We start from the raw sequence: 288,358 nt of genomic DNA, 5'->3' as shown, positions 1-288,358 counted from the left end.
TTGCCATCCTGGTATCACTACTCTCATTATTGGTCCTGAAGCATTCACCTGTCCTGAATTCCTTGTGTTGGAAGCTCTTAGCTGTACTCATGTAAATCCTCTGGACTAGCCAGATTTATAAGGTAGAATTGGGAAGCATTAAAGAATTAAAGGAAAGTTGTATGCAAGGGGATGTCCAATTGTCTACAGATTGGCTTTGAGTCTCCACTCTGTGCTCCCCCTCATTCACATTGGTATGAGTTTTTGTTCTGGGCCTTTGATCCTACTGATACCTCGTGATCACACAGGCTGGTGTGCTCCTTCCATGTGAGCTTTGTTTCATCTCAGCTAGATGGCAACTTGTTTATCTTCAAGCCTTAAAGACCCCAGATGCTATATCTTTTGATAGCTGGGCAACATCAATTTTCTTCACATTTGCTTATGCACCCATTTTGTCTTCAGTGATGGTGTTGGGAAGGTGAGCATCACAGAATGCCAAGTTATTAGAGCAAAGTGTTCTTGCATAGAAGGAATACTTGAGTAGAGGCCCAATGTCCTTCTGCTACCTTAATAGTTAATATATAAATATATGTACTTAGATCTATTTCCCTATCATTATATATAAATTAATTTACATATGTGTGTGCCTGTATTTAAATCTCTATAAATGTCCTTTGCCTCCTAGTTCTTTCCTCTAATCAAGTCTGGCCTTCATTATTTGCCCTTGGCTACCTTTCCCTTGATCAAACACCACCAAGCATACTATGCCCTCCTCACCATCAATTTTCGATCACTTGTTATTTCTCCCTCATACCTTCACATTATGGAAGGATAAACAAAACAGAAATGGGTTCTGAGTTTCTACCTTTTTCAGGATTGCATCCCAGAATGCTCACACGTGACCGGGTTGCGATGAGCAACCACACAGAACTGACAAAGCAGCCCCTGTGGAGGCAGAAGCTCTAAGTAGTTTTAAAAAAAGAAGTGGTAAACCTCTCAGAAAAAGAAAGAAGGAAATTCACCCAAGGCTTAAATGCAAATCAGTTGAGTACAAATAGTAGGGGGGGAAATCCTCAAAAATCCCTGACATAGCTTAGACGAGGGGAGAAAGTAAAAAGAAAATTTCTGGGTAACTCAGAGTTCCATAGTAACTGCTTATCAAAAGTCTCAAAATTCCATTTTAGAAACTTTTGGTTGTTGATAAGTTGCTCTAACTACACCACTGTCATGATTTTCGATTTTGAGATGTCTCAAAACCATGTGGGAAAGACTTTAAAGATAAACTAACAAGCAAACAAACAAACAAAACACACAGTTGTACCAGATCGGCCCTCCGAGAGTCTGACTCAATTGGTGTGGTTCCAACAGTCATATTTTAAAGAGTACTCCTGGTGAATTTGATGTGTAGCCAAGGTGAACATTTACCAAGTATTTACTAAATTACTTTTGTTGTCTCTGTACAACGTTTTACGTGTGTGTAAAATATATTGCTAAAGGTCATAGACTTATGTGTGTTCCCCCGGTTGCAATAATAGAATGGAGATGGTGCATCCGAGTCTCTCTGAGTGAGAATTGGCTCAGCAATAGTGGATTTGGGGGCACTGGAGTGTATGGAGGTGACGAAGGTGACATGGATGATATAAAGGTGAATAAACAATTGGTGCCTTGAAGGAGCTCCTAACCTAGAGCGCAAAATGAAATTGAAAGGCCCTTTGAGAAAATCCACTTGGGCGCTACCTGTTAACATTTCTGGTGTCTTGCATTTACCCAACCTGTTGAATCCGAATTCCTTGTGGTAGACTCTTGAACAAGTACATCACCCAGCTTCCCTCTTGAACATGTGTGCATGCGAGTTTAAGAACCTCTGCCTAGTGCTGCATGCTTACTCCTCACATCTTTCTTTCCTAAAGCAAATGGAGTAGCCCAGACGGCAGTCCCCTGATTAACAATGCCACTCACCTGCCCCAGTAACTCATTGTGCAGCACAGTGCCTGGGAGGAACAAGAGAAAAGCAGCTTTGCTCCACCCACCCACCCCCTTCAGCCTTTCCAGCAACAGCAATTCTCTCTTTGGTTATAAAAATAGCACAATTTTCTCTCTATTCAGTTAAAGATGGATATTCTTGGTTATATAGAATTGATTTTGTATACCCTTGTCCCTTTTGTAATATTTCAAATAATTATTATAATGTGTGATATTTTCTCCCTAGGTCTTATATAAAAGAAGTTCATGCAAAATGTGGTTATTAGTTGTCATTTGCCCCTTTTCTGTTTTAACCTTTGGAATACTTCTGTACACTGTCTATTCAGCTCCCTCTGCTGTGGAGCATATCACATGACAAAATATAGCGTTTCCTCTGACCAGCATTTCTCAAGATGAAGGGAGATGAGACTGAGAAAGGAAAGGGAAGCATCTTAGCATCTGAACAGATCAGTCAGGTCACTCAAGTCAGGATGAGCAGGAAATCAAAAGCCTGTGTTCACGCATTTCTTTCCCAGGAAGAACGTGAAATTTATGTACCATCGCAAATTACACAAATAGCTGCGTTATCTCTGTGAATCTTAAGAAATCATCCATGCAGTTAAAGAAAGAGAAAAAGAAAAGTGTTAAACGTGATTAAGGATATGAAAAAAGGGGAGTGCAATTGAGCATAGTATACGAGGGGGTACATACAAAAGAAACCCAGAATTTTTTCAAAGCTAGGTATTTAATTTTTTTTCTTACAAAACAACCTAATCACCTTCAAAGTACTCTCCATTACACGTAATGCATTTGTCAAATCTGCAAATCTATTCTTGGAAACATTTTTCAAACCATCCATTTGGATGGCTGACAGCACCTCCCTTGTTTTTTCCCCTCACCTCCTCTATGTCATCAAAACACTGTCCTTTCATGGCCCTCATCATTTAAGGAAACAAAAGGAAGTCACAGGAAGTGAGGTCATGTGAGTGAGGAGCCTGGGGCAAGAGAGTGATGCTGTTTTTGGCCCCAAACTGGCAGTGAGATGGCTGTGAGCAGTTGCATTGTTGTGGTGGCAGAATCATTCCCCAACTGCCACAATTTTTTGTCACACAGTGTTACACAATCTTTTCAGAACCTCTAATAGAAAGCTTGATTAACAGTCTGACCTAGTAGAACAAACTCCAAATGCACTATCCACTTTACATCGAAAAAACCGAATAAGCATCGGATTTTTGGGTACCCCTTTGTGTTATATCTTATTTTTAATGATAATGACTTTTCACTAACTAGATCAAAATCTACTAGTAATTATGAAATTCAAATTTATCTTAATTTGTACAGAGCACAGTCTATGTGTTACAATGTGTGCTTTGTTCTTTCTAGGCTTTGGCCTTTTACTTGTAATTACTGGGATTTTATTCCACGTGTGTCTTTTTCTGACAGCCATGTTGCCTTAGTTCAGTAAATGTTATCAAGCATTCTGTCACTGTTCCTACTGCATCAACCTTAATTAGCTTTTGATTACTGTTAATTTCACAGCATTTCCCCTTTAATAAGTTGCATCAAAATGCTTTCATTTCTATTACAGCAATTCTAATTAGTTTTCAAGCCCTGGTTCTGTTTTCTCATTTTGGGGGAAAAAAACACAAGACTGACAACATTCACTTTCTTTGTTACTTTGAGATACACATGACTTACAATTTGATGTTCACCAGAAGCCCTCACCTAAGACAGGCACTACTAAATAGTGTTGATATATAGACTTTTTATTTGCATTAGCAATGTTTCCATGTAGTTACATACTTATAGTTGGTTATGACTATTTTTAAAAGTGCATTATAACCTGATTTTCCAAATTTTGAAAGGAAAATGCATTATTTTAAACAATCATAATTCTAATTTGTTCATCAATTTCTTTAAAGAAACTAGCTATAATTTATTTATTCTTGTACCTATGTGATGCGAATTTCTTTTCAGAAAAAAAAATTCTGTATTTTATTGTGGCTGAAGTTGTTGCTTATAATATTCCATAGGGTACAATGCTATAGAGATTTATTTTTTAATAATGCATTAAGTGCCATTTTTCAAAACAGACTATTTATTACTGTAATCATATATATAGCATAATTATTTATAAGTATATTACCTGTAACACTTACTCTTTGGTATTTATATGACTAAAACTATAAACTTGGAAATGTATAGGCATCTGAAGCTTTTAAGTAAAAACAGTATACTTACTCTTTACCACCAACAAAAACAGAAGAAGCAAAAATAAGAATAATTTTCCAAATAAGGGCATCACACTCAACTGCCAGCAAACCAATTCCATTGCGCCAGGCAGACTGAACCTGTGTGTTTCTGAGGCCATAATTCTTCTCGAGCCCTGACAGCAGACGTACTCTGGTGGTACTGTTGGGTAGGTTTTGGACTTCTAACCTGAAGATCGGCAGGTTGAAACTACTAGATGCTCCACAGGACAAAGATGAATCTTCCTACTCCTGAGAAGAGTGACGATCTCAGAAACTCATAGAAACTCAGGAAACCACCAGTCGCTATGAGCTGGAATAAGCCCCATGTCAGTGAATCACACAGTGTCTATTATTTTTGTATATCATTTTTAACTACTAAGGATCATAAACTGGGTGGTAAATACTACATAATAGGTGTTGTTCAGTGGAAGAAAATAAATGTAAAATTAGAAAATTATTAAATCCAGTAGCATATAGCACTTAATGCTATGAACTTCTTCAGAGAAATACAATCCAGGGTAGGTATTAGTATAGATTTCTCGAATATCTAAGTGGAGTTTCCTATGGCTGGTTTAAAAAGTGTACCTGAGAGGAAAAGGGCACTCGTGTCACAGAAGAGAGGGATAAACAAGTGACCGCAATATCAGCACCTTGTGATTTCAGTGTGTCTTCATCAGAAATCATGACCTTGGCATTGCAGGTTATGCCTGGATCTGTGAGCCAGAAATAGTGGCACAAACACATCAGCTAGGTGACTGGAGAAAGATGAGCCAGCTTCCCCCTCTAATATGATTTACAGTTCCATAAACACTATGAGGCAATTCTAATCTCTCCTACAACATTAATATTAGTTGAATCAACCGGGTAGCAGTGAGTTTGGTTTGGAAGTTCATTTCCAGCTTTCTTCTGTCAGTTTGCTGGACTGTGGTCACTGGAAACCTTGCCACCCATATTCCGAATGCCAGCAGGAACACCCACGATGGACAGGATTCAGGGAAGCTTCTAGACTCAGACATATCAGTAGTCCAAGAATCTGGATTAATGAATAAGAATGCAACATCAGCATTAGAGGAAGACTCATTAACAGCCAGCAACATGCAGTTGACAACATCTTGCTTGCTAACAGTGAGGAAAACTCAGCATTTACTCTAGAAGATCAAAGTTTACAGATTTCAGTATGAATCACACCTCAACACAAGAAATCCAATATCCTCACAACTAGACAAATAAACAAAGAGAAGAATGAATTTGTCAAGGATTTTATTTATTTTTTGTCCACAATCAACACCCAAGGATGCAATGATGAAGAAATCGATTGAGATGCATTGGACAGATCTGCTGCAAAATATCTATTTTAAGTATTAAAAAGCAAGGATGTCAGCTTGAGGATGAAGGTCCTTTAGCCCTATCTCCACAGAGGACTGATACTGCATGTTGCTTTTAATAGCCTCGTATGTATTGAAACCTAGAGAGCAAATGAACGCCGGTGTTGGTGAAGAGTATCACTACATCATGGATACTTTTTTAACTATCAGCCGGTCATTGGTGACCCATCGTGGCCCAATACAACAGGGTAGAGTAGATCCTGTGGCTTTCTGAGCCTGACGCTTTATGAGTTACAATCTTTTCCCCTCTGAGTGGCCCGGTGATTTCAAACTGCTGGCCTGGAAGTTAGCAGTCCACCCTATATGTCCTACACCAAATAAATCCATTTGGGCAGGAGTGACAGTTTACTAGTCCTTAGAAATGAGGATGGGGAGATGTCATCTTCCACAGACTGACCCTGCCATCGGAAGGGAAGAGTCGCCAAGGAAGACATCATGCTTGGTAAAGCGAAGGTCCATGAAAAGGAAGCTCCCCAGTGAGATGGGTCGACACAATGGCTAACAGTAGCTCGAGCAGAACACCAACTGTGAGGACACTACAGGGCGGAGCAGTGATTCGCTCTGCTGCACAGAATGTCAGAATTTCCACTGACCTGAAGACGCCACCAGCAACAAGATTCCATGTAGGCCGATCAAGCTATTGCTGTTCCCTTTATTCTCATATCTTATTGCTAAATCCTCGTTCAAGCTTGGTTTCACTACTCATATTACAGGAAACGTCTTACGTTTAAAAGTCGCCCATGTGTCTCTAGGTAGTCCGAACAAAAATTCTTAAACTCAAATCTATCAGTACACTATTTTCACATATGAGTCTTAATTGTATCCAGTTCATCCATATTTGTGGTGGTTTGGGGACTAAGATTTGAAGTGTACATCTAATATCTCTAGCACCTCACATAATCAAAGATCAGAATATTTATAGGATTAGCAGATTTAATTCATAACTATACAGCAATACAGAGAGTATATAGCAAAAGAAATATATGCATATACTAGTTTCCTTGGTTTACATTTAGGCAGTAGTCATAAAATAGTTTTCTTTCATAGATTCTAAAGTGACTCAGATGCCTTTATTTTCTCAAGAAGTTTATATGTATATATATCAGTTATATGTATGTGTATATATATAACTGTTAGAAAATTTTCAAGGCATGTGGTTTATGAAATCAGTTTCTGTTTGTAACTAATTTTAATGTATGTTTATTTTCTGTAATAAACCACTCTATCATGCACACATACTGATTTGTTATTCCTTTTACATGGCATTTAAAAATGAAATTGCTTTAATATATATATTTTCCAATCCTGCAGCTGCTACAGAGGTTAAAAAAGCCTACCAAGAAAATATTCATGATGAACCATCATGATTAGTACAACTGTGTATTGCTCCAGAGCAAAACAAATTAGCACTAGAAGGAAAATCTGTTCTGGGAAGTCCCACACTGCTAGTGTAATGACCTATCTGCACAAGAGGATTGAGCAGAATAGATCCGATGCGACTTCCCAAATGGCCATGGCTGGCAGCCTCTGGAGAGGAGTTACAATGGCTGAGATGATAGAAAAAAATAAAATGTTCTGTTTGGATGTGAGCTATATTTGCCTGCTCTCCTCAATCCTCTTTCACGAAAGGTTGCTTCTTCAGAGCAGGAGGACACCTGCTGTTATGTTATTTATTTTTGTCAAAGATGATTAGCAAAAGCTAGACTTTGATCAGTGTGATCTATCTTATTGAGTCAAATAATTCCTGTTCATCGCAAATACAGATCTAAATTCCTTTCCGAAAGCTCTCATATATCATAGGCATGATCCTGTCTTCTTGGCAAGAGAAGAAAGCAGAGATGCAGTGTCTCTCCACCCCTTTCCTACAGAGCCAGCAGAGGAAGGGAGAATGAAGCAAGGTGTCACATATTCTTTAAATCAACCTCTCCTGTGATTATTGAACCCAGCCATGTGCCTGACTTTTGGTCATGATGATTTTACTCTATCAAATTCTCCCAGGAGGGGGCTATGACTTACATATGTTGGTTATTTATTAAATAGTATTTACATCAATTATTTGAATACACATTGTAAAAAATAAAATTAGGACTGATTGGTATACTATTCATTAATACGCATTTATGTAGATAATATATATTTTAACTAATAAAAAGATACCCTTTTGAGCAATCACTTATAGGACAACCAGTGGCAGGTGCTTTTTGTGAGGGCAGCATATGCATAGTTGTAGGCACTAATATCTATGTGCATATAGAATGGCAATGGGAAAAAAAGCACCATACAGTTAGTATGATGAGATGGAATCTTTACAGGACTTCCATTAAATAATTCTATCTATATTGTTATCATTCAAAATAAAATTTGACACAATTTTTTGAAGGGATGTGATGAGATTATGTATCAAACTATGGTGACAATTTAGTGGCATCCAGAACTCAAAAGTTGTCCTTGAGTACTTTGGTACATGATGAGGAAATGGTATAAAATTCAGTCTGGAAACAGATGGAATAATAACCAGGTTGTTTTAAATTATATTTAGATGGCATTTATATAATTGATAGATAATATATTTTATTTACAAAATTTATTTTCCCCTTGAGATTTCATGTGAATATAAATGAAAATGGTACTTAATATTTGCCTCTTACTCTCAAACTGAAAAAGCAAGTATTTATTTCTTGGTCTCTGTCTAATTTTTTTAATGTAGATTCAAAATACCCATGACTTTCAAGTATTTTGTGACTCAAAGTGAACCTAGAGGATAGAGTAGAACTGTCCTTAGAATTTGCTTCCATAGGGTAAATCTTTCTCTCCATAGAGTTATCTTCCATAGGATAAACCTTTCTCTCCCTAGAGTTTACTTCCATGGGGTAAAACTTCCTCTCCATAGAGTTTATTTATTTCTATAGGGTAAACTTTCTTTCCATGCAATTTACTTCTATGGGGAAAACTTTCTTTCCGTAGAGTTCACTTCCATAGGGCGAACCTTTCTCTGGCCAAGGGAATGGTGCTTTGACATGGTGGTTAGCAGTATACTGCTTAACCTGATAGGCCACCAAGATTTTTTTTCTGTTTTGTTTGATCATTTAATTAGGGGCTCATACAACTCTTATCACAATCCATACATACATCAATTGTGTAAAGCACATTTGTACATTCATTGCTCTCATCCTTCTTAAACATTTGCTCTCCATTTAAGCCCCTGGAATCAGCTCCTCATTTTCTCCCCTCCCTCCCCGCTCCCCATTCCCTCATGAACCCTTGATAATTTATAAATTATTATTTTGTCATACCTTCCCTGTTCGAAATCTCCCTTCACCCACTTTCCTGTTTTCCATTCCCCAGGGAGGAGGTCACATGTAGATCCTTGTAATCAGGTCCCTCTTTCTAACCCATACTCCCTCTACGTTCCCAGTATCACTACTTACACCACTGGTCCTAAAGGGATCATCCACCCTGGATTCCCTGTGTTTCCAGTTCCTATCTGTCTAGTGTACATCCTCTTGTCTAGCCCGACTTGCAAGGTAGAATTGGGATCATGATAGTGGGGGAGAAGGGGAAAGCATTTAGGAACTAGAGGAAAGTTGTATTTTTCATCATTGCTACATCACACACTGTCTGGCCCGTCACCTCCCTAAGACCCCTCTGCAAGGGGATCTCCAGTGGCCTACAAATAGCCTTTGGGTCTCTACTCTGCACTCCTCCCCTCATTCACTATGGTAAGATTTTTTGTTCTGATGATGCCTGATACCTGATCCCTTTGACACCTCGTGATCACACAGGCTGGTGTACTTGTACCATGTGGGCTTTGTTGCTTCTGAGCTAGATGGCTGCTTGTTTCCCTTCAAGCCTTTAATACCCCAGACACTATATCTTTTGATAGCCGGGCACCATCAGCTTTCTTTGCCACATTTGCTTATGCACCCATTTGTCTTCAGTGATCGTATCATGGAGGTGAGCAAATAATGATATGATTTTTTGTTCTTTGATGCTGATCCCTTTGGCACCTCATGATCACACAGGCTGGTGTGCTTCTTCCATGTGGGCTTTGTTGCTTCTGAGCTAGATGGCCACTTGTTTGCCTTCAAGCCGTTAAGACCCCAGACACTATATCTTTTGATAGCCGGGCACCATCAGCTTTCTCCACCACATTTGCTTATTCACCCCCTTTGCCTTCAGTGGTTGTGTTGTGAAGGTGAGCATCATAGAATGCCAATTTAATAGAAGAAAGTATTCTTGCATTGAGGGAGTAATTGAGTGGAGCCCCAATGTCCTTCTGCTACCTTAATACTAAACCTAGAGCTATATGCATATAGATCTTTTTCCCATCCTCATATACAAATATATTTGCATATATACAACACTTGCTTTCTGATTTTTTGAATTGGGTTATCTTTGAGGCTATCTTGACCTCTATAAATGCCCTTTGCCTCTCAGCTCTTTCCTTTATTTCCCTTGACTTTCCTCCTGTCCCACTATCATGCTCAGTCCCCACCAGGGTTTCAGCAATTCTTCTTTGCTACATTACCCTTGATCATGCATGCCCTACCAGGCCTCCCACACACTCCTCACCACCAATTTGGATCACTTATTGTTCCCTTGTCCCTGAGTTTGTTAACACCACTTCCTTTCCAACCACCTCCCCTTCTTCCATGCCCCCCACCCCCCGGAACTGCCAGTCCCATTGTTTTCTCCTCCAGATTGTTCATCCAGCCTATTTTATTTAGACAGACCTGCAGAGATAATAACATGCACAAAAACAAGACAGAGCAAAACCAAGCAACAATATATAACAAAACAACAACATATCAATGACAAAAAACCAAAGCACAAAAAGAAAGAAAAGCGTGTAGTTAGTTCAAGGATCATTTGTTGGCCTTTAGGAGTGTTTTCCAGTCCAGTCTGTTGGGTACGACGCCCTGGTCCAAAGTCCATCTTCAGCATTCCCTGGGGACCTTGCCGCACCATTCCCTTGCTCTTCCACTGCACTCCCCCAGTGCTTTCCCTTGGTGTGGCAGGATCAGGTCGGGCACAATTCCCACACTGTCTCTGGTACTCTCCCTGCAGGGCCATGGGTCAGTAAGGGGCGTCATGTCTCATAATGGGGCTGACCATGTGGTCCTCTCAGTGGAATGGCTCTGCTCTAATTGGGGTCATTATCCTCAAAGCCTGGTGGGCCTGGGTGTGCTCCACTCTCTCTTCCTCTCCCTTCATCTGCTCCCATGTGTCCAGTCAGATATGTCCCTCTCCCGAAGCTTCAGATTCAATACCGTCTTTTGAAATAAATTCTTCTGTGGGGAGGGGCAGGGGTCCATTTAGTAGTTGCGATTGGGGCTGGCCCCCAGACTCTGCACTGGTTCCCTACTCCATGCTGCCATGAATATCAGATCTTGGAGCACTGGGTTGAAGTCCTGGTTGAAATCTGGTCCCCCTTTCCCTGTGGATAAATAAACAATATCCTCCCCTTGGGTGGGTTAGTGCCCTGTCCCCTGCTACCCATTTCTTTTTAAAATATTTATTTATTTATTTCCTTTCCCCACCTCCTTTTTAGTTGTCTACCATGTGTATCCCTGTATTTGATCTGGTCCCCCCTATATTACCAGGTCCTCACTGCAAGAATATTTGTATACAGTAGCTTTTTCCCTATGCCCCTTTTGCATTTTTTTTTACGCTAAACTCCGCGGACTCATATTTTACTTGTCCTTTTGTGCTTGACTTTCATCACTTAGCATGATTTCCTCCAGTTCTTCACATGCAGCGATGTGCTTTATACATTCATCACTGCTTTGTAGTGATGCGTAGTACTCCATTGTATGTATACACCACAGTTTTTTAATCCAATCATCAGTTGATGGAAATTTGAGTTGTTTCCAACTCCTTGCATTTGTGAACTGTGCCACAATGAATATTGGAGCACTGATGTCTGGCCCTGGTTTGTTTCTTACCTCTTCTGGTTAGATGCCCAATAGAGGGATTGCTGGATTGTATGGTAACCCAATTTCCATCTGTTTTAGATATTGCCAGATCGATCTCCATAGTGGTCATACATACTTAAAGGTCCACCAGGAGTGGATGAGAGTTTCTGTCTCCCTACAGCCCCTTCAACACTTGCTTTCTGATTTTTTGAATTGGGCTATCTTTGAGGGTGTTAGGTGGTACCTCATTGTTGTTTTAATTTGCATTTCTCTTATGGCTAAAGATCAGGAACATTTTCTCATATGTTTTTTGGCCATTCAGATTTCTGCCCCAGTGAAACATCTGTTCAGGTCCTTTGCCCACCTCTCAAGTGGGTAGTTAGTTCTTTTATTTTTGGAAGCTAGTCGAGTATTGTAGATTTTAGTAATAAGGCCTTTGAGTGATGGATGTTTCATTGCTAAAGATGTTTTCCCAGTCCATGAACTCTCTCATTACTCTCTTGGTGAATCCTTTTGATGTACACATGTCCTTTATCTTCATTATATCCCATTTGTCAATTTGTGCCTCATCTGTCCTTCCCTATTTCTGATAGCCCATGTATTCCCTGTGCCAAAGTTTTCAAATTGGTCCCAATTTGTTCATTTATTGCCCTAAGAGTTTGGGGTTTAACTTCAAGGTCTGTGCTCCACCTTGAGTTCATCCTTATGCATGGAGTAAGATAAATGTCTTGCTTCATTTTTCTGCAGGTAAATATCAATTTTTTTCAAGCACCACTTGTTAAAGAGGGCATCTGTTTCCCATTTGATATTTTGGGGGCTCTTATCAAAGATCAGTTGTCTGTATGCTAATGATTTTATTTCTGGGTTTTCAGTTCTTTTCCATTGGCCTGAGTATCTGTCATTGTACCAATACCATGCAGATTTGACAACTATGGCTGTATAGTATGTGTTAAAGTCAGGTAAACAAGCCCTCCCACGGTGTCCTTCTTCTTGAGGAGTTCTCTGCTAATTCTGGGCTTCTTCCCTTCTCCATATAAAGTTGGTAACCAATTTTTCCATTTCTTTGAAGAAAGATGAGGGTAATTGTATTTGGATTGCACTAAGCTTATATAGTGCCTTTGGCAGAACTGACATCTTGACTATATTGAGTCTTCCAATGCACGAGCATGGGATATCCTTCCATTTGTTGAGGTTGCTCTTGGTTTCTTGTAATAGTGTTCTGTAGTTTTCTCTGTATAGATCCTTTGTTCTCTTTGTCAGGTATATCCCTAGATATTTAAATTTGTGTTTGGCTATTGTAAAGGGTACCAACTTTTTGATTTCCTCTTCTGTGGTCTTATATGATGTGTATAATAGTCCGATGGACTTCTGTTTGTTGATCTTGTATCCTGTCACTCTGCCAAACTCCCAATTGCTTCCAGTACTCCCCTTGTGTAGCTTTTGGGATTTTCCACATATAAAATCATATCATCTGCAAATAACAATAGTTTCACCTCCTTCTTCCTAGACAAATACTTTTGATGTCTTTTCTTTTCCTTATGCTGTTAGCTAAAACCTGCAGTACGATGTTAAATAAATAACCGTGGGGGCAGGGGCAGCCTTGTGTGGTCCCTTTTTCAGTGGGATTGTGTTAGTCTTTTCTCCATTGACTACCACATTGGGTGTTGGTTTTTCATATATGGCTTGTATTATCTTGAGGAATTTTCCTTCCATTCCTATTTTCTCAAGTTTCTTAAACAGGAATTGGTGTGGGGTGTTTTCAAATGCTTTTTCTACATCTATCGATATTATCATGTGGTTCTTATAATTTTTCATGTCAATGTGGCAGATGATACTAAGGGTCTTTCATATGTTGAACCACTCCTGCATCCCTCATATGAATCCCACTTAGTCATAGTGAATTATATGTTTTATTTACTTTTGTATTCTATTGGCCAGAATTTTGTTAAGGATTTTGCATCACTGTTCATTAGGGATATTAGTCTGTAGTTCTCTATACTTGTGGGATCCTTTCCTAATTTTGGTATCAGTTATACTAGCTTCATAGAAAGAGTTGAGGAGTTTGCCATTTTTATATATGTTCTGGAAGAGTTTGTGTAGGATTGGTGTTAGTTCTTTCCTAAATGCTTGGTAGAATTCTCCAGTGAAGCCATCTGGTCCAGGGGATTTTTTTTATTATTAATACCTTAATAACCCTATCTATTTCTTATATTGTTATGGATCTGTTGATATTCTTGATGTCCTTTGGGGATAGTCTAAGAGGGATTGTTTTTCCAATAATTTGTCCATGTCTTCCAAGTTGTTGAATTCACTGGAGTACAATCCTTCATAGTACTGTGTAATAATCCTTTTGATTTCATTAGGGTCTGTTGTAATGTGCCCTCTTACATTGCTCATTCTTCCTATTGAAATTTCCCCCCTCGTTTCTTTGGTTCGATTTACCAGTGGTCTGCTGATTCTGTTTATCTTTTCAAAAAATGAACTTTTTGCAGCATGATTTTTTCATAGTTTTCTTATTTCCCTCTCCTGAATCTCAGCCCTCATTTTTATTATTTCTTCTCTTTTGCTATTAGTGGGATTGTCCTGCTGACTCTGCTCTAGTTGTTTTAAATTTTGTGCCAACATATCAATCATGAGGCTTTCTTCCATTTTCAGGTGTGCATGTATTGCTATGAAACTTCCTCTGATAACTGCCTTTGCTGTGTCCCATAAGTTTTGGTACATTGGGTTCTCATTCTCGTTGGTTTCCAGAAATTTCCTAATTTCATCTCCGATCTGTGTCAGTATGCACTCCTTTTGCAAAAGAGTGTTTAACATCCTCAAATTGTTTGCTCTTGTTTTCTTCATCTTCCTTTTGTTGATATCCAGCCTTATGGCACTGTGGTCAGAGAGTTCTGTATGATATCAATGTGCTTAAATGTATGTAGATTCACCTTATGCCCCAGCATGTGGTCTATCTTTGAATATGTACCATATGGGCTTGAGAAGAATGTGAATTTGTTTGTATTTGGATGAAAAGCTCTATAAATATCTATCAGGTCAAATTGTTTAATTGTAATGTTTAGATCTCTAGCCTCCTTGTTGATTTTCTTACCCCGTGGTCTATCTTTTTCAGAGAGTGGTGTGTTGAAATCCCCACTATAATTGTTGAGGCTGTGATTTCTTTTTTAATCTTTTGGAGTGTTTGGTTGACATATTCAGCGGGTCTCTCATTTGTGGAATATATGCTTACAATGCTTTGTGGTTCTTTGTCTACCATTCCCTTGAGCATTATATAGTGTTCCTCCTTATCTCTTTTTATGGTTTGCACTTTGAAATCGATTTTATCCAAGATTAGGATTGCAACCCTGCTGTTTTTGAATTGTTGTTTGCTTGGTATGACTTTCTTCAGCCTTTGATTCTCAGCGTATTTTTTTTTCTGTAGCCTTTAGATGTGTCTCCTGTAAGCCGCAGATTGATGGGTTGTGTTTTCTAAGCCAGTCTACTAGTCTCAATCTTTTAATGCCTGAGTTCAGGTCATTGATATTCAGGGTTATTATCCCCATCTCCAGATTCTGTGATGTCATCTTATACCTTTTGTATTGGGTGTTTTCCTACTTCCCTTTCTCATTAGCCAGTTTTGCATGTGTGTGTGTATCATTCTTGAGTTCTTTCCATCCTTAAGCCAATGCTATCTTGGTGTCTGTTTTCTCTTTGTTGCCCTCTGGATGAGGTTGTTCTATGTGGCGGTCTGTTATTTACACTTGGTGATAGTTGTTTTTCTGCCCATATTATGTCGGCAAGGATATTTTGTAGGTCTGGGTTTCTTCTAATGTATTCTTTGAGTTTTTCCTTGTCTGGGAAGATGCTTACTTCTCCATATATCTTGATCAATAATTTGACTGGGTAGAGTATTCTTGGGTTTGTGTTGTTTTCCTTCAGTTTTTGGAAAATGTTACTCCAGTCTCTCCTTTTCTTCATAGTGTCTGCTGATAGATCTGAGCATATTCTTAATTGGGAACCTTTATATGTCATTGCTTGTTTTTCCCTAGCTGCTTTAATGATTTTCTCCTTTTCCTCAAAGTTGGATAATTTAACTATTATATGTCTTGGTGACTTCTTCTTGGGATTCAGTCTAGTATTCTTCACAAATGCTATAATTCAAGTTAGAAGTACTGAAGGCAAGACTTCGTCTTATAAACTTTGGACATGTTGTCAGGAGACATAGTCCCTGGAGAAGGACATCATGTTTGGTACAGTAAAGGGCCAGTGAAAAAGGGGAAGACCCTCAAGGAGACTGAATGGCCCCATGTCCACAACAATGGGCTCAAGCACAGGGACCGTTGTGATGATGGTGCCATCCTGGGAAGTGCTTCTTCTGTTGTGCATAAGGTCGCTATGGGTCGGATGCTACTCAATGGCATCTAACAACATGACATTTGATTAGTTGACTGTTGCTTTGCTCAGCTCTGGTTGCAGATGCAAACAAAATGAAATATTTGACAACTTCAAACTTCTCTCCATCTATCATGACATTACCTATTCATCTAGTTGTGAAGAGTTTTGTTTTCTTTACATTTAGGTTGCAATATGTATCAAAGGCAGGAATCCTTGATATTCATCAGCAAGTTTTTCAAGTTCTCCTCACTTATACCAAGTAAGATGGAGCCATCTACATATTGTGTGTTGTTAATAAGCCTTCCTCCAGTCCTGATCCCATGTTCTTCTTTATATAATCCACTTTCTCAGATAAATGGAGTAACGATGGTGCAATGACACAACAAAAATACATTGTGTTATAATCTCCTGATTTTAAACCATGCAGTATGACCTAGTTGTGCTCAAATGACTGCCTCTTGATCCATGTACAGGTTCCATACAAATACAATGAAGTGTTCTCTCTCTTAATTGCATGCCCCAAATATGTGGAATGAAGTCTTACCTTCCTTGCTGCTAAGGAATGTTTGGGCTCTACTTTTTCATGGCGCATTTTTTTTTTTAAATTCAGTAGTCCTTGGTGCTTTCAGTATTCTTCCCCATCATCACCATTAAGAGGCAGCCATTCTTCTGAGGTCTTTGTTAGGATGATCCCATTTTCATGTGCGTATGGAGCAATTAAAATACTGTGGATTTGGCCACTTCACCCTTCTGTGCTGCTTGTGACATCTTTGCTCTTTGAAAACTTTGAAATATATTAAAAAAAAAGTGCATTTGTTGCTCTAGTTTTAAGGAGCTTTATCTGAATATCCATGATAAAAATATTCTAAAATGAACCAATCTGAAAGGAATCACTATTGGTGGTCCTGGTTAGGATAGGAGAAAATGTAAAGTAAAACTCAAAATCATAAAAAAGATCAGATTTACTGACAATGGAGTCAGTGGCCTCGAAACCCCATTCAAGGCTTGAAATAAACCCTATAGCCAAATAATCAAGTTTCACCAAATAATAGATTGATAAGATGAACAATGCCACTTGAGAAATACAGACTCATTGTCATCATCTAGCATGTGCGCACCAAAGGGCAGCATTCCCAGGACTAAAGCTCAGAGGCAGGAGGAGGGATAACTAGAGCAGTAATGACAGAGTGGTATACACCTGGGAAGAGTTCTGTAAAATAAGTTCATAAGGTGTAGACTGTATATTTATAATATTCTAAGTCTTTTGGGAAGTCTTCAACTGCACAATGGAGACTTTATTATTGAATCATGACAAAAAACCTGGGACACATAATTGTTTATAATATAAAGTGTCTCCTGTCACGTGTATTTTAATTTGTTTCAGACTTCCTTTCCAGTGCTTATTATTAACAATAGAAATGTCAAGTTCTTAGAAGACATTTGGAGATTTATCAAACATGGATTGGTCATAAATGTCTATCATGTCATTAGCATTTAAAAAAGCAGAATTCAACAAAAGTTGAAAATAATTTTGATAAACATATTTTTAAATGTATAGTATTACTGTAGAGAAAGTATAATATTCTTTTATTTATTTTTTTTTATATAGCACAACTGCATATATTTCCATACACTAGCAGGAGAAGCTTACCTTTCAGGAAGACAAATGTGTTAGTCTGGGTACTTTAGAGAATAAAATCCACAGAAACTCATGTATAAGAGAGAGTTTTATATAAGGTTAAGTGCACACCAAGAAAACATCCCAACTCACAAGTCCAACATTAACCCAAATGTCTGACAACAATCCATGAAGTCCTACTCCATCTCACAAAACACACACAGTGATTCCGACTGCAGGGGGAAAGGCTAATCAGTGAACAAATGTGTAAGCATCTCAGCACTGGCAGGGGTCTCTACATGGCTGCTCCAGCACCCAGGGCTGCATAGGGATAGGTCCATGCTGCTACTCCTTGGGGTTGTCTTTCAGGAAGTGAGCCTTGCCAGCTGAAGCAGGGCTAAGGCAGCTGCATCCTGGTCCAACCATCAGAAAGCAAGAGACCAGAGAACTTGAAAGGTGAGGGTCACTGAGTCAGTTATCCCTTTCGCCCTTCAATTAACCCTGAAGGTATTTATCGGCCAGGTTGGCACAATAAGCTAACTACCTCAATCCACCCTTTGCCAACTTGGCATGTGTACATAATTCTTTAGCCTCACAATTGCAATTAAATAACACCTACACCTTAATCCTATGAATACACCCCCCCACCTATGAAAGTTTCTAAGCCAACCACTTCATGCCGTTATCACCCCATTTTGGAGTATCCAATTTCTATACTGCCCACTTACAACAACCCCAGTGCTCTGAAGAGACAATCATGTTTTTCAATATGAAGAATCTTCATTCTAATTGGAACCTTGTGAAGTCTGCATCCATAAGCAAAGTCAAACCAGGACAGGCCATCCATACAGTAAGCAACAATATGCATCAGTTCCCAGGCTCAAAAATCTCCATCTGGTCAACTCAATGTGGGCCTCAGCATCTACAGGGTGACCATTGGTCACCTTGCTTTTAGACCATGGGCTTTCACCAATGTTCAACAAGCCTAACCCCCTCGTGCCAGGTCATGAACCTTAGACCAGTCAACCCTCAAGTCCACAGGTGTCAGTGGCCAAACTCAAGCCATCTTTTTATTGCTGCATTTCTCCCACTTCTGCTCAACAAGTAGATCCAGGTACTCACCTAGCAAGCATTTCAGCCTGTTTACAGGCTCCCTTTAACATTCAGTCCTAAAGAGGAGTTTTTCTTCATGGTTCCAGATTTTTTCCAGCTTCTGACAAAGACTATGGGTTCCCGCGGACTCCAAAGCACTGGGAGGGTCATATCTTTTCAAAGCTTCTTTGCAGGCCTGTCCTAAACTCATCTAAAAATCAAATTTTAATGGCTGAAAGCAAGTGGGCTATAAACTATCTATATTCATACTTCCAATACTTTCTCCAGAAAACACCCTAGTAAAGTATGGCTTTATCTGATTTCTGGCTAGACAAAGAAGAAAACTACGATGAGGGAGAGGTCAAACAGACATCTACTCTCCTTCTTATGCTTTGTTTCTCCAGTAAGTTACTCACAAGATACCATAATTCTCAACAAGAGGGAGACGTTGGACAGGGCAAGATTTGACAAAATAATAATTTGTAAATTATCAAGGGTCATGAGACAGAGAGGACTGTGGAGGGAGGGAAAAAATGAGGAGCTGATGCCAGGGGCTTGGGTGGAGAGTGGATATTTTGAGAATGATGAGGGCAATGAATGTACAAATGTGCTTTACACAATTGATATATGTATAGATTGTGATAAGAGTTGTATGAGCCCCTAACAAAAGAATTAAGAATTTTTTAAATAAAAAAAGAGTTAGCCCTGACACAGTTGTGTTACCTAAATTTGAGCCAATTTTTGCTTCTATAATGAGAAATGCCAGTTCATTGAATATATTCAGAATCTCAGGGTATCAGTAGGACTATGTGTTTACCTGAAACTGGATTATTTCAATGATAATATTTGCATGTGCTTCGCCATTTCAATGATATGATACCATTACTTTGGCATTTATATATTTTCTAGTGGCTAATGAACTTGTTTTCAATCTATTAGTTGAAGGTTTTTTTTAACCCTAAGGTAGTCCTCTTAACTACAAGTCAACTTTCATGTATTGTAAAAATGTATCTTGAAATTCAAAATACTCCACCTCCTCAAAAGAAAGAAAGAAGGAATTTTTTTGAATACTTCCAGATTCAGAATTTGCTCATATTTCACACTAATTGATAGTGTGCAGGATGTCCAGGTGAAAATAAAGCTGGTTAGAACACACCTTTGTGCTATTTCTCTGTATTTTGAATGCGAGTCATCATGAATCAGCCACCCAAGTTCAGGTGTTTGTTTGCTTCCTTAATTTACAAAAGAGTATAAGATTTTTTCTGTTTGCTTATTGTTTGTGGAACCTTTCTGGACATGAGTTTAATAGACAAGCTCTGGAATAAAATGTACCCAAATACAGTAAATCTACACTAGAGAGAACACATTGAATGCATGAGTTTAGGACTCTCAGACACTTGGCTTTCAGATACTGTTTGTTGCACACAGAGGACCACAAAGAAGATTGAACAGACAGATATTTCAGTCTGATACATGCTAATATACACCACGGTTAACTCATGGTATTTTAATTCACGATACTGTGAAGAACCGTTATGGAGCCCTGATAGTGTAGGTGTTGTACATTGGGCTTTGATCCGCATGTTCAGCAGTTCAAAATCACCACCAGCATCCTGGGAGCATGACTGGGCTTTCTACTCCCAGACAGTTATAGTCTCAGAACCCCACAGGGAGTTGCTATGAGTCAGCATTGACTCGATGGCAGTGAGGGTTATCAAGAACTGCTTTGATGGCCGGTCCATGAAGAGGAGTAGAGATGTTGTGTATACTAATGCACCTTCATTCAATGCTTCACAAATGCTTGGCCCAAATAGAAAGTGCCATTATATGGCAAACTGAAACTATAGAGCTGAGTGTTCTCTTGGTTTGCAGGAGACTGGACGGGGTTAGTATTGCTGCTCCTGTTAGTCACAATCAAATAACATATGGCATTAGAGAAATTGAGACAGAGAAGAGCCAAGGCTGAATTTCTCGATATCCAGATTCTGGATTACTAAACTGACCCTGGCAGAAATTGTCCCTCGACAGTTATGTTAACCCTTACCACACCCCACATCTTATTCATGCAAAAGCTTGAAATATTCCAAACTTTTACTTCTCTGTAACTCGTGGTGCAGCTCATTCCATTATTTGTCAGCCCTCAATTGTGAGTTAACCCCAAGAGCTTGTGCAGTTTGCCTGCCCATGATGGGCGATAAAGAACAGAGAACATGTAGCGAGAAGCCTTGAACAAGAAGATCCTGCTGCACAGCACTGCAGGTGCTGTGTCTCACCATTGCCCATTGCCATGTGTCTTCTTACACAGGTCAGCTCATGGGATTGCCATATGTCTTAAACAGGTCAGCTCAAGGGGTTCGCTGCCTCCTTTTGCTGATAACCACTAGGCTCCTTTCAGCCCAAACGTCTGCGTTCCTTTTTCTAAGAGACATGGTTACCTCAGCTCCCTCCACGTCTCCCTCCCCATCCCCGCTGCAGGGCACTTTCTGCCTTAAGAAACCTCCTTGCTTGCATGATCAATTTGACTCCCTGCATGGAAAATAACCTTCAAGTGGTGAGAGAAGCCCAGCGATAACACCCTGACACACTCTCGGACAATGTGTTTAGGCACCGGCACTTCTCGGTCATCCAGTGCGCTGACCCAATTTTATTGGTCAGAGAATATCCTGCTGCGTGCTGCACATGCTGGGATCTGTTGTTTCTAGCCCTTATTTCAATTTGCATAAAGTTCTTAGTTATTGCATCTCCATATACTGAAAATTCGTTTTAAATAAGCATTTTATCTTGGTTTTCTAATATGATCTGGAAAAGGTGAAAGGCTGACTGTATAACTTTGGTGATGCCTGGTTTTTGGAGTGTGATCCCGTTGTTTGCCTTGCCTGAGGGAGCGCCTCCATTCATCAGTTCTTCTCTGGAGCTGAGCTTCCGAGCACACTGCAGAAAATAGGACTCTGAGAAATCTCTTGTGGGTAGAAGAAAGAGTTCTTATTTCTACTGTGATAAAGTCTCTCTCTCTCTCTCTCTCTGTCTCTCTATCTCTTTATTATTATTTTTGCACAAAAACTTAGACATAATGGCACTTCCAAATGACCCTCAAACTCCTTTCTACTTATAATCATTTAAGTCACTTTGTGCCCAATATTTTATAGGATATTCTAAAACATGTTGATTGTATCTGCTTAAAGCAATATGTGGTTTGGATTATTTTCTGCAAGAAAATTCGTAATTGAATGAGCTGTCTGTTTCCTGGTTAATTTTAGATTGGGGAGGACAGTTGTGACATTTTGCAATTGTTTCTCATGATTAACGAAATAGGCGTAGGAAGGTGAAGATTCTTCCCAGCTGTGGCTTCTCTGCTGGCGTGATCTTTCTTAAATTGCTCACAGTTGTTCTACTATTTGTCTTTTCGTGTAAAATCATTTTACAAACAAGGGTGAAAGTTCAGCCACTTACTCTGCTTCCAGGTCCGTGAAATAACCCACGTCTTCCTTTAGGACGCTGTACTAAATCTTGTATCCCTTTGTAAAACACACGGTAAACACAGCTATTTCTCCATACTATCAGTTTACAAGTTTTATTATTTATCATATTTTAATCAAAATATTAGGGGCTCATACAACTATTATCACAATCCATACATACATCAATTGCGTAAAGTACATTCATTGAATTCATCATTCACAAAACATTGCTCTCCACTTAAGCCCTGGCATCATCGCCTCCTTTTCTCCCCTCCCTACCCACTACCCCCCTCCTTCATGAACCCTTGAAAATTTATAAATTATTATTTTGTCATATCTTTCACTGTCTGATGTCTTCCTTCATCCACTTTTCTGTTTTCTGTCCCCCAGGGAGGAGGTTATATGTAGATCCTTGTGATCAGTTCCCCCTTTCCAGCCCACCTTCCCTCCAGTCTCCCAGTATTACCACTCACACCCCTGGTCCTGAACTGATCATCCATCCTGGATTCCCTGTATTTCCAGTTCCTGTCTGTAACAGTGTACATCCTCTGGTCTAGCCAGATTTGTAAAGTAGAATTGGGATCATGATAACGGGGTTTGGGGAGGGGGAGGGAGCATTTAGGAACTAGAGGAGAGTTGTATGTTTCATTGTTGCTACATTGCACCCTGACTGGCTCATCTCCTCCCCACAATCCTTCCGTAAGGGGATGTCAAATTGCCTACAGATGGGTTGTGGGTCTCCACTCTGCACTCTCCCTCATTCACAATGACATGATTTTTTTGTTCTGATGATGCCTGATACCTGATCCCTTTGACACCTCATGATTGCACAGGCTGGTGTGCTTTTCCATGTGGGCTTTGTTGCTGCTGAGCTAGATGACCACTTGTTTGCCTTCAAGCCTTTAAGACCCAAGATGCTATATTTTTTGATAGCCAGGCACTATCAACTTTCTTCACCACATTTACTTTTTCACCCGCTTTGTCTTCAGCGATTGTGTCAGTAAGGTGGGTATCATAGAATGCCAGTTTAATAGAACAAAGTATTTTTGCATTAGGGAGTACTTAATTTGAGGCCAATGTCAATTGGCTACCTTAGTACCAAACCTATAAATATTTGCGGATCGATCTATTTCCCCATCCTCATATATATATTTACATATGTAGATGCTATTTATCATATTTTTAAATGTCACAGTTGCCAGTGTTTAATATAAATTTCCTAAAATCAGTATCCAAACCAATTCATAGCCTAGAAAATATAAATTTTAAATCTGATATCACAATTTAGGCATGTATTGGCAGTACACACACACACACACACACACACACCAAGATATTCAGATTTGGAAAAAAGTAATATTAAAATTAACTCTGTATTAAGCTTTAGAGGACTTAAACTAACCACCTAGTTTGCATATCTATGTTTACCTAAGATGGTATCAAATTAGTATGAGTTATTTTAATCTGAACTGTTTAGCCTGTTTTAGAAATAAAAATAGAATTTAAACAATGAACCAGATTCAGAGATTTTAAATTATTTATAACAACTCACTGTCATTGAGTCACTTTTGACGGCCAGCAACTCTATTTATTTATGTAGTAGTGACTAGGACATTTCTGTATTTCTTACCCACAGAAGCACTCCATAGGGGCTCCAGGACTCGACATCTTCACGGCCATTAAGCCAGTTCTGACTCCTAGCAGCCCTATATAAAAGGGTAAACCTGCCCCTGTGAGTTCAGAGACTCTCATTCTTTACAGAAGCAGAAAACCGTATCATCCTCACAGGGAGCCTACTGATGGTTCCACCTGCTGGCGCTGAGGGTGAAGCCCGGCACTAACCATTGTGCAACCAGGCCTGCTCCTTAAATGTCTTTTTCTTTTTTCTGTGGAGCAATTGGTTGGATCAAACGGCCAACTTTTTGATGAGTAGCTGAACACTTTAACCGCAGCAACACAAGGGCTTCTGACAGGTAGCCACAACCTTTTTTTTTTTTCATTTCCAAATTCATTCTACTACTTCAGATTATTGCTAATTTTATCTCTAAACTGGTATATATGTGCTTTAGGCTAAATCCTTTATGTCTTTATCAGTATTTGGTTAATCTTCCCAACACATTTCCCCCCAAATCACTTTAATCCCTTTTCTGAAATCCCCAAACTTTCCTGATTGACGATATATTTGCTAAATGCGTCGTCCCGCTATTACATGTTCTTGTTGGAATGATTCCTGATCTACTGCCCCTGGTTTCTAACATAGGAATCTATGCTGCATGAGGGTTGAATGCCCTACAAATACCTCAGCTGGTTGTAATTGTTTTTACCACCCACTACTTGAGCAACTTTTTTCTGGTACCATTCTTTTGTACTGTTCAAAGACAATGGCTTCCTTCTCAAGGTCATGACTATTATGAAAAACATGGCCTTATGATTTCTGAGTTGTTATATGAATTAAATTTAAACAGGTCACCGTAACATATAATATCTAGATTAATCTTATATTTATTATAGCCATATCTTATTTCAAACATTGATTTATGCTTGTCTGTTGAAAATATAAAGAACATTTATTGAATATTGTTACAGCATCCGATTCAGCATTCAGGACTAAATAAGGAGGGATAGGCAAACCAGTTGTGCTCCATCCTCTCTTGGGGCTAATAGTCCCGTGGCAGAGGCAAACAATACTCACCTGAAATACAAGTGGATTCCCATTGCAGATTGTGGCAATTGCTGTTTTAAAAAGAAGGGAACTAGTACTAAAAATATAGTCACAGGAAAAAAAATGATTAAAGGGGATTTCAATACGGACAAGGCTCTTAAGGAAGACAGTTAACTGAGACCAGAATCATAAGTCATATAAAAACTTGGAGTTGAGTGGTGCCATCCAGTATAATGAGAAGAACTGTAAAGAAGATCAAACTTAGTGTGGTAGATATATTTATTGGTGAAACACAAAGAGTGGAATCACGTATTTCTATTTCAAGCAATTTAGATGGATTAAAAAACCTCACACTGCCATTCAGTAGCTGCCACTCATAGGGACCCTGCAGGACAGGGCAGAACTGCTCCTGGGGGTTTCTGAGCCAGTCACTCTACAGGAGCAGAAAGCTCTGTCCTCCTGTGGAGGGCTGGGGGTTTCAAACCTCTGGCAATTAGGACCATCGGGGCTCCTCACTTAGGGGGAAGGGCATGCTACTTTTTGTGATGAAGAAGAAAGTGTGTGTGTGTGTGTGTGTGTGTGTGTGTGTGTGTGTAATGTGTTCAAATGCAGACAGAGGAATTTAATAGCTTCATGTAGGCACCTGAGTCTGGGGTTCTGAAGCTTATCTGCATTACTGCAATGGTTTAAAAAAAACTGGCCTTTTTCTACAGGGATGATCCTTTTGATCTCTTATAAGTTAGATTTCCATTGTATCTGTCCAGAAGGCACCAAGTGCTTAGGGCTTTAAGTTGTTTATTTTACACCATTTACGTGTTGGTCAAAACCATACTAAGTTGTTCTTTCTTTTCAATAAGATACTGTGCCTCTGGCAGCTCTCAGTGACTAATAGGGACTCAATAAATGCTGGGTAGCATGCATGCAAGAATGAATAGATAGATGGATTGGCGACTTGAACAAGACATGTATATTTGTCTTTTCTCTCTCCACAAGACTGATAGCTGGTTTTAGACACAGATCTTATCTTAATCTTCTTTCAGATCCCTTACAAAGTAGCACTCTAATGAGCATTAGGTAAATACTCATTGATTCATGTATATTAAAGTGAGATACACTGGTTCAGTTGAACAATTCCAAAATCTATATAAAAACCATCTGGCTTTCTTTAATTATTTTATCTTTATATATATAATATTGACAAAGCAAAGTGCATCAATATACAGGGGTAGAGAAAAAGATACAGAAGACCAAGACTGAATAAAGAAATAAATATAGAAATTTACAAAGTTAGAGCATAAGGAAAAAAGGCGTAGATATTTGTCATAACGTTTGTAATTAAAATTACATCTTGTGACATTTTAGTTCAGCTGGAATAATCTAATTACCATTATATTTTGTACATAATTCACCACAACTCAGCATTTTGCATTATACTTTCCTCCCTTCACAGATCTTGGCCCTACTAGAAAGCTCTCTTCTTGTAGTCTCAGTATCTAATCCAGCACCTGGCACACAAAAATCAAGATTTTCCTTTTTTTTTTCTCTACTAAATGAATTTATGCACATATACTTCTTTTAATTATTATTTTTCAACCTAAAATTTAGCAAAATTTCTAAGCATAGGTAAAACCATTTTGAAAAACCCAGGTGGAGCAGTGATTTTAATTTAAAACAATCTTCTAAAAAAAAGTATTCTGTCTTTGCCAGCATTGTCATTAGAACATTAGCAGTAATTAAAGCCATAAGTGGAAGTTCTAGATGAGCGGGCAGCTGAAAAGGAGCAATTAAGTATAATAGGCAGGAAGGAATTTACATTTTCTACAAAATCAATTGTATAGACATTTAAAAAGAGGCTTTGGAGGCCAAAGGGGGAGGGGACAATTAGAAATAGGAAAAAGACTGAAAATGGATAGAACATTTATGTGTCTTTTAATTCTTTCCATTTATTTCATTTATTTTTAATCTCAAAATGTAAAATGGAAAACAATTAAGAAATATTATACCACAGCTTTACTATTATGAAATTATAAAACATAAGCTAGATAATTCCATTACCCTTGTGGTTTATGAAATTACTAGAATGGTTTGATTAAAATGGTCTTGACATGCATGACTACTTTCTTTTTACGCCACTGGTAAATAGGTAATACTCCCATACAGAGTGAAAGATAGACAAAGCAAAACAGAGTGAATTGAAGAAATATGAAATACCCAAGTATGAAGAAAAATGAAATATCCAACTATGAAGTATAATTTTAAAATACTAGTTATGCTATATAATTATTAAAGAAAGTTAATGAGAAAAAACACTAATTTTACCACTTGGATCTCTTTAAAACAAAAAAAATGAAAGGGTAATGTAATAGATTAACAATACTGATAATCCAAATAATATAGTGCTTAAATTCTAGATTTAGAAAACAACAGAATAGACTTTTCTGAGTTATTGCCCACAATTGTCTTTGTCCATGAGCAAATTCTTTTTTTATACTTAGCGGGTGTTTAATTGCATAATATGTAAAATATATTGTCCTTTGTAACCTGGCAATGAATTTGATAAGCCACATTAATAAGTCAATGCCAGTCAAAGACCCAACCGTCTATTGAGAAATATAGATGTGTACACAGTCAATTGACTGTGAAACTCTTGCAGGTTTGAGTGTATGTGTATTGTTTGCTGGATGCAGCATTTCCTATGTGGATGGAGCATTTAGCAACCCTATGCGATGGCCCAGAATATACTACTGGATGCATAAATTTGTAGAATTTACTGACTATTTCACAATAAGAGGAAGAAGTTTACATGCCGAATCCTAGAGAAACTTTTCATTTGCTTCAATCACTAATAGGACATTGACCTCGTGTGGACAGATCAGTCATGGCCAGCAAAGTAGAATGTTAAGAAATCAAATATTTTAAAAGGTTTTGGCTCAAAACACTGGAGTAGGAGACTCAGAAGAGGTGTAGTGAGTCCTTGGAGGAGCTTGATGCAGGACATTGCAATCAACACAAATGCAAATTGTCATGGGTGGCCCCCTCTTTGAGTAGGGCATCATTGCTTCAAATTATATTTGTCAAGAGATTGTTTGATAGGTATCATCTACTCTATCCTTTTTATCGAAGGGGAGAATTAAATTTCAAGCAGCCTGCCGATCCATCATTTGTCCTGTTCAGAGACTCAGTGATGTGGTTACACGTTGGGCAGCTATCCGCACAGCAAGCAGTTCCAAACCACCAGAAGTTCAGGGAGGAAGACTGTGTTTCTACACCCGTGAACCATTAGTCTCAGAAATCCACAGCGGTCATTTTGGTTCAGCATTGACTGCTTGGAAGTGAGTGTAATTTGGTGATTATTCAGGTTCAGCATCATTTTACAAATTTAGCTTCATTTTTGTTTTGCTTTGTTGGCCCTGGTTGAACCAGGTACAATTGGTTTGGAGTCCTGACTATAAATCACATAACCCCATACTGTCACCAGAATGTCTGTCAACTCTTCTCCCTCCATCTTCCCCATCATCCTCTGCAGTGACCAGAGCCACAGAAGTTTGTCCAATAACTTGCCTTCAACTCAGGTCACCTGGTTCCTCTACAAACAACTGTCTGTAATAGTCAAAGCTCACTTCTCTGAAAACACTGGGAAATCGCCAACCTTCCCAGGTTTATCCCTCCATTACATTCCTCCCCCTCACAGGGTTTTCAAGCTATATACACCTATTGCCCTTCAGAGGGGTATGCCAAATAAAATATAATCATATCACTATATGCTGGCAATGTTGCTCTTCCTGTCTTAATTTTTGATTCTTACTGATTTCCAAAGGCCTCCGTCTATATCAATGATATGTGACATAGATTTCCACCATCCCTTTCTGACAGACTGACATATTTATGAACGGAAAAATTGACAAAATATTTTATTTCAGTAAAGACTTAAAAAGATTTTTTGAGTTTGTCACTTTCTTATTATTAAGCAATCTTAATCTTAGGCCATCATACGCTACTTGCAGGTTGATGGGGATACAGGACAATAAAACACATTGCATTAGTTCAAACGTCCTGTAGTTTTCTACCCTTACTTTCTGATTCCTGAAATTTAAACACATATTAATTTTATTAATTGACTGTTGTGACATCTTAGACCATGACATTTTTGAAAGAAGCCTTGTTAACCCAGTGGTTTAGCATACAACCACTAACTAAAAGATTCAAGTTTGGGATCTCCTAGTCACTCAGAGGGACAAAGATGTGACCATTGGTTTGCAAGAAGCCTACAGCTTTAGAAATTCTATATGGCAGGTCTATGTCTTCTAAGGTCAATATGGGTCAGAACTTACTTCAAGGCAATTTAAAAATTAAAAAAATTAAAAGGTGTCTGTGACAGAGTTCTTTGGAAGTAAGATTTGAGAAGATGGTATCAGTTAAGCTAATAGGTAATCATTCTGAAGAAAGCAGGGTCCTAAGTTAATCTAACTGGTGCATTAATGAACGGGTAGAGATGGGGGACCCAGAGAAGTGACTGCTGTGTAACTACAGATTTATGCTACAGCTGAAAGCCAAGGAACAGGTGGGGCTACCAGACCTTGGACAGAGGGCTTTTTCCTTAAAGCCTTCAGAACTTAGCTCTGAATTTAGGTTAGTGGTCTCTAGAACTGTCAGAAAAGTGTGTAGGGATGGAAATTCCCTTCTCTTTGCTGAAGTCCTGTTGTTGTTTGCAGGACAACAGGAGCCTGGGCGGTATGTAGGTTAGGCGATGTGCTGCTCACCACATGGTCTTCATTATAAATACACCCGCTGCTCCTAGGAAGAACGATGAGAGAGTCTGTCTTTAAAGATTTGCTGTCTTACAAACTGTAGACCCTATGAATATGGGGTCATGGTGAGTCAGAATTGGCTCCAGAGTAGTGGTAAGGTCCTGTTTCCTATTGTTTTTACTTGTCATTAAGTTAAGTCTGACTCATAGTAACGCCATAGGTTTCAGAGCGAAACTGTACCATACGCTAGAACATCAGTGACATTGATTGGCAGGCCCTTGCTTGCACTCCATGGAGCCACGGAGGGAACATGAATCACCAGAATTTAGGTTTCCAGCCGAGTGCAAGCCGCTTGTGCCACCTAGGGACCTCATGGCTCCATTTAGAAAAACATTATAATATATTTGGATAATATAGCTTCCTCTTATTAAATTAACCTCTTATTCACTCCTTTCAGAAACCCATTTCTTTAAGAAATTTGTTAATTGATTTTACTTATCAATATTCACTTGTCAAGCAACATATTGTACAGTTCTTATAAAGTAGAACACATTTATTTAAGCACTCTTCACTTTTTGTAAAAGGCTTATTGAATTTTGGCCAATTCTTTCAGGTCTAAACTTACTATAAGCATTATCTACTTAAACTTTCTCTACCATAATAGATTGTCTCAAACTACATAGTGCCTGTTGTTTATTCTGCAAAATCATTCGTCAATATTTTCTTTTCTTTTGCGTGATCTGTCCCATTAAAAGTAATCACAAAAAATAGCCAGAGGTCACAGGAACTTACTTACACATTATGCCTGATAATGGATAATGGATTGGTGTGGAAATGGCAAGACGAACAACTTGGGATATTGAAATCAAACTTTTATATTATTTACACATTTTAAAAGCTCAATTCAATTAATTAAGTATGTGTTCATCTGGGTACATTAGAGAGTTTTATATAAAGGTTAAGTGCACATCAAGAAAATATCCCAACCCAGTGCTGCCCAAGCCCACAAGTCCAACATTATCCCATATGTCCATCACCAATCCACAAAATCCTCCTCCATTTCACAAAACACACACAATGACACTGACTGCAGGAGGAAAGCCGAATCAGTGAATGTGTTAGCATCTCAGCACTGGTGGGGTCTCCACATGGCTGCTCCAGCAACCAGGGCTACATCGGGGTAGGTCCATGTGACTTCTCCTGAGGGATGTCTTCAGGAGGTGAGCCTTGCCAGCTGAAGCTGGGAACTGGCTAAGGTAGCTGCACCCTGGATCCGACCATAACAAAGCAAGATACCAAAGAACTAGAAAGGCAAGGGTCAAGAGCCATTTATCTCTCCTCCTTTTAATTAGCTCCACATGTGTTTATCATCCAGGTTGGCACAATAAACCTTAACTATCTCACTGTAGAACAAAAAAGATGAATATTTGTGTTAGTTTTTATGAGATAATAACAATGCATATTTAGGATCATGGTAAAGTAAATGCTAGGGAACAAAGTATAAATTATCCTCCACAGGTTTGTCATTTGGTGTCAGGGATAAAGTAAAGAAACATCCTAGAATAAATCACCTAAAAAAATAAACAAACAAAGAAAACAACTCAGGGCCATCAAGTTGATTTCACAACACCCCAGTAGGAGAGCTGTTCCCATGGGTTTCTGAGGCTAAATCGTTATGGGAGTAGAAACTTCATCTTTCTTCTGAGGAACAGCTGGTTGTCTAGAACTGCTGACCCTGTGGTTAAAAGTGCAACTCATAACCCACTTGACCCCCATGGACATTTTTTGAAGGGTGTTAGGGGTGAAGTCAAAGAAAGAGTGAAATAAATAAAGCCATGGACCAGATGCCAGGCTAGCCACACTCTGGTGGCAATACTGGGGAACCTAGGAGTAAGCACTGACGTTTTGAGGAAGTCGTGTAGCACATGGCTGAGTGCTGACTAGACACACTTTTCTAACCTGTAGGTGCAATTGTGCAGATGTGCCTGATCACTTGAAAGGGGAAAAAAAAATCAAACATGTTAGGAAGATGGCATCTAGAGTCCAGCCTTTAACCACACACTACATGCTCAAGAGGATCCTGACACTTCAGAAAGAGTCTCGGCAACATTATTGTCTTTATTAAGATAGTTGCATTTTATTTTAATATGATTTTTTTACCTCTATCAGCAGTGTGGATCTCAGCTAAATTCTGCAGAAAAAAAATCACTTTTGGGGGGATCCAGTTGCAATGTTAGCTAAATGAACACATGCATACAATCCAGGTGTAGTTCCCTTAGCTCAGGTGTTAAAAAGAATGAAAGAACTTATTTATTGATCCTAACATTAATTTTTGATCCTAACATTAATTTTTGATCCTAAAATTAATTTTTGATCCTAACATTAATTTTTGATCCTAACAATTTAGTTACTTTGTGTTAGCAGTGAAGGAATATCTGATAATTCACTGAAGTAAAATAAAGGGACTTGATTATGAAATTGTAGTTTTACCTCACATAATATTTCTGCCTTCAATTACTGGGAGAGGGAAGTGATCTAGTATCCTTTCTTAATTGTTCTCATAAGTTGTGGTAGTGTATGTTTAAATGCTAATGAGTAGAAATGCTGTCTCACAATATTGCATTCGGTAAAATACAGTAAAAGATAGGTTGTTGATTGACCCCCAAGGAATTATAACTTTTGTTTCTTTGTGTATATTAAGTTTTTAGCACAATTTTCTTGTTATAAAAAAGGCATCTGAGCTTCCATTTTCTTTCAGACACAGGATTTCAGTGCTTATATTAAGAAAAGTTGATGGCTTTCTACACTAAACTAGCATTATAGAATTACTTTTCCATAATATATAAGGACTTTTTGTTAGAACTCACAGTGTGAGAAAAAATGAAACTGCATTCAACTCACATATTTCATTCACATATTTTCCTTGTACACTGCCCCGAGGAAGCCCAGCTGGCTGAAATGTTGGCAAGTTTCTGCACCTGCAATGATAATAAACTCCTCTGTTATTACCTACAATATGTGAGGAGAATACAGATTCACTTTACTCCCTGCTATATGCACTGATGAATCAACCGTTTTTATGGTATTTTTTATAGAACTGGCAAATACATCTTGCTAAACTTCACTCTGTGTCTACCATTAGACATAAAATCCCAAAGGCATTAAATGACATTCATGCTGACAAATTAATGATGTGCTAAAGGCTGGTGTGAAGTGGTTAATTAATTACTATTATACAAGGCTAAAGTTAAAAGAATTGCTACAAAATAATATAAACCTTTATTAAGCAAATATAGCAAAATGTGAAGTCATTGTTTCTTGGTCTACCCTCTCTGTAGTATTATACACTTCTGAACACGGTGTTTTAATCTCTAACCTTTCTTGGTAAAGTCTGCATCCTTCAGTGTATACCACATCAAAATGGAAGTTTTCCATGGCAGTTACATACTCTCCTATCAACTTGAGTGAAGGGGTGGAGTCTAGCCTGTCAGTCAGGTCATAGTCTATATTGTCTCTGTATGGGCATGGCCTTCTCCTAAGGATACTGGGAACTCCTGTCTTCCTGGAGCCGGTACACACACTCTCTCTGCTTTGTGTTCCTGTTGACAAACCACATTAAACTATGCTGATGGAGCCAGAGTCCTAGAGCAGGAGAAGTCTTGTGGCTCACACCAGCACTCAGATGCTTCCATTGCCACTGGATCCATAAGACTTCCCACCCACTGGTTTGTGATTTTCCTGCATCCAGTATCACTGAATGTGTTGCATGAGTCTGAAGAGGAATTTATAGACTAGTATTGGACAAATGGGATAATATGGGTCTTTTAGACTGGAACTGGAATGGGCTGGGATATTTTCTCAATATACAATTTGCTCTTTTATATACCGCTCTTTCTTATACACATAGGAGTGTCTATGAATTTGTTTCTCTAGTCAAGCAGACTAACACATTAGGGTATGCATAAAGGACCCAAATAATGTCCTTGTAAATGTTCTCTCAGCTTTGGAAATAGAAAGAAGTCTGAAGGACAAGACCCGGCTTGTAGAGTGGAAGTGTTTCCGTTTCTGTACAAAATGTTTATAGAAGGTGAGGTGTTCCCATGAGGGAAAACAAATTCCTTGTCAGAAATGTTTGGCTTTTTTCCCCCACCAATATAGTTTTCTCTGTTAACAAACTTCTTCATAAGGCATCCTTTATGTTCTTGGAGAAAATATATAACCCTCTGGAATCATCGAAAACAGTTGTTATATCTCTCTGCCTTGAATAAAACTGTGCTAGCAGATCTCCTGGGGAGCCAGTGTTGTTATGACAGACTTTTTTCTTTGAAAGCACCCATTGAGTCTATTCCAACTCAGAGTGACCCTGGAAGACCAAGAAAAACTGGCCCTGTGGGTTTCTGAGTTTGTAACTTTACAGCAGCAGAGTCTCATCCAATCAGAAGACTAAAGCAAGTGTATTACTGAGAGAACATAACTGCAGACATCCACTAATTGCAAAGACATGTTCTGACATGTTTTGTTTGTAATCAAACCATGTAGATATGAACCGGAACCCTAATAAGAATATATTTTACTTACATGTTATATATGCTTCTACAGATAAGAAATTAAATAACATTTGTTCTTTCCTAAATTAGCAAAACAATGGATGTTTCTGACACACCAAAGGAATGAATCCAATTCACTGTTAGCTATTATTTACCTGTTGTCATTAAGCAGGAAGGATTAATTTAAAGGACTTGGACTGATTTTCCCATTGTGTGTTACACTAGAATATACAAATGGAACATACTCATTGAGTTACATGACGCATAAAAGATGAAGACGCATCACTCACCATCGCTCACTTAGACCAAACCGCTGTTGACAGTTTAGTTTCATATTTCATTCGACACGAGAATATAATTTGGATCATAAAAAAGTTATGATCTGTTTCATCAAGGAGCATGAGTATTTTTTCCTGTTATTCAACATTTCCTCCTCTACCCCTATTCCTTTTACCTTGTGGACTCCTGATCTTACTCCCTACTTTAACGCTTGCTTAAGTGTGTTCTTTGCCTGACATACTTGGATGGAGAAGTTGTCCAAAGGAAATGTTTTCACATTTTTTCATCTTACACGATCTCAATTTTTTGTCTGTGCAGTACTAACATCAGTTTTTATGTTATTCTTGTTCGTTCAATTACAAACGATGTAATGGGTTCTTAGCTGGATTTGTTTTAAGCCTAAACTTATATAGAAAATTCTATTATATTTATTCCTTGCACTTAAGAATATGATCATTCATTCATGTATTGATTTTGAAAAATAAGTGTCTTTACTTTTTCTTATCATCTACTTTACCAAGCATTATGTCCTTTTTTCGGGACTTGCCTCTCCTGATAACATGTCCAAAATACATGAGATCGAGAGGAGAGTAGTGTGTGCTGAGGTCCTAGAAGTAATGTTAAGAAAAAACAAAAGTATAGAGCTTCAGGAGTAGGTTTATTTGCTTATTTATTTAAAATTCAGAAAGAGAAGGGAAAGGAAGTCTTACAATGGGGAAGAGAGTTTTTTAGTGTGTGTGTTTTTAACTCTACTCTCCACCCAGCTATCAGAACAACCTGTAAATGTAATCCCAGGCTAAACTCTGGTTAAAACTCTTCCAATGATTTCCTGTAATATTTCAGATAGTAGTAAATGTTTCTGTATGTGATGTCCATAAGGTTCTACTGCTATGACCCATACCTTTCTCTCGTGTTTTATCCACAATTCTATTTCCTATGAACCTTCATTCACCATCTTACTCACTCTGCTTCCTTGTCAAGGGCTCTCTTCCCTCTCACCCTTCTTTGTCTCAAGATCCACTCCAGCTAGCTTCACTTCCAATGCAATGGCACCCATTCCCAGTGCCCCCTCAATGTATTACCAACTTTTAACCCTCTCCTACTCTCTGGAACCATCACACACACACCCCACTTTTTAACCCCAATATCATTCATGTTTCAGTGAATCCCTTCTTGTAGCATGCACCAGGATCATCATCTCTCTTCATCCCGGCTTCAAAAGTCAGTTTCTCTAAGCATCAGACTCTCTTTTGTTTTCTTCACATTGCTCTTTATCATCTTGCCTGATGTTTATTTTTTATTTCTATTTTTAATAATGATTTTATTGGGAGCTCTTACAGATATAACATTCCAAACTTCAATCGCATCAAGCAATATTATATAATTGCTACCACAATCACTTTTAAAACATTTTCTTTGTTCTTGAATGCCTTGATATCAGCTCCCCTATCCCCTCCATCTTCACCCTACCCCCCAGGAACACTTATTTTATTTTTTCCTATAAAAGTCCACCCATCCCCCATATCTTACACAATCCAATATATCTATTCACATACAATTGGTTGTTCAATCCCATCAAGTGGGGTTATGCAGTCATTGATGCTATCAGGTCCCTGTTCCTTGCCCCCCATCCTACCCCCTCTTACGATACCCTCAGGGAACCATTGCTCTTGCTACTGTTTCTGAAGGGTTATCTATCTTGGTTTTCATCTATGAACAATCTTAAATATACAAATGAACATGCAAGTCTAGCATGGGCAGTCTTAAACATACAAATATGCAAATCTAGCATGATTAGTGATGGAAATCAATTAAAACCATAATAGTAAGGCGAAGAAATATTAAAGAACTAGAGAACAGTTATGTGGTACATCCATGCTATACCACACCCTGGATTTATCATCTTGTCCGTGCGGCCCTTCTGAGAAGGACTGTCCAGTTATCTAGAGGTGGGTTTGGGGTCTCCACTACATCCATGCCCCTTCACATTGATTTGTTTGCTTGCTTTTGAACTTCTGATACCTCTTTCCATCGACACCTCATGATCATACAGGCTTATGTGCTTCTTCCATATGGGCCTTGTTGCTGCCCTGCTAGAAGGCCGCTTGTTTAACGCTAAGCCTTTAAGGTCCCAGATGATATATGTTTAGTAGCCAGGCACCATCAACTTTCTTCACCACATTTGCTTATGTACCCATTCTGTCTTCAGCAGTCTTGTCAGGAAAGTATCATACAATGATACATTATTAAAACAAATGTTTTTTTTGTGCTGAGGTAAGATTTAAATTGAGACCCATCTGCTTCCTTGTTGCATTTGTGTGTGTGTGTATACATATATATAAACAAGTACACATATATTTACATATATATACACGCACATGTTTTCTTTCCTCTTTTTCTTTTTACCCTCCTGCCCCACTATCAGGTTTATCCACTGATTACTTCTCAGTAATTCCTCTCAGATACCACTCCATTGATCAAACACGACCATAAAAGCTACACCCTCCTTTCCATCAATTTTAGAACACTTATTTCCCTGTAGCCATCATTGTTGACTCCACACTCACCTCCTCCAATAACCTCCAGCAACCGTCAGAGCTGTCACCATCTCCGTAAGATTGCCTATCCAACCTGTTTTGTATAGATAAACACACACACACAAACAAGCAAGCAAATACAGAGCGTCAAAGATGAACCAGGATCCTGACACAGAGCGGGTGAATATCCCTCTTTTAAACACAGAGAAGGACATGTTATAAATCATCAGTTCAGTCTCCCCTTCTTCCAGAGCTGCATACATGGGGTCCCGCCGGCTGCTATTCCTGCAGTCAGGGATGGGCTAGTGTCTCTCGCTCCCCGTCCACATTCCCACCCCCCCAGTTCAGATAGGGCGCCAGACACTGCCCACGGAGCCAGAAGTGTACAATAGGGATTCCTCAGGGATTACTTGGCTTCACTCCAACACTGGTCTGTTGTGCTCCCCTTTTTGTTTCCCACCATGTGGGCAGGTCTGAGCAGGTTCTCCCCCAGAGCTATACCTTCTGGGTTACCCTCTGTAGCACTGTCATCCAGGGAGAGGACATCAAGTGAGGTCTGGAGCTGAGGCCGGCCCTGCACTCATTTCTGGGAACAGGCTGTTCCAAGTTGGAGCATTGTCCTGGAGGATTGGCCCCTGGAATGAAGTGTGCCCTGCTCTCCCTTTCCTGTAAACATCTAAACCGGATCCTCCCTTTGGGCTGCTTAATGGCCTAGTCATGTCTCCGTCTGGAAGAGAAGCTTCTTATGCTATAGAGTTTGTTCTGTTTATCTCGGTAGTGCCATAATCTAGAAGAGAACTTCTTAGCTAAAGAACGTTGTGCTGATTGGGTGAATGAATGTGTTGCATGAAAGAATGATTCTTCTTCATCAGTAAAGGTACAAAGCTTGCGAATGACACATGGGCTTCGTCTGGTCTCAGAGACTCAAGAATTTGGGGTTTCTGTTATTGTTGTTTTCATTTTATGACCCTTGATAGAGTTACTGACTCTTCACCTCATTCATTGTTAGGAAAAAATGCAACCCACTGTGTTCACTACTAGGTTTAATAACAAACTACCAATAAAAACTTCATGTATTAAAAAATTCATTAACTTTATTTTTATTTTAAGTTTTATAGAAGTCCACTGGAGAATGTAAGCACAATAATGACACGACCTGACTGTGACTGGGACCTAGACTAGACTATAGTGGCTGAACACAAAGTTTAGTGAGGTCTATATGTTTGTTTTCTGTAGCTGACCTAACAACATATCACAGAATGTGTGGATTAAGGAATATAAATTTATGATCTCAACATTTTCAAAATGAGTGTCTGAATTTAGAGTGTCAATATAGCCTTACTCCTTTCCATGATCAGGAAACATTCTTTAGAATTCTTTACTGTTGGGCGTATCATTACAGAGCATCTCCCGCTGCCCTTCCTGGTCACAGATCTGTTCTCCTCCTTAACAACAGCAAGAAGAATTTACTGAGCTTAATTAACATACTGTACAATTCAATAGTTCATGCATATCAGGAAGGACTGTGCACTCATCGCCATAATCAACTTTGGAACACTTTCTTCCTTCTTGTACCCAATAATATTGACTCCCTGTGTCCCCATCCTCCCCTTCCATGCCCCTCAGCAATCATCGATCCAGCTACTGACTTTGTTAATCCACTCACCTTGGTTTCCGTAGGCAGATAAACATGCAAAACAAGTGCAAACCACAAAAAAAGACCCAGCAACAATGACCGCAATCTAAGTGAAATCAGAGAATATTAAAAATCTAGAACAAATTCACATTTGACCCAGAGGTAGAATAAATTGCGAGGTGTTACATTCTAGATAAATCCATGTTTCAATGTTCTTTCTCTGACATTAGGGCAAATCCCCTGCATCGGAGATTCACCAGGGCTCCACATTCAGACCTTGCTCATGAATTTTGGGTTAGCTTTGGCATCCATCTCTTTCAGCAAATGGCGTGTTTAGAATTAGGGCGAGGGTATATAATTCCCTACTCTGGACTTGCGTCTTATTATTTATAATCCTTGGGTCACACAGGTTGATATGCTTATTCCCTTTGAACTTAGTTGATTACTCGCTTAGCTAGCGGCTAGTTCAGATATGCTCGTAAGACCCCAGACATTACGCATGATAGCCAGGTCCCATCTGATTTCTTCACAACACTTTGCACTGGCATCCACGTCTCCTTACGAAGGCAAAAGCAGGCAGGACCACGTCATTAGAACTAATTTTACTTATACTAGAGTTACTCTGAAGTGAGAGCTCAAAATCCATTCATATAACTCTGGCTGACTCTTAGAAACATCATTGTCATTTCGTTGTAGTACACCACAATCACACCCCTAGGGCTTAAGGCAAGTCTTTTGATGATAACATTGTATCTGTCAAAGGTAAATCATGGTTGAGGAAAATATTTTATACAGGATTTCTTATCAGACAGACTTGAATTCATACATTGTTAAAGTATGTATCTTCAAAACATGAGTGACTGGACACTAGTTACACATGTCATGAGGGTTAGACATCTGTCAATACTTTCAATAACAGTCCTGTATGAGGGCAGGACCATGTCTCATAGAACACACGTCACACAAGGCAACGAGAGCCTAGAGACAGCAAACATAGGTTGTCCCCAGGTCACCATTCATTTGCCATCCTCAGAGCAATAGAGCTAAACCCACCCAAAGTCCAATCAGCACTCATTCCTTAACTTAGGATAGTGATTGTCTGCTTATTCTCCCAGTTGGGAATGAACAAAAACTATCCTCAAAGTATTCATTGTTTGTCAGGGCTGCTTTTACCTTGGTCAAAGAAGCCAATTCTCATAATCTTGCATATTTATGGTAAAATTTTTCTTTAGCTAATGACATTCTTTGCTTCAATTAGTTTCTTTTTTACCATTTACCGTGTTGATCGCATCTTCTCACAATTCGAATATATCTCATTCACTTATAATCACATCTTCATCTAATTTTGAGTGTTTAAAAAGAAAATGCAATGTATGATTTCTTAATGAAACCAGTACATAGAAAATTCTTACTATAAAATTCTAACAGATTTGTCATCCTTTACTTTGCATACTTTGATGCTGATAGAAAGTTAGAGAATGTTTCCAAACCTTGAAATGTCTTTTGCACAAATTGTGACCTTTATTTATTATCTGCTTTTCTTATAGCTTTCAGTTCAAATAGTTAGATGATTTATACTCTAGCCCAATTCTTTTTTCCTCCAAGCATATGGTACTCAAAGGAAAAAAGAAAAATTAGGTAAAAAACAAACAAACAAACCTAAACAGACATTGCAACTGGCCCTCTAAACAAAGCATTGCTCAGTGAACCAGAGAGAAGACAAGGAACAAAGTGAAAAGTGGTAGTAACTAATGTTGTAGGCTTGCCCAGCTCCAGTCTGAAATTGGATCCTGTGGGGGAAAAGGGATTCCAATCTTTACAGACAAAGAGAGGGCCAGGAATCCAACATCCCTGAAGAGATATCCCGCAGAGGTAATCTAATTCTTTGAAGGAAGCCAGAAATAAATATCCACTAACATCTCAGCTGTAGCATCTAACAGTTTATAGGTCTAGTAGGTGCAGATGCAGACATTACTTTAGAATAAAGATCTAATCAAGTTATCTCTCTAACCAGACCACCCTGGTCTTGAACTTCCAAGATCAGAAGAGGCCTTGACTGATGACCTAGGGCTTCTCAAGGTAAAGAATGAACCCAAGACATGGTGCTATGGGAGAGGCATAAGAAAAAGGAGGAAGTAAAGGGAAACTAAAACAGAAATTCTCCACTTCTAATGAATATTCAAATGAACATTCGTGAAAATAATGCTAAATATCAATAGGGCAGAAGAAAAAAATGAAGATCATTTCAAAAGAGTTTGGGATAACCAGTCAGTTACAACATGTCAGGAAATGGGATCCTCTATGTGAACACTTGCCTTCATGTTTTGGAAAAGCCATTCGAGAGCTCTTACCCCTAAACCCTTTTAAAGGACCTTCTAACAAGTCTTTTTTTTAAAACGTTTTATTAGGGGCTCATACAACTCTTATCACAATCCATGCATACACACACATACACATCAATTGTGTAAAGCACATTTGTACATTCATTGCCCTCATCATTTTCAAAGCATTTGCTCTCCACTTAAGCCCTTTGCATCAAGTCCACTTTTTCCCCTCCCTCCCTACTCCCCTCTCACTCATGAGCCCTTGATAATTTATAAATTATTATTTTGTCATATCTTGCCCTGTCCAACGTCTCCCTTCACCCGCTTTTCTGTTGTCCATCCCCCAGGGAGGAGGTCACATGCAAATTCTTGTAGTTGGTTCCCTCTTTCCAATCCACTCTCCCTCCACCCTCCCAGTATCGCCCCTCACACCCCTGGTCCTGAAGGGGTTATCCACCCTGGATTCCCTGTGCCTCCAGCAGTTTCTTACTATTGTCCAGATTAATTGACATCCCCTGGGTCAACTGCAAACCTTTTGACTTTTCTTATCTGGCTCTGGACCTCAGTTTGAATTTTGATTGGCATGCATCCTACTGATTGGTCAATAAACTTTGAAAATTAAGTGACAGACTATAAACCATGGCAATATAGTATCTGTAATATGCAAGGCAAATTAAGTATCTTTTTCTCCCTACGGAGGGGAATTGGTCAATTCATGGCCTTACTGAGCAGAGGAGCCTTGACATTGATGTCGCATTTGTAGATAGAAGCAGCCAGACCTACAGAGGTTTTATGAGAGACTAAGAAGCTGAAAGACAGAAAAAGAGAGAAGAAACACAGAGGAAGGGAGAGAGGAGGTACGAAAACATTTAATGTAGTCACAACTTGGTAACAGACTGTCACAGTGAACACCGTGAGACCTCATTAAGGGGCAGGGGCAGAGCCCATGGTGGATGCATGCAGGTGCACAAACTGTCCCAGGGACAGGCAGTAGGGGCAAGAGGACCTATCCTTCAGAGGCTGACAGGGAGCCCAAACAGGTCAAGAAACCTTAAAGTGCATGTCATGCCCTAAAGAGGACATTTTGCTTACATGCTTTCTGAACCTGAGTTCTGGTCGATCCATCCTGATTTTGAGTTGCACCCTGTTCCCTCATAAGCCAATGGATTATTAGTGTGTGAGGCATGACAGTGAAATTGCTAAACTGTCCAAGGAGGGGAGAATGTTTAGTGGAGCAAAAGGGGTCATTGTCAAAGATGATGTGGTACCATAGCTCAGACTGTGGGGAGCTGAGCTATATTTGATTCCATTCCAGGAATAGCTTTATGCTGATTCTTATATTTGAAGTTATTTGTGCAAGTTAGGACGCTATGTCAATATTAAAAGAAGTCATTGCAAATATTTTTAGAAAGTACAATCAATGAGCTTAAAAATTGTGATTAGGAGAGTGATAGCAAATTTTGAGAAATTTAGCAGCAAATACTTCACAGAGGTGGATATATGAAAACATGAGAGTAGATAAAATATCAGATATTAAATTGAGAGCCTCCCAAGAATATCTAATGGGATATTTTAAAGAACTAAATACTGGGGGAATATTATTTTAACAGATAAGTGCTGAAACCTTATCAAAACTGAAACTTTATTTGAGAAAGAAAAAATTAGGTTAATCTCTCAGAAAAATAAATGCAAAGAATACATTTTAAAATTATCAAACTAAATCTAGTAGTATATAAAAATTATGATTGATCTGAATGCATTACAGTAATGCAATGTTGTTTTGATTTCAGTGAATTTTGCCTTGCAACAGAAAAAAAGCGGAGAAACTCCTAACTATCCCAAAAGATGCCTAAAATAGTTTTAAGGGTTTATAGAATTCATGATCAAACATGTAAAATGAGTACCAGATAATATTAATTTTCATGCTGATGATCATTCAGATCATGTTAAATTTGTTGACGTCCTACCTCCTTTCCTGAGACACTCTGTTTAGTATGCTTTCCCCTTCTGTCAATACCTGTAACCCCTTCCACCTTATGCCACAAACTCTTTCATCTACAGCCACTGTCTGCGGGTCTCCTTTAGTCCAACCAGGGTTTTCAGTCCACTAAATCCCCTATACTGTCCCTCCATTATGTGCATGTCCTCACTACCATTCTTATTCAGATTAAACATCATAATCAGTCCTTCAAATTCTTAACCCATATATTCAACTTGACATTTCTCCTTAAATATCTAGTAAACATGCTCCAAGTTAGCATATCTAAAGCTAAATTTTTCATGACATGCTCTTGCACAAAAGAATCTCCTCAGCCTTCTACCTATCTGGTAATAGCATCTTCAATCATCTATTACTTTGTCAAGAACCCTTTGCAGTTGCTATTAGGCCCAGGTATCAAATCTGTCAGCAAATTCTGACAGTTTTATATTAAATATGTGTCCAAAATTTTATTACCTATTACTATATTTACTGGCTCCACAAAACCACATATATTGTACAGATAGCTTTCCTGAATCACCAGCAGAACCTTTCAGCATGTCTGTCTGGGTCCACACTTATTCCTACAGCCCATTCTTAACCCTGCAGCTTGGTGCGCCACCATGTGCCATTCCTGTGTTCAGGATTATTTCGGGGTTCCTACTTTACATAGAGGACAAATAGAGTTCTTTATAGTCATGTGCTTATGATAGGATTTGTACCTGGGAGTTTTACAGACGGGCACATCCAGATTAAAGCAATCGTGAGAACAGGGGTCCAGAAAGAAATTGTTTTGTAAGCTTATTAATGACTACACTCAGTTGAAAAATGAAAACTAAGTTTGGAAGAGTAGGTGTCAGAATATATACATGCAATAGAGAAACCTGTGCATTTCAAATACAAATTTCTTCTCTGTGCTTACCCAGATTACCCCCAGGTCCGTCCTCTGATCATAAACCTTTTTTTGCCTGTCTCAACAAACCCATGGCCTAGCCACATATTTAGAGTTTCCAAAATGATTTTCTGGACTCATTAGACCCGTATTTAATTATTCTCTTTCCCAAACTCTGATTTATGTATTTTACACCACATTATCATTCACTTGTTTTCATGTGGCTTTGTAATTATCACCTACATATTTTATATCTGTACGTTTAATCTCCTCCAAATAAATTACAAGCTCTTAGAAATCAGTGCAGGCACTTAGCACTGCTTTAGAACTTCCTCTATACATATTCAGTGGTTCGAATGAATATTTTAGTTAATAATTTATGTATTTGAAGGAAATATATATTAGTGAAAAATCTACAGGCTTGTGATCTTCATTTGTTCTTTCTTTGGTTGTCTCTAATTCTCTATTTCCACTGAGATTTTTCTACTCTCTGCCTAAACACGTCAATACAAACATTTAAAATATTTCCATATATATGTATACGTATTCATAATATGCATAAGCATATATACACATACTTAAATACATATATAACCTAATCTCATACAAGAAATTTTTAAGAGAAGGTATGCATAAATATTTATATAAACTATGAATTCTCTTGTTTAAATTTTAAGTAAATGTATTGTCTTTGAAAGCAAGAGAAGGCATTTCTAAAACCATCAATGCAATACCTTTATATGTCTAAAAGGTAACGCATGTATTCTAAGGCCGTGCCGATGTCCCTGTGCTGTCAATCACTGTCCTTCTTTTATTAGTCTTGGATAGAAGATAAACAACAAGACTGACAGTTGCGTGTCCTTTGCCCTTTGGTGTCTTCACCCCAGACAAGAGGTTCTTGTGTCATCACGCAAATCCGTCACATTTGGTGGAGTCCCTCATTTGTCTTAACCCTCATGTTCCTCGTATTCCTTCTAAACGAATACACAGCCATTGGCGTATTAAACATTAGTTTGTAAGGAAAGTATTTCCCCATAATATGATGTTCTCTAGAGCAGAGGAGAGATCCGCCTTCTCGTGACACCTTGCTACCAAAGGCTCTACCTGAAGTGGAACTGTCTCAGAGCCATGGGCCAAAGCTTCCCGAATACAGAAGCGTTTGTTCTAAAGAAATGCATTCTTAAACATTTTTTAAATAGTAAGTGTCTTTGTTTCTTAATGAGACTGAAACAGAAATACTTTGAATAGCTGGTTTGAAAGGACATTTATTTTCTCACAGTTTAGGAAGCTAGAGGGCTAAAGGCAAGGCCATGGCTCTAGGGGACGGCTTTCTGTCTACTCTCTCAGAGAAGATCTGTACATAGCACCTCGCTTCCCTCTCATTGATGCATCTTTGTTCTTTTGATATCTCATCATTGAGTAAGTGTAGGATACCCTACACTCACTTGGTATTAGTAAAATCACTATTCCTAAATGGGATTATATGTATGGATAGGGCAACAAGCGGTCTCAGACTCATAGCAAGGCTTGGTAAAGCTTTATATAAATTTTGGCTGAAAGCAGAGAAACCAGAAGATGTTTACCCTTGTTTCATTATGGGCACACACAGCTTTATCGATCTCCCTCAGAGAGGCTGGGCGTACTTGAACCCATAACCTTGTGGTTAGCGGTTCAATGATTACCTGACAGTGATCCCAAAAGCTTTGGGGTAACACAATTCAACCCATAACAGTAGGCCTCACAGATAATGTAGATTTATTGTTCAAACAAATTTGTGTAGTGTGTAAGCCAAATAAAGTGAAGTTAACATATTTAAGTTTTATGTTTATTGCTAAAGAGCAGACTTAGTTTAACTTATACTTTTTTGGAATTAAAAAAAATCATTTTATTGGGGCTCATACAACTCTTTTTTTTTTCACCCTCCCCCACGCCCCTCCCCACCCCAGTCGCTCATACAACTCTTATCACAATCCAGACATACATCAATTGTGCAAAGCACACTTATACATTCATTGCCCTCATCATTCTCAAAATTCACCTTCCACTTGGGTTCTTGGAATCAGTTCATCTTCCTTTTTCCCTCCCCCTCCCTCCCCACTCCCCCCTCACTCATGAACCCTTAAAATTTAAAAATTATTATTTTATCTTATCTTACACTGCCCGGAGTCTTCCTTCACCCACCTTCCTGTTGCCCATCCCCCAGAGAAGAGGTTATATATAGATCCCCGAGATAGGTTCCCCCTTTCCACCCCCATTCCCTCCTGGTATCGCCATTCTCACCATTGGTCCTGAGGGGTTCATCTTTCCTAGATTCCCCGTGTTTCTAGATCCCATCTGTACCACTGTACATCCTCTGGTCTAACCAGGTTTGCATGGTAGAATTGGGATCATGATAGATAGAGGGGAGGAAGCATTTAAGAACTAGAGGAAGGTTGTGAGTTTCATTATTGCTACACTGAAACCTGAGTGACTCATCTCCTCCCCACTACCCCTCTTCAAGGGATGTCCAGTTGTCTACAGACAGGCATTGGGTCCCCATCATGCGCTCCCTCATTCATGATGATATGATTTCCCCCCACCTTTGGTGCTGGTCCCCTTGGCCCTTCATGATCACACATGTTGCTGTGCTACTTCCATGTGGGCTTTGTTGCTTCTGGGCTAGATGGCCGCTTGTTTACTTTCAAGCCTTCAAGTCTCCAGACACTATATCTTTTTCATAGCAGGCCACCATCACCCTTCTTCACCACACTGACTTATGCACACATTCGTCTTCAGCGTTTATGTGGGGAAGGTGATCACACAATGATGGTTTTAGTTCTTTGGTGTCTGCTACCTGATCCCTTCAACACCTCGTGTTCACTTAGGCTTGTGTGCTTCTTCTCTGTGGGCTTTGTTGCTTCGGAGATAGATGGCCACTTGTTTGTCTTTAAGCCTTTAACCCCAGATGCTATATCTTTTGATAGCTGGGCTCCATCAGCTTTATTCACCACGTTTGCTTATGCACATGTCTGTCTTCAGAAATCATGTCAGGAAGGTGGGTATCATGAGATGACCGTTTAGCTGAGCAAGGTGCTCTTGTATTGAGGGAATGCCCAATATGAAGAGTGAAGAGGCCCAATATCCACCTGCTACCCTACTACTAAACCTATAAATATATGCACATAGTTCTAGTTCCCCCATAATCATAAATACATTTACATATGTACGTGTCTGTGTTGAGGCTTATGTGTATGCCCTTTGCCTCCTACTCCTTTCCTCTATTTCCTTATGCTTTCCTCCTGTCCCCTGTGCAGCCTTCATTCTCGTTTCAGTAATTCCTCTCAGTTATCTTGCCCTTGGTCACTCCCTACCATAAGTTTAACTTCTTAATAGGTAGAAAATGTTCAATAAAATAACACTTCAATAAATTACTAACATATTAACTCATAACCCTTATATGTTAATAATATTCTTTAGTATATATGATTTAATTATATGTAATTGTATATCATTTTATTCTGTATTATATTGAACTTTTAATAAAACATTTTAATCATAGATATCATGTATCCTAGGTATGGGGACTAGAAAAGTTTAAAGAAGTAGGAGAAGTGGGGAATTATCTAAAATTCCTATAGTCAAATATTATATATTTTCTAATTTTAATATTAATCCCTTGTTGAACACTTACTGTAACATCATTTGCTTTTTAATCACAGTTACACCATTTTCTTTCTTTTTTAATGAAGGTTCAAGTATTCTTTTTTAAAATAAATTGTTTTATTAGGGGCTCATACAACTCTTATCACAACCCATCCATCCATCCATTGTGTCAAGCACATTTGTACATTCATTGCTCTCATCAGTCTCAAAACATTTGCTTTCCACTTAAGCCCCTGGCATCAGCTCCTCATTTCCCACCTCCCTCCCTGCTTTCCCCCTCCCTCAGGAGCCCTTGATAATTTATGTTATTATTTTGTCATATCTTGCACTGCCCGACGTCTCCTTTAACCCACTTTTATGTTTTCCATCCCCTAGGGAGGAGGTTTTATCAGTTCCACTTTCCAACTTACCCTCCCTCTACCCTTCCAGTATCGCCACTGGCACCACTGGTCCTGAAAGGATCATCCGCCCTGGATTCCCTGTGTTTCCAGTTCCTATCTGTACCAGTGAACATTCTCTAGTCTAGCCAGATTTGTTAGGTGGAATTGGCTCATAGTGGCTAGGGAGGAAGCATTTAAGAACTAGAGGAAAGTTGTTATGTTTCATGGTTGCTACACTGTACCCTGACTGGCACATCTCCTCTCAGAGACCCTTCTGTAAGGGGATGTCCAGTGCCCTAAAAATGGGTTTTGGATCTCCACTCTGCACTCCCCCTCATTCACAATGCTGTGAATTTTTGTTCTGATGATACCTGATACTTGATCCCTTCAACACCTCGTGATCGCACAAGCTGGTGTGCTTCTTCCATGTGGGCTTTGTTGCTTCTGAGCTGGATGGCTGCTTGTTTACCTTCAAGCCTTTAAGACCCCAGGTGCTATATCTTTTGATAGCCGGGCACCATCAGCTATCTTCACCACATTTGCTTATGCACCCATTATGTCTTCAGTGATTGTGTTGGGAAGGAGAACATCATGAAATGCCTGTTTAATAGCACAAAGTATTCTTGCTTTGAGGGAGTACTTGAGTAGAGCCCCAATGTCCATCTGCTAACTTAATACATGTATGCGCATAGATCTATTTCCACATCCTCATATATAAATATATTTGCATATATACATATCTTTAGTTAGACCTCTATAAATTCCCTTTTCCTTCTAGCTCTTTCTTCTATTTCCCTTGACTCTTCTTTTGTCCCACTATTATGCTCATTCTTTGTTTGGGTTTCAGTAATTCCTCTTGGTTACATTACCATTGGTCACACCCTACCAGGCCTCCTACACCCTCTTCACCAATAATTTGGATCACTTGTTGTTCATCTGTCCCTGGGTTTGTTAACACCACTACCTTTCCCCCCAATTCCTCCTCTCCCATGTCATTTTCTATATTAGACATGTTCACAATTATAATAATCAAGTTTCCTAATATTCAAGAAATGCTAACCAGATTCAGAAGAGGTTGTGGAATACAGATTGTCATTGCTGGTGCCAGGTGGATCTGTTAGGGTTCTGGACTGGGTTACCTGGGAAAGAATTCACACTGCAGAGCACTTTGTAATCCAAGTGAGTTTTCAAAAATGGAAGGAAAATTTCAGGTTTTACAGTGACAACGTGGTACACACTATTTGTGGAGTGTGCCAATCCTCGCAAGAGCACGACGAACCATGTGGAAATGAACCCCCACACTGGCAGAACTGGGGAATCCCCAGGGAACAAGGGGCCAAGAGGGAGGATGGGGGCACGCAAGTTTGTGCCCACTTCTGCATACTAGAGACCCTCCTTACGGCCTGCCTCAGAGCCAGAGCAGGGAAGAGAGAGAGAGATATTCCAGCATCTGGGATATTTCACACCTCTGGAAGGGGAGGACGTCGTGGTTGAAAGTGGTGGCTGATCCGTGGAGGCTAGGTTTTAGGCTTTACCTGTGCTAGGGGTCTTAGTCTATGCATGCTCAATCTGAGTCTTCCCATGGGTGTCTCATTAGTGCCAAATATCTTTCCAACCCCTGTATTTGGCCCTGCTAGGAGATTTCTGATAGTGCAGGCATTTAGCGAGACAACCACACTGTGTCCTTAAATCTAGCTACTTTTTGACTGAAAGCAGAAAATACCAGAAAGATGTTTACCTGTACCGTTAACTATGAAAATACATTCAACTGTGAGGATCATAGAAATTATGAATAACATTTGAAAAATTAAATTCAAGAACATTTACTTGTATTCATGGAAAAAAGTGGACCTAGCCCAAGAGACAGTCATTTGAACAGAACAAAGGGAAACTGCATCTTTACCATCAGAGGAGTCAGGGCTATATCATTGCACCATGCATATTAAATTTATAAGCTGGAAAATTTTCCAAAGCATAATGAAGAAGACCCTGGCATCAGGCCTGGAGAAAGACTCATTAAAGACCAGCAACATGCAGATTACACAACTTTGCTTGTTGATAGAGAAGAGGACTTGAAGCCCTTAGTGATATGTATCATTCCTTAACATAAAACAAAAATCCACATAACTATATCCATAAGCAACAGCATCATATCTGAAAATAAGATGGAAATTTTCAAAACTTTCCTTAAAATTCACCCACCATCAGTACCCAGGGAGATCAATTGACACATTGCAGTGGACGGAATGCTGCAAAGTTTCTTTCAAGTGTTAGAAAGCTTAGAGGTCATTTTTAAGATTAAGGTGCACCTGACCCAATCCATGGTATTTACAATCACGTCATTGCTTATCAAGATATGACAAAATAATAATTTATAAATTATCAAGGGCTCATGAGGGAGGGGAAACAAAGAGGACCTGATGCAAAGGGCTTAAGTGGAGAGCAAATGCTTTGAAAATGATGTGGGCAAAGAATGTACAGATGTGCTTTATACATTTGATGTATGTATATGTATGGATTGTGGTAAGAATTGTATAAGCTCCTAATAAAATGTTAAGAAAAAGAAAACTGGAAAGTAAATATGGAATAATAATAATGATCAGGGCCTTTAAGTTATGGTTCTGGTGAAGAATATTGAACATACAATAGACGTCCGGAAGAACAAACACAACTGTCTTAGAAGAAGTACAGCCAAAATGTTCCTTAGAGCAAGACATCACCCTACATACTGTGGGTAAGTCTTCAAGAGAGACGAGTACTTGTAGAAGAGCATCATGTTCCACAGATAAAGGATCAACAGAAAATGAGCAGTGCCTTCCACGAGAGAGATTTACACAATGTCTGCAAAAATGGTTTCAGGACCATAACAACTGTGAGAATGGCAGCGGGCCTGGCAAGGTTTGGTTCTGCTGTGCAGAGGCTTTCTCAGTGCCGGAATGATTTAAAGCCTCCTCACATAACAGCAAGAAAACTTTCTGGGGACTAGTGAGAAGTGAATTATGGTTGCTTCAAAAAGGCACCTTAATTCTCTGTTTCTGTTCTTTGCCTGATGAATTTTCTTCTAGTTAGTAAATATGAATTTGGTATGTGGAAAAAAGTCACTTAGATGACTTGTCACTAAGAAAATAATTTATAAACATCAACTGCTGTCATTATCATTGTTGTCATCTCGGAAGTAGTAATTGTGTGATTTCAAATTGTTAGCTGTGTTGACTGTGTTCTGGTAACACTCAGTGGATGGCAAAATAAATCTAGATTCCTTTTCTACTGAGCCCATGTTTACCTCCTTATCTACCTTTTAGCAAACACCTTGTTTGTTTTCACTAATTTGATCTGAAGGCTAGTTTGGGGCACCTTAATGATATCCTGGAAAGTATTTCTACGATGGGGTTGTTCTAAGTGTACTGTGGCATGGACAAAGAAATTACAGTCTGGTTGCGGATTATTTCTAAAACATTTATTTTTCTTATTCTCTCCTGTATTGGACAGCTGCTTTCAGCCCTCTCTCCTTTCATTTCGTTCTCATTATCTCAGTGAAAGCTATCTAAGAGAGAGCTAGGATCTTTTCCTCAGTGTAGCCTGGTTGTTGGGCTGCTTTCGTATCCAAGGCCAAGTCAAGCTCAAAGCCCCGAAGTCCCGATCTCAGTGCGTCCTCTGAAAGCCGCGGAGTCAGCAAGCCCAGTAGCGTTTGAAGCAGTCACTATCACTCTATGGACTTCCCTCTTGAGAATGAGCCATAGTAGTGTAGGTTCAGTCCCTTCTCGCTGGGTTTCAGAAGCCACCTCCACAGTATATTTCATTTCAACCTCGCTACAAAGGAGATATCCAAGGTTACTGCTGAACCATTACATGTAATGCAATAAAATAGAATGTGCTCTTTTATTGTACATTTCACATGATGTGTCTAATTTAAGGTATTTTTCCCCTCATCTTTTCTGTAAATTTTGGAGTATTACTTATGTGAATTACTGAAAGAGTCCCTACCTATACTCCACCCTAAAAGCCTTTTTACCAAATTATGTTTTATCAGCCACTCCGCACGTATCCTGATCTTCCCAGGTTCAATCAATTTAGTTGTATGTAGGATTTTTGTCCTGCTACATCTTACATTGTTCCCATCATTCATATGGATGCTGCAGAATAATTCTTTTATGCAACATAAATAATTGCAAACATATACAAACACATATGTGCTTCAAAACAGTTCATGGAGAAATTCCATCCTCTTTTCATTCCATTTTTCCATGAACTGTTGGAACCACCTTGTATAGGAGGTATACAAGTTAAACTGATGCTGTGGAGTGCTCTTCACTTCTTGTGTGCATGGATACTACATTTGGCTTGGTGACATCTGGTTCTTTGATGAGAGCCAACAAGCCACCATATTGCCTGGTGATCCAAGGAGTCATCAGAGCCTGCTGTCTAACTGGACAATCTCGGATTTATTCACCTCTGCCTTGCTCCATGGACTGGAAAGCCTGTCTGCTGCCATGCCTCACAGTTTCGAGGTCTCTAGTCAGTACTGTGGCTGCCCCTGGTCTTGCTGTGACACGTCTTGTGCTGCCTCTGCCACTTCAGGAGGAGTGTTGGATGAAGGCAGGGGTGAGGAATGCATTTCATTGAAGGCTCTTCTCTGATGGGCTGAGAATCTTCTCTGTTTTTGATTCAGAGGTGAGTCTCTTATACACAGGGGAATGGCAACTATCACCGACCAATCCCATCTCTTAGTGCTTACCACCCCAGTCCTGGTTCCAAATGTGTTAAGCTGTGTTCTCTAGCAATGCAAAACTAATGACCTATAGAAAGGTATCTCAGTACAGTGACCCACAGAGTTGGAGAACTGGGTAAATTCTATCCTGGAGGCTTTCCCTGACTCAAGTCACTGCAGGGCTGAGGAAGCAAAAAGCAGGAAGCTAAAGCAGAAAGCATGACACCAAACAAAGAAGCAGGAAGATGAAACAGGTGACAAGCAGTAATATCGTGGCTGCTAAGGTGACGAGCTGGATGAAGTCAGCAGGGACGATGGCATGATCTCATGGCACCCAGGGTCAGCAGGCAACTTGGGGGATCATTGGCTCACAGCTCATGAACTTGAGGTTGGAGAATAGGACATGGGCACACCCGTCAGGAACTCCCATCAGGGCTGTGAGAGGAGTAAAAAGTTGAACTTCACTCAAACCTTCCTACAACTGTTTGGCTGCTCACAGCATATCCCTTCATGCAGTTGATGAAATTATGTTAGGCCGTATCCTTGGGGAAGCTTCCATTGTGAAACCACTGAGAATCAAGGCCCACCCAAATTGACACAAAACCTATCACCATATGAAACACAAAAGAAACAGTTTCAGATTTCTAAAATTTTGTACTTTCTTTACATTACATCCAAACACACATACACACTAAACAAACCTGCTGCCATCAAGTGGATTCAGCTCCTCTCAATTCCATGTGTTATAGTGAGTTGTTCTTGGCTGTCATCGTGGATATGATCACTAGGATTTTTGTCCATGGTGTCATGGAGTGGACGGGAACAACAGACCCTGAGTCAGTATTTGAGTGCAAATCATTCCTGTCTCCCAAGAACTTGAAGTTGCGGCAACATGTTGATATGCATTGCCTATTCTTTTTCCCAACACATCCATATTTTCAAAATGTACAGGCTAAACTGTGTATTAGCAATAATCATAGTTAAGCATACCTCACTGAAAGCTAGCTATGGATTGCTTTAGATGAAATCTGTACTTCAATATTCTGTATGTTTATAAATCTTTATTATAATATTTTAATGGCTGTGTGTGAATTCTAAAAATATAAAAATGAGCAAAATTATGATATGGATATATATTATATTCCAAGATTTTAAAAGTTTATGTACAATAAAATAATGTTTATTTCATTTCATAAATTAAGTTCTGTCCAAACTGAAGAAAATATGGTAGATTTTTTCATCCAGATTCCAGGCTATATGAGATGTAATTTGGGGATATATAAATAAGCACAAGAAAAGACGGAATTTATTTTCTCTGCCTGTGTCAGAAATACTAACTTTTGAAGGCTTTCAAAGAATATGGGACCCTGAAAAGTTACAAGATTACAAATACCAAGAACTGGTTTCTCTATATAATGGAGGCCGATATTTTTTCATTCTCAACATACTTTTGTGTAGGCATTTCCATAATAGCATGACACATAATCTTCTTGTCTCTTTGATACAAATGATCTGTGAGAGTTACAACATATAGCTATTGATGGTGGGTTTTGTGGTTAAATGTAAATGAATCTCATATGTCTATGAAGGGACCAATATATTGTAGGATGTTGGAAGGAATAAGAGCTTATAAAAACTGTTTAGTGCAGATATCAAGTCATTTTCCTTTTCTATGAAACCAGGCAAATAGTGAGCTCTATCAAATTGCGAACTGTATCAAATGTTGAAGTATATTTTCTCAAGGAAAATAAGAAAGAATGTGACAAACACCTAGGGAAATACTGTGTTGTGAGAAGCAAACAAAACACAAGCTTTTGTGGGAGATGAATTGGACTCTTGGAAATATAATTTTATAGTCAAGTGCTTTTGATGATCATCTATTGACAATCTTTCTTTATACAACTCCAAATATTAGACATGGTGTTGTTATTAGGTGCTATTGAGTTAATTCTGATGCATAACAACCCTGTGCACAGCAGACTGAAGCACTGCCCTGGACCAGTCCACAATGGTAGCTATGTTTGATACAGCCACTGTGTCAATCCATCCCACTGAGAGTCTCCTCTTCCCTGTCCAAATACACAAAATGATATCTCACCATTCTCACTTCTTCAGGCCCTTCTGGCTATACTACCTGCAAGGAGATCTGTTTGTTCGGATCACAGTCCCCAATACATGTGGTAGTCTTCATCAACACTATAATTAAAGACACTGATTTTTCTTTGGTCTTATTACTCATGGTTCAGTTTTCTCGTGGTCATTGGGTGATGGAAAATACCAGGTCTTAGTCCTAAAAGTGACACATTTGCCCTTGAACGCACTAAAGTCCTTTGCCACAGATCTGCCGATTCCACACCTCACTTCATTTATTAGACTGCTGATCCCCTGGGTGTTGCTTGTGATCCAAGTGAAAGGAGATCCAGAACTGACCGACAAGGCAAAGGGAGCAGAATGTGTGCATCAAATAACAGGCTTTTGGGGGGACGCAACCCACACAGTTTTCAGACTACAGGGAGAGCAAAGAAGCAGAATAAGGTGGGCCTGGGTGAACGAATAGCTGAAGGTGAGAGTAAGGGAGTCCGGTAAAGAGAGCAAGAGAGCAGGGGCAGGGGCAGGGGCAAGTACAATCAGAGAGCAAGGGCAACCGCGCTGATGTACCCTCGGGGGCGTGGTTCTTAATAGATTTGTGAAAGCACCGTGCATCCTCTTGATCGTGAAGTTTTAATGAGGCGGGGTGACCTCAGCTGACATGCACAGGAGGTTCCTTGGTGCACGCAGGCAGGTGTGGAGGTGAGGAGAATCACTGGAAGGAGAAACCCAACATTGTTAGGTGCCATTTTAAGTTCAGCCAGACACATCAATAACGATAGGAATCTTTCATCTAGTTATGATTGTGCTGCTTACTGGTCAAAATGTGAGAACTTTAGCTACTTTAGGTTGAAAGAATCAAATAAGACATACAGAAGGCTAAAGCTTTTAACCTCCATCAGAAACAGCTTCAAGCCATCTACGCTTAGTAAGCGAGCTAGATTGTGTCTCCGTGTTAAGGAGTCTTCCTCCAGTCTTGATGCCACGTTATTCTGCATGTAATCCAGGGTCTCATATCCTTCGTTCAGAATGCAGATTGGTGAATTATAGTAAAGAGATCCCACCCTAATGCACACTTCGACTTACTTAAAATATTTCCGTACCCTCTTATTCTGTGGAAAGGAGTCCCTCTTGGACTGTGTACAGGTTTCTGAATGAGAACAATTAATTTTATGAAATTTCCATTCTTCAGAATATTATTCAGAAGTTGTTATGATCCGCCCAGTCAAATGTCTTTGCATAGTCAAAGAAATGCAGGCACGCATCCTCCAGGTATTCCTTGTTTCAGCCAAGACCCAGCTGACTTAAAATAATGTTTCTCTCCTTCCAAATCCTTATGCTGCATCCTCTTCTGAACCCAGTTGAAAATTCGGTCAGCTCCTTGTCCTTGTGCTGCTGCGATTGTTTTTCAGTTACTCTCTCCCACATACTTGGGTGTGACACTAGGTATATTGTTCAATAATTTCTGCATTCTGCCTACCTTTCTGTGGAGTAAGCATAAATATGCATCGTTTCCAGCCAGTTAGTCAGTTAGCCGTCTTGTCTATTTCTTGGCATAGATGCAGGAGTGCGCCCAGGACTGCATCCAACGCGAGGCGCTCATCTTTCGGCAGCACATTCCAGTGTTCACTGCTGTTCATTCCGTTTCAATGGCTGGTGCTTCTTTTTCTCTTCCGATTCCTACTAGGTCAGGATCCCTGATGGCACAGTGTTACGCACCAAGCGGAAGGCCAAAACGGCCAGCCACTGGGAGGGAGGAAAAGGAAGCTCTCAACTCCTGTCTCGGAAATCTCCAGGGGCAGTTCTACCTTGTCCAATAGGGTCGCCATGGGTCAGTATTGACTGGATTGGAGTGAATTTGGTTTGGGTTTTCATATGTCTCCATCTGGAAGCTCTTCTGAAACCCGTCCATCACACTTGATGGTGTTAGAAATTGCATGTATAAAGCTTCCACTATCGTAGCCTTCAATCACTTACTACCATGGACAAGACTCCCACCCATAGCATCCCATAGCAACCTGATAGGGCAGGACAGATCTGCTTCTGAGACTGTAACTCTTCCCAGCAGTAGAAAAGCTCATCTTTCTCCCACGGAGTGACTGGTGGTTTTGAACTGCTACCTTGCCCACAATGCCACTAGACTCCTGATATTAGACATAGAAAATGTGCAACATCTAGTAAGTGAAATTGTGTGATGGTCATGTTAAAAGAAATTTTTAGTAAATTCTGGGTTTAATCACTACAGTGTAAAGAGATTGCACATAAGTGGTAAATGATCATATTTTATGTTTATGTATTACTTAACTCTCAAGTTTTACAGAAAAATTAAAGACAAAAATATTGAGTTGGGTTTTCCACTTTATTTATGGGATAAGTTTATACAGGGTACAATTTGTTTTTTATTTTTGTTTTTTAATAATACTATCTTTGTGGAAATAGATCATTTCCTTTAAATGCAGAGTATATAGATTTATAGTTAAATGTTCTAGCATTTTAGGGCTGCTTTCATAAGCTAAACCCTTATATTCATATGTCAATACACAAAGAGCATATTTTTCCTTGTCTAAGAATTCTGGAGAAAGGTACAGTACTAATAGGAATATAATGCCTCTCACTTTTATCTAGGCAAGCTGAATACTGGAAAAAGGAAATCATCTGATGTAAAAAGACTATATATAATTTTATACATAGAGACTCTTTGTACATATATAAATAAATATAATCTTTTATACATAAATACCATCTTTTATACATAAATATCATCTTTTATACATATGTATATACAAAATGCTCACTTCTTCATCACCTTGTGTTGCTACCTTTAAATACTTGCTTTAAGTTCTTTTGATAATAATATTGCAGCCTTGGGGAAGAAGAAGCAATTTTGAATGTATGCATACTAATTTTATGAATATGAAAATGTGAAACCCACTTGACTACCTAAGAACTTCCTGTTGAACCATTAGTTTGTAAGAGACATTATTTTTAGTATTAAATTCAGTCAAATTAGTGCTATATATTGAGCACAAATCCATATCAGATGATTTTAAAATACTGATGAATATGTCCATTAACCAAATTAAGACACAGCTCCTATTTGAGGTTATCCAAAAATTCATCAGTAAGATGTTTTAATAGTTGAAAACACCCAATATATGTGAAATATAATATACTTTTGGGTTAGTGGTTCTGGAATGAAAGTCATAAATTACTGCATGTTTCTTCTTCGTGAATATGCCAATTTTATACAGGGAAGTCATTAGAAGTGACTTCAAAATTCCTTTAGGGTATAGTCTCCTGCCATATTAGAAAGACTTCCTGACAGGGTAACACACTATCATTACTTGAGCAACATGTGTGCTAAGGTCTCACAGCCATATGCACATAATAAGCCAAATACATATCCCCCCCACAACTTGGTCAGGGTTGCATTGAATCAAGGTGTTAACATGATCCATGTTAGGACTTCAAGCACAGCCCTTCTGCATTGGAAATTCAGAATCTAGAGTTCATTTGGTTCATTTAGCTTCCAAAACTTCTAAACCAAAGGGTTCAGACTTTTATCTGCACACATCCTCCTGCCACCGGCTGTTATACTTACCCAAGTATACACATTGTGTGTGTGTGTGTGTGTGCTAGGCATGCTACATGCATTCATCGCTCTGTCCCTGAAGAAATAACAGAGAATTCCGAGGCTCTGCAGTCCAGCAGAGAAACGTGGCCTTTCAGCTGGCTCACACTTGAGGTCTCAAGCCTCAGCTCGGAAGGTCAGGGGTCTGGAAGTCCCCTTACCATAGTGACATCCATTTCAGAAGCAACAGAAGGTGTAACTGAGCTGTTCCTTATGTTTGCGCCTTAACCCGGCTGGCCAGGAAGAGTCTCAGCTCGGGTTGGAAAAAAAAATCAGACAAATCAAGCACACAGACAACACTGAAACAGAAGGTAGTGAGAGTCTGTGTTTTGCTGCCGGTGTATCTGTGAAGGGAGGAACGGAAAACAGAAATGGGGGAAAAGAAACCACTCCTGATCCCTGAGGAGAAGAGGTGGGGCTGCAGTGCTGACTTCCCAGGGAGTTTATCTTTGGCCTGTTCCTGGAAGTTCAGCTTTCTCCCAGCCTCAGTTAACAGACAGGCATGGCCTCCAGAATGAAGGGGACTTTTCTGAACACAGGAAGGCAAAAGTTTAAGTTCAGAATAGGAAGGCTTCTGTTGGACATTGAATAAGGATGATTGGCGAAGAATCCATGCATTTGGATTATGGTGTAGGAGAAAAATATTAACAGTTCCATCAACTGCCAAAAGAACACACAAATCTGTGTTGGAAGGCAAACAACCAGAATGCTCCTTAGTGGCCAGGATGAAGAAACTTAGTTTATGTATGTTGGACACAAGGTTAGGGGAGACCAGTCCCTGGAAAAGGACATCATGCTTGATAAGTACAGGGCCATGGAAAAGAGGAAGGCCCTCAACAAGATGTGAGGACGCACTGACTGCAGCAACGACGGACTGAGACCCATGAACGGTTGCGAGGATGGCACACGTTGCTTTTGCTTTCTCCGTGGAACCGAATGACAGCAACAACAATCCATATCAACTCAGTGGGCACAGTCCCTCTGCGGTGGCTGCTGGAGGGTTCCACAAGGGGCCAACCCAAGGCAATTCTGAAGATCGCGCTAAACCGATATTCCAATTAAACACACACAAAAAATCACAGAGCAGCCCATTTCTAGCTTCTACTATTCAATGAGTCTTATTAATATGATTCCCTAGTGACATGCCAGTCACTGTTACCTCTACTATCAATGCTCTCTTTTTCAGGGAAGAAATTCATATATATATATGAATTTACATATATATAATGATTTACATGTGCAGAGCTATCTTTTTCTTTCTCCAAATGTGCTATACAGATTGTTAGAGAGATAAAATTAGCATATACTGCTAATATATGTGAATGTATGAGTGTGTGCATATGTAAGTATGTGTTTACTGACAGTATTTCTATTTCCCAACAGTTTTCTTAGTTGAAATTATCACATGGAGATGTTACATTTAAGCAGACTCCATTAATATATAAACAATTATAACATTCTCTTTTCATAATTAAGGCAGAATCATAGGAGCTTATTTTATTTTAAAAGATTCATAGAATTTCACTTCAAATTGATAACAAAATGTTGCATGTACTAATTGAAAGCATATATAATAGATATTGATGATGTGTTTCTATAAATAATGTATATATTGACATTTTATGTAAGATATCCTGAACAATAATTTTTTTATTTTTAAAAAGCATAATTTGACTTAGAAGATAACAAACACCATGCACTTCCCTTTTACTAAAACCAAGAAGAGTTGTAGCACTTAGCTACAAACCAAAGGATCAATCTTTGAAACCCACCTGTCACAATGTAGGAGAAAAGGCCATGGGAATTGCCCCAGGAAAGGGAAGAAGCTAAGAAACTATGGTGCAGCTTCCTCGGCCCTATGGAGTCATTACCCTGGCAGAGTTCACACACGGGTACAGGCACAACATAAGGCTAGAGTGATATTTCTATAGATATTTATTTTGTGTAGGATTTAAGTCAGTGTTCATGACAGCATGCTAAATCAAGCAGTAACAACAATGTTTGTACCTTAGCGGTAATATGTAAGGGAGGTCGGGTGGTATAGTAGTTTCTCGTTGTGCTGCTAGTCTCAAGGTCAGCAGTTTGAAACTCCCAGTGGCTTTATGAGTGGAAGACGGCTTCCTGTTAACATAAAGAATTACAAAGCAAGAGGAGCTGATACCAAGGGCTCAAATAGAAATTTAATGCTTAGAAAATAATGATGGCAACATGTACAAATATGCATGATACAATTGATGTATGGGTTGTTGAGTTGTAAACCCCCCAATTCAATGATCTTTTAATTTTAAAAAAATTGGTTTTGGATTATAAAAAAAATGTTACAAAGAAGTTTTTCCCTCTCCTGTGGAAATTCTAGGGCAGTGAGTTTGGTTTATTTTGTGTTTTGGTATGAGTAATTCATAAATAGACTTAAATCACTAAAATGACTATTTTAGAGAAATTATGTTTGCTCTCCTCTGTGTCATGATCTTCCTGTGTAAGCCTCCGATCCTTCCACTCTTGGCCTCCATTGCTTTAGGCCAGTGGTTCTCACCCTTCCTAATGCCACGACCCTTTAATATAGTTCCTCCTGTTGTGGTGACCCCAACCATAAATTTATTTTCATTGCTACTTCATAAGTGTAATTTTGCTACTGTTAGGAATCATACTGTAAATATCTGCTATGCGGGATGTATTTTCATTGTTTAAAATTTAACATAGTTAAACATAATTAAAGCATTAATCACAAAACAATATGTAATTATATATTGTGAAATATTTATGTGTTTTCCAGTGATCTTATATGACCCCTGTGAAAGGGTCATTCAACCCCCAAAGGGGTCATGACCCACAGGTTGAGAACCACTGTTTTAGGCAGAGATCTCACACATGATCTGCTGATGGCTCCTCTTCTTCATTATTTCCCAGATTGTCTCCATTTCTGTTTCTGAGGTACCTGTCTTGTACTCTCTGCCATCAAGTTAATGCCATCTCGTTGTGGCCCAGTAAGACAGGGTAGAATTGTCCCTGTGAGTTTCTGCAACTGTAACAACTCTTCCTGGGAGTAGAAAACTCTCTCTCCCTCACATCAGCTGATAGATTTGAACTGCTCAACTTGCAGTTAGGAGCCCAACATGTTGACTATAATTGATTTTCCCCTCTAGTAGTTTTCAGATGCCCTATTTGCATAGTACCCCCCCCCCCAGTCACATGCTACCATGTGCCTGTCAGTTTGTTGTACTGAGGTGACTCATGTGTTGTCATTTCTCTAGAAGCTAAGCCATTGGTATCTCCGATGCCAGCAGGGTCACCCAGAGTGAACAGGTTTCAGCGGAGCTTCCAGACTAAGCGCAGACAACCAATGGAATGGCCGTCTCCTTCAGAGGAAGAAGTCACTGAAATCTTTAAGCAGAGGTTCCAAACATTGCCAGGTCCTGGAGACCCAATGAGTGGAAGAGAACATTGTCAGAGGACTGGCCCCTGGGGTCTGAGGGGCCTCGAAATGTGACTGAGTAGAAGCTGGTTTTTGGAGTGCAGTCAATGTGACCAGCTAAGGCCTACGGAAATGAAGCTTTCAGAATCTTCATTTGCTGATGGGGCACCACTGAATGTAAAGAGAAACAGCTGCAAATATCTGCTAATAATTGGCATTTGGAATGTGCAAAGTATAAAGCTAGGAAAATTGGAAGTCCTCAAAAATAAAATGGAACGCATCAAGATTGATACCCTAGGCATTAGGGAGGTGAAATGGACTGGAATTGGTCATTTTGGATCAGAAAATTATATGATTTATTATCCTGAGACGAACACAATCATTCATAGTCAAAAAGGACACTGCAGAGTTAGTCTTAAAGTACAATGTTGTCTATCATAAGATTATATATACCCACCTTCAAGGAAATCCAATCAATACAACTATCATTCAAATTTATACACTCCACCAAAGCTAGTGATGAAGAAATTGAATGTCTATCAATGTCTTCTGTCAGAAAATGATCAAATGTGCATCCAAGATACATTGATAATTATTAATAATTGAAATGTAAAAGTTAGAAATGCAGAGGAAGAAAGAACAGTTGGAAACATGAATTGGTGATAGAAACAGCACAAGGGAACAATGTTTAAAATCTGGAAAAGTGTGCAAGGACTTGTGTCCTCTCCCCATACTTATCCAATCAGTATGCTGAGCAAAGCATCAGAGTAGCTGGCTTATATGCAGAAGAATGTGGCATCAAGATTGGAGAAAGGCTTACTAACAACCTGCAATACACAGATGACACAGCCTTGCTTACTGAAAGTGAGGAGGACTTGAAACACTTGCTGGTGAAGATCAAGGATTGCAGCCTTCAGTGTGGATTGCAACGCAATGTACATAAGGCCAAAATGCTCACAACTGGACACATTGTGAACATCATGATAAATGAAGAAAGGATTGAAGCTGTTAAGGATTTTGTCTTGCATTGATCCCCTGTTTATGGATGCAACAAGCAAAACGTCAAAGGCCGCATTGCATTGGGTAAATCTGCTGCACATGATCCTTTTAGAGACTTGCAAAGCGAGAATGTTATTTTGAGGACTAAGATGTACATGACCCAAGCCATCGTGTTTTACATTGCCCCATATGCATGGCACAGTTGGGGATGGAAGAGACTGAAGAAGAACCGCTGCATTGGAAGCGTAGTGCTGGAGAAGAATATGGGAAGTACCACGGACTGTTCAAAGCACAGACTCACCTGCTTTGGAAGAACTATAAGGCAGAGTGCTCCTTAGAGGCAAGGAGGGTAAGATGTTTTCCTACATATGCTGGTAGTTTCACAATTTTGTGTCAACTTGGAGTGTAGTGGTGAAGTCTAGCCTGTCAATCATGTCTCACTTGATAGCGCCTCTTGTGGGAGTGGCAATCTCGTAAGGAGGATCCAGGGAACTTGTTTTTCTTTGCCTCCACCTTCAGACTGACGAGCCACACTGAGACCTGCATCAGCCCGGAGAAGCTCCCACCTCAATTTGATCCAGAAAACTTTGAACCCGCTGGCCTGTGATCTTCCTGCACTTTGTGCCATTAATTGTGGCTTCGTAAGTCTGGAAGAGGCGATTATAGACTGGTATCCGACTTACGGACTAGTATTGGACTTAATGATTTGATTTGGATTGGGCTGGGATGTTTTCTTGATAACTAATTCCTCTTTGACATGAAGCTCCTTCTGACATGTATATGAGTGTCTCTGAATTTGTTTCTCTAGTCAACCCATCCTCACACACATATTTTGGACATGTTGTCTGAAGAGACCAATCCCTGGAGAAGGACATCGCGGTTGATAAAATGGAGCAGCAAAAAGGAGGAAGAACCTCAAGGAGATGTATTGATATCTTGGCTGCAACAGTGGGCTCAGGCTTAAGAACAATTGTAAGGATGGTTCCAGACAGTGTGCTCTGTCATTCTGTTGTGCACTGGCTCACCATGGGTTGGAACTGACTCGATGCCATCCAACAAGAACGTCAACATCTTTGCTGTTGGTTGGTACTATCAAGTCTGTTATGACCCATAGGGACCTTATGCACAACAGAATGAAACCCTGCACAGTCCTGTGTCACCCTATGTTCCTATGTCTGAGACATGGAAAGAGTTGCATTAAGCAATTGCACTTTACAAATCATTAGTGACCTTGAGCAGAGCTTCACTAACAAGATTAAGAAATGTCCTGCACTTTGAGTCCCTAAAATGCAGCCCTAAATTCAGAAGAAAATTTATATTGTAAAATCAATAGGTGTCATTAGATGGTTAGCTAGCGTTACCGCAATATAAAGTGTATTTGTTTTTCACTTTGCAGAGTTCTTTTTGACGTAGGACATTGCTAAAGTAGGATTAAAATAAGCTCCCTTCTAGTGTTTAGTGAAACTGTAAATGTATGATATCTAAATCCACATATTTAGTATATTTACAGTCATAAGTCCTAATAAAGTATAATATGAAAACACAATTCTTTAAAAAATTGACTTAAATAATTACAATTATGATAAAAAGTAGAAAAATATTTTAAAATACTCTAGAAAGAAAAAGAGTACTTTTGTTAGATTTGTACAATGATTTTTTAAAAATCTTTGTAATGGGTAAATATGAAAAAAAAAAATTTAACAATTTGGAATAAAAACCTCAAAGGAAGCACACTCTGGACATTTATCATATGCAGGAGTTTCATTAGAACATAGAAGTTTCAAATATCTGTCATGTTGAAATAGGTCATTTTTCTTGAGTTTATTTTTCTTATTCACCTTGCTCTAAGAAATGACACACAATTTTATCTAATATTTTATTTCTAGTTTTGTATTATAATTCACACATTTATCCAGTGGAGAAAATGGTAATTGTTTGCAGAATATGAGTTTATGCTAGTTTATTTGAAATAGAAGGGTCAATAGGGGTCTTTCTGCTAGAAAAGTATAGGTTAAAAAGATAAATGCTACATATGAACGTATAAGTCTGGGAGTAGGTAATGTTCACTGTTAATCTTTAATTGGCTCATCCAGTGACCTTTGAATTTCATTGTGTACTCCTGAGCAGGAGGATGGTTGTGAATATAGTTGAATATGGATATCATTGAAGAGATTCTTAATTTTCCTTCATCTGCTGTTCCCACTTGTTTACTTAATCTCATCAATATTTTAATAGACCGATTTAAGAGACACCTATCTATAAAACTGTCTGACAGAGTAATCTTTTGGGAAAGAATATAATTACTTCATGTGGGTTTTAAGACTAAATTTTTACCAAAACAAACAGGTTTCTCCCATTGCCATATGGGATTATAGCAATAGGCCTGGGCCTTGGCATTTACAGCATACATTTTGGGGGACACAAATTAAATCCATTACAGATGGGGCATTAATGAGGTGATATTGGAATTCACCCAAAGGATAGGTAAGATCTGAGACATGTAAACACTGAAGGACACGATGCTTGGTAAATTTAAAACAACACCAAAATGCAGATAGAATCTTATCTAACAAAATAAATAACCAGTGGTATAGGTATGATACCCCATAAGTCTTTGTGCCAGGAGCATCAGCACCATTCACTAACTGCAGGTTCAGAAGAAAAAGAGGTTTCTTGAACAATGACAAGAGCAGGGAGTCCAACAGCCTGTCTTGATGGAGCTTTTTGAAATGAGAATACACAGAGACGTTTTACTTTGGAATTCACATCCTGAAGGAGTCACCTTTGGGTATTTAACATTAATTCAAGTTTCAGGGTAATCCGTGTGTAATTCTTGGCTATTAGCCTGCAGAAAGACCAGACTTGACTGACTAACCAGATAGGAGGAATTGACTTTTTGGCTAATAACAAAATGGTGAGTCAAATAAAGGCTTTTGTGATATGAAAGCAATCTTCTGTGATATCCCAATGATTCTCAGAATTATCTGGCCTTCCAAATAGATATCCACATCCAACATATTTGCCCTGAGCAATTCCAAAAGTCATAAGAATTCTAAAGAGACTGTGGATTGGAGAATACAGGGAAAACATGGCATAAATTAGACTAAATACAATATAATAAACCAAACCAAGCTCATTGCTATTGAGTCTATTCTGACGCATCTATAGGGCAGATTAGAACTGAGAGTTTGATAGTTTCAAACTGCTGACTGTAATCTGTGTAATTTATGACACCCCCAGGGTTCTTTTTACAGTATGTTACATTATGGGAATGTTACCTAAATGGTCTCATTTCATAGTTTTAGGGATTATACAGAGTAAAATGTTCCAGGGTATTCCATTAAGATGAATCATTAACAGGTAATATTACACAAGGTGGACAAGCTTTACCTAAGACAAGATGATTAGAAAAGTCTACAATATGCATCTTGAATTATATTCATGTCCCACACATGCAAATGAGTTTTTCTACAGTGGTTCATTAGTTTGAGAAATGTTGTTGTTGTTGTTAGGTGCCACCCAAGTGGTAGTGACAGACACAATGTACAATAGACTAGAAAATGCCCAGTCATGAGTTACCATCACAATTACTAATAATATCTGAGCCCAGTGTTTCAGCCATTGTGTCAGTTGATCTTATTGATGTTCTTCCATTTTTTATCGACGCTCGGATCAACAAAACATGATTTCCTTCTTCCAGCACCCGTCTCGCCGGAGTGGAGAGTGGATAGTACATAGGGGGAAGTCTCAACCGAGGTGCAGTTCTGGAACATTCTGAATGGACTTATTCAAACAGAGATATATTTGTTTTTCCTGAAGGCCATGGTAATTTAAGCACATAAATTCTTCTCCACACTTCCGATTTATGTTCTTTGGCTAGCCAGAGGTCAGATAAAGGCATATTGTACATTTGGTTGTTTATTCAAAAGAATATTCCGCCTTTAAAATTTGATCTTTAGGTGGGTTTAGGCCACACCTGCAAAGAAAGCTTTGAAAATATATGCCCCACCCAGTGCTTTGGAGTACTCAGGAATCACTAGTCTTTGTCAGAAGCAGGAAAAAATCTGAAACCATAAAGAAAACTCCTCTCTAGGACTGAATGTTAAAGGGAGTCTGTGGACAGGCTGAGATGCTTGTTAGGTGAGCACCTGGATTCACTTGTTGAGCGGAAGTGGGAGAAATGCAGCAATAAAGAGACAGGTTGAGTTTGGACACTGACACCTGTGGACTTGGTTTACAGGAAAAAGAGGACAAGATGAGAGCGGGTTGACTGGTCTAAAGTTCATGACCTAGCATGAGAGGGTTAGGCTTGTTGAGTATTTATGAGAGCCCATGGTCTAAAGGCAAGGTGACCAATGGGCACCCTGGAGAAGCTGAGTGAGGCAGCCCACATTGAGTTTACCAGAACCAGACCAAGTGGAGATTTTTGAGCCTGTGAACTGGTGTATATTGTTGGTGACTTTATGGATAGCCTGTCCTGATTTGACTTTGCTTATGGATGTGAACTTCACAAGGTTCCAACTGAAATGAAGATTCTTCATGCCAAAAAAAAATATGATTGTCTCCTCAGAGCACTGGGTTGATGTAAGTGGGCAGTATACAAATTGGATACCCAAATTTGGGGGATAAAGGCATGAAGTGGCTGGCTTACAAATTTCCATAGGTGGGGGAATATATTCATAGGATTATAAGATTAAGGTGTAGGTATTACTTAACTGAAATTGTTAGGTTAAAGAATTATTTACAGGTGCCAAGTTGGCAAGAGTTGGATTGAGATAGTTAAGGTTTATTGTGCCAACCTGGACGATAAACACATGTAGGGTTAATTGAAGGGCAGAGAGATAAATGGCTCCGTAAGCCTAGCCTTTCTAGTTCTCGGATCTCTTGCTTTCTGATGGTTGGACAAAGGTGCAGTTGCCTTGGCCAGTTACCTGCTTCAGCTGGTAAGGCTTACTTCCTGTGAGACATACCCGAGGAAAAACTGCATGGACCTAACCTGATGCAGCCTTGGGTGCTGGAGCAGCCATGGGGAGACCCCTGCCAGCACTGAGATACTTACACATCCACCGACTTGGCTTTCCACCTGCAGTCAGCATCATTGCATCTGCTTTGTGAGATGGAGGAGGACTTTGTGGATTGGTGTTGGACATATGGGTTAATGTTGGACTTCTGGGCTTGGGGAGCACTGGGTTGGGATGTTTTATTAATGTGCATTTACCCTTTATATAAAAAACTCTCCTATATATATGAGTTTCTGTGGATCTGTTTCCCGAGTCTACCCAGACGGACACACCACCTTGGTCCTCATAGTAACATACTTGCATTTTAGGAATTTCAAGAGGTCTTTGCAACCAATCTTCGCCATGTGGCATTTTATTTCTGTACTCTTGGTTTCATAGATCAACCTCAAAGGAAATCCTTGACAATTTCATAAAATTGGAACATTTTACATATTGTAAAATTTTCTATTCTAATATTTCTCTCTTTTTTCCAAACCATTTTATTAGGAGCTAATGCTGACATCATATGACTGCATAGTTCAATCATATCAAGCAATCTCATACAATCACTACCACAATACATTTCAAAACATTTCTTCCTTCTTGAACTACCTGGTATCTGCTCCTCCATGCCCTCCAACCTCCCCTGCTATTCGCGCCAGGAACCCTTATTGTAGTTACTGTCTCTGTAGTTTCACCTATGCTGGGGTTCATATACTGAAAAACACATAAAAGGGAGTCAAGAAGACTACCAACAATGACAAAATAGAGACAAACCCCAATATGAAAAAAGCAAATATTAAAAACAAGATCACTCACAGAATGTTTTATATTTCATATTTAAAATTTTTCACTATGAGGATGATCTTAATGATTATATATTTGAGAGAACATACATTTGAGGAAAAAACACCTAGTTTTGAAATCCTGCCACGAAAAACACTTCCCTCAAATAGTGATGCAGTTTCCAGTTCTATTGCTTGGATTTTGCTCACATTTCTATTCTAAAATTCCATTTACCATGGTTTCAGTAAAAAAATCCAGCCAGGCTGAAACTTCATATACCAAATATCAGCTCTGGAGCAATGGCTGGTTTTACCAATTTTACAGAAGATTGATTTAGATCGTTTCATGTTGTATGACAGTAAAAAACAAAACAGAAAAATATTCTGTGTGTATTAACTCCTTTGTTTCTTGCAAAGCATAGTACTGTTATAAATAATCCTACTTTTAATATATTCAATAAACTTTAAATGTTGCATGCCAAAAGATCAAACACTTCTATAATAAAAATAGCATTGCTATATCCCCTTCTTATCTCCTCTACAACCACAAGAGAAATAATTTGACATTATAGATTGCAATGTGTTATTTATAAGGTATTAATTATGAAATCTCAATATGTTAAATATTGAACCTGTGACTTGTTTTAGGCATTACTATCATCTATTCTACTTATTTTCCTTTCTTATTTATCATGGCACATATATAATCAGCAGAAAAATCATTCGGCAACAACAAATCAAAGCAGACCTCAATCTATATTCAATTCATTGTCCTAAGTCTGCCACTAGGGACTAGTTCAGCTGAAAGAATAGGAACAGGCAAAAGACATCAGTTAAAATAGGTAGTGATCAGTTCAAAAGAAATTAGTAGTGTTAAAAAAAAAAGAAATTGGTAGTGTCAAAAGCAGAGTAAACAGCTGAAGTCTAGGGGGACATGTTCAGAAAACAGGTCTCTTTGGAAAAGTTAGGAAACAAAGGTGGTTTATGACAATCTATGAAAACAAAGTAAATCACGAAAAGGGGGGGCGTCTATGATTAGGCCATAGGCATCAAAATAAAACTAGACATTGCATTGAGGACGTTTTGTTTGTTTTGTTTAAATAAATCATTTTATTCTGGTCCCTTATAGCTCTCATATCCATCCATACATCAATTGTATCAAGCATACTTCTACATATGTTTCCATCATTTTCATAACATTTTCTTTCTAATTGAGCCCTTACTATACGCTCCTCTTTTTATTCTTTAATCATTTTATTGGGGCTTCATACAATTCTTATCACAATCCATACATACATCAATTGTATAAATCACATTTGTACATTTGTTGCCCTCATCATTCTCAAAACATTGGCTCTCTTTTTAAGCTCCTCGCATCAGCTCCTCATTTTCCCCCTCCCTCCCCACTCCCCATTCCTTCATGAACCCTTGATAATTTATAAATTATTATTTTGTCATATCTTGGCCTGTCCGGCGTCTCCCTTCACCCACTTTCCTATTATCCATCCCCTAGGGAGGAGGTTATATGTAGATCCCTGTAATTGGTTTCCCCTTTCCAACCCACATTCCCTCCACTCTCCAGGTATGACCACTCTCACCACTGGTCCTGAAGGGATCATCCGTCCTGGATTCCCTATGTTTCCAGTTCCTATCTGTACCAGTGTATATCCTCTGGTCTAGCCATATTTGTAAAGTAGAATTGTGATCATGATAATGGGGGAGGAAGAAGCATTTAGGAACTGAAAGAAAGTTGTATGTTTCATCGTTGCTATAATGCACCCTGGCTGGCTTGTCTCCTCCCCAACCCTTCCATAGGGGATGTCCAATTGCCTACAGATGGGCTTTGGGCGAGGGCACTCCGCACTCCCCCTCATTCACAATGATATTTTGTTCTTTGATGCCTGATACTTGATCCCTTCGACACCTCGTGATCACACAGGCTGGTGTGCTTCCTCCATGTAGGCTTTGTTGCTTCTGAACTAGATGGCCACTTGTTTGCCTTCAAGCCTTTAAGACCCCAGGCACTATATATTTTGATAGCCAGGCACCATCAGCTTTCTTCACTACAATTGCTTGCACATCCATTTGTCTTCAGTGATCTTATCAGTTAGGTGAACACACAATAATATATATATATATTTTTGTTCTTTGATGCCTGATAAGTGATCCCTTTGGCACCTCATGATCACACAGGCTGGTGTGCTTCATCCATGTGTGCTTTGTTGTTTTTGAGCTACATAGCCACTTGTTTACCTTCAAGCCTTTAAGACCCCAGATACTATGTCTTTTGATAGCCAGGCTCCATCAGCTTTCTTCACCACATTTGCTTATGCACACGTTTGTCTTTAGTGATCATATTGGGGAGGTGAGCACACAATGATGTGATTTTTTTTGTTCTTTGATGCCTGATAACTGATTCCTGCATTGAAGACTTTTATGATAATAATTTTTGTGTAGGCATTATCTAGGTCCCCATGGAAGAAGCACACCAGCCTGTGTGATCCAGAGATTGTAAAAAATTAAATCCAAATGCAATAGAGGAAATATTAGAGCTTAAGTAGTGCACACTTGATTTGAAGAAGGCTATGGGCAATAGTGGAAACCTAAACTCTAGTTGCAAGGCCCACGTATAGATTAAAGCTTTCAGTAAATCCCACTGACCATAGTCTAAGGGTGTGAATAGCCTAGTTATCAGAAATAGAACACTGTGGCAAAGATAGCTATGGAAGACATAGTTAGGTTAAAATGTAATATCTTGATTTCCCTTTTCCCCAAGTTAAAAGTTGTATCAGTTAAAAAAAAAGTGAAGCATTAATGCATTAAGTCTCTGGTGAGTGCCCCCTGACCACAGACCAGGGACCTGAATATCCTTGCTATCATTCAGAGTGTATTAGTGTATTATGGCGGATGTAGTTAGGTTTAAATTTACCCACCTTAACATTTACATTACCTTTTGACTCATTTTATAGTTGTTCTAGTTTTCAGTATTTTCTTTTTTTTTTAAGTTGAGGTTTTTCCCTATTTTGTTTTGTTATTTCTTTTTGTTTGCTTGTATTGGTATGTCTTTCTGTATATGAAATCCAGGATTGGAAAATCTATAGAGACAGTAAATGGATTAAGGGCTTTTGGGGGGTGTGGGTTTGGGAGGAAATTGGGAGCTAATAATAAGGAGTTTAAGAAAGAAGAAAATATTCTAAACTTGATTGTGGTAATGATTGTAAACCTTTTCTTGATGTAATTGAACTATTTAATTGGATATTTGGATTAATAAGACTGTTTAAAGGTGGAGAGGGAGTTTCTTACACACATTTCTCCCTTAGGTAGAACTTGGTTTTAAATACAGGCACACCTAGGAACTGAATGGAGCACCAGGGTGGAAGAGACGTAAATATGGTAACTGAAGGTTAATAGGCCCAAGGTCCTGTAAATGCATAACATCAATGATACACTGGGACCTTCCTGACTGGAGGCCAGTTGCATTTGTAAAACTTTATTCTATCAAATATCATTTTCCCTAAAGTCTATAGGCATATGTTGGTATGCTTATGGACCATTAATTATTATCTGAATATTGAGAATGTATGTACCCAAGATGCCATTTTGAATGATTTCTCTTGTCCTTATCTACATTTGTGCCTTTGTTTCCATTTTGGCGCCTAGCAGCCCCTCCATGTACCTTGTTCCATGGAAACATTGGAAACACAAGGACATATTCAGTGGGACATGAACTCATAATCTCTCCTAACCAATTACAAACGTACCTGAAGAATCTGAGGCTCACAAAGTGTAACGTTTATAAAACAAAAACAGCACAAATATTCACATATTGCCAGCAGGTCATTTAATGAATAAATCTAGATAAATGGCAGTAGTACTCTTGTTATGAAATTGATGTTGATTAAACCTAATTAATATGCAACTTATTAAATATGCAGATCGCTACTGTTAAAAATTGACATAAAATGTAACTCAACTTATCACAGTAATTTTTAGCCTGCATGAATCCCAAACACGTATTTGTATGATTGATGAACCATTTAGAGCCAATGGTATATTGGGAAAATAATTTTCTCCAGAGTTAAGTACTGTTTAATAGATTGCTACTGATTGGCTGATACTTCCCATGCTTCTTATTTGCAGCTCAGATTAAATCGCTCGGAGTTTTGAAGCATTCATCACCTCAGCAGTGAGTGGTAGGCACCAATTGGCTGATGAGGCATGACTTCAGAGTGGCCAACTTAACCCAGTGACTCATTTTTATTTTCGGAGATGTGTGAGCAGTTTGCTTTAATTCGTTTATTATACATGCTCATTCCCTTTAGTTCAAATTTTGGTTACAAAGTATTTAAGAAAATATGTGATTTATCATTTATTTGTTTCTAATTGAAGTCATGGCACCCATTTTGTGTTCTTAAAGACATGTTTTTCGATTTAAAGATCACATTCATTCTCAGCTGACAATAGTGTTCTCTTCATTTCGTTCCACTGTAGGTTTCTAGTAATGGAGTTCTGATTAGCTGTCAATTACATGTTTATTTGCAAACTCTGGGGTAAAATGACAAGATCTTTAAAGGTCACTTACTCAGTTTCAAATCATGTGCTAATGAAGGATCATTTCATTAGAAACGTGCGTGGCCTGATATTCCCCTGATGTTTCATGTGCCACGGTGTTTAAAGTGGACACCGCCCCTCCCCATCCTTTTCTTTTCTTCTTGGCTACTCCGCATGGAGACCCTGTGGAGAGAGAGATGGAAGGGGACTTCCTAGTCAATTCTTTTCACTCTGTGCTTTCCATATAGAATTGGTCTGCGGTTTCCATTCAGTAGTCATTCACCGAGTACCCACTGTGCAGGCAGCAGTGAGGCAGGGTGCTGAAAGGAGCACTCTGCGTCGCAACCCCTCTGAGTTACAAAATACTCTCCCTTTGCACGATTCCATGTTTTATTTTATTCTTTTAGACTCCAACTGTTTTGAACTGAACTGCAGGTGGCACAGTAAGTATTTTCACCCTGGAAAAGATTAACATTGTAGATTTAGGATTTACTTAAAATATGCAGCACATGGAAGAAGCACACCAGCCTGTGTGATCACGAGGTGCCAAAGGGATCAGGGAGAAGGCATCATCATAAAAAAAAATCTTACCATAGTGAATGAAGGGGGAAGTGAAGAGTGGAGACCCAAAGCCCATTTGTCGGCCACTGGAGATCCCCTCACAGAGGGGTCTAGGGGAGGAGATGAGTCAGTCAGGGTGCGATGTAGCACTGTGAAGAACACAGCTTTCCCCCAGATCCTGGATGCTTCCTCCCCCTCAACTACCATGATCCGAATTTTACCTTGCAAGTCTGGATAGAGCAGAGGTTGTACACTGGTGCAGATAGGAGCTGGAGGCACAGGGAATCCAGGGTGGATGATACCTTCAGAACCAGTGGGTGAGGGGCGATACTGGGAGAGTAGAGGGTGAGTGGTTTGGAAAGGGGGAACTGATTACAAGGATCTACATATGACCTCCTTCCTGGGGGATGGCCAACAGAGAAGGGGGTGAAGGGAGACGCCTCACAGGGCAAGATATGACAAAATAATAATCTATAAATTATCAAGGGCTCATGAGGGAGGGGGAAGCGGGGAGGGACGGGAAAAAATGGAGGACCTGATGCAAAGGGCTTAAGTGGAGAGCAAATGCGTTGAAAATGATTAGGGCAAAGAATGTACGGATGTACTTTATAAAATTGATGTATGTATATGTATGGATTGTGATAAGAGTTGTATGAGTCCCTAATAAAATGTTTTTTAAAAGGACAAAAGAAAATATGCAGTCCAAAAAAGAATCCCTTTAGGTAGCTAGAAAAAGTCAGTTGAACTGGAAACACAGGGAATCCAGGACAGTGGTGAGAGTAAGGATACCAGGAGGGTGGAGGAAAGGTGAGGTAGAAAGGGGGAACCTATTACAAGGATCTACATATAGCCTTCTCCCTGGGGGATGGACAACAGAAAAGTGGGTGAAGGGAGAAGTCGGGCAGTGTAAGATAAGATAAAATAATAATAATGTATAAATTATCAAGGGTTCATTAGGACGGGGTGTGGGGAGGGAGGGAAAATATGAGGAGCTGGTACCAAGGGCTCAAGTGGAAAGCAAATTATTTTAGAATGATGAAGGTAACAAATGTACAAATGTGCTTGACACAATGGATGAATGCATGGATTGTGATGAGTTGTATGATCCCCTAATAAAATGATTTTTTTTTAAGTCAGTTGAAATGGTGTCCTAACTGAAATGCCAGAGGTTCAACATCACCAGCTCCTCCATGGTAAAAAAGATGAGGCAGTTTGCTTTTTTAAGGATTTACAGCTTCAGAAACCCAGTAGAACAGTTCTGTTGTACTCTAAAATGTTACTTTGAATCAGAATTGACTTGATGGCAGTGGGATAGTAGTTTGTTAAGCAACTCTATTGTATACACAGACTTAAGACTATTTTAAAAATAAATAACTCCAGTAATAATTTTGTCATTTCTTCACTTTTGGGAAATGTACTTCCAGAACAGATATTCATGTATTTCATTTCTTAGTCTTTAAAGCGTAGTTCTTCGGACTAACAAACAAACAGGATTATAGTGTTTATGTGATCCTTCTGGATCTACATGCTTAATCTATATGCTTGAGTCTTAAAATTCAAGAGTTGTGATTTTTCAGGCTTGGATTTTAGTTAGTCAAAGCTACTAAAATAATAAAAAGAAACCCTGAAATATCACAGTATAAATTGATCACAGCATTTCAGTGACTAAGATATTTTAGGTTCCATTAGAATAATTTAATATCTTAGATTCTCCTTGAGGCATTATTACTATATGATTTTTATTATTATAATCTAATATCGGATTAAATCAAGGATTAGGATATACACGGAATTGAGCTCATACAGTTATCAAGCCTTTTGATCCCAAAGTCAGTGCTGTTGGCATTACCCCGGCAGATGTCTTAACTAAGCAATGTTTCTGTTCCTATGCACTGAGAGCTCATAGTCAACTCAGTGAGTTATATCGTTTTCACAATCCAGTCTGGCCCAAAACAGGTTAAATTCTTTTTCTCCAGAATTCACTGAACACATATAAACTGCCTCCCTCAATGGTGGGACCTCTGATAAAGAAAATGAGCTGGAACAGCAGGGGTGGTGGGCAATATGTTTTATCTAGAGAGTATCAGTGTAGGCACTTGATGTTTTCCCCTCTGTTGCCCTCATTTTTTGTTAAATAAAAGAAAAAATGTCAATTGCATTTTTTATAACAGAACATAGCTTTGAAGAGTGGTTGATCTAGCCTGAGGTCCTCTTAGGGGAAATAGAACTCCATATGACACCAAGGTGCTCTCTGTCAAGTGAAGAAAGCATGTACATTATGGCCTGTAGGTGATGATGTACAAAATAGTGCACTGGATCCTGTGCACACAAAGCAATGTGTAGTGGATCCTCGTGGGATCATATGCACACTTGTCCTCTAACCTGTCATATGTCATATCATAAAAAGCACTTCAAAATGTGTGAAAATATTTGAACGTGTTTATCTCCTTAAATTATGAATGTTAATGGAGCGAATGCATTATTGATACATGTGATTTCAGTGCCCGGAGGCAATGACTAAAATATTTGATAACAGGGATTATTTCAAATTTTCCTACATGTTATACAGTAGGACAAAATCCCCAATTTCTCTTATCAAGAATAAAGGAAGGCATAGTTAATTTCAAAGTATATGGTATTTTGGGTTTTATCTTGCAAACTGGTAAGTGTATACACTGAATTTTAATCTTTCATATCCTATCACCTATCTTACTCTGAAAATGTGCATAATGATTTTTAATTGAAAATTTTAGAGTTAAATGCAATTGTAAGAAACAATACTGCGAGAACTTGTGCCTGTCACAGTTACTTACTACCTTTTAAAAGTATACTACAGGTCTTAGACAATTCATATAATCCACCAATCTAATTCTGCACTGAGCAGTTTACATGTACTAATTTGTGTCCCTATGAGTGGCATCGACTTAATGACAGCGAGCCATTTGCATGTGTATCCATGTGTATCCACATGGGTGAGTTTGTGTTTGCGTGCATATGTGCATGAATGTGTATTTAGCTCTATGCAATTTGGCCACATATGTCGGTTTGTGTTTGCATCATCACAGCTGAGTACAAAATAGTGCCACTCCATGAGCCAATTGCACTTTATCACCGGAAATCCCATCAGGCCCTCTCCACTTCCTGCTCGCTTTAACCCTTTGTGATCACTCATTTATTCTTCTGTCATCTCTGCATTTTTCCCCATTTTATAATATACATGGATTCCATGTTGATTTATAGTGATGCAATTTTCAGATGTGTAGGACATTTTTCTTAGTAACTTTTTGATATTACATTATACATGTAGTAATACATAGTGAACGTGATACAATGCTGATTCCAGTAGAGAACAGATATTGCTATTAAAGGGTGGAAGCATTATTTTTTTCAGGACTCATTGCGCCTAACCCATCCCACTTCTAAAATACCATTATCTTTAACATTCCCTCTCTATACACTGAATATCAGTTGATGTTATTTTCATTTCAACCACCAAATAGGATTTGAAAAGATCCATGAAGAAAATGGTATTTTCTTTTCCCATAATTTATCCTTTCTTTAGTTCTTACTAATTCCTTTTTTAAAAGTGTGTTTCTTTATTTTTGTATCATTTTAATGGGGGCTCATACAACTCTTATCACATTGCATACATACATACATCGTGTCAAGCACATTTGTTGCCCTCATAATTCTCAAAACATTTACTTTCTACTTGAGCCCTTGGTATCATCTCATTTTTCACTTCCTTCCCCACATCCCCTCCTTAATGAACCCTTGATAATTTATAAATTATTATTATTTTGTTATGTCTTGCACTGTTCAACGTCTCCCTTCACCCATTTTTTTCTGTTGCTCATTTCCAGGGAGGAGTTTATATATAGATCATTGTAATCAGTTCCCCTTTCCACCCCACATTCCCTCCACTCTCCTGGTATCACCACTCTCACCACTGGTCCTGCAGGTATCATCTGTCCTGAATTTCCTGTGTGTCCAGTTCCCATCTGTACCAGTGTACATCCTCTGGTCCAGCCAGATTTATCTTACTTTTTTCTGAATGCTCCGTAATTCCCCCTTTTACAGTTTCCTTTGCTTGAAAAAAAGAAAAGTAAAATCTTTCTTTAAGGTAAATCCTCTGGTGACTCATTTCTTAGTTTTGCTTCTTTTGAGAATATATTTATTGTCCCAGTCACTCTTGAAAGATAGCTATCCTCGATTTGAATTTAAAGTTTTCTCTCAGCACTCCAAAAATGTGCCACTTTCCCTGGCCTTGATTACTTCAGATGAAAAATCCATTATCATTCAAATGTGTTTCCTATAGGCAATGTTATTCTATCTGCCTTTCCTTTTTCTTAGTTTTAGTTTTAAGAGTCTAATTATGATGCAACCCAGCATGAAAATCCTTACATTCATCCACTGTGGACTTTCTTCAAGCTCTCCACTCTTTATATCTTTACCACATTTGGGAAGTTGCCAGCAGTTCTTTCCGCCTTTCTTTCTCCTCTCCTTCTGCAACTCTGATGACACGAGGTGCTTGATTCTCATTATAGTCCCACAGAGTTTCTAAGTGCCTCTTAACTTTTCCCAGCTTTCTACTCTTCAGATCATTTAAATTTTGTTGATCTGCCTTTAAATCCACCTCTACAGCTTTTGTCTTCTCTACTGGACTACTGAGTCAATGCAGCAATGTTTTATTTTGGTTGACTTTATTTTTATTAATTTTCATTTAGTTAATTATATAGCTTCTTTTTATGTTGATATTTTTCTATTTTGTTATTTGTTTCAAAATAATTAGCCATTGCTTATAATTTTAGGATGGCTGTTTTAAAATCATTGTCACATAATTTAATCACCTGATCCTTCTCAGGGTCTATCTGTTGTCCGTATTTCATTAATGTTATGAATTTCATGAGTTTGGGCATCACAAGCATTTTTCTTGTTTTGTTTTCAAAATGTTCCATGGTCATTTGGCCATTATATTGAAAATTCTGACACTGTTCAGACAGCTTTAAACTGCCAACCCCAAGAGCAGAAGCACAAACCCACCAGTTACTCTACTGGAACCCACCAGTTACTCTACTGAAACCCACCAGTTACTCTACTGGAGAAACTCAGACTATCTGCTCCCATAATATTTGCTGGCCTTGGGATGCCTACAAAGGCTCACTGTGAGTCAGAATCAACTCAATCACAGCGGGTTTGGTTTTGAGGTTTGATATTCTAGGAGTCCTCATGTTGGAGTAGTTACATGCTGGGCTGTGATCCACAAGGTCAGCAGTTCAAAACCACCAGTCACTCTGCAGAAGGAAAACCGGGCTTTCTACTCCAATTATCAACTATAGTCTAAAGAACTCCCAGGGACAGTTCTACCTTGTCCTGCAGGATTCTAGGGGTTGGCATCAACTCGATGGCAGGAAGTGTGGTGTTTTGGCTGAGCCGGTTAACCAGTTTATGTCACTACACAGGTTATAGTCAATTTTGTAGACTCTGGCCCCAATGACAATTTAATTTTAGTAACTGTTTGGAGCTAAAATAGATTACTCTGATGTATGTGGATCTTGGAGCCTTCCCACTGATCACCATTGCTACCACCTCTGGGTCCAGATACAGCTTGCTGAGACCCGACTAACTGGTGGATACAGATAGGACATGGGTTCTCTAGCTCGGGGGTGGTGGGGGTGCGGATAAAATAGCTGCCCACTGGGTTCTTGTTCAAGCTGGGCTCCTCTGTTAGTACTGCCCAGTCTCCTGCTAGCTCTGGTTGTGGAAGGGAAGTTTCAAGCCAGGTGGGGAAAGACATAACTTCCCCTTGGTGTTTGTTATCAAGTAGGCTCCTGTGTCATTTCCATTTCCATTGCTATTAGGAGATCATGGCATTGTTGGTGGGACTCCCATTGGGTGGGGAATAATGAATCTAGATGGTCTTTTGATGTTAGTTGAAATGGGGAGATATGGAGGCAGGATTGCCCCTAGTATAGTGTGGGATGTACGAGGCATTCATGTAGTGTCGCTGCTGGAGTGTTGGCTTCCAGAACCAGCTCTTCCTCCTCTTTCGAACCCTCAGAGTTCACCGCCAATAATTAGGTTGACCAGAGAAACAAACACAGAGACACTCATAAATGTGTCAGAATGAGCTTCATATCAAAAAGCAATTGTACATTGAAAAAGGACCCCAGGCCAGACCAGATCAAGTCCATAAATTCCTCTTCAGACTCACATTGCTAATTTCAATGATACCAAATGCAGGAAGATCACAGGCCAGTGAGTGAAACGTTTTATGGATTCAATGGCTGTGAAAACATCACAGGGCTGTCTCTGCAGGTCACTGCCACATGGCTCGCTCAGGTCTCAGTGTCGCTCCATATGGCCGGTCCACAGGAATATGAATGCTGAGCGAGGGAGTTCTCAGAATATTCATGAGAAGGCCATGCCCAGAGGAGGCATCGTCAGGCTACACTCCACCCCTATACTTATTTATCAAGTTGACATTCAAATTATGTGCTTACCATAATAATCCCTTCATTAATACAAGGTTTTATCGCAGTACTCATCCAGGCACAGAGTATTGAAGATTTCATTATGCTTTATCACAAAATGAATAAGAAGGGCATAAATCAAATTGCTATGAGATCCTATGCAGCTCAATGTATTGTTATGTCATAACTGGTTTCAACCTGAAAGCATATTTCAGAATGTTGGACATATGGTTTGACAGAGATACCTACCAATCAGAGCAAAATTAAATATCCAATTCTTCATAATCTCCTGTTAGCTGAATGTCAACTCTGGTTTAAATCCACAGGAGTGTCTACTACAGAGGACTTTTAGGATACTCCTTGGGGATCTCAGGGAGCGCATGCAGCAGGCACAGTGTCGCAAACTTATTTCTTGAAAAAGAGAACCTATTTTGTATATAATTTTTCTTAGCACAGCATTCCATAAAAGACTTTGAGGAAGAACGCTGTTTTGTCACCATCCGCATCAAACTTATCCACAATGTTGCATTAGAGACAATCATTTAATTAAAACGTTTTTTTTTTTTTCTGAGAACACTGAGGACTCAATTCTACTTTGATTTTTTTAAAGTCTGATAAAGTATTTTATGACATTTACACTTAATTTTAAATTATTTCAGGAAATAAGATTTTCATTATGGCCACGTTTGTTTTGTTAAAATGCATAGGGTGCGTAGTGCTGACATGTCTACAGTTGTTATTCACAATTCCCACCTTTTCTCTTCCAGCTTTAAGAGACAATCGGATCGAGCTAGTCCGAGCTTCCTGGCATGAATTGAGTATCAGTGTCAGTGACGTGTCGCTCTCTGATGAAGGACAGTACACCTGTTCTCTATTCACCATGCCTGTCAAGACTTCCAAGGCCTATCTCACTGTTCTGGGTAAGGACCAAGCTTTGATTCAATGCAAACAAAACATCAGAGCGAAGTATATTTCTATAGCCCTATGATTCGATTTTAAGGATATACATGTTAATCAGTTTAATAGCTATATATTAATCCATAGTATGCTACATGGTAACCCAAAGCACTTATGAAATGAATTACTTTCGAAATGAATTACTTTATGCTTATATAAATGGACAAAGGGAAATGCAAAGATGTATGTAAAATCAAGATACACGTTTGTTTCTCAGGAGGAACAAATGCCAGATTGCATGATTCTCCATAGAAATGTCTTTGCATAAAACAATTCACATAGGGCTCAAATATAGAGTGACCCTTTAGAAAGTGGAAGTATAATGGTCATAGTGAGTTCGACATGTCTATTCTGTGCTCTTCCATTTGATCATATATCAGCCAATAGGGTTCTCTCTAATATTTGATACACACACACATATAAACACACAAACACCCTACTCTTCTGTGGATGGATAGATTCTGACTCACTGATTCATTGTGATCCTATGGGGACAGGTCTACTCTGTCCTATGTGCTTACTAGAACTGGCCAATAGGCTTGCCAAGCCTCTAATTCTTAATAGAAATTTATTACCCAAACTTTCGCTGAGGGTTTGCATCGCTGACTCCCCAGAGAATAGCTGATCACTTTAAGCACTGCACCACCAGGGCTTATGTTTCAAATATGACATATGTATCATATATACTCAAGAATAAGCTCACCCAAATATCAGCCAAGGCACCGGATTTTACCACAAAACTGCATAAAAATGTGCTTTAAAATTTGGATTATACTCGAGTATATAGGGTATGTATACACACACATTTCTCTCTCTCTCTCTCTCTCTCTCTCTCTCTCTCTCTCTCTCTCTCTCTCTCTCTATTTATTTATGGTAGGTCAAGTATCCTAACATTTCTACGAGTCTTTCTGCTTCCAACTTTGTATTCTCTAGATTTCCAATTGAAGTGCACAATGTCACCGGTGCATGCAGCTTGTAGCTTCTTTGTGCTTTTATTCTCTAAATATTGGACCATTTCCCCAAAGGTTAAAGTGACACAAAAAAGCAATACATTCATACAGATTCGGAGGAAATAAAGTTGCAGCTTTGAGCTCTCTGTGATTTCACAGACGTCAGGGGCCCAATCAGCTGAAATTGCTGCAGTTCATTGAAACACACCTGTGTACTGAACAAGTTAGAGGAATTTAAAGATTGATTTTTTTCGCCCCTAGCCTTCCTTCCTTTTTAGACAGATAAAGGCAGAAAATTGCATTTAAAATAACTAATACATGCTGTTCTTTTAGATGGGAATATTAAAGTTAATCCAGCTAGTGAATTGGTTTTGTGCATGGGATATGAAATATGTTTCTTTGCAAGTCTCACTGGGACTATTTTATAAAAATCTTCACAAGTTTGCCATTAAGGATAAAATACACCAACGAAAATGGAATAATTCAGAATAATAACTGCCTACGGATAATCTATGGTTCTGTAGAGAGCCACCTTAGGATGCAGCTTATTAAATGGTGATGTGCCCAAGATTAAAAAAAAGCACAAAGGTGAAAAGAATAGCAACAAAAACAAGCGAAAAAAACCCCAAACTTGACAGCTAATAGAACTGTTCTGTTATGATTTATCTGTATTGTTTTAAATTTCATTTCCCATATTGATGCTTTCCAACAAGCTTGTGATTTATTCTTCTCAAAGTGAATGAAATAAGTCAAATTATGAGCCTACCTTTATTATTGATTCATTTTCAAAGAAATTTTTAAAAGTTTGCCATGACAACAGACGATGATTGTCAGTAAATGCATCTCATTATATTATTTAAGTCACCCATGTAATATCCCTGCATACTAATTATCAGCTTATTTACTGGATGATTTGGATTAGAAAAGGTAATACGTATTTTGCATTAGAAATTATACATATCATGCTTCATAAAACTACAATTGCATTTCTTATATAAACAACATCACGACATGTTTTGCTTTAGAAGCATCAGAAAAATAAATGTAATTGCAAAACCTTGCTGTATCCCTTGATCCAAGGACATTTTCCAATGAAGTATACAGAAGACATTCTCATTTATACTTTATGAATTATGAAATCATAAATATAAAGCATTATTTTAACTGAATCACAATATGCTACATAATAAATTTAATGTCTCTTGTGAATGGTTTCCAATGTATACAGTATACCTTCTTAAAAATGTGTGATATATAATAATATATAATGAACTCTATATAAATATAGTTATATACAAATATACTATATATACACAAATATAGTTTACAATATATCGTACATAGTATCTTACAGGTCATTTGTTTTATAGAAATTTATTATTGATTGATATATGCTTTGTTAAACCACCAATTTCAGCAGCTTTGTATGTGATAGTAAAAGTCACACGATGGGATCCATCCTGAAGAATATTTTTAACTTAATTCATTTGTTTGATTTTCAGGGGTTCCTGAGAAGCCTCAAATTAGTGGGTTTTCCTCACCAGTTATGGAAGGAGACTTGATGGAACTGACCTGTAAAACATCTGGTAGCAAGCCGGCAGCTGACATAAGATGGTTTAAAAATGACAAAGAGATTAAAGGTAAAAGTGCAGAATTGCTCCAAGTCCCGACTAATGTACTAATCTTCTAAAATGATTGTGGAAGCTATCATGTTAGGAAAAGGATATGATGTGTGTGTGTGTGTGTGTGTGTGTGTGTGTGTGTGTGTGTGTGTGTAGAAATAGAGACACAGACAGAGATGGAGATATATATGCTACAGTGTCACTTTCTGGTTAAGTGTAATTTGAACGAATTTTCCAACTTCTTAAATTAGGTAATTTTTCAAGCTATAGGGTGTGCCACATTTTCCTATACTACAAAAGGAGTTAAAAAATAACAGGGACCTCAGCAGACAACTGAATAAATGAGTGACTATGTGAACAACACGCAATGTGGTTGGCTCTGTAGGTAAGCAGTACAACCAAATAAAAGCAAACAACTCTGGTGCCATGGAATCAACTTTGACTCACAGTGACCCCACAGGACAGAGTAGAGCTGTGCCACGGGGTTTCCCAGGCTGTACATCTTTCGTGACGCGGACTACCTCATCCTTCTCCCACTGAGTGACCGACGGGTTTGATCTGTCAACCGGACCTTTCAGTTAAGTGTCTGAGTGCTTTTCCAGTGTACTACCAGGATTACTTTTCACAAGTCAGACGTAAACCAAAAAACTGCGTGGATTCTCTCTCTGCAACTGATTGGTTCCTGGAATTATAAAGTTCTGAAAATAAAACTAGCCCACAATAGATCTGATCCCTACTAGAGTCCACACTGTGTGTCAGAGTGTGAGTGGATCAGTAAAAATCTAGGTATTCAGCATAGTCCTCTTCTTACTTGATAAACTTAAAAATTTAAATACATACACATGCATTTCTCTGTTATTTTAGAGGGCCAAGACATTTATCATAGTGTTCCTATTCCCCTGCACACAAATACCTTGCACTTGATGCCACAACTGAAATCCACTGACAGTGATCCCATTCTAACTCACAGTGAACCCTCAGAATAGTGTCACTGCTTCATCAGGTATCTGAGGCTGCAAACCTTGACTGATGCAGACTACCTTAGGTCTGATATCACAAGCACTTGAAAATCAAGGTAGAAGACGTTATTAGGATGATTTAAAAAAAAATGTTTCCTATGTAAATATAAAGTGGCATGTATTGTTCTTTACTACACCCTCTATGAGATTGACTAATAATAACCATTTTGATTAATTTAAATATAATGTCTTATATAAACATTCATTAATAGCGCTAAGACTGGCTATTTAACTGAGAAATTATAGGCTTGCAATCTATATAATTATTCTATCTATTGAGTCATAGACATACACACAAAATACAATCTTAACTATAATTTAACCTAATCATTACCTCTGCCTTAGAATTATAGGTACTTTTATTGAACTAAATTTGAATAACTATAAATCCTGATATACAAATTAGGCATTTTGCACAGTTAAACTGTCAAGGTACATTATAACTTGATTCTCACATCCTGCCCAGGCTCAGTAGCGATCATTCTGATTCTTCTTCAAGGATGTGTTTATTTAGGCATGTCTGGATCTAGCAGTCTCCTCAATGGAAACACCACTAATTCCAGACTTGTCTTCATGCTCAAGCACTCCTGACGGAAGCCTTCCCCTGCAGAATCAATTCCAAATTCCCATTCGATGAACTGAAATAATTCTCTAGGTGGCAAATTGTTACACAAGCGTGTCCTTTGGGGTGAAGGTCTCAGTTTTTACTAGAATGCCCCTTTATGTCCCACACTCGTCTCCAAGAAACTGCCTCGTTATCTGTATGCTGCCCTTTTTCATGATAACGTAGCTAGGAGGTTTGCAAATACTTTTGTTAATAAAAATAAGACAGGAATGTCAAGCGCAGCTCTTCTTTCCAGCTTTTCCCTGGTCTCTTACACTCCACCCTCCTTTCTCCATCACCGTCTCTCTCTGCTCAGGGCAGTCATTTGCTGCAGTCTCCCATAGAACTGATGGACTATAAACAAGGATGTGGTTTATTAGGGTACAGGATACTATTCAGAAGTAACAGAACACAGATAGGCAGGTAAAACAGGATAGAATTCGGGAGCAATTCAAAGCCACATGAAGACAAACTTGGATGAATTTTGGAAAGGCGCCCAAAATGAAGGGCAGCTCCAGGCTCAGGAAGCCCTCTTCCGGATTCTCCATGCCAGCACATTTCTTGACCCGTCCAAGCATGCATTGTTAGCTAATGAGTGAGCTTCCAGCTCAGCTGATAGCTATTAAAACAAATTGTTAGAGTTGGCCATGATAGGCCAAGTACTCTCAGGATTATTCCACAGGTTCCAGAGATAAAGGAGAAACTGCTGGGGGAAAATAACTCCTCGCCCCGCATGAGTCAAGTTGGAGGTTCTACTCCATGTGTTTGTAGTTTCACGAGAAGTCTATGATGTTTCCAAACTTTTGTGAAAGTTATTTTTAAAAAAGAAGTTCTTCACTGAATGACAGTGAGGGTCAATCTTTGTTTATGGTAAAGCTATGACTACATTTGATCTGGTAACCACCTCACTTTGTATTGCTTCAAGCAAGACTAACCTGTCCAGATGGACATCTACAAGGACCCATTACATGGCTCTATGCTGTGTAAACAGGGAATGACCCCATCCCAGTGGCATCATTGATTCCCAGTGATCCTTCAGAGAGTTTCTGAGGCTATAATCGTTATGGATTATCGGCCAGTGGATTAGAATCACTGACATGGGCATTGACAAGCTGACACCACAAAAACAAAACAAATCAAAAAATCACAAGGACCCATTAGACGGAATGAAATCTCCTTTTTCCTACTAATTCCTGACCACTTAGAACACATTTTATTATCCCAACACTTAGATTCATCTGTAGCTTTTGTTTCTTACATATTTTTCTGTTTACAGAGCTCGTCTCCTCAAACAGATCTTGAACGTCAGGAGTAATATACATTTTAATTTTGTAAGTGCTTATGAAAGTCTGATGCCTACGTTGGCTGTCCTATGGATTTCCTAAGTATTCATTCAAACTCTCAGTAAACACTCCTCACTGAAAGGATGTTTTGCCTTTATCTCAGGCCAGTTTGTCTTTCCAGGGATTAAAATTTCTTATTGCAGTTTCAATTGTTTCTTATTACAATAACACTTGACATCTTTTGAAAACACAATTCATAGTGTGAAACAAAGGTAAACAATAGGCTCCTTCAAATACTGTTCAATTCTGTAAGAAATCATTGAGGAACTTCGAATTTCACAGTATTCTGTGGTGCCTGAGTGAAGATCCCAATGAATATTTATGACCTGGAAGCATTTAAGGTGTCTTTAGAGAGATGAGACACTTAGGAAGAATATTTTCCTATAAAGAACAATGCCTACTGTAATTTCCAAAGTGTTTATTAAAGGGAAAGGCAAGTTTAATTTATGTTTATATCTAAGCATTTGCTAGTTCAGCTGATGGACCCTACATTGCTTTCGAAGTTGTATACGTTGGAGGAGGTCCAGTAGCACAGTGGTTACACACTGAACTGCTAACCTCAAGGTCACTACTTGGAGACCAGCAGCATGAGACTCACTCTGCGCAAGAAAGCAAGGAAACGTCTGTGCCTGGAAAGAGTGATAGACTTGGAAACCCGAGGCGCCATTCTACCGAGTCTGATAGGGTTGCTATGTGTCAGAATTGCCTGGATGACAGGAAGTTCCTTTTGTGGTTTATTTGCTTTTGTTATTTATTGAATGTGAAAACCTGTAAGGTGAGTTATGTTTTCAATATGATGTGTATTTCTATAAAATTCTCTGTCCTCTCTCCATTGCTATCAAACATAGGAATATAATTGACAAGTGCCTGCATGAAAGTTGCTTGAAAATACCTGTCGATCTCATGTTCATCGCCAGGGTCATTTCACATTACATTATTGACTAATAGTTCTCAGACCTTAGATTTCACCCTCATCACCACTGAGCCTTATTGAGTCTCAGATTATCCTATTTGGACTGATTCTCTGTAGTGTACATATGGAATGAGCTGGGACTGAAAATTTCCATTTTTTACCAATTCATAGGTGATCATTTTACCTCTAGTTCAGTGGTTCTCAACCTGTGGGTCGTGACCCTTTTGGGGGTCAAACGACCCTTTCACAGGAGTCTCCTGATTCATAACAGTAGCAAAATTACAGTTAAGAAGTAGCAACAAAAATAATTTTATGGCTGGGGGTCACCACAACATGAGGAACTATATGAAAGGGTCAGGGCATGAGGAAGGTTGAGAACCACTGCTCTATTTGAAGACCACATTGATCTACAGCATATGAAGTTGTTATGTGTGTCAGAATGGGTTTTCTAGGGAAACCACTTACGTTTATATGTGTAAAAGAAAAAAAAGAAGTTTAGTTCAGGGAGACAACCCACACAATTGCAGCTTGTGAGGCCCTTCTTGACTCACACAGTTATTGGGGTGATGAACCAGAAGATGCAGGTGGGAAGACCACAGACTGGTGGAGACAGAATCAAGTAAATCCAAAGCAGGGGATAGTACAGGCTGGTAACAACTCCTAAGGTTGACAGGCTGCATGGTGGCCACCATCCAATCACAGGAAGGCAGATGAAAGATGCAGCCCAGAATGTATAGAAATAAGAGAACCATACACCACAGCATCTCTTATAGAGATAACACCCCTAAGGAAATATCATCAGGCTAGACTCCATCCATATCTTCCCACAGGTACAGCCCAATTGACAAAAACACCCAACTATCCTAAGAGGTACCTGTAATTTAGATAAAGCTTGTCTTAGTCTCTGAGTTTTAGTTTCTCATCTACAAAACATGATTCATAAATTCTATCTTAAAATGCTGTTGCAAAGGTATAGTTTCTTGAGGTAGTAGTTAAATAATTGTATGTCAACTTGAAGACATATAAAAGTATAGGTGTGTTAATTAGGTCACATCCTGATGATGCCTCCTTGTGGGTATGACCTTCTCATAGCAAAGACCCAGGGATCACCCTCCCTCTTGACCTTTATTTTTCTGATGCTGACCCTGAGAGCTGCTAGAGTCTTGCAATGTTTCCATCATCACTGAATCTACTTGACTTTGAATCAACCAGCCTGTGTTCTTCCTACATTCTCCATCATAGCATGTGGCTGCATGAATCTGAAGAAAGACTTATGGACTAGTATTAGACTGGGCTAGAAAGACTTCTTAATATATAATTACCCCTTGATATAAAACTCCTTCTTACACATACATGTGTGCCACTGGATTTGTTTCTCTAGTCAACCTGGCTTAACATACTTCTTTTTATTGTGAAGTTGGATGGAAGGTTGATGTAAATCAGTTTTCCATTACACCATCTACACATTTTGTTTCACCTCATTCATTGCAATCCACTCAATACAAAACTACACGTCCAATTTTATCTTATGATTCTAATTTCTCTTCTGCCTTCTTTCCTAACCCTTCTTAACATTTCCTTTGGAATTATTATCTTTTTGATCTCATGTGATCAAATATTCAGTGATGCTTACTTCCCTACTACCCATGATAGACCTGCATATTGTTTAACAAGAAATTGAGCCATAAGAGGGAGTTCAGTTCCAGGCTTAAACATTTACATAAAATCATTTATCTGATAAACAACCTGGCCTTTTTTATTATTTTGAACTTTGTTCCACATTTTTTTCCTCACTCTATTCAGGATCATCTAATGTTATTCATTAAGTGGAATTGGTAAGGGTAGCTGGGAACTATCTAGTTCTACTACACTCAAGTGTTTTGTAGACAGATTGTGTTAGACAGGGTTCTCTAGAGAAATAAAACCAGAATTCTAATAATTTTATATAAATATTTAAACAGATAGGTAGATATAACATAATAAATAAATAGTTAATTAAATTATAAAGCAGTACAAATGGCTCAGTGCAATTTACTCCCATGAGACAGTTGTGAGAAACTGGAAGTCCTTCAAGTCTTGAGGGCCACCAGGTAGTCCTCTGTAGAGCAATTCAGGCTATCTAGGCACAGACAGCAAGCAGCAAGGCAGGTCACCAAAAGTCAGCAGGCAATATGGCGGTTAGTTGGCTCAAGTTCAAAGACCTGGAAACCAATAAGTTATATGAAGAATCCAGACTCAGCAAGAAGCAACAAGTGTTTCATAGACTGTTTATATAGGAAATAAGTGTCTACCCCAGTAAGCATCATCAGGATCATACTTGAATAACGAGGTTTCCTTCCCCACCTAATCTTCCAGGTGATTGGCTTCTCACAGCACATTTCATTGTGGAGTGATTTCTGTGTTCTATCGCATCCTGGAGGATTTCTAGTCCCACTTGTCAACTCACTGAGAATCCTGGCTTAACGAACAAAAGTCACCTATCACAGATGGTTATTCAGGAGTTTCTAAAAGCCCAATCACAACTCATTAAGATATAGAACATTATCTTTGTGGCTAGTTATAACAATTCACCTTGTAGTCCCATGGCCCAGCAATTGATTTCCTCAAAATGTTATATGACTAAAAGTCTTTATGACTTTGCATTCTGTATATTCTACTGTAATCATGTATATATGCTTTGAGAAGGTATTGTATCACTCAAGAGGTATGTGCCTTTACTTACAGGGAATCAGGCAATATGATTTTAGGTATTAAGAATTATTATCATCCCATTATAATTATGATTGAGTACTTTCACAAAACTTTGAATTAGAATTATACATATAAACATATCAAACAGAATAATCTTAAGGGATTTAATAGTGCAGTGGGGTAAAGACATGTAATATGGGATCTAATAAATGCAGTAATTAATATATAAACTGGCTACCCCTTTGATGTAGAGGAAGCATAGAACAGCTCTAGTTGGTGAGAAAGATGAATGATAGTGTGTATGCACTGATGATTCTGACAACTCAATAAATATCGGTTAAATGAATGAATTGATCATTAAAAATGAGTAAGGGTTTACCAAATAGATTGTGGATGAAACAGGTGACATGACATTCTCAAGAAATATTCATGTGAAACTTCATGTATGAAATAGTGGGGGGGCGGTGGATAGAGAGGTATAGGACATACATGGAAAAGTTTGATTTCAGATTAAGGGTTTAGTATTTATTCTGTGGGTAACGGTGAGAATATTTTAAAATTGTAAGGCAAAAGAAGTAAAAATAAATAAATACATCCTGTTTAAACTTTAAACAGGGAAACGAAGCAATCCAAGCTTCATTCGACTCCTCTGGTTTTCCTCTTCCCTCAGTCTTCTGATTCAGAAAGCTTTTGGTGCCTCTGGGCAGCTCTATATCCAAAACTATAGGTGGTTTCGCTTGCTTCTGAGTAGCAAGGGAGTCTGAGCATTTGGCATTTAGTGTGAGAAAAAAGATGTTCATTGCCTTTCGAAATGTCTCTATCAGCTCCTGGAGAATCCACATTCCTTCCAGATAGAGTAATTGTAATTTGTTGCTTGATCATTTATTATCATAAAATCTTTAATTTTCCATTAAAACTAAATAGATTGGAGTCATCATTCCATGGGAACCCAAAGAACCACACCCTTGCATTATCCCTTCGTCTTGCATATAGGAAGGTTTGTGATTATGACAGCATCCCTTGATTATCTTTCTTTGCACAAAAAAACACTTTGCATATGTAATTATGGGTCTCTTTTACATTAATCAAGAGAAAATAATCCTAAGTGGGTATAACATAATAAAACATGGTCTTTAAAAAGAGAGAAATAGTTAAAGAGTCTTTCTACTCTTAACCAGGAAGGAAACAGTCAGATTGTGAACTGTCTGTAGAAATCAACAGCAAAAGTACTTCAAGGAGCTGATTGTACTCTTCAGAAGATAGCTAGCCAGAATAGAGGAATATAAATCATAACTGCAATGAAATGAATTCTATCCACAGGCAGTGAGCTTGTGTGAAGATGGTACCGGGACCATACTGACTTCTGATTCCTAAGGCTGATTGCCACAAGGCAGAGGTCAGACATGCCTTCACCCTCCATCCCATTTGACCCAATCTGACAACAACTATCCCTCCCACAGCTCTCTATTCTTTTTAGCTGGGTCCTATACTTCATTACAGTAGCCACACACAATTCATAGACATTGCTCAGGCTTCTGGGACGTTAACAGATAGCAATTCAGGTGAAAACCATTCTTACAGTATGCCTCTTCTTGCCCTCCGTCTCGCGACCTACGCTGCTGGGCAGTGGTACAAAGCTCTCTTAGGACTACCAATAAATGTCCCAAGGGCATGCCACTCTGCTATAGCCCTCAAACTGAAGGCATTCAGCTCCAGCTCCATGGATCAGCATACCTAATTCCCCTAACTAACTGATAAAGGCACCCCACCCCATAAGTCAGGCTCCTGCCCCAAAGCACTCTGCTTCACTTGCCCTGTGGAGTGGAAAGTTCCCTGCTGTGTCTCCTGCTCTGGCTCCTGTTTCAGGAGTTGCCACTCCTCTGGTTTCAAAGCTGTTTCCTGGATCAGGAGTTTCCGCGAGCAGAGGTCCTGGAGTTCCAAGAGTGATCTCCCCTCCTAACTCTTCTCTCTTGCTGGTAGTGAGATCTGCCCCCTTGCTTCTGAGATAGCTAATTTTGTATCCAACAGGATAGCAGTAACAGTTACCCCTGCTAACTATCACTCACAGCTGAATCATGTAATCTAATCCGTGTCTTCTCTAACTTTTTAACTAGCCAATTGGCGCCGCAAAGGCTCTTTGGTGGGGGTAACAAAGGCCATGGCTAGAAGAGCTGTTTTAAATAATTTACTGAATTTCAGCTTGGAAGAGGACCCTGATCTTAGATCCCTGACTGGCACCTTAATTCATACATGTGGGAATGGGTGGGGGGAGCTTTAGCATGCATATAATGAGCTATAGAAATAAACATTTGTCTTACTAGTTTTCATTTACTATCTGGAGCAAGGGTGTGGGGACTGCATGTCATCTGTTCTGCTTTTATTAATACTGGGGAGTAGAATCCGTCACCACATTTTGGCAAGGATGATTCATTTCGATGAGGCATAGGTTAGACATGTCTCCACTCTTCATTCTTCTTCATACAATTTTTATACCAACTAATCATCTCAGAGTATGCTGCTGCTTACTGAGTTTCAGTAATCTCTAGCAAGGTTCACAAAGAACTTATTGTTAATACTCAAGTGTGTGGGCGTGTTTTAGGCAAGTTTGTGGGAGTGTATTAGATTAATCCAAGTCAGAGTCAGAAAACATTAAGGATAGATTCCGTTGTCTTCTCAACCATACCTGTAGCCATGTCTCTCTTTGGTCCTCAGTGTCTCCTCTATACAACCCTCTGACCTGCCCCTCTAATAAGTACTACGAAGTCCCTTTAGCACTCAAGAGTCACTTTCAAGAAAGCACGCTGGTTGCCCTTTTCCTTGGGCTGGACAGTCCACTGCTTTGTCTCATGGTCTGGGTGAGGCTCCTTTGCTCCATCTCATGGTTTCAGTGCTGTGGCCTTCAATGCCTCTACCATTCATGCATGGATCTAGCCCACACTCTGTTGGTGACTCCCGGTGTTAGATGATTGGGTGGTTCCTATTCCTGTTTCTGAAGTAGCTCATTTTATAACCTAGTAGAATGGCAGATCCTTTAGTTAGTATCCTCTATACCTTATCTGCATACTCCCACCCGGGCATTAGGTGGGAGTTACAAAACTTTGGATAGAAGAGCCATACCAAGCAATTTCATTTAACTAAACTATCAAAAATGAGTATTCTCTAAATGCACATAATTTTAATAGTGTATATGTCAGTCATCGAGGACCCATTGTCTCAAAGTATATGTTGAGATTATAATATAAATACAAAAATGTTCAGGGTTTCTGGTTGTGCTCGGTAGCACTGAATTTGGTGATTCATAATGACCATATACACAAGAGAGCAAAGCTTGTCCTGTTCCATTCTCACGATTGTTAGTTTTGTGCCCATTATTGCAGCCACTATGTCAACCCCATTTCATCGAGGGTCTTTCTCTTTCACACTCTCATGCTCATTAATCATATACAATATTCCTTTTCATTTCCTGTTCTCTCCTCATTGCATATCCAATGTACATGAGACTAAGTCTTGCCATCTTTGCTTCTCTGGAGAGTCCACCCATCTTCCAGTGAGGTGTTCATTCTCTGGCAGTCTAGGGTTCCTCATCATTCCTTACTAACACCATCACTTAAATATAGCATTTGATTAATTCCGCTGCTTCCAGCATCACAGCGACACAGAACTGCCACCATAGCATGAGAAACTTGTACATTAGTGGTGTTTAGCTGTCAGTGCGGGAAAGAAGTCTTTGCTCACATTCTCCACAAGTGATTTCCAGAAATTACTTTATGTCTTCATTATGTTCTGAGATAGAGATCACCCCCCTACGTACACACAATTCTTTAACTCTGAATTTTTTATGGAGAGGCAATTTTTTATAGCTGTTGTTGGGTGTATATAGGAACCCTGGTGATGTGCTAATTTATGCCATGGACTGCTAACTGCAAGGTCAGAAGTTCAAAATCACCATGAATGAGAATCCACTTGATAGCAATGAGCTTGGTTTTTGGAGGGGCATGAGGAAGCATAGTTGATCCAATAAGATTTGGTTAACGATATTTGGCCCCATGAAGATAGCTTAGAAAATGCGGATCTTTCTAAAAAGATCCTTCTAGTTATTTGAGCAATTTAAAAAATGTTGATTCAAATGGTTTCTTATAATACTATGGTCAAAATGATGTATTACTGTAGCAGCTCCCATTTTGGTAACTTCTTTTCTTCATTCTGTTTTCAGAGTGGAAGAGGGATGGAGATAGTTTATTTTACTATATTATAAAAGTGTTGGATTTTAAGGTGCTCAGTGTAGTTTTGTCTCCTATTTGATCTCCTAGTTTGAGTGCTAAATTCTGTGTTGTATTATATTTTTAAATATCATCATTGTATAATCATTTCTTTCCAAGAGAATGACTTGCATCATTTTGGTTTGGGTTCATATTTTTAATAAGTGACTCTTTAAAGTGCTCATAATGTTTATCCTTACTTAACAACTAACTCATTATGCAACGCTTCATATAAGAATAATAGTAAAGCATTTAAAAATCTGCTATCCAATTATGATGATGTGCACCTAGCAAAAAGACTTACAAGGTGTGAGGCTCAGTGGAAAGGGGTGAAGTTAAGTATCCACTGGGCTGGGCCATGTTTCTCAGTGGTTTGGCAGTTGTGCATTGATGTACTTGGGCAGTTACATATTGATGTACTCAACTTCCATTTTAAGATCTGATATGATGGTCATCCTCTATTTTTGCATAATGCCAGTTTGTGAATAATTACCTGGTATTTGGAACCTAGCCATATTGGTAAGCAGGGGGTATAGCCAGATATGAGATTAGCCATTTTCCTTATTTATTTGTTTATTTGTAAGGGCTTTATTGAAATTTGTCATAGTAATCTAACTAAAATCATGCATTGCTCAGTCATGTAGTCACTCTGTTTTATTGTTTTCCCGAGTGACTGAACCCTTTTACATTCAATTTAGTAATATTAGTTTCTAGTGTCTCTATAAACTCCCCAAACTTTTTAATAAATCTGGAACAACCTACTGGTGTGAGGTTGTATGTTATTGTGGTTTTGCCGTACGTTTCACGGATGGCAAATGATGCCCCTCATCTTCTCATGTGCTTATTAACTATGGATATATCTTCTTTGAAGAAATGCTTATGCAAATCTTTGTCCAATTAAAAAACCTATTTAAAACTATTTTAATTTTGAAGTGTAAGTTCTTTGTGTACTGGCAAAACTCTCTTTTCAGCTATACAATTTAGAAAATATTTTCCATTTTCTGTTCATTGTACTTTAAAAAAGTATTTTTGATTAAAAAAACCTTGTATTTTTACAAAAATACAATTATCACAAAATCGTGTATGCATACAAAATCTTGTATTAAGCTTGGTGAAGACACGTTTTGTATGCCTTTCTTTTGTTTGTGGTGTGTTTGCTGGGGTGCAGTTTCCCTAGGAGTCCTTGTTAACACCTGCACATCTGTATTGTCCTCTCAGAGTGATCAAACTTCATGTTGAACCCTTATTCCACACGGCAGGATCCTTGGTGGCTGGTGGCGTGCTGACTGAAGTACTTAGCTGTCTCCAATCAGTCAGTAGTGTGAACCCAGCAGTCACGAAGTGGAGGAGACGTGGCATGCTACTTCCATAAAGATTTACATCCTTGGGGGTAAAGAGAGAGTATAAGCAGTCAGGGTGTAGTGGATATATTAATAGCAGAAGCATCCATTTGACTGAAGATAAACAGGATGTTGAAGACTTACCCTTCCCAGCTGAATTTTGAAAATTGTAAAAAAAACTAAGAGGTAACTCATACATACCATTTACAATGTGTTTGTTTAGAGATCAGCAGGAAAGTCTAAGAACATATATCATTGTGGCATAAATACCATTCCTTATAGCTTGTAACAAGATAACACTTGGCATATGTTTAAAGAAAGGAAAATATAAAGTAGAAAAGGTGGAGACATTTTTTGTAAATATGAGGTGATCAAAAATTAAAGAGCCTCATAATTTAAAAAATAGCATTGCAGTATAAATACATTTTTTATTATGACAAATTTTACTGCAAGAAAAGAAGTGTAAAATTTAATATTAAAATGACTGTGATGAAACTAATTTTTAAATGAAAACAACTCAGTAACTGAATTTGGCCAGCATGAATGAGATATTTCTTGCAAATATAGGTTAATAGAGAAATGTTACATAAAAGTCATAACCTGTGTAATATATTAAAGTTACAGGACAGACTTGATATTTAATGCTCCCAGTTCGCTTTCCAAATGTTAAGTATTTTTCTTACTCTCAAAAAGTACCTAGTAGACATAAAGCTTTCTTGTCATGAAATATTCTAATTAGGTAAATCCTGATTCCCTTCTGTGTAAATTACACACATGCATTTTTAGAAGCTAAATAAAATATCTACCTGATTTTCATCTTCACTATAAAAGCAGTCAATATGAGAGTCATATTTCTCTAGTAAAACTCAGTAAGTAATTCAAACATCCACAGGAAATTCAGAATTACTTTCAAAATCATATCTTTATATAAGGTGCAAAAGTGGAAAACCTGAGCTTAGATCTTTGAGTTCTTGTCTGCCACACCATTAATATAAATAATAGAACTCCATAATAAAATCAAATATTCTATGCATTATTTGCAAAAGAAATAATATATCTGGATCTTTTGTTGATTTGATTCTGCACAATTTGAAAGAAAAAAATGTCAGAGAATTAGACACATTTTACTTCTAAACTGTATTTAAAATCTTTTTTATATGCTATCTTAGCCTCCATCTATAAATTTGCTTCTAATCCACTAAAATTACCTTGTACTACTAAGCTACTTTAGGTTTAAGAAAATGCAAATTATTATTTTTAATTACTAAAGCTGTTTTCCACAAAGAACAAATAATCCCCCAGTATGTCACTTAACAATGAATCTCAAGCATAAGTAATAAATTTAAATATCAATCAGTGAATCTGAATGTGGAGGAACATATCCTCTTTCGTGCTCCAGTGCATTCCTCACAAAGTAAGCAGCCTTTTATCTCGATGCAAATCCCATTGTACAGGTATATTGAACTATTCCAGGTATTCACATGGGTGAGCACTTTTTTCCCTTTGTCAAATGTAACACCTTTCTCATAGTAGATTTTTTTTTTTAGATTTATATTCACTTCACATCGTTTAACTTAAGATCGTAGTGCAAATATATGAAAACTATTAGGTAGAAGCAGATAGTTGTGAATTTGTTTTCCCCACTGTGCTTGGGGCTTATATAATTAAGATCATCTTTCATAAAATGCAAGTCTAAAATAGAAGACTAATTAGTAAAATGACATTCTCCTCTCATTCCTTTTAGAATGAGAAAATGCCTCATATCTCTTTATAATTTAGGTGAATATGAAACCAAAGAACAGACCACCGAGTCCCCAAACTCATTGTATTTCTGTCTTTTTCTCCTAAAATCAATGTGGAAGACATTGTATATGCATTTTATCTAATTGGAATGTATAAAAATTGAATTTGCATATGTATTTTTTGTGTAGTTAATTGCTAAATAAGGGGGAAAGGTGCTTGAATAAAAGAAATATTGTACATTGTGAGAGTGACGATGCCACAGAATTTTAAGACTGAAATTGTGTTTTCAGATGTAAAATATTTAAAGGAAGAGGATGCAAATCGCAAGACGTTCACAGTCAGCAGCACACTAGACTTCCGAGTGGACCGCAGCGATGATGGAGTGGCCATCGTCTGCAGAGTAGACCACGAATCCCTCAATGCCACCCCTCAGGTAGCGATGCAGGTGCTAGAAATTCACTGTAAGTAAACAGTATTCATTCCTTCTTTTATATGTATCACACGTCTTCATCTTCTTTAACCATCGTTTTAATATTATCTAATAAGAGTAAATAAAATGGGATGTCTATCTAAAGTCTAAGGAAATACATTATATTCATTAATATTGAGCAACATGCAAAGGCAAGAAGTCCTTGTCTGATTGCCACTCTGTACAATGAAGAAAAACAAAGGGGATTTTATAAGTTTTAAATAGTTGCTTTGTATGTATGAACGTATGTGGGCTGGTGGGTTGTTATTTGGTCAGAAGCACAGAGAGATGGGAAGGAAGCTCAGAAGGGCCTTGATAAACTTTGTTGTGTGAAAACTGTTACATGTGAAGATGACTTCGCAGTGCTTTGAAAATTAGACTATCTTTACCCTTTGTATGTAGTCAACTAAACCTGTCTGGATACAAGGAGATATCTATTATGTGTTAATCACAATTAGCGTCATTTCACAATGAATAACAATAGTAGTAATTGGGCAATTCTAGTGGGCAGTGTTAAATACTTCACTGCTATTATCTTATTGAATACTGATAAAAGCCTAATGAGTAGTTACTTTCATTAGTTATAATTTACTGATGAGGACACGGCAGGGTATAGAGATTGAATCGTTGACTTGATGGCATGCCAGCAATTATGCTATCTTTAGTATTTAGCCAGGTCCTAGAGAATATAGATATGAAAGTGAATGAAGCAAGATATGTGAGCTAATTCACAAAAGAACAGAAGAGCGAAGTTGACACTTTGAAACTCTGTTTCTCTATGTTATAGACATGGGAGACGGGGCTCTGGTGGCACAGCAGGTTGAGCATTTAGTTGCTGACTGAAAGGTAGGCGGTTAGAATCCACTCACTGCTCCACAAGAAGATGAGGAGGTCCATTTTATAAAGATGACAGGTTGGGAAACACTATGAGGCAAATTTACTCTGTTCTATAGGGTTGCTAAGCCTTTGTTATCAACACCAAACAGAGTGATTTGATTTGATTTGGGTGATAAAATTATCTTAAGTGTAAAATTCAAGTGTGATATGATGTCTCTTTAAATCCTAAAACAGTAAATTTTAGCAACTATTGTACTAAAATTTTATTTTCATGTATTTCTTCAACGAAGAATCCATTGAGTGCCTTGTATGAAGACAGTCCTAGGCACTGAGTCCTCATGTGGACAAAACAGATACCCTTAAAGCCAATTGAGATTGTGGCAAAGTTTGAAAATCACTGTCACTCTGACCAACACATCTATTCTACGGAGAAACAAATGAAAAGCAAATTAGTAAACAACTACAAATACTGAATCTTACATCTTGAAAAGTGCTATAGGGAAAATGAATCATAGCACTCAGATAGAAAGTACAGTTGGAGAGGTGAGTCTGCTATCAAGGAGATAGATAGAGAGAGAGAGAGTTGTGCAGGGGTGTGTGTGTGTGTGTGTGTGTGTGTGTGTGTGTGTGTGTGTGTGTGTGTGTGTGTTTTGCAGGGATGAGGAGCAAGGCCTCTGACAGGGAATCGTGTCTCCGGTTTCTGTTTCCAGGAACACCTGGGAGATTGGTAAAACCAGACTAAACGTGTCAGGAAGTGAGTGTTCAAAGGCCAGTGAATTACCAAGGGAATACTTTTTTTTCTTACCTCTTCTATAAAGTATCACTTTGATTATGACATGCATAATTTTTATTTATAATTTGCTAGCCACTGAATTTATTATCTTTTTTAGATTTCTAGTTTTGTTAATACTATGTTCTCGCTAAAGCAGATTCAGAAACAAGCATGTAATCTAAATTGAGATGATCTGTAAACTTCAGCTGATTATAGTGGGACCTTTAGAATATTACTGAAACTGCTTGATCTTCAGTTATAACCTGCGAGATGATGTTCTGTAGGGGATCACATAAGCTAACTTAAGCAAAGTACAACTGATCCACTGCTGAAACCAAACTTGTTCCCTCTATATGATGGTGACTCTTAGCAACCTGCAGGACAGTTTGTAACAGCACTGGGGTTTTTCCCGACTAACTCTCTGGGGACGTAAAAAGTTCCATCCTTTTTCCCCCGCCCCCCGCCCAACTCTGATTCATTAGATGTTGAAGTAATGTCTACTTTTCCCACTTACATTTTCTATTTAATTGACAGGCTTTAATATATGAGAAATTGCATCATTTGGTATGTTGAAAGGACTCAGTCCATCCATATCTTTAATAACATATTGTGTACTGGTAAAAATAAGAAGCCAAGTGACTGTTTAAAAATGTTGCATTTAAAATTTAAATGTAATTTACAAATATGATGAAATAAACGAACAGAAATCAGGTCATGATGAGTGGCAAAGTTTGCCAGTCAGGGCTTACCAGAAACCTACGTGCTGTCAACAAACTGCATGCAGCTTGTTGGTTACTGCAGCAAGAGACAGTCACAGTTGTCTATGGAAGAAAGCATTCAACCACCCAAGCAAGCCAACAAACAACCTAACAGATGGAAAATGCTGACTCGTGTTTCTGACAACAGGGAAACACAGCCCAGCCCTGCGCCATCTTCACAATGGTTATCTGTAAGCCCATTATTTCAGGCATTGTCAGTTCATCTCATCCACAGCCTGCCTGCTGTTCACTGCCCTACTTTACCAAGCATGGTGTCCTTCTCGGGGAACAGGTCTCTCCTGACATCGTGACCCAGGTACGTGGGACAAAGTCTCACCACCTTGACCTCTAAGAGATTTTCTGGCCGTACTTGCTCTCAGACAGGTTAGCGTGCTCTCCTGGCAGTCAACGGTACTTTTAAGACTCTTCGCCAGCACCATCATTCAAATGCATCTCTCCTTGTTAGGTCTTCCTTATTCAATGCCCAACTGTCACATGCGCATTGCAGTTGAAAACCCCTGGCTTTGGCCAGGTGCACCCTAGTCTTCCAGAGTAACATCCTGGCTTCTCTACACGTTAAGGTGGGCTTGTGTAGCAGATCCACCCAACTCCATGGGCCATTTAATCTCTTCACTACTGCTTCCTGGAGTATGGTTTGTGGTTCCAACCAAGATGAAACCCTGCGCAGCTTTAACCTGGTCTCCATTTATCATGACGATACCTAGAGGCTCAATTGTGAAGGGTTTTGTTTCCTTTACCTTAAGTTGTAATCCACAAGGAAGACAGCAATCCTGATCTTCATCAGCAAGTCCTCCTCACTTTCAGCAAGCTAGAAAATGCCATCTGCATATTGCAGGTTGTTACTCTCGGACTCGGGTTCCTGCTCTCTCTGCCTCGGACTGCCATTGAGTTTATGAGGACTCAGATCGATGGTATGAGGACCCGCTAAGTCTGTCTCTGAGGGTTTCTGACACTAACTCTTTATAGGAGTGGAAAACCTGACTTTTCTCCAGAGCTTGGGGCAGCCAGTGGTTTCCAAATGCTAAACATGTGTTTAGCAACCCAACACATAACCACTTCACCACTTGAGCTCCTGCAGGTTCTTCTCAAAGGAGTTCTGGATTGGGCAGTGGCAGAATTGGGGGCAATTCAATGACTGCTTATGCTGTTCCATGTTTACCTTGGAGAAGCAGAAGTGCTAAAGCAAAAGGGGGTTGCCATTATAAGGGGAAGCTCACGAAATCCTGTCAGTTTACATGGCCGCGCGTCTGTCTTTGTCTTTGGATCGGTGCAGACCTCCCTGGTTGAGGAATGAGCGTGTCTTTGTCTTAGTCTACTACAGTCATGGTGGAGCTTAAGCTGATCATTTCTCATGTTACAGAGAATTGCTTACCTATTTTGAGAATATTACAGGTCAGCTGTCGGGTACAAATCGCCAGCTCTCAAGGTCATTTTTCATGCACTTTGGAATCCAAATTGGAACTATTATGTATTAACTGGGTTATTTATCATGTTTTAAATGTGTATTAGTGAGCAGTATTTCATGTAAGAAAGCAATGTGTTTACCTGCACTTTTAGAAAACCTCACATTAAAAATGGTATATGTGTAAATGAGTGGTAGCTTAAAAATAACATATCTATCATCGTTTTAATATGCAAGGATTTAGAAGGCAGAAACCAGAGCTATTTAAATTATTTTTCCAGGTCTAGAATACTGTCATTCACGTAGAGGAGGTTAATTAAAACAAGCTGTTGTTAAAGATGCATCTACCTTTAGGGATACAGAATATTCCCCAGAGATGATTTAAAGATTAAAGGAAACCAAGTGTCACACAAAATTAAGGTGCTGGGTGTGTTCTTTGCAAACCCACACCAAAAAATGACCACATCTCACTCATTGTTTCCAATGAGGAGAGATTATAACTGTAGGTGTGGAAAGCTATTATGAATTAAATAATATTCCCCCAAAATATATGTAGAACTCCTAAGTCCTCTATCTATTTATGTGATCCTATCTGGGAATATGGTGAGAGGATAGATTGTAAAATTAAAACACTAATAATATTCTTATTATATTTAAAAGAAATAATAGAATGAAACCTCACCTAGCTGTTAAAAATCAAGTTTATAATAAAGTCTGCATGTGCAAAATATTTTGGGAGGTTTGAAACTGTTTTGGGCATGTAAATTAATTTCATAGAGAGACAATGAAATAAAGCTCCAAAATTTAAAAGCTACATATAATATAGATACCAGCATATCTGTTTTAATTATTTTTAGTCAGTGTAATAGAGAATAAAAAGGATAACAAGATGAGACAGAAATTATTTGAACAAATAAAACTCTCTCTCTCTCTATATATATATGATCATATATATATATGATCTTCCAAATAAGTGATTGCAGTGCTAGTACTTACACAGCCACACCGCTAAAGGAACAAGCACGGCAATCCCACACTTAGTCCTCATCGACACACGCCCTAGTGCCACTAGGTTGGCATTACTCAGTGCAGTAACTCAGGTTGCGCCTTCCCATGCACCATGCACCATACCAGATCAGAAAGTATCCTTAGACCCTTGGACTCCCAATTTTAATCATAGGTTTTTGTGTCATCTTCTCACACATGTCATCCGGTAAGATCTGAATCCCTTACACGTTTCTTGCATAAATTGCAGCATAATTCTAATTCCCACCTGGATATGGTTACTCTTATCAGGTTAACCTTTGATATAAAGGGGGTGGGGGGCTGCAAGCAGCTGGTGGGAAAATAGAACTAAAACACAATGGAATTTTTCTATACAACTTTTAAGTCTCCTGTTATTGAGAGAAGGACCCCTGATGGCGCCGGGGTTAGGTGCTGGGCTGCTAAATACATGCGCAGTGCAGACCACCAGCTGACCTTGAAAGGAAGGTGAGGTGACCTCTTGTTACATTAGCATCAACTCCACGGCAAGGTGCAGTGGACGTTTCAGGAGAGATTCATATCACCACTAACAATTTAGATCTAAGTAGACTTTCAAGTTCTCCTTTTAGATTTTAAGCAAAATTTTTAAATGATATATGTGATAGTAGACACTGAATTTTTAGACATTTAAAATCATTTAAACATAGCAAACTCAAACTTTCATTCCATATTTTCCTGGGCTACCTATCTAACTGAGCAGCAACTGTGGTGAATGTTCCTCAAACATTTTCATCTTGAAAATTTTTATTCCACATTTGAAATCCATCTCAGTTGTGCAGAGCTTATGGTCATTGCTTCTGGTTCTTCTCCAAATTGCAGCCTTAGAATGCAGTGATGATAAAAATTTTAAAAAAAGATTGGTGGCGCAGGCATTCCTTGCAGAGGGCAAATACTTCTGCTCCATAATTTCAAAACACATTTTGAGATTTATAAGTACTAATTAAAATCCAAAATGGCTTTTTCATTTCTTCATTAATTTCATGTTATTTTATAATTTGTTCACTTATGAACTACTTAAAATACATTCCAATGTATAAGCATCATAAAAGGTGAAATAATTTCAGCATATGCATAGCATATTTTCTTTTGCATTAGTTGAATGGTTACAAAATATTTGGTTACTTAGAAATTATTTTTAACCATTGATAGTCAATATTGAAGACTTCTATTTTATCATTTTAATAATATCCTGAGAGGTATTATTTTCTTTCTGCATTATATAAGCATTTTTTAATAAACCATTTTATTGGGGGGCCTTACAGCTCATAACAATCAATTGTATCAAGCACATTTGTACATATGTTGCCATCATCATTTTCAAAACATTTTCTTTCTACTTTAACCCTAGGTGTTAGCTCCTTTTATTTCCCTCCCTCCCTCACCCTTCAAACCATGTGAATCCTTGATAAATTATAAATTATTTTTATTTACACATTCTACATTGTCTGCTGTCTCCCTTCCCCCATGTTTCCATGGTCCGTCCACTGGTTTTGGGGAGGGAGGGTTAGAAATCAATTATTGTGATCACTTTCCTCTTTCTCACCCTTCTCCCCTCCCCTTCCCCTACCCTTGTGGTATCAGTACTTTCATTACTGGTCCTGAGGGGTTCTCTCCTGGATTGTGTGTGTGCAGCGCTCTTACATGTACCAGCGTATATGCTCTGGTCCAGCTGGATTTGTTAGGTGGAACTGAGGTGATGATAGTGGGAGGGGAAGAAGCAATGAAGAAGTAGAGGACTGTGTGTGTTTTCTTGGTTCTAGGCTGCACCCTGGCTGTCTCGTCCCTGCCTTGTGACCGTTCTTGAGGGGTGTCCAATTATCTACAGATGAGCTTTGGGTCTTCACACTGACCTACCTCGTTCACATCCATGGAGTTGTTTCTTTTGAGTCTTCTGATACCTGATATCTGATCCTGTAGACACCTCGTGATCATACCAGCTGGTGTGTTTTGTTGCTTCCCTGCTAGATGGCTGGTTGCTGTCTAATTATTTTAAGATATCTTTCTCTGACCATTTCCTTTCCTTGCCATTTTGAATAGAAAAGGAAAGATTTTAGATGTTCAAATGTGATCATAAAAGCCAAAACAACAAACAAATCAGCAAACAGAATAAAAAAGGTAGTGCTGTGTTTCCAGAATTATTTTATGTGCGCATGAAAGGAGATGGGAAATTCTGGCCAACCTTGTAAATCAACAGGGATTGGACGATCTAGGTGACTTCAATCACTCTTGGAAGCCTGGGTGGTCTAGTGGGAAACTGGACTGCTAACCACAAGGACAGCATTTTGACTCTACCAGCCACTAAGCAACCGGACATCCCTCACAGAGGGGTAGTGAGGAGGAGATGAGTCACTCAGGGTTCAGTGTAGCAACAATGAAACTCAAAACCTTCCTCTAGTTCCTGAACGCTTCCTCCCCACCAATTATCATGACCCCAATTCTACCTTGCAGACCTGGTTAGACCAGAGGATGTACAGCTGTGCAGTAGAGATCTGGAAACACAGGGAATCTAGGACAGATGAACCCCTCAGGACCAGCGGTGAGAGTGGCAATACCGGAAGGGAAGGGGTGTAGAAAGGGGGAGCCGATCTCAGAGAGCTACATATTACCTCCTCTCTTGGGCGATGGGCAACAGAACAGTGGGTGAGGGGAGACACCGGGCAGTGTAAGATAAGATAAAATAATCATTTATAAATTATGAAGGGTTCATGAGGGAGGGGGGAGCAGGGAGGGAGGGGGGAGGGAGGGGAGGGAAAAAAGGAAAATGAGCTGATTCCCGGAACCCAAGTGGAAGGCAAATTTTGAGAATGATGAGGGCAACGGATGTATAAGAGTGCTTTACTCAATGATATATGTATGGATTGTGATAAGAGTTATACGAGCCCCAATAAAATTAGTTATGATAAATTTTAAAAAGTTGGACAATCACCACCATGAAAAAAATAAAAAAGAAAACAAGGTGAAGCTTTTTGCTCCTATTAAGAGTTGCAACCTCTGAAACATGAAGGGCTAGTTCCCCTCGGCCCCGCAGGGCCACTGTGAGCCAGACCTCCGGCAGTGGCACCGAGTTACATCTCTCTCCCTCACCACCACTTTTCAGTGGCAAGTTTGTGATGAGGGAAAGGTTGTCCCGAAACATTAGCAAGCGCCACATGGCTATCTAGCCTACTAAGATTCACCTCTTTGAGAACTGATTTCAAAAACTTACTTAATTGCCATGATTTTAGAATTCCATTAGATAGATGCATGTGGCTGGGTTTTAGCACATTTCAACATGGCCACTCCGGGTAATGTCATGCTTCTACCATTTTCTTAATATATGCCTTTTAACATCGATAAGTTGTTGTTAGGATGTACCTGCTGCTCAGACGCTGACTTTCGACAATCCTCCATGGCAGAGTAAAACTGCCTCATGGTGCTTCCAGGCTGTAATCTCTATAGAAACACATTGACAAGTCTCATGAGTTGCTGAGGGGGATGGTGAGCTGCTGAGAGGGATGGAAAGGCCGGTGGAGCTGGAATTGCCCACCTTTTGGAGATCAGCGAAACACGCATTCTTAACTGCTGCACCATCCAGTTGGTTCTTACTCAGAGCGACATATTCTTGGGGTGCTAAGGTTGCAAACCTTTACAGGAACAGATTATCTCCTCATTCTCCCCTGGAGTAGCTGTGGATTTGAACCGACGACTTGTGGTTAGCTAGCAGACCAAGGCTTACCTGACAGTGACACCTGGCCTTCCTTATAGAGCTGAAGAAAGTTTAAATCAACCCTCACCTCCACCCCTGGGAAAACATAACATTTTAAAAAATGTGGATACAATTTTATAAGCTTTGATTATATGTTGATGATTCTTGGATGGGAGTTTGCAGTGAGTTTGAGCTTGCTTATCAGCTCTATCTGTGAAGGTATGGGTAACTTTCTACAGTGAGCATACTTTTTGGTGTCTGATAAAGTTCTCAACCTCTCGGGTCTATAGTAGAAACTTAAAAAAAGTATTTTAAACATGCTGTGGCCTTAAAAAAATCAATATTTAATTCTTTAAGCTCACATTCCAAAGCCAGGTTAAACAATGTTGCAACCCAAGCAGCTTTACCTACATGACTTCTTGTAACTCACTCCTCAGCACCTTTAGCTGAAAATGTCCCTACTCTTAACGTTTTTGTGAGCATTAATTGAATAACACATCACTGAATTCTATTATTGATAAATAACTATGGAGAAGGTGACCCAAAAAACCTGAATGCAAAGGAGGTTAGCAGCTATTTTCTCTGGCATCTGTATAATATGAAAAAGAAAAGTCTGAGAATACAAACTGCATACCTGTAAGAAAGTTAAACTGAAGAATTACAAGACTGTTTTCCTGATATTACCAAATCAAATGAGTTTGGTAAAGTCAAGAAAATGAGCCAATACTTACAGTGCCGTTTGTGGGGAGTCCTTTTTATTAAGAAAAGCTGCAATTAAAATGACTTCTTTGTGAAGACATTTAATGGAGATAATCATTTATAACTGTTTAGCTATTTTTAATAGGATGCTTCCAATTAAATATATTTCAAATATATAACTTGTTTAAAGATTGCAATAATTTTGATTGCTATTATTTTCATTATGATAGCATTGATGATAAGTTTTGATCTTCATATATTTACCAAAAGCCTGGGTAAGGGAGATTTTGAAGATCAGATAATGTATGAAATACAAAGGAACTGATTGTTTTCTAAATGGCTAGCTAACAAGCACTGAGTTGTACAGTTTTATGTAAATCCATCATATTTGACTTAACCTTAACATCACTTAAAGTAGTTTATGTTGGTTCAATAAAACCTGCAACATTTTAAAAAAATAGTGTACCATTTCATGTTCACTATTTCTTAGAATGTCACCACGACAGATCAATTTCATAGTGCCTTTGGTAATTTTTCTCTCTAACAATATCAATATAATAAGCAGTAAAAGCATATTTAATGGCACAATGCAACCTGAGTTTACATTTGTTTTTCAAAAGGTGTCAATGTGGATTTTTCACTCCTTCTTCAGGAAGCAAGTCTTTTTGAAATGTCAAATGTCTTACCTGGCGTGGGAATTTGACATGTGACTTTCTTGATATTTTTACCAAGTAATCAGACACTAATGTTCAAGCTGTCAACTAGTTCGATTTGTCTCTGCCATTTAACCGAAAAACTCCAAAATCATTGCCACGGATTTAATTCTAACTCACAGTGACCACGTAGGACGGAGAAGAATGGTCCCCATTGGTTTCTGAAACTGCAAATACTCCTGCGAGTGGCGAGTCTCATCTTTCTCCCTCAGATTGTCTGCTGGTTTTGAATGCTGACATTACAGTTAGCAGTCCAATGTGTAAGCGATTATGTGACAGGGCTCTTAATATTCTACCAATTCTGTTATTGCTAGTGCTAAATCAAAACTGTAAATTTTTTATTGCTATATCAGGTCATTAATACAGGAACTCTTTAGGTGCCAAACTTTATATTCCCTAAATATTGTATCCAGTTCTTATGTTTCAGTTTGTTCTACTGTGATGTCTTTTGTGTGAACGTGATTCCGGAAGCTAGACCACTAGAATTTCAAATACCAGCCAGGTCACCCATGGTGGGCAGGTTTCAGACAAGATTTCAGACTGTAGTTTAATAGTAATCCTAACAATAGAAAAAAAGCATATTGGAAAACTAAGTGATTTCAGGAAAAAATATTACTGAGGATAAAAAATCACATACATTATAGAGGAATAGCACTTAAAATGATATACTACACAACAAGAAGCTATAAAAATATATCGATTAGAATAAACAAAAATATTGATTTATCTCTTTCTTATTCTTACTCCTACCTTTTTCCACTTTTAAAGCTCTTGCTTATAGCTCAGTTTTATAATAGAGACTTTTTATGTCCAGTCTTTCCTTAATCCATACAATTTTACACATTACCAATTATGTCTAAAATTTGATTCAGACTGCAATGCACACCTGCTCACACCCTTCAGGTGAGTTTATTGTCTCTAGTACTATGTCAGAATTATTCAGTTTCATACTGAAGGCCTTGAACACGTAAGAACAGCCCATTAAGCTGTTCTTAGTACTCATTTCTAGATAATTTACTAGACCCTTCTAAGTATGCTAGCACCGCTTATACCACACTCATTTTTCTCTACACCAATATTTTATTCAGTCCCTTCAGTCTTCTTCTTTTATTTACTAAAGATGTCCTGCTAGTTCAGATACTCCGTGTTTTAGTTATATCAAATCTCACTACTCTAGGAAAAGTTCTTTGTGTGAGATGAGCATATATCACCTATTCCTCTAATAGCTTTCATATAGTACATCGCAGGTGTGCATTGTGCTTACAGTTTTGAATTTTGTGTTGTTTTTGGCTATATAAGATTTATTATTTTTGACTGGCAATAAATTCCTTTGGGGTACTGCTTTACACAATTACATGACTTACATGTTGCAGTTCCAGCTCATAGAGACACTATGTACGAAAGAAGGAAATCACCCTGGTCTTTGATACCCTCACACTTAGTCCTGTGTTGGAGCCCATTGCTGCAATCATGGTGCCTCTTTTTCACTGTCCCTAATACATGGTGTCCTTCTCCAGGGACCAGTCTCTCTGGATAACATGCCCAAAATATGAGAGACAATGTTTTCTTCATCCTTGCCTCTAAGGAGCATTCTGACTACTTCTTCCAAGAGAGATTTGTTGGTACTTTTGACAGGATGTGGTACTTTCAATAATCCGCACTATCACCATAATTTAAACATACCGTTTCTTCTTCACTTTTCCGTATTCAATGTGCAACTTTTACTTACACAAGAAGGGCTTGAAAATGCCATGGCCTTGGCCAGGCACCCCTCAGTCCTCAAAGTAGCATCCTTACTTTTCAACACCCTGAAGAGATCTTGTACAGCAGCTTTGCCAAATGACAAGGTGCCACTTGATCTCATGAGTGCTGCTGCCATGACCGTCAATGGTGTCATGTATTTGGCCCCGAGCGAACAACCCTACGGAAAACAAAACAGGACACTGCCCTTTCCTAGGCCATCCACACAAATGTTTCTGTGCTTGAGCCGATTTTAACAGCTATTGAATATACAGGAACAAAACTTTACTGAATAGCAAAATTGACACAAAACTGAATTTTCACTAGACATACAAGGAATTTCATACATCCTTAAGGGAAAAAGACACCCTGTTGGAATAGTGGTTATGAGTTCAAAATCACCAGCTACTTTGTGAGAGAAAGACGGAGTTTTCTTTTCCCATGAAGAGTTACATTCTCAAAAACTCCCAAAGAAAGCTCTACTCTGTCATATCAGGTCATTATGAATCAGAATGAGCTAGATGGCAGTGAGTTTGGATTTTTTTATTTAAAAGGAATATATATATATCTAATAGTTATGAAAATTGTAAAAGGACTCTTGAGTTGAACTGAAAGTACTGTATATACTCGTGTATAAGTCAAATTTTTCAGCACAAAAAAATGTGCTGAAAAACTGGGGTTTGGCTGATACACGGATCAGTGGTACTTCATCAAGGTGTAACATCTTGCTGCCCCCCCCACCACCACCACCCAGGTAACCGGACAAGCGCACATTATCTCGCAGGTGATTGCTGTTTCTCTGCTCACTGTTCATTCAAAGCTCCGTTGACACCGCAGGGCTTTGAATGTTTGTTTGCTCACATCTAACCAATCAGAGCCGTCCTATAACGTGGATGTCTCCAATTCACGTGCAGTGATTCACTTATGCTGCGCTCTGTCTCTCCCCTTTGTTCTCTGTGTTAATTCACAACCTGCATCCCCTGCCGGCACGGACTCCCACACTCCTCCTGGCTAACACGTCATGGGATGGGGGTGGGTGGGGGGGAGTGGCATTACCATGAAAGTTCTTTTTCTTATTAGAAATGGATACTCTTGAACCAAAACAAAAATGCAGGTCATATGAGGCTGGTTTCAAAATGAAGGTTGTGTCAAGAGCAGAAGAGAGCAATAACAGTATTGCAAGTAGGGAATTCTGTGTTGACAAAAAGCAAGTGAGGGAGTAGCAGAAAATGAAGGCTGGCTTGGAACAGATATCAAAAAGCTAAAAAAGCTCGTCATGGTTTTACATCTTTTTATGGGGCTCTAGAGAGTGAATTGCATAAATGGGTTATGGAGTGTCATCAAAATAGTTACTGCGTAATACACATGGGAATCTGCATACGTGCTCTACAAATGGCTAAAGATGACAAATATAAAGCACCAGACATTGAAAAATTTGCTGCGTCAGCAGGATGGTACCCACTTCATGAATAGGTTTGGCCAACTATGTTTGAGACAAAGAACAAAGATTTCCCAGAAATTGCCACAAGACCTTGAAGAAAAATTAGGTCATTCCAGTCATTTATTATAAAACAAAGAAGGATTTAAAATTATGACCTGGCAGATATTGGGAATATGGATGAAACTGCCATGACTTTTGATCTTCTAAACAACAGAACTGTGGCAAGTTTAAGAGAAAAATCCATTTTTCTCAAAACTACAGGAAATTAAAAAAAAGCATTACAGTTATTCTATCATGTTTGGCTAATGGAACTAAGCTGCATCCTGTCATTATTTTTAAAAGAAAGACCTTGCCTAAAAAGATCAATTTCCCACCAAGAATTAATGTGCGTGTGCATGTTAAAGTCTGGCTGGATGAAGATAGAACAAAAAAATAGCTGGAAGAAATTTGGAACTGATGACCAGGAGCAGCCTTAAAGAAAAAGCCATTATTACTTGTTTGGGACATGTTCAGAGCCCACCTATCAGATGACAGGAAAAAAATTGGCAAAATCTAGTAAAGTTACTTTAGCCATTATTCTAGTTGGGCTTACATCTGTACTGCAATCTCTGGATGTACCTTTGAATAAGCCTTTTAAAGACCGTGTGCGAAGGATGTGGCATGAATGATGTCATCTGGTCAAGCCCAACTAACAAAAGGAGGAAATCCCATGAAGCCTGACTTAGAGTTAATAGCAAAGTGGGTTTGAGATGCATGGGAAGACATTCCAGAAGACATGGTGTGATGTGCCTTCCAGAAATGTAGTATTAGTAATGCTATGGATGGCAGTGAAGAATGTGCTTTGTATGAAAATGACAACAGTGATGGTGATGATGGTGATCTCAGTGAAGACAGCGTCTATGATAACCTCACACCAGCTGAAGCTCTGCATTGGAATATGGATGATGATGAAGAATTGTTTTTGAAGGATTTAAACTCTACATTTTAGCTTGGTTGCTGATTGAACTCAGGGAATAGTACTCTTAAGGTATCATTGTTGATACTTTCTTGTTTTTGTTGAACCTATTTTCCACTTACTGTGCTGGTTTACTAATGTTCAATGACTTGTCCTTTTATTTATGTGTTTTATTTAAAATAAATATTTAAATACATTACCTCACTGATGTCTCAATTTTTAGTAGTTTTATTTTCATTTGTTTGATTATTGAAACTCACCAATAGCTTCTGCATTTTTCCACCCTAGGCTTATACTTGAGTCAATCCATGTTTCTGGTTTCCCAGGAAATAATTAGGTACCTCAGCTTATACTCGGTTCACTTATATCCAAGTATATACAGTGTTTAAGTTTTTATAAAATTTTTAAACAAGAAAAATAAAAGTATATATCTATATAGAATTTTAAGGCAGATTTCAAAAGAAGAAATTAGTAACTGCTAGTACTACTGCAATATTCTTTGTTGTTGGGTGCTTTGGGGTCAGTTCTGACTCACAGTGACCCAATGTACAGCAGGGTGAAAGACAGCCATATCCTTCACTATCATCATAATTGTTGTTACCTTTTGACCCATTGTTGCAACCGATGTGCCAATCCATCTTGCTGGGGGGTGGGGGGCACTCATATTTTTGCTTATCTCCTCCTTTACAAAGCATGGTTTCCTCCTCCAAGAACAGCTTCCCTGACAACATATTCAAATGATGTGAACCACTAGCTTGCTATTCATGACTTTAAAGAGTATTTTGACTGTATTTCTTCAGTGATGCTTCAAAATATTCCTCACTAACATTATAGTTAAAATGCATAAATTATTCTTTATTCTTTCTTAGCTAGTGTCTGCCTTTCAAGTATGCATGAGGCAATTGAAAATATCATGGATTGAACATTGGGTAGCTTACTTTCAAAGTTATATCTTTGTCCCTTACCACTCTGAGAATTCTTATGCAGTAATTTTTCCCAATGAAATAATACACCATTTGATTTCTTACTGGATCAGCATTGATAGTGGATCCAAGAAACTTCACACTTTTCTGTTTGTCATGATGTTGTCTATTGGTCCATTAGTGAAGGTTTTGGTTTTGTTTACATTGAATTGTGATCCATACTGAAAGCTATAATCTTTGATCTTCCTCAGCAAGTGCAACATGTTTACTTAGATTTCAGTAAACAAGTTTGTGATCATGCTTTCCTTCATATAATGCAGATTATTTTCTCAGAATACAGATAGACTATCCCTTGGTCTATGGAAGGTTTTGTAGAACAATTGAATCTTATGTAATCCCCACTCTTTCCAAGATTATCCATCGTTTGCTATGATGCATGCAGTATGAAGCCTTTGCAGAGTCAATAGAATACACGTAAACATCATTCTGGTATTTTTCTGCTTCCAGCCAAGATCCATCTGACATCAGAAATGATATTCCTTGTGCCCTCTTCTGAATCTAGCTTGAGTTTTTGGGAGCTCTCTGTCCATGTATGAGTGCAACCAGTTTTTAATAAGCTAGGTTTTACAATTTATCATTTTAAATTCACAATTTAAAATCATCACATGGGTATGATCCAAGCTCATGGAGAAAGAGTTGGTTTGGGAAAAGTAGAGGAGACAAAACACAGTAGAACTAGTACTACGTCCTAATGCTGCCTAAATGAGAACAGAGTAAATGCATTTCTTGAAGTGTGCTTGACAGAAGGTAAAGGGTCACACTATGTAGGTGATATCTTCTGTTCTTTAGATGAGTCATCCCTCAGAATCCCAGCTGCCTTGTCTGAGCACACACGCAACCCTTCTGTGTGTGCTCCACGAAAGAGATCAATGAGCCAGGATAGATGGAGGACTTAGAATAATGAGCATTACCTATGATATGCTTGCTCAGTTATCATTAGAAAATACCCATACCTAATAGTTATTTTTTCAAAAGCACCAATTCTGATGAATATTTGGAAAAATTATAAAAAATTAATTTTTCACTAATCTCTTTATTCTTTTCATCAGCAAATATTTAACTGAGTGTCAAGAGTCTTTCTAGGCACTAAAGATAAGTAATGAATGTAACAGGAATCTCTGCTGTAATGGACGTTTATTCCTAAGACTACACCACATACTTTGTAGGATCACTTATGTCCACGAACATCTGACTTTTAGGAGTAGTTTCTAGTGAAACAGTGGATAGAAAAGGCTCTAGTGCTATTGCCTTGCATTAGAATGTTTGCTAAATGAATGTGTCAATTTGGGAGTATTCAAAGAAATTATTTTTTATGGACACATAACATTTGGATCCACATATTGACATAAACACTACACATAAGTGCAGATTTACATTATAAGTCATTGGTAACACAATATGTTAGATGATAAATAATTATAATTATAAAGCTAACTAGTATTAATGAACTGTTAATGGGTGTTTTCTACTGAAAAGCATCATACAAGCTAAATAATGTCTGAGGTAATCTTATTTTTTATATTTCTTTGATTGTAGAAGGGTAAGGTCTTTGTCCACAAATCATTTGATTTAAAATTTCTTTTTGTTCACCTACAAAACTGAGTGACACAGAGAGCTGTTGACCCTCTGATACGAACTACTCTACGGGGTTGTATTTCATGATTGGCCTTTAGGTACTTTAATCCTAGCTTTTTCATGGACCTTTTTCTTTTCCTCAATCTTTGTTAACTTTATAGGAAATCCATCCTACTGAATCAATATCTTTACTTTGATTCATGTCCCAGAATCAGTCACATAGAAAATGAGCCGTCTTTACTTCTCAACTTGATAAAGCTTTTACGTTTTTGCTTCAAGAAATACTTTATTTTATTTATCTACTTCTTGATAAACTGTAATTTTTTTTTCCTAAATGAGCTCTGTAGTTTGTAAAATAACAGTAAAAGAATAAATACCTGAGGAAGAATAGCATTTTCACCTTCTTAAAAATCTTTGATGCATTTTTAAGAAACAGAATTATGTCCTACAAGTGCCTGATAATGGGAAACACTATCTATTTTAAATCATCTGCTTACTTGATTCAATGCTACCAAGAACTAAAGCATCACTTGTGGATGAATACAAAGGCACAAAGAAACAATAGCATCCCACGTGATCTCGGCCTCAAGGCCTCTGCCACTGAAAGAACCAGAGGGCGGCCTGCTATTACAGCTGGTCACCTCGAAAGGGGCCATGATAATAGCTCTTGGACAGAGTGAAAAATATGTAACAAAATTCAAAGAAAAATTTTTAAAAAGTTAGTCTTAGGATTGGATATGCTCTGCGGAACCTCTGAGACTTTGGCCCTTGGAAAGGTTTCAGTAAAAGAATAGGCCTATAAGATAAACAGTAACACCAGGTTTCTTAGAACAATCAGCCTTCTGAAATCAAAAGGGCAGCATTGACCCAGGTATAAAGTTCAGTAGTCATGAAGGTATAGGAAAGGAAGATGGAGGAAATGGTGAACATAGGGCGGTACTGTAAGATTACTATTACATTGTGCCAATTGCAATCGATGTCAAAAAGTAAAATCGGTATGAACTGTTGAAAAGAGAAATTACTTGCACTGTAAGCTTTCATTCAAATCACAATAAAATATTATCTAGGCACAAAATAAAAAGAAAGCAGGATAAAAAAGGACAATTTTCATTGCTGTTGTTTGTTAAGCAGATTTGAGTCACTTCATAAAGACCCTCTGTCTGGAGCGCTGCAAGAAGGTTTCAGAAGCTGCAATCTTTGTGGGTTGATTGCTCGGCTTGGCTTGTGAGCTGCCTGTGAATCCATTTGGGCGCCCCATCTGTTAGTTAGTCTAGCGCTTACCTACTTGCATCTTACAAGGACTTCAAATTACTGGATATATTCCTAATGTTATAAGCTAATATAAAATATTCCCATTCCCCTAAGAATGGAGATTACTCACTACCTGTCCATCAACTGCTTTGTTTGTTTAATTCCTCTAACATTTAAAGAGATGTTCCATTTTATCAAGCACTTTGTTAGGATCTGAAAAGACACAATTGTATGCTCAAGATCCTAGATCTTTAATTCTAAAAATATGGAAGATCAAGAAGTGGTGTTTTGTAATTATAAAGTACATTGTTTTATAAAACAAAATATATCCTGTATTATGGAATAATTCAAATAGAATTTTCCATGCCATTGATATATATATGATGGGGCTTCAAACATTTTGTGGAAAATTCCATTATCTTTTCACTTAAATCATTAGTTGGTTGACATAACATATAAGTTTTATAAAACATGAGTTTTTATCTAGGACATGTTAAGTATAATATCTAACACCTGTTTAAATATTAGAGAAGTAAATAAATACATAAAAAGCAAATGAATTATTAGAGAGTGCTCTCAATAGTACTGTAATAACAATACAAATTGCTAAAAGGAACATTCAAAATACTCTTTAGATACAAAGATGGAAGCTTGGGAATGTTATTAGGAGGGACCAGTCCCTGGAAAAGGATGTTCCTCTTGACAAACCAGAGGGTCAGCATAAAGAAAGCCCTCAATTTGATGGATCGACATAGTGACTACAGCAGTGAACTCAAATACAATAGTGCTTGTGAGGATGGCACAGCACAGGTAGCATTTTGTTCTGCTGTGCATAGGGTCACTATGAGATGGAACCGCCTTGACAGCACCTAAGAACATCACTAATAGGCACAGTACAGCTCCCTGTGCCACTGATTTTAACAGAGCATAATGCATATCCTCAAAGCTCTGGAACAAAATGCCGTGGTATTTCCCAAAGAAATTGGGACTAAATTAACTACAATCATATTGCTCTTAGACTGGAAAAAGTATGATAAATTCCATGGTAAGTCGTAAAATGACTATTTAAGTAAATGTCAGGTTTAAAAACAATTCCCATTCCTTTCAGTTTTATTTGAAATGGAAACTGAATTAGAACTCAATGACAAATGTAAGCACTAAAACAGGACTTTGTAAAGTCAGTCTAAGATTCCAGATTTGTGATACAAATACTTGAAAGCAATCTCCTTTAGATCAGTGCCAACAATATTTTGAAGAACTACAAAGAAACAGAGCCAAATCCAGTCCCATCAAGTCAATTTCAGTGCAAAATGACCCTATAGCGGGAATCGAACTGCTGTATTTCCCAGGCTGCAATCTTGGCCAAAACAGAAACCCTACTCTCTCTCCTCTCAAATGGCTGTTGGGTTCGAACTGTGGCCTTGTGGATAGCAGCCCAACATGTCATGCATTGCACCACCAAGTCTACTTATTTTCAACTAAGCATTGTGTACATCAATTATTAGTGGTCCAAAATGATGAGAAGGATATCTATGGATAATTTTATTGTGCCCCTTTGTTTAATAAATAAATATTAAGCATATACATTGTGCAAATAACTATGGAAAATTCTGAGGACATAGCAGTAACTTCTGCGAAATTGAGTGTTCAAAGATAATGTAGAGGAGACGTGTTTGGCCAGCTTCGAGAGTAATTTTCACTACTCTCATCAAATGATATTTGAGTTAAACATTAAAAGGTATAAGCCAAACTGAAAAACAAACAAACTCACTGGTGACGAGTCAATGCTAACTCATAGCGACCCTATAGAATAGGGTAGCCATGGCCCTCGTTAGTTTCATAAAGGCAAAGTGGAACACATTTGATTTATAATCTTAATAGCAAGATCTAATTGTCTGAAATCTAAAGAGTGGCGAAGAGTGTCAGAAGGCAAAAGTAAATCAGAGGACAGATCATGTAGAACTTAAATACTTCCCCCATTGACCCTTGTCTGGCTTTACTCTTCTTTCTTTCATGCAGGTAGCTTCGTTTTTGAACATGTCAGGAGAAAATTAGCTTTCGTTACATGAAAAGTTGGTAAAAAAAATCCAAGGACCATAGGCATCAAGTTGTCCTGAAACGTTCTGGTTCACAACCATTAATCTGCATAATTACTAACATTTTCTCCTATATACTCAAAAGTGTTCCATTTTGTAGATTTTCTGATTTTTTTTAGCCAAAACGGTTTTTCCATAAATATAATTATGATAATAGGAAAGTGTATAAAGCCCATTTAAATCTTTTATTCAAAATTTATTTTCTTCTAGTACTTTAAAAATCTGAAGAATATGTTGTATCCCTCCGAATAATATTGTCAGTGAGTTACTCTGCAATGCAATTATTTACCATGATTATGCATAAGCTTATATCCATGAGTTATAATTGGTGAAATTTTTGTTGAACTAATTTTTATTTAATGATTAAGAAAGAATATATTTGATAAATGAATAATTTATAAATATTCTATGAACCCTTCCATAGGACCATAGTTTATTATGCTATATATGACAAACTTAAAAATATTTTCTTTAAATAAGATAATTAAGTTAAAATGAGTCTCTGGAGGAGCTCTTATTTTAATGGTTTCTGAGTTAGAGAGTCAGTGAAATCTTAGGTGAATTCAATTATTTTGCTACTGAGGGAAGATATAGAATAATGTTTATCTTAGAGAATGTGGAGAGCTCTTGAATTGTGTACAGCTTAAAACTCCAAATTAAAATGTTGGAGTTTCCAGCTCACCCATAAGTGCATTGGAATAAAGGGCAGGCAATCTGCTTCTCAGAAATCACCCATTGAAAATGCTATGCTGTACAGTTGTCCTCCCATTACATGGGGTCACCGTGAACTGGAATTGAGCAGTTCATGAAGGTCAGACATGAGAAAAGAAAGCAGGTCCATGTTGACTGTGGCATAGAACCCCAGGACATGTACAGCCTCATAAAGAAATGAATGTGCTCATTCTACTGCAGGGAATCCCTGGGTAGAATAAATGATTGAGTACCAAATACTGGCAGACAGGGTGAAAGTTCACCTTCACCCAGAGGTGCCGTAAGAGTAAGGTCTGCCAGTCAGCTTCCTTAGATATCCTATGAAGTCATTCTGCTCTGCACCCCTGGGCCACCAGGAGTCTGAACCTGCTTCACGACAGCGGACTACAAGGGCAACACAATGTTGCTTTATGTTTTCCCCATTGCTCTATGAGATATGGTTCTTTTTTATTTAGTAATATTGTGTGACATTAAAGGGATGCATTTAAATGTCATAAAGCTAATCTTGAACCTTTTTAAATTAGAGATGATATCATTGTTAAGTATGACTAACTAATTTTCTAATAATAAAGTGATAGATATGACACATTTTTAACTTTTAGTAGAATTCTAAATTCTACTTCAAGTGATTTGTTAAGAGTACTTTAGGACAAGTAGCATGTGCTACCTGCTGCATTACTGCATTTCCAAAAAGATTCCTCATAAATTTTGTACTTGATCTTGAGTTCATTGTAAGCATCTTACTGTGAGTTTCAGGTATTCCTGCAATAATGAAAGTTTGTTATTCAAATGCATTCAGTCCATAATAACAGTATTCATGGCCGTCTATAAATAGTTGAAGAAACAATTGTATAAGATGCTTGATATTCATCTGAACCACTTTTTGCAATTTTACTTTTAAATTCAGATTTCAGCAATAATACAACAGTGGTAACTCATAAGTTATTTATATATTTTTGTTAGCTTTGCATGAACAGGATGATGCTACAATTTTAAAGCTCTGTAAAGTATTTCACCAAACCTGACAAATCCCTTAATATATCCAATTATAAAAGATAGCCTGAACATACATTAAATATTAATTTTATGCATGTCTGATATTTCTTAATATTCTTTTTTATTTTTTCCCTAGATACACCATCCGTTAAGATTATACCATCTACTCCTTTTCCACAAGAAGGACAGCCTTTAATTTTGACTTGTGAATCCAAAGGAAAACCACTGTAAGTGACTCAATGAGCAGCAAAGATTATCTGTTTCCTCTCTCCTGATTTGGTAGCAGGTTTTAACTGCAGAATTCCACTGTTTCTTATCTCTTCTGGATGGGCAAAGTGATCTCCTGAATCATGTCTTCATTAAGTGTCTGTGGAAGGTTGGTCTTTGAGTTTGTCAGCTCGTGAAGTTTCTGGGAAGGTGGCCAGCTCTGATTTCCTCCGTCTCTCACCTTCCCCCACACAGGCAGCAAGATATTTCAACCTGGAATTCAGCTTAATCACTCACTGTTTACGTAGTACAAAACTTAGTTCTTTGGTGATAAATCTGGCTCTATTACGCTCAGGACTAACCTCACTGCCAACAAGTCAACTCCAACTCACAGTGACCCTGTGACTTTCAAAGGCTGTAAGTCTTTACAGGATCAGAAAGCCTCTACTTTCTCCCTGGAAGGGTTTGGTGGATCTGAACTGCAGACCTTGTGCTTAGCAGTCCAGTGCATAATCCATTAAACCACCAGGCCTCCTTACTAAAGTATTCACAAACTATGTCCAAGTATTAATGTTACATGGAGAGTCGTTTTTATCACAGGGGATATCAAACCTGCATTTCTTACTTAGAACACACACAAATGTGATATGTTAAGAAGGAATGTGAGTGAAAAGGGTCACAAGTTTTACCGTTGAAAGACAATTTTATTGTTATACTTCAATGATAAAATGTTGTTGTAATAATACGAATGTGTAGTTACTCCATAGGATATATATAATTCATACAAAGTAAGAATTTTTGAAGATGGAATAATAAAAAATATAATATTGAAAGTAGCATGTCACTTCAATATGAAAATATCAAGTCCTAATTTTAACTAAATTATTTGATTTTTAAAAAAGGCTCCAATGGATTTGCATTTTTGCTTAAATTTTAGTAACATAAATTCACTTCTGCCCTACCTATAGTTATATGGAATAGTTTCTTTATAAATCTGGATAGCATATTAAAATTTGTTCCAAATAGGATTGAAAATATTTTTATGTAGGATCATATTATCTCGAGGGAAATGCTTCTTTCAGAATTCTTAAGCCAAGAAGCCTGAAATTTAACATTTTCAATAACATACACTCTACCATATGGAGTGATTCACACCTCTTTTAGAACAGTTTTGATACTATAAAACTATTCTTTCTATTATTTTATACACACATACATACTAATTTAAAGGATATTTTATAAATTAATCCTTATTTTGTTTTTCTATTTCTCTTAAAATCATTTGCCATATGTACTCGAGTATAAGCCGAATGTTTCACCGCAATTTTTATGCAGTTGTGGTAAAAATAGGTGCCTTGGCTGATATTCGGGTCAGCTTACATTTGAGTATATACTGTAAATATATTTAAATGCGAAAAGAAATGCAAATATAGGCATTTCAAAGGAATTACTATCTTTACTATGTGAGGGTTAAAATCCATGAAATTTCATTAGACATAACAATACATGTTGTTTTTGCTGTTTGTTGTTGTTAGGTGCTGCTGGGTTGGGTCCAGCTCAGAGCCAACTTAGGTACAAAACTAAACAACCACAACAGCAGACGCTGCTCTGACCTGTACCATCCTCGCAATTGTTGCTCTGTCTGACCACGTTATTGCAGCCTGTGTGGCAATCCATCTCAGTGAGGGTCATCGTTTCTTACCTACCTTCTAATTTCTTAAGCAGGATGTCCTTTTCCGGGGCTCATCTCTCTTGATAACATGACCAAAGTATGTCAGATGAAGTCTCCCCATCCCTGCATTTAAGGATTGTCCCAGCTAAATTTCTTCCCAAAAAAGTTTGTTTGTTTTTTTGGAAATCTATGGCCGTATTGTCAATATTCTTCACCATTACTGTAATTGAAATACATCGACGTTTCTCTCTTCTCCCTTATTCATTGTCTAACTTTCACATGTATATGAGGTTATTGAGTCAGCTGTGCCTCAGTCCTCAAAGGACATTCTTGCTCTTCAACACTTTACAGAAATCTTGTGCAGCAGATCTGACCAGTGCAGGACATCATGTGATTTCTTGACTACTGGCTCCACAGGGAGGCCTGGCCCACAGTGGTTATGCCTTGAGTGGTGATCCCCAAGGCCAGCCCTTTCAAATCACCAGCTGCTCCACCAGCTGCTTTCTATTTCCATAAACATTTACAGTGCCATCAGTCCACAGGGACAGATTACTCTGTCCTGCAGGGCCACTATGACCCGGCATCAACTTGATGGCAGTCAGTTGATTTATTTGGTTGGCTGGTTTCATGAGCTTTGATTTTGGATCCAAACAAACTAAATATTTGACACCTTCGATCTTTTCTCTGGTTATCATAATATCTGTTGATCCAGTTGAATGGGTTTGATTTTATTATATTGAGCTATGATCCAAATTTTTTGCTATAGTCAGTTATCTCCAAGTTCTCCTTACTTTCAGCAAGTAAGATTGTGTCACCTACATATATCAGGTGGTTAAAAAAACTTCGTTCAATGTTGATGCCACATTTTTCTTCATATAGTCCAGGTTCTTGGATTTTATGCTTATTGAAATGACTATGGTGAAAAGATAGAACACTGATAAACACCTGTCCTGATTTTAAACTATGCATCATTCCAGTATTCTATCCAAATGATTGTTTCTTGGTTCAAGAACTAGTTTTGCACCAACACAATGAAGTTTTCTGAAATTTTCATTCTCCTCAGTGTTTTATTTATATTTTTAATTCAAAAAATTTTAGGATAATTTTATTGGGGGCTCTTACAACTATTGTTACAATCCATACATCAATTATATCAAATATATTTGTGCATATATTGGCATTTTTCTTTTCTAGACATTTACTTTCTTTTAAAAAAATAATTTTATTGGTGGCTCATACAACTCTTATCACAACCCATACATGCATCAATTGTGTCGAACACATTTGTACATTCATTACCCTCATAGTTCTCAAAACATTTGCTCTCCACGTAAGCCCCTGGCATCAGCTCCTCATTTTTACCCCTTCCTTCCCCACTCCCCCTTCCTCATGGACCTTTGATAATTTATAAATTATTATTTTGTCATATCTTTCCCTGTCCAACGTCTCCCTTCACCCACTTTTCTGTTGTCCATCCCCCAGGGAGGAGGTTATATGTAGGTCCTGGTAATTGGTTCCTCCTTTCTACCCCACCCTCTCTCCACCCTCCTGGTATCGCCACTCTCACCACTGGTCCTGAAGGGATCATCCACGTGATCCATAGTTAATTGTATTCCACATCATCATATGCCTTCACAAAGAAAATAAAAGACAAGAAAACTTTCTTCTGATAATCTCAGATCCATCTGACATCAGGAATGATTTCCATCATGCTATTTCCTCTTCTAAATTCAGCTGGAATTTCACATAGCTCCCTTTACATGTATGGCTACAACTCTTGTTGAATGATCTTCAGAAAACATTTACTTGCTGTGATATTAATGATATGGTTTGTTGATTTCTTCCCTCTATTTATCACCTTTCCTTGCAATGAACTCAAATATGGATCCCTTCCAATCAGTTAGCTATTTTCATAGGCCAGTGAGCAAGTTCAGTTCTTCTTCTGCATTTTAAAACAATTTAAATAATATTCTGTCAACTCCTGGACCTTTGTTTTCATTTTTTCCTAAAACCTTCAAAGCAACATGGACTGGTTTCCTTCAGAATCATTAGTTCTTGATCATGTGCTATCTCTTGAAGTGGTTTAATGTTGACCTGTTTTGGGGGGAATACTCACTCTGTGTATTACTTCCATCTTCATTTTATGCTTCCTGTATCATTCAATATCTGACCCCAAAGCCTCAACTATAGAGGAATGGATAAACAGTCTACGGTATATTCATCCTATGTAATTTTATGCATCAATAAAAACAATGATAGTACTCTTAAATACCACAAGACAAAATTATAGAACATTATTCTTAACAAACTCAGTCAATTTACAAAGTTAAACATTTAATATCACCACTGTGTAAAGAAAAACAAAAAAAATGTGCTTTATAAATGAATTGATAGACTTTGATGACTGCCAAGAGGCCAGGGATGGGAGTGGAACAAAAAATTTTAGCGGTTAACAGGCAAAAAAATAAATAAATAAAATTAAAAAATACAAATTGCTTCATGGGGAACAACAAAAAAACCCTCCTGATTATTTACCCCTCAGATCTGAACATTGGATTGAGTGAGTATAAAGGAGGAAAAATAAAACTAAAGTGGTCTCGGAGTCTTTAATGACATACGAGTTCAAAATGATTGATTAAAAAATAATAAATGTATTTTTTAAATAAATAAAATGTAAAGGGGTGTGTGTGTGTGGTATGTGACCCATAGAATGCTTTTAGTTTGTGATATGCTGAGTGTGTTCTTCCCGTTTGGCTTTTCAAATCAAAGTCTTTGCACATTTCACTTAATTCTTTAATTTCCTTTCTTGAGCTCCCCTTTGAACTATTCTCACGGGCTCTTTTACTTCATGATTTCTTCCATATGTTTTAGCTTCTCTATATTGAAGTTCAAGTTGTCATCTCTTCTGACATCTACTTTGACCCTTCCTTTTTTTAATAACCCTTTATGTTTTTAGAAAATTTCCCTTTATTACAATAGCTCTCTTGTATGATGTTTTAATATCATACTACATCTCAACAGGTTTTCTGTCATTAGTGTTCAATCTATCAAAGCTATTCTTGAGATGTTATCAAGATTCAGGTAGAACAGACTCAATGTCATATTTTTGCTCTTGTAGACTCATTTTAATTTTCTTCAACTTCATCTTGAATTTATATATATAAATATAATATGTATAAATTATGTATATAATACATAACATACAGTCTACTTGATTACTTCACTTTCATAGTGTTTGATTTTTAATTCTACAAGCCATTTTTCAATTGGAGTATATTTTCTAGATGTCCCAAATACATTTCAGTAATATAGCTTCTCCAAAATGTGCAATCAGATTTTAGGGAAATAAATGTAGTGGACTCTAGAAGTTGTCTCCATAATTGAATCACACTGTATTGCTAACTTATGTACCTATGGTCATGACATGGGTATGAGTAAACAATGAAGTCACACTGGGGTCAGCTGAATAGTAATGCCATATGATTGGAAATCCTTATAAAAGAGGAGAAAATACACAGAAAGAGAAATAATATCTTTCAGTCCTGCAGTTGCAAATGAAGGCATGCTCATAACTACCAGAAGTCAAGAGAGAGAGGCACATGGAACAAATTCTCCCTCAAAGCCTTGAAAATAGTGTGTGTGTACATATATATGTATGTATATATATATATACAGACACATATATATACATATATATGTATATATGTATACATATATATGTATATATGTATACATATGCATATATTTTGTCCAAGCACCTTGGTCTTAGACTCCTAGCACCACATTTCTGTTTTTGTAGAGCCTATGTTTGGTTTTATCAGCTCTTAAATTTTTTAAGTCATTTTATTGGGGGCTCATACAACTCTTCACAACCCATACATCCATCCATTGTGCCAAGCACATTTGTACATTTGTGGCCATCATCATTCTCAAAATATTTTCTTTCTTCTTGAGCCTTTGGTGTCAGGCCCTCATTTTCCCCCTTCCTCACCCACCTTTCCTCCCTCACGAACACTTGACACTTTATAAATTATGATTTTGTCATGTCTTACACTGTCCAACGTCTCCCTTTACCCACTTTTTTGTTGTATGTCCCCTTAGAGGGGTTCTATGTGGATCTTCTGTTCAACTCCCCTTTCTACCCCACCTTCCCTTTCTCCTCCTTGTATTGCTACTCTCATTATTGGTCCTGATGGGTTATCACTCTTGGATCCCTGTGTTTCCAGTTCTTATCTGTACCAGTTTACATGATACGGCCCAGCTGGTTTGTACGGTAGAATTGAGATCATGATAGTAAGGGAAGTGGGAGGAAGCATTAAAGAATTAGAGGAAAGTTGTGTGTTTCATCCGTGCTAAACTCCACCCTCACTGGTTCGTCTCTTCCCTGTGATGCATCTGTAAGGGGATGTCCAGTTGTCTACAGATGGGATTTGGACCTCTACTCTGCCTCCACTCACATTCACAATGATATGATTTTTTTGTTCATTGATGCCTGATACCTGATCCTATCAATACTTCGTGATTACACAAGCTGGTGTGCTTCTTCCATGTGGGCTTAGTTGCTTCTAATCAAGATGACCACTTGTTTATCTTTAAGACCCCAGATTGTATATCTTTTGATAGCCGCCGGGCACCATCATCAGCTTTGGAATTCTAATGCTCTAACATCAGACATTGTATCTAAGATTTCCTTCCATTTCCATTTCTGTCTCTTCCTTCATCTTGTCGCGATTTACACTTTCTCAGCTAGTTCTCTTCCTCCTCTCTCTTTATCTTGTTCTTGTCTGACTCTTAGTAGCATAATGAGTCATCAGAAGCCCTGGTATTATGGTGGGTTAGGTGTTTGACTTCTAACCGTGCGGATAGCAGTGTGAACCCTCCAGAAACTTCCAGGGATACAAATGAGACTTTCTACTTCTACAAAGACAGTCTCAGAAACATCGAAGGCAGTTTTCCCTGTTCTATAGGATCACTATGAGTCAGAGTCTACTTGAGGGCTGTGATATGCTGAATTGAGGGTTCATGATCGTAACATAGGCAAAACGTTTTATTTTCTTCTTATATGTTTTTGGAACTTCTCAAATATGAGTTTTCTTTCCCTGCATTTTTGTTGTTGATTCTTCTTTTTTTGTTTTATCTTTTGGAATATGTGTACAATTTCATCAATTCAATGAAGGGAAGGTGGAACATGCCATATAAGAACCCTGGAAAATAATTAGCTCTCTGCCTGAACAGCCTCCCAATTGCCTATCAATGGTCTGTACATTTTATGATTATTCTCAACAATAGATGATACATCACATACATCATTGTTGTATGCAAATAATTAGATCGTGAGGGACATATAACTGTACATTTAGATAGTACATACCACTCAGCTCAGCTTGATTGAATAGACGTACTTTATGGTAGGATCTCTGTATTCAAGTTAACTAACAATTAGTTATATGTGTTAAAACATTCTCTACACTGCAGATGCTTGGAAATTTCTTCATTTAAGTGTACGAAATTCAAACAGGTGGGGAAATAGATGCATTCACATTCATCAGAGGGATTTTTGAATAAGATCATTTACACATAGGTAAATAAAAATGAAAACGTTCCTATATTAGAGAGTTAAATGACATAAAGTTAAAATAAAGTTAAATGAATTAACCAAGTGGTTCTTGTTTATGTAGTTTGGAAAGGATGAGTCAAAACTTAACTCAGTAGACTAATTTCCCAAAGCTGTGACTCAGTCAATAATTGGCTGCTATTAATAGTCTCTGATATTAGCCAAAAGTGCTTTGAAATTTTATAATGGGCTCTACTTGCCCTAATAACAAATACTTTTCAGTGCCGAAGTTGAACCCTTGAGTGCTTTGAGGAAAGCCAGTAACTTTTCTCAAGATATATGCTACTGTTGTCACCCTCTTTCATCAGTCTTTCTTCTACATGTTTGCTTTCTTGTGACCTTGTCAGATTTATACCACAATGGTCATGTGTTATGTTATTTCATTACCATAGGAAATATTTCATTATTTTATACAACTCATTATTTTAACTAACCTCTGATTAAAATAATATGTTCTTCAATTAACTCATAACTCCATAATGGATAAAAGTAGACATCATATTATCTTGATCTAGATGTTATCTTTTATATAGTATGATCAACCAATAGATGTATATTAATTTGTTCCTTTGATTTGTATCCTTATCCTATTCTTCTTACCATGTTCTCATCCTGTAGACTCCCAGGATATTTACATTAAACTTATAGCCAGTCACCTTTTGATATGGTCCTTTCGTTAGTCCACTGATTTTCATATGTTGTTCCTAATGATGTTGAAGCCACCTCCTATGACCTTTCAAAGTAAGCACATTTTCACCTTACCAACACATGAAGACAGTAACTTTTTAAAAAACAGTTTTACTTCTAGTCCCTCTTTAGCTTCTATTCTGTTTTTAATAGAATCCTGAGAGGTACAGAGGATAAAAAATCAAAGGAAAACTAAAACATATCTTTGGATTATCCAAGAAGAAAATCTTACTGATCATGAAGAAGGCCATCTCATTAGAGGGAAGGAAAGGCAAATTGCAGTCTGTTAACCACTGAGTTAGCATGAGGTAGAAAGTGATTATAATGAATAAAATGGAAAAGCCAGGCTTTACAAAAAAAAAAAAAAGAATCAGAAAAAAACAATTGGAAGTGAGATGAACAAATTAATATGTTTTCAATAGGAGTTTCGGAATAAAACTTTAAAAGATGTGCACATTTTTAGAAAAAATAAAAAAACCATGAAGTGTGATATTTAAAATAAATTATGATACCACATATATCCAATAGGCTAGTTAGAATTTCCTGTCTTACACTTTGCAAAAATTGCACTTAATTCCTCATGTTGGTTGGTGTTTGGGCACCAGTGCGAAGCAGCCCTACGGCAGATTCCGACTAGCTGAGGAACACTGTTGTTGCTCTTTAGTGTGTTGGGAAAGTCTATGCATAAGGAGGAGGAGTTCATGTGGCTTTCAAAGATTGTTCCCTTTTTCAAAGCAGATTGACACTCCAGGAAACTTCTCTTCCAAAATACTCCTCTGGGTGGGCTCAGATGGCCAGCCTTGTGGCTTACTGTTGAGTGCTTAGCCTTAGGTCACCCAGGGACTCTCTTCTGAAACGCTAATTCCTACCTGAACAAGCAGGTGAGAATCTGAAGTGGATGACAGGCCCATAATTTTTTTGTATCTTAAAGCCAGTTTAATATCTTGAATCGATAACAATATTTTTAAGTACTTGCCTAACATATGATTTCCTATAAAAAGAGTCTGCATAATTATTAGGCATATTGAAAGCAAACAAAATAAGGCCATTCTATTTTGTTTGATCACAAACTGCCACTGTGGCTCATATTGCACTGAGATGCCTGTGGCTAATGTGCCCGCCTGTATGTTAATGTTGTTTTGCCTTTTCTAAACGTAAGGGCGCTAGTGACTGTTTATGAACAATCATGCCTTATTCTCCTGCTTTGGACTGAAGCCTTTTTGCCATTTTCATGTGGAACAGCTGCATAACTTGGGCCGGGACCAAATTGTTCCACTTGACACTACCATAGAGGCGTCCTATTATTTCCTTAAAAGAGAGATTACTGTACATGTCTGTCTGTTGTTTTAATTTTAGTTTAAAGTGAAGGCTGAGCTAATGCCAGCTACTTTTCTTTCAAGTCTCCGGAGTTTTTGCAATCCTCTTCTGCCTTTGGCTTAATTACCAGACAGCTCTCAGACTGCAGCGTTTCTCCGTTTATCAGAGTTTGTATATGGTGTTGGGGTGTCAGTGAGTTACATTTAAAGTCATGACCTTAGACACCGTGGGTTGCCCCCCACGTTTGGTAACTGAGCAGCCTTCATTGAATTTAAGCAAAAGTTTAACACTTTGTCGATTTATTTCAAAAACGCAATGAGATATTTTGAGTCTACTAACTGTGTATTTGGGATTTCTTCTATTAAAAAAGCAATTGTGTGTATTGATAAGTTATTCTGTATATACAGCATAATGTTTAGGTTGTACTTACTATTTTGCTTTCTGGTAACCATTATTTTTCTTATATTCTTGGCACAAATCTCATATGCATAATTGCACAGCTCATAATATCCCTGCTTCATGCAAGAAGAAATACTTTAATCTTCAGGAAGACAGATTGCACTCCGTACAGTGACTAGTGAGGTGTTCCATAAGATCTATTATATATATGTATATATGAAAAAATTTTGGGTGGTTTGTTTTAATAAATACTTTCAAGGAATATAACCTTACTTAGGCTGGCCATCAATTGAAATAACATTTTATATCTATATTTACTCAGAATTCTTGTGCATGTTTTGCTTCGTCCATGCATTTACACAGAGGACGAAGGCCTGACAGTGCTGGTTTGAGCACTAAGCAGCTGATCCCAATATGAAGTTTCCAACCCACCAGCTGCTCCAGGAGGGAGGTGAACCTATCTGCTCCTATAAAGATTTCTAGTCTCAGAAGCACTCATGGGGTAGTTCTACTCTGTCTTCTAAGGTCTCTATGAGGCAGAATTGACTTGATGATAGTGGGTTCATGTATTTGGGTTTTTGTGGGGATGGTGATAGACAGTGTCTGCAAAAGTAAAAATAAAACAATTAGTGGTTGATATAACACATAGCAGAGTAAACCATTACTCAGTACATTTTGCTGGTGAGCATCAGAAAAGAAGATGGCTCTAATTTTGATATTCATAATATTATAGTAGGTAATTGAAAGAAAAAAAGAGAAAACACTGAATAAGACCTGTTGAATATGTTTTTTTTGAATTCTAGTATTTGATATGCTTTAATGTTAAGGGTAATGTTTTGTTTAAGTAATTGGCCCACAATTTTCTGGCTGGTTACCTGAAAAAAATATATATGAATTTTTTTTTAAATTAAGAGTAAAATGGTTAAATATGATTTCACAATTTAAGCTTAAAAAAACCGAAACCTTAACACAGAGATTTTTAAACCCATGATCTTACGTACCCTGAAAGTCCAGTAAATAGATTCATGACAGCAAGAATCCACAATGATATCTTAAGCATAGAGGCATTTTTTGTGTAGTGTTTCCCAATGAACATTTACATAATCCCTCAAAATAATTGGCTTTTTTTTGTTGCAAGAAAACTGCTTACCTGGAAATGTTGAAGAAGTACATTGCCTCGATGGAACTATAATTGTACTTCTACAAGCTCTTATGGGACTTTCACAAGACACTGGAACATTTAATTGAAAATGATTGAGTGCTCAGCATACCACAGATGCCCAGCTTAAATAACAGCGGTGGAGATTAGTGAAAATTAGCTTCTTGCTTCAAAAACAAAACCAAATTCACCCTGTCTCTTTTCCAAGATAACCACTTGTGCATTTCCGGAGAATCAACGCATGATTAAATCTTGCAGCCATAAGAAGAAACAAAAGGCCATATGGGCCCCAGGAAATCAACTCATATAGGAAGGACAGCATATGGATACACTCCTAAAATTATGTGAAAACATAGAACTAATGTCTGATATTGTGCCTTTGAAAATATTTTGGTAGATGCTGCCTTTTCTGACTTTCACTTTCAATTAATCAATTGAGACAATTGAAAAGATAATTTTTCAACCAACATTTGAAGCCTCCTTAAATCAGGCAAAGGAGCCCTAGTGATAAAATGGTTTAGGTTCTGGGTTGCTAACTACAAGGTCAGCTGTTTAAATCTACCAGCTGCCCGTGGGGAAGTATGGGGCTCTCTACGCCCATCAAAATGTGAATGCTCATAAATACTACATATGGTCATTATGAATCACTATGGCTCCAGTAGATGTTTTGTTTTAACAAAACTTATACAAATCAATGTAAGTGTTTTCCATAAGTACAAATACTGCAGTTATTAAAATGTTTATGATGAGGAGATCCTCTAAACTTTAAACCACCAAGTGTTTGGTCACCATATTAGTCATACCAGTTACCTAGAAAAGTATGCTTTATGCAGTGTTTTCTTTTTAATTTCTGCTTATTCTATTTACCTTACAAGTCAGTGCATTATTTTTTTCATACTTAATGCTTACATATTAAAAACCAAATCATCTAGAAGTTACACAAATTAGTATTATAAGCCTCATTTCTAAATGTAAAATAGTTAATAATAGCATAATTTTTACACATCCATAACCTCTTGGCAGAAACTATTTAAATATATTTCGTAGCTATTTAGATAATATTTAGCCATGTTAATGCAGGTTTTAGCTTTTATGGTCATATTTATAATTATCTAATTCAAATATGGATTGATATTTAGCATTCTGTGTCAACTTCACTGGATACTTATAAATAAAATATAAGACAGATGAAAGAAAGAAAGGCGGGAGGGAGGAAGGAGGAAGGAAGGAAGAACTAGGCATAATAACTGAAAACACTAGACCAACTACAAAGCATAAGCATAATTGTTGGCATTAAAATGTATTTTAGAAGGTGAGCATCATAGAATGCTAATTTAATAGAAGAAAGTATTCTTGCATTGAGGGACTACTTGAGTGGAGGCCCAATGTCCTTCTGCTACCTTAATACTAAACCTATAAATATAGGCATATAGATCTATTTCCCCATCCTCATATATAAATATGTTTGCATATATACATATTTTTCTCTAGACCTCTATAAATGCCCTTTGCCTCCCAGCTCTTTGCTCTATTTCCCTGGACTTTCCTGCTGTCCCACTATCATGCTCAGTCCCCACCTGGGTTTCAGCAATTCCTTTTGGTTACATTACCCTTGATCATGCCCTACCAGGCTTCCCACACCCTCCTCACCCCAATTTGAATCACTTGTTGTTCCCTTGTTAAAATGTATTTTAGAAACCCAATTTATAGTACTTGTAAACTGTGTAACTATGAAAGATTAGATATCTTTCAGAGGCATTATTTTACTTACCTATACAAAGAAAATAGCAATCTTTAAGTCATATAACAGGTTCCTGTGTAGTTAAAATACAACAATAAAGAGATAACTTGGAAAACTTTAAGGCACTAAAAGCTTTTATTTTCACACACGCTGGATTCTTGACACCTAGAAGCCATGCCAATTAACTGAGTTCTTTAAAATGTTCCAGCTCTTGGGCTCTGGTTCAAAACTCACTAAATTGATAGTCCCAACTCAATAGAAGTCCAGGTTTGCAGACTCTTGTACAGCCATAAACCTAGTTTTACCTTTCAAACCCTTTACCAAGGTTTGTTTGTTTGTTTTTAAGTGTAATAGCACATAGGCTCATTATTTGTTATAGGTATGTTTCACTCTCATATTGCTATCAATTTACATTTTATGTGTTGGAAAGGATTCATATCTCTATCTTCCTTCTTCCTGGGTTATTATTATTACTTAACTTGAAATAACATAACCATGTTAATCTATCAATTGTCCAGGACTTCGGGCAATTTTTTTGTTTGTTTGTTTGGTTTCTTTAAAACAATCTTTCAGAGACAGTTCTTTACCCTTTTTTTAAAAAAGTCCTTAGAATCCTGTATTTAAGAATTTGGGAAAGCCATTGAAAATTATAACTCAGTGCCAAGTTGCAGTAGTAGGCTGAATATCAGTTTGTAGACAGTAAACATAATTCATAATTTTGCATATTAAATTTAGTAAAATATAGTACAAGCATATCTTACACAATGCAATGTATTTCAATTTTAATTTACTTTTCCAGAAATGCTCTAATTCTACCAAAAGCTCTGAAAAATAAGACAATGTTAACAATGTCTCAAATTGTCTCATATGATCATTCATAAGTGACTTTAATTAGAAATAATCTCTGAATGATTATGATGACATTGAAGCTCAAATTTGAAAATTCCGAATATGCTTTACGAAAACAAAAAGAATAGGGGGAGAAAATTTTAGAAGGCGGGAGAAGAGCTCAGCACCTAGGGTAACTTGTGACCTGCAGACATCACTGAAGTGGTGACAGTGAATGGAATTGATTGCAACCACTGAACTTTACAAGAACAGGGAGAGTAGTGATGTGATCACAAGGCACATTTCTGTTTTGTTTTTTAATTAAAAACTTTTTATTGGGGGGCTCTTAGAGTTCTTCTCACAATCCATACATTCATCTATTGTGTCAAGCACATTTGCACCTAGGCCAACATCAAAGCATTTTCTTCCCACTTGATCCCCTGATATCTGCTCCCCATTTCTTCCCCCTCGCTCCCCGACACCCATGAGGTTCATGAGGCATGAACCCTTGATAAGTTATAGACTATTATTTTCATATCTTATATCATTCTCCATCACCCCTCACCCACTTTTCCATTGTTCCCCTGAGAGGGGGTTGTTGATTGATCTTTGTGATTGATTCCCCCTTTCTCCCTCTACCTGCTCTTAATCCCCCTGGTATATCTACTCTCAATGCTGGCCCTAAAGGGTTTATCTATCCTGGATTCCTTGTGTCATGGGCTCTTGTCTGTAGTAATGTTCATGTTCTTGTCTAATCTGATTTGTAAGGTAGAATTGAGGTCATGAGAGTGGTGGGAAGGAAGCACCAAAGAACTAGAGGAAATGTATCTGTCTCATTGGTGTTATACTGCACCCTGACTGGTTTATTTCTTCCCTATGACCCCTGTATGGAGGGATTTCCAATTGTCTACAGATGAGTGGAGACCCAATGCCCTCTCTTCCCCCCGTCATTCACATTGGCTATGATTTTTTTCTGGGTGTTAGATGTCTGGTACCTGATTCCATCAGCACCTCATGATCACGCAGGCTAGTGTGCTTCTACTATGTGTGCTTTGTTGCTTCTCAGCTAGAGGGCCACTTGTTTAACTTTAAGCCTTTAGAACCCAAACACTGTATCTTTGAAAAGCCAGGTTTCAGTAATTCCTCTCTGTTACATTGCCCTTGATCAAGCCCTACCAGGCCTCTTACACCCTCCTGGCCATTGATTTTGGATCACTTGTTGTTCCCTTGTCCCTGGGTTTGTTAACATCCATTTCCTTTTCCCTGCCTCACTGTCTCCCATGCCAATCCCCCTCTCCTATCAGTCCTATTGTTTTCTTCTCCAGATTGTTTATCCCTCCTATCTTATCTAGACAGACCTGCAGAGATAATAATAGGCACAAAAACAAGACCGAGCAAAAACAAAAGCAAGAACATAAAACAAAACAAAAACAACTAAGAACAATGACAAATAAAAAAGGAAAGCCTATAAATAGTTCAAGATCTGTTTGTTGATCTTTGACCTTTATTAGTTTTTTCTGGTGGAGTAGGATGGGGTGCCACACACTGGTCCCAAAGTCTATATTTGGAACTCCCTCGGGAGCTCTGATTTCCTTGCTTTTCTGTTTCACACCCTTGGTATTTTGCCTTTGTGTGGTGGAGTTATATCAGGCATGATTTCCCTAGTGTGTCTCCAGTGTTGTGCCCCATAGGGTTATGGGTCATTGAGGGATGTCATGTGTTGTAGTGGAATGGGCACATGGTCCTCTTTGTGCATTGGCTGCTGTGAGAAGGGATAATGTCCTCAAGGCTTGGTGGGCCAGAATGTGCTCCACTCTCTCTTCCTCCCCATTCATTTGCTCCTGTGTACTCTGATCAGACATGTCCCTCTCCCTGAGCTGTAGTTTCAGTGCTGTCCTCTGAAGTAAATTTTTCTGGGTGGTGAAGGAGGTGTCCCTGTCGTTGGGATTGGAGCTTCCCCCTCAGACCCCTCTACTGGTTCCCTTATTCATGCCAGTATGTGGCATTCACATCTTGGAGCACTGGGTTGAAGTCTGGTCCCTCTTTACCTGTGGAGATATAAATAAAACCCTCCCCTTGGTTGGGGTAGGGCCCTGTTCCCCTGCTACCCATGTGTTTTCTTTCTCCCCCCCCCTTCCTTTTTAGTTGGCTACCATATGTATCCCTGGATCTGGTCTGCCCCCTGCCATACTACCTGTACCTTACCTCAGGAATGTTTGTATACAGTAGCTTTTTCCTATGCCCCCTTAACATTTTTTAAGCTTACCCCAGCAGATTTATGTATAACTACTTTCAATCAAGGTGCAAATGGACCTAGAAAGTGCAAACCCAAAGAAAAACAAGCCCACTGCCATTGAGCCGACTTATAAGAACACTGCAGGAAAACCTGCTAGGTTTCCTGAAGCTGTACATCTTTGTGGAAGCTGACTGCTTGTGTTTCTCGCTCAGAGTGACTGGTGGATTTGGCAACCCAAACACTTCAACCATTGTGCCCCCAGGGCTGCTGAAAGGACCCATGAACTCACAGCCTCCAAGTGGATTCTGACTCACAGTGACCTGACAGGACAGGGTAGAACTGCCCTGTGGATTTTCAGAGGCAGCTAACTCTTTAGAAACTCATAAAACGTCACTGCTATGCAGTCAGTGGTGACTCATTGAACCTTCAGGACAGAATAGAACTGCCCCTGTTAGTTTATGAGACTGTAATTCTTTACAGAAGTAGATAGACCCCTCTTTCTCCCACAGATCGGCTGGTGGTTTCAAAATGCAAACCTTGCAGTTAGAAGCCCAACACATAGCCCGTATACCACCAGGGTTCCCTAAGATCAGACTTACCAGAATTTACTACCATCTAGTTGATTCTAACTCATATAGACTCTATAAGGGTTCCCAGGTCTATAAATCTTTTCTTAAAAACTTTAAAAAAATATCCCTTTATTAGGATCTCATAAAACTCTTATCACAATCCATACATACATCAATTGTGTAAAGCACATTTGTACATTCATTGCCCTCATCATTCTGAAAACATTTGCTCTCCACATAAGCAAGCCCCTGGCATCAGTTCCTCATTTTCCCCTCGCTCCCCACTCCCTTATGAAACCTTGATAATTTATGAATTATCATTTTGTCATATCTTTGCCTGTCTGACGTCTCCCTTCACCCACTTTTCTGTTGTCCGTCCCCCAGGGAGGAGGTTATATGTAGATCCTTGTAATCAGTTCCTCCTTTCCAACCCACCCTCCCAGTATCACCACTCTCACCACTGGTCTTGAAGGGATCATCTGTCCTGGATTCCCTGTGTTTCCAATTTTTATCTGTACCAGTGTATAACCTCAGGTCTAGCCAGACTTGCAAGGTAGAATTGAGATCATGATAGTGGGGGGCGAGGAAGTATTTAGGAACTAGAGGAAAATTGTATTTTTCATTGTTGCTACATCGGACATGGACTGGCTCGTGTCCTCCTGGAGATATTTCTGTAAGGGGATGTCCAGTGGCCTACAAATGGGCTTTGGGTCTCCACTCCGCACTCCCCCTGTCATTCACAATAATATGAATTTTTGTTCTGATGATGACTGATACCTGATCCCTTCGATACCTCGTGATCGCACAGGCTGGTGTGCTTCTTCCATGTGGGCTTTGTTGCTTCTGAGCTAGATGGCCGCTTGTTTACGTTAAAACTTTTAAGACCCCAGACACTATTTCTTTTGAAAGCCAGGCACCATCAGCTTTCTTCGCCACATTTGCTTATGCGCCCATTTATCCTCAGTGATCATATGAGGGAGCAGGATTGTAAATCTTTAAGGGACCTGACCTCCTCATTTTTCTCCTGCTCAGCAGCAGTGGTGGATTTGAAGCCCTGAATTTGCTCTTACTGGCCCAAGGCCTACCCCAGAGCATCACATCACCAGGGCTCCTTCCATTTAGACTAGCCATTCTCACACACACAAAGAAACTCTAGATCAGCAGAATAAAAAATCAAAGAGAGAGAATGGAACCAGGTGGGGTGTGGGCAGGACTCGCCAAGAGAAAAGGTCACAGTACATCAGAGAAAGCAGCTTTTATTTCCTGTGTATCTGTGTACAGTGTTAGGTTAGAGAATGCATTTTGGACTATAGAGTACACCTTCCCAGGTTTGATAAGCATTGCATTCAGCGGTACCATTTATGGTAAAGCTGGGTCTTGGGACATTCAGAGAAAAAAAAACATGCTGAGGCCTAAACATATTTATCCCTTTAGACCTATCACTATATAAAACAAAGAAAAGAGAATGAAACACAGAAAAATATGGTTCCAACTGATGATCAGTTCTAAAAATAAGAAATTTGAATGTCACAGAAAATATTCTGTTTCTTTCTGCTGGAAATTTTGATCCTTTTGAAGAATTTCATTTACATGATGAAAATATATTTTTTTAAATTAAAGCTTTAAATTTCAACTATTTTTACAATTTCCTTAGATGGAACATTTAATTCCACAGATTATCAAATAAATTATATTCACTTTTCTTTTCCAAAATCACTGGTTTTAATATAAGAAAAAGAAAAAAATGCATAGAGCAAAAATAGTTCTATCATTTTGACGTGCTATTTAATATAAGCACGGATCTTATCAGGTAAATTAGCAACTTGTTATATTGATGGGAGCAACTCGTTTCCATGGGAAATTGAGCCCCATTGCAATATATCGTTGAATTTAAATCACCCTTCAGGCATCCGACTTATTAGAATGCTTTCAGATATATTTCATGTGGTACCAATTGGTCCTTATAATATACACAGATTGATAGATTCTGAGAAACTATTTTTAATTAATTATTGAGTTTAAAAATATAAAAATATTTCCATGCCTAGCTTAATCAGAGGTGGTTTCCAGTGACTCAATTAAAAAAAATAGAAAACACATTTTCTTTAAATTTTTATTCCATTGTGGTGGATTCACTTTCTGGTTTTGTTTTTAAAATATATATACAAATAGGCTCGTATTACTTGTGTGAGGGATTGGATGTTCATTCAAGAGTTCTTGATCTTTTAACCAAGAATTAATCATCTGTTTGCTAAAGCAAAGATAGGTTCAGTGTAAAGAAAAGGTAAGTGTTTTTGCTTTATCGAAATCCTTAGGAGATTATCGAGTTTGGGACAATCTTGAATACTTTACCTTCAGTCCTTAGATCTTTTGCTTCTTCGGGATCATAGCAATCTTATCTTTTTTAGGATAATCTTTTATTTGTTGTATCATAAAGTGGCTGAAATGATAAGTAGCAGCTTGTGGTATGACTGCTTTGTTTCTGAAAACCACTGAAATAAAGATCAGTGACACTGCCTTATCAGTGAAAAGTGGTCCAGGATTTCACAGGCACTATCAAAACAATACCATTATTTCAAGTCGACTAAAGTGCATTTAGCTTTTGCATATAGGTTACTTCCTGGTTAAATAATAAGCTTCTTCAGTGAGAGGTAAGAAGTGCCTTAAAAATCAGAATCAAGTAGCAAATCGTCAGATTAATCAGAATACAGTTTTAAATGTAATGATGGGTTAATATTGATGCTCTTGCCACCTCTAAATCTGCCCATTAATGTCACGAAGCTGCTCCTGCTTGCCACGATGCTACCTGAATAATTGATTTGGGGAATTTACAGGAGTAGATAAACTCAGAACCATGGTTTTAACTTGTGATTTAATGGAATAAGTAGGCTTGGATTTTCCACCTCAACTTGGCTTCATATATTACTGCATTAAAATGCCTTTGACCCTCTCTGAGAGATGTGCTTATGGCAATCCTTGAGGGAAGATTTTCATTGTCGAGCCTTGCTCCAAGAATCATTGGAATTTTCACAAACTGAAACAAGAAAATAAAACAAGCAAACAATAGCAACTCATTGCTTTTCTTTTTAAAAATGTATAGGTATGGGAAATGCTATATTCATATAATGCTAAGTGTAACTCACAATAATTATAAGGACAGGGCATGAGATAGCAGAATACATGCAGAAACCACTAATAACAGAGGGAGTCAATTCCAAATAAGAGAGTGTCTTACAATGATTTTGCTTTTCCTCTCATGTATACACATGTGTACACAGGCATGCACTTATGAAATGAATCAGTGCACGCTGGAAGCACAACGGGAGCATTATGTTTAAGAGAGCAGTTGTTTAAACATTTCTTTCATCTGGGCGACTCCTTTGAGCCACTCATTCCCTTCCTGTAGGAGTTCCCCCTACCGGTAAGTGTTTGAAATGTCAGGATAAAACTGTCACTGGGACGAGGCGCAAATGTTCACACCCTTTCTTTCTTTGTTCTTGTCCTACTTGCAAGACAATTTTCAGGTGAGGGACAATATTCACAGGAGAGTCAGAGGAGAGGTTTGAAGGCCATGAGTGCATTTATTCAAGGTCACTTTCGTGTGGATTCGAAGCCCTGGTGACATTGCGGATCACACATCGGGCTGCAAATGACGTCGTAGTTGAGAAGCACCAGGCACTACGTGGGAGAAATATGAGGCTTCCAATTCCTGTAGTGTATTACAGCCTCAGAAATGCACAGTAGCTGTTCGACTCTGTCCCTTAGGGTCACTGTGAATCGGGAATGAGGATGGCAGTGAGTTTGGGGAGGGAGCGCTGAAGGACGGGGAGGGAGCGCTGAAGGACTCGCAACGAATCTGAAGGCCACTGCTGATGGCAGCTCTGCTGTTAAGGGTGGGTTTCCTTAGTGGGACTTCCCCTCTACAGGTGATAAAGGCTCACTGCCATGCCCATGCCATGTCTCTGTTGCCAGGCCCTAAACCAAGGGGAAGTCAATCATTGTGGGCATGGTTAAACAGCCTACCTTTCTCCTCTCATACCCTTTCTCTGTCAGCCTCTTCTGGAAAACTAGTGATAAAGAACGGTGTCTTCTCCCCTTCCATCTTCCTTTGTTCCGGGAAGCTATTGATGAAATGATAAAGGAAATGTGTTTCAACTTTCTTTTGTGCTAGAAATTCTTTCGTCTCCCTCTTTCCCCTTGTCTTATTCTGACTACCGAGCAAAATTATTTTGACAAAAGATGGTATTAGGTATATAAAGATTTAGATTTTGTGAAAATATCTTTTTAAAATTTTAAGTGAAAGCATAATAGAATAAATGTATAGATCACATCTATATTCTTAACAATAAAATGGTATTGCTTTTGGTATATTTTAGCTACTATAACCTTATGCAGATCATACAAACAATAAACAAGCAAAGAAAATCATCTAAAACATAATCATGAAATTTGCTTTTGATTTAAAATAGTCTTTGCACTAGCATTTCATGTAGATCTTTGTGCAAAAAATAAAATCCCTCTTTTCTCATGTTAGAAAAGGCAAAGAGTAAGTCATAGTATGTGTTTATTTTTTATATTTTTTATTTGTTTCCTACTGAATATGTTGAACTCCATACTCAAGGATCCTTGTAAACTTGGATCTCTGGAAGGAGACTCAAAGTTTCCTCTCAGTTCCTGCCCTGCTTGCAGGAAATATTTCAGACAAGGGACAATACTCAGTCGGATGCCGGGAAATGCCTATCACCGTGTAAGCCAAAGTCAGAGCTCCTATTGATTTGAGAAACTTTTGAGTTTGTTCTGAAACTTGAGACAGAAGGAAAGAGTAGGGTTTGCTACCTTCAAACTGTTCCACAAATGTAGTGAAAGACAAGTAAGTTATAGACCTTAAACTGTGTGACCGCAGCAAGTGTGGACAACGATGACTGGGAGAGATGAGCGGGCTTTTCCTATGGTCACAGGGTACCATTACTATTCCAAGGAATGCAATTTTTGCAGTAATCATTAAAAAAATATCATGGCTACATTTCTCCAAAAGTCATTAGACTATCATTGCTATCATTATGCACCCTGGTTTATCTGAATTTGGGGAGGTTTCTGTGCCTGGCTTTGCCAAACTACCGACTCTGCAGCCTCTGACTGGGGAATACTTTTTGCCTGGCTATGAATCTTAATGACCTTGCTAGTCTCCTTCCTGGCTTGGAATGTCTACTAGTGAGCTGAAAAGGAATTTTTACTTCAAGGGAAAGGGTTATTAGATTTGGGTTTTTAAGCTAAGTATTAAATTATGTTATATTTATAACATTTTGATTGAAAGAAGGCAACTCTTTCATTCCTCTCAAGACCAGTCAGGGAAATGGTTTGACCAGAAAGAGTGAGTGTATGTCAGGGATGCTTTGGTATAGAACTACCAAGGGCTCAGTTAGTCCAACATTGCGGCACACTGCAGAGCTGGGCCTTGTATCCTAATGGTGTACTGCCCACTAGTAGCTGGATTCCGGCAGGTCTTCTGCTACTGGCTGTAGCATACCTTTCCTTTCCAGCTTTGTGTCCTGCACCCCAGATTCCATTCTATCCCCTTGTCCTCAGGTCCAAAATCAGACAGTGTATTCAGCCATTGTGGGAGTGGTGCGAACATCCTGTCTCTCCCCACCCAACCTTTTCACAGTCTCAAGGTCTCTTCCATTGATAAGGAAATGTGTCTCTCTGCCCTTCACCTTCCTTGGTATGCTGGAGAGGTATGGGGGAAAGTTGTCTACTCTTCTCTTCTGGGATCATTCCTGTGATTTCCACCTCTTTTCACTCTTCACCCATTTCAACTTAACTAACAAATTCTTTTAATATTGTAACCCCAAACCAAAATCAAACTCCCTGTCATCTAGTTTATTCTCATTCATAGCAGCCCTATAGGACAGGGTACAACTGCCCCTGTGGACTTTGGATACTGTAACTCTTTGCAAGAGTAGAAAGCCTCACCTTTCTCTCATAGAGAAGCTGCTGGTTTTTGAACTGTTGGCCTTGCAGTTAGCAAGATGTAACCACTACGCTACAAGGGTAGTAGGCCTGTAACTGTCAGTTATCAATCATTAGAATGCCATACACTCTGTGGGGAAAAAAAAGAAAAGGAGTGAATCTCTCTACTGTTAACTCTTTTTCACGGGTCAAAGGTGGTTAGGGAAGGTTTGCTGAGGAAGGGGCTTTTTTCCTGATTTCTGATGGAAGACTCTGTTGGACAAAGAGGAAAAACGTTTCAGAAGAGGAACTAGCATGTATTATAGAGTGCTAAAGCACGGGAGAAGAAACAAGAGGTCAAGTGAGCTGAAGCACGGAGAACAGCGTGGAGAATGATGCATGGGATGGTGAAGAACTCATGAGGGTACTTCAGGAAACATGAGTACAACCTGTCAGTCAGATCACAGCCTGATGATGTTTCCTGGGCTATGTAGTCTTTTTGTAAGAGAGACACTGAGGACTCCTCCCCTCTCTGTGTGGCTTGCCCTTTTTTCATGCTGGGACTCTGTGCCTGCCTTAGGGTGGCCCCATGTGGGCCACCTGACCTTGGGAGCTGTCAGCACCTTAACCATGTGTCCACTAAATTTGGATACACAAGATGGCATCCGCTGTCCTATAGTATTCCTACCTCCTGCTTTCCCTCTCTGCGTCATCAGCTCACAGCTACGTGAGACTGACAGGGCTCCAGTTAGCATCACACTCTTGCACTTCAGTGGCACTGGGCTGGGGTGCCTTCTTGTTATAAGATTCTTCTTAATATAAAGCTCTTTTTTATTATACATGTATGAGGGTTGCTGTACTTTTTTTCCCTCTAGACAATCCAGCCTCATATAGGTAATGGTTAGAAATTTCCATTTTGTATATAATACATTGAAAAGTGTTAAGGATTTTGTACACTAAAATTAAAAAAGCCTGAATTTAAAATTGTACAGGGTACTCGGGAAAAATTAGGAAATCAATTGTAAATAAATGCAGAAGTGATTGGCAGGCTATTGCAGAAGTTCTGGGAAAATATTCTACTGGCCTGGGATGGTTTTGTGTTGAGGGGCAGGAGATAAGTCTGAGACTAGAAGAGAAGGGAAGTAATATGGATGAGACAGTTTGGAACTTCAACATCTGGTAACAGAAGGGAAAAGCAGGGATGAAGTAATACCATTTCCGATTTGGGCATGTTCAGGTTGAGATAGCTCTCAGAGCTACAATGGTGATAAATCTGGAAGACAGGTGCATAGACAATTTTTTCATGAGGAGCAGTACTCAGCTTGAAATGTAGCAATCATCTTTGATACCTACTAAGAGCCCTCGGGGTAGAATGGGTTGGTCTGCTAACTGCAAGGAAGAGGCTCAAGGTTGCAAAACTCTCCTCTTCGGGGTTTTTGTTCTGCTTGCAAGAAAATTTCCAGATGAGGGACAATATTCAGACCATAGTAAAAGAAAAGGTTTGAATGCAATGAGTGCATTTAAGAAAAGGACATTCTTCTATGGAGGAAGGCCTTTCATGGCACAGTGGGTTACTCACTCACTGGGCTGCTCTCTACGGAATGGGCAATTCAAACCCGCTAGGTACTCCACAGAGAAAGACGCGCCCTGCGTCTTCACAGAGTCACAGGATCAGGAACCCACAGGGGTATTTGATCCTGTCCCATAGGCTCTCTCAGAGTAGGAATCAACTTGATGGCAATGAGTTGGGTTTTTGGTATGGTACTTAAAGACTTGGAATTAGATTAGGTGTTCAGTGAAAAAAAATACCAAAGGAAATAGCAAAAATTGTTAAATGAATCCCAAATTCTTTAACATGTAGAGTAAGGACTTGAAAAAGTTGAGAAAAATCCAATAGATTCAACTGAATATACTTTATTGGAAGGCAGGAAAGGAACATATTTTACGGAAATGTTAACTGTGAGGAATACTGCCAAGAGATCTAATGATATGAAGATCGAAAAATGTTCATCATAAATCGGAAAATATTATTCCTAGAGTTCTTTTCTTAAAAACGTAGGAGGTCCAGTAGATGAGAAAACCCAAGGGAAAAGAGATGTCTGAAGAATGTGATTTGAGGACGTGTAGTCACTGAATAAAGACAATTATTTTGAGAAGTTTGGATGTGCTGAGGAGCATAAGAAGGTTGCGGATTTTATTGTTACTTTGGTGTTTTAATACAAGGCCCAGTGGCATAATGGTTATGCTAGGCAAAGGATTCGCAGTTCAAAACCACCCTCTGCTCTGTGGGAAAGAGACAAGGTTTTTTATTCTCCTAAAGATTTGTCATCTCAGAAACCCACAGAAGTAGTACTACTGATCCTAGTAGGTTGCTATGAATCAGAATTGACTTGATGGTAGTGAGTTTGATCTTTTAGTTTTGTTCCTTTAGGAGTACTTCCAAAGTATGTTTGTATGATCTCAATCATCCAATTACAAAAACAACCAAACACAAACAACCCATAACAGAAAACACCCAAGCCCATGCCTAAATATGTTCATTCAGACTCATGGTGATCACATGTGTTTCAGCCCAGAAATATTCCATTGGATTTTCTTAAATGTAATTGTATTGTAAGTGATCACCAGGCCTATATTCCACATTATGGGCATGGGTTTGAACACCAACTTTTATGTTAGCAGTAAGAGTATGTGTCTCTAATATGCTAAGAAGCAAAGATGTTACTTTGAGGACTAACGACATGTATCTGACTCAAGCCATGGTCTTTTTTTATTTTATATATATATATATATATATATATATATACTGGATATATATATATATATACTGGATAGTGAATAAGAAGACCAGATATGAATTGATACATTTGAGTTATGGTGTTGGCAATGTATGTTGAATATATCATAGGCTGTCAGAAGAATGAACAAATCTTTGTTTGAAGAACTACTGTCAGAATGCTCATTGAAAGCAAAACTGACAAGACTTTAGAGATGTTATCAGGAGGGATTTCTTCCTGAAAAAGGATTTCCTGCTTGGAGAAGGATATTGAGTTGAGATTCAACATTCAAGAGGAAGGCCCACAATGAGATGCATTGGCCCAGTGGTTGCAACAATGAGCTCAAACATAACAATGACTGTGACCATGGTTGAGATTGAGGCTGAGTTTCCTTCTGTTCTACAGAGGACCACAGTGAGTCAGAAATGACTGTGGACACAAAACAGCAATGTGTTTCAGATTATATTCTATCACAAGGAAATGAGGAGGGAGCATGATAAGGTAGGAGATAGGGAGTGGAGAGAGAGAGAGAGAGAGAGAGAGAGAGAGAGAGAGAGAGAGAGAGAGAGAGAGAGAGAGAGGGAGGGAGAGGATAAATAGAATCCACAGCAGAATTGGAAGGATTAGCTTTTTCTAGAAGTAGGGAAACTGCTATTAAACTGGAAGAGGGTTAGACAAAGACAGTGGTGGAAATATTCACGAGAAGATGATTTTTTAAAATAATTTTTTCCTTAATGTATATGAGCTTTACTTCAGTTGAGAATGAATTAGGTACCAGAAAGTTTAAAGAAACAAACGATAAATTGTCTGATAGAATAGCAAAGTGGGTTTACCAATATTACTAGCTATTAAATGATTCTATAGCAAAAATATTGAATGATGCAGGGAGCATGAAAAGAAAATGGAAAGAACACAGAGTCACTGCACCAAAAAGAACTGGTTGGCATTCAGCCATTTCAGGAAATAGCACATAAGCCAGAAGCAATGGTGCTGAGGGAAGACGTTCCAACCACATTGAAGGTATTAGCCAAACCTAGGCTCCAGGAACTGATGGATACGCATTGAAAGCCTCCACAAGCTGGAGAAGCACCTAGTGGAACGTACTTATTCCTCAATGTCAGGGACATTGGAAGATAGCTATTTAGCCCACAGACAGAAAAACAAATCATATTTATACCAAATTCAGAAAAAGGATGAACCAATAGAATAGTAAAATTCTTGAACAGTGCCATTGCTATGGCATACAAGTAAAACGTTGTTGAAGCCCATGCCACCTTGACTGCAGCAGTCCATTGACCGATGCTGCCAGAGGCTCCGGCCAGATTCAGAAGAAGGAATGGACGAAGGGATCATCACTGCTGATGTCAGATGGATCTTGGCTGAAAGCAGAGAATATCCGAATGCTGTTTACTTGTGTAATATTGTTTGTGCCAAGGTATTTGTCTCTATCCTCACAAACTATGGATAGGCTGGAGAAGAATGGGCATTCCAGAACATTCCATTGTGCTCATGAGGAACTTGTACAGAGATCAAGAGGCAGTTGTTTAAAGAAAACAAAGTGATGCTATAGAATTTAAAATCAGAAGGTGTATGTGTCAGGGTGGTGTCTTCTCAATATATTTATTCTATATAGATTCAGAGCACAAAATCAGAGAAAAGGGATTATATGAAAAAGACTGCAACATCAGGATTGGAGGAAGGCTTATTAACAACCTGAGATATGCAGATGACACAACCTTGCTTGCTGAATGTGAAGGAAACTTGAAGGACTTGCTGATGAAGATAAAGAATTTCAGCCTTTTGTATGGATTACAATTCAATGTAAAGAAGACTAAAATCCTCACAGCTTGACTTATAGGTAACATTATGATGAATGGAGGGAAAACATTAAATTTGTCAAGGATTTTTTACTTGCTTGCATCCACAGTCAGTGCTCATGGAAGCAGCAGTCAAGAGCTCAAAAGATGTGTTGTATTGAATAAATCTGCTGCAATATACTGAAAGGCAAGACTATTACTTTGAGGATTAAGGTGCACCTGAGCCAAGTCATGGTGTTTTCAATCACCCTAGATGTATGAGAAAAGTAGACATTGAGTAAGGAAGACTGAAGAAGGATCCATGCACTTGAATTATGGTATTGGGGAAGAATAATGAAAGTATCATTGTGGCAGTTACGTAACCTTCTGTCAACTTGTGAAGGGGTAGAGTCTAGCCTGCCAATCAGGCCAGAGTCAGTCACGTCTCAGTAATGGCCTTATTTGGAGATGCCACAGCGATAAAGAGCTCGCTGGAGGCCAAATACACTGATACTCTCTGCTTCGTCTTCCTGCTGACAAGACACATGGGAGCTTCACTAGAGCCCTGGAGCTGGAGGAGCCACATTGAGACCCTGCCAGTGATGAGATGCTTCCACCGCCACTGGTTCCACAAGACTTTCCACCAACTGGCTTGTGATCTTCCCACATTCGGCATCATGGCATGTGTTGTATGAGTCCGAAGAGGAATTTACATACAGGTATCATACATCTGGGCTAATATCGGACTTATGGACTTGATCTGCACTGGGCTGGAATTACTCTGTATATAAATCTCTTTCTTAGACATAAATTAATGTGTCTCTGGATCTGTTTCTCTAGTCCACCCAGACAAACACAACCATGTACTGCCAAAAGGACAAGTGTGCTGTGGAAGAAGTATGGCCAGAGTGCTCCTTAGAGGAAAGAATGACAGATTCTGTCTTACTATCTTTGAGCATGTTGTCAGTCTCCAAAGAAGGACATGATGTTTTTGGTAAAGTAGGGGGACAGGAGCAGAAACAAAGTGGAATGCCTTCAATGAGATGGATTAACTGCAACAATGGGCGCAAGCATAGGAACAATTGTGAGGGTGGCACAGAACCGAGCGGAGTTCTGTTCTGTTGTCCATCGGGTTCCTATGAGTTCGAATCCACTCAATGGCACTCAGCAGCGACAACAATGCCAATGACAACAACAACAACAACAACAACAACCAATTATAGAAAATGGGGCTGTTTTCAGGTGTTAATTTGAAACATGTGATCATGAATTTAAATGTGAAGATCCCAGTTATGTTTCCTTTCTTTTCCTCCCACACATATTTTGATACTCTGGCAAAGACAAGATGACAATGTTGGGGTCACAGGGGTTGAATTTAACCAGATACATATAATGGATGTGGAGTAGAAAATATAGAGAGTTATATGTGTAAGTATGTGTCTGTATGTATCAGGGTGCTTAAAAAGTTTTTGAAAAAAATCTATTATCTTTTTAATCTATAGTTCTGTGAACTTTTTGATGCCCTTTGTAGTTATAGACTGTATTGTAAGATTACTTAAAGGGAAAGGAACAGATAGGAGAGCAAAGGTTTTTGGTTTTGTATTTGTTACAAATGTGTTTGGCTTATTGACTGTGTCATGCTGTTTGGTTTTTCTTTCTCAGCACCAGCACTGCTCTTATTACAAAGACTCAAGAGCCCAGATAGGGTTCTGCTCTTGCTTTCTTTAAACTCTCAAAATCTCCCACTCCTTGCTTGGAGAAGATCCCGTTTTTAGGCACCCGGTATGACAGAGTAGGACTGTCCCTGTGGGTTCTGAGCCTGGAACGCTTTACAGGCGGAGCGACACTGGTCTTCTCTCCCGGCTCCCGCGGTGTCTGGTCTGCCTTCAAGGTGCTCTTCCATAGTCTATGCCCACTTTCCTTTATCATTAGCCCAGTGTCACATAAGGTCGCATGATCTCTATTTAGATTTGTAATTTCTTTTTACATTGCAACATTTTCTCTTTTGATTTTTTTTTCACATTTCTAATTCAAGACTTTTCACATCAATGCTCTCAAAAGAAATTCTGATCAAGAACCCTTTTTCAAAGTCAAAAGGGTATACATTTATTTTTAAGGAAACCTTAAAACTGCATAATAACCCTCAATGACTCTTTGGCCTGATATTCAAGGTTCTTTATTACCTAGTTTCAGTGTATAAATATTGTTTCTTTTTTTTAAATATTATTTCTATAGGTACTTTGATTTTTTATTGGTTCACTCAATTTTTTTGTGTCCCAAATATTTCCTAGCTCTCTTCATATTAGCAGGGCACCATCAGTCCTACAGTCTACTGTGGGAAAAATATATATATATTTTTTCATTTTTAACTCTTTGTTCTACAAACTGTGCCCCAGAAAAAGCTACTGACAACTAACTGTACATCTTTATTTTGTTAATATAAATTATTATTTTGATAGTTTATTTTCCTCAAAGTCAGGCATCATATCATATTAAGTGCCTTAATCTTGCTCTTTCTTAATTTGGCAAAAGTGATTTTATTACATTATTTCTGTTTTGTTTTTTAAGTTCACCATAGTAGCAATTGCCCACTCAGCAATATGAACTTTAATAGGGCAAGCATCCTATCTGGGATCATACAATACTTGAGTTTAACTCTTTCATTTCTACCAGTCAAAACCCTGTCATAATTAAATTATTGAAGAATCGATGCATTACGATACTGCAAACTTGTCTTACATCATGGATGGTAAAGTAGAAGTGCAGAACAAAGAGGAAGACTCGGTATAAATTGATGCAGTGGTTACAAGATTAGGCTCCAACATAACAATTATGGGATGGCTCAAGATTGGGCAGTGTTTCATTCTTTTGTACATAGGGTGGAATTGACATGACAGCACCTAACAGCAATAGCAGTGAAGGATTATATCTTTCATAAAGCCAACTGCAATATTTCTATTAATAATTGATGAATCTTATAATAGTTTATGTGATATTTATGTTGGTTTAGAGGTTTGGTGCTTATGCATTAATTTCAAGTTCAGAGTCTCTAATCCAGCAGATCTGTGGGAGGAGGGTGTGACAGCCTGCTTCCTTCGGGATTCACAGCCTCACTGACTACATAGGGACGCTCTTTTCTGTCTTCTGGGGTCACTCTGAGTGGGAAGCAACATGAGCGCAACAGATATGTTGCTTAGTATGTGTCACCAAGTGTTATGGCTGGTGACATCTGTCAGTATAAAATCACAGCAAGGTACCCTTTTATTTTCCTTACAATCTTTTGTATAAAAACTTGCATAAAAGTCACACCTTTTTCAGATAATTGTTTGAAAATAACATGAACTCAACAAGTAGTCAAGGATATGTAGATGTTAACCAACAACCACAACAAAACTCCGCTGCTGATCTCTTATCTGTCTTAAGATACAACCTTAAAAAGAGTAAATATTCTGTTAATTAAAGCCATTGAGACTCATTGAAGCTACTCAAATATAAGTGTTTCATGAGTTTTTTGTTTTCCTCTCAGCAAAATCATGTTTATAAAGACAACCAGACACATAAAACCCTTCATTGATTTTGTTTTAAAATGAGTATGCATTATGATAACTAATACACTTGAGGTTAAGTTGACCTGGACTACGAGTTATTTGATGTTTTAAGAACTTTTCCCATTAAAAATATATGAAATCAGTGTCATGACTAAGAAGGAAAAAAATTTCATCCCTATTCATTTGTACAACAACCAAATCTAAAGGACACTCACAATGATGTTCTCCCTAAGGGCCCAGTACACTAGTTTTATAATAAGTAGAATATGATGTTCTCTCTATATAAAGCATTATTTGCACTCTGTTAAAAACACATCATTTGATTATCAATATAATCTTTTGTACATGCTTTGTATTTGAAACAATCCAAGTGTAAGTAAGAGCCCACAAGTACTCTCTATTTCTTCCTCTTAAGTAACCACATTCTAGATTCTAACATACTCAATATAAAATGATTTTTGAGTCAGTTCCATAGCTTTAAGGGAAGACCCTGTGAACTTACTTTGTATTTATATTCTACATAAAAATAGGAGCAAGCAATCCCAGCTTCTATTTCTTTCCCTTCTCTTTTCCTCCTCTTCCCGTGATGGATAGTGTGGGGATAACAGATGTGATCTCATTCATCTACAGCAGTTCATTAAGATTCTTCTTCCCTGGACTAAATAAACCTAAAGTCTTCCACTTCAAAACTATTTGTCAATTAATAAAAAAATAATATCTACCTGGTCCTTTTGATAATTACTTGCTAGCGTGAATGCTGAGAATTCTATGACAATTTCTTACAACAACTTTTTTCTTTAAGAGCTTTTGCTATTATACATATGTAAATATATTTATATATAACAATAGGCAAATAGATCTATGTACATATATTTATATGTTAAGAATCAAGGTAGCAGATGGACATTGGGCCTCTACTAAAAGTACTCCCTTAATGCAAGAACACTTTGTTCTAATAACCTGGAATTCCAGAGAGGCTCACCTTCCCAACACCATCACTGAAGACAAAACAGATGCCTAGCAAATGTGGTGAAGAAAGCTGATGGTGCCTGGCTATCAAAAGATATAGCATATGGAGTCTTCAAGGCTTGAGGCTATACAAGCGGCCATCTAGCTGAGAAGCAACAAAGTCCACATGGAAGCAGAACACCAGCCTGTGTGATCATGATATGTTGATGGGATCAGGCCTCGGCATCAAAGACCCAGAACAAAAGATCTTATTAATGTCAATGAAGGGGAGTGCAGAGTGGAGACACCAAGCCCATCTGTAGGCAAACAGATATCCCCTTACAGAAGGGTCACAAGGTAGAAATGAGCCAGACAGAGTGCAGGGTGCAGTATAGCACCGAAGAAACACAACTTTCCTAAAGTTATTTAATGCTCCCTCCCCAACCCCAATTCTGCCTTACAAATCCTGCTAGATCAGAGCATGTATATGGGTACAGATAAGAACTGGAAACAGGGAGTCAAGGACAGATAAACCCCACAGGACCAACAGCGAGAGTAGTGATACCAGGACAGTAAGGGGGAGAAAGAGGGAACTGACCACAATGATCTACATATGATCCCCTCCCCGAGGGACAGACAACAGAAAAGTGGGTGAAGGGAGACATTGATCATTGTAAGACATGAAAAAATAATAATAATTTATAAATTATCAAGGGTTTATGAGGGTTGGAGGATAGGGGAGGGAGGGAAAAAATGAGAGCTTATACCAAGGGCTCATGTAGAAAGAAAATATTTTGAAATTGATGGTATGTACAAATGTGCTTGACACAATGTATGTGTGTACGATGTATTGTGATAAGAGCTGTATGAGCCCCCAATAACATGATTTAAAAAAGGACCTTTTGCTGAAAACAAAAAATAGACCAATATATCGGTGCAGCTTGTACCACGTTCTCTAACTCTCCAGTGAAAATAATAGAAGCTATAAATTAAATTGATCATTTAACAGATGCTCATGTTATTTACACTTAATGGGGTGTACTTATCATCTGTGGAGCTTCTAAACCGATTGAAACGTATCAGGCACCTTCATGTGGTTACATGAGACCCAGGCACAATATAATTACCTAGACGTTGCTGCTATGTCTTAAAATAAAGGCTATATCATTCTTCTCATATTATTAATATATTATTCATTTCATAGGCTTTCTGAAAAACAACAAAACAAACAAACTAGGTGGCTTAAAAAGATAGGAATATTCTCTCGGTGTTGTGGAGACTCGAAGGCAGATACCAGGAAGGCAGCACATTCGGGAGCCTCTGAAAGAAGTTACTTTCTGTGCTTCTCTCGGAGAATCTGGTAGTTTTTCTGCTCACAGTTCTCAGCACTGACTGCTTTGGGCATTTGTCGCTCCAGTCTTTGTTCCTGTTTTCACATGACAGTCTCCTTTTTGCGTTCATTTGTTTCTTCACCAAGCCTTCTTATAGGCACATCAGTCATTAGATTACCCAATAGGACTTCATCTTAACACACATTTGAAGCTCCTCTGGCCAAGTAAGACCACCTGCATAGTACAGGGGCTAGTACTTGAAACATACCTTTTGGGGATACATACCTCATGTCTGTGTAGATAAGATGGGAATATTTAAAGCTTTCTCTTTTCAGTTCAAGATAGGAGGCATTATTTACTTGAGTACTCTTACATTGACATATTTAGTATTCATTTTGGAGGGTGAGGGAATGAACATTTTATTTTCATAACATTACTTTGTATGAATCTATTTTGTTATTTAGTACACATTTGATTAACATACACTGTGATTTAAAAGGGAAAGGCCGTACAGAACACAAAGGAGACAGAGTCACTTGAGACAAAGAAGGGGTTGGAAATTGTATCTTTCCCAATTTTTGAAATTTAACAATTTACTCTTACTCACCTCTTCAAGAACAGTGGAGGAATTCTGCTGGGATTTCCTTTCTTCTCTTAAAAATAAAACAAAAGCAATCTGTTTTATTGATACTTCATCCACATATCATACAAGTCAGTAATTTAACCCTATAAAGAAGAGCGGTACAATCTATATACATTTTCTTTTCCTCAATACTCATTGTTGTTTGTGTATTTGTTTTTCAATTCAGGCAAACATATACATGACAGACCATTTGCCAGTTCAACAACTTTCCTGTGTATGATTCAGTGCCATTGCTTATTTATACTCCCCATGCTGTACAACCGTTATCGCTATACTCCAACTGTTCCACCACCATTAAAATGAACTTGGTGCCGCACCCCGAGCAAAACTGTGTCCTCCTGCACCCATTGTAACTGTAGGCCAAGTTGGTTTCCTTCTCTCTCTTTTTTTAAGTCGTTTTTTAAAATATAATGTTTACGTCATACACATCCGTAGTTGAACCGCTTGTAAAGAGTTGCGTATCTTCACATCACATGTGCTCTATTGCTCCCTCCCTGCTCTGCATCCACAGATCAAGCCCCTGTTCCCCTGCCCCTTCGCCGACCCAATAAACCATGGCATCAGTGGGATTTCCTTTTTTCTTCACGACTGCTTACTCATTCCTTGGCTCAGTCATGGCTTGACAGAGAGGGTGAGAACTGAGAATGAAACACACATTTTCATTCTTCTCAATTCCTAGGGAGTGAGTGGTCACCCAAACAGTTGGGATAATTAGACGCTGGTAATCCTGGCATAATTTTTCATTTAAAAGACCTGAGATGTTACCAGAGTTTCAGGTTCCTTCCATTCCAAAATAAAGATGCCCTTCAAGAGGCTCAGACTGGGTTTTCCACAAGACAATTTTATTGAGAACCTCGTTGGAGGAAGAAAAGCTTCTCCCAGCCAGCAGGACCTTCCTGGGAATTTTCTCACTCCGGGTCTGCAAAACACAGTGTCCTCACCATTCAGGCTTGGGGAAAATCTCTCAGGTGGCAGGGCACTTTTACTGGGCTGGAAACAGGTTCTGAGAAATGCGGTCCCAGTATCGTTCACAGACTCTGTGCATACTCTGTCTGTGTCTCTGCCTTTGGCTCCCAGACCCCATCTCATCATTGCACTTGATTTCCTTTTTCATTTTATTTTCTGAATGGTCTTTGTGGTCTTTGGAAGAAAACATTGCCAAAAGTGGTTTTAGGTGTATATTGTCACTACTGTTCACTGGACTTGTGTCCGTTCCAGCTCGACGTGACTCGATGTACAAAGAAAACACTAGTTGGTCTTGTGCCAGCCTTGCTGTATTGTTATGGAGGAGCCCTGATTGCAGCCCATGGAGTTCACCGTTCGAGAGAAATATAAGACATAGTTTTAAGGTTATACATTTGGCAAATAGAAACACATCAAATTTAACCTTTTATGGAAATGTCCAACTTTCAATTAGTGAGCCCTTTAGAGAGGAACTCTCCTGGTTTTGACCATATTAAAGTCTCACCAAAGACAGGCATGACCATCTCATGTCTGCTTTCCTACAGTGATGGTTTTTTCCATTCTATTACTCCAAGTGTCTAACCCCTACTCGTTTCTGCCTTATCACATGGAAACTGTAGACTGGAACCCTTTTAAAAATGATCTCCTTTGGGTGCCTCAACAACAGGGAACAATGCTACTAATTTGCGGCAAGAAACACAATCATTTCTGATTTCCAATTAGAGAAAACCTAGGGACTCCCTTTATGAAGATGAAACACATGTTGTAGCAAGACTTGCTAAACCGCTTAATATTTCAGGGTGGCAATAGGAAGCTTGAGCATTTTCAATACTAATTGGGCACATATGTGTAGGCTATTTTTAATCTGTGCATAAACTCTAACCTCCATTTCATTATAATTGCATCTTAGGGTGCTAACTCCTTTGGACTCCTTGAAATGTTGCGAAAGAGAAGAGATCCAGAATCTTGAAATGTTTAGTGCCAGTCCTGACTAATACAACCTCCGGGTCTCCATCTTTAATTTATTTACTTATTTATTTTTTAGGGAAAAGATGTATTCTTTTTTGTTTTGTTGTGAATCATTTTATTGGGGGCTCTTACAGCTCTTATCGCAATCCTTAATCCATCCATAGTGTCAAGCACCGAAAAGATGTATTCTAGCTTAAATATTTTGTTTAAGACCCCAACTACATTTTTAGTCACATGCTATAACTCGTATGTGCGCACGCGCATGCACACGCGCTTGTGTCGAGAGCGAGCGAGATGGAGATGGAGACCAGACAAAGACTGGGGTTAGTGGGTTATCCGTTGGGGCAGTATGAGCCCAAACCTAGTAGATCCCAGCAGTTTCTTTCTTTCTTTCTTTTTTTTTAATCACAGAATCTTCTAAAGTGTGGATAATTTTTGTTATAGCGATTGCTTTAGTTGCACTTATGCCGCAATGTGGAAAGGATATACTTTTGTTGCTTTAGCTGTATCCACTAAACCATGGCTGTGTTGGCTGCTTTGGCTCTTCGGAGGATTCAAGGCTGGTGGCTAAGCGTGGGATCGCTATCTGCCCCAGCAGCTCTTCCAGCCCGCCTGTGCAAACGACCCTTAAAGATCCCTAGGCCCAGAACCCCGTGCAGTGTCACGGCGAGCCAGAGGGACTGGATTTCTGAGACTTGGCGTTTGGCTCAGCGAGAGGAGAGACCCAGAGAAACCGTTTTCAGCAAATGAACAAATTCAAATAATATTTAACTGGATAGTAGGGGCATATGAAGCGCATTGTAAAACATCATCAGTTTGCCTTTAAAAGACGATTCTACATCCTTGTCCTCAAAATCAAATGATATGAAATTAATTCTTTCAATATCTATTGCATAACAAATTTCTTCCATGATTTTAGAGTACAACTAAACACTGAGAAGTGTCAAGGGTATAATTTTGATGAAATCACCTTTGTCTTCTTTGTTTTCACTTTAATGCTTTTACTACTTACATTGCACAATTATGTTGTTACTGTTGTTTGTTACTATTTACATTGCACAATTATGTTGTTTCTTTGAAAATATGCTTTCTCTGATATTCTTTCTAATATTTGTTTTTATGTGGTTCACAATCTTTTTGGTAATAAATACATTATCTATATTATTATTATTAATCTTAAGAGGGGGGTCCATAATGATAGGCATCCGTACCAAGAACTGTGTTTTAATTTTATTTATAATAACATTATATAAATTATATTTTCTTATTTTTAGCAAATACAAATAGCTAGAACACTTTTGAGAATGATTTTCAACCCTGTGGTAAATTATATTTAAATTAGAAATTTTTTAACAAATAAGAACCAGGAAAATATACATCTCAGTTGAAAGCAGAAGAATGGATGAAGTATGACACATGAATCATATTAGAGTTTAAATACTCCTCTGATTTATATTTATATGCATTAATTTTAAAAAATTAACCAGCACGGTGTTCTAGTGAGAATTATAAAATACTGAAATTCTTAAAAGCCAACACCCATGGTTCATTTACCTTTATTCCATTCCTAAATGCAATTGATAAAGACATATTTAAGTATATTTTATTAAAAGAGAAGTTTTGGTGGAAATATGTAAGAGTGAAAAGCAAGAGGGTTAATAGAAGGCTCAGGTAGTTTCGCAGATCTCTTTCTCAGCTGTGGGCACAAAGGCATGTAATCCAGGTACCTTGAGGAGGTGGCTCTAATAGAGACAAGGCTATCTTCCAAAGATATAGTCGTTGTAAATAATTAGGACCAGGGCCTGAATAACAGGCCGTGCACCAGCATAATTATTAGAGGAACTTAGCAACCTACAGCTTTATTGTGAACCTTCTTAATTCATTAGAAAACAACTAAATGATGTCCTATTGAAGCGGGCACTTGATGATGTTTTGTTTTGTGCCTTCTAGAATTTAGCACTTGGTTATACCACATAATGGGTGAAATATTTATTAATCACTCAGTTAATTTACAGCATATGTAAGTTTTCTTATATTGCTTATCTACGTGCATGTTTGAATCCAATAGGCCAGAACCTGTTTTGTGGACAAAGGATGGAGGAGAATTACCAGACCCTGATCGAATGGTCGTGAGTGGGAGGGAGTTAAATATTCTTTTCTTGAACAAAACGGATAACGGCACCTATCGATGTGAAGCCACAAACACCATTGGCCAAAGCAGCGCAGAGTATGTTCTCATTGTACACGGTGAGTACCGCTTGGAATTCATTCCAGAAAAGGATATAAGAACTGCAAGAGTTTCAAGTTACCAAACTGTATAGAATGATCAACGAAATTTAAAAGGCTCTCTCTTTTTTCTTCCTAGAAGGTCTTTCTCATATTTGTAAATATCTCCAAGATTCATGATTACTAAGTTCTAAGGCAGGATAATGAAGGAAAATCACAGTATACATAAAAGATAAAAACAATATTTCTGGGAGATTTTATTCATTCATTTATTATAAGCTTATTTGTATAATTTTGAGAATGACTAGTGATTTATATTTATGATTATCTTTAAGGTTTAAAAACAAATGTTATTCATCCTAATTGAGAATCATGAAAATATTACTTCTCTTAGGCTCTTTTGTTCATACTATGATAAAGCATATTTTATAATTTCTATAACTAGTTTCCTGAAAATAACAGTTATTGATATACACCAAAATTAAAGTTTATAATAAGAATAATTTAAATTACTATGAATAATAATTTGAAATTTCCACAGATAATTATCTCTTGACTATAATTATCTCACATTGGAAGTAACTATAACAAGCTGGCAGAGGGAACCATGTAAAGTGAATAACTATTTTTCTTCTTCCAAAGGCCACACTGCGTTATTGAGAGGGAAGTATTAACCTATGATTAGATGGAGACGCTCCACTAAGTGATTGATACTGTCTGTGAAATAGCTCAGGATATTTTCTATGCCAGCTTGTCAGGGGGACGCAAAGGTTTTAATGTAAAATTGGCCATGGAAAGCTTCTCAAAGGCTAGCATTGTTTTCCATACAATACTGCAATATTTGGAGTCTGTTGGGGTGACATACCGTCTAGTGAGCTCTGAGTCATAGTGATGCAATGGACTACGGAACAGAAACTTGATCCTGCTTCATCCTCACGATCTTTGCTGTTCGTCACTCTGCCAATACATCCCAAGTGAAGCTCTCCTATTTTTCACCTACTGTGCTTTTCCAAGAATGACATCTTTCTCTAGAGACCGACCTCTCCTGAGGACATGGTTAAAGTGCAGGGGGCATCCTTGCTTGTAGGCAGCATTCTGGTGGGACTTCTTCCAATGCAGTTCTGTTCATTCTACCGACAATCTGTAGTACGGATTCAAAGGAATCAATTCTCCCATAGTCTTCTTATTAATTTACTAGCTCTTACTGCATAGGCATTAAAGTCATGATAGTTGGGTACAAGTCCTTACACTGGTGTCTCTGCTCTTTAACAACTGTGCAGAGTTCGCTTGCAATAGATTTACTACATGCCAAACACCATTTGAATTTCTCGACACTAATTTCCATGAACATTTCTTGTGGATCCAAGTAAAATCTAATATTTGATAACTTGGACTTTTTCTGTTTTTGTTTTTTTTTTCATTCTCTGCACTGATGTGCAACTAGTAATGATGCCCGAAGCCTTTAATCTTCATTAGTAAATTCTTGAAATTCTCTTCACATTCAGTAAGCCATATTGTGTCATCTGCGATTACAGGTTGTTAATGAGTTATCCCCCAGTATGGATGCTATTCTTCTTTATCGAGGCCAGCTTTTCAAATGATATTTTCAACATAAAGTACACCGGATAGGCATGCTGAAAGTACTCCACACTGTTGCACATTTTTCCTGATTTGAAACCAACCATAGACCGTCCATACTTCAATCTGAGGTTTGTTTTTGCCTCCAGTTCCTTCAGCGTGAGAAATGCCTACCATTGTGCTCCATTTTGGTTTTCCACCGCAGCTCATTGCATATTTTATTTTGTCTTTTCTAGCCACCTTTTAAAATTCGCTGTTCAACAATCTTACTTTATTTACTTTAGCAATTCTGCATGCAATAACACTTTCCAAAGTATCTTCAAACATATATTTTGATCCAATTTTTTTCGTCTATCTGCTTAATGACTTTAAGTTTTGAATGTATGTTTTTTTCAAATGCTGTCCCACAACTGGTCTGGTCTCTGCTCATTAGTGTACAGTGCGTTAAAACTATTTTTGAGATAGTTTCCAAACTCATTTGGAACAGGCTCAAAGTCCTACTTTGAGACTTCTGAACTTATTTTAATGATCTTCCCTTTGAGCCTGTGTAGGAGCAAGTGTTGGTCTACACCGCATTGGCCCCTAGCCTTATTCTTGCTCAGAATATTGAGATGCTCTATTATCTTTTTCTACACATATAGTTGATTTGATTCCTGTACATTTCACTCAATAAGGTTCATTTATGGAGTTGCCATTCATTAGCATTAGCGATAACTAAGTGATTAGTTCTCACTGTCATTGAATCAATTCCAACTCATAGCATATTAATAGGGCAGGCTAAAACTTCCCCTGTGGCTTTCTGAGACTGTCACTCTTTGCATGAGTGGAAAGTGTCTTCTTTCTCCTGGAAGATGGTTTCAGACTGCTAATCTTATGGGTAGCAACTTAACACGTAACCACTACGCTGCCACAGTACAACATTCCAAAATGCTGGTCCCTGGTGTCTTTTCTGTCATGAAGACCATCTTTTTTGACTACCAATCATCTTCATTTCAAACTTTCATATTCCAATCGCCATTAATCATCAATGTATCTTGATTGTACATTTGATCAATCTTCTGTCTCAAAAAGTATTCTCTACTATTTCCTCTAGATTCTATCATTTATTTTAAAGGCTACTCAGAACTTATAGACAAGCTCAGTTAGAGGGTTTATTGTGGGAGTTAACAAGTTACAATGCAGTTGAGAAATGCTCACGATATAGTTTTTCAGTTAGGACATCATACAAAGTTCTTTCAGGGTTATTAATAATTACTCAAGAGAAAAAGATTAGAGTTTTCCAGAATTGTGCTGTCTTGTCTGGATACAGTCAATACTCATGGAAGAAGTAGTTAAGATATCAAATGACACATTGCCTTGAATAAATCTGTGGCCCAAGGCCTCTTTAAAGTCTTGGAAATCAAGGATATTACTTTAGGACTAAGGTGCACCTGGCCCAAGCCATGGTATTTTCAATTGCTTGCCATGCATGTGAAAGTTGGAAATTGGATAAGGAACATTGAAAAGAATAATTGCATTTGAATTATAGTGTTGGCAAAAATATTGAATGTACCATGCACTGTCATAAGAACAAGTTCTTCTTGGAAGAGGTATAGCCAGAGTGCTCCTTAGAAGGATGCTGATACATTGTCTCATATAATTTGCACATGTCTTCAGGAGAGACCAGTCCCTAGAGAAAGACATCATGAGTGGAAAGTACTGGGGAAGTCAAGCCAAGGAAGGCCCTCAGCTAGCAGGATTCACACAGTGGTGCAGCAATGGGCTCACTCATAAGGACAGCTATGCGGATGGTACAGGGCAGGGTGGTGGTTCCCTCTGTTGCACAAGGGTTGTTATGAGTTGGAACCGACTAGATGCTACCGAATGACACCAATAACAAGAGCAGCAAATGCCCAAATGGCATGCCACTGCTGTAAACCACACCACAGTTACTCAGCTCTGACTGTAGATCTGTAAGCCAGCTCTCCAAATTCAATGCCCATATGTACCCCATTTCACAAGCCAACCTTCTGCCCCAGGCACTCAGCTTTACTTGCTCTGCCGCCTGGAAGTCTACCACTGCTTTATGTCTGGCTCCGGATTCTGCTGCCCTTCCTCTGATGTCACAGCTATCTTCTGGACCCTGGAGGTTCACTACACAGCATTCTTGGGGTACAGAGCATGTGCTCCCTTTCTTGCCCTTCCTAGAAGTAGGATTCCCTCAGCTCCTGCTTCTCAGAGGGTTCATTTTATGCCCAGCCTGATGGCAATCCAGCGAATCCCGTTAACAGTGAATCCTGTCAATGCCTTCCCTTACTTTCTTACTCAGACACATGCAGCAAGTTTGTTTACTGAGAGTCATAGAGACTTTGCCTAGAAGGGTCACATTCTAAGTCTGCCCCTATAGACAACTTCAAACTAAAGGAATTAGTAAAACTACACATGAATTTGACTATTAGTCTTCCTTATAAGCATATAGATATTATCCTATCTCCGACAGCATTATGTTTTAGAATAGGTCTCGACAGTTTCCCTTGGAAGATGAATCTGATGCCAATCCTCTTCAATTTGTCATCCTGTAATGGGAGATCATATGATTGTCTGCTTTAAAGTGGCAAATGACAGCTCACTAATATCTAGCTTATCTATCTTCAAGCATTTCATTTCATTTTTGACACTTCCAATTTTTCTGGCTTTATACTTAGTACATTCTCATTCTGATTATTGAATGATGTTTCCCAATGTTTATTTTGCTTTGGAGCTGTAGCACATCATCGTACTAAGATTTTGCTTCATCCCTGCAGTTTACTTCATCCACATCATCTAGGCTGATTCTATTTCGCCAAGGTAGCTTTGCTCTAGTCAGATTGTGAATACTTTCCAACCTGACAGACTCGTCTTCTGCCACGACGTAAACCCATGTTCTGTTGCCATTCAGAAGGACGTCACTAGCCTTGATTTTTCAGAACTAGATTAGTACTTTCTTCTTCCCGGTCTGCATTCGTGTAGACATTGTACAAACAGACAGCCACCCTGGGTGACCCTAGTGGTATCTGGAATACCAGCGGGATCACGTCTAGGACCACACCAATACCCAACACAGCAAACCGAGCAGTGAGTGCTGAACTGTGAAATTGTGGAAAGTGGAAGTTCTCAGACTTATTTGGCCCATTCCTCCTATTTCTCAGAACAATTAAAAACTTTGTAGTATAGTTCAGGTTACAGTGTACGTGTCTGCTTTTGCAAGGAGCCCTGGTGGAGTAGCTTTGAGCTACTATTTGAAACCACCAGCAGCTTCCCCGAAGAAGGCTGGACTTTTCAGTCCTATAAAGAGTTACATTATAAGGAAACTCACAGAGCCAGTTCTGTCCTATCCTATGGGATTGCTATGAGGCAGACACTACATGATGGCAATGGGTTTGTGGGGCTTCTTTGGTTTGTTGTTATCCAAATGATTGACCTTGTTGTAGACTTCTCCAAATAGTTTGTCAAATTGAATTTTAATTCTTTACAAAGTTTCATTTAGATTTCAAATTTCACTTTCTGATAAAAAAATCAAGCTATGTTATTTTTCCAGTTATTAATTTTGTTATGATACATATAAGTATGAAGAAAATTGATATATTAAATTTTGATGATATGTTGTTTAAAATGCCATTAGTATATATCATATTTTAAATTTTAACACCATTATTAAAAGATGGTAGGAAAATAGAGGCGCACAGTCATTGTACTTTTAATACACAGATATCTTGAAAAACCCTGAGGCTTCAATCAGTAGCATCTCCTGAATTGGGCAAAGTTTACTATTGGGGAAGTATCTATTCAAATAATAATGACCTATTGGTATAAATATAGGGAAATTTGTATAGACATTTTAAAGTTTAAGAGTACTTAACCACCGAGTCAATGTGGTATGTCATACTCTTGGAGAAAGATCTGAGTAGCTTTCAACTTATGCATATTTAGATGTTCAATGACATAAGTAGAGTGAATCAATTTCACCCTTACATTTCTAAGTATTTTTTTCACCTAATAACTACTCTCAATATAAACTGGGAACATGTTGTATAAGCAGGACATAGTGCATCAAAAGTGTTGTGAAATAAAAAAATTGAGGTAGGAAAACAGTAAAAAGTGGCAAAAATATCCATTAATATTCTTAGATGAATAGTTTGTCATTCATTTTTGAGGTAATTCAAGTGGGAAAATTTGTTTTCCCAGTGTTGGCAAGCTATCCAGCAGCATGATTTCCGAAATAGCCCAGTTACCTTTAGCTAGTTGGCAGTTGACATATTTCTAATAAATACTTCTCTAAGTACTTTATAAGAAGTCATTTTTGACTTTGCTTTTTGAACTACAATTCATCAAAAGCACCCCATGGATTAATACTATTCATGCTGCTAGATAAACGCTGTGAAGTTCAACAGTAGTTTACCTAGGATTATTGATACAAGTAATGAGAGGCTGGCTGAAACAAGTGAAACTGTATTATACTCTGCTTAAAAGGACTCCAATTGGGCTCATTTCAAAATGAAGCACCCCCTCCCTACCCGCTTTTGGCACACTGGATATAATGTTTCATTAGTCACTGGTTGTACAAATATAAAAAGCTGCTCTCTTCTGTTAATGGTTTGGTTGTTTCAAAACCGTACTAAATGATGAAACTTGAGTGGCATTTCTCTCTATCATGAATGCTGTATCCATTTAGGAATGGAGCGATAAGTGATCATTTCTGAGAACTTTACCCTTTATCTTTTACACCAAAGGTTGATTTTGCATTAGCTGGGATAATTTAATATAGCTCTACACGAAAGGTTTTTTCTTTTCTCTCTCCATGAGCTGAGACCAGGCCTTGGACTCTCTCAGAGCTCCTAGGCGGTATTGATTCTTAAAAGGAGGTCTGAATACTTTCCTGAGAAATCATTTGCTGTCCAACTGCTATATTAGTGGTTAGGTTGTATATTGTGGGTGTCAATGGAATGGCATGATTTAAATGTTATCACGTTTAATTGTTAACATCACAGATATTTTGTGTTATAGACGTTAGTGGGCATTTGTTTGCTTGGTTGGTTTTTGCCCCTCCTAATTACACCTTTGAATGTTTTAGTTTTAGGGCTACAGACAGTAATTGGAACTGGTGATCTAAAATTCACCTAAAAAAAAGCCCTTATGAAAGTTATCATACAAATACCTATAGGATAAAACATGATATTTATTAAGCATTTGTACTGTGGAGATTTGATGGAAAGCGGCATTTTCATTAACAAGTTCAGCAACGTATCAGTTAAACTGGCAGGCATGGTTAACATTTTCTGTGAGCCCATTGTATTTTTTGGTTTTGCTTCTATTAATAATATAGAAGTCCCACGTGTGTGATGTAATAGCATGCTATTGATGTTTGTTTTGAATGACTGATTACTTCTGTATCCTTAACCACCTTCAAATATACTGTTTCATTGTTATTCTGAATTTTTGGAGAACTTGTACCAAGATAAAAAATCATTCATTAAGTGTATTGATTACTACAATACTGAGTAGAAGAGAAAGGTGAGGTTGTCTAGTTCTATAGAAGGTTTACATTCTCAAAAACCTAACGAGGTAGTTCCACCTTGACCTACAGGGTTACTATGAGTTGGAATCAGCTCAATGGCAGTGAGTTTGTTTTTCATGTTTTGTATACTAAGAACAAAGTTACTCAGAGATGCAAAGATAAATAATAGTTCAGAGTTTCATAATGGATATATGATAAACATTCAAATAATTGTAATACAAACTAAAAAGGGGCTAAAGACAGATAGGCACGTTAATTAAGTAGCTGTTCAAAATTTGAGCATGTTGTTTGTGTGTATGTCTGGAATTATTAAAAGTGTAACATGGCCCTTCTGAGTCATACATGGAATAATGACATAGTTCATGAATTGAAGTACTCAGCAAAACAGCAGGTACATAAGCAAGAAACTCTCTGTCAACAAGTCTGTGCTGGCTCGAAGTCACCAGGTATAGGGATTCTGAATGTATGTGCCTCTTTATGGGAGCTCAGTCTTCTCTTCCCACAGAGTGGCTATGGGTTTGAGCTTCTGATCTTGTGTTTAGTATGTTTTATGTACAAATTTATACATGTGTCTATATTCTGTGTTTATGCCCAAGTTTTTAGCTCCCTAATAAGCCTGCATCTTATTGGAAAGTACACTCTGTATCCCTGGTTCCTAAAACCTGTGCCAATCAAGTCAATTGACTCATCTTGGCCCTTCATGACAGAGTAGAACTGCTCCATATCATTTCCTGGGCTGCAAACCATCCCCAAAGCTGTCTGTCCTAGCTTGTCCCCACATAGTACCTGAGGGCTTCAAGCTGTTGACATTTGGATTAGTAACAAAGCCCTTCAGTATTGTGCCAACAGGGATCCTAAAATAGTGCCTCACTAATAGTAGGACCCCAGGAAACATTTCTTTAATAATTGAGACTCCAACTTTCCCACTCTCCAACATAAAAATATTTTAATAAACTATATATTTATATCTATAATTTCAGAGAATGCTATGGAAGAATATAATATTCAACCACAGAATATATATATATTTGCTAATATGTTGAGTTCTTAACTAACTCAAATGATGACTTGTTCTTTACAATTATATCTCATCTTCCGAAGGCTGCCGCTAGCAGCCCAAGTCGTAATGCAGTTTGTCACCAGGGCTCCTTCTCCCTTAGTAGAAGACAATATTCCAAGAAAATGAACAAAAATATGCTGGAGACAACAGAAAAACCCTATTTAAAATATCTGACTACGGTAGGCTAAAATGTTAACTTCCTTACAGAGACCAAGAAACCCTGGTGGCATAGCGGCTTAGCATTGGGCTGTTAAACGCAAGGCCAACTTTTAGAAACCACCTTCTACTTCAGGAAGACTTACAGTCTGCAAAGCCCACGGGAGCAGAGTACTCTGTCCCACAGGCTTACTATGAGTCAGTATTAACTGCATAACAATGGGCTGGTGTTTTTTGTTTGTTTGTTTTATGGTTTTTACAGAGAGCATATTTTAGGTGTAAATGATCTGGGGATAATTATCAAGTTATACAGTTATTTCTTTAGTATAAGTATATGAAATGATTTTCCTTCAATTAAAAAATGAAGCCTGAATTTACATGAGCACTTTGAGAATTAGGGGTACTAGGAAATAGGACCAACTACCATCAAGTTGATTTAAGCCCACAGAAACCACATTGATCAGTCAGCCTCATCTTTCTCCCATGGAGCATCTGGTGGATTTGAACGAGCCACCTTGAGGTTAGCCTCTCAACTATTATCCAATAATGCAACCAGAGCTGGTATATATGGGGTGTTAGAAGAGAAACTCAAAATTTTCTTTTCTGTAATTCTATTTTACTTGATTGATGATTGTTGTAATGAGTTACCTTCTACTGACATACTGAACTGGATCTATTCAATATAATCTATATTATAAATAGCCCTTGACAATACTCTTAAATTATATTATTGAAAGTTTACTAGAATTATTTTGAAAACTTCTCAAATTTCCTTTAGTTTTAGTATAGCTAAACTTTAATATTACAATATTAAATTAAACATTTTAATCTCTTCTAAACTTATAAGTCAATAAGAACCTTTGTGGCAATTATTGTTGTTATTGTCAGGTGCCTCTTAATGAGACTGCACCCAGTGATCTACGCAACAGTGAAGGAAACGGCACCCAGACCCCTATCAGGCTCACAATTGTTGCCAAATTTGAGTCCATGATTGCAGCCTTTGTATTAATCCATCGTGTCTAGGATTTTTCTCTTTTTTTGGCTGACTATCTACTTTACCACTTTCTCTGGAAGTGGTCTTCCCTGACAGCATGTCCAAAGCTCAGGAGACTGAATTTCACTACCAGCCTTGCAATGAATGGTTGGACTTCATCAAAGACATATTTATTTGTCTCTGGCAGCATGGTATTTCAATACTCTTTGTCAATACCAAAATTCAAATACATAAATTTTTCTCTTGTCTTCCTGACTCACTGTCCAACTTTCATTCACCTGTGAGGGAATGGAAAATATCATGCCCGTGGTAAGGCACACCATCATGGTATCAGACCCATTTTAAGGCACACCATCATGGTATCAGGCCTGTGGTAAGGCACACCATCATAGTATCAGGCCCGTGATAAGGCACACCTTCGTGGTATCAGGCCTGTGGTAAGGCACACCATCATGGTATCAGGCCCATGGTAAGACATACCTTCATGGTATCAGGCCCATGGTAAGGCACACCATCTTGGTATCAAGCCAGTGGTAAGGCACACCTTCATGGTATCAGGCCCATGGTAAGGCATACCTTCATGGTATCAGGCCCATGGTAAGGCACACCATCTTGGTATCAAGCCAGTGGTAAGGCACGCCTTCATGGTATCAGGCCCATGGTAAGGCATACCTTCATGGTATCGGGCCAATTATTAAAGACATCTTCGGTCTTTAATAATTTTACAAGGTACTATGGAGCAGATTTGTCCAATGCAATATTTCTTTTTGTCTCTTGAAGGTTGCTCCCATGAGTGTTGATAGTGGGTCCAAGTAAATTGAAATTTTAACAAATTCATTTTTTTTCTCTTTATATTGATTTTGTCTTATGTTCCAGTTATGAGGATTTGTCATTGTTGTTTCCTAAATTGAGTTGCACTCCAGACTGAAGTCTGTAGCATTTTATTTCCTCAGCAAGTGCTTTAAACCCTCCTCCTTCTCAACAAACAAGGTTTGTAAATAAGCTTTTCCCCAGTCCTGGTGCTTCATTTACTTCATATTATATGTTGTTTACAGCGTATATTAGTAGGATAAAAAGATAGCATCCTGACACACACCTTTATTGATTTACACTATGGAAAGTCCTTTGTTCCATCCCAGGATGCGTCTTATTCCATGTACCTGTTCTGCATGAGCATAATGATGTTCTAGAATTCCCATTCTTCTCAAAGTTGTCCATAGCATCTTATGATCCACATATGAGAGGGCACTAAGAAATAAGGTTTTTCAAAGCTATGTATTTAATATTTTTTATAAAATAACATTATCACCTTCAAAATATTTTCCATTACACTTAATACATTTGGCAAATCTGTGACTCCATTCTTGGAAATAGTTTTCAAACTCATCTGTTTGGATGGCTGACAGCACCTCCCTCATGTTTTTCTTCATCTGTTCTACATCATCAAATCACTGTCCTTCCATGTGCCTCATGTTCATTCTCAGACACAAAAAGGGGTCACAGGGAGCAAGGTCAGATGAGTAAAGTGCATAGGGCAAGAGAAGGATGCTGTTTTTTGCCAGAAACTGATGCACTGAGATGGCTGTGTGAGCAGGTGCATTGTCATGGTGGCAGAGCGAGTCCACCGTCTGCCATAGATCAAGCCTTTCTTATTGCACACTGTTGCATAATATTTTCAGAACCTCTAAGTAGAAAGCTTGATTAACAGTCTGACCTGGTGCAACAAACTACAAATGCACTATTCACCTCACCAAAAAAAAAAAAAATCCAAGTGAGCATTAATTTGATCTTCGATTTCCCTTGATGAGATTTATTTGGGAGAGGTGACGATGAAGTCTTCCACTGGCTTGATTGATGTTTACTTTCAGGGTCTAAAAAATAGCACCATGTCTTACATCTAGCAATGACCTTGGAAAAATAGTCTGGGTCCCTTTGTTCCTTCAAAGCCTGGCATGTTTCCAGACAATACCCTTTTTGCTGATCAGTCAAGAACCTAAGGCAGATTTTGCAGCAATCCTGCTCATTCCCAAATTTTCCATTAAAATTCGCTGAACTGAGCTTCAATATAGTCCACAAAACTTCCCCATCTCTTCAATGGTCCAGTATTGGTTTTTGAGCACAAGGGCGTGAATTCTGTGGACATTCTCATCCATTCAACAAGTTGACAATGTCCATAACGAGGCTTGTCATCCATCGTCATTTCACCTTTTTGAAATGAGAAAAGCTCACCACTCATACACTTGCGATTTTCCCATATCCCTGTCCTTCTAAACTGTGTGCAACATCACAACGGTGTCTTCGGCAATTTTCCCAAGCAGGAAACAAAATTTCACAGCCAAATGCTGCTGTCTTAAGTCGGCCATCACAAAAAAAAATGAAGTTTAAGTGAAGCTGCTTTAAAAAAAAAAAAAGAATCACTGTGACCAGCAATCCCCTCCCTCGGCAACGCACTAACTCAGAGCGAGTTGCTGGATGCTCACCTCGTGGGAAAAACGGGTACTAAGAAAGCTATGTCCAGTGGAGCTTCTTTCCTCTCTTTGGGGGTGGGTACCCCTCATAGTCTAATACCTTTGCATTGTCAATAACACAGAAGTAGATATATATCTCGTATTCTCTGCTTTCAGCCAAAATCAGTCTGACATCAGCAGGACTATCTCTCCTAAAATATCTTATTCTTAGTGCAGTTTAAATTTCTAGCAAGTCTGGAGGGCTGAAACCTGCTTTGGATGATCTTCAACAACAATTTTACACATAGGCGATATTATTCTGTAAATTTCGCATTTTGTTGGGTCATAATTCTTTGGAATAGACACAAGTGTGAATCTCCTTCAGTCATTTGACAAATCAGCTGTCTTCCAAAGTTCTTGGAATAAAAGAGTGAGTTCTTCCCGGGATTCCTCTACTTGTTGAAACATTTCAATTGGTGCTCCATCAACTCCTGGAGCTCTGTTTTAGCTAATTCCTCCAGTGCCGCTTGGTACCACTAGTTCTTGCTCAGACAGTACTGTAACCAGACTCAGAATTGGGCCTCCTGTCATTGTAGCCAATCACAGAGGCAGGGTGAGAATCAGTGGAAATTTTGTTCACAGAGGTGGAAGGAGAGCAAGATACAATCTCTGAAAAGGTCTTGTTCTTTCTCTTCTAGTCAGTTTTTATACTCTTCTGGGAATCAGTACATTACTTTGCTACAGTTTCGTTGAATTGGAATAGTATTGACTTCGCACACATGAATACCATCTATATTCTTATACAATCTATCTCAGCACCTCACGGCTGATTTCTGAAGTTTTTATGATACCAGTGTTACAGTACTGCCTTAGACCTGTGGGGGTACGTTCTGAGGAAGAAGGTCCAGGAGAATTTCTGCAGCTGCTCTGAACTGAAACCTAAAATGTGATCAATGTAGCAGGCAGGCAGGCATTCATTAAAGATCGCGCTCTCCGTACCTTGCGGAAGGATGAAACCTTGACCAGTTCCTTTCGGTGCCGTGACTTTTGCTGGTTCCTGCATCATTCAAGTTTGTACCTGTGGAGCCTTTCAAGATTGCAATGGGAAGTTTGGGCCTTTATTTCTCTCCAACCTGAGCTCTGGGATTTTTTTTGGGGGGGTTTTGTTTTGTTTTGAGTTTTGGCTTTTTTTAACTGCACATTTTTGTACATTTCACTATCGTACTTTACTTTGTCTTTTTGAGCTGCTCTTTGACATTTTCTGATCTCTTACTTGATAATTTCTTCCATTTGTTTTAGCTATATTGCACATAAAAGTAAGTTTCAGAGTCTCTTCTGACATATTTGGTTATCAGCTCTGCTTTTCCTCCCCCCACTGGATCCCCGAAGAACCAGTCCTCTAGTTGTCTCTGAAGATTCATCAGTCCTGGGTTTCACATACTGAAAAACACAGCATAAAAATCAAGAGGGGGGAAATGAGGAGCTGATATTAAGGGCTCAAGAGTAAATGTTTTGAGAAGGATGATGGCAAGAAATGTAAAAATGTGCTTGACACAGTGGATGAATGTATAGATTGTGATAAGAATTGTACGAGCCCACAATATAGTGATTTAAAAAAAAATCAAGAAGTCTACCTCCAGTGACAAAATGCATCAGAAGAAGGTTGATGGGATAGATTGATGCAGTGGCTGCAGCAATGACCAGAAACATGAGTGCCATCATGAGGAAACTGCAGGACTGGACAGGGTTTCGTTCTGTCCTACAAAGTATTGCTATTAGCTGGAACCTAGTCAATGGCACTAATGACAAGAAGTCCTTTTCAGTCCTAAGGGTGTAGTGAGTTACATATTGGGTTTCAAACCACAAGGTCAGAAGTTCAAAATCATCATCCATTCCACATGAAAAACACGAGGCTTTCTATTCCCATAATAATTTCCCTAAAACCACTATGGGTAACATTCTATTTTGTCTCACGGGATAGCTATGAGTTGGAATCGACTCCAGGACAGTTAGTTCTGAGTGAGAGTCTTTGTTATTTTGATGAGAGAGCATAGATATATAGATATTTAATTATGTGCACAGTGTTTCTTAGGTAATTCCAAAAAAAAAACACCTACAGATATCCAGATTTCTCATTAGTGTTACCGTATAATACACATTCTTTTGTGTATATACCTTTAGTTAATTTTTTTTGTTTTTGTTGCTTGAATGAGTGACAAAAATGTTCTACTAGAGGAAATGTATATGCTCCCAGAACTTCAAGTATTTGGACCAAATCATCTAATTCCCATTTAAGAGAAATGGACTCCCTGAGCGTTTTGCAGTGGGTGGAGCGAAGCCTTAGCTATAGGATCATCCACTTCAAAGGCATTTTTCCCCTACTTTAAATTCCACATTAGTTTTGTCAGTTTTGAACATGAAAAAGGATCTTTAAAGAAACAAAATGCCTACCTTTAAAAAAGAATAACAGGCTGATTTTATTCATAAACTTTTCTTGTAATTGCCTAGGCCTGTCGGTTACCGCCTACAGTTTAAAATTGCCATGCTTTTCATTTCTCAAGAATAGATTTTAAAAATATTATTTATTATTTTGTAAGGATTCCATTTAGGACAGGAAGCCTGTGGAAGTTATCAGAAGGATGAGAGGGAATTCATTCAATTGTCATTTTTTTAGAGGGTTTCTTTTTAAGAAGCAGATGAGGGTGCTCGATGACCCTGGAGGAGGAGACAAGCACTGGAGAGTTGAGGCCTTATCACCAGGATGGTTGCCATTCAAGAAAGACAGCCGATGTGGGTACAGTAATCCATTCCTTGCTGTGCTTTAAGTCAGCTGCTGCAGAGAGCGGGACGCAATGCGTGCAGAGAAACCCCCTTCCTCTCTGCAGAGACCATTGCAGCCCCAGGAACCTCTTCCTGTCCCCATGCTTCCCAAGGCCATGCAAGGAGCGGGAGGGAAGTTAAGGATGCCAGAAGGATTTTGAATAAAGATGTGGGACTAGTTGATCAAAAAGATGCTTTTTTTCTGAACACGTCTAATGTTTTTCAAGTTCAGCTTTTCTGTCTCTTCACTAAGGTCTCTTGATTACCCAGGGACCACCCTGGAGGTTTAGTGATATAAAGGAGAAAGGAAGTAGACATATGGATTTCAGACTAAATGGTCGCAGTTTTTCTCCCTATTGAGCACAAATCCTTGGAGAGAAACAAGCAGGCTGGGCTTCTGGGACTCTTTAGACTTAATTTTGTTTCGAAAATCCATTCTGAATTGGCCGCAATGCCATTTTTGAGAAGAGAAACAGCCACAAAACAAAACAGGTTGACAAGTTAGAAATTACTGTACAGTGCATTTGTAGAGAACAGAACATACCTTTAACCTGAAATGCTCGTTACTGCGGAAAAGGTGCTGCACTACTCTCCGCTTTATTGTATCCACTGCTTGTTGTAACTGATTTCATTTTGACAAGGTTATACAGGATCTGCTGTGCTCTAATAAGCTCCAGTGACAAAATGTGGTTGTTATTTTCTCAAAAATTCCTTCATTACAACATGAAAAGGACACTTCTATTATTTTGATTTGGATGATACAGTTTACACTATAATACGTTTCTGAAATATTGAAAATATGCACTCAAGATTTGACTTTCCAAGATGCCGGCTTGTAATAATTTAATAATCACTTAGTCGGGAAGACGATTAGCAGGTTTCCTCAAACTCCCCTCAGACGTGAGCAGAAAAGGGCAGGGGCGGTTTTGATCTGAGTAGAAGATTCCGCCACTGATTTGTGTTATGAGAAACTATATCATTCTCTATCTGCGGGCATTATTTTGAAAACTGAAACCAAAACCCTGTGGGAGACATTCTTTAGATTCATAGGGCCCCGATGACACAGGAGAGAACTGCCTTTGTGTTTCCAAGTCGGCAATTCGTATGGAAGCAGACTGCCACACTTCATTCCAGTGGAGGATGGTTCAAACCACTGACCTTTTGGTTAGCAGCCACCACTGTCCCACAAGGGCTCCTCATATCTAAAGCAACGGTCAGATCCAAAGCATAGATCTAGTCAGTCCACGAAGAAGAAGAAAAAAAGCAAACATTTTATGCTGAGCATTAAGGGCATTTTAGAGCCTCCCAATGTCAACCATTGATTTCAAGAAGAGCTCTGACGTATATTCAAAGAATGGAGTCTTTTATTAGCAAGAAGAGGAAAGAGAGCAGACTTTATGTGGGTTGCTCACTTCTTGATAATGTCAGCAGGTAATGGATCAACTCCTAACTGAAGGTTAGAAGTTCAATTCTACCCAAAGGTAGAAGAAAATTCTAATGAACTATTTTTGATAAAATTAGTGTTCGAAAACTCACAGGACATAGTTTGACTGTGACATACTTGGACTTAACATGATTCGAAGCACCTTGTAGACAAATGTTTCTTCTTTTGTTTAAATTAAAAGAAATGTCATAACATTAGAGCGAACAGTATAGCATGGGGGTACATCTGCTCTCCTCGGATTTCACAATGGGGAGGGAGAAGCAAGCGCAAAATCAACCCAAAGTCTATTCTTACGAGGGAAGGGTCAGACATGCCTCCCCTCTCTTCCCTCATTGGCATTTCTGACACCAACCATCTGCCCCACAACACTCTCGTTCAGAGCTGTGTTCCATAATTCATTGCAATTGCCACACAGAACTCAGACCATCCTCTCTCCTACTCAGGATTCGGAGGATTAAGTAGGGTATCGAGAATGTTCAGGCTACATGTATTTGGTTAGGACAGGCATCCCCAAAGTCTGTCTCTCTCTGGGCTAGTGCTTCTTTGCCCTGCTCAGGGACTGTTCCAAAGCTCTTCTTGCACTGGGGCCAAAGACTGAAGGCACTCCACCAGATGCCTCACCATGAAGATGCCTGGTTCTAGCCCAGAGAATTAGCAAACCTAGCTCCTGCGGTTCAGTGCCTAGAGACACTCAACTCTGCCTGAGGGCACCCAGCTTTACTCACCCCATAGGCTGGGAAGCCCATTGCTCTCCTTCAGCTCTGTCTCATGGTTCCACTACTGCAGATTCTCTGACATCCCTTTAGTGATGCAGCCCTGGGTCTCCGGATCAAGGAAGTACAATGTGCAGGAATCTCAGGTGCAAATGATATACTCCATTCCAAGCTCTTCTTTCTCGGTAGCACTAAACTCCTATATTCTGCTTCCAAATGGCTTCTTTCATACACAGTAGGATGGCAAAATTGACCAACACCCATCTTAAGAGTCCCAACATTTACAATAACAAGTGACCCTGTTAACCATCTCTCATAACTGGATCCCACCAGCATCTTCCTCTACACTCACTTAGCTGCATCAGCAAGTGGTGGGAGGTAGAAAGACTATATAGATAGATAGAGAGAGAGGCATGCTAAGTAATTCGCTGGTCTGTGATCCTACATGTATTTTGAGATGTATTCTACATTGAGTGAAAGAGAATGGTACAGAGTCAGTAAAATGTACGTAACTCTGGGTCTACCATGATAGTGTGTCAGGAATGAATGGATCAATTGTTCTGTGGATATTAGATAAATAAAGTTAGAGAAGCGAGAGATAAATGCAATAGATATGGTGGGTTTTCAGAAGGAAAACAGATAAAAATTAACTTGTTAAAGGACATTTTCACAGAGGACATGAGAATCAGGTTGACATGGAGGGTGCCATTACATTAAGTAAAGAAAGCAAAGGTGGATATTCTACAATAAAAAGATAGTAGGAATCTGGGTAAGGTTAACCTTGCTCCAAGGTCAAGTGGTATTCAAAAAGACAAAGACATAAGGAGTTAGATGGCAAGATCTGGAGTTCATTGAGAGAGATGGACATTTGCACATAATAGTGCGAACAAACATTATTATAACAAGCAATAGCTAGGGAGTGTGAGGAGACCTGGTGACACAGTATGCTAAGCATCACACCATTAACTGCAAGGTCATCAGTTCAAACACACCAGGCTCTCCATGGGAGAAAGATGAGGCTTTCCAATTCTGGAAAGACTTGTAGGCTACTACTTACTGTTACTATTTGTCATTTTGTTATTTATAGTTCGTTTAAGGTTAAGTTATCACGTTATAATTTTTTGCTATCAAGTTATTTTAACCATTTTAGTAGATAGTAAAAAGAAGAAAGACTCTAATAGGGTTGAGTCTGTTAGTAAAAGGCATTTCAAAGGCATTATGACACTTTCAGAGAAATGGGTGTTATACCTTTCTGTGTACTATAATCTAATATATGAATCACTTATCAACAATCATCTCATCAAGCATTTCTCATTAATTGCAATATGCTTTAATTTCTAATTTTGATGGATTTTATTGAAATTTATTCATTTGGATGTAAATTCTATTTTAGTAGTTTATTCATATAGTTTATGCATATTTATTCATTTGTGTGATCAGCTCTAGGTCAGTTAAAAAATTTTAATGGCATAGTTCATTTCCAAAATATCCAGAACCTATTTCATTAGTTATGAATTCATAGTTTCTTATTCTTTACCATTTATGATATTAAAATACATGGATATTAAAATACATGTATGATATTAAAATACATGGAATCAGACTTAATATATAATTATTAAAATAAATATAAAACATACATGAAGGTCTAAATGTTCAACAATTTATTATTCATAGCCATTTTTAATCAGGTCAGTCCCATAATAGTTGATTGAAAGAATGCTCTATAGAAAAAGTAATAGTAAAAATATTGAGCCCCTCCTGCAATACAGAAATTGGCAATGAAAATATCGTGTGGTGAATTGAGTGGACTTCATATTAAATATTTTCTAAATTTTAACACTCAAATCATAAATTATATTTCATATAAAAAAACTTCACAAGTTTCCTTGCTTCCAGTTATCTCCGTCTCCAAGTTCAAACATCTTTTGATCAGATATATATTAATATCATCTAAAATTGACAGGTCATAATTAATTTCTTATAATAGTAACTTGATTGCCAATTATCTTGTTTCACGGAGAGGTGCAATAAATTGAAATTGAATCAGGTTTGGTATTTTAAGTATTTAGTCCATGAATTTGTATGTTTATGTATACGTCGTAGTAATTTTCATGTTTGAGAAAAGTTGAAAAGCAACTTCCCGTGGCAGGTGTCTGGACTGCATTTCCTATACTGTACTGTACTTGATCCTGTTACCGGCATCCTTGCCTCAATAGTACAGTGCTTATGAAGAGGAGCAAGTTTCAGGATAGCTCAAAAATTAAGCAAAAATTGTTCATATTCCACGAGCACCACTTTCACAATTAATTTCCAAATCAATGACCTAAAAACAGAACATTAAAGCAATTTTAAAAAGATGCAAAATGTTTTCACTCACTTGAATCTTTAGAGTTAAAGAGACAGCTCACAGTCTTCTGCTAATTTCTGTGTTTTCAATGCTGATGATCCGGCAGCAAGAACTAACAGATCATGAGATGGAAGTTATATTTAATAAAACATTTTCCCTGTAATGATAGTGTGTGTGTGTGTGCGTGTGCATGTGTGCAGGGAAGAACGTCTGCTTTATCGCCATGGCGTTGATGTGGATGCCTAGCAACCCCACAGGGCAGGATGGAACTGTCCGGAGAAGTCTCTGAAACTCTTCCTGCTACCAGAAGTAGAAAGCCCCAATAGCTCTTTATCCCCAGGAGTGGCTGGTGGTTTTGAACTGCTGTCTGGGGATTGCAGCCCAAGTCATAAGTACTACGCCACCAGGGCTTCAGAACTTCCACTAGTCTTTTTCAAATATTAAGTGGGACAACAGTTAACTCAACAGTTTTTGTGATCATTTACCATGCCCCAAGTCCTTAATTTTATAGGTTTGTTCACTGGGACAAAAAGTTCTTGTGCTGATCAGAAGGCATTTGACTATTAACCTCCAGGATAATGTTTCCAATCCGCAAGTGTCTCTAGGGAGAAAGATGAGGCTTTCTGTTGTCAGCCTCAGAACCCCTGCGTTGGTTCGTAGATGTTGCAGAAGACTAGAGAGCAGTGGGCACATTTTGGGTGCATTCATTAAGACTAAGAGTCACTGAGTGGCTTCTGGCTCCTTTTCTGAAACTCTCAGGCTGTGTGAAAATGGAGAGTGTTCCTAAAGAGTTTTGGAAGACATGATTCTCAAGTCAATTTACCACAGAGTCAAATGTGGACACGGGTTAATTTTATTACCTAGACAATTTATTGTAGAAGCAGACTTTAGGTTGCTGTTCTTAAAATTGTATCCTTCCGCAAATACTGACAAGACTTCATCTTACAAATGTTGCACATTCAGTCAGGAGAGACCAGTCCCTGCACACGGACATCATGCTTGGTAACACAGAGGGGCTGCGAAAAAGAGGAAGGCAAGATGGATTGACACGGAGGTTGCAACAGTGAGCTCAGGCATGAGAGCCATGGTGAGGATGGCACAGGACTGGGCAGTGTTTTGTTCTGTTGTGTATTCATCGGAACTGACTCGATGGTACCTCACAACAACAACAAACGTGAGGAGTCCTGAGGACACAGTGGTTGAGTTGCTAACCGAAAGGCTATTGTCTTGAACCCACTGACCGCTATGTAGGAGAGAGATGTAGCTGCCTGCGTTCACCAGGACTTACAGCCTTCGAAACTAATAGCGCAATCTTACTCTGCCCTACAAAGTCACCTCAAGTTAGAATCAACTTGATGGCATGGAATCTATATCTATTTTGTTTTGTATTTTTCTTGTTATTTTCAGCAGAAGTAATGGAATCCTTTAGTTCCATACATGTACCCATATAATAGATTTTCACACCTGAGAAGAGTTTAATTAGTTGACACTGTCAAAAAAAGGAAAGAAAGAAGACCTTTCCTTATCCCTCAAATAGGTCCTAGATTTATAATTATAAGCCCAAACTCATTCAGTAAACACTTAATACATTTTACGTTGTGTTAATAGTTCATCAATATATTAGACAGCATTTTTCCCTTCAAGAACTAATTATCTAAATTTGGAAAACAGCACAAATAAAGTTTGAGAATATAGAAATGGTAGCGAGAAAACAATGTATACATCATATGCAATTTTCTTGTTTCCTCTAAAACCATTCAACTAAACTTATGTGGTTGGATTTTAGTTATTTTAAGTGAATTTTCTGGTGTTAGATTTTAGGTGCTAGCCTTATTGCTTTGAATTTTATTATTCCAGCATAAGGAGCCCTAGCGACACTATGGGCACTAACTGGACTGAGAACTGTAAGGTTAACAGTTCAAACCCACGAGTCATTTCTCATGAGAAAGATGAGGCTGCCTACTCCCTTGAAGATGTTGGTTCGAAACTAAACATATGGTCACTAAAAGAGTTGGAATCAACTAACTGACAATACGTTTTTGACTAATTTCAGAACATACAATGTAATTGGATAAAAATGAATAATATAAAGTTAGAAGACTGTACAGAATGAGGCCCCCCACAATTCTGAACAAAATGAAAATGGTTAAAGTGTTTCAAAATACAAAAGGCTTAAATAAAGCTAATAGGAGTTGAAACTATGTAATAGTGATAAAAAAGGGGATTCTTATTTGGCAGGTAATTTTTTTGGACCCAATTGTAGTATAGGCCAAAGAACTTTCCAACAATTGCTTTCAGACAATTTACTTTTATCTCTATAGGGACAAAAGGTTAGAATAAGAGAGGATGCTGAGGAGATAAGCAGAAGTCAGACTATGAATCAATAGTGGTTTGCAGTGCTATCTCATCCATCTGGACATGTGAAAGGACCCTAGACAGTTCTCTTAGAGTGGATTATCAATGACCACAACTGCTGAATATCACTGCTTTTCGCTGCGGTTCTTGCTGTTGTTCTTTGCATGGCAGTCTAAGAAAAAAAATATTTAATGGCTTACACGTTATAAACATATCGCTAGCTTTCTACAAGATTGCTCATTGTACCTTCACCTTCATAGACTCTCTGTGAAATAATTCAGGATGTATAAGTCCCCATCATTGCTGATAAGGAATAATTATTTTTAAAAATTCAAATAATGTTTCATTTGGGTTAAACTAAAAAAAAATAGTTTGCTATCTTCCTGCTATGAAGAATCAAATGACCATTGATTTTAAAGTCTGCATTTCTGATTCAGCGGAATTTTATTCTAATGTATTGTTGGATAACACATCACTTAATATTTAATTCTTTACGTGAAGTTTTAAAACAGTAAGCATACTTGCTATTTTTTATATTATAGCTCCAAAATATATGATGTATATGAGATGTATATATGTTAGAATTCTAATGAAATAAAATCATTTGGTTGATGCCTGAAAGTCATTACTTTTCTGGTTTTTAGAAGCATGAGAGGTATAAAGCTCACATGCTTTTGAATTAAAATATAAACTAAAACATATACCACTAGTCTGATAAGTTCCACAAATGATTTTGGAAAGTGTGTCATGTAATAAGAGCCCAGGTATTGCTGCTGAGTAAGCAGTAGGTTGCTGAAACTTCGTGATTAGTAAGACGAGACTCTCTGCCCCAGTGAAGGTTTATAGACTTGTAAATCCGGTAGGGTCACTGTGAATTGAAAATCAACTCAGTGCCATTGCTATTTTTTCCTTATATAACAAACAAGAAAGTAATACATACATATACCCACGAGAAAACAAAAAGTCTTTGTAGGCATGTAAATACGATTTATTCACTTTACAACGTTACTAAAGTCAGGTCTACTGTATGATCTTGGTAATATCCGGTTTCCCTGGTGATTAATGCAGCACCAGTGAATTTTCAGAAGGTTGTTTTCGTAATTTGACTGGCCAGGAATCATTTTCCATGTTGAAAAACAGGTGTAAACATCAGTTCTCCAGATAAGACAGCGTGGTTCCGTGCTGTCTGCCGATGCCTCCAGTGTAGCGAATTCAGCGGGCAAAGCCTGCAGATTGAGGGAGGCTCCGTATCCGAAGGAAAGAACTGGAAGCTTGTCGGTGTAACCCAAAGGTTTTCACTGAGCGAGTGACAGGAAACCTTTGAACGGCAAAATCATCTGCCAAACACTGTGAATATGCAGGGCCTGTGTAGCAAATATGTGGAATCAAACCCCAGCGCAGTAATTATAGGTAATTTGTGAACTGTTTCCAATTTCCTCGCTGTGTAAATTACATGCCTACCTACTTGAGACAAGATTTGACTCTTTGAGAAGCTGGCGGAGGTTCTGGAAGCTTGACACGGGCTCTATTGTTCCCTTGTTCTCTGTGCCGCTCTTCGGATTCTCAGCTGGTTCTGAGTGAAAGGAAAGTTTTGGCATGAAATGCTCAGTTATTCTTTCGCTTATTATATTCTCTGTATCTCTCTCTGCTGTTAACTTTCTGCCACTTTGACTAATCGTGGATTAGAAGTTGAATGTTATGTTTCAAGCCTATGTTCAGTAACCTTTCCCAGTTCTGCCATTTTAAAATAAATTGTAACCTTTCCGCATATTGGGTGTGGTGCTAGTTGACTCAATACTTGTTAAAGGTTCCTAGGTACTGCAAAGTTATTAGAAGGCGTGCCCAGCTAATAAGGGTAAGAATTACAAGACTCTAAATTTGTGCATTAACATCATTTGTGAGAAATGGAGAAGCTAATAATAGTAATTGTGATAATCATGGGCTTCTTTTTTGTTTCTAAAAATTGCTTTCATTCTGTTTCCTATCGTTAAGTTTTTCTAAAATAAAAAGAAAGGCATTTAACATTCATATGCTCACTCATTGTTAACATCCCTGTCTAGTGGTGTGATTCGTGCTTATTTCTGTATGTGTTTCTTGGTTCACTTCTCTGACAAAGCATGCTTTTTTCTGTTATTGCTGCTACCTTTTTGTGTTTTGCTACTGCATGTGAACTCTCTTAAAAGGCTCAGTGAATAAATGGATTCTTGTCATTTTAAATTTCACTCTGAAGTATTGCAGTCTGCTTACTTGCAAGTATTGCTCCTTATTCTTTGTGTGGGAGCATAAAAAGGAAGTGAAATAAAATGACAGGAAATGGTGGCTCAATGTTGTACCTGTTAATCCCTTAAGGTGTTTAAAGATGAAATCTAAACAAATTACGTGGCTTTATAATTTGAATCATTTGTGTTTTTCTTTTCTTTGCATGATATGATTTTGTTTTATATTTTGTTTTTTTCCACTCGCCAGATGTTCCCAACACTTTGCTTTCCACCACTCTCATCCCCTCCCTTACCACTGCAACAGCCACCACCTCTGTAGCCATAACCAGCCCCACCACCTCTGCAGCATCCAGCAGCATAAGAGGTACAGTATGCTCCTTTGTTATGGCCTAAAAACACATTATCTGAAGCTCTGTGGGGACTTTTAGAAAAGGAAGAAAGCTGGAAATCCAATTATTTAAGTACAAGACACAATTATGTCGCCTACATTATTATCAATTTAGAGTTATGGGACTAGAATCTGAGAAGATATGCACATTTTATTTTTGTCCCCTAGTATTATGATAAAAAACAAGTCCAGTGTATAGGGAAAATAGATGGGGCTGTACAAGTTTGAGCAAATTCTGAATATAAACATGGAACAGCTCTTGTCAAGAAAATTTGACGAAATGGAAAGAATACCAAGTTGTAGGAGGGAGAGGCCACTTTTAGTTTTGTAAGAGCTAATTTAATGTTCATGAGTTGTTATTCTTTTTCAACCAGATTAAAATTCCTATGGTGCTGAATTTGTTTCATAATTTACTGAACCCTTGGGTCATTATAAATTATTAGTCATGTACAAATTTCAGGTATATGTAAATTTTATGATTCTAAAGTGATCCATTGAGTAAATCCACTTATTCTAAAACAGAGTGTTATAAAAAAGAACAATCTGGGATTGACCAGGATAGGGATGACTGTTAATTCAGAAATTTGCATTTTTACTTTAAGGAGAGCAGTTTTGAATTAATTAAAGTTATCCTAAAGGACAATATAGATAATTACATTGTGGTTGAGATATATTAAAATATCCTAAATAATTATTAAGGTTTTAGTAGAATTTGAAGTAGTAGAAAGAGTTGCTTAAAGCATTATAAAAAAACTTGCCCTAAACTTAATTTTAGCATAAGTAATGTTCCCAGCATATTTGTCACATTTTAATCTGTCTTTTCCTTTTTATCTGTCCTTATGTCACTTTTGTTATACTAATATGTGTCAAACTAACAATTAACCTTGAAAAATCATGGAAATTTACTCCAAATGCATTATTAATTTCTAGCAAAGTCATGTTTACCATTATTTATTTTGCTTATAAATATACCTTATTTTTTTAATTTGAGAATTCTATTATTCCAGACATTAAACTGATATGTAAATTCATAAATGATTTTACTGTCTTTATAGTCTGTCTTTCTCAGGAGTTTGAAGAAAATGATTCTGTTTTTCCATAGTCATTAATTAAAAAAAATTAAATCAATGACATATATTGTACAATGCACAAAATTGGTAACTAAATACATTTTTAGATGTTAACAATAAGAATTTCACAAAAAATAATTAGATTTACAATGTAATGGCTAAACAAGCTTTATTTGAGTTAACTCTTCAAATATCTTACTCATATTGTTATGTAAAAATTTGAGGAAATGCATAATAAAAAAGTAAAATGAGCAAAAATGATATGAAATATAAGACGTATGCAATTGTACTTTGCTTTCATGTATTATTATTTCCAAAGATTTTTAGGAACAGAATTCATATAAGGTAAGATATTGCATGCTAAAAAATCTTCAGAGTAATATTAAAATCTGACTGTATAAACAAAGTATTTCACTGAAAATGGAGGGAAATATATTGACCTCACACATGCACATAAATAAACACATACTATGACCTGCGTATTGAAAAGTCTAATGATTATATTTCCTTTGTCTTCAACAATATTTTTTATCAAGGACCTGCATTTGCCATAAACCCACTCTTTTAACTTATGTAAATCTGACTTACTCTATCAAAAACAATTACTTTTGAAAACAACTCATAATTCTATGAATTACTATGTTTCCCCAAACCACCTATGTAATGTTTATTAATTAATTAATGTATATGTTCCTTTTCTGAATATCTTACATATCTCTTTTGAAGCTGGATACCAATCCATATCCAACTACACCAATACCTACAGCACACACAGCCACACATGTTCAGAGAAAGAGAAAAGCAAACAGAGTGGGGGTAAGGCGGGTGAGAGTGAGGAAGAGAAACTACTAACATTAAGAAGGTTTCATTTCCAAGCGGTTAAAAAATTTTCTTAGTTATTTCATTTGGACCATGTGGAATTTGTCCTATTACATTTCAACCTGCCTGATAAAATAGAATCAATTTTGTACATTCCAATCTGTTAGTGAATTTTAAACCATGGGCATGAAAAGTGTTTTCAAAATATCTCCTTCAAAACAAATAAACATCAAAGACACAAACACGCACATCGCGTCCTCTTTATTACCTGAGATAGGATTTTAAAACTCTGCCAGGCTTTTCAGAAATGAACTACTCTTTAAGTTAGAAAATTCGTATCATCTATTTGATAAGGTACAGAAAGCAGGACAGATATTAAGTGTTGGCCTGATATGCAATATCACTCCTCTTTTCAGCAAACAACTGTGGGAAAGCCCTCAACCCCTCACTGTCATTAAAGCCGTGTTCCGTATTTGGGGGGGAGATCCACTTAGGTTTCTAACATTGTTAGGATTTACACTTAAGCTTTTTAAATTATGTAATATGCATTTACTAATAAACTAGATAATTGCAGACAAAATTTGATTTTTAACAGAATTAATTTATTCATAATTAGTAAAGGTGTTTCAAAATTATTGCTTAAAAGGGAAAGTACTAAGAATATACTTCTAAGAAAGCAGAGCTGAAGACGATGCTTTTTAGTCAGCAATATTTCTTTGCGGGTATTTTTTTTTCTCGCTCCCTCAAGCATTGTCTGGCATAAAGTAAATGTTTTTGGTTTTATTAGGTTTAAATGACATGTGTTTGAATGTTATCTGTAGCATGTATGTTCATCTACCAACTAAATTAATACAAATTGATTACTGTTCATATGCTCATTTACACAATTTTACCCGTGACATTAGTACTGAAGTTCCTACGCCATTTAAGATACACATCTATTTAAAATAAATTTAAAGAATCCAAGTATTGTCTGTATTGTACATCAAGGTAAAATGGAACGAAAGAAAACTGGTAAATCTGTAGCTTAAAACCTTGAGAAATTGCCCTTCTCTTCCGTTTGTCTCAGAAATGCACCCCTGGATCTGAGAGCAGATTGTCAACGGTATGGAAGGGAAAAAGCAATAAGCAGTAGTCTGATTTCTACAAGAGGAGCCTCAGTGACCCAGTGTCTAAGTGCTGCTAACTACACACAAGGCGAGGTGTTTTAATCCACCAACGAATCCACCTAGGAAGGTGTGGCATTCTGCTACCATTCCGATTTCCAGCCTGGGAAACCAGTCTTTCTACTCCATTCATGGGGTTGCATTCAGATTTCCAACCTGGGTAACCAGCCTTTCTATTCCATTCATGGGGTTGCTTGAGGTAGGAGTTGACTACAGGGCTTGCAGCTTTCATCGTTAAAATTAAAACGCTGCTTTAGGCAAAATGAAGGATAAGTGAGCACTAGAGACATCTCTGATTATAAATGGTGACTCCTCTATTTACAAGAGTAATTGAGTTTTTATCTCGGCCAATGATCCAAAATGAACCTTGGTTTTATTCATCAGAAAAAAAATGATGAATTATAAAAGCACTTAATCCTCACTCTTGAGAATTGAAAAATTTTGAAAACATAATCTTTACTCAGTGAATGGCAGAATTATTGATCAGTTCATGTTAGTAAAACATGCGTTTGAATCTTTTAACTTCTGGTAAATTAAATTGTATCTGTTATCTTACAATAAATTAATCATATTTTAATTTGTATAATTAGAGCTATAAAATGACAAAATTATTGGCTGATTGCTTATTAATTTCAAACTTCAATGGATTGTAGGATCCCCAGTGATATAGTGGTTATTTGTTGGCTGCTAACTGTGTGGTCAGCAGTTTGAAACCATGGGAGAAAGGAAAAATTTTAGATGAAAGTGATACTAGAGCATATAGAAAAATTCACATATCTTCGCTGAATGCATACACTCATGCCTACATATATATGTGCATGTGCAAGCATTGCCTGACATATCACAACATGCCAAATACTCTTCATGAAGCTCATAGTATTCATGATATGATGTCTTCTGTATCTAAAATCTTACACATTTATAGCTATCTTAATATTTTTCCTTTATGAAAGCGCATTGTCAAAACAATATTAACTTTTGCTTTAGGAAATTGCCAGTTTTACATACTGGTCCAATTAAACCTGTGATTCATAAGGGCGTCTGTAAGACTCGTGTTTAATGTTTTTATTATTCTTTTTGTAAATCATTGAGTAACAATTAAATATGATCCATGATAAAATGGTTTGGAATGATCTGATTACTTGTATCAAAACTAGCATCATTCTGACATGGCTTGCCTGATTCAAAAGAAATTCTTTTTAATTTCCTAAAACCATTTTAGGTTCTAAAAATATAAGCACCTTAATTTTATAGTGAGAATATTAAGATGTTGGACATTCAGCAGACATAAGAGAGGATTTCCAATTAATACATGCCTGAGTTCATTGCAGAGCAAACATGTCTGGAATTAGTGAAAGGCTGCAGACAAGTTCTCTCAGTCATATACTTGTCTTCGTCTTATTAGGCCACCCTAAAGAAAGTCCAATTAAAGAATAGCTTCCCAGGAGGGAAGTATCTCAGAAAGTTCAGCTGATGTTTTCTGGGAGTTCAAAGGGTAATCTTGATAGATTTTCCTGAAGGATTCAAGAAGACAACAATAGCTTATTAGGGAAAAAAAGTTTGAAAAAAGTGGAAAACCAGATTAATAAATTTTTAAAAAGACAAGAGAATTTGTGCTATTTCTTTCCTTCATCACAGCACACCTGCTTATCCTTCTAGGGCTACAGGACTAGTCTATGATTTTATTGGGAAAATTCCATCCACTCTATATCTCTGATTTTTCCCCTTCTTTCTGTTCCCCAAACTCAAGTAATATTTAAAAAAACACACCATGATTTGAGTAATTCAAGCATGTCAAAAGTGCTGTTTTGACAGTATAAATTGAGGAGCTCAACATTTGAAGGGAAGGGAGACAGAAAAATGGAAATACCACCTTTAGAAGTCTACAGATCTTATACTTCCCTGGCAAGGGAGACGCCATGATCCTGAAGGGGGTTTTCCCAGGGCGAGGCTTCTCCATTGCACTCCGGATGTGCTGACCCCTGCGATTTCCCCAAATGCGGCAAACTCGACTGCATAATTTCTGGTAGTCGGGGACAGTGGAAGAAACAAACGGGTGGGGGAGAGAAGTCTACAGATCTAGATGGAGGAGATGTCAAGAAACAGTAACAGTACATTTTAATATTGTTGTTCAATACATGCTTTTATGATTTTGTAGCAATGTGATTTTATTTACCATCATGTATGTGAAATATCTAAAGTTATTGACTGTGATTCTTAAAATTATATTTGTTATGATACCTTTTTCATAGACAAGATTAAACATTCCTTTGAAAAAGTCATTAAACTCCTGATAACTTTCTCTTTTTGTGCAATCCTATAGAAATGGGGAAAGACACAAAACAGAGGATATTCTCCCAGTCTTAATGCTAAGAATTTGTTAAAAGATCACATTCCTTCCCATATATCAGAAACAGCCCATCACTTCTGGGGCAAAAGTTGAATTTTGAAAAAATGTATAAAACAAATATATTATTAATCAAAATGGAAGAATTATGGTGAAACAATAGTTTTATATTAATAAAAGTAACATACCAGTTTTATATTTTACACAACTTATTAATTATATTAAGGACTAAAGTAAACTTTATTTCCCAAAGACATTGAAAGACAAAAACAAGGATTCTTTCTTTAAAAAAAAATCAAACAAGCCAGAATTATAATAATTATGAAAAATCTAACAACTTAAAAATGGACATTAATTTGCTATGAAAATGCTGCACTGCTTTTGTTTCACAGAGTAAACAATTAAATGTTTTAAAGAATACAAGGAATTTTACTATCATAATGAAAATAATCCTTATCTATAAGTTATAGGTTTATGACATTTAGTCATAAGCTATTTGTTTTGCAAAATTATTTTAATCATATTAGGTGAAATTATTTCAATGCAAAAATTGTAGCTATTTATTAGACTGATAATATATGTATCTAAATCATTGATTTCTGAAATATTTTAATGAATGATTCTTTTCCTATTAAGGTTTTAAAAATGTTCTTAGTAGCATAAATTTTACATACAGATTGCAAAATTCCACCCATATATAAGATGGGTATTTTTATAAAGCCAAAGTAACTAAAGTTTAGTTTATGAAATAGTGTTGATTTGTATGGTTCATCTCTCTAGCTTAAAAATTAAAGTAAGATAAGAATAAAATACAAATAATAAATTTTAAATTATTAAGGGTTCATGAGGAAGGGAAGGGGAAAAATGAGGAGCTGATGCCAGGGTCTTATGTGGAGAACAAATGTTTTGAGAATGATGAGGTTAATGAACGTACAAATGTGCTTTGCACAATTGATATATGTGTGGATTGTGATAAGAATTGTATGATCCCCCAATAAAATGATTAAACAAAAAAGAATAAAACGCATACATATAAAAACAAGTCACTGACTGAGGACATCTACTTTTTTGAACCTGGTTAAAAAGTAACAGTGGTCTCGCTGGGGTTTCTATTCTTTTATATAAAAAGAAACTCCAGTAATTTTTTTTACTCAGTTTCATTATTGTGCCCATCCCTCTTCTCTGTTTTAGAATATATAAAGATAAAGAAACATTTATTAGAATAAAAGAAACAGAAGGCACTGATAGAATGAATGGAATAAAATCATTATAGGAGTGCGCTAGTTACTGTTACGCAGCCAAAGCATTTGGAATTGTAGAATATATCATCTTGACACAGTTAAACCCCAAAGTGTGCAAATCAAGAAGTTGTTTATGAGCTTGTATTATGAGTGCTTAGCTATTTAAAATGTTTCTGGTTTTATTGGTGGTAATAAAACAAAATTTTCATAGGGTTGTAAGCTTTTAAAAATTAAGTGTCAATATGTTGTTTTTTTCACTAGACAAAAATTAAGTAATAATTCCATATCCAGATGGCTCATACAGAGAAACCTGCTTACCTCCCAAAACACAGATTTCTAAATTTAGGTTATAATATAGCCAAATTACCAATAGTTTTCAAAAATATTTTATTTAAAATGTAGGGATTTTTTAACTTAAACATAGGAAACAGCTCACAATGAAATCAAGATATTAAAATATGCTTATCGCATGGGAAGAGCAATATATTTGCCATATATTCAGAAGCATTTTAACCTTGTTTCTAAATCTCACCCGTGTTGTTCAAGCGGGATTTGTGGCTACAGGTGGGCACACAAAAAAGTGTTGGTACACTCCTAAAGGTCAACAAACAGACCTTGAACTATTTACAGGCTTTCCTCTTTGTTGTTGGTTTTGTTGTTGTTGCTTTGTTTTCTTTTGTTGCTTTGTTTTCTTTTGTTGCTTTGTTTTGCTAGGTCCTGTTTTTTGTGTGCATTATTATCTCTGTAGGTCTATCTGATAAGATAGGTGGTGGAGAAAACAACAGGACTAGATATCCAGGGGGACATGGGAGAGGTGGAGGTGGTGGGGGGGAAGGAAGTGGGTGTTAACAACTCCAGGGACAAGGGAACAATAGGTGATCCAAAATTGATGGTGTGGAGGCTGTAGGAGGCCTGCTAGGGCTTGATCAAGGGCGATGTAACCGAGAGAAATCACTGAAACCCAAATGAAGGATGAACATGATAGTGGGATGACAGGAAAGTAAAAGGAAATAGAGGAAAGAACTAGGAGGCAAAGGACATTTATACAGGTCTAAATATAGGCATGTACATATGTAAATATATTTTATATGTTGATTGGGAAATAGATCTATGTGCATATATGTATAGGTTTCGTATTAAGATAGCAGCAGATGGACATTGGGCCTCTACTCAAGTACTCCCTCAGTGCAAGAACGCTTTCTTCTATTAAGCTGGCATCCCATGATGCTTACCTTCCCAACATGGTCGCTGAAGACATAATGGGTGCATAAGCAAATGTGGTGAAGAAAGCTGATGTTGGGCAGCTATCAAAAGACATAGCATCTGGGATCTTAAAGGCTTGAAGATAAACAAGTGGCCATCTAGCTGAGAAGCAACAAAGCCCACATGGAAGAAGTACACCGACCTGTGTGATCACGAGGTATCGACAGGATCAGTCAGGTATTAGGATCAAAGAAAAAAAGCTCCTATCGTTGTGAATGAGTGGGAGTGTGGAATAGAGACCCAAAGCCCATCTTTGGGCAACTGGACAACCCTTTACAGAAGGGTTGCATGGAGAAGATGAGCCAGTCAGGGTGTCAGGGTGCAGTATAGCACTGATGAAACATACAACTCTCCTCTAGTTCTTTAATGCCTCCTCCCCACCACTATCATGACCCAATTCTACTTACAAAACCAGCTAGACCAGAGAATGTACACTAGTACCGATCAGAACTGGAAATACAGGGAATCCAGGACAGATAAACACCTTAGGACCAATAAGGAGAGAAGAAATATCAGGGGGCTAAGGGGAAGGTGCTGGAGAAAGGGGAAACCGATCATAATGATCCCCTGGGAGACAGACAACAGAAAAGTGGGTGAGCAGATATATTGGAAAGTGTAAGACATGAAAAAAACAATTATTTAAACATTATTAAGGGTTCATGTAGGACGGAGGGAGTAGGGATGGGAAATAAAGAGGAGCTGATACCAAGGGATCAAGTAGAAAGAAAATGTTTTTAGGATGACGAGGGTAACAGATGTACAAATGTGCTTGACACAATGGATGGATGAATGGATTGTGATAAGATTTGCATTAGCCCCCATAAATTTTTTTAAATGGAAAAAAGTCTTGAGTACTGACCCTTTTTGCAGCTACTTAAGTTATTAAAGAATATCATGGAATTCTGAAATTATTCTTGTCATTCTATATGATCTCATTTGGAAGAATACAAATCCCTCATTATCTATATATATATTCATTTCTACACCAAACGAAACACTTATCTTTGACTAATATGAATTAACCACTGACAAATATTTTAAATTACTATGGAATTCAGAAAGTACTTGAAGTGAATATATATATACATATATGTATATAAATATATGTATATATATATTCCCAATGACAGCTATTAAGGGACACAAAACATTTTCTGCTCTATTTTATTTTCAGAATACATTTTCATGGTTTGTCCAATTTAAAAACATAAAGCATTTTCAAGAGTTTAATTTTAAGATTGTTTATTTGATTTATTTATTTGGCTTATATCAATCTGAAAAGAAACAGTGTTCCCATTAGATTGGAGGTTTCTATCTTCCCTCAAGTAAACAGTTTTACTAACAAGGTTTTCATCTCCATAAATTTAAGAATACACAAAAGATAGTTTGTGAAAATTTCCCCATTAGAATATGTGTTACTTTATTAAACTCAGTTTTACGTGATAAGCAGAAGTATATAATTTTCAAAATGGAAATTAACTATAATGATTTTATCCCAGAAAGCACATTGCTTTGAAAACATCAGGCTCAAGTGAGCTTCCTAATATTGAAATGATAGCCTGATTTATATTTTTCAAGGCTGGTCTACTTATATGAGGAAGTCGATTTCCATAAAATCCTTAAAATTATTTTAAAATCCATTAATAAACTAGACTGGTTGTATCTTTCTTACTAACCAATGAATTAAGTTTATGAGCTGTGCCTTTGAAGCCGAAAAGATTGCTGGCACTGGCCTTGCTTCTTTGACACTCCACTTGAAACACAGTTAATAACCTTCTGTGTAAGCTTGGTGAAACACCGAATTGATACTAATTATACCAACTTTGGGAAAGAAAGTGACCTTGACTTCAGCTGGAACTTTCTTCTTGGGCAGTAAATAAGAGCAAATGCCACAAAGCATGACTTCTGAGAAGAGTCTAATATAATCTATTAATTTAGGGGAGTTTGTAGAATTCCAATACGTGCCCAGATAATTGTAATATTTTAAAACATTTCTTGCTTCAATAAAGCAGTAGTTTCCTATTTCTCTAGATTTCATGTAATCCCCCATTAGCTTTCTGTACTCAGTGAAATTAAGCTGTGGGCAGAAAATTAAAAGCTCCTTGAAGCAAAGGGTGTTGTAAGCAGAGGGACAGAATTTTTCTGAGTGGTTTGTGAAATGTGTACATCCATTTACAGGGTTTCAGTCTCAGAAATGCAAACGGGGACACTGTGATAAAAACTGACTAATAAACAAATAGCGATAAGATGACCTAGAAAAAAGATTAAGGAATGGCAACTGTCCCAGTGGGGCTGAAAGGGTAAAGAACTGCTTAAAGCCTGCTCGAGATCAATGATGGGGAACAATTTGCCCTTGAAAATGTGTGTTCTTCAGCCTTACTGAAGAAAGGGTCAAATAATGTGTTCTCCATGCTAACTGGAGTAAGAGCAGAAATTAATCCTTCTTCGCCAATATTGTTTAAAGAATTACATTAGTGTAAAGAGAATTCTGTTTGAGGTATTCAGTATAATAAATGGAAATACCCAATTTAATTCAAGTTATTTTTCATCTTTCAAAAACGGAAATCAACTCAAATATTCCCAGGGCTAATTTATTCAACTCATTATTTACTAAAGGATGCTGAGTTATGAGTGCTTAAATGGGTAGGAGAAGCCAACTTCTAACTAACAGGAAGAATTACACTAGAGCGTCGAGTAACATATTTTTTCAAAAATATTTGAACCAAGTTTGATGGCTGAGAACAAGACTCCATAAAGCTCTTCTAAACTGGATCTGTGATACTGTTCTCGCGCCCTCAAAACCCCTCAGCTATGGCGTTGCTTTTGACTCACAGTGAGCCTATCAGACGGGATGCCCCTGCCCTGGAGGTTTCGGAGCCTGTAACTCCACTGGAACCCGAAGCTGCCTCTCTCTCCTCAAGAGTGGCTGGTGGTTCCAAACTGCCACCAATGTTTTCTCTAGGGAGCCTTTTTCTCCTAAAGTCACATTCTTCAACTATTACTGGTACCAAATGTCATCTCATTTAAAATGTATGTTACTCAGGATTCCAGTAGGAACCTAATGGCAGCCTCAATTGGGTGGACTTTGAATTGTTAATGAGAGTTACTTAAGAAAAAAAAGACAAAACCAGGGAAACGAATACGCAAAGGAGAAAGATGTTTGAAATATTACCAGCAAGATGTTATTACCACCACTATATCTTAAGGGTCAAGGAAAGTGAACAGTGTTCTCTAGTCAGAGAAAAGTGAAAGCCAGGCAGGAAGGAGACAACGTGACAAGCATAGTAGTTGAAGGACCCAGTCCTTACCAGAACCTCTGCCTCTGGAGGGAATTGGGGAACGAAGGCTCAATTACCACATGAGATATGGTCTTCTGTCTCCAATTGGAAGTTAGCGGGCAAGGAAGCTGGATGAAATGAAGAGCAGTCAGCCTCTCAAAGCACAGAGCAGGCAAAAATGAATGGAAGCTGGATTGGAAACCAACTGGAGAATGAATAGCACAGATGGGTATAAAATCAATCTTCTAATTCGTTCAATCTGGATGTTTAGATGTCAGGTTTCATTTTAACTTTTAATATCTCCCATACTTAGATATGTAGTCAAAAAACCTTAAGGGTATTGATGAAGGCAAAGTGGCAGAATCCCTGAACCACTTTATTTTATTTTCCTGTTGGGCAGATTGTGAAACTTGGGAGCTGGCTTTCTAAATAGGTTTAAAAAAAATCTCAAAACTGAATGTTCTGATGACAACATATATACAAATATGTTTGATACAATTGATGTATGGATTATTATAAGATGTGTAAAAGCCCCCAATAAAATGATTTATTTAAATGAAAATAATTTTCCATTTAGCCAATCCCCCTACCAAACATATACCATTTTGAATCTGAAAAAAAAGTTATATATTTCCTCATTTAAAATATTAAGTGTGCATGTGTAGAAGGAAATGGTTTCTTTTTATTTGAAATAAGTTGTTTGCAAATCTCAGTTACAGAAGAAAAAAGCTCTAAAATTGAGCTAGAAGTAAGTTAATAATAAACTGATACAGATATGTCCTATTAATTTTCTATTAAAGGAATTTTAGTGTCACAAAGACGAATAATTTTTAGTCCTGAGATAATAGCTTTTCTGAAAAGAAAATCATTTTGTTGAGAGAAGATTTAGCAACGGCAATCACAGCCTGTAATATCTAGCATGATTTATCTTCCTTTTAAGTTTTAAAGTATGAGCGTATTATTAATTCAGTTAAGTTGGCAGATAAACAGGTAAAATGAAACAATTCCACTTGCTCTCACTGAGATGTATATCTGCTTGTCTACATTACAGCTTGTGTTCCTTGACATTTTACGGTACATAGTCCAGAAAATTTTATGCATAGTATGATTTTAAAATAATTTATACAATTATATTTCTACTTATCATATCTTATTTTCAGTACTCTACGTTAGCTCAAAATTATGTTTTAAGAAGTGAGAAAAAATCCTTCATTTTCTCTTTCTATTCATCTTTCCAGGTTAAATCCAAATATTTCAATCACAAATCCAAATAAAATGAAGAAAATATGCATATAAGAAAGATTCTCTCACTTGGTTCATTTTACTAATTCGTATTTATATTTTGAGTTACTCAATTATTATTTAGCAATCTACCAAGCAGGTTTTTTTATTGAAAATGTATCCATGTTGGTTCTTATGGTAACTCTTTTTGTTTCTTAATGCAATGGAGCTTTACCACAATCAAATGAAATGAGCAGTATCCAGGACTGTCTGGATTCACTATGACACAGTGAAGTAATCGCTGAAGGAGAATGATTTAGTTGTCATCCTGACATGGCCTATGAATGTGATCTTGGACAAATCTATTCACATATCCTTGTGGGACACATGAAACTTAAGGTTTTTCTAAATTCTTGTATACTATAAAATATGACCCAAACAGTTATTAACAGCATCCCTTTCTTATTTGAAATAAGTTGACTCATCTATCTCAGCATCATTTTATAATTCCTGCAATTCTTTTCCTGGAATATTCTTCAAAGATGAATTATTCAGTTCTAACTATAATGTACAGCTAATTTGTTACTCTTTCCCAGTCATATGTCCATCATTCAGTCACAATAATTTATATAAGGACTTTCCTCCCTTGTTTACTCTGACAAACACATTGTTTTCTCTCTGCATCCTAGCATTATAACTGTACAATTTATGTAGAGAGAGTAAATATTGAGTTATTGCTTTGATGATTCAAAATATTGAATGATGCAGAGGGTATCAAAATTGAATGGAAAAATACACAGTTACTGTACCAAAAGAACAACTGGCATGTAATGATTTCAAACAGTAGCAGATGATCAAGAACTGATGTGAGTGAAGGAAAATGTTCACGCTGTACAGTAGGCATGTGCCAACAGAAAGGCTCCATGAACTGACCGAATACCAGTAGAACGCTTTCTACAAGCTGATGAAGCCATGGCAGCACTCACTCACCTGTGCCAAGAAAGTGGGACCACAGTTTCCTGGTTAACCAATTAGAAGAGATCCATAGTATCTCCTGTTCCAAAGAAAGGTGAGCCACCAAAATGCAGAAGTGATAGGAAATAATCATTAATATTGCATGCAAGTAAAATATTGGCAAATATCATTTAAAATGCTGCAGCAGTACAGGGAGTTGCCAGAAATTCATCTTAGATTCAGAAGGGGACATATCAAGATATCATTGCTGATGGCAGATGACTCTTGGCTGAAAGCAAAGATACCAGAGCGATGTTTACTTGTGCCCTATTGACTCTTCAGAGGCATCCAATTGGGTGGCCCTAGCAAACTACAATAGCCTTAAAAAGAATGGGAACCCTTGAACCCTTAATAGGGCTCATGCATTACAGGGATCAAGCGACAATTGTACAAACAGAACAAGGGCCTGCAGCATGGTTCACATCAGGAAAGGTGTGTGTCCGAGTTGTGTCATTTCACCACACTTATTTAACCTTCATGCTGAACAAATCATCTGAGGAGATGGACATCAGGATTAGAGAAAGACTTGCTCTTGTTATGCAGATGACCCAACTGGGAATGTTGAAAGGCAGGGGAACTTGAAGTTTTGCTGATGAAGGTCAAGCACTGCAGGCTCAATGTAAAGGAACCTGCCTGGATCAATAGACAGCATCATGATAGAGGAAAGATTGACGTTGTTAAGAATTTCATCTTGCTTGAATCCATAGTCAGTGCTCATGGAAGCAGCGGTTAACAAATCGCGAAGCACATTGCACTGGGGAAATCTGCTGCGAGAGTTCTTTATGTCGTTGAAGAGCAAGGATGTCCTGTGGAAGTCTATGGTATGCCTGAGCCAAGTCATGGCATTTTAATTTGCCTCATATGCATGTGAATATTGGAAATTGAAAAAGACAGAAGAACTGATCCTTTTGAATCATATGGTGGTGAAGAACATTGAAAATGCCATTAACTGCCAGAAACACATACAAATTTGTCTTAGAAATACAGCCACAATGTTCCTTGGAGACAGGGCTGGCAAAACCTCATACTTTTGAGATGTGGTCAGGAGACACAGCACCTTGAAAAGGAAATTATTCTTGGAAGAGTAGAAAGGAAGTGAAAAAGCAGAAGATCCAGACGTTTCCCCAGTCAGCTTCTCCATCACAGTCATCGTGAGAATGGCACCGGACTGGGCAGGGTTATCTATTGTATATATTATATAGAAGGTTGCTATGTGTTGGGACCAACTCAACAGCACCTACTAACAAAAATAACAGTTTTGATGTCCATAACACCACATAGCATCCATTTCACAGTTCTCTAACTGAGTCCATGGTTCTGCTCCTTGACACTTTGTTATACAACTATGGTTGTAATAGTACATACACACGCACTGTAGTCAAATGTAGTCACACCATCATCAAATGGTGATGCTGTTTTGTTAGAATTTAAAACGCATCCATTTTGGTTGAATTAAAATGCTTATGAAAAAACAAAATAGATAAGAGTATACATTCTGAATTCATATTATATTGGCTTATACTATAGACTATATAGGCTCATACATTGTTATGTATAAACTTTCTGGCCCTACTTAAGCTTTTTGCACTTCTATTTCCTCATCCATAATGCAAACAATGATTTTACCAACTCTCATAATGTAAGCATTAAGCATGTTTATTTAAATGACACGATTTAAATAGTATATGGCTCTTAAGAAATCCATGAAGTGTTAGATTGTATCATACTTATAAACAGTTTTCATAAAATTAGCCAAAAAATACAACATAAACATATTTTGTTCTTTATTGAATATCAAAGAGGTCAATTGTCAAAAACTATTAAAAAGTTCCAATGAATGATAAATGGACCTTTAAAGTCTTGGGCACTGTTAGAAAGTAGAGCACATGAATTTCTAACGTATGATGTAAAGTGAGAATGATAAAATGAAATCACATGGCAAGTTTTGAATTATGTTAATTAGCAAATGAATAGAAAGATCATTTTCAAAACAAAGTAATCCAAATCTAAACAAAACGTATGATTGTTCTTACCAGATATAATTGAGTTGCAAACTTAATGACATGCAGCCGGATCCTGCACGTTCCCACTATCAGTTTCAGACTGAACCACTGTAACTCACCGAGTTCTCCTCGGCTGATTTCACCAAACATTTCCTCCTCGTTCATCTAAGTGTAGAATCTCTGCCTTTTCTTATTTAGTGCTGTAGCAACACACAAGCCTCCATTTACAAATGGAGGATGATGTGAGCATGACACGCATTAGCCAGGAATAAGGCTTTGCGCCCCATCTGGAGGTGGAGAATTCTGTCACTCAACCAGCAATGACCCTCTAAAACCATTAGGTATTAAAATATAGAGGGAAATAAAACAAATATTTAGAATTAGAAATATCTAGAATCAGAGGTAGGCTATTGGAGAAAATGTAATTTAAACCTGTTTCCCTCATTTCTAAAAATGTATGATTATGATAAAGAATCACAGGATCCTTTGATGTAGGAATCAAAGTAATTGTATGGCTCGAGGCTTGTGTCATTGTGTGAATGCAGATGACTTCCTGAATGTGGGAGGGTTATCATAAACAATATGTTTGGGCTACACCATTACTCAAGTTTTATTTAACCTTCTAAATAGCAAATGCAGAAGATACGAGGCTGGTGCCAAACCACACGGGATTTAATTCTGATCAACAAAGGGTTACTATGAGAACCAACTCTGAGGCAATTATCAGCAACACTGGTGTCACGCAATACTAATTTTATATTTCGTCATCTTTGAGTGAAACTTAATATTGACCTTGATACATTGAGTTAATGAAACCATTCACTTTGTTAAAATACTCTATGACCAAATTCAGGAAATTGAAAACAAACACCTATATTTAGAAAATTTCAGTTAATTAAAAATACATGAAATGTCTTCAAAATTATCTTATGGCAATTCATTTCAAGATTTGACAAATTTATTTTACACGAATGAATTGAATTTCACACTTTCCATAGTTACCATGTATTTTTTTATACTTTTTCCTAAGTTTTCCCAACATGTTAAACAAAGGGAAGAAAAGATATTTCCTTATTTCACACCCAGAACTGAATAATGCTTTGGTTTAAAGCTATTCTCTTGAAAAGTTTATCTTAAAGATATACATGCCCATTGTTTATTCAAAAGAATTTTATATGAAGTACAGTATTTGGGTTCTGTTCATCAATTTCATATCATAATTATTTTACTATCAGATTGTAATCCTTTATGTATTTTATTTTTTATTCAGTTAAGATATATTTTCATTGAACATGAAGGTTAATATAGTACATTAGTTGTCTATCTCTTTTGAAAATGGTAACATTTCATAGTAATATTTTCATCTATTTAACTCCATTTTAGTCAAAGCAAAACATGAAGATACCCATGAGTTTACAGGTTGTATAGGAGGTAAAATCCAAGGTAGATGGGTCATACACACAAGCCAGTTTCTCTGAGAGATAAATGAGGTTTCCTACTTCTGCCAATATTTTTCAGTGTAAGAAACCCTGTGGAAAAGTTCTGCTCTGTCCCATAACAATGCTATGAGACAGAATTGACTCCATGGCAGAAGCTATTTACTCAGTGGAATAATGTACTCAAGACATTGTGTTTTTATGAGACACTCTTTTCTTTTGTTTTCTTTTTTTTAACATTTTATTAGGGACTCATACAACTGTTATCACAATCCATGCATATATCAATTGTGTAAAGCACATCTGTATATTCATTGCCCTCGCCGTTTTCAAAGCATTTGCTCTCCACTTAAGCCCTTTGCATCAGGTCCTCTTTTTCCCCTCCCTCTCCGCTCCCCCCTCCTCATGTGCCCTTGATAATTTATAAATTATTATTTTGTCATATCTTGCCCTATCCTGCGTCTCCCTTCACCCCTTTTCTGTTGTCCATCCCCCCAGGGAGGAGGTCACATGTAGATCCTTATAATCGGTTCCCTCTTTCCAACCCACTCACCCTCAGTAATACTCTCCCAGCATCGCCCCTCACACCCCTGATCCTGAAGGTATCATCCACCCTGGATTCCCTGTGCCTCCAGCTCCTATCTGCACCAGTGTACAACCTCTGCTCTAATAAATTAAAAGACATACTTCTTCCATGCAACAGTTTATCTGCTATGATTTTGCTAAATGAGTTTCACTCTCAATGGAAATTAAAAAGGAAACCTTAATAGAGCACGCACACAATCATTGAGCTGAGGCTGACTCACAGTGACCAGCACTGCCCCTGTGACTTCCTGAGACTGTGACTCTTTTCAGGGAGTAGAAATCCTTGTTTTCCTCGCTGGAAGCAGCGGGTGGTTTCGAGCTGCTGACCTTGCAGTTGGCAGCACAATGTAACTGCTCCACCAGCTGGGCTCCCAGTAGAAAGAAAGTGAGAAAAAGAAAAAAAGAAGGGAAAACGCCTTCTTCCCACACTCCCTGTAATTTACTAGGTGAGTTCTCTGGATTCCTGGAGAAAGGAAGAGGTTTACTCAGAACCGTATGTAGTCAGTGCTATGTGCAATTGTGTACATTCAGACTCCCAATAAGGCAGCTCCATAAGGTATCTGGGGCTGTAAGTCTTTAGGACAATGTACAGCATCAGTCATCACTGCCCTTTAGAAGGACTGGTGGAAATGATCTGCCAAGTACTGAATTATGAGTTGGAAGTTTAACCCTCCTCTGATTCTATCTAGCTAGTAATAATGAAATGCCCACAATTATACAGGTATATTATTACTATTTCCTGAAGACAACAGAGATGGTATATTCAAATTGGGTAAGAGATTCCAATGTGTTTTTTAAGGACATTTTTATGTTTTTAAAACTTTGCATTTCCTTATCAATTTCACTCAATGTATTTTACAAATCTTTTATTTTTCATTATCATCTCACTTTGGTTGAAAGACCCTTTTAAATTGGAAGGTGTTAACTGGAACTTGCTATTTCCAAAACATCTAGTTTTGTCTCCCTGTCTTGGCAATTCATTAACAAAGTCAGAAGAGGTAGAGTCCCTAATTTCAATATATATAAATTCAATATATACCTGTACACTTCAAAAAGTGAAGAGATCATTCGTACTAGTTTAGTAATTTTCTCTCCTACCTCCATCTTGGCCCTGGAAGCCTCTGCTTATTATCTACAGTGCTAAGTGGTACATCACATAGGTCAGTGTAGAGCTGTAATTGCTTTGTCTTCTATAAACTACTTCTCTGGAGTCTATTCAAGGTCAAGGACGTCCCTTTCTTCTTCCTGTGTCATTTGGCTTTAAAATGAAAGTGTTTTGTTTCAATTACCCTGCAAGTTTTGTATGTTCTAAAGCTAAAAGGAATCATTTGTAAAGTTTAATCTGTGGAACACAAAGACGATAAAGAACATAAGTATAATTACGGGAGAAAGGAATTAAATTGTCTCTAAAATGAGTTCTCAATGAGAGCTCATTGCATTTTTGCCTACCAACAACTTGATTTTATTATGAGAACCCTTAACTTGAACAACATTTCCTTGATGATCTATCCATAATCTGTAATTATGTCATATTGGGTCATAATTATGTATTGTGGCCGCTATTTGATAATTATAAAGGACTACAAAATATACTCCTCATTGATGTTACATTTTACAACATTTGAAAAAAGTTATTGACTAGGAACTAATGTGCCTTTTAGGGTGAAAATAAAACATTAAAACTCAAGGAAATCACAAATTTAAAAATACTTTAGTGGAAATATTTTAAAATAGTTTATTTTATAGGTTTGTCAATAGAAATTTGACACCAACAATATTTGTTTTAATAATACAAATCATTTAATCACTTGGGATCTTGGGATCAAACACTATCAAACAGAGTGTGGTGCATTTTATATTCCTGACAGTATTCATTTTTGCTTTACATGCACGTTTTTGTTGTCACCTCTTGGTATTCCCCATTGAAATAAAGTTCATTTAGTAAAGCATGCTGGTTTAGGAATGTTCCTAATAAGGATAGAGCTTCAGAATATTCAAAATGTGAAACTTTCATTTTGATTGGCAGAGAAAATTAAAATATCAAGATATCCAGTGAGACAAAGCTCTCAGAAAGATTCAGGTACATTATGTATGATCAATTCAATCTACAAATACTTATTTGAACCTTTACTTTGAATTGACCACGGTTCATTGTACCAGTAAATACTGAGCTACAAAGTGTATCTGCCCACTGAAGAAATACAAGTTGGGTGATGGGAAAATATCAAAAACCAATATGATACGCAATATGCAAGGCTCAGAATCATTTAGAAAACTACCTAACCTAAAGAGAGTAGATGACAGAAAATGTTAAGTGGAGATTTTGGTTCTTGTAGTTTTGGTTTGGTTTCATAGTAGAAGCATTTATATATGGTTTTTGGTGGTGGCATGTATTTTACTTATGCTTTGAAATTTTTCTATTATCCTACTGTAAGAAAACAGAATGATGTTTCTTAATATAGGGAGTTACCTGCCTTTTGACATTTATAACAATTCTGACAGATGCAAGTATACAATCCCTGGGAACTTGAAGAATAGGGCTTCCCCAGTTCCTTCAGAACTGTTTTTCCTTTGTGTGTTTGTTCTTTAAGATAATTCATTTTAAAGAAAGAAGTAAAGAAAAGCATAAGTAATAGTCATCAAAGAGGGTTAAACAGTGTTTGCTCATAATATAAGGTAGAAGAGAGCAAAGTATGAGAGATGCATCATTATTTACTCATCTCTATATTTCTTGGTTGAATAGTCACTTAGCTAGTTATACTCTGGATGAGAAAACAAGAATGATCTTTACCTGATTCTGCGTCACAGTGATTCGATATGCTTCAGAGGAGAGTGGCCCTCCATAGCAGGATCAATGGCTTGTAAGTTTCTGAAGGAGATCACCAGGTCTCTCTTCAGAGGTGGCTCTGGCTAAAAAGGAGGAAATTGCAGAATTTTTGTCGGTCACAAACTTGTTCATGAAATAGAAAATATTTGTAATATAATGGTTAAAAGTTTAGGTTTTTTTTTAATTACTCTGAAAGTAGTGTGATGGATGAAAGACTGGAAGCAGTGGCCTCTGACAAAATCTATTTAATAAATCTAGGTTATTAATAATAAGGAATTGAAGAAAGGCAGTAGCCAAAGTCATAAAGAAGAGGAAAGATGGTTTGGGGTAATTTACAAAAGTTGCAGGTTTTATAGCTAATTGTGTAATAAATTTTATTTGAGTGCTAGATATGAAAGTAGGGTTCTAGATTTTGAATTAGGGCCCCAAGGTGGATGGCAAAATATATCAGTATTAATAATAGACAAGAACTTTTTAAAAATGTTGCTCTATGCTTCATTTTCAATATGGTCAGTACAAAATTCCCTTATCCTATCCACAAAGTGAGGATGGCTAATTGAGAGTTACTATACTGAAAAAGCACATGATCATGACTATCAGTCACTCATTGTCTTGGAGTTAATGCAAACTCATCACAACCCCATTGGCCAGGGCACAGTGTCCCTGGCAGTGTCCAAATCTGTAGCTCTTTATAGGAGCAGAAAGCCCTTCTTTCTCCTGAAAATGAGCTGGTGTTTCAAACTGCTGACTTTATGGATTGAAGTCCAGAACATAACCACTTCGCCATCAGGGCTTCTTGACCTTGACTATACTTATACCCACCTGAACTTCCATAATATCTCAAGAAGGGCGATGATGCCTTGAACACTAAGGCAGAAGACCTGGTGAACTTTAGGCTGCCATCAAGAACATCACACATGAAGGAAACAAAAAGTGATTCAAAACGCAGGAAGGAAATGGAAGATCAAAGTGAGTGGCAGAAGGGACTCTGAAACTTACTTTTACTCATAGAATACTGTGAATTACGTGAAAATTTATAGAGCAGATAATGCAGTTTTACATTCAACAGACCATCAAACCTCCCATTTTATTGTCATTTCCATCATTTTCACCCCTCTTTCTTTTTTGTTGAATATTTCCCCTTCAACCAAATAACCCCTGTGTGGGCTGTGCCTTCCCCTTCCCTACTGTTCCTTTCCACCCTTGGTAACATTAAAATCAGTTTCTTTTGGTGTGAAAACATGTTCTTGTTGTTGTTTTTTCCTTTAATAGTGTTTAATACAATACTTATTCTTTTATTTTTGACTAATCTCACTCAACATAATGTCTTCCAGGTTTATCCATGCCATTACTAAACGTAGGTCAAGGAAAGGAAGGTAGTGGAGAAAGAAAGAAAGTGAAAAAACAAAAGCAAAGAACACTATTGACTTTAAGCAAAATAATACTATATCCAGGTTGATACTAATATATATATATAATCACAGTCTTCAGACATGCAAATGAGATAAATTACAAGTGAGGTGAAAGAAAGAAAAGGAGTTATTGAAATCACTAGTGTGACACATAATCATGGTTAAGAATAGGGTTTTGAAATTATGGTTGAAATTAGCATCTCTAATTAATAGTTTTCTGGTGATATGGACTGAAAAATAAGATATACATAGGCTCCAGTTTATCAAGTTTAATAAAGATTGTACCATCCACAGTTGGATGAAGGACTGAGAATACAAATGGGATTAATTTGGGATATGTTATGAGTTTATTGTGTATTAATTTTCTAGTGGAGAATTAACACTGAATAGATAGTGTGTATATAGATAGGGAGTTTAGAGAAATCATTGGCATATAAAATTGGTTGAAACTGTTTTTTGAGATGATGCAGGTATAGTATATCTTTAATAGAAAATGTAGTCTTCAACTGAGATTGATTATGGACTTGCAGATGTACAATATGTTTTGACTATTTTCAGATTTTTCAATAAACCAAAATTGATGGTTATGAGATGATGCTTGGAGGGAAGAAAGAATGAAATTACCTTTAGGTAAATATAATGAAAGAAAGATACCAAGGGATTTAGCGAGTGATGCGTTTAACACCGAATGGAGATAATTCACTGAACAATGAACTTAATAAGGGAATGAATTGGTGGGAATGAATTGGTGGGGAATAAGGGAATGAATTGGTTGGTAAAAGAACTATAATATCTATGAAAGTAATAATTTTATCTAGAAAAAAAATTGCAGTTAAAAATTATAAAATGTAAACCTTTTAGACTATCCAGAGGATAATGGTTAAATCACGTGCTGCCACATCAGAAGAACATTTGAAAATATGACCATTAGATTAGAATTTTGACTAAACTGTAGTGATGTAGTGGATTACACATTGGCATGATAACCTTAAGATAAACAGTTTGAAACCACAAGCTGCTCCATGGGAAAAAGATGAGGCTTTCTGCTCCCTTAAATATTTGCTGTTTGGGACACCTCCAGGGGCAATTCAGTGCTAACCTGGAGGGCGGCCCTGAGTCGGACTTGGCTCCTGGCAGTGAGAGTGCGCTCACATGGTACACAACTCTGCAGCTCACCATGGAGACCTGGGATGGACTGATATGGCTGGAAGCCACTGATTATTGTTGTAAATATAGAACTGTCTCAGTCATTGAATATTGAAAGTTCCCAGGTTCTTATTCCTTTTCTGTATCTGTTTGGGGTTGCTATATATGGATCTGACAGAAAAAAAAATGTCAAAATGTGAAAGATGTATCAGTGTGTTTAGAGGACCACATGGTGACACATGCCTTTGGGAAGAGGAAGCTCAAGTCTGGAAGCACCAAGGGTTCTTTATTTATGAAGTCTATGGCATTTCCACATTAATGTCAAGGACTTGGGAAAATAAATTACTAATTATAGGGACACAAATCTTAACTAGAGATGTTTTAACATATTGGTCTATTACATCGAGATTATGTTTGTCTGGGAAATTACCTATATCCTTCCTCACTTTACACCTCAACAAAGCGTTGTTCCAGGTGGACAAAGCCTGGAGTTAACACGAATCAATGTTACTCCTAGTTTTAGTTCAGAATAAACATTCAAGATACTTTGAAATCCTCTTTCACGGATGAGCTTTTAATGAAACACCATTTATTAATATCCTGTCTTAATGAGGGTATATATTTTATTGATTTTACACTTTCTTAACAAGCACAATTCCATTGTGCATATTGGAGGTCAAAAATAAGTCACTTTATGTCAACCTGTTTGCTCTAAAAGATTTCATGCACACTCGGAGATGATCGTCCGTCAAGTCCAGGTGATCTCCAAGCCCTTTTCCAGCTGCACAAGTAGTTCACGTGGAAAATGTCTGCCATTAAGTACTTAGATGACACCCAAGGACATTCTGATCTTCGGTAGTTGAATTATAGATTGTTACATTCTTGCTGACAGAAAACCTTGGAAGCTATTCTTATGAATTTGGTAAATAAAATGGAAACTTTTATTATGTTTCTATATTTTGTTATTTTTTCTCAGAATGCATCTTTCCATTAATTTATTTGTGTGCCTGATACTTAGTTCCATGTATTGCCTACAACAGACATTTTAGTAACTATTGTCATACAACTTTTAATTACTTAGTGTAAGTAAGTGTTTGAAACAATATAATGAATTCTTATTTTTCTTGTTCTACACCTACACCTTAGCCAATTTTAATAATGAATTATTTCTCCATATTTAGGGATGTTTGTCCAGGAAAAAAATACTGACAAATTTTGGGGAGGTTTTCATGCGGCCCATTACACGTATGTGTGCGTGTGTGTGTGCGTGTGCGTGTGTGTGTGTGTGTGTTTAAATGGCTTTCTCTTACTGAAACTCAGCTATCATGAAACACTACTGTGTACATAAAGTGCCCACCTAGCTCTCTTCTCATTGTTCCTGTGGGGGACTGGCGTACAAAATGAACAAAGGCACACATGCAATCTATGTTACTTTTCTTTGTGAAAACAAAGTTCTTGGTTTCAAAACCCAATGTCTCATGTCTTCTTCCAGCATCTATGGAACTTGTAAGCTCAAGAAGGGTAAAATTATAAACTCTCAGAGGTCTTGACTACTTGTAATTTAAAATTAAGAGCACGTATCTCATGGAACTGTGGTTATTATAGCAATATTGCATTGAGTGTTCTAAGATAATAAATTTAAAATGTTTAACCTTATGCCTGATATGTTTGGCATGCACTCAAATTTTATCTATTAATAGTAAAAGTATCACTAACTATAGACCTAATTCACCCTCTACATTACCCAATGATGGCAGAAACACATTAAAACGTCACCCCTTATATTAATGGAATTCGGTCTTAAAATTCTTTATCACACTAAATCAGTGACAAACCCAAATGTATAATGAAATCATTCAGGTAAAGTAATTTGGCAGGAACTCTGAAAAGTGTAGAAAAATAATTCCATAAAAAGTGTTCCTGTAAATAAAAATTTTAAAAAGAGTGTCTGTTAAGCAAAGCTAGCTGATTATTACTATGGGGCGGGGGGTGGAAAGGTGGCTCCAGGGTTTCCAAACTATTTTATTTTAAAATGGAAGTCAAGGTATTAAAATTTATATCTTTAAATTTTAAATATGCATTCAACCTCAAACATCCCCGTTGGGTCAAAATAAAATGTATATATGGGTCAGATTCTCTATTAAGAATAGTAAGAGATGTCTAATTTCTCTTATATTTTACCACTGATATAAGAAGTTAAGGATTCGACTAACGGAAGAGAAAGATCTTGTAAATACCCCCCTCACAAACTCCTTTCTATCAGTGAATCAGGGGACACCTGGTTAGGCAGTGAATAGGCAGCCAACAACTCACAGTTGTTTAATACAACAAATCTTTATCTCATAAATTCCATGGTTCATGAACCTACTAGGCACATGCTTAGAATAAACCAACAATTCCATGGTTCATAAATTCTGTGGTTTATGAACCTACTAAGGCACATGCTTAGTAGGATCGTTTGCGTGGGGGTTCAATGTGCTAGAATCAAAGTGGACAGAGTTGTTTTCTCTTCTGCAGCATTGATTTCCCTGTTGAGTTCATTAGACACCGGTGAGCATTAAATTCCTTATAATGCTTACATTATACCCTACAATGCTAAGTTTGGGATGTAGTGTTCTTAACCATTTCAGCTCAGTATATCAGTATACGTTGGGCTACAGGAATGAGCCCCCAAAGTCTCTTTGGCTTTCGACTGGAATTTGGACTCAGTCCAAGATACTGTCCTCAAATCCATGCCAAATAGCCCCATCACAGTGGTGTAACTTGCTTTTCAAACCTATTGAGAAAATAGTCTGCTCTGATGGAGTTTTAAAACTGGTATAATCTATTGAAAGGAGAAAGAAAATCCCCTCATATCCAACTATATTTAAGTGAATGTTTTTGTGTAGGATGGATGTGTGTTTGACCAAAGAATGCAGACAGTGGAATCTTTGCTTATGCCTAGGAATCTGACAACCACAGCTCAGACATATAGTTGAGCTATGTCTCAACAAATTTGGTAGATGATTCTATTTTCATGATAGGTATCAAATTTTCCATAATTAAAAAATAAGATTGTTGATTCTGTAACAGTAAATCAAATTAATTGCTAATTAGCAAAGCAGAGTTTCAAAAGGTATTGATTGCTCTTAGTATTCTATAACATTCTCTATATATACATACATATATATACACACATATATGTGTATATATATATATTTATATATATTTCAAATGAATTGAACTTTTCTGAATCCTGCCTTTAGAATCCCAAGTTGATTGTTTATAGAACATTTAGTTTATGTGGTTACAGGTGAAAAATCTGCTTCTGAAAAAAGAAACACAAGGTGAGGTGAAATTATTTGTTGGTATAGCCTAAGAATTGTAACAGTTTATTAATAATTTATCTTCAAAGTAATTTTATATGCTATTTTTAACTTTAAAATACATAATTTTCTATGATTAGTCTATTTTTATTCCTATCACTGAGTTGAAATTAGTAACTTTTTTTAGATTTCTTTTTCTTAAAAAATATATGTATAGAAGATTTTAGTCAAGTTTGACCAAGACAATTTTTATTGATTATTTCTGGTTACACTAGGATAACTATTTCACTTAACTTCTGACCACTCTCCATAAATCTGTGAGAAAGCAAGAAACTAATAGACATGCACACACAACAGAAATCAAATAGCTGAATCATGTATTTTGGTTTAAAAATGTATTCAGGAATCCAGTTCTTCCTATTATGCTAGCTATTAAATATAAGTGCTTGTTATTTTCTGTGTGACTATATTATTAAATACTCCAATCAGCTACCTTACTGGCTCTATCCCCTTCCGGTAAGCATTGTGTATACTGTGTGTCTCCTACTCTTTAAGAAACATAATCGAGGATTAGCTTAATAATTTATATGCTTATTTATCCCACATTTGAAGAGAAACATTTTATAAATTATATAAGATTATTTACTAGTCCTTAGAAAATTCAATTTTGATGTATATCAAAATGTTAAATGTTCAAATAAATGTCCATTTATCAAAGTTGTTGAACATTATTTTGAAATAAAGTTGAGAGTCAGTTTTTTGTATTCCAAATCTAGGTTAGTCCAAAGAATAGTCTACCCAAATGATGGTGTTATATGTAGGGTGTTAGGCTTCTAGCAGCAGGGTCAGCAGTTTAAACTCACCAGCTGCTCTTTGAAAAAAAGAAAGACAAGGCTGTCTACTCCCTGAAGATGGACAGTCTCGAAGGCCCCATACAGATGGGATTGCTGTGAGTCCAAGCCGACTCGACAGCACTGGGTTTGGATAATGTTGATCTCTTGTTCCAGCTAGCTTACATTGAGATGAAAAGAAATGGATATATATTTACTTTCACACTAATACTACGAAACTGGCTCTTATGTTTAGTAATTGCATATTCGTACAAAATAAAATCAGGACACTAAAGCTTTACCTGTAGTTACATAGAACTTTTGTGAAGTCTGAATTTTTTATTTTTGCAAATTATGAAAACGTGTCAGCTATTATAGCACCCTTCAGTTATAATATGTTGTTTAGATGATGAAATATAGTTATATTCCTAAATTCAATATTCATATATGCAATTATTTTTAAAAAGCACTCCTATTTCAATGATGCTTATTCCAATGAGGGGACATGGGACAAGGGGAGGCCGGGTAAAGGAAGTGGGTGTTCACACACCCAGGAACAAGGGAACAACAAGTGATCCAAAATCAGTGGCGAGGAGGGTGTAAGCGGTCTGGCAGGGCTGGATCAAGGGCAATGTAACAGAGAGGAATTCCTAAAACCCAAATGAAGGCTGAACATGATAGTGGGACAAGAGGAAAGTACAAAGAAATAGAGGAAAGAACTAGGAGGCAAAGGGAAGTTATAGAAATATAAATACAGGCCTATACAGGTGGAAATATATTTATATATGCTGAGCGGGAAATAGATCTATATACATATATTTATAGGTTTAGTATTAAGGAAAAGATGGACAGTGGGCACCTGCTCAAGTACTCCCTCAGCATAAGAACACTTTGTTCTAACAGTTCGGCAGTCTGAGATGCTCACCTTCCTGGCACGATCACTGAAGACAATAGGTGCACAAACAAATGTGGTGAAGAAAGCTGATGGTACCCAACTACCAAAAGATAGCATCTGAAGTCTTATAGGTCTGAAGATAAACAAGCATCCATATAGCTGAGAAACAACAAACCCACATCGAAGAAGCACACCAGCCTATCCCGACTCGATTGCTGAGGACAAAACGGGTACATAAGAAAAGTGGTGAATAAAATTGATGGTGCCTGGATATCAGAAGATATAGTGTCTGTGATCTTAAAGGCTTGAAGACAATCAGGTGGCCATTTAGCTAAGAAACAACAAAGCCCACATGGAAGAAGCAAATCAGCCTATCCTGACATGATCGCTAAAGACAAAGTGGGTGCATAAGCAAATGCAGTGAAGAAAGCTGATGGTGCCTGCTGTCAAAAGATATAGAATCTGGGGTCCTATAGGCTGGAAGAAAAACAAGGGGCTATCTAACTGAGAAAAAACAAAGCCCACATGGAAGAAGCACACCTGCTTATGAGATCACAAGGCGTAGAAAGGATCAGGTATCAGACATGAAAGACAAAAAAAAAGAAATCATAGCATTGTGAATGAGGGGGAGTGCCAAGTGGTGACCCAGGGCCCATCTCTGGGAAATTGGACATCCCTTGCAGAAGGGCTGCGGGGAGGAGACAGCCAGTCAGAGTGCAGTGTAGCAATGATGAAACATACAACTTTCCTCTAGTTCCTAAATGCTTCCTCCCCACCACTATCATGATCCCAATTCTAGCTTACAAATCCGGCTGATTGGAGGATGTACACTGGTACAAATAAGAACTGGAAACAGAGAATCCAGGACAGATGAACCCCTCACCAGTGGTGAGAGTGGCGATTCTGGGGGGATGGAGAGAAGGTAAGGGAGAATGGGGGAACAAATTACAAAGATCTACATATAACCTCCTCCCTGGGGTATGGATAGTGGAGAAGTGGGTGAAGGGAGACATCAGATGTATAAAATATGACAAAATAAATAATTTATAAATTATCAAGGGTTCATGGGGGATGGGGAAGTGGGGAGGGAGTGGAAAAATGAGGAGCAGATACCAAGGGCTCAAGTAGAAAGCAAATGTTTTGAGAATGATGATGGCAACATATGTGCAAATGTGCTTGACACAGTGGATGGATGTATCGATTGTGATAAGAGTTGTATGATTATTTTAAAAAGAAAAAGAAAACAATGTTTAATCTTTGCATATGAGACTGAAAATACTTTGCCACTCCTTGAAGATTTAAGGAGCTAAATTTTAATTCGTAATTTTGATCCATGCTAATTAAAAACAAAGATTTATTTTAGTGTTTTTTACCTAGTTTAATAGCTATTTTGTTCTATATTTGACTCAAATGAATTTTATGCGATTTGATTAAGAAGGTTATCTTCTCACGTATTTACGAAGATGATTGCTTTTTGAATGTTCTTGTTTATGCTATTTTCCAGTTTTCAATTTTATGTAGTATTATGTACAATTAAGGAAAACCTGGTGGCATAATGATTATTCTTTGGGATGCTAACTTTAAGGTCAACAGTTTGGAATTACCAGATACTTGGGGGGAGAAAGACGAGGCTTTCTACTTCCTAAAGAGTTACCCCAGCATCAGTTCTGACCTGTCTTACAGGGTCACTGAGAGTGAGTCAGATTTCACCTGATGATAGTGAGCTTTTTTTGGTTCCATACAAATTTCTGGAGAGTATTCTTAAAACCAAGCTCACTGCATCGGGTCGATTCCGATGGAGTTGCTATGAGTGGCATAAATCCGATGGCCGAGAATGGGAGAGAGGATCACTTCAGTACATCCATGTATTTACAATGAAGTGGTTTTGTCTTTTGTGAGAAGATTAGAATAGCGATATTGAATAATTGGAAATTTTGGCTGTCATAGTGGAGGGGAATAAACAAGTTAGTGTTTATCACATACAGAACCTTAAGGAACTTGTACTACAGTCGTTTAATGAATGCAACATTGGTGCCGGTGCTTCCATTCTTTGAGCCATCAAACAACAGTGTGTATTCAAGCACGCAGGCACAGCAGCTATGCCCATACTGTCTGCATGGGGACTGCAAGCACTTACTTCTCCTAACACTTTGGTGGAAGAAAGTTTGAGGGACTTATTCTGAAGACATGGCAGGACTCAAATGAAAAGGAACAGCCGCAAATGTCCATTAAAATTGGAATATGAAATGTGCAAGTGTGAATCTAGGAAAAATGGAATCTGTCAAAAAATGAAATAGAATGCATAAAGCTATATATCCTAGATATTAGCTGGCTGAAGTGGACTGGGATTGCCCCAGTTTCTGTCAGATGGTTTAATGTGTAAGGAATGATAAGTTCAAGAGAAGTACCATAATAGCCATTGCCAAAAGAACATTTCAAGATCTAGCTTGAAGTATAAGGTTATGATTGGATGTCTATACACTTAACAAAAAAATCAATCAATAAAATATTATTCGAATATACGTTTCATTCACTAAAGTCACTAAAGCTAGTGATTAAGATATTGAAGAATTCTACCAAATATTTCAGCCCCAAATCAATCAACATGCATTAAAGATGCATTAGTAAGTATTGGTGATTAGAATATGTAATCTGGAAATGAAAAAAGAAAGGTCATTATTTGAAAAATATTGTTTTGGTAACAGAAACCAAGCTGGAAATCAATCACATGATACAATTTTGCAAGACCAACAATTTACTTATTTTCAATATATATTTCAATAACAGATATGCCACCTATCTATGTGAACTTTGCCAGACTGAATGCATAGGAATCAAATGGACTACATCTGTGGTAAGAGACAACGGAGAAGGTCAATATCATCAGCCTCAGAAAAGCAGGGGCTAAGAATGGAACACAACATCAGTGCTTATATGTAAGTTTGGGTTAAATTTGAAGAAATTTAAGACAAGACCTCAAGAACAACTTTAGCATGCCTAACCTAAATTTAGAGAACATCTCAAGTTCAAATGTGATTCATTTCACACTAAATGACCAAAGAATTAATGGGTTCTCAGATGACACCGAGAACACTCGATCCGCAGAAAGCAAGGGTTACTAAATAGAGAGCAAAAGGGGAAAATCAAGGTGGATGTCTGAGAAGATTCTGAAGCTTGCCGTAGAATGTCAAGCAGCTGAAGCAATCGGAAGAAAGTGTGACGTAAAAGACCTTAATGGATTCCAAAGGCAAGTCCAGAAGACGCATTAAAATATTTTAACTCAACGTACAAAGACACAGAGTTAGAAAACCAAAAATGAAGAGCACCCTCAGCATCTCTCAAGGTGGAAATCATTAGGAAATATTCAAGTCTCCAGTTGTAACGTGGAAAGATTCTATGGGAAAATATTGCATTTTAAGGATGGAGGGAGCTTCGTGAAAAGACAGTGAGTGGAATGCCCAGAGTCGCTGGACCATAACCAATCAACCGTTTCCAGAGGAAGTACACAATTAAGATCTGATGACAATGAGGAAGAGAGATCCAATCTGTTATGGAGGTATTAGCAAAAAAATAAATAAAATAATTCAACACTTGACAGATTACCAATTAAATGTTTCAACAGCAGATGCAAAGCTAGAAGCAGTCACAAGTTTATGCCCCAAAAATTGAAGAAGAAGAAAAAAAAACCAGCTGCTTAGCCAACTCACTGGAAGAAATCCACCTTTGTATCCATTCCAAGAAAGCCTACTCAACAAAAGGAAGAAATCATCAAACAATGTCATTAATAGCATATCTAAATTTTTTGAAAATCATTTTTAAATGGCTGTGACAGTGCAACACCACTTTGCTATGAAATTCACGCTGGTCTCAGACTAGGGATACCAATGTCAACCGCAGATGGAGTTCTGCTGAAAAGCAGAGGCGCTAAGGAAATACCCAGTCACTCTACCTTTTTTTTATAAGGACAAAAGCTTTAATTTAATTGTCAGGGAAAGATAAGATGCATGTAAACAATATATATATAAAACAAAACAACCCAGATCTTACAGTCTAGAAGCATGCCAAGATAGCATTTTCTGGGGGCCACCCTCCCAGAGAAGGCATCAAAGAAAAGACATCTGGGGGTGGCGGGGTCCAGGGGCTGGCTCCCTTGGCCAGGGACACGGCTATTTTTGTGATGGGAACACAAAAACACTAGTTTCTTTAAAAAATCTCTATGAAAAATGTCTATTAAAAATGCCAGTCCCATGGAGATAGTTGAGCATCACCGTTGGTTTAGCTCTGGTCCTGACCCCTGAAGTTGACACCCTTCCCACCCACTTCCCTGCGTGTGAGGGTCTAAGTAGACATCACGCCCCAGGGGAGATGGTTTCTTCACAAGCAGCCATGTAGCCACGCCCCGGGATCTGGGGACTGTCTCTCACACCAGCCTTGCTGAGAGGAAGCCTGTCTCCCTGCAGACTTCATGGCACCTGGCAGTGAAGTCCACTGACCATACTGTGTCCTGGATGAAAGAATCACGGAATGGCTCTCTCATGAATAATTTAATCAAGCAAAGGCTAATACATGCATCACAATTAATGAATAATGCAAATCAAAACAAAAAAATAAACAAAAAGTCATCTTGCCAAAGGAGAGAATGACCATAGATTCTTTCCCACAGAATATTAAGTTTGCAATACTCAAAACAACAAACCAACCAATAAGTAAGAGTCAAATTTAATTCAAATTCTAACTCTGGCCAAGATATTAAAATTTTAAAAGATTCTAATAGACTGATTTATCATCATTCACTTTTATGCACGTAATTTAAAATTATTTTAATTTTTGAGTCCAATATCCTCAGCTTGCTCCTCAGATTTCAATTTTCTCTCCTAAGTATTACTTACTTGCTTAGATTTTCTTGGAGAACCTGAAATATTCCTATACTCTATGCTCCTTTCGGTAGAATGCGAAATCTTTCGAGAAATGCATTTAATATAAAAGAGTGCCAAGTATCTATTCATATGATGCAATGTTATTTATATACCAAAATGGGGAGAGAGGATCTTATGATCAGAGTGGAGAAAAGATGAGAGTTTTCAACCGCCTTCCTACATATATTATCATCAGTCACCTTAGACTCACTTTTTTAATGCATAGTTGCTGTTAATTAGATCAGAATTATCATAAGAAATAGCGTTTTCTTTTTGAGTGTTGCCACCAGCAGCAAAGCATGTATTTCCTCAGACTGCCATTGATGTGCCAGGTTTTTGAAAATGCTCCATGAGGCAAAACCTTTTGAAATGACTCATCATGTGTAGGGAACCGTCTTCGGGATAAAAGCAATCTTTGAGTGATTTTGTCATATTAAATGTAGAATAGAATCAGTTTTAAAAATCAATTCACAATAGTCTTGTCCTATACTCCCCCCCACACTTCATTTTTTTAAATTTCATTTTTAAATGATCATTTTTTTATCACGAGTGGTTGTTAGTTGCTGTAGGATCTATTCTGACTATGGTGGCATCATGTATGCAGACAGAGCTGTCACCGGGGTTTTCGAGGCTGTGATGATTAGAAGCATATTGCTGGGCCCATCTTTCCAGCTGCCTCTGGGTGAGTTCTTAGCTTTCAGCTGGCAGTTGAGAACTTCCATGTGCACCATGCAAGGACGCCAGTCTATGCCATTAATTCTAAACCTACCAGTGGGGGTACTTATTATGAACTAAATACTCAGGCCAGCAATGGGGAAATATAGATAGATGCAATTGCTTCACGAGCCTCCTGAAGCAATCCATTAATATTCCAATAGTCTTAATATTGCAGAGGTGCAAAAGACAAAACATATTGCCTTTCCCTTCAAACTTGTTCTAGAAAAACTCATTATTTTCTAGGCATCAAACTTCCACACCTTTTGGAAAAGATCATGGCAGCTGCCACCTTATAATCTGATGAGGTTCTTTCAGAGAGTTGTTATGAGGTGCCCTGGAAGAAAAGTGGTTACGCATTGGGCTATCATGGCAGGTTTGGACCATCAGCAGCGCCCAGGGAGAAAGCATGTCTTTCTCTTTCTGCAGAGTTCATCTCAGAACTGCACAGCGGCAGATCTACCCTGTCCTGCATGTCACTATGAGTCAGCAATGACTCGGTGGTAGTGAGTTGAGTGAGTCGAGAGACCCTGTGTTGCTTTAGGAGTAGAGTTGCATTTCTTATAAAGGTCTGTGTTTTATACACTATTTTTGATACCAAAATAGCATCTTATGATATACTCATGTAGATCCTTTGCAGAAGTAACCTACAGAACCGCACATGAAGAATATAGGGGGACGCTCAGTTTGCATTATCATAGAGTGTACTATTTTATACTTAACTAGACTTCCATTTATTCACTCCAGAAATATTGATTTTGCTGATATAAATAACAAAAAAATGAGTAAGACCCTCTTAACCTCAATAAAGAAAAGAATGGTTCAGTGGGCTCAATTTGTATAAAATTATTAATAGGTTCATATAAAGTACAATGACCATAAAAGAAGTATTTGCAACATGCATAGTTGTCGATAGAAAAGACATTCAGTTGCTTTTCTAAAGCATTTCCACAAAGCATATTTTCTTCTCTTACCCTCTGCCTTTGTTATCTACTGTTGCTATAACAAACGTGCTACCCATGAATGACTTTAACATTAACTGCCTCATATCAAGTTTTACTCCCTGTTGACAATACAGAGAGTTTCCTAGGCTTTGTGTTTGTGGCAGCAGATAGGCTCCTTCTCCAGCTCAGGGGGTGGTGGATTTGAACCTCTCACTTTGAACGAATGATGCAATGCTTACCAGACAGCACCCCCAGGAGGCTACAAGTTTGATTTCCAGAGGTAGGTTTTCTCTCTGGTGTTGGAGTCAGAATCTTTCCCACTTTGTGCTTCCGTCTCTGGGAAACTTTCATGTAGTTTAGCATCTCTCTTCCCCCATGTTGACTTTTTTCTTGCTTGCCTAATCTGCTCCTTTTATATCTCAAAAAATGATTAAATTCAAAAACACCCCGCACTAATACTGTCTCACTTAACATAACAAGGAAATCCATTCCCAAATAAGATTACAGCCACAGGTCCTTAAATTTAAGAGACACACAACGCAGGATTAAAATATTTGATTTTCTAGTTGTATGAGCAAATTATGTCACTTAGCTGACTCTCGGTATTTGCATCTTTATAAAATTGGGACCATAAAATTTGGCTCATTCAGGTTACATAATTCACCTCATTGTTAGATGCCTGTGAGTCATCTTCTGACTCTGAATGGTCCTGTGCACACTAGGATGGGACTATTTGGTGGTCCCAAAGGTTTTCTGTCTTGGAAGCAGTTTATCCATAATACTCCTTAAACATGAGGATTAAGGCATTCTGTCTCAGGTAATTTGGACATGCTGCCAGGAGAGAGAAGTCCCTGGGAAAGGACTTCATGTTGATGACATATAAGTAACAAACTAGACTCACTGCCATCGTGCCAGTGCCAGCTCAGAACGATGCTGTAAGATGGAGACTGGCTGCCCCTTTCTGAGACTGGAGAGCTTCATGGGAGGCTCTCATCAGCTTCATCTTTACCCCCAAAGAGCTGTCCGTGCTTTCAGAGTGCTGACCTTGCAGATAGCCACCCCAAACACACCCACTCTGGTCACAGGGCAGCACAGGGAGAAAGGCCCTCACCAAGATGAATGGACACAGTGGCCCTAACAATGGGCTCAAACACAATTGCAAGGTGGTGTAGGACCAGGTAGTGTTTGGTTTTGTTATGCACAGGGTCCCTATGAGTCAGACCAATTTAATGGCACCTAACAGCAACAACAACAACATAGCTTTGCATTGGAAGATTTTCAGAAGCAAATCACCAAATACTTCCTCTAATCTGTTGCGTCTATAAACTCCATCACATCAACATCAGAGCTACAGTGACAGATGGACCGTGGTAACACATGAGGTGCAGTAGACAGAAGTCTAACTCAAGTCTCCAATATAGGAGACAAAATTTTTACCATTGAACCACCAAGACCCTCTAACCACATAGGAAAGATTTTCTGTTTCCCCCCATATTCTCAATACTCCTTTTGTTTGATACTTTAACAATGTATGCCAGATCTTATCTTTATTTTTATTTTTTGCTGTTCTTCTTTAAATCATTTTATTGGGGTCTCATACAAGTGTTATCACAATCCATATATATATCCATTGTGTCAAGCACATTTGTCCATATGTTGCCATCATCATTTTCAAAATAGTTATCAGCTCCTCATTTCCCCCCCCCTTCCTCATGAACACTTGATAATTTATCATTTTTATTATATTTTCATGTCTTACATTGACCGATGTTTCCCTTCACACAATTTTCTGTTGTCCATTGTCCTGAGAGGGGGTTATATGTAAATCATTTGATCAGTTCACAATGGTATGATTTTTTGTTCTGGGTCTTTGATGCCTGATACCTGATCCCATCAAAACCTCATGATTATACAGGCTGGTGTGATTCTTCCGTGTGGACTTTGTTGCTTCTCATCTAGATAGCCACTTATTTATCTTCAAGACCCCAGACACTATATTTTGTGGAAACCAGGCACCATCAGCTTTCATCATTATATTTGCTTTTGCACCCATTTTGTCTTCAGTGATCCTGTCAGGGAAGATGAGCATCACAGAATGCCAGGTTGTTAGAACAAAGTGTTCTTGAGTTGAGGGAGTACTTGAATAGAGGTCCAATATCTGTCTGCTGTCTTAATACCAAACCTATAAATATATGTACATATATCTATTACTCTATTGTTATATATAAATATATTTACATATGTACATGCCTGTATCTAGGCCTCTATAAATGCCCTTTGTCTCCTAGTTCTTTCCTCTATTTCCTTTTACTTTCCTCTTGTCCCACTATCATGTTCAGCCTTCATTCAGGTTTCAGTAATTCCTCTCAGTTACATTGCCCTTGATCAAGCCCTACCAGGCATCCAACACCCTCCTCGCCCTTAATTGTAGATCCCTTGTTTTGCTCTGTTTTGTTTTTGCATTCATTCCTGTCTCTGAATGTCTATCTAGATAAGATAGGTGTGATATACAACCCAAAGGAGAAAACAACAGAACCACGGGTTTCGGGGGAACACAGAGACAGGGAGGCAGAGGAAAGGAAGTGGGTGTTAACAAACCCAGGGACAAGGGAATAACAAGGGATCTAACTTTGATGGTGAGGAGGGTGTAGGACACTTCTTGTCTTTAAGTTGAACACTTAGGGAAATTCAGTGTGGAGCCTTCAGTATGTATTACAACTCAATATAAAGAAGGCACTCACGACTGGACCAGTAGGGAAAATCATGAAAAATGGAGAAAAGATTAAAGTTATCAAGGCTTTCATTTTGTTAGATTCACAACCAATGTTCATAGAAGCAACAGTCTGGAGATCACGTGAAATATTGCATTAGGCAGATCTGCTGCAGAAGAGCTCTATAAAGTGTTGAAGGGTAAGAATGCTACTCTAAGGACGAAGGTGCTTCTGACCCAAACCAGGCTATTTTCGGCTACCTCATATGCATTGCAAAATTGAATATTTAATAAAGAAAACTGAAGAATTAATGTTATCGCAAGATACTGAAAGTCCCATAGACTGCCAAAAGAACCTACAAATCTGTCTTGACAGAAGTACAATTAGGATGCTCCCTGAGAGACAAGGATAGTCGGAGGATTGTGTCCCATGTACTTTAGACATATTATCAGGAGAGGTCAGTCCCTGGAGAAGGACGTCATGCTTGAAAAAGCGTAGGAGCATCAAAGAAGAGAAGGCCCTCAACAAACTGGATTGAACAGTGACTGCAACATTTGTCTCAAACACAAGAACAACTGTGAGGATGGCACAGGACCCAGCAGGATTTTGTTTCGTTGTGTGGATCAGAACCAGCTCAATGGAACCTAAGAGCAACATTGGGGAAGTTAGTAGGTTACCACACGTGAGGATCGGTGAGCAGTAAGGATACAGTAACAAGAAAGGTCCAGTAAGGACACAGTCACAGCAACAACTCTCCTCATGCAGTAGCCGCGTCTCCTGCTTTGAGCTATCTAGTCTTTGGCCTCAGTCTCCATGGACCAGGCTTTGTCCCACAATCCCATAGTCTCGACGCTGCTCCTCTGCTCTGTCTCACAGTCTCCTTGCCCCTGCATCTGGTCTCTGCATGGCCCTTTGCTTTGTCCCATAGTGTCCACATCACGGTCTCTGGTGCCTCTGCTGTCAGCCTTTGCCACTTTAGACCAAGATCTCAAACTTGCTCTTTGGATGGTCTCGGGGATTTTCCTCTCAGTCAGAGATGGTTTTTATACACAGAGTAATGGTTTTGAGGAGGCGTGTTTTATTTTTCAGATCATATCACCAAGGAAACAAAGGGATTGAGTTGGTAAAATACCTCTGTGAAGTTTGAGGCCTATTCCCACCTTAAACTTGTCCATTAGCATAGAAGAGAATTCCCGACAGATGGCATAAAAGCCACAGGCATAAAGTCCACCTAATTAACTGTGACCCTGTGGGCCATAGTAATTGATTACATCTCATTCTCAGTCTCCTCCAGCCACAAACTTTCAAAGGCCTCCATTGCCTATAAAAGTAGCTAGTTCTTCTCAATCTGGCATTTAAAGTTTTGCCTCAAGAAAAATCCAAATTCTGCCTTTCAACCTTCTTTCCTTTCATTCACAATCCAAGTTGACACTCCCACAATCCAGCTGGGGTAGGAGCATCTCCCCTCTTGGGTCTTTTCTTCTACTTTCTTTCTGGCACTCTCTGGCAGATGGCTCACTCCCAGCCAAGTAAGGGCGTGCTCATGTTTATTGACTCCTCGGTGGTGAACAGTTCCCCATGTGAAGTTATACGTGGTGAGGAACATATGAAACTGCTCACACAGATTAGTAAGTGTGTACAAGTAAACCCAGGGGAATGTTGTTTCCTGGAGACCTCGTCCCAGTCAGGAACAGGAAAAGTGGCTTTGATTCTGTAGGAAAGTACTGTGGAGTTGGAAGAGAAACAGACACCTGCCATGCCTCAAGGTGGAAACTGATGTGGTGAAGAAAAAGTGATATTGTACACTAAAGACTTATCAGTAAGCACAAGGAAGCCAGTGTTTGCCTTGCTAATGAGATTACCTGACACTGTTGGCACCCACAATCCATTGCATTACTATCCATTTAGATCTAGTCCAACTGTAGTAAAAAGTACTCAATGCATCCTTTTTTTCATGTGCTCAGGTGGAACTTATCCAAAAAAAGAAAGGGTATTTATGTACAAGGACATTTTAACCCCAGCTGATCATGAGGATAACACAGCACCCAACAACATTTAGTCCCATTGGACAGAGTTACCCGAAACCTGGGATTTAATCCAGGGTAGCTAACAACAGTAGCAGTATCTTATCATTTGTGTCAAGCAAAGGAAAAGGAATTGTTTAAAATAATAATAAAAAATAACGGTTAGGAAAGGAACATCAGGAGTTTGCAGATTGTTAGAAGATAATGATTGGTTTTGAATAAAACATTTACAAAGTGATTTACATTTAGCACTTTCTTCTGTATCCCTGAATATAGGGTATTGGAATTATTGAAAGAGATTTGTCTCCATTTATCAAAGCACCCATGAAGATAAGTGATTTGTTTTAAGTTCCCTCAAAAATCTCAAATGATTTTCACCCCGGCCACAACTACTTGTATTATTCTATGTTGAATATATTCTACTTTTATTCAGGGGAAAGTCTCCAGGCCAAAAAAAAGATGAGCTTTATCGGGATAAATAGAACTGGTGTTTGGAGTTTGGGGATATTATGATTGTCCAATCTATACGCTTGAGGATAAAATTGACAAAAGGATAGGTACTAATAGACAATGGAAAGTTGATTGAATCCTTGAAAAGCATGTACTTTTAAAACGCAGGCCCAGAAAAAGAATATTTCATTCAATCTAGATGATCATTCCAATCCCACTGCAGTCCACGGGATTCCAATTCACAGCAACCCCAGAGGACAAAACAGAACTTCCCTGCAGGTTTCCCAGGCAACTCATTTTTTAAGGAAACCGACTGTCTCCTTTTTTCTGCATTGAAGCCACTATTGGGTTTGAACTGCTGACAGTGATGAGAGGTGATCCAAAATAAAGACTGAAGTCAGTTGTATAAAGGAGAAATGAAAAAGAAAAAAAACCCTCGGATACTAGATTAATTAATGTGCAAGTCCTGGTGATATCTTCACCGAGCAGCAGTTCCAACCCAGGAAAGAGATGAGGCATTCTGCTTCCAGAAAGATGGACTACCTCGGAAACTCTAGGGAGCTGTCGGCTCTGTCCTCCATCTACAGGAACCCTATGACTGGAAATAAATTAATGTCAGTGAGGGTTTTTTTGTTGTTGTTAATTTGTTTAATAAATAACGGTTTCACAAGATCCTTTAAGGACTGTCTGATCTAAGGAGAACTTTGAGTGTGCTGTTGTTATGCTAATGGTTGCGAGGTGGCTGGTAAGCCCAAAGTCAGAAATTCCAATGCCCCAACTGCTCCAACTTAGAAAGACTTGGCGTTCTACTCTCATAAAGAGGTGTAGTCTGGGAAACACGGGACAGATTGACTATGTAAAATAGGGTAATTTTGAGTCACAATTGACTTAATGGCAGGGAGTTTCAGGGTTTTTTTGGTTTTGTTTTGTGTTAGTGAACTATGAAATCTAGTTTAATGAATTGAAAACTAGAAAATAAAGTGATACTTACTTGAGTTCAGGGCTGCTGCTTTTAGGACCTATATTGAAGATTTGATTGTTTTTATGTTATAATACAAAGAATAAGAACATGTCATGGGGATATTTTGGAATTATTACTTAAAATAAACAAATTATATTTTTTCTGAACAACTACCGGGGAATCTTAAGGTCCTTTTAGCCCTGTCATTCCATGTGACCTCATTTATGTTGTAATATTTATGATTCGTGGAACTGTTTTGCCAAATATGTTCTGCTCATTGTTACTTAGGAATTTGATTGTTACGTGATATAATCATTATAGACCAATGTCAAAATTATTAACTCTAGCTTTCAGAACTGATCAAATAGTGAGTAGTTTGTTCAATCGTAGAGCCATTGCCTTGTAATCGCAAAACTGAATTTTATCACATCACTCATAAAACTATTCTGAACTCACTGCCATCAAGCCACTTCTGACTCATGGTGACTATTGTCGCAGAGCAGGACTACTCTGGGTCTCTAAGATTTTAGAACTTCACGGAGGCAGACAGCCTCAACTTTGTCCTGTGGAATGACTGATAGGCTTGAACTGCTAGCAAACAGGTTACAAGTTCGGCTGTGACCCCTTTTACTGCTGACTTGATGCACATGATGATAATATCTAAATAAAAGCTATCATTTTAGATTTAAATTGTAAATTAACTATATCAGGCAAATAAGAATCATTTGTTCAAAGCATCGAAGACAAGAATTCTGTTGAAAAATTAAATCTGTCCAGGAATTATAGCAAAATTTAGAAAACATGTATATAGATTTAAGTAGACTCACACATTCCAGGGAAGATTTAATAATCTATAACTGGTTACTGAAAGTGTGTTGCTTTTATGTGTTCATATTTTATCATCTTAAAAATGACAAAAGAAACTTAGGAACTTGAATAGTATGAGATTTTATACTTAACAAGAAATACAAAGAAAAGTCCAAAAGTATTTCTGCAAAAATCATAAAGTCTTATTAACCCAAAGCATAAAAATGTAAAACTATTGTTTCCTGATATAGCTATCCCTCATCTCGCACGATGCACTTATGAAACTAGTGCGTCCATCCCTTGAACCCTTCACCAAAAAATGTGCTCTCGTATGGACACCACAGAGAAACTGCAGTTTCGGCAGCCTGGAGGGATTTAACCTGTATTCCTTTGAAATATTATGAGTTTGAGAAGCAAAAAGAAATCTCAACACGTAAAATCTGGGTTATACAATGGATGGGATAAGGTTACTCAGCAAAGTCATCCTAGGATAACTTTTACTACTTTCAAAGTAACACTTCTTTTTTTTTAATCATTTTATTAGGGACTCATACAACTCATCACAACCCATACATATATCAATTGTGTAAAGCACATTTGTACATTCATTGCGCACATCACTCTCAAAACATTTGCTCTCCACCTAAGCCCCTGGCATCAACTTCTCGTTCCCCCCCCCCTCCCCGCTCCCCACTCCCTCTTAAACCCTTGATAATTTATAAATTATTATTTTGTTATATCTTGCCGTGTCTGACATCTCCCCTAACCCACTCTTCTGTTGTCTGTCCCCCAGGGAAGAGATCACATGTAGATCCTTGTAATTGGTTCCCCCTTGTAAACCCACCCTCCCAGTGTCGCCACTCACACCACTGGTCCTGAAGGAATCATCCGGCCTGGATACCTGCATTTCCAGTTCCTATCTGTACCAGTGTACATCCTCTGGTCTAGCCAGATTGTAAGGTAGAATTGGGATCATGATAGTGGGGGAGGAGGATGCATTTAGGAACTAGAGGAAAGTTGTATGTTTCATCATTGTTACATCACACCCTGACTGGCTCGTCTCCTCCCTGAGACCCTTCTGTAAGGGAATGTCCAGTGGTCTACACAAATGGGCTTTGGGTCTCCATTCTGCACTCCCCCCCATTCGCTATGATATGATTTTTATTTTGATGATGACTGATACCTGATCCCTTCGATACCTCATGATCGCACAGACTGGTGTGCTTCTTCTATGAGGGCTTTATTGCTTCTGAGCTAGATGGTCACTTGCTTACCTTTAAGCCTTTAAAACCCCAGATGCTATATCTTTTGATAGCTGGGGACCATCAGTTTTCTTCACCGAAGTTATTTATTCACCCGCTTTGTCTTCAGCGGTTGTTTCGGGAAGGTGATCATCATGGCATGCCAATTTAATAGAAGAAAGTATTCTTGCATTGAGGGAGTACTGGAGTGGAGGCCCAATGTCCTTCTGCTACCTTAATACTAAATCTATAAATATATGCACATATATCTATTTCCCCATTCTCATATACAAATATATTTGCATATGTACCTGCCTTTATTTAGACTTTGATAAATGCCTTTTGTCTCCTAGATCTTTCCTCTATTTCCTTTGACTTTCCTCTTGTCCCACTATCATGCTTAGTCTTCATTTGGGTTTCAGTAATTCTTCTTGATTACATTACTCTTGATCACACCCTACTAGGCCTCTTACACCCACCTCACCACCGATTTGGATCACTTGTTTCTCCGTTGTCCCTGGGTTTATTAACACCACTACCTTTCCTCCTACCTCCCCCTCTCCCATGTCCCCCCAGAACTGTCGGTCCCTTTGTTTTCTCCTCCCAATTGTTCATCCAGCCTATCTTATTTAGACAGACCTGCGGAGATAATAACATGCAAAAAAAACAAGACAGAGAAAAACCGAGAATCAATATACAACAAAACAACAACAAACCAATGACAAAAAACATAACACAACAAGAAAGAAAAGTTTGTAGTTAGTTCAAGGACTGTTTGTTGACCTTTAGGAGTATTTTCCAGTCCAGTCTGTTGGGGCACCAGGCTCTGGCCCCAAAGTCCACCTTGAGCATTCCCTGGGGACCTCGCCGTTTGGTTCCTTTGCTGTTTGTCGCACCTCCTTAGTGTTTTGCCTCAGTGTGATAGGATCAGATAGGGTGCAATTACCACACTGTGTCTCTGGTGTTGTCCCCTTTAGAGCTATGGGTCAGTGAGGGACGACATGTCTCATACTGGGCCCGGCCATGTGGTCCTCTCTGTGGTCTGGCTGCTTTAAACGGGAACATCATCCTCAAGGCCTGGTGGGCCAACATGTGCTCCACTCTCTCCTCCTCCCCTTTAATCTGCTCCGGTGTGATTCAGTGCTGTCCTGTCCTTTGAAATAAATTCTTCTGGGGGGAGGGGCAAGTGAACATGTAGTAGTTTGGATTGGGCCCGGCCCCCCAGACTGCTCCACTGGTTTCCTACTCCACGCCGGCATGTTGCAGTCACATCTTAGAGCACTGGGTTGAAGTCTCATCACTCTTTCCTTGTGGAGATATAAACAGTACCCTTCCCTTGTGTGGGTTAGTGCCCTGTGGCCCTGCTACTCATTTATTTTTCATTATTTTTTCTCAAAGTAACACTTCTATGTTGTGAGGGAAAAAAATTGGGGGCTGAGTACAATTTATTTTCGGTTTTCTTAAAATTTTATCCTCACAAGCTCTCATTAGCTTCTTTTGGCATTTCAGGTTTCCCCTTAGCTTCCCCAAAAGCAGTTACCATAACCTATAGCTCTAACCTCTGAAAGGAACTTTGCACTCTCAGTGAGATTAAGTCATTGTCGTACTGAGAGAGCTTGTCTTCCGCCATGCACTGGTCACAGAGACATGTTCAGAGATGTGTTCTTTGAAATGCTCCTGCCTGTGTACAAACTGAGATTTTAACAGCAATGCTTTTTAATTAACCCTCACGTAAATTTAGAATGCCAATTTCATGACCCACCTTGTGCTTCAGTTCACTTGCCAGTGTGCCCTGGCTGTAGCCAATGAAGAGTAATGAATGCTCTAAATGAAATAGAAAATCATGCTTGTTTCTTTCATTGAAAGCATGCTATATTGCACATAAAATTCAATGTTCAATGACAAATGTGAAAGTGTGAACTATATAAGTTTAAATTTGTTTATGAACTTCTAAACTATTCTAGAATGATTGTATTAGGACGGATTGACTAGAGAAACAAATCCAGTGCACTCATCTATGTGTAAGAGAGAGCTTTATATCAAGAAGTATTTATGCATCGGGTAAAACATCCCAAACCAGTACAACTCAAGTGCGTATGTCTGATGCTAGGCCATAAGTCCCTCTTCAGACTTACATACCCGCATGCAATAATGCAGACTGCAGGAGCACCACCTCATTGACTGTTTGGAAATATCAGCTCTTAGGCTCGATACACCTTAATGCTCAAGCTGATACCTTTGCTTTGTAATGCTTCAGAGTTTTTTGCAGTAGGATTTTTGTAGTGCAATACTTAGATTTTCTTATGGACTACTGGCCCCATGACCATTTGTTATGGCTCTAAGTACAAGGGGATCTTCAACAGCATCGATCTCTACTTTGTGTCCCATTAGATTATGTCTTGGTCCATTCATGAAAATACTTATGGTATGATATTCTTTTTATTTACCCAGTATGTGTTTTAAGTTTTATTTGTCCACTAAGAGAGTACACATTTATCAGCTGGACCGGAGAATGAAGCATTAACTGAATAATACTCAGTGTGAATGTTTTCAGAATCCACCACCAACATTTGAATTCACCAGCATCTGAATTCAACAGCATCCGTCACTCTTCTGTCTCTTTTATTCATGGTGTAGATTTCACAATATTATTGGGGGGGAAATATCAGGATTTAGGCTCGACATGCCTGAATCCTCCAGTTGATATCTTTGCTTCTTAATGATTTAAGGTTTTTATCAGTGCAATAGTTTGATTTTCTTATGGACTTCTGGCTCCATGACCATTGGCTGTCGACCTAAGTAAAGTGAAATCTTTGATAACTCTGATCTTTTCTCTGTCTATAATAATATTATCTCTTGGTCCAATTGTGCGAATATTTATTTTCTTTACACTGGTTTGAATCCCTACTGAAAGCTTCAGGTTTTCATTTTCATCAGTGAGTGTGTCAAGTCCTCCTGGCTTTCAGTGAGCATTGCTTCATCAGCATATCACAAGTTGCTCATGTTTTCCTCCAGTTCAGATGCTGCATCTTCTTTATATAATATTTTGTTTTTGTATTATTTGTTCAGCATATGGATTGAATACATACATATTCAATGAAAGGATACAACCCTGATGTATACTTTTAATATATTTTTATTTTATTGGGGGTTCTCACAACTCTTATTTAATTTATTTTATTCTAAATTTTGTTTCATTGGGGGACTTGCACAACTCATCACAATTCACACATATATCCATTGTATCAAGCACATTTGTACATATGTTGTCATCATCATTCTCAAAACATTTGCTTTCTATCTGAGTCCTTGGTATCAGCTCCTCATTTTTTATTTTTCCTTCCTCCCCCACCCTCCCTCTCCCATGTCCCCTTGATAATTTATAAATTATTCTTTTTTTCCTCCATGTATTTCATCAACCACTGTCTCCTTTCATCTGCTTTTAAGCTGTCTTCCCCTGGGAGTGGGGGGCATGCATTGATTATTGTGATCAGTTCCCCCTTTCTGCCTTCCCCCAACTTTTCCTTACCTTCCTTGAATTACTGCTCCCATTATTGGTCCTGGGGGAGTTATCTGTTCTGGATATTCTATGTTATGAGCACTTATCTGTATCAGTATACATGTTCTGGTCTACCCAGATTTTTAAGACAGGATTGGGGGCATGATAGTGGGGGAGAGGGGAAGGAGAAGCATTAAACCAGAGGATAGTTGTATGTTTTGTCTTTGCTATACACCCTGGCTGGCTCATCTCTTCCTTGTGACCCTGCGGACAGGATGTGTCCACTTTCCTACGATGGGCTTTGGGTCTCCACTCTGCCCATCCCCTTATTCCCATTGATATGCTTTTGTATTTGTTTTGTTTTGGGTCTTTGATGCCTGATACCTGATCCCATCAAAACCCCATGATCACACAGGCTGGTGTGCTTCTTCCTTGTGGGCTTTGTTGTGTCTCAGCTACATGGTCACATGTTTATCTTCAAGGCTTTAAGACCCAGACACTATATATTTTGACAGCCGGCACCATCCACTTTCTTCACATTTGCTTATGCACCCGCTTTGTCTTCAGTGATCACGTCAGGGAAGGTGAACATCCCAGAGTGCCAGGTTAGTAGAACAAATTCTGCTTGTAATGTTTTTAAACACACACCATCTCCGTTTTCCTTTTTAATTGAAACAAGTTCCCACTGATCTACAAGAGTATATTTAATGTATAAAATGAGTTTACTACCATATTCTTTATTTTATTTTATTCTCTATATAAATCTACTTATTTTGACTGAATTTAAGATTTAAGGCAGAGAGACTGTGAATAGAGAACTGACTGTGCAACAAATACCATCCCATTGTGGTTTTCATTCATACCACACCCAAAACGGAAATAAATTCCTTTAATCTAATTTGAGAAGAAAAGAACGATTTATTCCCCTGAGTTAAACTACCGGCAATATTTCTGCCAGTTATCAAACAGGTACATAAAGTTTTAAAACAGCTGTTGTTTCAAAGGACATCTGTGTTATGGCAAGAATAAACATTAAGCATTTAGTAAACAATGCTATAAATATAAATGAGGCTTTTAAAGCATCAAAGGTTCTTCCTTGTCTTACCAATTGCTGTAATAAAATATATCAGACAGCAATAGCTAAAAGGAAACTCTTTAATGCATTTCAGATGTGCTTTTTCTTATGGAACTGTAATGTGTTTTAATAGCTTAGAAGAAGTTAAACCAGATTTTATATACATTGCCATTAACTTCCAATGATTAATATGTTTTGTAGCTTCATAAGTGACATATGTAAATTAATAGTTGTATATAACATATATATGTATGTCTGTACTATAAAGGACCAAAGCACCTTAAATTTTTTTAGTAATATAGGTATGAACAAAAGCTGATATATTTATCTCTTACTATATCGGAACTACTTGCCAGAATGGGGCTTATTCGCTGTTGATTTTTTAATTTATAATTTACGGACCACTCACTAGGAACCCCTGGTGACAGTGTGGACTGGGTTAATTGAAAGGTGGGCAGTTGGAACTCACCACCTGTCTGCAAGAAGTTGGGGTGATTAGCCTTCATAAGTTTTTCAGTCACAGAAATTCTGCGTAGGGTAACTATGGTTCAAATCTACTTCATGACTTGTTCTTTTTCCGGAGAATTACACATATTCAGAAATGATGTGAAATTTCCACGGAGCTAACGCCTGTTTGTAACGCCCCCCCCCCTTGCATCCAAATAAAAATCTCTTGGAAACCACAAAATTAACCATGCTTTTATTATTTGAAATTCCAAAAAATACTCAAAAAATATTTTTGTTCATTTTTGGGGAAAAATTTAAACAAAGGCTTTCTGCATTTTTTGTTTTTAAGCATTTTATTTAGATCTACATTTTAAATCAAATATATCTCTCCTTTTAGAATAACACGACCATCAAAATCCCTCCTTCTGTCCCATGCCCCCACTCCCCTTTTCTTCCTTAAAAAAAAAAAAAAAAAAGAGGACCTGATGCAAAGGGCTTAAGTGGAGAGCAAATGCTTTGAGAATGATTGGGGCAGGGAATGTATGGATGTGCTTTATACAATTGATGTATGTATATGTATGGATTGTGATAAGAGTTGTATGAGCCCTAATAAAATGTATTAAAAAAAATCCCTCCTTCTACTCCCCATTCCCTATTTTCTACTGCCATGCTATCTTTTCTCTCAATTGTGGTTGAAGAATTTTTTATTTTTATTCAATCCTGAACCCAGTGATTAATGACATTTCACTCCACAGAAATACTCCCTCACCATGATGACTCTGGTGGTGCTGCTCTTGATAGTGCTTTCTGTGCAGAGTTCCAGTACCAAGAAGAGTGGACTGATTTCCAACAATTGCAGGGGGTGGTGTATGATCAAGATCTGATGAATTGTAGATCTGATGAATTCAGCTTCACTGAAAGCATTAGCTACCCACGAAGCTTTGGGAATTGACTGAATACTAATTGAAACCTGAAGCACTAGAAGCACTCACTCATCTACATTAAGAAATTTGGAAGCCAGTTGCCTTGCCAAATTACTAGAAGAGATTTATATTTGTTCCCATTCTAAATAAAGGTGAGCCAACAAAATGCAGAAAATATTGAAAAGTGTTATTAATATAATATGCAAGCAAAATTTTGTTGAAAATTATTCAAAACAGTGGTTGCAGTAGTACATCAACAGTGAGCTACAAGAAATTCAATTTGGATTCAGAAGAGGATATGCCAAAAGGGATACCATTGCTGATGTCAGATGGCTCTTGTCTGAAAGCAGAGAATACAAGAAATATGTTTAATTGGATTTTTTGTCTATGCAAAATCATTCTACTGTGTGGATACTAACAAAATGTGGATAAAATTAAGAAGAATGGGATTTACAGAACACATCCTTGTGTTCGTGTGGAACATGCTTATGAACTGAGAAGCAATCCCACCAATTGAACAAGGGAATACTGCATGATTTAAAACCAGGAAAGGTAGGATATCAAGGGGAATGAGGGGGAGAGCACGATGGAGACCTAAAGCCCCTCAGTAGTCAATTGGACACCCCCCTGTCAGAATGGCCACAAGGAAGAGAAGAGCCAGTCAGGGTTCAATATAGCACCCATGAAACACACAACCTTCCTTTAGTTCTTTAATGACCCCTCCCCCTACTACGATGACCCTAATTCTATCTTAACAATCTGACTAGACAAGCACATGTATACTGGTACAGAGAAGAGTTCAACACACAGGGAATCCAGAGCAGATAAACCCGTCAGAACCAATAAGGGGAGCAGCGATACTAGGAGAGTAAGGGTAGGAGGTGGGAGAATAAAAGGGAACCGATCAGCATGATCGACATATGACCCCTATCCCAGGGGGAAGGACAGCAGAAAAGTAGCTGAATGAGACAGCAGTCAGTATAAACCATGTAAAAAACAGAATAATTTATAAATTACCAAGGGGACATGGGGAGGGAGGGTAAGGGAAGGGGAAATAAGGAGCTGATTGCCAGGGCCTCAAGTAGAAAGAAACTGTTTTGAAAAAGATGATGACAGCATATGTAAAATGTGTTTGACACAATGGATACATGTGTGAATTGTGATGAGATGTAAGAGCCCCAAATAAAATAAAAATGCTTTGAAAATGATGATGGCAACAAGTTGCTTGACACAATGGATTGATGGATGGATTGTGATAAGAGTTGCACGGGCCCCCAATAAAATGATTTATTTAAAAATAAATAAACAAACAGGAAAGGTGTGTCAGGGTTCTGTCTTTTCATCATACTGATTCAATCTGTGTGAGTAAATAAACTGAGGCTATATTAAGAAGAATGCAGTATCAGGATTGATGAAAGACTTATGACAACTTTTCATCTGCAGATGACATGATCTTGCTTACTGAACAAATGGACTTTAAGCACTTGCTGATAAAATTAAGGCTGCATCCTTCAGTATGAATTGCAACTCAATGTCAAGAAAACCAAAAATTTCAACTAGAGCAACAGACAGCATCATGATAAATAATAAAATATTGAATTTGTCAAAGATTTAGTTTTTCTTAGATTCAAAATCAATGCTCATGGAACCAGTAGTCATGAAATCAAGTAGCATCCTCCCCCGGACAAATCTGCTCCACAGGATATCTTTAAAGTGTTAAAGAGCAAGGATATGGCTTTAAACATTATGGTACATCTGACTGAAGCCATGGAACGTTCAGTTGCCTCACGTACATGTGAACATTGGACAATGAAGGAGGAAGACCAGGAAGAACTGAAGCAATTAAGCTGTGGTGTTTAAAAATATTAGAAATACCTCTGGCTGCCAGAAGAACAAACAAATATTTCTTGGAAGAAGTACAGTCAGAATGTTCATTTGAAGTGAGGATGGTGCGACTTCTAACATTGTGAGGACATGGTGTCAAGAGACCAGTGATTGGAGCAGGACATCATTAAGTTCTCAGTATGGATTACAACTGAATGTAAAGAGAACCTAAATCCTCACAACTGGACCAATAGAGAAAATCATGATAAACAATGAAAAGATTGATGCTATCAAGGATTTCATTTTGTTTGTATCCACAGCCAATGGTCATGGAATTAGTGGTCAAGAAATTAAATGACATATTGAATTGGGAAAATCAGGACCGCTGTAGGGTCTTCATGAATAGCAGAGGAGAAGTTAAACGGTTAAAGAAAGATTGGGAATGCTTAGTGTTTCGTTGATTAAGAATTGGAGGAGGTTTAGGCAGAATAAAATGAATTTGATGAATGTGATATATTCCTTCTGATTAAATACATCAGAATTTCATTGAATGACTGGAAAAATAAAGCTGAAACCCAGTTTAGTAATCAAGAATATAAGAATATTTATTGAATTAGCCAGAAGAGATGAGATCCGCCAAGAAGTGAAAAGGAAAATGGCCAAAAATAGAAATTTGGAGATATGAGAGAGATCCAAAACCACTAATGAGAGAGACCAGACAATTTGAAAGAAAATTTAAGAAAACAATTTGCCATAAAATATTAACTGCCATCAACTTGATTTTTACTAGATGCTACTGATTTTATCAAGGATTAAGTCAGGAGTTCTCAACCTGTGGGTTTTGACCCCCTTGGGGGTCGAACGACCCTTTCACAAGGGTTGCCCGATTCATAACAGTAGCAAAATGACAGTGATGAAGGATCAATAAAATAATTTTATGTTTTGGGGTCATCACATGAGGCACTGTATTAAAGGGTCGTGGCACCAGAAGGTTGAGAACTACTGCTTTAAGCACTAAGGCGTACTTTATCCAAGCCATGATATTTTTAGTTATTCCCTATACATGTGAATGTTAGACAATGAATAAGGATGAATGAAGATGTACTGGTACATTTGAATTCTGGTGTTGGTGAAGAAGATTGAAAATACCAAGGACTGCTTGAAGGACCAACAAATCTACCTTGGAAGAAACACAGCAGCATGTTTGTTAGAAGATACTTCGTCTCATCTATTTTGGTCAGATTACTTGGAAAGACCAATCCCTGCACGAGGACAGTATGATTGGTAAAATGAAGATCAACAAAATGAGAAATAGATTGATTGGCACCGTGACTGAGACTGTGTGGATGGTGCACAACTGGACATTGTTTTGTTCTGTTGTGCATAGTGCAATATGAGTCAGAACCAACTGGATGGCACTTATCAAATATAACAGCATCCTCTATATAGCATTGCATAGGTAAGTTTGTTCTTGGTCAATATGATCAAGTTGATGTCAATTCATAATGACCCTATAGGACAGTGTTCAGCTTTATACTATTATTTACTTGGTTGTAATATTTTATGTTTGTAAATCACTAGATTTTCCCTTATGGAACTACTTTATGAGTTGAACCCCCAAACTTTCAGTTAACAGTTGAGCATGTGATATTTTTTTTGTGCCAGCAGGGCTCTTTGACAGGTATTAACCATCTAATAGTTTGTTAATAATAATATTGATAGGGAGGACTATACCTTATATAACAATTGCCCAACACATTTCATGATATCTGTGATAGGTAGGTTTATTGTGTCAACCTAACCAATAAACACATGTGGAATTAATAAGGTTAATCTGTGGACCATGTCACTATAGATTGAGGTTCCTTTGAGACCTGCTTTGCTACCCTGCTGGTGTATACATCACTTGATCTGGGGACTCTTGGATCCCATCATCTGGCTGAGGGTTGGTGACCTGACCTGCTCTTTGCTGCCTGTGGCCGGACTGCCTGTATTGCTCTACAGGAGACTCAGCTGTCTGCTTCCTTGACTTGCACCCAGCAGCCCTCATGAGTTGAAGGACTGCCAGTATATAAACTGTCTCTCGGAAGTGAGTTGAACTGAGCCCTCTGCACTTCTCTGTGGATTAATTAGCTGTTCATTTCTTCATATATATATATTATATATATATATCATAAGGGTCCTGCTTTTTCTCTCTAGAGAACCCTGTCTAAAACGGTGCTTTTTCTGTTCTCTGTAAATATTAGTGACAAAGCAGTGAAATAATGAATCAAGAAATATGTCCGGGACCAAAACAATAATAAATATATACTTATTAATTGTCAAATATCTCCTCTTGCTGACATTGACACAAAATTTTGACTTAGCCACTGACTCCTTTAGGAATCCTCTTATATATTACAATTGTACACTTTAACATATTTGGTGTTAATTTCAGTTTATTTCCTGATTTCTCCTATTCCAAAATCTCCTTATTCAAACCATATATTCTCTTAACAAACACCCCATTTGTCTTACTCTTACAAGCCCTGAAGTATCAAGATCTCGATCCATAGAAGAATTTGTTTTCCACCTCCACATTTTAACCTCGTAGGAATTAATTTATGCTTCTGCTTCTCATTGTCTTTTCTCCACAGAGTCTGCTGGTTCTTTACATTTTAGTTCCATTAACTATTCTTTGATAACTTTTGGCAAGTACCTGTATCTCATTCTTCAAAGCTTTAGTCTAGAAATGGCCTGAACTCTTATTAAATTTGAGACTGTGCTATGAATATATTTTCCTAATCCTTCTGGATAAATCTCCACTTTATGCCTTTTTAAAATATTCCTGTATTTTCAACTTTTCTGATAATGGGAATTTTTCCTTATTATAAATCTCTCTCCATATTTTTAGTTTAAATGGCGACATCTCTGTCAGAATCCAGCCTAGACAGAATTGGTATCAAATTTATCTTTTTCATCCAAATATTTTCCGTAACTAGCTATATGTACACAGATTATTTAATTTATTTCAATTCCTCTACTTCATTTTCTGCAACATAAGAATTACAATAGTACCTCTTTATAAGGATATTGCATTAAAGAGGTGCTATATGTGAAGGACATATTGGAACACTCAGAATAGTGATGCCATCGTGCACAGTTTAGCTATTTCCTTTTATTTTTTAGGGTAATTCATTTTTGTTGGTTTTTTGGGGCCATTACTACCTTAACACTTCAGTTATTTCTAACACTACTCAACGTCCTACTTTTAATTCACTTTATGCACTATGTCACTGCTACTTCTGTTAAAGCCTTTGTTTTTTGCTTTTTTTTCTACAAGAACTAACTTACCTTTGATATGTTTCTTTTTTTTCTTTTCTAACCTTTTTTTTTTAAAACAAAAGGTAAGAAATTTTTTGGAGCCCATATGAGAAACCCTAGAGGGCCCAGCATACCCTATTGTGTCAACATGTCCAGCAAAGGGTCACACCATTCACTGTACCCCCAGGTCCCAGAGGGACTCCCCTTGAGCCGAGCCCCAAAGCCCCAGGACTGGCTGAGGGTGGGGATGTGCTATGTTTCTTATACATCTATCATATGAGTTTCAAGTTGAGTATAGAGTTACACTCATTAAATATTTCCAATATGCTTTTAAGTATAATTAAATAAACATTTTTATATCATTTTCTTTATGAAATCCTCAGACTCAAGGATCACCCTATAATGACTTGCTACTATTTTTAAGCACAAAGTTCTTTCCAAAATGACATGTAGCAGGATGACAATCTAAATAATAAGAAGGAAAGTTAATCATATGTATTTTAGTGTATATTTTATAGCTAGGTATTAAATACTTTTATATCTGAAGCAATAAATATAATAGGGAAATAAACTGCGATTTATCTCAGGATTTACAGATGCAAACAGTGTATATTAAGGAACAAGAAAGAGAGGGAAGGAAGGAAGAGATGGAATAAGAGGGGAAAACAATATAGTATGGAATGAAAATGAGAAAAAAATAGAAATAAGTTATTTGGATTATTAACACCTTTATTTGGGCAAGTGAGAGGTAATAATATGTATTGAATAAAGCATGGAGAGACCTGAGATTTCTGTAGTTGGATTCTGTAAAAAGGCATTTGTAACACATGAGCACACCTCAAGAGGCTAGGTTTTAAATGAGCAATAAATTATCCTGAAGTTCTTAAAAACTTTAACTTTCTATTTTTAAGATTAAAAAATGCATTCTTTATTGAAATACCTTTAGGCAGGACTACAGCAAAATATACTCTATGTCAAACATATAGTTCCAGAAACTACTCAAAAGTAATAACTTAAGTCTAAGGGTTTTATTAGACTGAGGGTTATTTTTGTCTCTTGTGGATAAAAAGTGAGTTAGTTTTAGGGTACAAAAAAACCCACTACATTGTTTTCTCAACTTCTGCAAAACATGTGTTAAATCCACAGAGTGAGGTCTTTTTGCCATCAGAGACTTCTAGGAAGTGGAGACAATCCAGTGAGCCCGGGGCTCTGGGAAGTGTGAGTTCCAGTTGCCTCTTAGAAATTATCAGAGAAATTCCATGCCCAAGGAGTTATATGGGCTGTTTTTCTGCTTCTTTCCGAAGCTCTTGCAAACTTAACGATCCTTAGCTCTCTCAGTCTTGGTCTTCCTTAGCTTATCTTCTTCAAGCTTGATCCTCTCAGCTCTAAGTAGTTCACAAGCTAGCTACCTCCTTTGAAATATTTCCTATTCATTCTATAGCCAGACTTCCATTATACTACTATTGCCCTCCTCCACCACACCCGAACATTCACAGCCTAAATTCTCATGTTTTCTCTTTTTCCACTCCAGAGTGAGGGAAATTGCCCAAAGTGGATGAATATTAACACTTGACACAATGTATTCATTATATTCCTATGCACTCAAGCTTATGAAGTAGAGATCACCATCCCAAATTTATTCTTGAAATAATTTACAACCAGCATTGTTAAGCAAGTTGCTCAAGGCTGTGCAGCTAGTAAGTTGAAAAATAATATCCAATCTACCTCCAAATGAGCTTGCCATCAGGCTTTCCTTCCTCTGCTCAGGCCTGTTGAGTCACTGCTGATTCATAGCAATCCTATAGTAGAAATTCAGTGTTAGAAAAACCCAAATTGTTAAGGGGAGAAACTAGAAAGCAAAGAAGCAAACTAGATATTCTTTGCAGCATTTTCACAAGTCCTTGAGCAGCACAAATGGTGAAGCACTACAAAGACTGGCAGTTCAAAGCCACCCAAAGGCAGCTAAGAAGGAAGGCCTGAAGGCCTGTTTCTAGAAGGTCGAAAACCGAAACCAAACTCTCTGGCACCGAGTAGAATCCAACTCAAATCAATGTGGTACAACAGGAGAGAACCATCCCATGTGGCTCCCAGACTGTAACTGTTCATAGGAGTAGAAAGCCTCAACTTCCTTTCTTGGACAGACTGGTAGTTTGTCACTGCTGACCTTGAGGCAGGCCAGTGTGTATTCACTACATCACTAGGGCTCCTTTCTAGAAAGATCTATGGAGCAGTTCTGTCTCCAGGCATGGAGTGGCCATGAATCAGAGTACACTTGATAGGAAACAACGGTCTCCTCCTATTACTGTGTTGAGATAATACATATGTTTAGTAAATACATATGTGTGGAATACATACTACCTCTAAAAGGGTTCCTTTTGTAATTTGGTTCTAATATTAAGGTGAAGGCCAAATTTCTTTTAATTTTTATTGTTATTATATTTTTACAAATAGTAATATGTGGACATCTGTGAGTGAACATCTGTGAATTATTACATTGGCACATGATACACTTCAACACTGTATGTAGTACATATTACTAATAAGATGGACAAAAAGCAAACTGACCAAAACAACAACCACAACAAAAACAGAAGGTAGTAACTGTGGTTCATCGTAATATGAATATATCATAAGTCAGGAACTGCCTTGTTGCATAAGAATTCTCATTAATAAGGACCATTTTTGATGATGCATGCTGATTGGATCATTTGTTTTACCAGTCATCTTGGGACTTTAAGATTGTTTGCGCCACTATTAGGGAAGCATTGCAATACAAAACAAAAGGTTGAAGGTTCAAACGGAGGTGGGAAAGGAGGCTTTCTCTTTCTGTAAAGATTTACAGGCTGTGGAGGCTCTAGAAGTTTACAAGTAGAATAACCAGAATGGTAATGGATTTTTGTTTTTATTTATTTGGTAGGGGGAGGGTGGATATAATATTCAGGAAAACCTCTTATTTTTCTTCTATAAGAAAAACATTATTTTGGCTGTGTTTTCAGTTTCTAGAAATGCTAAATTAACAGATACTCTAAGTAAAGGATACATTTGTAATACAATTCTGTATTACATGTAATTACAAATTACATTTGTAATACATATACCAACATGTACTGTTAAATTGATCCACTTTTCTAATCTTCTTTTAGCCACGGCTTCCTACTCAGACCAATGCTTTAATAAGTTACTCCTTTCCATCTATAGGGAAAGTGAAATTTAAACTTTCTGATCTTTCTATTTTTGCTTTGTCTAACTGGAATATTCTTAATATTTTGTTCAGACCATGAGGGTTTCTTGAGTTTCTGGTACTATTAAACTATTTAAATGTGGCAGGCACTGTATTTATTTAGGAGAGCTTTTTTGTTCTGACATTAACTGAATATGTTAACCAATATTCTAGTTCTCACTTTACATTCCTGGAGGCTCAAGGTCAAAGGCACTCACGTGTCCGTGGATGGGCTGCAAGATCTGCTGTCAGAGTCTGTTTGAGGAAATCTTCTTCCAGATTCTACCCTCTCTTCTTTTATGCTTTTATGCCCAGTCTGCTTTTAATGCTGAAAGTCTAGCTTGGTCTTTTAAAATTAATTTCATACAACTTAATATATATTTGTTTATGAGTAAAATCTTATGAGTAAGATTTTTAAAGGGTTGGTTTTGTTTCGGTTTGGGTTTCTTGGACCAGGTACACTGTACTTCATTGATGAGGCGTACCAAGGTTGAGTCTGGATGTGAATCTTGAGGAGGGGATATTTTAAGTTTGTTGGTATCTCAAGCTCGAACAAAAACTCCCCGGCAGTTGAGAGCTAATATCTTCCTCTATAATTTTAGTTTTATGTGCCTATTTTTCTAAAGCATTCTATATTTTCTCCCTCATTAGCATTTATATATGAATTCTGATTAAATTTTATTTATTTGTGTCTGAACTTCCAGAAATATATATTCCCTGAAATTCAGTCTTTTTAATTTTTCTTTTTAAAATATTTTAAATATATATAAAAACCTCAAATTCAGTGCCAACAAGTCGATGTGGACTCATCATGACCCTACAGGACAGGGTAGAAATGCCCTTTTGAATTTCTGGGACTGTACCTCTTGCCTTGCCTTTCTTCCACTTAAGGTTATCTGGTGGTTTCAAACTGCTGACTTTGCAGCTAGTATCACAATGCATAAATGTGTGTGTGTGCACGTGCACACACGTGTGTTTAAGCTGTCATAATTAAGTGAGAAAGACAGGAGAAGTTGATAATATGTTGTGCATTTTTTCTTATTTTCCAATATGTCTTCAACAACTATTAACCTATAGCTGTTTACCTAGACTAGTGGTTCCAAAAGGTAGGTAATTTTCCCCCCAGTGGGCAGTTAACAATATCTGGAAACATTTTGGTTGGGTTTTGAGTGTATATGTGTGCATCAGTTCACTACGGGTATCTGCCAGAGCCTAGATACACCATTAAACATCCTACAATACACAGAACAGGTTCCACAACAGAGAATTAAACAGTTTGAAATGTGATAGCGCCATTGAGAAATCTGGAACAGTGAAAAGAGTTCATACATTTGGCTGCTAAATGACAGTATGGAGATTTGAATGTTCCCAGAGTCCACCTTGTTAGAACGTATTGGCAAGCTTCTTCTGAAAAATCCACCACTGAAAGTCTTATGTTCTATTCTAATATACATGCTGTCGCCATGAATCATAGCGGCTGTGATGACAGCACGTATGCTTTTACTGTCGGCTTTTACACAGGCATGCAAACCAGGTTTTGGACTGCAGATTTTTTCTTATATACAAATTATAGTGATTTGAATGACTTCATTTTCCCTTATTTTAAAGAAACCAAAATAATAAATACTCTACTATTCTTACTATGTTTTAGTACTTTAGTAAGAAACCAGAAATATGGATTCCCCTTACCTCATAAAATATAGATTGATGATGACAGCGAATCTGCGAATTTGTAGTCCCCAATTTCTCTTAATTCTTAATATTTTTGCCATGCTATTGATGTTTGCTAAATATCCAGACTTCACTTTTTATCAAAATTTAGTTACAACCATTTATCTATCTTAATTTCCAGTCCCTTTAGAAGGAGTCTTCCTATCATCAAGAACAAGATTCTGACCGCTATCAAATTGAGTTTGCTTCTTCAAATAGTTTGGACACCATTGTCATTTAGTAAAATAAACATGGCTCCATTATTTCTTAAAGTCTTCCTTAAGAAGTCCAAGATTAGACTGCATCTCCCAAAATCCCACTGGGCAGCATTTAAGAAGTGAGTAATATTTCTGTCTGCCTAAATCAAGTAATCCCAAATGTAAGTAATTTACAGGAAGGCATCCGGGACTGCTCCAGTAGACATATGGCACTGTGTCCCTGGAAATCCAGCATCTCCCCACGTGTTTGATCAACAGCCAGATGGAAGCTTTTATCACATTTATTTAATCTGAAATATGCAAGGTAATTACACTGGACCTTTGATTCAAGGCCTTATTAGTGTCTCAAGAGAAGTCAGGAAATGAGTTTGTCAGTTGCAAACTGAAGTACTAATAACCCCGTGGGTAAAATTTACATCTACCACTGCCTAGAGTCGTATATTGCTGTGAATGACATTGTACCTCAATGAAGTGAGGTCAAAGAACCGTCCTAGCCTGGGTAAGAGGACGAAGGGACTCAGATAAGTCCAAAATACTGCTTATTCTTTTCCGAATTTTCCAAGTAAGAAAAAAACTGCACAGCAGAACTTTATTTGGCCTTGGATATAGAAAGCTTAATCATTTATTTGATGTTGGATGTATAAAGCTTGATCATTCAAATTCTATATTTTCGCAGGGCTCTTAGTAGTACAATGGTTAAAGTCTTGGCTGCTAACCAAGGGGTTGCTGGTTAGAACCAGGTCTTAGGGGAAAGTACTGGACAATCTTCTCCTGTACAATGACCCGTTGCTCTTGAGTTGATTACACCTCTCATTGACCCATAGAGTGCCCAAGGCTCTACTCTTTGTGGAAGCGGTCTGCAGTGCCTTGCTTTCCCAGGGCTGCTAGTGAGTTCCAGCCACAGGACTTTCAGTTAGCAGACAAGCCCTTAGCCACTGTGCCACCCACCTCTGTTCCCACAAAGATTCCAAAAAACCAACAACTGCCACTGTCACTACCTACTGACAGGAACTCTGGAGTCGTTCAGCTCTCTCCATTAGGATCCCTGTGAATCAGAACCAGCATGAAAGCACAAAGCAAGCACATATTTTACATACCTTGTAAAATTTGAATATGCAAAGCTGAGCCATATTAAAAACCGTTATTCTGTGAGTTCTGACTAATAATGATCTTATAGGACAGAATAGAACGAACGACACTATTGGTGTTTTCCTGGGCTATATTGTTTACAGATTCAAGCTCCCATGGCTTTCTCTTGTGGAGCAACTAGGGGACCTTTCAGTTAGCAGCCATGTGCTTCAGCCAATGACACCAACATTCTTGAGAACTGAAATAAAATGTCTAGTACATGTCAGTTATCGCTACTGGATGGGGTAATGGAAGACTGCAGTTAAGCATGATGGATTACATTAGCACTTGAAATTTGTGTTATGTAATTTTACATTTAAATTTCAAAAAATAACATGCAAATATGTGTGTTGATAAGATATTTCTATAAAATCATAGCATCCTTTATTAGACAAAAATAACAAAGTATGAAGCTATTTTTTCTCAGCATATCCTCCAAGTAGGCATGCACTTCTGAAATTGGTGATTCCATCTCTTTTAGGCATTTCATAAGAAATTCTGAACTCCAGGTTTTACCACATCAAAGTGATAGCTTGGGCATAGTCGAGGAACTCAAACTGAGTTTCTTTTAAGTTTCTTTTTGAATCTGAGGAAGCAAAAGAAATCTGAAGGAACAACAGGTAGCTGGGAAAAGCTTTCCCAGTGAAATGTTGACAGGGCAGCTCTTACCGCGATCACAAGTGAGCAGGTGCATGTCTTGATTGAGAAACTGTTTTTCAGAAACTTTTCAGGACTTTTTCTCACCAATGCATTTTTCAGTTTTGTTAAAACTTCTTCCTTCAAAGACCACACGATATTCGGGCACACACATCCGCTCATCAGAGAAATATGTTTGCTTGAATATATTTCGTTAAGAACAAACTTCGACGTATATGAACTGGAAGCCTAGAAGCAATAGTTTGCCTGCTGCTGTTGTTGTTGAGTCGGTTGGAACTCACAGTGACTCTACAGACATTGGACCAAAATAATGTCTTGTCCTCAGTTTTCTTTCTGACACATGTATTTTATTTTTTTTGGGGGGGTGTAGTTTGTTTTTGGTTTCCCCTTTCTCCTCATTCTCTCCCCACATTCCCCCTACCCTCATGGTATTGCCACTCTCATTATTGGTCCTGAGGGGTTTATGGGTCCTAGATTCTGTGTGTCCAAAGCTCTTATCTGTACCAGTGTCCATGCTCTGGTCTAACCAGATTTGGGGGAGAGGAAGCCTTAAAGAACTAGAGGAGTGTTGTGTGTTTCGTCAGTTCTGCGATGCACCCTGGCTGGCTCATCCCTTCTTTGTGACGCTTCTGTGAAGAGTCCGCCAACTGTCTACAGATGGGTCTTGGGTCTCCAGTCTGACCCACCCCGTTTGCATTGAAATCGTTGTTTGTTTTGGGTCTTCTGATGCCCGACACTCTATCTTGTTGACATATCGTCATCACACGGTCGGTGTGCTTCTTCCACGTGGGCTATGTTGCTTCCCTGCTTGATGGTGGCTTGTTTAAGCTCGAGCGTTTAAGACCCCAGATGCTATATCTTGTAATAGGGAGACTCCATCAGCTTTCTTCACCCATTATACACCCATTTTGTCTTCAGCGATTTTGTTGGAAAGATGAGGGCCAGGTCATTAGAATGAAGCGTCTTCCATTGAGGGAGGACTTGAATGGAGGCCCGATGTCCTTCTGCTACTTTAATACTTAACCTATAAATATATGTACATAGGTCTATATCCTTATTGTTATATATTAGTATATTTACATATGTACATGTCTTTGTTTGACACATATTTTCAACACACACAAGAGAAAGATTCACAGAAACTATGACAATGTCTAATGTTTATTGATGTTTTCAAGGCTAAAATGTAATTAAATCTTTAAAATCCATAAAGCATGCCAGACTAAATAAAGAAAAATAAGTTTTTCATTACTAAAGAATGTAAATAATTATAAATAGTCAATTAAATCTAATTCTAAAATGACTTCAAACATTTTATTGCTTGATCAAAAATACTAATAGATATTGAAGTTGCCCTACTTAGCTCATATCGGATATTTTATGCTAATTAAAATACTAAATCTAATGGCATAAAATTGTCTTATCAATAATTTATTTTTTATCTCTTAACACTGAGCCAATGTGTTATATAATACAGCTATTTTGTAGTTATCCCAAATCTTATTTGAGATGGCTCTTAAGTTTGGTGACCTCTTTATGATCACTATTATCTCAAAGGACCCATAGGGTCAGTAGTTATCTATGCAATTATGTACTATATATTTAGCATCTATTATGTGCTTGGTAGTATATTAAACTCATTAGGTAGTTAACCAGTGACAAGAGAATTTTGGAGAAAAGTAAATCCAAACTCAGTGATATCAAAGTAATTTCTTTATGATCTCTCAGTTCAAACAAGCTGAGTGGAGTTAAAGAGCCCTGATGAGGGTATGAGTTAGGTGTTGGGCTATTAACCACAAGGTTGGTAGTTTAAAGCCACCAGGCACTCCTTTGGAGATAAATGAGGCTGTCTGAGCCAGTAACGATGTACCGCCTCTAAAACTCTACAAAGGGTTACTATGAGTCAGACTCAACTAGACAGCAAGGGGCAGCTGGAGCTGTAAGAGTCCAGTTTAAGCGCTCCTTGCAGTCAGAATTTTAACTGAGATTTTGATTCACTAACAGTCTTATATTATTATGGCAGATATTTTGCCAAAAATGAACGTTTAAATTCTCCTTTGGTTAAAAAAAACTATTTTAAGGATCAGTACTGTTTTTATTTCTGTTTTATACTTAACAATATCACCAAGAAAAGCCTTATAGGCAGTGTAGTAGTTATAATTTTTCTCATATGCAAAATTTTAAAAAAGATTTTGCTTCGTCAACAAGATGAAGAAGCAGATACGAACAATGCCGGTGCTAATGGACGTGTTGCTCAGAAAGTGACCTTGCAAAATAATATACTTTTCCTTGTTATTTTCCTCTGTAAGGAAAATATCTTGGAAGGAGTGCCGGTAGCATAGTGGGATTTGAAATAGACTGCTAGCTGTTTAAGGTCATAGTACAATGGTAGGAAGCCCTCCATGCGAAGCTATGACGTGTTCTACTCCTCTAAAGAATCCGTCTCTGAGCCGCACAGAAACAATTCCACTCGGTCCTATGTGGTGACTATGGGTCGGAATCCACTCAACGGCAGCAGTTATTTTACCTTTATCTTTCAAGACAAGTCAAATTCTGAGTGGATTGTATAGTCTACAGAAGAGTGCAGAGAAAGTGGTTTTATGCTGGGATCAGAAGGGGAAAGAAAGTAGGAAGCATGAAAACAATTATTATGGAATTAGATATAATCATGGTAGATATTTAATAATGATTCCTACTACATTAGGGTTTCAGTTACAAATTGACTGTGAAATATTTTAGATGATTTCATGATATTTATGGACACAATTTCTATCTCAAGATTTTGTCTTCTTCATGTCCATAAAGGTATGTCTCTATCACTGAAATGTTGAGATACTGAAGTATTAGGTTCCACCTTGAAAAAATTTTAAATTCCTACCTTTATGTTCATAAAACATGGTTTAGAATATAGAGTAGAGGCATTTTAATATTGCCATTTTAAGTTTTCTTCAGTTTAGTTTAAATGGACCTGGTTAATTCATCTCAGAGCTTTCAATTAAGAATTTTAATTGTATCCTTGGCATACAAAGTGCTGTATAATAACTGTTAAAATGAATAAGTACATTTTATGTGTAGCAAGAGTTTAGGCCCAATGCTTTCCAATGATGATTTGGACAAAATTAGACATATAATCATACTTCATAGCAACTTATGAAAGCCGAATTATTTTTTAGGCACTCTTTAATATTTAAGCCAATTCCTCCTGAATAATTTGTTACAGGCTTTGCTAGTTGAATTTTACATACTTACTTTTTTAATTTAAAAAATCATAGTACATTAATTAATGAAGTATACACATTTACTGTCTGACTATATCTAAAACATTGTTATAATTTAAGCCTAGTATGTGAGAATATAGCGGGGGTGCCATGTCTAACCTACTCTGGCTTCTGTAGGGGGAAATTCAATTTATTCAATAACTATTCTCAATGGTTTTTCAAGCTTGGGTAGTATAATCATTATGGCTATATTATTTATTCAAAAAATAATAAATTTTAAAATTTCCATGTTATTTGTGTGACTATATTGACTATTTCATAGTATACATTCCAGAGCTGAATAGCTTTAAAGAATAATGTTTTAATATGATTTTAATTTAATAACGAATATGATCTACCTCACCATTGAAAATTTTGTGTGGTCTTCCATCCCAATATTGTCAGTTTATATACAATTAAGCACTTGCTACAGATTAATATTTTGGAAAAGTTTAGGATTTAATAAATATAATTATTTCTAAGCATTTCTTTTATTACATTTCTAAGTATGCAAAAATAAATATCTTCCTTATCATTGCTGTTACTTGTGATGGTATACTTAAATTGATAATAATAATGTGTTTAAGAGGAAATGTACTTAAATTTTTTCAGTCTTATTCAGTATTGTATTTTGTACAATATCTTTAACCTCTATGCATCTTCAAAGTGTTTTCATTCATCTTTCTAGATTTGTACAGAAGACAATGATGGCAATGCCATGTATTAGTCATTCTCCTTTTTTCTTGATGGTCGTTCTCATTTATTTGTGTACGTGTGTAGGCTGAGGCCACTGATGTGCAAGAGTTAGGCATTGTTGACATTTAAGGTGTAACAGTTTTTACTCAAAAAACATGAGGCAACAGAGTAAAACCCAGAAATTCCTAGGGATCCCATAAAAGGAAAAGAAATAGAAAAATTCAGAATTATGTTGATTTTTATTTTCCTATAAAATCAACATATATCTACAAAACTGGTTTACTTAAAATCGCTACCTTGTAAAGCTCATTCTTTCATTGACATCGTATATGTCAAGCCCCTTTGTGTGTGATGCATATGCACAGGGTTCACATGAAGTGACACTGTGATGAGAACCTTTGAGGGAGGCAGAACGCAGGCAGATAGTCTCAGTTCCAGACAGGGAAACACATTCTAACAAGGTGAAACTACTATTTAACAGGAAAAATACAGCAGATTTCATATTCCTAATGGGGAATTATTTTAATATTCCAAGCACTGTCTCTCTCTTCCCCCACCCCCCCATGCCCATCCCCAGGTTACTCAAACAAATGCACATTATTCTTCCTGTGATCACCTACATAACCTTCAACATAATTTATTTCCTTCCTCTCCTTTCTACAGCCACACAGGAATTTCCCACACGCCTTCACTTTGAATGCCCCAGCTCCAGGAGGCAGAGCACGCAGTGAGGAGCTCAGTCCCAGCAGCTGCGCGGCTCTCCTGGCTGAGTGCTCTTGCCTGAGCTGATCGGATTCTTCATACCTAAAAAGTGTCTTTACTCTGAGCAGTCAAGGAAAGTAAAGGAAAGAGAAAGACCAGTGAAATAAAGGGAATTATGATAGAATCTACTTTTTTCCTCTAAAAATAAGAACTTAATATTTGAAGAAAATTTTCACTAAAAGCATTGTTCTCAAGGGCAGAAAGACTACCTTATACAAGTATATTTTATTTGATTGAAACACATTTAGGTATTTATAAATACAAGTTAGGGAAGCCAATCAGCATTTAATAATGGATTTTTGAATCATAAAAAATGATCAGCAAAGTTTCAGGATAGACAATTCACAGACTTTGTCAGCCAGTATAAACTAGAGTGCAGGATGGTTTTACTTGCTGGAGTATTTTACAAAACTGTTTTTATCTCTACACTAAACAACTTCAAAAATACAGTATAGCCAGTCATCAATAAAAGTACAACAAAATAAGTACAAAAACAATAGTGATTTTAGAATTGTCAAAATATTTCAGTAATTGGGAGAGATGTATTGTTAATTTGCATCATCTATAAAAAATGTAGTTTACAGTAACTGTATCTTGAGAGTAAAGGCCAAGTGCTGTGGTTGCTAGCGATTAAAAAACATTATTGGAAATCAGTTGTATAACTTATAATGGGCAGATTTAGAGTTCCTCAACACAGGGTTTGTCCATCACTTGTCTGTCAGTGTGTTTTACGGTGATTACTGGTGTGTTGGAATGCTGGAAGCTAAGCCACTGGTATTTCAAATATCAGAAGGGCCGTGCAAAATAACCAGGTTCCAGTGGAGCTTCCAGAAGAACAGACGATGAAGAAGAAATCGGTTGTCGACGTCAAAGGAAGTAGCCACCGCCGACCTTATGGATACATGGAAACATTGTCAGTTCCTGGAAATCTAATGAACAGAACCGAACAGGATCAAAGACAGTGCTGGCGGATGAGCCCCTCGTGTTGGAAGGCACTCAAACTATGACTGAGGAAGAGTTGCTTCCTCAAAGTGGAATAACCATAGTGATGCAGACGGAGGAAAGCCTGTGTGGGGGGGGAGGCTTTGGGGTCTTAATTTGCTGGTGGGCGTAACTCAAAATGAGACCAAAGAGCTGCAAACATTTATTAATAATTGGCACTTTTAACGCATTCATACAAATTATGAGTCTAGGAAAATGTGAATCAACAAAACTGAAATGGAACGTAAAACTGGCAATATTCTAGGAGGTAGCGAGCTGAAATGGACCAGTATTGTCCATTTTCAATCAGGAAATCACCTGGCTTACTCTGCCAGCGATGCCATAGTCAAGAGGAATGGCACTACAAATGTCAAAAGAGACGTTTCAAAATCTCTCTTAAAGTACAGTGCTTTCTGTGTTAGGATTCTATCGATCCCCACCTGAAGAAATCCAATCTACACAACTATTACTCAAATTTAAGCACCAACTACCAAAGTTAGTGATGCAGAAATTGAAGAAATCTACCAACATCTTCAGTCTGAAATTCATCGAACATGTAATCGAGGTTGCATTGATAATAGTTGGTGATTGGAGTGCAGAAGCTGGAAACAAGAAGGAAGGGCCAGTCATAGCATATGATATTGGTGATAGAAAGCCAGCTGGAGATCACCTCATTAAATTGAGAAAAACCAAGGATTCTTCACAATAACACAAATGGTGACTAAACCTATGAACTTCTCCTGACAGAATAGAGAGGAATCCAACTGACTACTTCTAGGTTAAGAGACAGTGAAGAAGCTCATAACAGCAGCTAAAATCAGGCCAAGTACCTGCTGTGAACAGACTACTAATTCCTCATAAGTAAAATCAGATTGAAGCTGAGAAAATTAAAAGAAATCCATGTGAGCCAAAAGGCAAGAGCAGACCTTCAGTCAATCCCACCTGCCTTCTAACCATCTCAGGAATAGATGCATTAAACACTAATGACGGAAGATCAGGTGAGCTGCGGACTGACATCCAGAACAACATCCGTGAAGAAAATGAAACACAGGAAATAAGGAAAAGATCAACGTGATGTCAGATGAGATTCTGACACTTGTTCTTCATTAATAAAATAATTAAGCAAGCATATGAAATGATAAAAATAAAACAGTTTATCTGAAATTTTCAGAGCATCTTGAGAAAACAAAGTCAAATGTTACAATGAAATGTGCAAAGACTGAGCAGATCTTAAACTAAAAGGACTCGAGAAAAATGTCAAGCCTTGCATTGCAATTCTGAAAGTTTCTAGAAGTAAGTTTCTGAATAATGCCGGAAACACTAAAAGAATATGGAAATCAGTAGAAGAGTCCACAAAGAAGTTCTGGTACACACACACAACAGAATACTCTGCTTCCCTAAAAAAAAAAAACCAGCAGGGAAACCACAAAACACCTCATGACATGGATAGATTTGGAAATCTTTATGCTAAGTGAAGTTAGTCTATTTATTCAAAAGAATAAATTTTATATGAGTTCACAACTATAATAAACACAAGAAGGAAGCAGGCGTCTGCTCTACATGTGATCAATTCATTTGGTCTCCAAGCATTGAAGTATCTAGCCTACCAAGTGCTTATGGACCATGTATCATCCCCTTGACATGAGATCTTAAAAGCCACTTTGATAGAGGAGACTTAACCACAGCGGGGGTCAGTTTTTCAAGATGGGGGAAAAGGGGAAGGCCACTCATTTGCTCCCATGCACCATTGTATTAGGATCACCTCAAATCAACAAAAACTCCTACAAGGGTGAGAAATGAAACTTACTGGAAATTAAAGTCAACATGGAGGGCAGGAAGAGAGAATCATGCCTGCCTTGTAAAAGGTGATTATATAATTAATGGTGGGTAAACTGGGAAGAGTAGCCACCCATTGGGGAAAAAAAAGGTTTAACAATACTTATATAGAACCTAATTGGACACTTTTTACCTAGTTTCTATATTACCTGTGGTGACTTGGTCATGTGTTCTACTTCTGAGATGTTAAACTCTGTCTTTTACAACAGCTCAACAGCCTTAATAGGCTACACCTGAAGGATTCAGTGTGGAAACCCCACTCAGTAGACTGGGCTTTACCTAAACTCACAGGTTATGGAGTTGAGATACTCCCAAGGAGATACTAATGTGAGAATGGGCAGTAATTGCTATTACAGGGTTATAGAATTAGTGGTGATTGGACTTTGGTTCAGATCCCATGTTTTGAGGATATCCAATGAATGGCCACCTGGGACGACCATATATTTACTATTTTGATGCCTGCCTTACTTTCTTATGGCATGTATCATTCTTGAAGGCATGTTTCTTCCTTTGTTGATAAATGTTATTGAAAGTTTTTTTTGTATCACCAAGTAAATTGTGAACACTCAATTTTTCAAAGGGAGATGAATGACAGCCAAGGTCTTAAATCCATTCACAATGTGGCAACATTGATTAAATCTCTGGTGAATACGCTCTGATCACAGTTGAGGGATATAAATAGTCTTGGTAGCAGGCAGAAAGCATTTTAAAGTCTATTATGGCAGATGTAGTTAGGAAAAAAGTAATATTTTATCATTTGATTTCTGTTTTGACCCAGTTTAAAATTGTTTTAGTTTTTAATCTTTTCTTTTTCGTTGATTGTGGGTTACCTGTTCTGTCTAGTCATTTTTGTTATTGTTTTGTTTATTTGCTTGGTATAAGTTTTATTATTGTGTTTTGCGTTGTATGCCTTTCTTTGTATGAAATCCAGGAGAGATCAATCCATAGAAACAGGAATTAGCTAGGCAATTAGCAGGGGAGGGTAGGATGCAAGGGGGAGCGAATGACAAGGAGTAGAAGAAAATGTTCTGCAATTCCTTGTGGTGATGGTTATACAAATCTCCTTAATATAATGGAACAATTAAATTACATTATATGTGAAGTATATGCCAATAAGCTATAAATAATATAGAAAGACTACACATAGTCACAGTACCCAAAAGAACAAGCTGATAATCAAGCATCTCAAGACGTAGCATATGAGCAAGATCCAATGGTATTTAAGGAAGAAGCTCAGGTGCACTGAAAGAATTCACCAAAAACAAGGATCCACGAACTGATGGAATACTAACCAAAATGTTTCAACAAGCTGATGAAGTACTGAAAGCACTCACTTATCTATTCCAAGAAATTTGGGAGATAGATACCTAGCCAACTGACTGGCAGAGATCCATATTTGTACCTATTCCAAAGAAAGGTGACTCAGCAGACTGTTCAAATTATAGAAACATTGTTATAAATTGCTAAATGGAAGTAGAGAGCACCAGACATATTTACTTGTATTTAATTGACTATGCAGACATTTCATTATATGGACCATAACAAACTATTTATAACCTTCCGAAAAATGCCCATTCCAGAATGCATTATTGGGCTCATTCAAAACTTGCACATGGATTAGGAGGCAATTGTGAAAACAGAACCAGAGATTGTTGCATAGTAGTTTAAAATCAGGAAAGGTGTGCATCAGGGTTTTATCCTCTTGCCATTCTAATTCAGTATGTATGCATATCAAACAATCCATGAAGCTGGGTTATATGAACCTAAATGCAGCATCAGGGTTGGAGGAAGATTTATTAATGACCTATGATATGCAGATGACACACTTTTCTTGCTGAGAGTGAGGAGGTCTTGAAGTACTTGCTGGAGAAGATGAAGGATTATAGACTTCAGTATAGATTACAACTCATTATAAATTAAAAACAACAACAAAATATCCATGTCTGGACCAGTAGGTAACATCATGACAAAGAAGATTAACGTTATCAAGGATTTCATCTTCCTTAGTCCATAATCAGTGTTCATGGAAGCATCAGTTAAGAGATCAAAGGACAGATTGTATTGGGTGCATCTGCTACACAAGACCTCTACAAAGTGTAGAAAAGCAAGGCTGTTGCTCTGAGTACTATGATGGGCCTGACCCAAGCCATGGTATTTTCAGCTTCTACCTATGCAAGTGCAACTTGGCCACTGAACATGGAAAAGAAAAGAAGAACCAATACTTCTACATGGTAGTGCTGGCGAACAATATCGAAAGTATTATGGATTACCAAAAAATAGACCTGTCTTGGAGGAAATATAATCAGAATGTTCCTTAGCGGCAAGGATGGCTTAGCTTCCCAAGTACGGTGGACATGTTATCAGGAGAGATCAGTCCCCGGATAGGACATCAAGCTTGATAAAGTTAATGGGCTGCTTCAGAGAGGAAGGCCCTTCCTGAGATGGATTGGCACAGTGGCTGTAACAAATACTAAAACATCAGAACAATTGTGAGGATGGAGCAAGACCCTGCAGTGTCAAGTGCGTTGTGCAAAGGGTTGCTGTGATTTGGAACGGACCCAACTGCACCAAAACCAACCACAGTGTTTCCAGTTCAAATTATGTGTAAATCATTACACAGACACAAAGAAAAATATTTTCCATGTTTAATTTTTATTCCTTAGAGGCTTTTTAATGTATTTTATGTCAGGTACAGTAATTCTATATACATTTAAATACTAATAGTTGACCCTTGAGTGAATAGAATGATGCATTTCTCTCTAGAGACATGTCCCTCTATAAATTACATAACTATTTCCAATGTTTTATTATAGTAGAACTCTTTTTGAAATAATATGCTATTTTAGGGAGAAGAAAATACCCTCTTTCGTACATAAAACTAAATATTATTTAATGTCAATGCCTAATTATTCAAAACATTAATTAAGTACACATATGGATGAGTCATTTTACTCATTCTTATTTTTCAGTGCAGCATTATTACTATTAAATAAATATCTGGAAAAGTTAGTGACACATTGCTCAACACAACGAATTTCTCTCTAGCTGCCCACGTTTTCTCTGGAATTCAGCATGTTTACCATTTCCAATTGACTCAGTCAATTTACTTGTCTTTAAGAACTGTGTCGAAATGCTGTCGCATGCTCGAGTGTAAGAAACAACCTCTATCTTCGAGGAAAGTTATGCCTTTGGGTAAGATAAACTGAAAGCAAGTGGATTAATGCACAAGGAAAAGCGAATTAAACAACTCAAAGAGAATTGGCATAGAGAGCCCGATCCCTGTTGTTCAGATTTTGAGAAAAACAAAGGAGAGAGGACAAATTTAAGATTGTAGAAACAGCACTACCAAGAGATCATTCAGTGTGACTGAGCATTGAAATTGCTCAGCATGCTAGAAAAAGAGGAAATATAGTTAAGTGAAAATGTAGAACTCTAGGTAATGCCTCAACTAGCTCTTATTTTCAAAATAGGAGTCACTTGAGCTATCTAAAGTAATTATTTTCATATTTATTTTCAATAAATGAAGGAAATTGTTCCAAAACCTACTTAGACAAGCTGCCCTACAGTATATCCATCTTTATATAAATGTTTCTGAGTCAACACTTTACATTAAATAAAATTACTCATGTATAACATAAATATTTAGTAAGTCATTCTCTCATACATTCCTCACATGTCAGCCTACACTAGATTATTTTTCATCCAGTATCACAGTGTGGAAATATTCCTCAATATTTTTTCCATTTCTCAACTGGTTGGGATTTTCAATGTTTCTCAGTTGCCACATAAAATAAAATAGAGTTTATAAAATAATATTTTAAGGCATTAAGAAAAATTAACACACTTTTCTATATGGCCTGTTATGATTTTCCACTTTTTACATAAAATTAACTTTGTTATGGCACTTACTCATTGCCAGACATTTTATTAAGGTCTTTACATTAAGTAACATTTAATCTCTGTGACAGCCCTAGGAAGTAGAAAGCATTATCTTTTAGCTCATAAAGATGAGGATAAAAAATGTGCACAAAGTCACACAGTGAATAAAAAGTGGTTTAAAAATTGGTATGAAAATTTTTCAATCCAGGATTTGTATGTCTTGTCTTCCACTTGAAAACATTTGCTGAAATTTCTGGTTTGTTTACCACATTCCTTCTTTCTTTCTACATAAAACAACCATCATTTCATCCCAAGAAGGAATCTTTCTGATACTGTTGATATATAAGACATTCATGTGTGATTAGATAGATGACAGGAGTTTGTACTGTAACTCAAAATAGCACCTAATATTAAGCACAGCTCTGTTAATAGTAATACACTAAAATAGAGTTTAAAATGTGTAGCTTTGGGGCAGTTTAGCTTTACAGTATTGTGTAGTATGATTATGGATAACCAAGTGTGGTAGTTACATAATCGCTCATCAGTTTGAGGATTCAGAGTTTAGGGGTGGAATCTAGGTTGTCAATCAGATCATAGCCAACAAATAAGTCCTCTGTGTGGGCATGGCCTTCCTCTGAGAATTCTGGGAATTTCTGGATTTCCTCCTTGGAGGCGGCAGACTCACTCTCTCTCTGTTCAGTCCCTGAGAGACGCTCTACTGACAACACACTTGACACTATACTGATAGACCCCATGCCCTGGGAACTGAAGAGGCCACATTGAGACCCCTCCCAGTGCTGAGATGCTTACACTGTCACTGGATCCACAAGACTTTCCACCCACTACCCTGTGATCATACTATATTTGGCATCATTGCATGTGTTTTGTGAGTCAGAAGAGGACTTTCTAGATTGATATAGGACATGTGGGCTAATATCAGACTTATGGACTTGATCTGGACTGGGATGTTTTCTCAGTATTCAATTTATCTTGCATATAAAGCTCTTTCTTATGCACATTATGGTATCTTGGGGGTAGGGTACTGGAGAAACAAATCCTGAATATGGAGAATGGATGTTAGCTTGACTTCTGCCATTATGGTAGTGTTTCGTCTGTGGCTAGCCAGAGGTCACATATGCCCATGCAGTTTACTGGTTTGCTTTATGAAGGAATATGGGAAGTTAAAGTTTTGATTATTTTCATTGGTTGTAGTCTTTGGTTATTCCTGTGTGAAATGGCAAAAATAAGTGTGATTATTGAATATTTTGAAATCAGGGGACAAAATTGCCATTTGAATTTCTCAGAAACCATACTGCTTAAGGAAAATGGCATACAGAAGGTCAAAATGGCTGCCAGAAAGTCTGGATCTGGCTTGATATTGTCAGAGAACTAATCACGTACTTTTTTATCAATAGAATAATTTAGAGAAGGATTAAGATAAGCTAAATAAAGATTGAACTAGACTGTTTTAAGAATTGAGTTTAGTGTCTGATTCTACTTTGTTTATACTGATTTCTTCTGCTTATTATTATGGATATAAGGATTTATAGAAATAATTATTGGGAAGTATGAAAATAAAGAGCTAGTGAGCTCACTTGCCTTGAGCCATTAAAATAAATCTTTAAATGGGTTTAGGACATGCCTGAAAAGAAGGCTCTCAAAAGATAAGCCCCACCCAGTGCTTTGGAGTACTCAAGTCATTTGCATTCTAAAAGACTTGCTTAAGGGGCCATTGTTGACAGATTGAAGAAAAAAAGGAACTCTTTGGATATATGAATTTTGAGCGAGTGTATTTTTTGTCAGAAGTTAGAAAAAAATTGTAACCATGAAGAAAACTCATCTCTACGACTGAAGGTTAAAGGAAGTCTGTGGGCAAGCTGAAATACTTGCTTATTGGGTGGAAGTGGACATGGTTTACAGGAATTAGAGCAGAAGATGAGAGCAGGTTGACTGGTCTGAAGTTCATGACCTAGTACAAGAGGGCTAGGCTTGTTGAGAATTTGTGATAGGGCCATGGTCTAAAGGCAAGGTGACCAATGGGTACCCAGGTGAGACAGAGAACTCACATAGATTTAACCAAAACCCAACCAGATGAAGAGATGATTTTTGAGCCTGTGAACTAGTGCATATTGCTGTGGACTTTATAGACAGCCTGTCCTGATTTGACTTTGCTTATGGATGTGGACTTCACAAGGTTCCAAATGGAATGAAGGTCGTTCATGTCAAAGAATATGATTGTTTCCTCAGAGCACTGTAAGTATAGAAATTTGATACCCAAAATTAGGGGGATAAAGGCATGAAATGATTGGTTTAAAATTTTTCATAGGTGAGGGAATGGAATTATAGGATTAAAGTGTAGGTGTTACTTAACTGCAATTGTTAGGCATAGAATATTTTTGTTTTGTTCAGTTATAGAATGTTACATTTAAATTAGGTGGCACATATTTAATTGTACACATTTTAGATTTATCTTGTTAGGTATAGATATAACTATTACTGTTTGAAAATTTTATATGGTTACAGAGTTCTGTGAAAGTGTCAAATTGACAAGGGGTGGTCTGTGGTAGTTACATAATCAGTTGTCAATTTGAAGATTAAGAGTTTAGTGGGGGAGTCTAGGTTTTCAATCAGATCACAGTCAATGAGGCCTCTGTGTGGTCAGGGTCTTCCCCCTGAGGATTCTGGGAATTCCCATATTTCCTCCCTGGAGGTGGCAGACACACTCTCTCTCTGCTTAGTCCCTGAGAGACGCTCTACTGACAAGACATTTGGCATTACACTGATAGAACCCGTGCCCTGGGAACTGGAGGAGGCACGTGGAGACCCCTGCCAGTGCTGAGATACTTACACTGTCACTGAATCCACAAGACTTTCCACCCACTGGGGGGCCTGTAGTCGTGCTGCATTTGGCATCATTGCATGTGTTGCGTGAGTCTCAAGAAGAATTTACAGATGGGTATCAGACATACAGGCTAATATCAGACTTATAGACTTGATCTGGACTGGGCTGGGATATTGTCTCAATATTCTCAATATTCAATCGCTCATGTATATAAACTTCTTTCTTATAAATACACGAGTGTCGATGGATTTGTTTCTCTAGTCTACCAAAATTAACACACTAAGAATTCCCCAAATTCTTTTTCTGTTGCTTTACCTTTTCACATAATTCAAATGAGATTGTTTGAAATGAAAGATTGTACTATAATTTTTATCAGAAGTCATACTTTTCAGTCTTAAATATTGACAAGAAATGCTAAATATCATTTGACTTTTAGGTAGGCAAAAGCAAAACTGGCATTTGTCTGTGCTTTTTTTTCCTGCATAGTGATAATCCTAGTTTATACGTCTACTGTCCTGTGTGTAATTTTGTAATCTTTCAACAATTTTATGGTTGGTCTGAAATTTCTGCAGGAATTTTCCACTCACTGCCTAACATCATAAACTCTAAAGTAGATGTAGCTCATATAAAGCATGGTGAAGTGGTTTTATTATGTATTCCACACCATATCTGGTTAAATTAATTATATTCTACATTTAACTCAATGAACTATTCTTCTTCCAAGACTCTGATGGTTATTACTGCACAACTGTATTTAAGACTTGTTGCTGTTAGGTGCTGTCTAGTTGGTTGCAATTCATAGCAACCCACTATGTAATTGAAGGGGAAAAAAACCCCAAACACTGCCTTTTTATGAATCATCCTTCATGATGTTAACTCTGAGCTGATTGTTGCAGTTCTTAGTTGATGTTTTTGAGGTTTTCTTCTTTTAGCCTGACCCACTACTTTATCAAAAAGTTATCCTTTCTAGAGACTGGAGTCACTGTATAGCATGTCGAAAGTATAGATGAGTAGGTCTTTATTTTTTAAATCACTTTATTGGGGGCTCTTTACAGCTTATAATATAACATACATGAATGTTATCAGGCATATTTTTACATGTGGCCTTCATCATTTCCAAAACATTTCATCATACCAAACTGGAGCCCATGGCATAGACTCTTCTTTTATTCCTCTCACTCCACACCTTCCCACCCTCGTGAATACTTGATCAATTATATATTGTTATTATTACTTTGTATCTTACACTGTCTGTTATCTCCCTTCACTCACATTTCTGTCATCCGTCCCCTTGTGCTGGGGGCTATATATCCAACCAATGGAAAGGGAGAGTAAGTCTTATCCTCTGTCTTCTCCCGAGTATCCTATCAGCTCTTCTTCCCAGATAGATTTGTTTGTTCTTCTGTTAATCCATGGCATTGCCAATATTTAAATCCCCCATTCTGCTGTCTTTCCAGTTCATTGTCCAGCTTTCATATGTCTCATATGTGTATGAAACAGTCGAGGACATTGTGGCTTTGGTCAGGCTTACCTTAGTTCTCAGAGACATCTTTTCACCCTCACACTTTAAGGAGGTCTTGTGAAGAAGATTTTTCCAATGTAATAAATTGCTATTTTTTAGTAAACACTTTGATTGGGATATAATCCAAATATCATACAATTCAGTTGTTTAATTTATTGAATGCTGTTTGTGTACGTATTGGTGTGGATCTAAGTTAAATGAAGCCTTTGTAAACTTCAGACTTTTCTCTTCAATCTTAACTTTACCTATTAGTACAGTTTGAAGATTTTGATTTTCTTTCATTGTGTTTCAATCCACATTAAAGGCTGTATTCTTTGGTTTTCATCAGCAAATGCTTAAAGGCCTTCTCAGTTTCAGGAAGCAAGGTTGTGTCATCTACAGTTAGCCTGTTATTAGTAAACGTTCCTCTAATTTTGATGCCTCCTTCTTCTTAATATAAACTAGATTCTTGAGTTATTTGCCTAGCATACAGATTAAATAAGTATAATGAAAGGACACAGTCCTGGCAAAACATTTTTCCTGTTTATAGACTATACAGTATTCTTGTTATACATGAAAAACTGCCTCTTGATCTATGTGTAGTTTCTATAGAAGCACAATTATATGTTTTGAAATTTCTATTTTCTGCAATATTATTTCTAATTTTTCACTGTCACAAATCTGGATACCTTTGCATAATCAATAAAACAAACCCAGACTCCTTTCTTCTACGCTTTTCTTTCAGCCATGATCCCTATGAATCACCACTGCTTGTTCTCTGACCCCTTCTCTGAGTCTGATTGCAGTTCTGGCAGCTCCCTGTCAACGTTCTGCTAAAGCCACTTTTGAGGGTTCTTTCTTTTCTTTTGAGTTATTTTCAACAAAATTTACTCGCATCTTTTATTAATAATATCATTTTTAAATTTCCACAATCTGCTGGCTAGTCTTTCTTTGGAATGGACATAGATATGACTTGCTTCTAGTTGATTAGCGTAGCCTCGTGAGTACTTCCAGTGATGTATAAGCTTGCTTAAAAAAAAATGTAATTGGGTTTCTGTCAATTCCTGGAGCCTTGTTTCTGGGTAATGCCTTCGGTGTAGTGTGCACATCTTCAATGCCATAGAGTTTGGTCATACACTGCATTTTGAAATATTTGAACATCTTCTCATTTTTTTGGGAACAGAGACTGCATTTTCCTTCCATTGTCCTTTGATGCTTATTGCATAGGTCAAAATTTTTCCTATAGAATCCTTCAATATTTCAGCTTTAGGCTTGAATTTTTTATTCATTTTTCTAGCATTGGATATTCAGAGGATGATCTTTTTGGCTCTCTAACTCCAGGTCTTTGCAAATTTCATTCTAATAGATTGTTTTGTTTAGCTGCTTTTTATATTTTCATGTTTAGATCTTTCACTTCATAATGTTTTCCATTCACGGCAGCTACTCTATGCTTAAAAGTAAATTTCGGAATATCTTCTGAAAGCAGTTTGGTCTTTTGTTTATTTGTTGTCTTTTTTCAAGGATATTTTTCTTTTTTCATCTATGGTGTTTCTGTTGTCACCTCACAAATCAATAGTTTATCTGCCATCAATGTTCAATATGTCATATCTGTTTTTGACATGGTCTCTACATCCAGGTTGAGTATCAGCCAACTCATATTTGGATTCTCAATGGCTTATGTTAATTTTCTTCAGCTTCCCCAGGAAATTCCATGTGAGAAATCCGTGGTCTGTTCTGCAGTCAGTGCCTGCCCTTGTATAGCTTGATGGTATTGAGCTTCTCCATTTTACCTCCCCACAGATTGATGATACAGAACTTTTCTGTCACATCTCCCACAGTGGATAGTGTGTGGTTTTTTTTGTTTCATTTTCTCATTTAGTAAAGTCCTTGTATGGAGCCACCATTTATATTTCTGGGAAAAAAAGGCAATTTTAATAAAGAAAGTAGCAGTCTTGCAAAATTCAATCATGTGATCTCCGGCTTCATTTCCATCACCAAGACCATATTTTCTAACTACATACCCTTCCTTTGTTTTTCCAACTTTTTTATGACAATTATCGATAATTACCCATGTATCCCAATTGGAGGTTAAGAAATGGACTTTTCATTTAATGCTTCTGTGTATAGTTGAACAATAGTTGCATTAAATGGTCTTTCTTGTAGGGAAACACAGGTAGTACCCAATCACGAGCAACATATACTTGAAGATAGATATTTAAATGTTCTTTGTAGCATTTAAAGGAGTGAATGCAATGTCACTCCTCATGAATTTGTCTTTCCTAGCTCAATCAACCAGTTCAAAATGGTCAATACCAGTCTGTTCCAGCTCACCATTGACCCCTATGTGTTTCCTTTAAATATTGACTTCGAACGTTACTAGATTTTTACTTTGTACATTCTATATTCTGGTTAATTATGAATGTTTGAAGCTGTTTCTTCTCTTTTTGAGTTTCATCCCATATAAAAATGAAGTCTTCAGAGCTTCACTCTATTCACCTCATGATGGTCAACTCCACTTTGAGGACGCAACCCTTCCCCAGCTGTATTCTGAGTGCCTTCCATCCTGAGGAGCTCATCTCTGGCACTAAGTCTGACAGTGTTCCATTGCTATGCATAATATTGTTAGTCATTACTCTCTTGGGAGAACACAATATATTCCTTCTTCCCATTTCATTCTTAGCCTAGACGCTCTGGGGAATCCTGTTCCCCTTCAGTGACCCTGCTGGTCTTTGAAATATCAGTGGCATAAGTGTCACAGCAAAGTGAAAGCAATCAAAGTGTGACAAACTGAAAAACAAATGGTGGATAAGCTATCCTTGCTTCTCTACACTAATTTTTAAATTAATTTTAGACCTTTTAAGAATCTTTTTCTAAAATTGATCAGGAATTCTGTTCTCAGCTTTATTTTGTATTTTTCTCAAATTGCTATTAACTGTCAAATTATGTAGCAAGTTGTAGTTTCAGTTGATATTCTTTATTTCTTTAAGTAAAGTTGGACTGCTGATATGTATATTGTACTCTAAACTAATAAATTTTAAAATGGTATATATTTAAACCATATTATTAGCATATTAACTTTACCACATGAACACGTGATATATTTTTTAATTATACTTTTAATTTCAAAATGACTTTTAAAAACAACTTTTTGGGTATGTAATTAGAATAAAGTTTTTTATGAAGCTGAGCATGGAATCTAATTTTTAAATATTTTAAATAAAATGATTTCATTTCATATGATCTATGTTATTATTTAAAATTGAAAGCCAAAGTATTAAAATAATATAAAAATTTTACTGACACTTGGATGAAAAACTGTCACATTTATACCTTCTTTCCTCTGATTGCAGTGTTGAAAATTATTTTTCATTAACTTTATAATTCTTGTTTTAAAATAAATACCTGTTACACTAGAAATCTGATCATAGAAATCTCAATGATTTCATACAGAATTTCATAATTTAGGATATCTTTTAATGAAAATTTTAGATAAAAGTGTACGTTAAGAGCTAAAATGCAGACTTGATCCAAGTTAGGCTGTTTTCATTCACTTCCTGTTGCATGTTTTTTAAGCCTGACCTACGAATCAGGAAGGCTGGAGAAGAAAGGGTATATTTGAATTATGGTGTTGACAAAGAATATTGAAAGTAAGATGGACTAGCAGAAGTACCATCACATCTCTATTGGAAGAAGTGTAGGCAGAATGGTCTTTAGAAAAAAGAATGACAAACTATCTCCTGTCCCTTGGACATAGTATCAGGAGAGACCTGGAAAAGAACGTAACACATGGTAAAGTACAGAGCAAGTGAAAATGAAGAGGAGTCTCACAAAGATGGATGGATGTAGGGGCTAGTGCCAGGAGCTGAAAGGTCGCAAGGATGAGGAGGCATAGTAGCAAGCAATGTTGAGCCTGTTGTGCATTGGTCAATGGGAGTGGGGGGAGGCAATAGGATAACTAACAACAACAATGTACTTCAAGTTTGTTTTTCATGCTTCAAAATAGCAAGAATCATTGACATTGAATATTGTTTGACCCAGTTTGGGGGTCTTTAATTAAAACTCAAATAACTCTAAATGTTAAACCCAGAAATTTTAATTTTTACAATATTTAAGTAAGAGACTTTACTAGCATATTACCCAGACTACTGGAATTTACTCACTTGTGTGGCACCAGTTACTTTCAGCATATCAGGACAGATAAGACTCTGGAGAAGGGTATCTTTGATAGGGGGATATGTTTGGTAATGTAAAGAGTCAGTTAAAAAGAGGAAGAGCTGACACAAGATAGATTTTCACTGTAGCTCCACCAGTAAACACAAACTTAACAATAATTGTGAGAGATATGCAGGACTTTTTGTTTGATATCTTTTTATTTTTTAAGATCATTTTATTGGGGGCTCTTACAGTTCTTATAACAATCCACACATCAATTGTCTCAAGCATACTTGTACATATGTTGCCATCATTATTTTCTAAACATTTCCATTCTATTTGAGCCCTTGGTATCAGCTCCTCTTTTTACCTTCCTTCCCCTCTCTCACCCTTGTAACCCCTTGATGAATTATAAATTATTATTATTTTCATATCTTACACTGATTATTGTCTCCCTCCCCCTGTGGTTTCTTACTCCCTCCTCTCACCACTTTCCCTCTACCCTCCTGGTATCACTACTCCCATTTCTGTTCCAAGGAGTTTATCTGACCTGGAGTCCATGTGTCTTGAGCTCTTATCTGTACCCCTGGGTACATGCTCCAGCCTAGCTTGCAGTGAAATTCAGGATTGGGGCCAGGATGGGGTGTGGGGAGGGAAGTGGGGAGGAAATTCAGGATGGGGTGTGGGGAGGGAAGTGGGGAGGAAGCCTCAAGGAACCAGAGAAATATTGTGTGTTTCATCAGTGCTATACTTCACCGTGACTGACTCATCCCTTACTTGAAAACCTTCTGTGAGGGGATGTCCCAGTTTCTACAGATGGGTTTGGGACCTCTGCTCTGACACATCTCATTCTCAACAATATATTTGTTTGTTTGTTTGTTTGGGATCTTCTGATACCTGTTACCTGATGCTATCCGGCTGGTGTGCTTCTTTCTTGTGGACTTGTGCTGCTAGATGGTTGATTGTTTTACTTCAAGCCTTTCAGACCCCAGATGCTATATCTTTTGATAGCCAGGCACCATCAGCTTTCTTCACCACATTTGCTTGTGTACCTATTTTGTCTTCAGTGATCATTCCAGGATGTTGAGCATCACAGAATACCAGGTTGTTAGAACAAAATATACTGTGTTGAGGGAAGGCTTAAGCAAAGTCCATCTACTTCACTAATGTATTGCCATATGAATATATGTACCTATGCCAATCCTCTGTTTTTATGATTAAATATGTTTACATAAGTATGTGCTGGACATTTTTAAAAACTATGTTCTCAGAGTGTCACTTGGAAGAGGGACCAAGGTGTTGGTAGGTGTCATTTTGGAGGTTCTGATTAATAGTGACACCGTGGACAACAGAACAAAACATTTCCCAGTCCTGCAACATCCTCACAAATGTCCTCATGTTCTAGTATATTGTTGCAGCAGCCACTGGGTCAGTCCATCTCCTTGAGGGCCATCCCTCCCCCCTTCTGAAGCCCTGTACTTTATCAAGCATGGTGCCCTCTCCAGGGACTGGTCTCTCCTGAACAAAATAAGTAAGATGAAGTCTTAACAATCATACTACCCTTGCCTTTGAGCAGCATTCTGGTAGGTTTGTAAATATTTTTGTAGTTTCTTTTGGCAGCTCAGGGCCCTTTCACTATTTTTCGTCAGCTCCATAATTCAAATTCATCAATTCTTCTTCAATCTCCCTTAATCAATGTTCAACTTTGGTTTTCTTTACATGGAGTTGCAGTCCATTCTGAAGGCTGCAATACTTGATCTTCATCAGCCAGAGCTTCACGTTCTCCTATTTAGCTCCTATTTCACATTCTCTTATTTAGCTTCTATTTGTCATCTGTATATTGTAGGTTGTCAATAAGCCTTCCTCCAAACCTGATACCTCCTTGTTCTTCACATAAGGCGGCTTCTCTGAGGATTTGTGCTGCATACAGTTTTAACAAGCATTGTAATGGGATAAAACCTTGACACACATCTTTCCTGGTTTCAACGGCGCACTATTCCTTTGTTCTGTTAGAACAACTGCCCCTTGATGCATAGTCTGCAGGAGCAAACTGAAGTGCTCTGTAACTCGCATTCTTCTCAGAGCTATTCATATTTAGTTATGATCCACAAAGGCAAATGGCTTTACATGGGCACTAAACCCCAAGCAAACATCTTTTTGATTGCAGGGACCGTGAATTATTTAACGGGACTGTTTTAACCAAAGCTTCGAACTCCCATCAAACAACCTTTCCCTGCTTGGGTCTTGTAAGAAGGTGTAGGAAGATATTGATAGGATCCATCTGTGAGTAACTGCAATCAAATTGCCCTGGAAGACCATCTTGCTGTGCATGAAATGAGCGCTCTCAGAAAGAGGAGGGGGGATTTCATCATAAGAGCCAGGCATGGAGCACGTCCTTTGGACCCAAGATTCCTGTGCAGTGAACCACCTGGACACAGGCGACAGCTGTAAGCTCAGAAAAGGAACAGCAGAACCAGCAGCCAGAGTATGGAAAAGAGTGCTTGGCTTTCCCAACCCAGGGAGCAAGAAAAACGAGTGCTTTTGTATAGGAGGCTGGCTTGTGGAGTGTGGTGACCTTGAGCACTTAATTGGGGACGTTGGACTTGCTGAGCCATGAAAGTGGACTGAGGCTTACTGGAGTGGGGTGACTCTGGGCACGTAATTAATGACCTATGGAGCTTAAATTGAATGCCTTTATGTGTGGCTTCTAGCAAAGTGGTAGACCCTTTGGGCATTTGTTAGTAGACTTTATGGAACTTTTATCATATCCTAATAAATAACTCAACCCTGAGCATTTCTCACTGGCATTATGACTTGTAAATTAATAAAAATCATTAACCTGATACTTTATGGGTGAGCTCTCTGTAGCTACTGCACTGGTTATTGGAAACTGGAGACAAAACAAAGAACATTAATTAACACAGCTCACTAGCATTCTATGTCAGTCAAGATCCATCTGACAACTGCAATGACAGCCCTTCTTCCACATCCTCTTCTGACTCCGGCCTGAACCTCTGGCTGCTCCTTGTCAATGCTGCCACCAATTTTGGATAATCTTCAGAAAATTTTACTTGCACATCCTATAAATAATAATTTTCTATAAGTTGAACATCTTGTTGGGTCACTTTTCTCTGAGGTACAAATATGGGCCTCTCCAGTCAATTGGCCAAGAAGCTCTCTTCTGAATTTCCTGGCCTGGACAAGGAAGTGCTTCCAGTGCTTCACCACTCTGTTGAAACATTTCTATTGTTAGTCTGTCAGTCCTTGAAGCCTTGTTTTTGCTAATGCTTTCGACACAACTACAACTATATTTCTCGATACCACTAGTTCTTGCTCATATGCTACCTCCTGAAATATTGGAATATTGGCTCATTTTTGTTGGTACAGTGATTCTGTACTCTTTCCATCTTCTTTGAATTCTTCCTGCATTATTCAATGCTTTGTCCATAGAATATTTAAATATAACTGGAAGCTTGAATTTTTTTTCCTTCAGCTCTTTCACATTAAGATATGCCGAACATGTTCTTCCTTTTTGGTTTTTGCGTATTTTATTATAATACTTTATTTGTTTTCTGAAGTGGATCTTTAAAATTTTCTATTCAACTCATTGACTTCCATGTGCCTGAACTACTCTATGATTTAGACTATATTTCAGAGTCTTTTCTGACAGTCGCCTAGATATTTCCTTTTTTCCTGTCCTTTTAATGATCTTACGCTTCTTCAAGAAGGGCATTCTGGTGACCATCCTACAGCTCATCAGGTCTTCGGCAGTTTTCGAGACATCAAACCTGTCCTTGAGATTCCCTCAGCAGGCAAGTGGGGCATATGCAAGCTCTTATGGTGGCTCTATGGACTCTGTTTTTGCCTTCAACCTGAACTTATATCTGAGCCCCTGGTCTGATTTTAGCTGCTGACATTGAGCTTCTCCATTGTCTCTTACTGAAAATATATGCATTTTTCATTTCTGTGAAATCCATCTGGCGAAGTCCATATGTACAGTTCTTGTTCGTTTTGTTGAAAAATAGCATTTGAAATAAAGAAACTACTGGTTTTTCAAAATTCTTCCATGATCTCTCCAGCTTCATTTCTGTCAGCAAGACCATATTTCCCAAATATGATTACTTTCTGTTTCCAGGTTTTGAATTCCCACAGGCAATAATAGTTATTGCATTTCAGTTGCATGTTTGGTCAATTTCAGACGGAAGCAGTTGGTAGGATCTGCAGTTTCTGCACCACTTACTTTAGTGGTGGTGCATAAAATTTGAATAATGTGTGTATTGATTGGAATTTCTTTAATTCAGATAGATTTAATTCTATAATAGAATTGTACTTCAAGATACTTCTTAAACTGTCTTTTTGACCATGAATTCAGCATGATTCCTGTTGATTATATTACCCCTAGTATAGTAATCCAGACGATTTTCTGATTCAAAATGGCCAGTGTCAGTCCATTTCATCTCACTACCTCCCAGGATATCAATTGGTATGGGTTCCATTTTATTTTCAATTATTCCATATTTTGTAGACTCACAAGTTGTACACTCCAAGTTCTAATTATTATCACGTGGGGGCTGTTTCCCATCGGCAAAGGAAGGAGGTCCCAGGTGGCTTAATGGTTATGCTTTGTGCTGAGATCTGCAGAGTCAGCAGTCTGAAATGACAGCTGTTACATGGAAGAAAGGAGGGGCTTTCTACTCCTGGAAACAGTTACAGTCTCAGAAACTCATGGAGGCACTGCTATCCTGTCCTACTAGGGGCAGAGACTCAATGACAATGAGCTGGGCTTTTGGTTTGGATCGGCAAATGAAAGTCTTGCATGCTTTACCCTCACAACTCTACACCAATCATGTCATTATCATCAGCTCAATTTTGAGAAGGCAATAACATTGTGACTGCCTTCTGATCTAAGGGTCTCATCTTTGGCACTATCACTAGCAATGTTCTGCTTCTATTAATTGTTATGGAAGAGAATATTAAAAATAGTTGCTAATCGCATGTAGAGTACAATATATAGACTAAACGCATGGGCTAATCCTGATTTTAATAAAATAGTGTATTTACAAATGGTACAAATTCCTGACTAGAAACAATGACCAGGTAAAATATCAAAACACAATAAGGGATAAAGTAGAGAATAAACAAGGTAATAATGAAGAAAAAGCAAGTCATTTAGAAAGGAATAAAAAGAAATGCTGGATTGAATTCAGATTTACCCTGGGGAAGAAGACAAATTAAGCCAAAAAAACACTCAAGATATTTGGGATTCTTAAGTGAAAACATAAAAACCAGGGATTCCTTAAACAGTTGAGTGTTTATACACAAGATTATTCTTACATTTTCAAGATTCAAGGATGCTTTTATCAGTAAAATCTTTTCTTGACAAGTTAAGATGCATAGTCCATATCTTCAAGGCTGAATGCATGTAATATCAATTTTTGCATAAATAAGACAGGTGAAACCAAGTACATATATTGAGATGAGTAATCAAATTGACAACTGCCACAATGTCCAATGGTTGACAAAAGGTTCACCATTAACCAATATGGATTTTTATAGAAATTTTGTTGTCATAATAAGAATCAGGATATTTAGGTATTTTTGTTCAAGATGGCTAACTGATATAGTTAGAAAAGGAAAAATATATGCATATATCAATATTAGACATAACACTGCTATAAGAACAATTGACCCTTGTGAAACTAGCAGGAAGATTAAAATTTGATTTTATGGATTTAAAAAAATCTATAAGTAATAAATTTAAATATTAAACCTAATGATTTAGAAAATAAATCCTCAAGGAGTTGAAAATGCATGAAAGTATTGAAAGAAAACAAAATATAATGTAAAATGACAATATTTTAAAATATTTAATGATCGATATTAATTTTTAAATCTTAGATAATAGAATGTTTTAATCAAAGATAAATTAAGGAACATTTAGGTCACTTCTTTGAATAATAAAAAACAACTGCATAACTAAAATACAGTAATTATTAAAATAACACAGTAATCAATATTTCTGGAAAATGTATTATATAAAACAAAATATACCCAGAAAACACTAGAAAACATTCTATTATATTTTTATTTATTATATAAATTAATTCTGAAGTCAATTGAGATTCTCACAGAAAGAAAGAAATATAATTTCTAAAACTTCAAGAATAATATATGATTGGACATATAGATCAGTCATATAAGCTCAAATATGCAATAACTCACAAAACCTGGACAATTTATTTATGATAAATGTATTATGTATTAAAATGTGTCCCACAAAAATGAGTGTCAGTTTTGTTGGACCATGAGTCTCAGTATTAAGTAATTATTCTCCATTTTTTGATGCAATATCACAACTCTATATTTTGTAAATCACCTCACCTCTATAAAGTTAATAAATCAGGATTAGAGGCAGTTGTCTTAATGAGGTAGGATAGAATCTACAGAACTCTGGTGTGTTTAAAAAAAAATGAAGAAGACGACTGACATGGATGTGGTGTTTGACCACCTCTAAATTCATAAAGGACAAGGATAAACATGAACATTAACATCAGCAGCCGAAGACCAATTTCTATGAGGCTGAGGTTAGGCATGTTTCCATCCTCCAACATTATCATTTTGACACCAACTGTCGCTCCCATAGCACGTGTGCTGTTCAGCTGGGTCCAATAATTCATCACAGTGCCTGTACTGAACTCACAGATGATACTCATGGTTATGGAGTTGGTTACGTGCGTCAATGCGGTACAAATGCTCAGTATACAATTATTCAGACAGGACAGCCTCTTCTCAGCTGTGCCACCAGGTAGGCCGATCTTTAATCTTTGAGGTTTCAGCTACATGGTCTTTGTCCATCTCATGCAGTGTTAGAAAGCTCTTTTAGGACTGACAAAGGGCAAACCACCATAAGCCTCAGCCTGAAGCACCAGCTTCATGGGTCAGTAAACCCAACTCTCCCAATTAGGTGCATAGAGGGTCCCTACTACACAAGCCAGCTTCCCACCTGAAAGCATTCAAGTTCTCTTGTTCTGTGGGCCAGGAAATCCAAAACGCAATCTCATGCCCTGACTCTTGGTTCTGCTATTGCCACTCCTATGCTGTTTCTCTGGCTCCAAAGCTCCCTCCTGGACCAAGGAATTTCATTACTCCGTGATTTTAGGCTCCAAATGACTTGCACTACCCTCCTGACTCTTCTTCCTGTTTCTGAGATGGGTTATTTTATACCCAGCAGAATGACAATCACAGTGAACCCTGTCAAAAGCACTCATGGATAAATCACATAATCCTGTTACTCTTTTCCCTCACCTTATCTTACCCAGATTCATCAGGAAAGAAGTTTGGTGAGAATAACCGATGTGACTAGAAAAACATTGTTAAATGATTGACTGCACTACAGGTTGTATCTTAATCTCTTTTGAGATAAAAAAAGGATTAAACGAAGTAGCAAGAGATCAGAGGGACATTAATATCACAAACAAAAGAAGATAAACAATCCAGGACAGGAACATTTTCACTGGGAACCTCCTAGAACCAGGAGACACCGAATGTTTTGCCCTAGACCTGGTACCTACCTGGAATTTAAATGTCTAGCCTTCTGAACTAGAAAAAAATTAATTTTTCTGTGTTAACACCATCCATTTATGGCTTTTCTGCTATAGCCGTACTAGAGAACTAGGTCAAGTGGATACATGGATAAATGTATTGAAATGCATAGTTCAGGCTGTCAAATAAGAAATAACAGTAACTATATAATTTATTATCATATCAATCGCTTTAGATGGATTAAAAATAATAAAAGTATTTAATAACAACATAGATCAATATTGTATAATCTTATCATGTTAAAATATTTTAAATCTTGGCCTGCAAGTCAGTTGTACCACAAAGCATGATCAAATAAAATTGTTAGATTAATATCTAATAGAAAACCTCACAGATCTAGGTTAAATAAAGATAAAGGGCTGAAGACAATTATTTTCTATTGAAAAATAACTGACCTATATGCATAGACATTTCAAATGTATTAGATTAATATGTGCAAGAATATACAAATTTTATAATTAAAATAATTAATATGTAAATTTGGTTGTCACTTTTTCATATCAAATTGTCAAAAATGTAAAAAAAATGATAATGGGAGATATTAGTGGTATATGTTTGGGTAATTATTGTGGACCATCCTGCCAATTTCAATTCAGAGATGCTCTGACAAATAAACACTGTGCGGTCGTCATTACAACTGTGGTTATGTTTAAGCCCATGCCTGCAGCCAGAGTCAGTTCACCGGGTTGAAAGCCTTCCTTTTCCTCACGGATCACCTGCCTGACCAGGCATAATGGCCTTCTCCAGGCTCTCGGCCACCCTGGTAAATCACCAAGTATGATGCACCTGCAAGCACACGGGAACTATTTGATAATGCAATTATCTTTCACAATTAATATGATCAGGTTCAAAAGAATTCATTATAATGCAGCTACATTAACAGATTCTAATATAGATATAGAGGAGCCCCGGTGGTATAGGAGTTATGCACTCCTGGTGCTATAGGGGTTATGCAGTGAATTGAAAGCTCAGTAGTTTCAAACCACAAGCTGCTCCCTGGGAGAAAGACATGGCTTTCTACCCCCATCAACAGTTCCAGTCATGGAAACTCAAGGGGGCTGGTCAGCCCTGTCCTATAAGGGTTGCTAAGTGTCAGCAGTGACTTGAAGGAGGTGAATGTGCTTGGTTTTAATGTAGAGATACACTTTGTGAGTAGCTACAGTGATATTTCTCTCGTGTTTCCAGATCCGAATGCTCTGGCTGGCCAGCCTGGCCCGGACCACGCCCTTATAGGAGGCATAGTGGCGGTGGTTGTATTTGTTACACTGTGTTCCATCTTCCTGCTTGGTCGCTATCTGGCAAGACATAAAGGTAGGTTCTTATCCTCAACTTTGAAGCACGATTTTCTCAGCATTAGTTGCATCAAGGAATAGTATGATTGTGTGGGTGCGGGGAGGGGTAAGAGAGGGAAATCTATCTAAATTCAGCGATTTCTTGATATTTTGGCTTATTTTTAGAGTTGGATCAGCCTAGGCAAATAAAACTATCCAATAAATATGATGCAGAGCGAACTGCTAGCTGTGAAATGTTATAAGCAAGTTTCTCATTTATCTCTAGGACTGGTCTCTAACTGTGAAAATCTATCATTTCTGCATTACCTAATTGGTCAGTTTTATGTATAGTCACATTTTAATGTGAAAATTGAATGTTTTTTTGTGGGTATTTTTTTTTGTTGCAATGAGCCAGGTAGCAAACCATTGAAATAATTCACCTTAAATGGAATTACCATGATAAACAGGGACATATTTCTTGCACTCATTATCAACATCTTATCAAAGGACCCTGATTGCTACAGCTGTGTTGATCACATGGTTTGTATCCATCATTAAAGAAATCAAAATGACTTATTGCAGACTTCAGTTTGGTTCTTGCCTCTGGTTAACCTGGTCACCACTTCACCTACAACACATACCAGAAAGTGTGCAATTTTAGAAGGATACACTTTTTGGTTAATTATGCTTCAAAATGTGTTTTAAGATTGTAAGTAATTTAACATAAAGGCTATCCTAAATAACTGTATATTAGTAGGAGCCGTTATGTGGTAAACTTCCATATCTTACATGCTTTTTTTAAAAAACCATTTATCTACAGGAACATACTTAACAAATGAAGCTAAAGGAGCTGAAGATGCACCCGACGCTGACACAGCCATTATCAATGCTGAAGGCAGCCAAGTGAACGCTGAAGAGAAAAAAGAGTATTTCATTTAAACATGCCAAGATTCTTTACTCACCAAGCTGGCTGCTGGGGAAAACTGGCTATCATCTTTCAGAATCCATTGCTACCATCTCTTGCTACCTTTATTAACTTCCATACTGTACTACTCTCAGTACCCAGTGTATGCCAACAATCAACTGTCGAAAGTATCATTCTTTAATTGCCGTATCATCCGTAATGCAGGACACTTCTCACTGCCTAAATTTCACACCACTGCTCTTTTAACATACAGTGCTTGAATATACAGCCTTAACAATGTTACTCATCTTGTTGGGTCATAATATTGAATTGTTTCTATACATTGGAAAAATATATGCATTTCCTTTTTCCCTTTCTTTCTCTCCCATTTCCCCCCTAAAAAACATAAACTTTATTGATTTTCCATTGGTCAGCTTTTACAAGAAACAAGATTAAGTGAAGACCCAATGTGCTTAAATTAATTGAAGACTAGAGATTTAAACACAATGTTTTCTACATGTCAGTTTTCAGAGAAAGGAGCCTGGTGGCACAATGGTTAAAGAAGTGGGCTGCTAACCGAAAAAAAAAAATTGAGGGTTCAGCTCCACCAGGGCTCGCTGAGAGAAAGACTTGGCAGTCTGCTTCCATAAAGGTTTATAGCCTTGGAAGGTCTGTGGGGCAGTTCTGTTCTGGCCTATAAAATAGATGTGATTCAAGGTCAGTTCAACTGCAGCGAGTTTGGATTTGAGTCTTCAAAGACAACCTGTATTGGAAATGTATGCCCTAGAAAACACTGGAGTGTAGTTTCTAGAATGTTTCAGATTATAGTGGTAACACTGTATCTACTTCCTATTTAAAACTCTCGTATTTGACATAGGAACCATGCGTGTGGATTGCAATCACAACATCTTCTATAATTACATAAATCTTAACATCAGGTTAATATAGCTTCATTTACAAATAATTTTTTTGCAAACATTTTACTGTTTGGGGAATCAAAAAAATTTCATTCGCTTTTTTCCTAATTTGATTCTGTAATTTATTTATTCCATAAAGACTCACCTGCCTACACGATTTAAAGTATCCATAGGGCACAATTTTGAGACATTTTAGTATCTGTATATAGTGCATATAATAAATCCAATTAAACATTATTTGATACATATTTAACTTTTTTGGCTGTAGGAACTCCAGTCATAAGTAAGCATTTTCTAATGTCCATGATATCCCTTTAGCTATTACTTAAACCAATATTATAAGTAGATAACATGTATTAGTATTTTTGTCTGTATGTCCCAGCACTGTTCAACAACAACTTTTTCTAGTTCTTATTAATTTTTATTTGTTATAAAATGGAAGCACAATGTTATACGGAAAGGTAATTTTAAGCTAACAACCAGTGCACAGCCTCAGGTTTTAGATTACAACCACAGTTGAATAATAACCTAAAAATAAACTCTTAGTTTGCTAAAATTTTACAAATTTTAATTTGGCAGTTCCAGAGCTGCTTACCTATGTTGGTTTGCCAAAAAGACGTGTTGAAGATATGTTTTCTGTACAAATGAACTAATTCTTTATATTAAATTCCTGTCTATGCATTTTGTGAGGTACAAACTTATGACAAAGTGAGTGATAGAGAATTTCTGCCATGTTTTTAACGCCAAGGTGAAAGTCTCTTTCTCTGAATTATTTCTGAAATTTTGGAGTATTTAACCAGTAAGAAATGATGTATTCCTAAGTATGAAACAAAGTCAATCGAAAGACATTATTTCTTCTAGTAAAATAAAATACTGCTAGATCAATTCTCATGAAATTTATTATATCCAAACAAAATTTAAAATCTTGTTAGTTAAAAGTATTTTCACATTTGCAAACAGTGCACCTTTAAGAAGAAATCAAATATGACTCTATGGTAGCTACCTTGTGATGTCAAAAAGCATGATGGCCTTCGGTTTGCAAAATAATACGTTGGAATTTATTTTGGGGGGTATGAGAATGGTTGAGTATGACATCATGTATTAATATCAAATGAAAGACAAGGGTGCTGTATCTTAGGTTATTTATCAGCAAAGTATAAATCTTTTAAGGACAATGTTAGAATCTTAAAATTGTTTTTTTTTTGGTTTCGTTTTGTTGAAGCATCTATCTTGTTGATTTCTTACAATGAAAAAGGACGATGTCAGTCAAGCAGCACTTTTTCAGAATATACAGAACATAAATAATACGATGTGGTTGAGTGTTAACATAATAAATCATATACAGTATGACATTTTAAGGAAATAAGTCTGCATTGATGTGATTGCATGCTTGTTTTTACAGTTTACTCCATACCATCTGTGGAAAAATGCAATAATATGTTAATATAGTATGGTAGTTTGAGAGAATCAGGTAGGTGCTACTAGACACATTGAAACTAGAATAGGTTTATAAACTGTTCATATCTTTCGATGCATAATCTTTAGAAAGATTCTACAAAGCAAAATTCATCCTGTTAGTAAAACTGGATTCTTATTACAGAAATTCGTTATATAAACTGCATCATCAATTACTATTTAAAGCCTAATTTCAGGATGCACTTACAAAATATGCTACACTCCATCAATGCTGTGTTTACATCCCTCTTCATGTCATCTATATTCTACTTGGCTCCAACTGCAAAACTGTTGCTTAAATAAGTCAATCATTATTTATAACACTGTAAAGTTAGAAATCCAAATTTGTGGGTTCATTTCAAGATTTTTGTTGTTGTTGTTCTTTTAGCCCTTTATACTAATAAAAGAAACTTAGAACTAAATAAATATATACATATATGGTATATTATAATTTGCAGGCTCTAATGAAATATTTCAATATACTAGGCAAATTTGAATTAGATATAACTTTATGGTACTTAAAACAAATTAAAGAACATAGAAATGAAATTAGATTTTATACTTTAAAATATTTCATTGTCACCAAACAAGAACATAAATGATAAAGATTCTGCTCAGTTCAAATTTCTGCAAGTCATAAAATAACTAATAAAAATTTACGATGTGAACTGTGTTAATTACACTCTCTGATCCGTGCAAATGTCTATGCACATAGAGCCACATTATATCTCTGCTAAGCGAACACAGTAGCTATGGGACTCATTGAAAGGAGTACGCACCCCTCTCCCTAGTAGAATATGGAACATTGTTGTTCATCTCGAGTAGACTATGGAACATTCTTCTTTATCAAAAGTAGCTTGCTCTACCAGTGTACGCAGCATATGATTTACAATGTAAATTGGCTGTTCTCCATCAAGGAAAAAAATGAAAACAGCATACTTCTTTTCTTTTTTTTTTTTTTTTTGCCATTTTTGAGCGTCATAGTACAATTGTCAGAATTAGAAAGAAAAAGGCAAGATTATGAGAGTCAGAGCAATGAAACAACGCATGAGCAAATATTGATGGTGTGGATGTGTGTGTGAGAGCGAGGCTGAGAGGGAGTCAGTGAGAGAGTTCAAATTGGTTATTTTTACCAGAGAATCCAAGAAGCAGTTTAAGAAACCAAATATCAGAGTTTAATTTAGAAACAAATAGTCTCATACGGTCCAACATGATTATTCTCACTTTAAGAGTCCCACAAACTAGCAAAGAGAGAAAGAAAAGCAACTTTCCTAAATATGGCAAAGAAGCCAACACCTCATTTATTGTTTTCTTTGTAAAAATATAAATATTGCAATTATAAGAAAGGACAAACTCACTTGTCATTATGTACTCACTGTTGTAACAGCATTGAGTTCCTATACACACGTGTACAGCAGCTAGTTGACAGCGATGGCTCTTCCATGTAACATAGCAGTTATCGTGTAATTTCGTGCCACTTACTGCAAAGTGTTACCAAGGGGGACGTTTAAATTTCACTTTTCCATTTTCTTTGGACGTAAAGACAAAATGGACGATAAATACAGAATTTCACATTAAAGACTTTAATGGTGGAGAAAACGCATATCCTTGTATCTTGAACTGGAGCTTTCCCTTCATAGCACTGCTTGGAGCCCTCTGAAATGGTCCAACATTGTCGCCCTTTTCAAATGGTAATCTGTGATGAATATACCAACAAAAAAAATTAAAAGGGAAAAACAACCTCTGCTGAAATAAATGAAAATCCTAATGAAAATTATTAATGAGTAATGCTTTTTATTAAGTGGCACAAAGTACACACTAAAAACTATGCAAAAATATAGGTAACTACAGTGTACTTACATGTAAGTATCTTGTACTTGCTGTGTATGGATGTTGGAAACCCATGTAATTATAATATGCATTTTGAATTCTGGGAAAGAGGAAAGCTTAGTGTAGATAGAAGAATCTGTTTTGAAATATACTCTGGCAATATTGAAATTTACTCAGTGCAATATCAGCAATTCTATTGCTGGTATATTTCATGCAAAGGGATTTTTTTTAATTGTCCAACAGAATCTAAGAGGTTGCTAATCACTTCCAGCATAGTAAAGCATTGTTTTAAAATATTGATGACTCAATTACAAGAATATGTGTATATATATATAATTTGATTAATACATGAACATTCTTTACTAGAGAGGAAAAAATATTGGGCTTTATTTTAGCTTTAAAAAATAGCATTACTTTTATTGTAAATTTAAATTCTACAACCAAATTTTTCCTTAAAGTCATTTTTGGGTTGTTTTTATTTCTGGTATGGTCCTTTCTTTATTTCTTTCTTTAATTGACCCCAAGTATACCCTTTGCACTTATGCCCTTCCAAAGGCGATGGATTGAAAGTCACAAGGTAAGAAGGCAAGCTGAAGGGGACAAGATATATTCTCAGCTCATTTGATTAGCATTTTGTGTATCAAGATTAGTAATATTGAATGCAATAGCTATTGGGTACAGCTGGTGAATTATCTGCCATGCACACTTACAATAATCTTTCTACCTCTCACTTTTAACATGGGCTATGATACTTCAATATAAATAGAAGAAACGATTACCTACAAGATATCCCAGGAAACATTCTTTTGGGTCTATCATAACAGTGCCCTTCTCAACCCCTGGGAAATCTCAAAGTCACCTTCTTTTAATGTATTCAATGGTGAATGGGTCTGCGTTTTTAATTTTCTTTCTTACCATTCATTTTCCTATAGGCAAAATAAAATACCTTTATAAGGATAGATCTTCTCATGCCTATTTAATCTTTCAATGTAATATAGTAGTGTTAATTAAAAAAGTATTTCATATCGCTACACTTTGAAAAACAATATATTATTTAATTTATCAAATGTAATACTTTATTATAATTTAAGGCTGCAATTATCGGTAAAAATGTGTGTAGAATTTATTTCCCAAGAAGTGTGATCTTTGTCGTCAAAAATTTAAGTCTTTTCAAACAGCCTCCTTATTGACAAATAACTCCAGAATAATGCAAAGTATTGCCAAAAATATTCACTTTATTTCATAGGTGTAAACATGATATGACATTTTCAAATTGTGTAATTTAATTATCCTAAAAGGAAATGCTATTTTAAAAACATTTCCTCTAAGGAGAAAAAATAAAAATTATGATGGTGAATATGTAAACCATACTAAAGTCAAACATTTCTATGTTATGCGGTTATGTTCCAAATAATATTTTTTCTATATTTACCACCATTTCCATATATATGCATTTGTTACAAGAAATGTATGATTATTTATGAGAGAATGGGCCCAAATGCAGAAGAAAAAAAAAACGAAGTAAAGGGAATAAACAAACGAAGAATGATTTCCCCTCGCAAATATCTCTATAATTCAAAAGAAGAAAGGCGAAATCTACCCGAAGACAAACCTCCCAGGGCTCAGCACTAAGCCACTTTTCCTATACCCAGGGACAGAGCAGCAGCAATGCCTACACGGACTTTCAAGTGCAGGATGAAATGCAACATTACCCTTCTCTTACACACAGTACTGTCAAACCTCAGAGCACTTCTTTCTTCAACTGCTTTTCCTTGTACATGATCCTCGTAGACACTCTTCTCTTTATATTTGCTGATAGTATAAGTTGTACGCAATAAAATATTTGATGGTTGAAAGCAGTCATCACCAATTGGTTGGGGGAATAAAAACAAGCCTATGAAATGTAAATGGAATTGTTATATCTTTATCCTTTTGGCTTTTATCTGTGTTTCTGTTGTATTGAATAATTTTCATGAAAAGAAAGAAAAATAATTTAGAATTTTTCAAACCCAGTGCTCGTTCTCCTTATCAATGTATAAAACATTAATATCTTTACACATTGATTTAACGGTGTTTATTGTAGATTCAATGGTGCAGTTAAGTAGTAAACCAAGGACTTACGGATTTGGGATTACCGACCTGTTTTCTTCACATTTAGTTTACATCAGTATTTGCCAATTGGCTGTTTAGCTTTTCATTCAGCCAAAAAGTTCCCTCAAGAAAGCTCCATTTTTATCATAAATATTTCAACATAAACAACATTGGAACAAGTCTGCTGTGTTAAAAAGAATTTAAAGACTTATCTCTGAAAACGGTACCAAGAAATGCAGGTGTTCCCAGTAATGTAGCTTCAAAAATAAAATGCTCTATTTATATGATGTGGAATTCATAACTTTTGGAAGGGTATATTTATGACAGCATAAATATAAATGATATGCTGTAAAAACATCCACCAAAAATAAGAATATTGCACAGAAGCTATACACAATTATTGAATCAACCTTTGTCCTTAATATTCTCAAAAATGCATATTGTAATATTAGGTACATGACACTTGCATGTGGATTTGCCTATATACTTACAAAGTATTCAATGTGTATTTGGTGGCGCTTAAAATATGTCATGTACAACTCTTGTAAACATTCTTACAGGGTTCTCATTTGCACATCATCTTTCAGCAAAGTCTTGTCAGGAAAAAATTGTCTGATACATATTGAAAAAATAAAATTTGAATTCTAGTTATCTGTTGGACATTACAGAATTGTCTATTCCTTTAGTTCATTATCTTAGGCTTGAAAAAACAGACATTGTAAGATGGAACTTTCGTTTTCCTACTGTATGATTTTAAAAGCAGTTCCAAAAAGAGATTTCTTCATGTCAAACAATCTTTTGAATACTTTTTAAAAACTGCATACATTCGCCATTTAGAATTTTTAGTATGACCATTTCCCTTGTAAAGGTCCACATGGAAGTTTTGAAAATTAAGTAACAGTAAAATAAATGTTATTTGTATATTTCATGTTTATTCCTTGAAATATATGAACCTTGTAATGTGTTATCTAAGGGTAAAAGCATTACTGATTTAAGAGAATTTACTTGAGATGGATAAAATTTCAAAATCTGTAAAGATAATTTTGCATTGACTTATGCATGTTTTCTAATGTTGGAGGGGAGCCGAAAAGATAAAAAGGAACAAAACTCTATAGCCCCACCCACCAACCCATACCCTAATCAATGTTATATATTTCAACTACCTAAGATAATGAAATCCATAATATATGCTTCCTAAACTTATGAAAATAAGGATCTGAGATAGGCTTTTAAATGAAGGGAGGATTTTCTTTGTGTCTTTGGAAGTTCACTAATCATAAAGTATTTTAAAGTCTTAACAACAGATTTTGTTATGCAGGGTGAGCCAAAGGCTGTACAAGAATTAGTGTCATTGGGGTCTGCTATTTGTGTTAGACCATGAAATATTCCATTAAAATTGATCTGTAAATACAAGGCAAGCTTCTGTATCTGGTTTATTTTACTAAGTGCCATTTTCTTTTGTCTAATACATTTCTTTCTGACCATTTATTCCCGCCCCCTCCTCATCCTGTGAAATACTTTGAGTAAGTTGATTCTGTAATAAATATCAGATTCAATCTGTTGAAAGAAAAATGATATTTGAAACAACACATTCAAAAACATGACATTTTAAAAATATTTCTATTTTGACAGCGTGCCCTCTCTTATTTAGCTCTACAACAATATATTTATATAACACATTCTGCTTAGGCCAATCAACAGCGCTTCGGTTATTGTGATTCTTCTACCAAAATATTCCATGGTGTTTTTTGTTGTGTTCTGTGTTGTTGTTCGCAAAAAGACATGCTGGAAATTCTATTTACTACAATTTTTAAAAAGTATAAAGCCTAAGGGTGTGATTTTCATTATATAACATTAGATTGTGAGAAAATAGTAAATATACCAGTATACTCCTTGAAAACTTCAACAATTTGACATATAGTTTTGTTTTTAATTGTTCTCTTTTGAAATGGTCCTTTATCACTTTTGGGACATTTAGAACTAATTTTGTTATGCTGTGCCATCCTCAGAATCGAGGCTGTGCCTGAGCACATTGCTGTAGCCACTGAATCAATCCACTTCACCAAGGGGCTTCCAGCTGTTCCCCCGACCCTGACTTAAAGGACACAGTGTCTTAGTTCAAGCACAGGTGTCCCTCTGGATAACATGCCCCAAGTATGAGAGAGGAAGTCTAGCCGTCTTCACTTCTAAAGAGCATTCTGGTTGTACTTTTAAGATAGATCTGCTTATAATTCTGGAAATCATAGTATATTCAATATTCTTCACCAACATGATCAGTCAAATCCATAATTTCTCTTCTTTCTTACTCATTGTCTGATTGTCATGTGCGTATAAAGTGACTGAAAATACCATGCACCTCAGTCCTCAAGGTGACCTCTTTGTTCTTTAGCATTGTAAAATTCTTTTTTCAGCAGATTTTCCCCATATGATACCTTCCTTGACTTCTTGACCACGGCTTCCATGGGTCTCAAGTGTGGATCCAAGTACAATGAAGCCATGACAAATTCAGTTTGGTCATTGTTTATCATGATGCTGTTTATTGGGCGAGTTGTGAGGGATAGTGTGTGTGTGTGAGTGTGTGGTCCATATGGAAGGCTGTACTATTTGCTCTTCACCAGTAAGTGCTTCAAGTCCTCTTCACTGTCAGCAACGTTGTGTCGGCTGCCTCTCGCAAGTTATTACCAAGTCTTCTTAGGATCCTGTGGCACATTCTTCGTGTGGTCCAGCTTCTCAGACCATTTACACAGCACACAGATTAACTAAGTATGTTGAAAAGACACAACCACAATCAACACCTTGCCTAATTTTAAACCAGGAATGTATAGAGACAATACTACAAATGAAATGCAATTTATCAGTTATATTTTAAATGCCATGAGTTCTGGGTTGCATATTCCTTTATTATAGCATACTAATTGCACATCTATTATACATGTCAAGTGTATTGTTGCTGGAGGTCGTTGAGTTCATTTTCAACTACTGTGACCCCAGGTGACAGAGGAGAATTGTCCCACAGGTGTGTGTGAGCTTTATTCTTTACAGGAATGGATGACTAGTTCTTTTTCACTCAGATCCGCTGGCTCGGTGATACCATGAATCTTTCCACTACAAGCTAAGCACCTAACAGTTGTTTCACATTTAACAGAAAGTTGTTATATGCATGTAGACTTTATTTAAGAAAGATGAAATAAAATTTAAAACATTTTTTTAAAGATGAAATAATATGAGCACAATAAGAACATTATTTCAGAATTCTCAGACAATTGTGGTATCCAATATAACAACATTATATCTTTTCAAACTAGAAAAAGGTAATCACTTTATCATTGCTTAGATGCCCAGAAGCAATATATAATATTCTATGCCAAGGCCTAACAAGCTCCTAATATAATTAAATTAGCATTCCAATGCTGAAGGGGGCAGTGAAAATTCCAGAAATTAAGTAGGAAAAAGAATTGAAAATAAGCTTTCATAATTTAATCAAATTGGGGAAAAAATCATTGCTAGTACCCTGAAATTTGAAGGTTATTTTTCTATAAATATATTCTGTGCTGAATTTATGTAAACTAGTAATAAGCCGATTTTTATTAGGCCAGAGTATTTATGACATTAAATCTTTTCAGGAATTGAACAAAGTGATTACATTATTAACAGATGTCCAGAGAACATGTTTTGTCCAACCTACCAAAACTTAGATTTATTCTGTGCTTTCCAAACTAAATTCGTAATCAGATGAAAGATAATTTTCATACAAACACATGGAAGATTTAAAAAATACATTACCATGTAGATTGAAGTTGTTATGAAACAATAAATATAGTGTAAACCCTGCCAAACTAGTGAACTTCTCCTGGAAATAATATATGATTTTTGAGACACTGGAGTCACCTAACTTGACAAAGATTCAAAACATTTTCAATCAGAAAATTGACATGTCAGATATCCATAGTCATTTTACTCTCAAGAGAATATCAGAATGTGGAATTCTTTAATATGTACGTTGTTTTAAAAAAAGGACACAATATGAATTGGAAAATTTCCAATAATACAGGTATCTCTTTGGTTATGTTATCCAAGAGTGCTAATGTCCCCCAGTGCTCAACAGTGCTTCTACAGAATCAGAGAAGCTTTGGGAGATTGGATAGCAAAGGTTAAAAGTCTCACGAAACTTGAGAACTTTGTGGCAGGAAGATGTCAGCTAACTCACCTGGCTTCTGGTGGAAACACGGCGGTCCACTCACAGACGCTTTGAGAAGAAAAAAATTCTGGTAATCTTTTCCTAGAAATCATCTGTTAGTAACCCTTTACAGAACAGACCTACAATGGCAACACATAGACTTGCCCTGTGGTGGAATTAACTTGAATGCAACTGCTTTGTTTTGTTTGCTTTATTTATTTATTTATTTGTTTATTACCACTTTCTCTGCATATCCATGTCGCCATAACTTATCAACTATGTATACACTTTCTTTAAAAGCAGCTCTTTAATGCGATTTCTCATCTTAGCCCCTTCTGTAGCTTTGAGAAAGAATCTATTCCCTGTCCCTCACCTTGTTTCCAATAGTTCCAGGAGTCCCTTGACTTGAAGCATAGGGTACGATAAAGTTCTTCTGTCTTTGTGATCTCAAGATCTATAATGGTATTGCTTAGGTGGGATTAGAAACCACTTTCCTCCAGAACGGCCTCATATGAACTTGACATCTTCAAATATCTTATTCTGCAACTATGTCAGATTCACAGGAGCTCACCACCATGGAGTCAATGCCAACTCACAGTGACCCAAGGGGATAGGTCCGTACTGCCTTGTGGGTTTCTGAGGCTGTGAGTGTGAGTGTGTGTGGGAATAGAAAGCCAAATCTTTCTTCCAAGATGGTTTCAGACTGCTGACCTTGAACATCACAGCCTAACTCACAATTGTAGGCTACTAGGGCTTCCTTTCTGAGGAAATAGGAGTTAGACATTCAACATAGTCCTCTTTTTTAAAGGAAACAATAATATTATTCAAGGAAAATGACCAGTGATTAGACATGCTATTGGCAACAAAATATTTTATCCAAAAAGTTTTCCACATTTCATGCACAGAAGCCCTCGATTACTATCCACAGAAGCCCTCGATTAATATCCACATAAGGAAATATTTGACTTTAATAAAATATAAAGTGTGTGACATTAAATATTCTAAATATATGATTTTATAATATTTTATTTGACTTTGTTGAATGTGTTTGTACTTTGAGTTCTCTACATATTATATTCATAAACCCTGTTACCTTCATATATTTCTATATTTCATTCAAGCAATACATTGTATTTTTAACCCACTCTGTGTCACAGACTAAAAAATTTCTTGATACAGGAAGAAAACAAAGTACTGGTACATGTCTTTAAGAAAATAAGCATCAAATGAGACACTTTTTAAAATGATGCACTATAGTTTTGTTTTACTGAAATAAAAGTTTAAAGGAAAAAATGAAAGGGTTCACAATGACATGTACAATCATGACTGCCTCTTTATAAGAAGGTAAAATATTAGTTGGCTCTAGGAGATAAGTAAACATGTGTCACAAGAGAAAAAAATGGTAAAATATTTTCTGAGCTCGGAAATTAGCACTGGCAAACATAAAGACCCTGACATTTTTAGAAGCAAAATAATTAGTGTGGTGACTAGAAATTTTGTGTTAGAAATCAGAAAAATAAACCTTTTGAGACAACAGTGAATTTTGTTTGTCTGCAAAGGATTATGCATGGAATCCTGTGGACTTTTATAACTTTTACTTGTTTGGTTATTATTTATTTTTCTGAATATAATCAAATATTAAAATCTAATGTGCTGAACATATGCTGTTTTTGATAAATGCATATAAGGATGTCCGTTTGGCATTTTTACTTTTTTTTTTATTACTCCAAGGTAACTATACCTTTCAATACCATTAAATTACTTAGTAAGGGTGTTCCAAATCAACAATATGTTGAAGGACAAAAATTACATTTTCAAAAAGAAAACTCTTTGGGGAGTTAAAAAAAGCAGAGCAGAGAGTGAGAGAGAAGTTGGTTCATTCACTGGCTTATTGACATTGTTGTCAGGTGCCATCTAGTGGGGCCAACGCACAGCTGCACGCTGCATGGCGGACTAGGCCCTGGATGGTCCTGGCCCATTGCTACAGCCACAATGCCAACCTATCTCATTGAGGCTCCTCCTCTTTTTTCCTGTCCCTTCCCATTATGAAGCATGATGTACTTCTCCAGGGACGGATCTCTCCTGACAATATGTCCAATGTATGTCAAATGAAATCTTGCCATCCTTGCCTCTAAAGAGCACTCAGGCTGCACTTCTTCCAAGACAGGTCAGTTTGTCCTCTTTACAACCCATGGTGCATTCAATATTCTTCTCCAACACCACAATCAAATGCATTACTTCTTCTTCAGTCTTCCTTATTCCATGTTCAACTGGGTCATGCCTATGAGTCAATGTAAAGCTCCATGACTTGGGTCAGGTGTGTCTTAGTCTTCAAAGTAACATCATTGCTTTTCATACTCTGAAGAAATCTTGTGCAGCGTCTTTACCTAGCACAAAGCATCTTTGGATTTCTTACTTACTGCATTCATTGTGGGTCCAGGCCAGACAAAATCCTTGACAACTTCAAACTTTTCTCCATTTATCACGATGTTACCTAGTGGTCTAGTTGTGAAGTGGTCTAGTGGTCTAGTTGGGTCTTCTTGACATTGAGTCTGAATCCACACTGAAGGCTGAATCCTTGATCTTCATCAGCAAGTGCTCCAAATCCTGCTCACGCGCAGCAAGCAAGGTTGTGTCATCTGCATATTGCGGGTGGTTAGTAAGCCTACATTTTTTTTCTTCATATAATCCAGCTTCTCTGATTACTTGCTCAGTCTACAGATTAGACAAGTAAGGTTACAGGATACAGGCCTGGCTCATGCCTCTCCTGATTTTAAACCTTGCATTATTCCCTGATGCCGTTTACACAACTATTTCTTAATCCATGTACAAATACCTCATGAGCAGAATGACATGTTCTGGCATTCCAATTCTTCTCCAGGTGATGCATAGTTTCTTATGGTCCACAAAATTGAGTGCATTTGCATAGTCAATAAAATGCAAGTCAACAACTTTCTGGTGTTCTTTGCTTTGAGCCAAGATCCGGCCGACATCAGCAATGATATCCCTGCTCCACGTCCTCTTCTGACTCTGATCTGACCTTCTGTAGTTCCCTGCCATTTTACTTAGCACAGCGATAGGTAAACTTAAATTTGAGATAACCAAGCTTCAGTTTCTTCGTTTCTGATGTTAGTGAAGGAGACAGCTCTAACCATGCAGCCGTATTTAGGGTATTGAGGGTTATATTTGGATTAAATATACAGTGAAATCTCAACTCCATTTTTTTAGAAATTAGCGGAGACTTCTAATGAAAGCCTCGAACTATACATGAATACGTTGACTAGTAATTCCCCTGGCACAGAGAGGATTAAGAGGATGAAAAGTAGTTCAGTTAGATAGGACAGCATCTCAAGAGCACAGTGTGGTTAACTGTCCTCAAAGACAATCTCGAAAGTGTATCCTACCCACACAATCTAAGATGTGTTGGCAATGACACCACGTGACATCAGCAGAAATACCTCCCTAGGTTGTGTCCGCATGCCTCAGTCATCCACCTTTCATCTTGTGGTGCTTCATAATTCCTTGTGGTTGCCACCTCAGCATCTCTACTTCTCTGCTAAGTATTCAAAAATAGGAAGAAAAAAAAGGGGGGGACTACATATTTGTTGAAAAGTGCTGCTTAGGATTGCAAGGCAGGCTGAGGAGTAAATTCATAAAAATAATGAGTGTCCAAGTCATGAATAATTATAGATCCCATTAAGAATATTAGATTTTGTATTTAGAGAAAAGATGTATTTGTAATATGTTTTAAGGACTTGGGAGCAGCAAGTTCATTACAGTTACTGTTATGTTTCTTAAGGACAGGACTTCATTTTTGTTGAGTAGTTTCAACATTTCAAATGAAAGTATATGAGCTCCCCCAAATGCAATTTTTGCAATCAATACATTGATGGCTTAAAGATAATCTCCATCGAAGCACACATTGAAAAATATGGTTATATATTTTTCTGAATTCATGAAGATAATACTACCTTTAGAATATTAATACATTTGATTCAATAACTTATGATTATTTAGGTCCATTCTATCCTTTCTACGTGAAAACAAAAGCCCTCTTTGAGAAAAACTTCTTCAAATGTTGTCCAAATCTTATGATATACGTTTCAAACTCTTCCCAGTCCTTTATTGAAATAATTGATCATTATGTAAAATGCTAGAGTTGAACAGTTGACATAAACTATGGATCCCATATGATAATAAAGATTTCTTTTTTCATTTTATTGGGGGTTTATCCAGCTCTTATTACAATTCATACATACACCCACTGTGTCAAGCACATTTACTATCACATGAAGTGCCATAAAATGAAGCAACATAATTTGAAATAAATGGGAAAGTAAAAATTGCATTTTATGGCAAAATAAATTCTTATACTATCATGAAGATAATGGAGAGAATTAAAAACAAAAAATAAGAAACATTATCTTAATAAGACAATTTAATGGACAGACTTCAACAATGTGATTACTTGATAAAGCTTTTGAGTTTTAAAATCTTTGCATATGCTAACTAAATTACACAGTTTGGCAAATAATGTGACAAAATGTGAATTTTTTAAAAAGCTATAATTCATGGAGCTATATAAATAATAAAAAATAAAAACAAATAAAAGGCAAGCACTGAGACAGTAAAAAATGGTGAAAAGCTGAGTAAGGCCACGGAGGAAGTGGAGAGAGGGAAAGATGGAGATATCGTAGCAAAGGAATTAATCACAGTTCTGGTGTCAGACTTATTTTGGTTGGAAAACTGACTCCACCACATATTAGCTTTCTGAATTTGAAAATGTCTATAATTTACCTAGCAACCTAATCTACATTTACATAAATTTGTATGATAGATTTCCTATGTCGTATGGATACTACGTGCACATGCTAAGTAGTTTAATAATTGTAGATTACTTACAATTATGTGTGGCTTATGTGATTCACTGGGACACTTTTCTCTAACTAAAATACTTAAGGTACAGTTTACCAGATCAAGCCTAATTCATTGAGCCTAAATTGATGCACCCCCAGGTTAAATGCTTCATAAGAAACTCAGATATTCCTTCTTGTATGCCTTTGGATCCCCTGAACAGAAAATGTACTTGAACTTCACTTCATTTTATCCACAATTTATTCTAAAGAAATGACTGAAACCTTTATTTGATTGTATATCTGTGCAAGGGCTTGTTTTGTTATATTTTTATGTTGACTTTACTTCATACATCATACATTGTCTTCTAGTAACTCCACCCTTCCCCTTTATTTATTTTTAATTTTAACTGTTTTATTGGGATAGCATTCACACACTAGAAAATTCAGTGTTTTAAACATATAAAAAAGGCTTATGCAATCATCACAACAATCAATTTTAGAACAATTTATTCATTCTTATATTTATTATAATTGACTCCTAATTTCCCCTCCAATCTCCCCTGCTATAACCCTAATTGATCCAATATAAATACATCATAAGGAAGAAAATTACACACAAAAAATCACACAACACACACATGCATAGAAAAACCAGATATTAAAGAGAACGTAGAAAATAATAAAACCTAGAACAAATGTTAAAAGGTGAGAACAAAAGATAAGGTGCTAAATTTTAACCTCACGATATCTGCATCAATTCTCTTTCCAATGCACTCTTTCTGAAAGAAGGACGTGACACATCCATGGCCAATGTCAGAGGGTAATCTAGAGCAGTGATTCTCAATCTATGGGTCACAACCCTTTTGGGGGTCGAAAGACTCTTTCACAGTGGCCGTCCATTTCATAACAGTAGCAAAATTACAGTTACGAAGTAGCAACAAAAATAATTTTACGGTGGGGTGCGGTCACCACAATATGAGGAACTGTATGAAAGGGTTGCATCATAGGGAAGGTAGAGAACCACTGATGTAAACCAAGAGACAGTCATTGTAAAGCAATAAGGAGATAATGCATGGTTTAAAGTCAACAATGATATATGTGAGTGTTGTATCAGAATTTTCATAAAATTGGAGCAATACTCACTAATAATCTGATATGCACAGGACACAATCATTCTTGCTTAAAATTAAGATGACTTGAAGCCCTTCTTTTTTATTTATTTTATTTCAAATCCTTTTATTGGGGCTCTTACAGCTCTTGTAACGTTCCATACATCAATCATATCAAGCATATTTGTAGATATTTTGCCATCAGCATATCCAAAATATTTTCTACTTGAGCCCAATGCTATGTGGAAACATTGGCATAAGCTCCTCCTTTTCTTCCTCCTTCTCCCACCCTCCCACCCCCATGAATCCTTGATCAACTATATATTGTTATTAGTTATATCTTACACTGTTAATTGTTTCCCTTGACCCATATTTCTGTCATTCATCTGCTTTGGTGGCTATATATCCAGTCTTGTGGTGGGTTTCACACTTTCTCATGACTTCCCCCTCCCTGACCATCCCCCTACTCTCAGATAGCACTACTCCCACTCCAGAGCTCTTATCTGTACCAAAG

General features: G+C 37.5%; 1 protein-coding gene and 1 pseudogene across 2 annotated transcripts; both read left to right on the top strand.

Annotated features, from left to right (window-relative positions):
- Window positions 1–80,751: 80,751 nt before the first annotated feature.
- CADM2 (cell adhesion molecule 2) lies at window positions 80,752–271,444 on the top strand. 2 transcript variants are annotated; one of them, XM_075543444.1, is made up of 8 exons: window positions 80,752–80,791; window positions 83,281–83,418; window positions 97,603–97,773; window positions 119,597–119,687; window positions 156,882–157,060; window positions 180,956–181,072; window positions 270,420–270,545; window positions 271,326–271,444. In XM_075543444.1, the coding sequence occupies exons 1-8, from the start codon at window positions 80,752–80,754 to the stop codon at window positions 271,442–271,444; spliced, it is 981 nt and encodes a 326-aa protein (XP_075399559.1). The 2 variants fall into 2 exon arrangements, with proteins under 2 accessions (XP_075399559.1, XP_075399560.1); XM_075543445.1 differs by lacking the exon at window positions 180,956–181,072.
- LOC142441766 (U1 spliceosomal RNA) lies at window positions 186,046–186,192 on the top strand (annotated as a pseudogene).
- Window positions 271,445–288,358: the final 16,914 nt, after the last annotated feature.

This window comes from Tenrec ecaudatus, chromosome 2, assembly GCF_050624435.1.
Source record: "Tenrec ecaudatus isolate mTenEca1 chromosome 2, mTenEca1.hap1, whole genome shotgun sequence".
Lineage (NCBI taxonomy): Eukaryota > Metazoa > Chordata > Mammalia > Afrosoricida > Tenrecidae > Tenrec > Tenrec ecaudatus.
Note: the sequence above shows the minus strand (reverse complement) of the source record. Positions and strands in the feature narration are given on the sequence as shown.

Bases quoted from the DNA above. Each gene is read 5' to 3' on its own strand.
- CADM2 (XM_075543444.1), top strand. From the start codon at position 80,752: ATGCCTGTCAAGACTTCCAAGGCCTATCTCACTGTTCTGG. The intron at 80,792-83,280 runs GTAAGGACCAAG...TTTGATTTTCAG, and splicing joins GGCCTATCTCACTGTTCTGG to GGGTTCCTGAGAAGCCTCAA. The intron at 157,061-180,955 runs GTGAGTACCGCT...TCCACTCGCCAG, and splicing joins GTATGTTCTCATTGTACACG to ATGTTCCCAACACTTTGCTT.